General features: G+C 39.6%; 5 protein-coding genes and 1 long non-coding RNA gene across 13 annotated transcripts; 3 read left to right on the plus strand and 3 right to left on the minus strand.

Moving 5' to 3' along the window:
* Nucleotides 1–21350: 21350 nt before the first annotated feature.
* Nucleotides 21351–60311, minus strand: LOC119155670. The gene is made up of 3 exons (XR_005106791.1): nt 59975–60311; nt 23658–23734; nt 21351–21405 (listed from the first exon to the last, which is right to left on the minus strand). It is a non-coding gene; the product is annotated as an uncharacterized LOC119155670 (long non-coding RNA).
* A 286-nt stretch (nt 60312–60597) lies between these two features.
* On the plus strand, nt 60598–117050 carry PKN2 (protein kinase N2). Of its 4 annotated transcripts, XM_037404582.1 has the most exons (23): nt 60598–60933; nt 83724–83784; nt 85156–85456; nt 93648–93799; nt 98350–98467; nt 100124–100269; nt 100363–100576; nt 103220–103405; nt 103709–103818; nt 105662–105805; nt 105944–106019; nt 106348–106522; nt 106796–106925; nt 107365–107501; nt 107593–107668; nt 107755–107846; nt 108909–109085; nt 109684–109746; nt 109849–109925; nt 111287–111429; nt 112755–112862; nt 114472–114552; nt 114633–117050. In XM_037404582.1, exons 3-23 carry the CDS (start codon nt 85225–85227, stop codon nt 114834–114836), a joined length of 2841 nt encoding a protein of 946 aa, XP_037260479.1. In that variant the 5' UTR covers nt 60598–60933; nt 83724–83784; nt 85156–85224; the 3' UTR covers nt 114837–117050. The 4 variants fall into 4 exon arrangements, with proteins under 4 accessions (XP_037260479.1, XP_037260478.1, XP_037260480.1 ...); XM_037404581.1 differs by lacking the exon at nt 83724–83784; XM_037404583.1 differs by lacking the exons at nt 60598–60933; nt 83724–83784; nt 85156–85456 and adding an exon at nt 93353–93461.
* A 3010-nt stretch (nt 117051–120060) lies between these two features.
* Nucleotides 120061–144212, minus strand: GTF2B (general transcription factor IIB). Its single transcript, XM_037404585.1, has 7 exons — nt 144097–144212; nt 141406–141512; nt 129873–130006; nt 123054–123200; nt 122788–122917; nt 121858–122139; nt 120061–120303 (listed from the first exon to the last, which is right to left on the minus strand). The coding sequence occupies exons 1-7, from the start codon at nt 144111–144113 to the stop codon at nt 120170–120172; spliced, it is 951 nt and encodes a 316-aa protein (XP_037260482.1). The 5' UTR covers nt 144114–144212; the 3' UTR covers nt 120061–120169.
* Nucleotides 144213–148573: 4361 nt separating this feature from the next.
* Nucleotides 148574–175747, minus strand: KYAT3 (kynurenine aminotransferase 3). 4 transcript variants are annotated; one of them, XM_037403958.1, is made up of 14 exons: nt 175692–175747; nt 171162–171290; nt 167919–167977; nt 166510–166654; nt 162255–162404; nt 160953–161039; nt 159439–159561; nt 159228–159348; nt 155243–155319; nt 154244–154333; nt 153436–153622; nt 152366–152439; nt 151837–151923; nt 148574–150512 (listed from the first exon to the last, which is right to left on the minus strand). In XM_037403958.1, exons 2-14 carry the CDS (start codon nt 171258–171260, stop codon nt 150450–150452), a joined length of 1362 nt encoding a protein of 453 aa, XP_037259855.1. In that variant the 5' UTR covers nt 171261–171290; nt 175692–175747; the 3' UTR covers nt 148574–150449. The 4 variants fall into 4 exon arrangements, with proteins under 4 accessions (XP_037259855.1, XP_037259856.1, XP_037259857.1 ...); XM_037403959.1 differs by having other exon boundaries at nt 171162–171280; nt 175692–175743; XM_037403960.1 differs by having other exon boundaries at nt 171162–171262; nt 175692–175740.
* An 11917-nt stretch (nt 175748–187664) lies between these two features.
* On the plus strand, nt 187665–211170 carry LRRC8B (leucine rich repeat containing 8 VRAC subunit B). 2 transcript variants are annotated; one of them, XM_037403740.1, is made up of 5 exons: nt 187665–187706; nt 202731–202785; nt 204127–204229; nt 204912–207073; nt 208082–211170. In XM_037403740.1, the coding sequence occupies exons 4-5, from the start codon at nt 204938–204940 to the stop codon at nt 208352–208354; spliced, it is 2409 nt and encodes an 802-aa protein (XP_037259637.1). In that variant the 5' UTR covers nt 187665–187706; nt 202731–202785; nt 204127–204229; nt 204912–204937; the 3' UTR covers nt 208355–211170. The 2 variants fall into 2 exon arrangements, with proteins under 2 accessions (XP_037259637.1, XP_037259638.1); XM_037403741.1 differs by lacking the exon at nt 187665–187706 and adding an exon at nt 188247–188587.
* A 17645-nt stretch (nt 211171–228815) lies between these two features.
* On the plus strand, nt 228816–248442 carry LRRC8C (leucine rich repeat containing 8 VRAC subunit C). The gene is made up of 3 exons (XM_037404263.1): nt 228816–228851; nt 243536–243677; nt 245890–248442. The coding sequence occupies exons 2-3, from the start codon at nt 243540–243542 to the stop codon at nt 248158–248160; spliced, it is 2409 nt and encodes an 802-aa protein (XP_037260160.1). The 5' UTR covers nt 228816–228851; nt 243536–243539; the 3' UTR covers nt 248161–248442.
* Nucleotides 248443–250082: the final 1640 nt, after the last annotated feature.

A 250082-nucleotide genomic window follows, 5' to 3' on the forward strand; every position in this document is an offset into this window, starting at 1 on the left:
TTACAGTTGAGGTTTAGAACTAGAATTTATTATGATTGCCCTGAGTAATATTTAAGAAAAGAAGGAAAGAGGCCAAGGCACCTAGAGTCAACACCAAATGCTCAAAGCATTCACACAGGATATGGGATAATGACAAAGGAGGACTTAAATGTGTGTCCTAGACACAAGACAAAAGTGTATTTCCATCCGTGTTCTAACCTAGTTAGATTCATTTAAGAGCTGAGGTTTCAGCTCTGAATAGGCATTCTTATGCCAAAAGCATATCCCAAAGATCAGTGGTGACTCTGAAAGGGAGTCTGAGAATCTTTTGCACAGTGAACAGTGCTGATACTTGAATCTGCATTTCCCAGGACAGAAACCTCTGTGGCTGGCACAAGCCTCCATCCTTTCTACCACACTCCAGCCTAGAAATTATTTTCCCACAGAAAAATATTTGAAACTGGCATATTCAATACTTTCTCATCAATGATCAACATTTTCTAATAAAATATGTTCTCAAATAGCTCTACTGTACAATTAGGTTACAATGTGGAATTAAATGGGAATTAACCATAGTTTCACAATAAAATATCTGGGCAAAAACAGTAACTCCACTGAACAAAGCTAGTACAATTCTGCTTTGCACAGAATCCAGACATGTATCCCTTGTCATAATCATGGAAAGATGGGAAACTGAAGTCAAAAGGAAAGGTTTTTAAATATTTCATGGTTTGATCCAAGAGTCATACAGAGGATTACCTGGAATTCTTAATAGCTGAATATTTACAATTTGATATAAGGCTATAACTTGGCATGTAAGGACTCAACCTGGAATGTAATTCATTTTTTTTTTTAGATCAGTTTGGGGAAAAGTTTAGGTCAGTCATTTTTACCTTCAGCAATTGCAATAAAAAATGAAGTTTGATGGCTTGCTTATATATATATTTTTTTCTTATGCTTATATAGCAAAACTCCGATATTAAAAAAACACGTTTCCTAGTAGTTTAACCATAGTACTACATGCTAGTGATTCAAATATCACCCACTGCACAATTTCTGTCACACAGCCACAGCTGAAGAATTTGTACGTATGTCATCACATTGACAATACTCAGCATAATTAGTTTGGGGGTTGTTTTCATTGTTTTTTAAAAAATATTTCCAATTATTTTGACTAATGCATTTCTCAAATTTTATAAAACCCTAAAACTTAGGGGTTTAGCATATTTTTCAAAAAAAGGTGACACAAAAAATTGATACCATGTGAACCTTCAAGCTGGAAGAGCACTAGTGTGAGCTTCTGAAGGAAAAGCAGACAGCCATGCCAATTTGCATGAAAAAAAGGTCAAATGAATTAGTGAATTAAAGGCAAGATTCTCTCCATTCTGTCTTTCCTCACTGCCAGACAGACCTCTCTTGCAGCCAAGGCCCAAAGGTGCGATGCAATGTGTGACAGATTCAGAATTACTTCTGTACCCTCCATATCTTGATTCATTCTTTTGTGTAAAGTACATTCAGCAGTAAAAGTAAGTGTCAATGTGCATGAAACAAGAGTGTATTGGGGGCTAAATGCAGTGATGTTCCTTCTAATGTGGAAAAACATAGTTTGAAAACTATGCTAACAGGCTTCAACAATGCCCTTTACAATCAGAGCAAATGGAGAAGTTCAGCGGGACAGCAGTCACAGATTTTAAAAATCAGAAAGCAGATGTTTGATTGATTTAAGAAATGGCACTAACAGTTTTCAGATTATATATTCATATAAAACTGATTTTATTTTGAAGAATCATCTTTTATTTCCTACTCTTTTTGAGCTCTATCATTTTATACTCTGTTAGAAGTCATTATCAAAAAATCTTTGTCTGATAGTAGGCTGGGAATAATTAGATTTAGCCCAGTCCAGTCCAGTCCAATGACTGGTGCACTGACTCATGACCTGACCTTTGTTAGCTAATTAATTAAAAGGACCCTGTATCAGATGCAAGTGTTTTTATTGTTTTTAACAGCCTATAGCAATCTTCAGGAAAAAAAGAAGATTCTAGTGTGCTACCCTCAGCATAGTTTAGTACAGGTATTTTTCATCTATAAATATGAAGAACTATTTTTAATTACTTGCGTTTCTATCCAAATTATTGTTTAGAAATGAATTAGGTAAGCGCTGACCTCAATGAAACACTAATTCAGAGATGCTGAGACTGTTGCATAAACCTATGATCTAAAGAGGCAGAAACAGCTTTTATTAATGTTTACTCTTTCTTTTCTTTCTCCTTCTCCGCCTGCTTCGGATTCTTAGGATGCCCATGTATTCCATGTTCTGTTCAACAAAACATTCTAGTATTGCATCTACGTAGACTCCATCCAGAGAGCATGCTGAAACACCTGCCTTCAGCACAACCCTGTTTTGTCCCCCAGTGTTCCAAAGACAGACTGACAGAAGTTAGCAACTCTTGCAAGAAATGTTCCATTTAAAGTTTCACTTGATCTTAGCTGACAGTTTTCAGGTTGAAGCAAATTATGTTGCTTTTAGTACAAATAAACTAACAGACTGGATGCACTCCCTTTGCAATGAGAGGAAAGGACTAAGGCTCATTCTTTCTTCTCCCCTGACTTCTACAGTCCCTAAGTGGAGCTTGTGCGTTTTACCTGCCACTCAGTAAATCTGGCCAATGTCCTCATAGGCTAAGTCAATCTGGCAAATTGTGTTAGACCTTTTTGTATTCTCTTTAGCATTCAGCTGCCATGTTTCTCTCTCTAGTCATAGTTAACTTGTCAGTGTTAATTGGTAGGAAAAAGGCTTTCTTTGACCAGTCTGTTTATTTTCATCGCCTCCTGAAATTGTATATGGTGGTCTTCCGTGCTAACTGGCTCTGAAGACTGTAAACTTCAACTAAGCATTCTGCCATATTTCTAAAAAAGAAACAATAAAAATTGACTGGCTGACAGGACTTCTATCATACTTGGGACAGATTTCTTCCTGTGGGATATTGCTTTTCAAACTTTACATTATATTGCCTAAACTGAGTTTTGTTGAAATTTTCATATTTAAAATGTTCCTTTTTCTTTTTTATTTGCTACTCTGTAGCTTTTACTATGTTATTAACAGAGAAGACAGGTAAAAAGCTGTCACATAAACTTGTGCCTATGGCCTAAAGATTGATAAAAGTACCACTAGAGATTGTACTTCTAACAGTTCTCATATCTAGGGCTTTGCCTGATACTGTTACGTAAATACACCGGTCATAGCTGGTGACATTTGGTTATGCAATGTACTTTTTTTCTTCTAGTAAAGGAGGAGATTTATTGTCACGCTATACCAACTTCCATGTAATTGCAGGTAGCAATGAGCAATTAAAATAATATTGGAAAGCTGTTGCTGAAGGGTTCTTTTGCCAACAAGTTAAATGCACTATTTAACTGTACTAACAGCATTATATAGAATGAAGAAAATCCAGGGGGCAAAGTCTTTACCCAAAAATAGTCCTGTCACTACAAAACATTAGATTCTGGAACAGTTTTCTCTAGCTTGTTTAGCATTATCAAACCATTAATTCTAGGCCGTACTTTCAATGACACTCCCCCCTCAGAGGGACAATATTAGACATTCACTTGTATGATCTTCACCTTGTATGAAGAGAATGAATAAAAAATGAAGTTCTTGACTGTGAACTACTTCAGACTACCTATTTTCATTTAAAAAACTGTTTATTTTACTTTGACAGTCTGAAGGTTAAATTAACTCTTGAGTCTTCTGTTCTTCCACTGTGAAGCTAATGGGAATACTGGGAGCATACTGCTTCCTCTTAATGTAGGTAAAGGAAATTATAACATACAGCCCCAATATTAACACTTTTAACACTGTTTCTAAGTCATAAACTCATCAAAAACTTTCTGACCAGTGATACTTTGTTCTGTCAAGAGTGTACAAGATCTCAATTACTGATACAGAGCTACTGGAAATAAAAAAGAACCAAGATGCTCTTTCAAAATAAACATTTTCAGTGATGCATCTTGAATGCCATGCTGTTTCTTATGCATTCCACAACATGTGGATACATACCTCCAGTAGAGATATACTGTTCCTGAGCCAGAAACAAAAAGGATTGAGGGTCTTGTACATATTTAAAAATTTGATCCCAATAGTTGATTTACTGTCATTGCCTAAACAGAAGAGAAGGTTTTTACCACCCTGATTACGAAAAAAGCATAAAAGCATATTGGTCATGCGTATCCCTTTGCCATTGTTGATAAGAAACCATAAGTAGAATTTGGGACATACTCTGCACCACAGATTTTGTACTTGCCTCTTTCACACCATTAATGAATGCTAACTGAATTCACATGGAAGGGGAGTTTTCTAAACAGAAGATTTTTTGAAAAAGACGAAGTTACCAGGCTTTTAGCTGAGGTTACAAGAATCTATGTGGGGAATTGCACATCGCTGCAGCAGTGTCACAAAACACATACACTGCACTAGGCTGCTACACTGAGCAAGCCATAATGGCTGTCTTCTAGAATAAACCTGTAAAGCAGACCAGTACTGGAGATATTTGCTACTAGCTCATACAGAAATGAGTTCAGAGCCTTTTGAATTATTTGTTCAGTGCTCTAGCTGATAAACCACAGCCTATTTATGCCTCATTGTTCAAAATTTACTTGCCTATCATGAAAGGCTGCTATATTGTAACTAAATGTAAATCTTAAATACACAAAGTCCTATCAAGAATGTGTAGAATATGTTTAAAAAGTATATCTTCAGTTGGATATTCAGACTGACTACTTGCCTTAATTTATGCAAATATAGCCTATAGCTAAAAGCTTTGTATATTTGTTTCCCTATGGTATTAGTATTCAAAAAATAGGACATTCTTTCAAGGGCATTTTATAAACGCAGAACTATAATTTATATAGCAAATTAAAGCTCATACAAAATGTGTGCACTGAGGTACAGATTAACATATTTAATTTCAGTATTACCTGCAAACCTATTTTTTTCCATGCACTGCTCTAATTAGCCATATAAAATCAAGTCAGTATATTGTAAGCAATTATTTTAGTAGGAGTAGAAAGAGAATCTGAATTAAATATATGGTAAGAGATAATATCTTATGGAAATTAATATACTCATTTGTGTCAAGAAAAATGCGTTCTAGCTAAATTTTATAAGATAGTTTGGAGTTCAAAAATATGACTCAAGTAGAAGTTGTAGTTTTATAGTTACTAAGCTGTTAGACTGGAACTGCTTTTAAGTTCCTTATTAATGTGTCAGTGCTCATTCTTTGATATCTACAGATTGTCAGTAACTACTAATGTCATTTCATATTGTGAAATTTCTCCTATTATGAATATTCACTCCCCCTACAGTCAAATGTGTAAACTGTTACTAACTTTATGTTAAAAGAAGTTTTTCTTCCATCATTTAAATGTATATATCATACTTGCTCTTCATATTTTTACTTTGTAACTATTCACTTAAGAGAATTAAATGATGGTGAAAATCAAAATGCAATTTTTGTTTCATTGAAATCTAAAAGTAATCCTAAAAACAGTAATTTTTTTCTTTCCCATTTTACTCTCAAAAAGTCTGAAAGCTAAATATAAAAATTATGTTCAAGGAATGAGAAAACAAAAAATGATCCATGTGATAATGAACTTCAGCTGTCTTCTTCTAATGCAGTTCCCAGTTGTGATGGGATTCAGACAGCAGAAACCATTTTCGAGCAATAAGAGCATTTAGCTGATCAAGTTGCCGTAATTCAGAATTTTACACTCAATTTCAATTGTAGAGTCAGCAATACATGCCATAGTTATGTTCCCTTTATAAGAAGGATAACAGACCCATACATTTCCTCCTACTTCTTGCTCATGATCTGAGGATATCCATGAAGACCAATACCAACCACATGGAAGTCTAATGCCTGCATAACTATCTTGTGGCCTTAAAGCAACTCTTTCCCATTTCTTGGCACAAGAGTTGCTGTCTGACATAGCTGCCGTATACCTCCTTCACTCTGCCCTGGGAGAATGACAGTAAGGAATTTTATTGCTTGCAAGGGCCCACGAAAAAAAGCATGCAGATAATAAATCCTTTTAGAAGAGAGGTACAAAAAATTGATTTACATTTTTGCCTTCCTGCCTCCAGCATCACACAAGAGTAGCTAATGTGCAAGAAACTTCCTGTATCTAGGACTATGTTTTTTCCGTCTCATGAAAATTCAAAGCTTTCAAATGCTTTACTGTTTCATATCTGGATAAACCAGTGACCACTACAAAAATACAGTGCACACAAGCATGGTATGGTTCTTCCTCCAGCACTCTCTCGTATCTCAGCTGAGCATTCTGCCCACTTGGAAGTCTGAGGTAAGCTGTCCTCACACTTCCTACTGAAGCCTTCTCATCTTGTATAAATAGAAAAATTTCATAGGAAAAACTTCTACCTGGACAGAACATCAGCTACCGGCCAGCCTTAAACAGCTGTATTTTATATATATATATATATATATATATACACATATATATATATATAGACACACAAGTAGAGGAATTACATATATATGTATACACACATAAACATATTCCTATGAAACAGCTAGATTTGGACAGATAGTCATCTCTACTGAAACTCATTCTATTTTACAAATCCAAATAGTTTCCCCAACTATAGGAGGAATAATTTCCAATCTTCTATATTAAAGTGTACAAGTAAAAGAAGTGTGAATAAAATATTTTTTAAACTTCCCTTAACATTGTAGGACAAATTGGCAACACGGCCTCAATCCAACCTATACAAATATGTGGAAGAACTTCAGATGCGACAGCTAAATCTTGCACTCAACAAAAAGTGCAGTAGGAGTGACAGAAAAAGTGGCAGACAAATTAAAGAGCTACTTCTGTTTTAGCAATTTTTTGTGACAGCATTTTAAAAGTTTGCTGGGCAATTGCTCTAAAATGACAACGTGCTGCTGAGCTGGTAGCGCAGAGTACATAAAAGAACTTGTCAATAGCTATTTCAATAGGGACTTTCAAACTCACAGGAACTTTAGTATACATCATTACATCATTAAAATATTTAATTCTTTCAGCTTTCACAGATGTAAAATTTTTGCTGCACGAATTTTGCTAATTATCTCTGACATTTATGCTTATGACGTAAATGTTACATACCTCAGAGATGGTGCTTATCTACATCCTAGTTACTAGAGTCAACACGCTTGCAGTATCAGAAACAAAAGACTAACTAATATAGAGAACTTTAGACTCAGTAATGCAGTTTTGCATTGAATTTTTCTTCCTCAGTTTCTCCAAATAAGTCCACCTTTTGGGGTACTGTAAAAGAATTATTTCCATGCAGCATTTCAAATGCATTTTCATTGTATTGTAACAGAAATTACGTCAATTGTTGTGATTTTATTTCAAAAGAAAATGGTTTCCTTACAAAGCTACTATAAATATGGTCATGTAACAGGAAATATTCAAAGAATATTACTAAAGAAATATTTTGCATCTGCTCTATATTACTTAGCTTCTGTGTGCTTTTTTGTACATATTTGCTCAAAATTAATAATGTACCATTTTGGAACATAGCCTTGCTTGTGCAGTTTGAAGATTCTCTGCATGTTTCAGTAAAAATGGAGTAGGTTTTCTTTTTATCACACACATCAGAGGTTTTCCAGTCACTTTAACAAGTACTGTCTTAAACTTCCCAGCCAAAGTGACTAGTGACATTTTTCAACACATTACTCTGGCTGATGAGGTATTAGAATAAGAATGATCCAAATTTAGTTTACATCAGAATTATTCAAGTGATTCTAATGCCTTTGGTAAAAAATTTTAATCCTGGATAAACTCTGCTGACAGAGGGTCAAGACACAGATAAATACATTTTTCATTTCCCCATCACCAGTTTGAACCTATTCTACTTTGGTACTGTCCAGAATTTTTCACTGCTGTAAGCTGGCCTGTGTGAAGTTTCTAATAGGAAACAAGTACTACAACAGATGGAAGAGTACCTGAGATGTACAAGTCTACAGTATTTTGTTATATACTGAAAAGACAGTTTATGAGCCATCCAAGACTTTGTTCTATCCCACCAAATGCACTTAATGTTAGCATGTAAATGTTGGGGGGGGGGGGGGGGGAGAGGAAAATACTATTATTCAAGAGGACATCCTACCAACCACAAGTATTTCACATGGTGCCCAGTCCTTCATATGGATTTGTACGTGGCATCATCTCATGATGCCTGTTTGCATGCTTGACTGCATTTTGCAGCTACAGAACAGAGCCAACAGGACAGCCTAGTGCCAGTCACATGAATTTTCAGAATTTCTTAAATACTTATAGTTTTGAAAAGCAACATACTGGGGTAGTACTTGTGGAGCTAAAGCCAGTTTGCCATTTTCTGAAACTAAAGTGTTTTTTTAAAGCAACATAATACATACCACACCTTGTAATTAAAGATAGGCTATAGCTGGAGTGAGCATGTGGCCCACTCTAGTACATACTGACACCCAGACTCAGATCAGTTTCTGCATTCAGACAGGAGATATGTGGGGAAGATGTTACCACCGAAATCATACCCAGTCCTGTAGTTAAAGTCCACATGGGAACTCCCAGTGCACTGGCTCCAATGTGTCACAAAATCCTGTATCTACCTACCCCAATCCCTGCCCCTCTACCTGTCTACACACATTGCACTGCTGAAGAGTAGTTCACAGGCTCTCCCATGCACCATTCACAAAGTATATGAAATTTTGCAGCTTAAGATTCTCTTTCACTTCAAACAACGGTTTTATTCCATCAGAGACTTCAATATCTAGATTCATGTCAATAAGCACAGCATTACCACAAACTAATACAACCCTCTGAAGCCCAGGGTCTTTGTTAGATCCTGCAAATCAATATGCAGGAGCTGTGGTATTATGTTAAAATGGTAATCTTAATCTTTATTTAAAACTGACTTCATCTGGGTTTGAGCTACACAATGTCATTAGATTTTCACCAGTAGTTATATGCATGATTCAAACACCATTCCAAACATCTGAATGGTCAATAGCTTTACCCCGTTCAAGTACTCAAAGTCATCCTCACTGATATTGTAAGAAAATTACCAAAACTTACAACACAGCAAAGAAATACAATGCTTTTTAAAATGATACAATGGTTATAAAACAATTCATAAAGTGATGCATAAAACGTGTACTTTGAAGATGTGTACCATCTTTTCAATCATACTCATAGTCAGCGAAATAATACAAAAGCAACAGTACCGAATTTAGATGATATTGACATTAAGCTATATATCAGCTACTATATGTATTATGAAGTAAACGTAAACCTACAACACTAAGGAAATTCAGCAGTAAGAAAATAGTTTTCCTCTGGTAAGTACAGAAGAACTTGCAATAGACATTTATCTCACTGAATTAACTTCTCCCTGGTTACAACAGTCCAACTGGAGTGTCAAAGAATGTCTTTGGTAACACATGGGCTCAATCTGCATTCAGGCAAAACTCCCATCCAAATAAATGGGAATCTCTCCTACAGCTCTGATTCTGAAAATGCTTACATATGTGCTGACTTCAGGCTTAAGTAACCCTACCGAAGTCCACAGGACCAGTGGGCTCAGAGCCTAAAGAGGGAGTACAAAACTGAGCCTTACCTGAACAATGGTTTGGAGTTCCCAAGAGGAACTGTTTACGAAAACTTACATTAAGACTGCAATGCCTAACTCTTCTAGTCTCCTTTGAAAAATCTAGGCTCCTGTGGGCCAGCCAAAAGAAGGGAACAGCTGTCCTCACTGCCTTAATTCCAAGATTCCTGCACTATATGAATAGTTGTGATCCAGATTAAGTTCTACACTTTATCAAATGGCATAAATATATAATATGATAATGCTAGACCTGTATGCATTAGATGGGGACATATGTTTGTAATGGTAACACACTGTCACTTAGCAGGGAAAGGATCGTTTTGTGACAGGCAAATTATTGCTGTATCTCATTAGGAATGTTATGTTCCGGTACTGAGTTAAGACATACCAATTGCAAAGTGGTAATCATCATAATATCATCAAGCTGTCGCTATATTTGAATATGATATGACCTCACCATCAGATCAGCCCATTGTCACCTACCAGCTTGGAGTACAGGAAAGATACTGCTCTACAGTGACTCATGCACAGAGAAAAAAATTAAAAGTACCTACTATGACAGCCTACTAGGAGATGTGTTTAGTAATTTGTTTCCAGAAGCCTGTGACTTCACAGCTGAAAGGTGGAATATTTTGAAAGTTTCTGAGCCTGGAAGGTGTCTGAATTATCCAATAATGCAATCTGTCCACAGCATCTTATTATGTGATAGCCAGTATTTGATAAAAATATACAAATCTGAAAGCCTACATTTGTAGGTCAGATTTGCCTAAAAAAATTAGACCGTTTTGCTTGACTTGATAATGGAAAAGGCCACTATACCCTTTGGACTCCTTTTACCACTAGCCATCTCAGTCAGTATTTGTCTAATGAAAAATTGTACCCTCCGAACGAACAAGTCTTCAGATACAACAGAACTGTCTCTGACAAACGGAAGTGCCACCAAGGGTTCAAAGTCTCCTACATTTGATGAAATTCTCTCTCACGTTAGAAGGTGTAAATATCTAAGACATAGAAATTTAGAAAAATTTCTTCTCAATTATCTTACTGTAATGGGAGTTCTTCAGTTATAGAAGGCTAGAAGGTGTTTCTAAATCGATTCCAAGACAGTGCCATGTAACAGAAAGTATCTCCCTTGTTAAATCTTACTCATAGAACTGCAAGTTCATTTGTGGCATTAAAAAAATGGGGTTTCATCTGTCCCTTCAATGCCCTTGAAACTCCTACAGACAGAGTGACACAGAGCTGCACAGTGATCTCCGGGACCTCACAGATCACTATAGAAGGAAGAAACATATTCTCTTCTAGCTAACTCAGACAGTTGAGAAAGTTGGTAATTTTCTCATTACCCTTTCTCCTATGCAACAAAATAACCTAATACATATGGCAGAGTAAGCATGTTTTCCTATGCCCAGAACAGCAGAAGCACTTCAGTTACACTGGATCCAAAGACAGGTGAATAATTTCTTTCCTGGAGACCCTAATACAGTCATCTTCATTTCTGCCTAGCCAGTGGCAGATTGGCTCCAAAAAGATTGTTTCAGATTTTAACAACTGGACTGATCTAAGCAACCTTTGTTTTAGTCTGATGATTTGCTTGCATCTGCAAATACTTCTCTATATATACTTAAATATCAATTAGGTAAGTTTTACATTTTTATTTATCTGCAAATTATGTTTTTATTCACCTATCATATATTTAGCAACAGCTAATGATCAAACAAAAATTTTAAGATTTTAAAATTATAAAGAAAATTATCATTTACTAATGTGTTTGGCAGCCATTCAGTTTCACAGCTAAATGACAGTATTCCAAGCTTTATGGCTGTGTCCTATTCTTCCTCTTGTGGACAATCTCATCTAATGACTTGATTATTACTTGACATCCTTGTCTTTCATTGGTTTATGCTTTCTACTCCCTCAGGTGCATGTGCGGAGAGTTAATCACAAAATAACATGACAAAACACAGAACACTAACTGGGTACTAGGTATTTCTCCACCACTACCAAAACAGTTTCCCATGATGAACCAAAGCAGCCTACTCCCATTATAAAAGTGGAACCAGCATTTCCTTTTCCTTGAATACTTCCTCAAAAGTAAAAACAAAATAGGAAGGAAAGAACTGCAGAAACTGGGCTCTATTCTTCTGAAGGGGAAACTATTTTTATATTAAAGTCCTTATAAAACTTCCGTCAAGGGAATCTAGAAACAAGAAGAATGTGTTGCCATTGGGCCTGCACAAAAAAATTCTGTGCAATTATCAATACTTTCCAAACAATTTCTGCTATCCTTTCTCCCACAAAAGCAATGATGCACATTTATACTGAAGAACCAAAGCTTTCTTTAGATGGGCAATTCAAGATCCTGTACTTATAGTACCAGCTGTTTCTCAGGTACAGAATCATCTGTGTTAGTGTCATCTTATTCAGCAAGGAAATGACTTTGGTGCTAGGGAGCGATGATAGCTCCATCTGACCAAAAGTGGTCCAGAACACCACCTGAGAGTTCAGTTGGTCTTACAAGCAATTCTCTGTCCCCATGCTCTACTGACTCTAACAGTCTTACATGGGATTTTGTTGGATCCACACTGAAGAAAGGCAGAAACCTCAGACTTCAGATTAGGAATTACTGACATCCTTTCTTCCTGATGGCGCAGATAAAATAATACACAAGTAATACCAATACTTCTAGTATCATGCATTTTAAATGCAACTAAAATTTCCTGTAAAAAGGAAGTCTGTTCTTTCACCCTGATTTATTGCACTGGCAAAGGAACTCCTCCTGATTTACATTACAGTATGTGAATAAAAACTTGATGTCATATATTTCAAAAGGTTTCCTTATAAATTTGTAGAATCAGAGATTACACCACAAATATTTTTAATGAAATCTAAAAACAGACGCATTAATTTAAGTCTCCAATTCATTAAGAACTAAACCTGCACGGCTGATGGACATATGTCACTTCTAGGGGATTCCAAAGGAATCTCAATTTTTCACCAGAATTTTAGCATCATAGGAAAATGTGACAGTAGTAATAATACATGGTATTATACACTGCTAGACAAGTTGGACAAATTACATCTGCTACTGAATAGATGTGGACAGAGTCTGGTTTAGAAAACTTCCTGCTGGGTCACAAACATACATCAGTAATGGTTTGTTTTCAGCACAAGAAAAATGGCCATTGTCATATTCCAAAGTGAGTATAAATTGTTTTACTATAAACTCCCTGTTGGTCCCTATTTAACTGAGAAATCACTCAATCTATATTTATTTTCTCTCTACATGACATTGCCATGTGTTGGTATCGCCAAACTCGGCCTCAATAACAAAACCAGTATTCCCTTACAGGACAGACTGCACTCTTGATCTTAAGGAACCTTGCCATACTTTAACTCTTGGTTTGCCCCCACTTCCTTTGATTTGGAATCCAATGCTCTCGATTTCACAAAGTCAAGGCTTCATTGCTTGTAGAGATTCACAAGACAATCTCTACAAACTTCCACCATGCTTGACAATTAGACAGTTATATTTTATATGTACATATATTAATATATAAATTTTGAAAACAAACTGTTCTCTATTTACATGACCTCCTGTAGCTTCAATAGAGAGAAAATCCTAGTCCAGATTAGCAATAATAGATATACATATTCCTGCCATCCTCCATGCAAATCACTTTTTAATTTGATTTCCAAGTAAGCTGACATTCTTACATAAAGCCATGTAAATGTACACAAAACAAGTACATAGACTTTGCGGTTCTCCGTTGCATTTTTTTACCCTTCCATCACATTTTTAGTATCTGATAGAAACAGGTAAATGACAAAGATTCTCCAAGAACTCCACCAAGGAAGGCTTTGTTGAGGATGTAATTTTTCATACTTAGTGCCATGAAATGTCAGCCTGAAGCAAAATCAAATCCACCATGCTTAGTGTCACAAACAGTTCCATTATACCAACAAGAGCACAGCTGAGGAAAGTGACTGAATCTAGACTCCCAGTAAATACTTATCTGCTAAAGATTAAATGTGTTATACTTGCATGTATTTGTATTGGAAATATTATAGGTTTGATTTTTGTATGTAAACATTGCACACATTCATAAGGGAACAAACTATTCAAAACAAAACAGGAGGATTTCTTTCATTTTCCTTAACCGGAAATTACAAACAAGCAAGGCATCAGACAACACTTCCTACCCACTAATTTAATCTCGGGGAAATAGGAATATATTTTGTATCTTACCACTCTTCACTGGAAACGTAGAGCAACTTGTATATTTTCTTTAAGAAAGGAGGTTGAGAGACAGGATGCTACTAGAAAATTAGGTGATCCAATCTTTCCTGTATCTAGCTTCTCCACATTCTCACTGCCCAAAGTAGCAGCAGCAGCTCAGTGTGACTTGCACAGGCAAGCCAAGCCAGGTGATAGATATCTCAGAAGAAAGCAGGAAGGCAGAATTGCTTCTCTAATTATGCTAATCAATGGCATCCTTAAAGCATATAATTCATTCCTCTTTTATAGGTTTTTCCAGAAGAGAAAAACTAAGAAAGGGCATAAAAGAAGGGTATTTTTCCTTTTGTTACTTTTTTTTTTTTTTAAAAGAATCCATGATTTACTGGGTGGAAAAAACAACAGTCCTTCCAAACTTCTTTTTATAATCAGATTTTTCTGGTTCCTCTTCTGCACCAGGACTTTTTTGCATATTTGGAGAAAGTAGAAGCCACAAGTGGTGAAAAATGAGAGCTTATTTCCAAATAACTGTGAGTCCCTCTTCCAAATTAAGAAGGGAGTTTGCCTATTATTTTTCCACAGCGTGCAGAAATTTAAGCAGTTACCTGGAAAGCAGGTGCTACAACATGGTTTTGACTCAGCTAAAACTGAATAAGGGTTATTTCCTATGAAAGTAAAGAAAACCTGAGTTTGCCATTGTCCTTCTCTTGCCCGAGTGATGTTTTTCAGTTCAACAGCACGTGATGAAGAAGCTGTGAGTTCTTGAAGCAGTCTGCCGCTCTCCACTCACAGCTAGTAGGTCCCACCTGGTCCACCTGTGGCTAATTTAAGAAGTCACAGGTGCCACAATAATCTAGCAGCAGGAACTGAGTCATTGTAGATATTCTTTTAGATATAGAATTGCAGCTACAGGCTGAGATCTGTTTTGGATATGAACTTCCATCAGATCTTGGAAGACAGTTAAAGCAAATCTTCAGCTGGGACCTCAAAAGTTAAGGGAGGGAGAGAAAATTTAGCTGTACTCTGAATTTTGGACATGTGTTGTATACTGTGTTATTATGGCGTTCCTCTAGCCTAAAATAAGATAAAAATTAAGAGTATTTGTAGTGAAAAGTAGTGACAAGTATTCCTGCTACTGGCCTGTCTTTCCTATTGGGAAAAGCAGTATGTGAAATACTGTTAGACAGTTTGTTGTAGCTGCATGATATCTGTTTATTAGAACCCACTGATGTAATTTGGAAGCATAAACATTGTATTTGCCAATAAAACTATTGCTTCAGAAAAGCACACATCACCAGTTATTGTCTTCACAAGGGTATGTTCCAGAGAGACTTACATTGGGCTGATCAATAATTTGTGGGCTTTCTGTTAAAAAAATAAGTGTCTCATGATATTCTAGCATAACTTTAATCCTCCTTTGGACAAACATATAAAAATGAAAGAAGAAATGATGCATTTGAATATAAGAGCCTTACAGAAAAAAGATTTTCTATTAATCCCAAGAGAAATAACAATGCTGTCCTGGTTTCAGCTGGGACAGAATTACTTTTTTTATCAGTAGCCAGTACAGTGCTGTTTTGGATTTGGTACCAGAATAACATTGATAACACACTGAAATTTTAGTCATTGCTCAGTAATGCTTACTCTAAATCAAGGACTTTTCAAGTTTCCCATGCTCTGCCAGTAAGCAAGGTACACAAGAAACTGGGAGGGAGGAGAGCCAGGACAGCTGACCCAAACAAGCCAAAGGGATATTCCATACCATAGAACATCATGCTCAGTATATATAAAGCTAGGGGAGGAGGAAGGAAGGGGGGACATTCAGAATTATGGCATTTGTCTTCCCAAGTAACCATTATGTGTAATGGATTTCCTGAATATGGCTGAACACCTTCCTGCCAATGGAAAGCAGTGAATGAATTCCTTGTTTTGCTTTGCTTGCGCATGTGGCTTTTGCTTTATGTAGTAAACTATCTTTATCTCAACCCACAAGTTTTCTTACTTCTACTCTTATGATTCTCTCCCTCATCCACTGGGGGGGGAGTGAGCAAGCAGCTGTGTGGTGCTTAGTTGCTGGCCAGGACTAAACTACAACATATGCACACTAGAAATGCATCCAAAATGCAGTATGCTTAGTGGTAGGATCTCACTTATTCCAAAGCTACCAAAACCAGAAATCTCTTAAGTATAACTGTGTAATTCACACACAAAGATGAAGAAAGTGTTCACTTTGTGAGAAAAGCAGTACAGAGGCTCCACCAAAGGAGAGATTAGAGCTGGAGGATGCAAGTTAGGAAGCCAATACAGATAAAATAAGAATAAAAAAGAACCAGCACACATCTGATTTCTGAAAACTTTTGAAAAAGCACTAGTTCAGAAAAACAAAGGAGAAGAAATAAAAAAAAATCTTGTTTTCTGACACTCCCCTGCCAAGACCAGAAAAATGCAGAGAGAAAAAAGAAAAGCAATATCTGAGGATGATGGGAACACACTAACTGGCAGGCTGGAGAGTGAGTAACTGAAGGGACTTGCAAGGTGAAGAACATTCTGAGTGCCAGGAAAAATTACTTTTGTATGTTAAATATTCACTGTCTGGGAAAGAATTAAAATGCCTACCCACTCCTCAGTGATCATCACTTCTGGGTTTTATTGTGGTGGGAATATTATTTAAATGGAAAACCATGAAAAAGAGTTAAAAAAAAAAATCTGTTTTGCAATACATTTCAGTGCAATCATTATTCATCTAACATAAAGTCCTAACTAGAGAAAGTCCTTTTATAGCTGAATCTCTTGTTCCATTTCAAAATTCAGCTACTCAATCTATTTATTTCTATCTCTACATTTTAAAAAACATGTTTTGAATGAAAAATAGCCTTAAAGATAAGTTCAATGCCATGCTTTTTCCTCCCATCTCCAGCGTTATTAATTCTAGCTGTTTGTTACTACATAGCCGCAGAGCACTATAAAGATTGGGGGTGAGGGGTGGGGGAGGGGATGGTGAAGGGGTTTAGAAAGGGCATCTAGTTGAAGGTTATGCTGAAATAAAGTCATAACTTGCTTTAGACTTATCTATGTCTTTTCCCAACTGTATATGACCCTCCCTTCTTGCTGAGCTGTATTAACTGATTCTGATGCTGTGTATCAGCTGACAGACTTCTTGTAGAGCTTTATTCTTGCCACTGTGGTTTCAAATGGTGGCTGCAATAAAGTATGGACAAATATTTAGCAAACCTAAGGAAATTTGGAAATAATTTTACTAGATAGGTTTATAGTAAACTATTTGACAATGATCAGTAGCTTTCAAGCACAAGAGTCAGCTAAACCTGCTTTTTGTAATAAAGTAAATACAATAATTCTCAGTGAAATTAAGCTTTCATTGATTTCTAGTGTCCTGCTATTTTTATGTTAATCCAGACTATTTTAAATAGACTGCTGTTTGAAGTGCCCTATGAAACATTTCCAAATGTAACAATTGGAGAAACAACAGGAGCACAAGTTAAGGTAGGAAAAAGCAGCAGCAGCAGAAGAAAAGGCTTTAGGGCCTTTATTTAAGACAGCTGAACACTGTTTTAAGAGCAGAAGATAGCTAGAAAGCTCAAGTAGGTTTTGAGAAGATTACAGATGAATTCTGGAACTACTAGGTAGTGATATTATCCAAGCCACCTAACTTCCAGAAGCTTTAAAAGGTTTCAGCTTTGGCCCACTTCAGTGCAAAAACAATTACGTTGATTCTAGAATACTTTTGACTACCCCCATTACAGAAACAGCTAACAGTGCTCTACCATTGAAGACTGACTGATTAGAGCTTCGAGCTTCAGCTGGAACAGGTTAAGAGATGCTTACATCTGTTTTTATACCTCAGTGACCACTGAGTCTCCGTAAAGAAAAGTAAGTTTGGATTTTGATCCTGTTCTATTCATGCCATAACTGTTAGAAGAAATCCTTGTCTTCTGCCTGCCACCAACCACTCTAAAATGTCTTCTCCTGAACACATGTTTATGTATGAGAACAGCTTCAAAGAGTTTAATTTTTTTTGTTCAGAACAAAGGACACTGCATTTACTGGTAGATTCCACTTAACATTGCTTCTGCAGCACCCATACCTTACATGCTTTGCCAGAGCTTCTGATTAGGCTTTGCTATTCCACTAACTCTTTGATGGCAAAAATAAATTTTAAAATTATTTGTGGACTATCCCCTGCTCTGTTTTTCATTCAGCATCTAAATATTCAAGGTAATCCAAAGCTTAACTCCACACATTATGAAAACTATCATTTAAAATTAATTTATGTTTAAAATGACCTATAAAATCTTTCTTCTAAAGCTCGGTTGAGATATCAGTTGCTTAAATATATTCAACACATTTAGCAGAATCCTATCACTTCTCCTGTTCTTATTTAATTAAAAATTACTTTTGCCAGCCACAGGAGAATCAGAAGAGCTTTCTTTTGAGTTATTCACAAAGTGGTAAAATAACACATGCAGATACAACAGCTGACAACATAAGCAGGGTCAGTGTTAGGACAAACTGGCCAAAAAGAACAGCTTTTGGCATAATTTTAATCAGTCCTTGGGTGCATGAAATGTCATGGAGTTTCATATGAAATGAAATTATCCCTTTCTCTTAGCTTATTTCTGTTCCAGCTAATCCCCTAACTCTTTATTAAACATTATCTTTACCATCTGCTCTGGGTGAATGTTCAACACCTTGCAGAAGAACCCTGGCCTGATTGGTTTTTATGGGCAACATGATCTGAGTTTTATGCACATACTTAGGATTATGTCAAGGACAAAGAGGATGAATAATCCATTAACTATAATAAGCAAGAACCTGTATCAGTGCAGCTAGAACATGTGTTACGTTTCAAAAGCAAAAGATGAATCAGAGATATGTGGATCATAAAATACCCATAACCCAGGACCCTGTCTGAACTAGACATCATTTCCATACATACACACTCCACTACACAGCATTTCTGGAAGTGATGTTTCAGTCTTGATGAATCAGACTTTTACTGCTGAAATGGCATTTCCAAGTCTACAACATGCAAAGAAATAGCTCTGCTGAACTGGACGTTTCCTCTAACATGGAACAGATGGTAGCAAAATATCTGCCCCATGCACAGGTCTTTCAACCACATCTGTATGGTCAATAATAGAATGTTACTCTATTTGCATACTTTTTGTGAGCCTCTAAAATGAATCACCAAGGAATGGCTACCGTTTAAAGTTATAGTCTAAAAATTTACATTTAAAAAAGTAATTGTCAAACGTTAGTCAAATGTTGCTATCAATTAGATCCAGCTATTGCTTCCACTCTTTGATAACCACAGACATGAAAATAACATTATCACTATTAATCATAATATTTAGTGTAATGTGTACCATCCTACCAAGACTTCATTTGCTGCAAAACACATAATTATAAGAGTTTGGTTCCTTGCTCACAACATTTCATGTAATTACTCTTGTCTTTCACCTTTACAAATCTGTTACAATAATTTGTCTTCCTTTGGCTAACCTTTCAGACCAAAGTATTTACCCTCTCTTCCACTATAAAGGTTTATGATCCCATAATGAACAACAATTATGATGGTATCCGATCACAGTGTGTATATTAACAGAAAACACCTGGACAGTATGTCTTTACTCATCTTCTTGCAGGAGGTTTGCACCAGATATCCTTGCAGTATGCTTTAAGATCTAAGGGCAAACTACTCTTCTAAATGTTTTCAGCACTTTGCAGAGAATTATTTGACCCACAGTGAGCAGTATACTTCACTGCTGTATCACTCTATACATTAAGTGAATGATCAAGTTTTTCTACTGGTGGAAGTCATCTGGATCCTGTCAATTTCAGTAAAACTATGTCAATTTAAGCCTACAGTGTGATATATACACTTTTAGAATCAGTGACACAGTAAGGACTCGGAGAGAGGTAGCTATTACTAACTACTGGATATGCTTCTAGGACTATGAGGGCTGTCCACCTGAGAGCTCTGACTGGCAACAGAAGGCTGTATTAAACCCTGATATTCAGACCTCAGAACTCTACATGCTTAGGTTGACCACAGACCTTGAATTCTTCACCTGCTCCTCTAGTACCCATTAGGGGCAAAACAAGTAAAGAGAATCACTGACACTTGCCATCATGTACCATGATCCAGACCACTGCCCTCATAGCTCATGGGATTAGAGGGACATCAGATTAGACCCTAGCTCATTTACTATACGGGAACCAGCTCCAGTTCCATACCCTAATCTAAATCTCAAGTGTGCAATGCTGTAGATGAAAACCTACACAATAGTTGCATAGCTTGGGTTCTTGGTAAACTTATTATCCTAAACTTCAAGACTAGTGACCAGCTTAGAAGTACAAAGTATTTAAAAAAAAAAAAAAAAAAAAAGAGTAATAGATCTAAAAGAGCCCAAAATAGTGTTCTGTTAAATGGCAAAAAATAACCTTGTCTCTTCCTCTCCAAGTCCTCTAGCCATAGGCAGCATTCAGTGGTAGTAACAGGTAGGCAAGGAAGGATCCAGATACCAGATGCAATGCTGCACATTTCTCTCCCTTTTCCTCTGCAGGAGTCCCTCACCCAGGAATAAAACAAAGATTTACCTTATTACTTCATCTCAAACACAAGCACAGAAGCCCTGGGGGATGAAGAAAGAAGTGAAGGGGAACGGTATAAGGAGTCCTTCTACAGGCATTTCTGCTGAGATCCCAGCCTCCAACTGTCATATTTTTGCCCCTGTCAGAACCACATTTCACTACTTTGATTAGTTTAAACTTGCAGCCTCCCATTCTCAGATATAAACAGCTAGAGCATTCTTCAGTTAAATCTATTATATCTTGGAGGCCTTCTGTTTCAGGGGAATATGTATGTACCAGTAGAATAAATATGACATAATATGGCACACATTCTGAGTGGTCTACATGTCTGTACTTAAGCATGTTTATGACACAAAATTTCTCATGTAAATAACAGGCTGCTTAACACACACAGAGTTCTTCTTGGACTAACTAGTCTTTGTGAATCCCTCAATTCAGAATACAAACACCATTACTAAATGAAAGAAAGTCTTCCAAATAAAGGTATACATAATATTCAGAGTAAATCCCATTTAAGTTGGGATACTTCAGTTCCTGAGTAGACAGAAAAATGGGTTCCAAACACTCAAGTCTGGTCAGAGGTCTAGGCCACTCAGCAGAAAGCACTCCTATCAGTTCCCATCCTAACCACTGAACTTCGAAGACTCTTTGAAAGTAAAGAATGGAGTTATTTTTTTTCCTGCTAATACTTCAATTAAACCTCTTCACATGAAAGAAATCAAAGTTACTTTTCAGGTGTGCCTGTTGAAAAGTGCCAATTTTCAACACAATGGGAATTTTAAAGCAAAAGATAAACTTAGTATTCATCCTTATCTAGAAAGTGTCTCTCCCCTCCGCAAAACTTGTTTATGTACATATATACATGCATGATTTACCTGAGGTAGAATGACAGTGGGAGATGTAGAAGAACCCTCTCCAAAATAAAAACCTTGAAAGTATAAAAAAAGGAAAGCAAAAGAGTTATGTAAACTGTTAAAGAGAAATAAAGATTTTATACACATCACTGTTAGCATGAGTAATACACAAAATGGATTTGGTTTAGGTTACCAGCTTTTATCCAGATTATCCAGACTATCAGCATCTGGTTTAAGTTGCCTATGTAACCATCTGTAGTAATGTCACATGAAGGATTAGCCTTATCTGACATTTGTAATGAATATATGGATGGAAGAAGAGGAAAGAGCGTGAAATGGTGTACAATTGTTAAAATTTCAAATCAGGTGAAACAACCTTTCTGCTGATTCTGACACCAGTGGGGGTTTTTTGACTTTTCAAACATTAACATATGTCTTAAAAAAACAACATATCACCACTGATTTTTTTAAAGAAAAGCAGGCAAATTTAGAAAAAAATAATTTAATATATTTTTATATTTGACCTGTTAAACGTAACTAGAACATTAAACAAAAATAAAGCCTAATTCTTCATGTTCAATTATGACAGATGGGTGTGATCACAAAAACATCAAAGGCAGGCTTATCCTAATCCTCTAAAGTGGTAAGTGCCTCCTGAAAGGTCCTGAGTGCCTTCTAATCCTACTGAGGATAGGCTGCAAGTGCATCAAGAGGTAATGGGAGTAAGTAACAAGGGTAATAGTGGGCTTTCCTGTCCACAGGAAGAACCATATGTATCAAAAAGATCTGGTCTGTTAGGAAGCAACCTGATTTATCTAAGTATAGACATCGGGAAGTGGGAAGATGTGTGTTTATTTTCCACTCTCCATGAGCTTATATGGTATGTATTAGCACAGCCCTAGGCATGCAGCACGTAGCTCTAATTCAGAAAATCTGGCTGCTCTTCCAGGCTCTGTTATCTGCCCAATATTGCACAGTGCCCCAGGCCAGTATCTTTACCTCTTGTCATCAGTACCTTCTCTCCACAAATGGTGAAATTGAAATGACCTTTTCTCAATAGATAATGAAGTCATGCAAAAGTCACAAGACATAAGAATCCATTACCGTGATTAGTTTTAATGCATCAGAATACATGTGGAAAAAGCTAATACTCAAATCCTAAGAAATGTTTTGATTTGGGGGTTTTCCCTTTGGGTGCAATCAAATATTCAGAATAGGGAAAATGAGAATAAAGGATCCTATAAACTTGAGGCAAGTAGAATGTTCCTTGGAAGAAGAACTGAATTGGAATGACTGTCAATCAGGTCAAGTTCACCAAGAAAAATCTTTTCATCATAAAACTGCCAAGTGAAATATCTAAATGAGGATTGGGCTGAGTATTTTGAGGCTAAGTGATATGACAACATATTAAATAGTACTGCAGCGGAGCATAGCAGCTAAAAGCATGCGACAATGCCAACCACTCCCCTCCAGTTTAAAACAAGCCTGCTAAGTCATGCAGCAAAACTACCTTGTGCAAAGTCACAGATGATACCTAGGGCAGCTTAAGAACTAAGCCTCAGATAGTTTTATGTTGTCTCAATGAAACTTTAGGATTATTCCTATTGGTCATATAAGGCATGGATATCTCATTTCCTTTGGTGAAATGGCCACAATTAATAGGTGATATTAAAAAAAAGGTTTCTTCATATGTGTATTATTAGATGTCATATGTCCATGAGGTATGTTTGGGGGTCTTTTTCAGATATCTAGATACTGCTGTTACCAAGCAGAATGTCACTAACAACTACATTTTATAAATTTGTGTGAGACATTTTTATAGCACATGTTGTATTGGCACCATTGCCCAATACTGCATGCAATTACTTTGTTGTTGCTGAGGGCCAAGCTCTAACAAATTAAATTTAGAGAAGAGAAATAGGCTTATATGCAAATGGAATTAAATGCTGACACAAGGATAAAACAGTGCTGGATTTAGACAGGGCTCTCCCCCCGACTTTTTAACCAATCATTAGATTTAAATTGAGCAGACAGATTCATCTTTGATTTAACTCCACTGTAATCAATGGAACTGCAGCAGGGATAAACCCAGAGCAATATGTTTTTCACAGGTTTTATGCAATGGCTATCCAGAATGAAGTAGACCAAACAGATTTATTATTTTTTTGCTTCTAATTTATAAAATTATTTCCCTGTCCCCAAATCCCTACATCAAGGAAATTAGTGCATAAAAATGGATAAAATAGGCAGCTGTATGCCAAATACTAACTGGTGACCACAGGCTCTATACCCATAAACTGAAAGCCAAAGTATTTATCTGACTTACCTGTGAACCAGAAAGAACTCCCTAATGATGTAAGTACAGCTGGATAATTGCATGGTTTCTCCTCAATATCACTTGCACTGTATAAAAACAATTAAGTACATTTAGTGCTTCTATAATATTACTATCACATATAAATTATTGCTGGATTTAGAAAATTATGTTCTTTGGGGATCTGTAGAAGACCTAGGAGGAATAATGATTGTTGGTTTGATCACTGCATTAGACAAGATTCATATTTCAGTAAACTTTTAGAACCCCTGGTTGCATTTTGTGCATTTATTCCATGACTGCTCCTGTATACGGCTTTCTCCCTTACCTGTCTCCACTGGCACTTCTTGTGGAAACAATAAATTGTTTATCAAAATACTTTGTAAATTAATGTAGGACCAAAGGACTCTGGCAACATGCACTGTATATGCAACTAATGAGGAACTAGGGATCATTGCTCCTACCAATCTGACAGACCCTGGATTTTTTTGGCACCTTTTTTTTGGCATCTAATCCTCTTCATTTTTCTCTTTCTTTCTAGTTTTTCATTGCTTCTTTTCAGCTGACAGCTCATTGCTTATTCATTTATTCGTGTGTCTTATTTTTTTTGGTTTTGAGGATTCTTTATTCAATGGCAAGTTTAGAGGAATTAGTTTGTTATTCCACACAGCCACTTCTCTGTATTAAAGCCATCAAATGATACAGCAAACTTCTGTACAGGCATGAAATTTTACCCTTATTGTGTCACAGTTTTCACTCTTGCATTACTTTCTCATACACACACAAAGTTATAGCTTCTTTTTCACTGTATACACATACAGCTATTTTAGGTAACTGCTAATGGTTAGCCACCTATATTTGAGGGAAGCATAACAGACTCTCTACTGGCTCCTATGACATGGTCACCGCCAGTGAGAGTTTGCAGATGATCTGGCTGAAATATTGGAATAGCACAGTGCTTTTTACTTTGAGGCCCATGGAGCCCCTAGGTCCGCAATAGGTAACTAAGAGAAGTCTATTGTCAAGAAGTCCATGCATCAAAAAATGCTTGTTAACTGCTACAATAGAGTTATCCTGAGCTGGCAGAGTAGCCTTGGACTACAGGCTTCCTAGGCAAAGGCAGCAAAGCAGTCAAATTTCAAAAAGCAAAATTAATTTCAAAGCAAAACTCACTTCAGATTAAATAGCCTTAGCAAAACATCTATTTCCTTTGTACACTTTGGTTTACATATAAAAAAAACAAGAGATAAGAATCAAACAAGACAAATACATAGCACTGCACTTAAATTGGTGGGATTACTGACCTTTGTTTATATTTGCTATTCTGCAGCAAATCACTAGGGACACAGCAAAACAGTGCTTATCAGTACTGTTTTACTAAACAAACGTGCTAGAATCAGGTCTGAAGCACATACAAACTTCTTTTCTTTTCTGTATTTCCTTCTTCCCCACCCATCCAAAAAAAATATACAGATATTTGCTACGAACACATTTTGCTTACTGGAGATTTTTGAAAGCATAATCAGAATTACTTTGGCAACACACAGTCCTATCAAAATATGAACAAACAAAAGAATTACTGTAGTATCATGTATTTTCATGAAAAGTTAAGTTCTAAAAAAAGTTTAACGAAGTTATGAAGACATAAGCCAATAAAAAGTGAGGAAACCAACTCCTTTCATAATACACATCCAGCTTTAAAAAGAAAGATAAAAATATACCTTTGCAAGTACGTAACTCTATAAATTAGAGGAAAATTAATATTTTACAGTTCAGCTACTAGTACTTCCCAGAACATGAAGCATGAAAGCCTGAGTATTCCTCTTTTTTCAGGCAGTGAAGGTTTCTAGTTTTTTCCCCATTCATATTTGTTACCACCTTCCCATCATTTATATTTAATTGATTTCAAAACACAAAAAAAGGCCTTTCAAAAGAAAACGCTTTAGAAATATTACAACCTGTATTACAATCCTTCTAGATTTTCACCATGGAAACTATAGTAATTTTCAAGTAATAAAACTTTATGCTTACTTTCTGGAGTTCTAAACATTTTGCTCTGTTTAGTTATTCAGTACGATCTGGTAGTACCATACTCTAGATTATTCATTCTTCTTACATGAAGAAAGCAGACTTAGAGATGGTAACTAAGATCAGCATGAATTCAAGGATCTAAGCAATACTAAAATACAGGATGTCTGTTACTTAAGAAGTAAAACCTGCATTAAACTTTCCCTTGGAATATTACTGTTATTAGTAAGAAAATTTTCAACCCAAGATTATAAGCCTAATTTTTTTTCTAATCTTTCAACAGTTGAAAAACAAAGAACATTCTAAGGAGAGAAACTTGCATCAGGTCTTATATCCAGGAAAAAAAACTTGCTGGATTACTATCAGCCTCCTAGAGCTTGCCTTGAAACTTCAAGGTCATTGGCCCATTTTTAGATCTTTCTTCTACTCTAGCTTTGAATTTCTCCTTTTTGTCTACCAAAATACCCAAATTTATTTGCAGTTGCAAGAAGGTTATCCTCCATGTGTTTGTTACAGGGTTTTACATTGAAATAATAAATAAAATGAATTTATTTAGTACTCTAAAATGCCTTTCAGTTCTATGGGGTGACTGGCTGATGTTTGGTGAAATCTCTCTGCCGCTCTGGAGCCCCCTGCTGCAATGTCAACACGTGCCGTGCAATGCCAAAGCAACAGAGACGGCTGCCTTTGCCTGGGCCCTTCATCTGGAAGAGCCAGCTAGTTAAATCCACAGCTGCAAATGGTGCACAGCTCTCAGATGGACATAACATCTTGTACTTTGAATATTCCCTTTTCGTTTTTCCCCAGTGGCAGAAACTTCATCTCAGTCTCTCACCTAAACTAAATGATGTTTCTAAAGGAAGCTTTATATTCCTTTGGGAAGAAAGTAGTAAAATAGAGAGTCAGAAGAGTCTTTTATACAAAAAAAAAAAAAAAAAAGGATTCAAAATATTCAAGTATGTAATCATCATAGTAATCAAGTGAATATCCAAAACAGATTTAAAAAAATGGGTTCACGGTGAGAAACAGCCCCTTTAACTGGTGAGCAGCCACAACATAGATAGAAAAATCAAATACAAATAAAAGGAATCATCCAAACACTGAATGTAAGAACTATTCAGTGAAAGCATTTTACCATTTCTAATATAATGAAACATCCATCTTGGAAATATATAGTCCAGACAGTGGAGGAAAAAGGTTAGTTACTTTTTCAACTCAAGTTTGAATGAATTGTTGGATGGTGCTGAACTGCAAAACAGAAGAATCTGGATTCTGTTTGCAGTGCTGTGTCTGACTTGTTATGAAATCTGAAGGGGTCACTACTTGACTCTGTCTCAGTATCCTTCATTCCCTATTCTCAACCCTGGTGAGCTACAGAAGGTACAGACCAGTTCTTCCAGTGGGCACACCTATGTCAAAATCAGAAGAGTGACAGAGGGGCATGAATGAAAACATTTCCAGACTAGCTTTACTCTCACTGGCCCACTCAACTATCTTAGTGAGATTTTAGTCACCCCAATAAGCACTCAGGATGTCTGGCAGACTTTTGCATCCTGTGCTGTAGTCCATGTTTCCTGTCAAAGTCCCTTGATAAAGTTCCTTTCAGCGTGGCCTACCAGCCCTTCACTCCCACCACTTAATTACAGTGTGCAGTAGTTACTTTGTATATGTGCCATCTGCATCTCAACTGGAGACCTCAGGTACCACTTTATGACACATAAAAGTAGGTGCTGCTGAAATACAAGCAACTTGCTTGCACTGATGGTTTGTTGAACTGCCCCTGCTTTTCTTCAGATATGGTGTTTAGAAGCATTTCCTGCAATTTGAGCAATTCATACCCCATCAGCCTGGAGCGTAGATCCTTGCAGTTAGACATGCTGAGGAGTCAAAGAGCCAGTGCCCCCTGCACCAGTCCCTGCAGCACAGACACAGACCCTTAACATGCCAGGTAGCAGATGTATTGCCTACTTGTGCAAGCCCTGCAACAGCCACTGCACAGGTGGTTGGTTAATACCAACAGTATGATGCATATTTCCTGTGCTGAGGGGAACTGCATCTTTCAGGAATTGTATCAGGCTCTAGCAAAAAAAAAAAAAAATACAGCTAGGGAGAACATATTTCAATATGAGTGAGCTAATTATAATTTTGGCTCCTAAAGCTTTCTAACAGCCAAAATATAAAGTCCAGCTGGCATGTCCTTCAGCCTGCCTGAAGGAAATAATCCCAATTTATAGCATAATCAAAAATCATGTTTCCATATTTTTGGGGTTTTGTAAGTTACTGCCAATACATCAGCCTATAGAAAAGCCTTAGATTGCTTTCCAAGTGATGGAGTGCCAGGAAGAAAAAGTTTCAATGTATACACATTTTACTGCCTCTACATTGGTTTAAAAAGCACACAGGATTGCCTGGCTGGAAGTGAGGGGAAAAGAAATACCAGTCGAGTAAGGACTCTGTGAATCACATAGCCCTGCGCAATTAAGGGGCCATTGTTAATTTTCAGATTGTCATAAATCCATTGGAGAATTTGAGACAATTCAAAAACCAATTACAATAGAATGAAGATTGGGCAATTGGCTGAAATGAAATCCAGCCACAGAAACAAAATGTTGTAAGAAACCAGCCCTGAAATATGTTGGGAAAATAAAAAGCATACAGAACGGAGCAACTGCTCACACATAGTCTTTTAAAGACCAAGGTTATTTGGTATGAAGGCAGAGGGTGTTGCACAGCTCTGAACACTGTTTTGCTAGGTACATTAGGTCTTACTTGTTTCAATCAATTATATGCTAAAAACATTGAAACTACCACAGATGTACAGGGAAGCAGCTGTATGTTTTCACTCACTATACCTGTAGTAATAAATAAATAAATAAATAAATAAATCACAGAAAAATACTATAGCACTACTTGCCCTGAAATAGCATTTTGAGTACGCACCTGCAAGGGCAGATAAATCTTTCTACATCTCTTAACCAAAACACTGCACCACAAATAGCAGTTTGCAATGATCAAAACAGCATTCATATGTCTATTTTTAAATGATATTTCTTTAGAGATGTAATTACGATTTTGATTACTTGTGCACCGATAGAAACATACCCTAGGTTTTATTGAAAAAATGTAAGGGACCAATCCTACAAACCTTATTAAGATGAGCAAGCCTTAAATAATCAACAACAGACTTCAGCACGGCTCTAGGTAAGAAGTTCATGTAGTAACCCTAAATTACTTAAAGCCTAGATGTGCAATATTGATCTTGCAAACCAAGGATAGGAAACCACATTTACTCTTTGGCTGACAGCCATCTTGTGGGTTCTGTAGTAGCTGAAGAGTTGTAAAGCTTAACATTGGTGGTACACCTCCTGCCTTCTATGATGCATTGTGACTTGAATGCAATTTTCTTCGCCACACATCCACACTACATTTGTATGCTCAGGTATTCAAATTCCTTCAGTTCAAGTCAATGCTTGTCCAAGCCATCCTGTCTAACACCAGAATCTAGATGGAGAGGGCTTTGCTAGCTAAGTACCTGAAGAAACTGCTAGTTTCAGCAATTTCTCCAGTTGCAGAAATTCTGTAACATTCAGTTCAGAAATGTGCAAACGTAAAGCATGCTTTGGGTGGCAATGAAGACAGAATGGAAACCTGCCTCTACACACTGCCTGCTGCTTCAGCCTTTGCCCTTTATAACACCAAACCCTTCAACAGTGTGTCTCCCCTGAACATGCGTTACATAATTACACTATAAAGGGTGTAGTTTAAGTACCAGTATTATTTGACCTCCTAGTTCAATCTATTGCTACATTATCACAACATATATATCTGTTACAACAGTGAAGCACCTATCAGTCTCCCAATGCTAATACCTAGTTATTTACTAGCAACTACAGCCAGAACCCTGATTTTCTCTCAGGATCTCTGAGGATTTTCTCTCTTATCAGTTAAATACAAAATTCTATACATCTTTATATCTTGACTGTCTGGGTATCTTAACTAAATGTCCTTCTGAGATAACATTTTCTTGGTAGGGATCAAGTCTGTGGCCAGCCAAAGCTGACAAATAGCAAGCATTCAGGGACAGGAATCATATAGCAAATTTACTGATAAGATTATACAAGTGAGAGCTGCCAGCACCAGTGAAAATAGCCTCCTGCATCCAGAGAAAAAAAATACCAGGCCACTGAGTCACATGTTTGGGGGTAATGTTGAGGACAGGGAAAGACAGAATATTCAAAAAGCTATCACTGTCACAGGGTAGGAAGAAATGGACTGATTTCCATACGGACAACTGCAGTGACTGGAGCAAGCACCCCTAGCACATCAGAGGTCTTAACTCAGATGAGCACCTGAGGGAAGATGCAGTTCTCCAGGACTGGGGCTGCAGGGATTGCCAGGGTCCTCTCCCTGCAGTTGAGGCAGGTGGAGGCAACGTCCTTGCCTGCAGCAGTGAGCTAGCAGTATGTCTGGCAGTGAAGATAGCCCACATCATCCTGGACTGTACTAACAGCATAATCGGCAGATTGAGGGAAGGGAATAGAGACTCATCACTCGTTACACCACATGCATAATATTGTATTTAAGTTTGGGATCTCTAACACTAGAATGACACTGGTAAACTAGTGAGCTACCAACATGGTCAGGGACTGAATAGATTTATTTTTTCTGTCTATTTATATATATATATATATATATACACACACGTAAGAATTCCATGGAGGGTAACTAACTGCATAGAAACCTCCAATAAGCAATTCTTGACTCACAAGTGGCTGTAGGCTAGAAAAGCATATAGGTGTTATATTTGATTAATATTTTTGTATTTTTTTCTAGGTGGGCTTTTTGGGAGGGGGGGTTGCTACTCTTAGAAATAGGATACTGGACTAGACAGCTCTTTAACGTGATTCCATATGAAAAATTTTATAAGTAATATTTTCAGTCATTTCAATAACATGCTAAGTTTACTACCACAAATATCTATACAGCATAATTGAAAAGAATCCAAATAAATTAGAGGGGTTTGCATTAGGTCTTGTTTTCCATACAGTAAGTATAAGGTTCAGGAGACTGGAAGGCAAGATAAGCCTTAAAAGAATAAATCTGCAGACATGGACCACAAAAGTCTGAGAACTACCAAATCACTACTCAAAATTGTATGCAAAATATGAATAAAATATTGATTTCATTAAAAATGTTAAGGACTACTTAATTCAACAACATTTTATATGTTTGCATATTTATTTCCAAATTTGCATATCTGTTTGCATATATCTTGTAAAGCTGAACGTTAATTATACTTTAAAATCATGTATAAATTGTAACCAAGAATGTTGTATGAATTTTTGAAATGAGACACACTCAAGTACCATTAATTATAAACTGCCATTTAAAGCACACTGAAGCAGACCTCATATTGAAAAAATATTGAGCCCTTGACAAATAAAAAAGGCAGCAAGAGTTATTAACTGGTCTGGCTGATTAAATGGCATCTCCTACAAGCATAGCACAGATACTATTTTTTCTCTTTCTCCCTCCAGAGCATGGCTTACTTTTATTCCGAAGAGACACATGACAATTTGCTGGCCAAAATAAACACTGCAAGTATGATACACTGGTTTATAATTTCTGTTCAGGGTGATTCTCTTTTTGAAATTTTCTTCATATAAAACGACAGTCAGTAATATGTAACAATAGACAGAAATTAATGGGTTACTTTAATGAACTGGTGTCAAATGAGGCGAGTTGAAATGATTTTACCACATGCTAATTAGATTTGTGAAACAATTCTCAGTAATTTAGAAAGCATTTATACAAGGTCAAATCTCAAGCAGCTTCCAAAAACCTAGACTTGCTAAATATACAAGATATGATGACCTGACTATCATCTAAAGTGGCAATTACAGACAGTCAAATTTCTAATAGATGCAGATATAAATCCAAGGTCAGGTATCCCAGTAATCATCAAAAGCCAGGGGGGTCCTAAAAAACTGTTCCTTAAGAATACTGCAAAACTATTATTTGCTCTTGTTAATTTTGAGATGTGTAGAAGATCCATTAATACTGAAAGAGCAAAATTCAAACTTAAAGCTTGGACAAAGCAGGCTTGGCAAGCTTATTAGTGCAAATCGGTGCTGCTGCCCTTAACAGTTACCTGTCTCTGGAAAAGGATATCCCTTTAAGCAGGGAGAGACACCTCTCCCTAGTCACTCCAAACCTGACATCTTAATTTACATGAACAATGAAACTGAGTTTGCATTAAACTATCAGGCTGGAAAGCCTATAAGCAGAGATACAAACTCACGTATCTTGTTCTGCTAGCTTTGCCTCAGGAGTGGTAACTTCAGTGCAAGGAGCAGAATGATAGCCAGGAGCTGTGGAGTCTCCAACTTTTGCATGCACTATGCAAATAGGACCACCTCCATCGGCTTTAGTGATGTTGCACATACAGATGGAATTTGGCCTGCATAAGTCTGACCTAACATCAGCATGTTATCAGCCATTCACACTCTTGGTCAAGCAAGGGGACTTTCTTCAAATCTATGGAAACTTCTTTGCATGACCTGTATTTCCCATTAGCAATATAGACCACTAGAGTGAGAGGGAGAGCCAAGAGATGCACCATGGAAATACGATTCTGTGGTTTACCACTGTGGTAGAGTTTGATTACAGAAAAATAGCTGAAGAGCAGCTGCCTTATACACACAGAACTCTCATTTAACTCTGTGCTCTGAGACACCTCCGCACACATCCTTTCTTCTTCAGCCCATACTTGAAACTAAACAAGTTGTTCCATTAGAGGACAGACTGTAGCACAGAGGACTCTGGTTAACATTTAACCTTGCTTCTACCACCATGCAACCACTGTTCACATTTGCAGAGTTGAGTTAGGTTTGCACAGAATTTTAATACCTGTAGATTCATGGTATGGTATAGTATGTCAATAGTAAAAAATCAGGGCAAATTTTCTTGCTCTCTGAAGGAAAATAATGTGAAACCCTATGAGTAATGACTTTCAATTTTCAAGATTTTCTGATTTTTATGATTTTTCTTTCCCTTTTCACAAAACAGCAGAAGGAAAGAAAGGCCCTAACGCCCATGACCCTTCATAAAATCACATGCCAATACTTCTAACAGTAACTGATTCTTGGCCTTGTTTCTTTCTCCTGTAACAGCTACATGGTTAAAAAAAAACCCACACAAAACACACCAAAACAAACCCCAAAACTCCCAAAAAACCCCAAAAGCACAAATGAACAAAGTGTACTTTTATCAACATGGTTCCAAGCTGTTAGTGAATATTAATTAATGTATTTAGATCCTGAGGTCAGTTATATTTTTATATACGTATGTGCAAAGTAAAGCAAGACAGTAAAGTGTAGAGCTTAGAGAACTTAGTTCCTAAAATTAGCAGCCAGCACAACATTAAGCATGGCTGTATAGTGCAAAAAAATTCCACCATGGTTAAAAATGTAATGACTAAGTTACCCACCATATGATGCTTCCCTTGTAATGCCTATGTCCTTCACCTAAACTGTGGAACATGTATTTTGAAAATAGGGAAAAGGAAATGGGTGCTTCTGCTCCTTGAAACTGAGACTTTCATACAGATCAGAGAGAAGAGAGGAACCTCACAGGATCCTGTAAATTTCATGGGTGTAATTTTCCATTCTAATGAGGATCTATAGAGAATTAACTACTATAGCACTATGGACAGACAACAAACAGCTCTTCCTCCTGATACTCTAAGAGCAACAAAATATCATCGAGGCACTAATGAGTATTAGATAACCCACCTGTTTGTAACAGGACCATTCTTTATTTCCCATAATAGAAGGACATAATTTTGATATTTTGTTACAGAAGGGTCTAGAACTACATTTTTTTGAAGAACCGGGATCCAAATGCAGGTCTTTGTTGTAAAAGTGCCAATTTCAGGGATAAGCCAAAATCCTGACTTGGTACTATGCACTCCCCAAATGCTGGCATGACTTTAGGTATCTAAGTATAGAATCCATCTCTTTCACTGAGCTTTCATGGTTATAGTTATCTATTTAGGTGAACATGGAAGTAATATAGAAGAATTATTTTAAAAGATTGCAACACATACTAAACTAATATAGCTCAAATTTTAATTTTCTCTGTTCCTTTATTACGGTTTGTTACATTGACATAAAGTAGCAATTGCATCAAATTTGGGACTCAGTAACTATTAAGTAGGTGGTAGTGTTATTAGTTAATAATGGTTCAGAAATATTAACATAGCAATTCAGAGTTTGTGTCATCTTTGTTTAATTTTAGCATAGGTAGGTAGTTCTTTAAGGTCTGATAATAACAGTTGCAGTTTGGCATATACAAGACTTGCAAGACTAACAAAGGCAAGCTAAAGTCTAACTAAAATCTTTTTCTTGATTTTTCAGGACTAATCCTCTCAAGTGTTTTAGCTGCAAATAAGTTTCTTAGCTGAAACATATCTGCAACCATCACGTCTTTGTTTACAGAAAAAGTGCAAATACCAGTGTAGTTGTTTTTGATTTTCATATGCAGCATACCTTAGATGACTGCTTCAAAGTATGAAGCAAGAAGTGGAGGCCTGATGAATGTACTAACTCCTTACTATTTAGGAGTCTAATCTTCAGTGTGATTCCAAATCAGTGAAAGAAATTGAGACAGAGGAGAGAGAAATGTAATTTTCTCCTTTTTCAAATTACAGTTAAAAAAATTAATACAGAAAAAAACCTCTGAGAAAGTGGAGGGAATTTTTTAGGATGATTGCTGTAACTTCTCATTGTAGTCTTATCAATAGACTATATTCTGATCATATTTCACAAACAACTGTACAAAAGTAAGTTTCAAGTAATTTTACAGGACATTTTGGTCTTGTTTATATTTGTAAAAAAAGGTCTGTACTTATTGCAAACACATCTTTAAACCACTAAATTGTTAGGTACCTGTGGTTGGAAATGAGCTACTATACTGTACTTTCAGATACTCTACAATGTGTGCCTCCTGGTTTTGGTTCCTCTAAAGGTGCAAAAAAGGCCATGGGCCTTTAACAGACAACCCATCAGCTTTCAGACTAGCCTGCTGGCTACAGTTGCAGCCACGATAAAAAGAGATTTCAGGCAAAGTTTTCTACACTGCTTCCATTTTACAAGGAGCTCTCTGAACATAACAGTGATCCACAAAGGAACACAGAGGTTGTGGTCCTTTGCTGGTTTTACGTATTTTACAGAATGCCAAGATGATGTTGTTTTACAAGATGCTTAAAAGAATAATTTTTGCTTTTTGAAATACAAAGGAGACCATGATTTGCTCAGTGCTAATTGGAGGGGATATAAGTGCTGAACCTTTGTCAGTTTATTTTCTCACAACTGCTGTTGCTTAGCATTTGAGGCATACTTCTGTTATGCTTTTTATAAACTTGAAGACAGCATTTTATGTAGTGTATTATCACCTACTCCTGCTCAGCTCTGTGAATTCTGCCTGGAAAAATTATAATATAGAGACAGTTAGTGGTGGCAGTCCACCTTTTCATGTACTCTCACATGCACAGAAAGCACTAAAACAACAAAACCTGATTTGATAATGTCAGGAAAGATAGTCTCTAATCTTCAATAGCCTGATTTTTTGCAACTACCGGGCTAATCCAAGTGTGGTGATACTATTTCGTCCTCGAACACTCTGTTTTACAATATGTAAACAGTGACATCAGTATTGCAAAGGAAGGGCTGTGTGGCCATCTTAGCTAAAAAACAGGTGACAGGATTGTTAAGTGTCACTTTTTCAATGGCTGTAGAAACCCCCACAGCAGAGCCTATCCAAAACTCAGTAGCAATCACCTGATATGCTTAACTTTGTACAGCTTTGATGTTTGGGTTTGTTTTTTTCAAACTGACCATGTATTTCATTCTAACATGAAATTAAAATGAGGCTTATGGAGAGGGAGAGAATATGGGCAATAGGAACCATTCATGAACTAGATATGCTAAAACTTTTGCTGAATGTATACAGGGTTGACAGACTGAGAAATTTGTGGACAGACCTACCCTAAGCAATCTGATCAGGGAAGGGGCAGAATCAATGCCATTGTGTGTACAAAATAGAACAAAATCTTAACTACATAGAAAGAGGTTTTCCTTCTTTTCTTTCCCAATACTGAAGTGTCCAGTTTGATGAAGATAAAACCAATGCTACCGGCTTATTCAGCCAGTTGTACTAATAGAAATGGCAGAGTTCTGCTCCAAGAATGCCTGTGCAATTTATGATACCAGCGAAAGCACAGAGCTCAATGGCACTTGAGCTTGTAGTATCACTTAATTTGGTTCTGAAATATGAACACATCTACAGCTTTGTAATCTAGTTTTCAGATGCGTTTCGCAAACTAACTACACACACAGCCTCATATTTCCAAATGCCGCACCAACCTAATTAAAAGGAACAAAAAATGAAGATTGCTTCTTTAATGCAAGATACTTTCCTAAAAGGATCAGTGTATGAACATAAATGTATCCATAGATACAGATATCCAAATGTATCCATCCTTAGAGTAACCGCTTGGCTGAGTTGAAACCAACAAACAAGGAACTCTGAACATGGGATTCCCCCCAGCTGTATATTGGAATCCCCTGGAAACCTTTGTCTTAGGTTCTGAAAATTATTTCAGCTAGGGGGCGTGCAGCTTACATTAGTTACACGGCTGCACCTCCGACATTAACCTGTTAACAGCAAGCATGAAAGAAGCCTCCTGATGAGAGCTGTAAAACAAAAGCCCTAATATCCCGTGCTGATATTAAATTTCTCCATTACTCTGTATTCGAGGGTCTCAATATTCACTGTGAAGCTGTAGCAACACAAGTAAATACATATTAGTACCTCATACAGAAATGACCTTTGTTCACGCTACAGCTGTAACACAGGGATAGCCCCAAAGTTTTCCAATTGTGAACGTGACAGTGATGTGCATTATACCTATCTAATGAAGACATAATCCACAGAACAGATTACAGCAGCAACAATTCTGCCAGTATAACTTCATGTACACAAAAATTCTACCAGCATAAAACAGAGATCATACATCATGTTACCCCAGCCTTCTTACTTGTTACGAGTAAAAGCTGTAGCGTAACTACAACCTTAAATATTTGCCAATGCAACTATTTTAATTTGAGATACTACATTTGGGGTATTTACAGGGGCAAAAGATTAGTTCAGTTAAAGCTTGGCTTCCTTGACCATGTGTCACATGTGGCTCCAGGGCACCAGCACCTCCATCTTGCTGCTGCTTAAGGTTCCTTGGTGGAAGTTAAGAGGCAGTTTCATCACATGGCCACCCACCAGGCTCTGCAAGGACAGAACATTTATTCCTGCCCCTTCAATGTAGGCAAGATGAGTGCATCAGCACCTTTCAACTGGCTGAAATAAGGGATCCAGACTTCAAAGTGCTGGAACCTTTCTAAGCACGTATAACCTGGACAATCAACAAACAAGTCAAATACAGGTCTATACCCATGGGTTAGATATGGGTAGCTAGGCACTGAGGTAAGGCTAGTTAAACACTGAAATTTGCCTATGGGGTCTGTAAACTCTTCAGTACTGATAATTCTCTGCCTGGCATGTCCATGGGCTTAGCTGACTGTGTTGGGGCAGGAGGGTGGGTAAAAGAATGCTATGATACACCTTCAGTCCGTATTGTAAGAGATGTCTTTTGCTGCCAGCTCCCCAGCTTCTCTGCAGATGAAACAAACAGGAAAATACACACTGCAGCAGGTGACTCATTGTATTAGTAGATGCCCTGTATTAAATATGAAAATTTCCGTAATTTCCATGGGCGCCACTTTAAGAAACAAAATACACTGACCTTCCATTGTGCTGTGGGAAGCAAAGCTGAACAGCACATCAGCAATTATGCTATTACATATGGACTTATGCTTCCTCCTGGGAGTTGTTTTCCTTAGAAACAAAGCTGATTCCTATTTTGCACTTTGCTGATAGCTCTGTTCCTACATAGTTTGTACTATGGTAGGAACTACTTCCCTCTCCCTCCCACTCCTGCATACCCACACACTTCCTCTTTTCCAGAACAAAAGCCTTTTCCAATTATTTAACAAATTTCAGAAAATTATATTCCCTGTCCTTATATAGTGATAAAGACCATGAAAGAATTTGTTTCAAAATGTACTTTTAATAAGGAAAGTATAATTGTTACCCAGGAGCTATATCCTTACTACCTTGTATTTAATCTTGTAACAGCCATGAGAGAAAAGCTTTTGGGGATGATGGGCTCCCATACCCAGTTCTGATGCACTACCTGGGGTTTAAATTTGATTTCAGAAGATTACTTATGCAAGAATTCTGGAATCAAAACGCACTATAAATTCTGGTTACCTTCAGATATTCCAAGTTACTGTCTTACGGAACTACCATCTGGGATTTAGTTCACAGCCTGCAAGCAGTAATGATAGAAAATGAAGGCAGGGCAGGTTACTACAGCTTAGCTATCAGACTCCTTGAAAATACACTCTATAATCTTTAGAAAAACAAGCTTCCAATAAACACAAGAACAGGTTCCAGTCTGTGATCAAAAATTCTCTTATCTCTTAACCCTGGTTCACAGGCTAATGAGACTACTTTGAAAAAAACATCTTTAAGTGTCTCCCCTTTACCCTTTCCAGAATTCTGCAGGCTGTATGGCTCATTACATGTTTCTCATAACACTGACTAGCCCCTGCCATGATCTGTCTCCTTGCTGCCTGAGCGCAGGAACTCCTCACATCAAATTAAAGGGCCAAAAGCACAGGACATTTCAAGAAGGACAAGGAGGAAGCAAAGCTCACTGACTCTACAGGGAGCAATTGTTATACTTCAAGACAAGCATTTCATCTACTCGGGAAATCTGGAAGACGTACATCCTGGGAGACAGTGGTTCAATGCTGATAGAGGTGCTAATATAAACTGTATGTAAGACTACCCTTATAATTTTAAGATTAAGAGATATATATGGCCAATCTTTCAGCCCTTCCCCTCTCCCCAAGTCAGTATTTTATTGTTTTTAAAGCTTTGTGTTGACACAGTGCCAACCAAAGGCAAACACTACAAAATACAAGCACAGACCCAGCATGTCACTTTGCACAACAGTAACAGAATGAGGAAAGAAGTGCTACAATACCATGCAAAACACTTCCAGGCCTAATTAAAAAAGACGACAATTTTAGACTGAGTGAATTTGCCTTATCCTAGAAGGAGGAATTAATTCAGACCCAGGCACTGGAGGAAAGACAGTGCCACAGTATTACATGGGAAAAAAATGCCTTAGCTAAACTCCATAGCATTCTGTAAATGTAGATTGAATGAAGAACTGCAAACACCTGAACACTAAAAATTACTGTCTTTTGTTACAATCTGTAAAAAAATATCCCCTGAAACAGGAGGCAGAATTTATTTGGAACATCTTATGAACCATTAATTTTGTTTAAAATATCTAACCACACACACAGGAGTGGAGTACTTGAGACAAGGGAGTTGTGGGGCACTGTACTTCAAAACATGCACAGAGACACAAACTGATCTGTCACTAGGCACAAGCCAGTGGAACAGCCCTTGGTAATCAAGCCACAGATTTGGATCAGACTAAAATCAGAGCTGCTCTTGCCAGTAGCAACCCTATTACACAAAACACTATCATTCCCATTTCTAAATTAAAAAAACAAACAAACAAAACCAGATTTATTTTTATTGATTATGCCTTTTTTTGAAGAAGTTTTCAAACAGCATGGTGGAGCTTAATCAATGCTTACTGTAAGCCTAGTTTAACTTTCAGTGAATTCAACAAAAGGATTTTCCTTTTACAGGCATGAAGCTGTAGTAGGCCTCACTGGGCCAAGTTTACAGAGAATACATCCCTGTAAATGTAGTCGAGTTGAAACCAATGGCACTGCTCACACAAGTAATGATGATTTTGTGCAATACTTATAGGAAGGAAGGTGTTCAGGATACAGCCCTATTGATAACTTTTGTGGCAAAAAATCACCTTGGCAAGAAAGAATAAGGCTGCATATACTGAAGTTCAAAAACAATGAAAATATACTTTGCTATGTAGCAGACAAAACTAGAGTGTCTATGGATATTTCTTTATCACAAAAACTCCAAAATATCACAGACAAATTCACCCAGCAGTTTCAATCACCCATGCAGCATAAACACAAGTGTTATTCACTTCATAACAGTTTGTGATGGTTCTAAAACAATAAAGAAAACATGTAAATTACACCAATACAATAAAGACTTGATTATGCAACTGCTTTGCCTATTTCACTGCAGCAATAAGCAAGCAAATAGAGACTGAATGGAACACAATTTAGCAATCATATACTGCAAAAGAATATTCGCTTGTGTTACTGGTTCAGCTACTTAAAATAAATAATTTTGGTAAATCATTATCATTAGGGGAACTTATTTAATGAATTTTCACATGCTACATCACAATGATCCTAAGACTAGTTTTATCATGTTTGCACTTCACTGACAGATTTTCAAGACAGAATTGTTTTGCTCTCAAAAGACAGTAGAACACTTTTTACAAAATGTGGTCAATAAACTGTTTTTCAGAATTAATATTTTAAAGTAATTTTAAATAATCTTTCCTAAGTACTTTCTAAGTGAGAATACTTAAGGATGTAAGAATTTACAAGTATATTTTAACCTCGTTGAAGCCAACAGAACTTAAGTACAGGCTTAAGCGTGGGTTTTTTTCCTAAATCAGGATAGATATTCTACTGTATTAGATTAAGACTAAGACAGAAGAACACTGATAATAATTTCAGGCAGCTTTCAGAGTACACATACTAGATAGTCTATACAAAATATGGCAATATGCTAATAAACTCAGTTATTTCTTTTTTTCCTGCTGTGGCAAGAAAAGACACTAACAATGCTCTTAATGGGGGTGATAGGAGGAAACTGGTACCTTCTATTCACCTACACGAAATGTAAATTTAAAAGAAGGTTTCTCTTCACTGGTTCCTTCTCCTCAGAGCCACGGACCTTTCCACACCACTGTGGGTGAGAATCCACATTTTAATTTGATTCATTAATGCTGCTTGAACCATCATTAACTCATCCTTCAAGCCCTATGAGCTACATCAGAAAGGGTCACAGAGTACTGGTGCTAGCCAGCAGTCAGTGACAGCAAGGCAAGCAGCCGGTCATTCTGTTATGGACCAGACAGGGTTCCTAAGAGAATTTTAGTTATTCCATATTTCCTATCTCTATTACAGCCCACGATCTCCTGCAGAGTTTGCATCTACAGCCTACAGATTCAAAAGGCTATGCTCCTCTTGCTGTATTTTTATGTTGTTTGTTCTCTGAATGCTTTCATAAAGTAACCAAATCAGTAATAAGATCTTATATGGTTTCATGCAGCTTAAGAGCATGAACTTCTTCTGGCCAAATCATATCCACACATGACTTTGCAAAACTGTAAGTTAAGGTAATTCCTGCTTTCCTTGTAAGCTGAGAAAAACAAATGCAGGTATCAATGATACTGTCTTGTACAATTCCCTTTTTATGAGGAAAATAGTCATCTTTGTTAGAGTTTCCTGTAACTAACATTCTTACCAATGAATTACCAAATGTGGCCCTGAAGCATTCTGTAGCAAGATTTGGAAAATTTTTACATACATTATGAAATGAAAGCAAGTTACACATGGCTTCCAAGAAAATAAATTAATCAGAGCTTGTATATAAAAGAAATAGGCAGTATGGGTTATGGAGTTAAAAAAAAAAAGCACTTTGGCATGGTACAACAGAAGAGGCAGTATCACCAATACATCATTCTCTCAGGCATATTTGTAAAGATCCATATGTAAAAGCTCCCACCCACAAATGCACAACACACAAAAATGCATAGTTCTTTGGGAAATGGACTTTGTATAATCTGATAGAAAAACTTTACTGCAGCATACTTGAAAATAGATTGAAAATTATTGCCCCACTTTGAACATTTCTTGAAATGCACTGTAGTATCAGTACAAAGCTGACAGCATCAATCAGGAATCTTCAGAGATGCTTCATCTGATTTTTCAGAGAGATGAGAAAGCAACAAAGTGACTGGACCAAGCAGTTCCAGATACTTACAGCACATTAATCAATGTGAAATGAATTCCTTTTGTCTGCAGCTGTAATGGTTTAGAAGACATTTCCTAAACAAATAGATAATATTTTCTTTTCTGTTACAACTGATCAAACGTTGAGGTTTATATAAGAGTTAAAAAAAATACACCAAACAATAGTAGTTTTGTTTGGTTTTTTTTATTAAACAGCATGCTTACAAATGTGAAATCATGGTTACAGAAGTTCAAATAAAGCTTATTTTTTAAATTCTATCTGACCTTGGATTTGACAAAACTGTATATGGGTCAAGATTATGAAAGAGCTTCCATTACTTGAAGTTATCTAAGTATTGTTCAGACTGGTTTTCAGGATGAAATACTAGCTGAAGTTAGTATTTACTTCATGCGCAATCACTTTAACCTTGCTATTTGCACAGCAGATGTCTTCTTCACAAGACTACAGAAGCTATTGACTGTAAATCTTGATAAGATAAGCTGTTCATTCCTTGCTTGTCAGAGCACTCTAAAAAGTCGCATAAAAGAAAACAATTACTGAACTGAGGCAAATAGTAAATGCTGATCCTAGAGTTCTTAGGGGGACTTCAGTAGGACTTCTGTCCAAGTAAAACCAACAGAATTAGAACCATTGTAAATCAGTCATTACACTGAATTTGATTCACGTGTGAAATTTAATTCATATGAATGCCAAAACTGCAGTTACAATTTATTCTAATTGGCATCATTTTTGAGATTTCAATAGTTAGAAAGAAGATGAAATGAGCCTTTAATTCAGCTACCTCCTTTATCCTTGCATCTACCCATTCAGTCATCAGCGGCACAATGTGTGGCTAAAGCAGGAGTGAAAAAGCTTGTATTCCCCATCCTAGGGGGGAACAGAGTGGCCAAGGCTGCCAACTCAATGGTTTAAATTAATAAAAGCCTCCACTGAGTATTTTCACTATCTCTGGAAATTTATTTTTTTTTTCCAAAGCAGGTTCCATCTATCTTTCTGCTTTAGAGACTTGATTATGGAAGATTATTCCACTTACAAAAATGACACCGAATCAACACAAGGAGGATTGAGGGCTCAGACCTCCTGTTAAGAACAGAAAGGTATAAAAAATACACAACAGATGGTATTTTGAGCATGCATGTCTTAACAATAATGGTTAAAAAACACTAGATGAGGTGGACTGCCCTGCAGAGATGGAAGATTATTCCTTCATTTGGAGTTATTAATGTGCTCAGGGGAAAGTTTCTAACTGATACAAAAAAAGCTTGGCATTTTCTTAATTTAAATGAGTTGCCTTCAGAGAACTCACTACAAGGAGAAGTCTTATCATCTTAATCTCTGTCCAAAAGGTGAAACAGAAAACCACCACACCTGTTATCTCATTTGTCTTCTACAAATGAAATTTCTAGAAATACAAACCTGATTCTGCTTTTACTTATGTGATGCTAATGAGGTGCTCCTAAACTTTCTGAAGCTGACAAGCAGTCAGACTATTTTCTAGGGCAAAACTGACTTCCTGTGGGATAGTAATTCACTAATGCTAAGCATCAAAATGATGCATTGTGGGTGAAGTTCTTTTTTAAAGGATTCCATGCATTGGCTTGCAATATTCTACAGCCTTTAGACATCCCGGAATCCCAGAACAAACAGAAAAGTTACTGCAATCCTACCTTGAAAGAAGACTTAACAGATAAAATAACCAAATAATTGGTCAATTATACAAGAATGCCAATTAATAGTGCCACCTTTAAAGCATGTGCACATAGGGACAGGCCTCAAAAACCAACATTAGAATTATTATACATATGCTGTTCAGATAATCTGCGTATATTCAGTCCAATAAACTGGATTTACTCAATTCATAAAGGACAGTCATCTTTTGTGTGTTGCAGTTCAGTCTCCTTCACCTGCATTACAATTCATGAGGAGCAGATGAGGGAAGTGGGCTTGTAAAGCAGTATAAAACTACTAGCACCAAACCTGAGTTTAATGTACCTACAGAGAAATCATTCAAGTCAAACTGAGACAAGTCTACTGATAAGGATTTCTCTCAAAAAAAAAACCTCCTTTGGTTTAGTCTCTAGCAGTAATTCAAAATGAGTGTATTAATTTCTAAAAGAAATGGATACCATACATATGGTCTGGAGAGGAGAAGACTCTGGGGCAGACCTTATTGCTCTCTACAACTACCTGCAAGGAGGTTGTAGGCAGGCACGGGTACACCTCTTCTCCCAAGTAATATGCAACAGGACAAGAGGAAGCAGCCTCAAGTTATGCTGGAGATGTTTAGACTGGATATTAGGAAAAATTTCTTCACTGAAGGGGTGGTCAAGCATTGGAACAGGCTGCCCAGGGACGGTGGTGGAGTCACCATCCCTGGAGGTGTTTAATAAATGTGTAGATGTGGTGCTTAGGGACATGATTTAGTGATGGACTGGGCAGTGCTGGGTTAACAGTTGGACTCAATGATCTTCAAGGTCTTTTCCAACCTAAATTATTCTATGATTCTATGCTGTTGCCAAAGCTTTCTGAAAAGCAGAGATTCCCTACTGCACTTTCAGAATTAAAAGAAACAGAAATTACAGAAGTATGCAATCTCTACTACATGCCCTTTGATACTTAATGAGCTATCCAATCAATAGGGTGAAACTAAGCAAGATGATATGACTGATTGAAGTGATCCACTTAAACTGTTATTTATCACATTGTTGTTCTCCAAGTGATCACAGAGAATTAACACAACTAATGAAGAGAGCCATTCTTCAGTTTCTTAGAATTGATGTTTGAGATTTTCTTAGCTCGCCCCTGCCTCAGCCTTACCAAATTTCTTTTCAGCAGACTAGTTCCCATTCATTTTTGCCAAGCGTTCAAGTTTTTACTAAATTAGAAAAGCATGATATATCTGTTTTCAGCAACCTCAGAGTCCATATCCTCATATGAACGGTAGACCCTACTATCTGAGCACCACGACTCAAGCGTTCTTTCATAATTGCCACTCACAGTAAAGCAATTGTTCTGAGGCTGTTTCAAAGTCACCTCTTGTATGGAAGAGAAGAAAATCGTCATGAGATCAGACATGTAACCTTCTGAGGACAGGAAGTTACATGGTGACAATGATGTGGTGAGCCATAGATAGAATTAGGTCTGTACTGGAAAGCATTCCTAATAGACCTAAGAAGAGCAGACTGAATAAATGTGACAGTGCACACGGAATTCATGACGCAGACCCATTTGTAGGAGAACATGCACAGAAGTAAGTGATTATTGTCTTATGGCAAATAAATGTGACATAACATTATCTTTAAAGGAGACAAATTTCAAACTAAGTTAAATATTATTGATCCATCCTTCATGGAAAAGCGTCATATCAGCCTTAGGAAACAAATCCCATCACTAGAAAGCCACAGGCGTTTCTATTTTTCAGTAAGTTAGATGTATTCCCTTTAGCCTCGTTGGACTGCTATACTGCCCCCTGGTACATTTTTGTATAGTAAGTTTGTTACCTGTTAGCAGATACAAGTTCATATGATACAGATGCATCAGCCTTCCAGACTCTGAAATTGTTCAAACACAGTAATCCCTCAAACTTTGGTTTGCACAAGACATACACAGCTGTACCTGTATATATTTCTCTGCCTCAGTTCCCACAAAGGCTTTTTTGGGACCTTTAATCAGAGGTTAAATCCCATCTCTTACATGTTATGGGCACCATACATAGACTTGTTCCAGAAAAGTGTTACTAAATAGGACGTGTGTGCTTCAGAAGCACATCCTTTCTTTCTGTTGGAGTTTCACCTGACAAGGTTGATAACAAACCTTTCTTTTTTTAGGTACCATCTTCTCCCCTTCTCTAGCACACATACATACTTGTTACGACATAAACAGTAAATTATTTTCATGCAAGTTGGTCAATACCTTTTTCCAGAGATCTGGTTACTTCCTACAGCATACTTACTTCACTGACAATTCAGATGTTAATACTTCCAGATAATACTTCTCCAAACCAGATGCACTTCTACGATATTCCGACTTAGCACGTGCTTAGCTCACAAATTTCCTCTTTGAAAGAGCTTCCACAGAAAAAAGGTAAATTCAGACTTCAGCTAACAAGCAGCAGAAATTTCAAAGGAAAAAAAACCTCAAACATTGCTACATTTCCTATGAAATTTAATTCCCCCACGCATACTAGTACTCAAACAGACCTCTACAGTACACAAGAAGCCACCTACAATGTCCAGTTCTACACTCTAACACACAAATCTAATGCTGAACCTGGAAAGTAGATGAAACGTGCTACTTCTAGTGGGTGTTTGACACCATTGCAATCCCTTGTTCTTTCCTTTCTATTCCAAATCAGTTTACATACTGTAACCCACCTCCTACTCAAGGGAGAGGAGGGAAAACTTAAAGCCTACATTTCTACTTTGGAGAATAACAGAACAAAATTCAGTTTAGAGAACCAAAAGAAAAAAAAAAAAAAAAAAAAAGAAGCAATTGAAAAAGATAAGAGTCTTTGAACACCTAAATTTTTTCCTGCTATGCCTGGTTCATATCTCCAGCTGCCAGTCTGTCAAGTCTGACAATATCTGCTGTGATAGAAATCTGCTGAAGAAAATAGGATGCCACAAACAGCCTGTTTAATGAAACAGTGGGAAGCTCACATTAGCAACAAACACAGGAGGTGTGAGAAGCCTTGGCAAAAGCCAAGTGCCACTTCTCTGCTCTGTACTTGAGCAGTCCTTTTTATTGGTTATCTTTATGATGGAGTGGAGAAATTCAGGACTTCTACACATGGATTCACAGGTATATTAATGTAGTACCATGTGATTCCACCTGTTCCAGAATAAAAATGCTGTATTCTCAATCAGATGTTCCGCTTCTAAAGCTTTGATTCATAATTTCATGGAAACATGAATGAGGTCATGGAGAGCTTGCTGGACTGAGATTATGCCTTTCAATGTGGACTTCTGCTTTAGTAGCAGTAAATCTGTAAAGGAGCACCAGAACAGTCCGTGATCTGTTTTGTAGTCACAGAAGAGATGTAATGGGAATCACTTCAGATTAGCTACAATATTAGCACTGAAATTATTCCTGAAGACCACACTGTATCAGAGGTTAAAAAACAAAACAAACCAAAAAAAGCCTGAGCAGAACAATTTGCAGAATCACAGAATGGTCAGGGTTGGAAGGGACCTCCGGAGATAACCTAATCCAAACCCCCTGCTAAAGCAGGCTCACCTAGATCAGGTTGCACAGGATTGTGTCCAGGTAGGTTCTGAGTATCTCCAGAGGAGACTCCACAGCCTTTCTAGGCAGCCTGTTCCAGTGCTCTGTCACCCTCAAGGTAAAGAAGTTCTTCCTCATTTCAGAAGGAACTTCTGTGTTTCAGTTCCTGCCCGCTGCCCCTTGTCCTGTCACTGGGCACTACTGAAAAGAACCTGGTTCCATCCTATTGACACTCACCCTTAAGATACTTGCAGACATTGATAAGATCCCCTCTCAGTCTTCTCTTCTCCAGGCTAAACAGGCCCAGCCCTCTCAGCCTTTCCTCACAAGAGAGATGCTCTAGTTTGCTAATCATCTTCATAGCCCTCTGCTGGACCCTTTCCAGCAGTTCCCTGTCTCTCTTGAACTGGGGAGCCCAGAACTGGACACAGCACTCCAGATGTGCCCTCACCAAGGCAGAATAAAGTAGAACAGAGTAGAATGGTTTTTATCTTTCAGTATGGAAATATGTCTAAGACAAGAAGTCACATGCTGGTTTTCTTTGTTCACAGCACACACCAGTGAGAGGAGGTTAAACCTAACTGAACTAGGAAAATGCATCTATGGTAAGAATACACTGAAAACAAAACAAAACAAAAAAACCCATAAAAATGTATGCATTTGTTTCTTTTGGGGGGATAGCATCTGCGTGATGAAAAACGGTTTAAGATTAGATTTTATTACAATTCAAAATGAAAAATTTTAGAGGTTAGCATGCTAGAAGACCTAGAATTACTTTCCGATGAAGTAGTTAGAATCATAGTTATTTGCCCAAATAAGTCACACAGTCCAGCATTAAGCTTATAAAATAAGCAACCTGATAGAGTAAACAAATGCCGCAGAACAGATTGACAGCATCAAAACTTCATGGACTTGATCTCATTAAGGTGGTGCATGAGACCAAAACATTTAAAATCTGGGAGAAAAGCAAGCTCCAAGTCCAGAACAAAGCTAAAAAAACGCAACAGCTCTGCAAGTCATGAACTATCCCATGGCAGCTGTTCAGAGAAAAGGCTCAGGCATCTATGGATCAGCAGTTAGGTACTCTAAGTAACTTGCAAAAAGTTAAAAAGCCTACCACTTCTGTATACAGCCACATTTTTTTAAAGACATTTTCTGCTAGAAACCAAGGAAGCATTATAGGGGCAAGGATGAAGAAAAAAGAAAGAGTGGTCAAGGCCAAATATTTATTTACACTGCATGTGGGTAACAGCAAGGTTCTGATGAGTACATTTGGGAAGAAAAAAAAAAAAAGAGTATACACATAAATAACCTCTCCCTCAATGCACATTTTAAGAGACTTTTTCCTGAGACTGCTGCTGTTTGGCTCAGGCTTGAAACAAATACATTTAATCAGAAAAATAAGGCATTTTGGATGGGATAGGGAGTACAATGGCTTAGATGTTTTTCAAGATCAGAATCAGTAGAAAAGCACAACAAAGCAACTCTAGAGAACAGCAGAATTGCACCAGTACAAACCATCACAAAGCATACCCTGATAATGTATCTGCCTCAGGAAACAAGGAAGAGTGCAAAGAGTCCATACACATATTTTCAACTCATTCAAAGGAAGTTTCTGTTTTAAGATAAAGCAATCTCAAAACCCTGGAGTGTTCAGTACCATAGTATACACTTAAAAAGTTGGAATTCTGAATAATTAAAAACCATCTCTCACAGCTGAGAACCTTACCAACAGGAAAAAGCTAGATTGTTCTTGGCCACCTCCAAGAAGACACCCTACCATGCAACAAGTATGATCCAAACCAGATAATCATCATTTTTTCCTAGCAAGAAGTGTGTGCCAGACTGAGAAAACTGGCATTGGTTAGCTGAACCATAAGCCATTTACTACTATTATCTAACATAGCCTAGAAATTCCCTCAAGAGAATACAGATCTAGGTTTATAGCATACAGAGACAAAAACTTGCCAACTGAATCTTAATAACAGATTAAAGATGGGTATTTTTTAAAATCTGATGTAGATAAAATGAAGTAATCTATAGCTAGATAATATTATGAAAAAACCCTTTTCAAAATAAATACAGACTGATTGCCAAAACAATCAGGGCAAGAACCTAACCCCTCTCAAAATTACAATAGGCATTAACTTGTTTCCAACTAGTTTTAAGAGAAGGTAAGTCCTAAATTTTTCTCACTTCCCAATAAAAACTGTCAGAAATACTGAAAACGTGCAATTGCATATGTCAAATGATTCTTCAATAGATGGGACACATACCTGAAGTAGCAGTACTTAGCAAATTCATGTAAGGTTAGTGTAAAAGGAACACATAATTTTAAGTGACAAATGGATGAAAGACATTATTCCACACTAAATTTTGGAATATGCATTCCAAAGACAGTATTTCAAACAATGTAATTATTCAAGCAGCATTATCTTCTCAATTTTGCAAATCCTTTAGCAGCCACCCCCCTCCCTTGAATCTTGAAAGTCACCAGTTAAAAACAAAACAAAACAAAACCCCAAACCAACAAACTCACTGATACTTCTCAGCTTCCCCAGTCCAACTGAAGGAGGTGCAAAGGCCAAGGCTTTTTGTTCAGTTTCCTGTCAGTACTGCTGTAGATGCCAGTACCAGGGAAGGAACTCAACCATAGCAACACTGATAAAGATTATCTTGCAGGAACTACACTCTTCAGAAAGAGTAGCCCAAAATCCATCAAGCATTAGAAAAAGACAGAGATGGGGTACACCTAACTGGCTTTATTGTCTGGGAAGTCTCAGCTATGTAAGAACCACAGAAGATTAAAAGCACTATTCCAATTCACAGCAATGTTAATTATCTGTTCATATACTGTTATCAGGATGTGTTACCTTCTATTTCAAACACTGAAAGTTCAGCCAAAAATATAACAGCTGAGGTTAAAATGCATGCTGCAAGGAAACTTTAGTTAGAACTAAGGAAAGTTATGCAATTGTGATATTTAATGGGTTCATTTGCCTTGGAAAGGAAGATAGGAACAGAGATCTGCAATTTTAAGTCATCAACCCAACTGGGGAGAGGCAGTCTGGAAAAGTGCACTACAAGGTTTATGTTGCATTATTTAAAGTGAACAATAACAACAGTAGTCTTGAGATAAAATGCAACTCTTCCGGTGTTATAAAGCACTTTCTCAGTATATAAGGGGTATTGAGACATGGACTGAGAAGAAGTGAGAATTAATCTACCAGGAAATTAAAGGTATATAAATTTTTTATGTAGCAGATTAACCGAAACTGAAAAATGAATGACAAAAGTCCACTGCACCTGTTATGTTCTCAAGAACAGCCATCTTTGGATTTTTTAATCTAATACTTAAAATTTGGTTTTAAACTATTTCAGTTCTTTGCCTTTTTCTTGGTTTTCATTTTAAAATATTTTTGGTTTTCTGCAGGACTTCAGCTGATAGCTGCACAGTTTTGGGGTCCATTCAGAAAGAGAACAATGATAACATGTAACCACCCTGAAACTGATTCATAGTTCTCTGATCTTGCATTCTTAAGCATCTCAGTTTCCTTTAAAGCCAGCTATACAAGGCATCACAGCAGCTGGCCCAAGGGCAAGCCTCCTCTGGAGGGCCCTTCTATTTTGTCAGTGTGTATTTCCAAGGTGTGCAAAGGAAGAAGGCATCAGAGATGTCTGGATTAAACCTTTCCTTGAAATTTTTCCTTTTGAATTTTCTCTCTATTTTCATATCACTGGGAAACACAGGGGGTTTCACCTTGATTGGCATAAGAATTCCAATTGCTTACAAAGCATATTGACATTAACAAATCATTCAATTAGTTCATTATTATTATCATTATTATTAAAATTATAGTATCAGTGCCAGTTAAGATTTGAATGAAGCCACCTGCAACCAAGGTTTATCTTGTTAGAACATATCTCAGTATACTATACCCAGTAAATAATTCACTCTGTCTTTTAACTCTTTGCCGAAGAATCAGAGACATCATCTTTATTGTATTAATTATTTATGCAACTCAGCTTCTCCACCTTCCCTCCCAGCCCCAAGGAGAACTCGAACCGAAGGTATTAAGGCACTAACACCAAGTTTTCAAAAGCAGTTCAGACACTTGAACACGAGGCCTGCTTCCATTGATAGTAAACAACAAAGATCCTCAGAATTAACTGGAAGGAAAATCAAAGTTTGTACCTTGTCACAGGTGGAGTTCCCTTGGCAGAGGACTTTCCATGGAAAAGAAGAATTCAATCTTAAATACTTAAAAGGAATAACCATTACAAAGTATAATAATCACTAAAGAAAAATCATCAGTTTTAGCAGTTTGCCACTAGATGGAGCAATTTAATATTAAAATTTCCATTTATAAAGAAAATCCTCTTGAAGTTGCAGATCTTTCACTCATACACCTTTCCCACTACCAATTTTTTTTTTTTTTTGCCTTTTTATGCTAAGGACACTTAGAAGTACTGTAGCCTTGCAGATTATGCAAGTAAAAAGAAAGTTATATATGAATAAACACAAATGTTTCTACATTCTACCTGTATTACAGCAAAGACTGGATACAGCGTGAGGTAAACCGACCACAGTCCTAAAGCATTTCAGTTAAACTAATAATTTAATTTATCCACCAATCTACACCACATAATATTCAGAAATATTAAGTATTAAGAAATATTAAGCAGTTTATCAGAGTATTATGCTCTCTATTCACCACAGACAGCAAAAGAACTTTTTGCCAGCGAAGATTATTCCAAAGTAAAAGCTTAAGCCTACCCTGAACCTTAGCATACCTATTATATATTTCAAATTCTTCTATATTTTAATATCAAAACTGAGAATTAAGGTTTTATACTGGCACATGAGAAGGAGACTTGACCTCATTAGCCTGAGTCCCAATTTACATCAGTTGTACCTAAGATCCATGTAGAACTAGAGTGCCTTCTGTCAGTGCAAGCCCGAAAGTTGAACCTATGTCTACCTAAATTTCAAATGTTAATTTCAAGCAACAATTTACAGTTGTTGTTATCCAAAATACTTCCTGGTAACCTCCATCTAAGTGTTGCTGCTGAATGCAGCTCTGAAGGACCAAAGGAAGTAAATCCTCAATGATTACATGGGTCTTACAATCCTTCTTAAATAATGGATTTGCTGGGAAAAGGGGAAGCAATAAACAGAGTTAAGGACAGCCCACAAATGGCAACCCCCAACTGACCTCTGCTTTGCCTTTTTCTTTTAAATGGCTTCTGTTGTATTAGACTTATGAAATATTCGTATTTTTGAAGTATGATTTTATCATCTGAATTATTAAAAAAAGTTATAATATATTGGCTGCTGTATCTAAAATCTGCATGTCTCGTAACACAGGATACAACTTTATTACCCTGCCTATTATTGCACTTTCCTAATGTTAAATCAACTTCTGCCTGCATAGCAGCTGTAAATAACAACCGGATTTACTTTTGTGCTTAGGTCCATGTGAAAATACATGCTTTTTATGTCTAGATGTGATGCTTTCCTCTAATAATTATTACTATTATCTATCACAATTAATAAAAACCCAAACATTAGGCTGCTTATGCAACTTTTAAGGTAATTATGCACTTCTGTCCTAAAGAATTTGGCTACAGTTCCAAAGACAGCGAGGACATATCACTGATATGTCCCTATCATCTCCATCGTTACTATGACCACATTCAGCTCAGGTCCAATTAAGCTAAGCTCTCCTACTTCAATCAGTCTTTAAGGACACTGCAGTTCATGACTGGCCTACTAGATGGATCTCAGGATGGAAAGAATATAGGACAGATGGAGGGTAAACCTTATTATTTTGGTTTTATATTATTACACTTCATTTTCATGCTTTGCTCCATCACTGCACTACTTCCATCAAGGAGGGGTGGGGAGAGTGTGGTATGTGTAGGGAGCAGATATAAGAAAGCAAAGAACAAGTCAAGAGGGAAAGAATGAGAGCACGCTGAATAAGGCATTCCATGAGTTAAGAGACATTTCTAACACTTTTATAAAAGCTGCCCTCATTAAAGCTAATATGTCAACATTACAGCAAGCAAAATGGTAAATGAATGTAAAGAAAATCCAGGTTATCGTGTTTCAGATGCCAGCCCAGTACATTTCAGCCGTCTCCTCCATTAACTCTACCTCAGTGTTTGCCTCTAGCTGACTGCTCCTTGACAGCATAGATACAGAAAACAGATCAAGGCTCCAAAACCTTTTTCCACACGTTTTTCAGTAGCTTCTAGCCTCATTTTTCTTACAAAGAAGAAACAAGTTCACTAACTGCAAACTATCTGCTAGGCAGCAAACCACCTTGAAAGTGGCTTATTTTTCTACTAGAATATTTCATTACATGATTATAATAAGTGGTTCAAATCCAAGGCCATACTGACAGCGTTGAATTTCAGTGAATGCATTTCAAGTTACTTGGGAGCTACTGCAAATTTAGAAAGAAGGCAAAATACCATTCTTACTTCCTGACTTATGCTTAAATAGCAGTTTATTAAGTGGAATACACCATAACAAGCCACCTCTGGACCACAAGGTTCAAAAGCAGTAGAACAAATCAAAGCAATATACAGCTGCAGTAAGTTACACAGGAGCAAATTTGTTTGACATACCATGAGAATAAAAGGACTGGGGCAGAGGAAGACAGGGAGTGAAAAGAAGGAAGAGAGAAGGGGAAGCAGTAACATATTTGGTATCAGCACTAACATTTTTTGAATGAATCTTTCTCTTGATATTGTATGATGCAATTGTCATTTTCTCTGAAAGCGGTTAAACTCACTTCTTTCCTGGGTATGCCAGTCCCAGCAAAGCAAGGAGAATGCAATTAAAGCCAGCTATAAACCTGCCTGGTAACTCTCTTATTTTAAGTGTTCATTAGATGAAGATAGAGCTGCCCTTTTAATTTGGAGACATTGCATACCAAGTACAAGTTAATAACTACTTAGGACTTCAACCCCTGACAGAGTTACATATGCAGGCTACTGTCTGAGAAGAGATAAAGACATGGAGAGAAAAAACAGCCATCGGGTTAATCATGACCAAAAATCATTACCATCTAAGTCTGAGTGTCTGATGAAGTCTGTTTCAGAATCATTTGGCATAGCTGTTTATAATGTCCACAAACACAGCAGAGCTAAAGAAAACTTTATGTATGGACAGTGCACCACCAGACATGACACTGTAGCTGTACGTTTGCAGGCAAAGGACTTAGTTCCTGTTTCTGTCTTTGCTGTAATTTCAAAACAGCAAATTAAAATTGGTTGAGGACAACCAGAAGTTCACCAGTTGTACACATCAACTTCCACAACACAGGGCGAGACCAGTCTGTCAGTATCACGATGCACAGAAGAATGTACACAACTTTCTGCTTTTTGCATGCCCTCCTGGGAGCTGCTAGCAAATCTGCAGTCTAGTATTGCTGGCAGCAACAGACTTTCCAAATGCAGGTCAAATCCCACCTTAGAAGCATGCAACAGAGATATCCCTGCAGCAGCCTTTCAAGCACAGATTTCCTACTTAGCAAAGATTTCTCTGGGGATGGCATGTCTGACTCATCCTTTGCAATATATTTCCCTTTCCTCCAAATGCAGACTGGGATTCCAGCTATGTTTTGACTCTCAAACTCTTTGTTTTGTATTTGCAAAGCCTTTTGTAGGAATTCGATTTTCCTAGAATCATGGAAAGCTGCACACCTTAAAGCTGCATGTGAAAATCCTTCAATTATCTCCAGAGCCCAAATGTGTTAATGTCTATTCACAGCAACTTTAGGTCACAGCCACCTACATTTCTTCAGAAAGTCAGTCTTCTTCATAACAGGGTAACATACTTTAAATCACTCCTGAACCCATCTTGCCTTGGTTTTATAACAAACTAAGGTACTTTAGATCAGCCACCATTTGAATTAAAATGCTTGCAACTGACAGAAATAAAGCAATGAGACCAGAAACTATGCAAAGGTATAGTTACCTTGCTTGTACTGATTGCTTATCTACATTCTCAGAAAGTAAGGTCTTGATGTTACCAATGCTGCACCAGGCCCTATTCACTTCAGTGAATAGGATTCAACAAAAGTACAAGCGTCCATCTGTGCAGAGCTCATTGCAGAAACAACACTGAGTATGTTAAGCTTGATCCTATAATCAAGTTTAATTAGAATCACTGGGTCTTAGCATAGGTGTAAAGATCCATCATGTTGATCCACTTGTAGGATCATAGCCTTAATGTAAAGACATAAAGCATTTTGTTATTACTTCAAATAATCCAAGTTGATCTCCTTTAAATAAATGAGGTCTGATCTTACAGCTGGTTCTGCACAGGTAGGGCACTTCTCCACAGGGTTCCACTGACTGGCACAAGGCAGATTTTCCCTTGTAAGGGAAGACGGGAAAAGACGAACAGGAGGCAATATCAGGCATGATCCTCCTTCCCCTGGAGCACTCTTTTGTCACTGACTGCAAGTCCTCCCAGGGTCCAAAATTAATAAAACAGATAGTAAGATAAGGTTTGTGGCACTCCACTCCTCATAGCCTCTGCCTACTGGGTGATAATATGCCTGTACCTAGCCCTGGGTAATAGTATGTAAACACAGAAGACAAATTTTAACTAGAAAGTGTGAAGCAATTGCGAGCAGGGTTATGATTACATCACAGCAATCCACTCAAAAGTTGTAAGATTAGCTGTGTAACTAAAAGAGTTATAAAGAAATAGTTTAAGGATATGCAAAATTTGCAAGCGCCACGAGCTAAATAAAGTTACATAGTCATTTTAGTTTTCTGTTTACGATGTCATCATCTTGTCCTCTTCACTGTCACTGGTACATCAATAAGAGCCTCAGAAGGCTCTCATGCTCACTCTCAGGAGCCTTTTCTTCCATGGAATTCCCTTTAGGAAATCTGAGTGAAAGGTGGGTGATAAACTTCTAAGAAATACTATGGAAGAAGTGAGTTTTCAAGAAAGGAAACAACATTCTCAAGCTAAACACATTAAAAATATCCACAACTTTGTGTTTGTTTTTTTTTCTTTTTCTCCTGTTCGGCATTTCCTTTAATAAACACCAGCAAGCTGCTGGTCTAAGAAAGATTATATTAATTTCTTCTTTATCTCAAAGTTTAACCTGATCTAGATACATTTCTTTCTAAGTCTATTCCAAGATTTATTACTGGAAGCTCTTAAAGCAAAGCTTTTTCCCATTCCCACAATGATTTGAGAAGCAAAACAGGAAGATAAGAAGTACTACTCTTCATTAATGCTCTATTTTTTCAGCATCTCCAGGCTGAAGTAAACAAAAATGTCAAAGATGTATACACTGTCCCATCTCACTTTTCCTGTACCTCATTGCTCCAGGATTTCATAAGATTTTCAGAGAATTCATCCTAGAAGGACAACTATGGGAACAAAAGACTAATACTGCTATGTCTAGAAGTCAGGGAGACCAAATGATTACATTACTAAAACTCTGCTGTGGTGTGAGGTTTTTTAAAGCTAATGTTGGGGATACATTTCTTTGCACATTTGTCTTTATTCCCAAGTGAAACATGTTAAATAAAATGCTATCCTAAAGCAGAGTTGAACTGTGAATGTTAGTATTCCCACTTTATTAGAGAGATACAGAGAATTATTTCCTTTAACAGGTATAAATATTACTTGCAAAATTAAATAATCTGTACCCCACCCCATCAAAAAGGTCACTAATTTCTAGTTTGTTGTGTGCCTAAAAACATGGTGGGCTGGCCTAGTATTGCTCTGCCCCTATGTGCCTACTAACACAGTGCACCTCAAATGGTATCCAATTTCCTCTTTTCCAAGAGTTTCATTTAAACCATACCCAAGCACGTCTGTACATTGTTGTCCCCCTAGAATACATCACTAATTTAAACAAGCAAGATTAACCAGAAGCTTAAATAAAAACATGCTTTTTCCTGGTAAAATCTTGCTGGTAGTATAATAATATAATATAAATATATACATATAAGTATAATATCAGTATAATAATATAATAAACACCTATTCTGGTGTTCTTCACATTCCTCAATCCTCATTTCTATATGCATCACCAAATGAAGACAAACTTTTCCTCAGATGATATATAGGACTAACTAGAAACATTCTAAAAAACACCCTAGATTTTGCTTACAGTATCCTTCATATTTGTCTTAAGAGTTCTGTAGTACTATGCTCAAAGGTTCACAAAGTGTGCTTTGCAACCCTTATAACACTGGAAGTCTCAGCTATTTACTTTTCAAGGTCTTTGGGACAAACACTTTAATAACACAACCTGAAAAAAAGAAATAATTAAAGGCATTAGCCAACGGTACTGACATGCCTTTCATTCAGTTTGCTTTTCAAGCATGTTAATTGACTGTAGGGAATGAGCTAATAGAATAATGTCTGAAGAAATAGCATTCAGATATTTTAAGGCACAGGCTGAACTCAGGATTCCATATAACGCTAGATTCTTGGATTTACGTACTTAAATGCCTTCTATTTTGGGACTCACTCGGAATGTTGTCTCTTGCTCAGTAATTCTCTGTCACAGTACTTTAATGCAGAGCTACAGTCATCCAGCACTGCGTTGTGTTTTCCAGATTCTGGAGGAAGAATTACTAAGTATCAGAGATTTAGCTAAGCTAATGTTTTTTTCAACCCAATTCCTCTTTTGATTCCTGTGCTACTACACTTCTATGAAATTTAGAACTTTGTCTAAAATTTAGAAAGTTGTCTAAATAACATTGGGAATATGAAAAAGATTCTAGGCCCTGTCTTGATGGGGACAACAACATGTTGTAGGCTACACTCAATAGACAAGCTAGGTTAAGAACGAACTAAAGTCAGCTGCCTGCTTTAGACAGAATCTCAAAGCTTCACTAACTTTGCTGACATCCACTCATATATCTACAGATTTTCTTTGGGACACAATCTGTGTTTCCCTCTGACAACATCTTGTAAAATGTACATGCTAGCACATCGACTCCTCCTCCTTTCCAATGGGAGCAGACTAGTAGATGAGTTGCAGTAACAGACCACATACATGCTGACAAGTGTAAGTCACTAAGTCACAGTAATCCAGCCTTTTCTGATTATTTCTATATATCCTTAAGCATCTGTTCTCAAAACAGAACTCAAAAAAAGTTCAAATTAATTCTAAATACAGTTCCGCATCATTATATCATGCTCAAACTGAGAAATTATTGTATAAGTATCTGTCTTTGCCCCCTCCCACTTCTTCCACAACGTGCCCAAAAACGTACCCTGCTCCACAAGTAAAGCAAATTCATGGGTTTTGACATGTGACTGCTAAACTAAGACTACATCACACAACTGACAGCAAAGCTGTGCTACACAAATGTTACTGGATAATGTGAAACTTTGGCTATGAGAAAAATTGAGCCAGGAAGTCTGAGGAAGAATAACTAGGATTCCCCCATACAGCCTTTTTCACAATTGAGTCATATGAATGATTTCTGAAATTCTCATTCTTTGTAACTGTCTCAGATATGAGTTATATTCCTTGCGGCTCTTGATCACATAAAGACGTTCACCTGATACCCAGACTCAGAAAAGCGACCTACATGACCTCTTAAGTTAGTATTCTTTAGGAAGTTTAAAATTGCACAGTAAATTAAAAAAAAAAAATAAAAATCAGCCAAGAACCAGAGCTGCGTTTGAGGAATTTACATGCACCACAGAAAGTGCGTGCTTCAAAAATTTTATCCAAGTGCTAAGCCAGTCCCTGATACAATTTAACACAATTTACAATTTAACCTCAGATGTTGTGTATTGCTCTGTGATATCCAAGATATGTTTTCCTCACTGGTTGCTGTCATGTACCAATGCAGAAATGAACAGTAAGTAAAATACTATATTACAGCCCTGTTAACCCCAGATTTATGAACTTTTGATATTCTTTGTAAAACAGTGACAGCCAACTGGCAGGTGAAGTTTTCCTCCTCTCTGCTTTCCCCTTTTCCTCCCAGCCTGCAACTGGCCACTCAAAACACAAATTAAGCCATTGGCTTCAAGTGGACTACATCTGTATGTAGATTTCTATATGTGCAAGATTATGAACTATATCAACAGTTACTTAGGCATGTCAGTGAAAAAGTCCAATTTCTGTGAAGATCTCTGTTGTTACTGTAGAACTATCTTAGTATTTCTTTTATGTGACATTAACTGTGTGCATAGGTTCATAAACTTCTTTTGTACTGCATAATAGACAGTACTTCAGATTGTCTGGTTTGTTTGTTGCTCAACAGTGGAAGTATAAGAATACTTAAAATGTTTCAAATTCGTTAGGAATAGTAATTGTGGTAATTTAATGTTTACATCTCCCATTCCTTTTCCTAAAAAAAACAAACAAACAAACAAAAAAACCTAAAAAAACAGCCCTCCAAAACTTTAATTTGCAGTTCTAGAGCAAACAGCCTATCGGCCTGTACCCATACTGAGACGCACTAACATAAACAGAACAAATGCTCATACATGATTGAAAACGAATTTATCACAACTGCATCAACTTATAAGAGTTTAACATGAACTGCACAGATAAAACAAAGTTTTAGTTGCTTCCACACAGTGTTTTGCATGAGTTTAATTTGCCTAATATAACATCAAACACTAAGGTGGTATGAGAATGCATGTGTGTATGGTCTAGCCAACAGAATGCATATGTTTATGGGCAGGTGAAAAAACAAACCTAAAAAACAACAAACATCTGACACTGGCAGGAAACTGAATAAATGCTAGTGTCACATGCTGCCATGAGGGAAGAGACACCACTTCCTCCCAAGACACTCGAGTTGTCTTTGAAGCTATCAGAAGCTTATTAATCTGCAGACTAACTGAACAGTGTCACCCCCCGCCACCCCCAAACTCATCAAGCACGTATGTTTAGCCCTTTAAACTAGTAAGAACGGCGTTAACAGCCCCCACTCACCACAGCCTCCTGGGCCACTGCTCCGGGTCCCCAGGGTGGCAGGTGGCTGCCCTCTCTCCGGGCGCTTGAGATAAACATGACCTCTCCTTCCTGAGCTAGCTGCTTTTACTATAAACCGGCCAGGTTTTCCCTGTCGCTGAGGCCTGGTGGAGCCCAGCCCCAGCAACCTCCAGCACCAGGGAAGTGCCGCACGCCCCCCTTGCCCGCCACCACCACAGGAGGGAACGACAGGACTCCCAGCGCTGGAGCTTTACAGACGAGGGAAGCGCGGGCAGGGGAGCGCTGCGGCGCGGGAGGAAGGCGGCAAAGAGACGGGGCTGAGGGGCTGAGGGGCTGAGGGGCTGAGGGGCTGAGGGGCTGAGGGGCTGAGGGGCTGAGGGGCTGAGGGGCTGAGGGGCTGAGGGGGGGGCGCGCTCGCGACCGGCCGCCTTCCCGCCCAGCCCGCGCGTCGCGCCGCTCCACCCGCGGGGGGGCAGGGGCGGGCTGCCGGCCGCCTCCAGGGAGCCCGCTCTTCCTCCCCACACGCGCGGTCACGTGCTCCGGGAGCCGCAAAGCAGCGGCGCTTTTGCGACAGGGTGACAGCCAAATGGTGCGACATCCGCGGCGGCCGCAGGAGCAGCAGCCGCGGCGGCCGAGCGCTCCCAGGGCCGAGCGCCGCGCCTGGGCGGGGGAGCGCACCGCGGCCCGGCGGGGACCGCACCGCACCGCGCCCCAGCGCCCGGCGCGACCCCCATGAGAGGAGGGGGGACGGCGGCGGCGTCCCCCCACGTCTCCCTGCCAGCCTGAGCGCGGAGTGCTCCCCCCGCCCCCCATGCGCCCTTAGTCCCGGCCCCGGACCCGCCTCCCTCGCTCCCCTCCCCGCCGGCGGCGGCGGCAGCAGCGTCCAGGTGCGGACTTCAAACCCCAGCGCAATGGCGTCCAACGCGGCCGAGAGGGAGATCCTCTTCACCGAGCTCCAGGTAAGCGGTGGCGGCGTCCCTGCGGGCGCCGCCCCGGCCCCGCTCCGCTCCCGTCCTTCACGGGGAGGATGGAGCCGCCGCGCCCCGCCGCCCCCTGCCCGCCGCGGAGCGCCCACCCCACCCCGCGGCCGGCCCGGGGAGGCGGCGGAAGACCGTGCCCACCCCAGGCCTCTTCCCGCCGCTGTCCCCCGGGAGCGGAGGCGCCGCCGCCCGGTCACGGCCCCACCCTGCCGCCGGCCGCGACCCGCTTTTGTCTGCTCTCGGCTCTCTCCTTCTCCCCGCCGAGCGGCCGCGTCCCTCCGGCGGGGCCTGCCCTGGGCCGCGCCCCCGGTCCCGGCCGCGGCCCCGGCGGCTGGGGAGCGCCCCGCGGCAGCGCGGAGGCTGCCCGCCGCCGTGCCTCGTAGCTCTCGCCCCCGCCGTCCTGGGCACGGCTCGTCAGGGCCCCGGCCGGAGGGGTCCCGGTGGCCGCCCCGCCGCCCGCGTCCGGGTCAGGCGAGGAGCTTTTCCCTTCTGCGGCACCGCGCAGAAGCCGGAGCAGCTTCCTCTATGTAGGCCTTGAACTCGGAGCCTGTGGAGAGGAGAAAATGGTGCGGCCAGTTACTTGTCACACGGCAAGGGTTCTTGTCGCTACAAAAACAAAACAAAACCAGAAAAAAACCCAAAACAAAACCAACCAAAAAAAACAACCCCCCAACACTGTAAAAGGCCCGGAAAACTCGGGGGTTGGTTGTTTCCATCCCTGTAGTTCGATCAGTGTGAGTTGCCAGTGCAACTGTTACTTTTCTGCTTGTCAGCTGCAGCGTTCGATGCGATTCGGGAGCTCCACTTTTGTGCTCGTATCTTTAAATGTCAGCTCAACCTGCCAGCTCTTCCACTTCCTTATCCAAAAGAAAGCTTGCTTTTTTAATTTATTTTTTTATTATACACCGCTAAATCTATGCAAGTTGTTATGACTAACCAGGCAAAGAACGTGTCTCTTAATTTATTAGTTGGACAATTAACCAAAGTAAGGAGTCCATAAATGGAAAGCATTTAATTTAATGCTCGAATAGAAATTTAAAAGGCATGCTTTAAAAAGGAGATATTTTATTTCCTAAATGCAGTTAAATTCTCATGTATTTTTAAATGTTAGTAGTGTGCTCGCTTGAGTAACAAAGGAAAAGAAGGCGCAACAGAGATGTAGCAGTCTGCTTAATATTGTAGCACATGAGATGGCTGAAGGCTAAGAATCCATCTAAAATGCTGAACTTTAATCAGTGGCTCATAAGTGTCTAGGAAGAATCGCTATGTTAATACAAACTTGATACGATGATATATAAGCTGGTAAACCTGTTTGAAGTGGTGAGCTGTGTGAATAAGTAACTGGTAGCATTTCAGGTAAGCTAAGTGGAAGCAGAAATTCTGTTAAAGTACTGAGAGTGGGGTCTGGACTAATTTAAAGAGAAATGGAGGGGGTTTGTATGGGGGGACTTTTGTTATTGGGCATGGGGAGGATTGTTTTTGTGTTGTTTTTTTTTTCTTGGAAGATGAGACTGACTGATACTGATTTAAGAAACAAAAAAATAACCACTACAAAACAACAGGATGGGTTAGATCCTTTGGCTGCTCTATCTCATCCATTATATGTGGTAACGTCTGTATCAATAAATACAGTTCTTTGGGCAAGACAGGAAGGTTGTGAAGTTAACATGGAAATCCCAGTAGGGTTTAAGCTTTGAGAACTTCTAGGTATTTAAGCTTCGAGAACTTCTAGGTATTTTTTGGAGAAACTTCCATATTGGGAAGAACCACTGTATAGGTAATGGTTTTGCAGTGGCACATATTAGCAGTGAAATGCAAAGGCATCAGTAGGATTTTTCTTGGGAATCTTTCAAACCAAATTATGCTTCATATACTTCTATGTAAAAGCTACTTTAGTGGCATGTTCCCAAAGTAAAGGGAACTATAGTGAAGTGTTAGATACGCCATTTCACTCATATTTCTTCAGGAGGAAACTTCCTCAATCTAAGAACTCTAACTTAAAAAGTGCTTATACGTAAAATGGGCTTTTGCTTGCATATTGCAATCTTGCACAGAAAGATGAGGAAGTTGTAGAATGCACTGCTACAGTAAAGGTTGAAAGCATCACATAGTTGACTTGATCTAGATCATGAGCAATGTGTAGTTTAGACGTTTTGCTAATACTTAGCTTGTTTTCAGTAGGTTTTCCTAAACCCCATGTTAATCCCAAGCTTGATTCTGACATGGAATCAGTCAGTGATCAATGTAACACGTTGCTTATCAATATTGTATGTTCTGCATGCTGTTTGTTATGATAGCCCTGAATACTCCAGTGTGCTGTAAGAAGTTAACTCTTAGGCTTGGGTGAAGTTAATGAAAGTGGACCAGTAGTCATGAATCAGTTGAGCTCACCTCATATAAAGATGGGCAAACCTTTCACAACTACTGACTTAACAGGATGTGAAGTGGGTTCTGAAAAAATAGGAAAAACAGAAGGTCAAAATAACTAACTGCTGAAAAGAAAGTGGTAAAACACAGATGTCATATTTTTGTTTCAATATGTGCTGGGTTTAATTAAACAGGCCTTAAATAGGCCTTAGATTGCACTTCTCACAGTGACAGCTTTGTATTTTAAAAAAAGTGACTCCATATCTGATAGAGCAGTTAAAAAACTCTGCTAGCAAATGTCCATTAGACATTTCTGTCCTGCTTTTTCTACAGAATGCTTTATCCATTCTTCTACATCTTACTTCAAACATTTCAGAGACCGTTAATAGGATGTGGAAAGTATATCTTGCTTCTAAACACGAGTTTGTTCAAGGTGAAAAATGCAACACTGGCTCCTCAGTAGTTAGCAAACGCATAGCATGAAATAAACTTGGCAATAAACAAACCCTCTTTTTCATTTGTTCTGTTTAGTAGCTTCACGAGCAAAATTACCTGATTACCAAAGATTGGAAGATTACATGAAGCCAGTGTACCGTTTTTGTTACCTTTACTCCTTTTATCTCCAGTACAGGTTCTTTTGTAGGAGGGGGAAGGAGCTTGGGTAAGAACTGGTATTGCTGATGTTGTCTTCCCTTCCAAAATTCTGCTGTCCTTCTCTGGGCTTGCATCCTTTTAGAGCTTTGTCCAGCAGGTAAATTAGCCTCCCCAGTACTTGCTTTCAGGTTAATTGCACAGCCTTTAACTCTTTGCTTCCTGGTGTAAGTGGCAACTTTCTTTCCTCATAAAATTAAACTTTAATTTGTGATGCTGTAGGCTGTTAAATAAGGCATCCATGAAATAAAATATTTTAAGTTTTATATGAGAAAAGGTGAATATTTTATCTTTTTTAAAACAAGTTTTTGTGAGGTAGGGTGTATTTTCAATCGTGTGTGCTTTCTTGGCAGTGATGGTAGATGTCAGCCTAGTAAACTGATGTGGCTGGGATAACAGAAATTATTACTTGGAGTATTTAAATGAAGCTATTGTTCATATAAAGCAGTTGCACTTTGGTACTTCTAGGTGTTCTCTACCACTTTTCTAGACAGTAATGTAAATGGTTTAGACTTTAGACTTTTCTCTTTAATATTACATGATTTACTTAAAAATTCTGGCTCACTGAAAAATGTGTTTCCAAAACAATTCCTCTTTAATGCCAGAAAAAAACAGTATATTACTTAGTTTTATTTGCTTAAATGAAATTATTTGGTCAAGATAGTGAACGTGGACTGTGCCCTAAAGTAAATAAGCATGTAACAGACCCTCGTTTGTTTCAGATGGAAGTGTTAAATCCTCTACTTGGAATGAGTTTTTCAAACTCTGCCATAATACATATCTCTAAAATTACAAAAAAACTGGCAAAAATGTTTTTATTTCTGTATTGGTCAGAATAAAGGCTTTTTTTTTTTTTTAATGGATATTTTGTTTTAATGGAAGCCCTCATCATCACATTTCCTAGGATGCTGTAGTCGGGGATCTTGAAGCACAAATTTCATGACAAAATCATATTTAAAGGCCATTGGTAACTTCTTTTAAAGTAGTGATAAATAGTACCAGAACTGAAATATGTGTAAATAATGCTTATGTAATGGCATATGTGGTAAAGTTTTTTGTTTATTTTTCTGTTTCATGTTAGGGACAAGGATATTCATAAAATGAATACAATAGAAATATGCTCAGTAGTTTGTCCAGTTTATATCACGTAGACTAACAGTTGAGTCTTGGGTTACCCAACTATGTTTTGTATATAAATGTATGTAAAATTAGGCGCTTGTACCTCACCATGTTAGGTTAAAATACTAGACAGGACTCTGAAGACCTGCATTTCGTTCCTGGCTGCTGTGCTCTCAGCTGGGTGACATTAGGCCGATGACTTTGCTTACTCATGTCTCAGTTTCTTCATCTTTAGAATAGAGGTAATGATGCTTGCTTTTTTAGAGATAAAAAGTACTGGGTATGTATTATTAGCTGTGGTCAAGTGCCAAAGGACACCTTAAAAAGGTACAAGTAACCCAATTAATCTGTTTTGAACAGACATTGTAATTAGGCTGAACACTCAACAGTAAGACTGCCTTCAAATACTGTTCAGCTAGGACAGATTAGCCTCAAATAATTTTGAATTACCCTTGTTTCTTCAGAGCAATGAAATGTCACATTCAAGTGAAAATACCCTGAGCTAGTCTACTACAGTTTAGACATGAAAATACATGTGCAGGTGCTTGGGACTTCTCAGGTCCCTATAAACACTTCCAGAATTTGGGGAAGCACTGCAGTTTTTTTCCATTTGTGGATATATATTACTCTTTAAACAGTACTCCGTTCAAAACGTGTAGTAACAAAATATACATCCTGTTCTCAGTGGAACATAAACAGTCCTTAAAATACCTTTAGGTAGGTGCATGGGTGGGGGATTTGGTTTTGGTTTGGCTCTTTTTTTTTTTTTTTTCCCATCTTCTGAATTCTATAAGTGTGCCTGTTAACGTAGGGACTTGTATACGATGTGTATGATTGTATACGTTTGACTGAAGTTTCTTGATCAGAGCAGATGTCTTTCTGTTATTTTAAACTCAAATTATTAGTGATGGCTAATAGAAAAGTGTATTTAGTTAAGCTATGTGTAATAGCTGTTCTGGAACAGTTTTATACATAGTGAGTGGACATTCATTACAATGTAACCTAAAATCTGTAGTGGAGTAACAAGATAAACACGTCTTTTACGTTGGGAAAGGGTGGTTTAAGGGCTTAATGATGGGATTACAAATCTCTTCATCAATGCCTCAGTGCTTTGCTGAATTAGAGACTAAGACATTACATGGCCTCTACGAAGATTCAGAATAACAAAGCCTTATGGTGTTACATGCAGCGTGGAGGTTGCAGTCTGCTTTTTGTTTTGGCTTTTTCTGGAAAGCACTTGTACAACTGGACAAATTGGTTGATGATAGGCTTTTTGTTTTGTTTTCTCTACTGGATTCAGTAAGTGAATGGGTTTTAGGAAGAGACTGAGCTGAAGCATCTCTTATGAGATGTGGCTCTGTAGCATGGGCAAGGCATTTGTATGATACTTTGAAGTTTTAATTATTAATGCTTGGTCTGCAATTCCTGGCACAATCAAAATGGCATCTTTGCTAGTGTTTGGCAGGGAGCAGGAGGGTTGGTTGTTTTTTTTTTTAAAGAAATCAGAGTTATGTTGTGGGATCTGATCCATTACTTTTGTTACTTTGAGATATGATTAGGAAGTGCTACATTGAAACAGAAACAAATAGTGCCATTAGTTAACAAAATGCTTTGGGCCCATCCCTACAGTAACATTATATCTGATTTGTTTGTTTATTTGAACTGCAGCAGTATAATTATGTCACACTGACACAAGTCCACACCATTTTTGTGACTGCCATTTTACGGTTACTGATTATTTACTGTTTGACAGCTCACCAATGAATTGAACGACTTGCATGGCAGTCTGGGCATGCATCCTGTGGAGCAAAGTTCTGCTCTGTGGGTTTTCTCAGCATGCTTTGTGGGATACTTTCCTGAACCTTCAGGAATTCTGTGCTATGTGTCAAACTAATGCAGTTTTGTGACATCCATCAACTTTGCCAGTGCAACTTCTGGCATCTAGTGAGGAAGATACGACTGAGTTCTGTGGTGAGCAGGCACTAATACAAACAGGAAAGTAGTGTGCAGTTGCACCTTATGTTCAACTAAATGGACCAGCTCTGCTGGCAATTCTGCTGTTGTACTGTGGGTAATAGAAGAGGCTGAAATCAAGCTATTCAGGCTAATGCATCTAACTTCACAAATAGGGTGGGTTGGGAGAGATCACATGATCTGTTACTCTGGCTCAGTTGTGGGACCACCAGCTGTGGGTAGTGGTGATCTGACTGTTTTTTTAAGAGTAGGCCACACCTTCTATTTTTCTTGATACTGGGTATAGATGCAGTTTCCTGTACTCTGTATCAACATTATGCCCGCTTTGGCTGCAGTTCCTGTTTGCTGCTACAGTGGTGTACAGAGAGCACTTCCGGAGTGGATGCACAGTGATGGCAAAACTCTGCTTTTGGTAGCGTAGTTTGTTGCTTCTGCTGGGCAACCAGGGGAAAACCCAGAAATAATTAGCATAAGTGTATTTTGATAGGACAACTACATCTATACTGAAAGCCTTTGTTATTTTGTTATAGAGATATCGATAGCTATCAGTACCAAATAAGAAATGATTGACTTGGAAGGGCTAGGTTGGGCTATGAGAGGTTCATATATGCAGATTTCTCTTGGGGGTTTTTTGGTGCCATAAAGCAAGGTTGATATGTGGCAGGACTCAGGGAGGGTTTGCTCTGGCAAATCAGGAAAACTGGGCTATGTTGGTAAAAACCTTAATGTGGACATGACTAAATTAGCTTTTTTGCCTCCAGTTCCTGTGGATTTCTTTAAGCCTTATTTGCTTTGCTGGAGATACTGATTTTTAAATGACAGAGAGTTTCTGACATTCTCTAAATAAGTACAGATCAGAGAGCTTGAATCAAAATCCCATAATACCTGTTTCATATCTGCAGTGTTATGTATGGTAGTCCAGTGCTGAAGCAAACTGTTTTTTCTGTTGCGGTTTTTCAAACGTTTGCTGTCCTGCAATGTAGTAGCGAGGCTCATAGATTTTAAGTTTCCATTAAACAGAAGAACTTGTTAACCTGAAAATGGAAATAGCAGAACCAGTGCTCTTTCTATTGAGAAGAGCCAGCAGGACAGCTTTCCACTAACTTTCCACAATTGTTATCAGAGTGTCACAAAACACAATAGGTGGCAGATCCTTAGACAGGAGAACGCATAATTAAGTCTGCAATAGCAAGGTGCTAATAGATTGTATCATAGTTCTGAGATACATCACAGGAATAACGTGAGGCTCAGTCTGTTAGTGTGATAAACACTTGCAAGCAGATCAGGTCAGAAGGGAGAACTCGCATGGATTGCTACAACAGTAATAGTCTTCTAAATTAGCGCTGGTCTTTAAACCCAGGAATATTGTTCAACTCCTGGAATGAAATGAATAGGTTAATAAAAAGAATAAGAGCTAATAGTAAATGTAATTGGGTTTTTGCCTGATTTAGAAATAGTACTTTAAAGTAATTGTGGTGCATAACTGTTCTGAAATTATTTTTCTGTCTGTCTGTGTGTAGGTATATATATTTTGTGCATATATAAACTTTATGTAACTTTTGAGGAGAATTTGAGAGTTGATAATTACAAGAGGCAGAAAAAAGTTGTGTCCCCCCCCCCTTTTTTTTTTTTTTAAGTACCCAACACAAACTGGCTAATTATACAGGAAATAATGATATGGTTTAGTATATCCCTGGCGCAATAGTTTGCTGAGGAATTTTTACATGTATCTTTGAAAACTGTCAAAAGGTATATTCAGTCTGGTTTTGTGTTGCAAATCACTAAGACACAAGGCAGGTCTGTGACACAAATTTAGGATGGAAAAGTTCTAGTTGGTTCATTGACCTTGCTGTGTGCTGGAACTGGAACCTTTGCCACAGACTTGGGGCTGTTGTTCAAAGCGTCAGGCTTTGTCAACTGGTACTGCTGCTGAAAACAAGTCTGTGCCATGTTGTGTTGCTTTACATTTGCACAAACAGCTATACGGTGAACCGATTTGTTGCTGATTTTGGTTTTTTTTTTGGGGGGGTCCTCCTCCCCCCAGTTAGTTTTCAGCCTGATTGGGTTCACAATCCAGTTCACTGTGTGGCCATGTGAAGGTTTGTACTGGCATGTATCAGCAAATGGTCTGGGGCAGGAACAAGCACTTAGGGAAGGATAGGACTGCTGGTTCTTAAGGGTGGTTTTTTTTGCTGCAGTGCTGCTTTATGCAGTAAAACATTTATCAGATTACAGGATGAGATTTACTGTCATGTATGTGGCTTTGAGCTGGGGACTGTGAAAAGTCCCATTTCTTCTCCTGCAGACCAATAGACGAATAACAAACAGTTCATTCCTGTCTATGGCAATTCTTTTCTAGCTTCATATTCTTCAAGCAGAAGGTCTTACAATATGCTGCATGTGACAGTAAAAACCTATTTGTCTGAAAGAGCACTGAAAATAGAATTGTTTTGGACATCATGCATGGATGGAAGACGTAGTTTCATTAAGTTTGCTGTCGAAAGTTGAGAACAGTGTTAAGGTTTTGTAGCAGTACCCTAAGCGAATGTGGGAGTATGACCAACCACATCTTTATTTAATAGCTTTCAGAGGCTGCTGTTAAACCTTTCACACACTTGCGGCAAGGAGTAGTTTTGAAAAATCCTGAGTCTTTTTGTTATTTCTCTAACAAGTGAAAAAAAAAAAAAGTAAGTATACAATTGAAACAGATGGGAGTGAATTTTGTCATGAAGACAACTTACTGTGTGAATAATACTATTAAATTACTGTCCATAAAGCTAATAGGGAGTGAGGTATTAGTTTGGTGTGAATACATTTGTCAGTTATTGAGTAGTTCAATAACTGTGAGCCATTTGAATACTTAGTAGGAAAAAAACCCAAACAATGATGAGTTGAATGTTTTCAATAACAGAATACCTCTTAAAGGTCACATGAACATCAATTAAAACAGCATTTAGAAGACTTTGAACTCTTGTGTACAAGACTGCTGCTGTTTTTAGAGGTCTAGCCAAAAGGGGGGGGGGGGGGGGGGCGAGGGCCTGAAACTATGGTGAAGAAATAATAAATTTGATGTAACAAAGTGATTAAATATTTTCAAAGTTCTTGTGGTGTTGAATTAATTATTCAAAATTATCAATACTTTCTCCTTGTATACACTGACAAACTCTAGGTGTGTTATCTTCATTACTCAGCTATACCATTAGAATGTGGGACTTCTTTTATTTTGTGCTGTTGGGATGAAGGATTATCCTTAGAATAAACAAGGATAGTATTTTTGGTAATTCCAGATGTTCTAAAGCTTTCCACTAACAACTGGCTTATTTGTGAAATGTGAGCAAGAAAGTTTATGCCAGTTCTTATGGAAAAAACTTGCTTAGTTCTGTTCTTTTGCCTACCTTATTTTCTGCAGGAAGAGGAACACAACCCCTTTTATGTTAGATTTTAGGACAACCTGTTTACATCACTTAGGTTATTAGATATGAGGTTGAAATTGCTCTTTCATTGTGATGCATATTACCTTACCGTAAACCCAAAAGTATTGTTGAGAATTCAGGAGGAATGCAAATTGACTGTGGCCTGTTGCTTTTTACAAGCATAATATGTTTAACCATCCACTGCTTTTCTACTTCGTGTGTTTATTTTGCAAAACAGTTAAGTGGTATGTGTTTTAAGAGGATGTTCCCTTCATAGACAGATCTGCATATGACATGACAAGATTATTTCTTCCCTAATTCTCAAATCATATAGGCTAAAATTATAAGACCAATGATGGCAAAGAAGTGTCAGCTTTTCTTAAAAGTACATTATTAAACTCTGAAGTTACAAGGACATATGCTGTGGACAGCCTCTCCAGAGCTCCATGGGGGGAACTACACGGGTGTAATGGGCTGGGGATACAGAATACAGTAAATTAGATTCTAGCAAAAGGTTATAGAATACAGAGTCAGACTGAAGGCAGGGTTTCAAAGACTTGTATTGAAAAGTACCGAAATAAGCGTAGTACAGATTTACAGAACATTTTAAAATCAGCAAGGCCTTTTTGTAGAACTTGTTCTAAACTTAGCGGCAGCAGCAAAAAAGTAAAAGTACTGTAAATCGTACATGCCTGACTACTAGCGTAGCATTCTTGAACTGCTGCCCATTTAGGACTCAGCAATCTCCTTTAATGGAAGCATGTTTTCTTCAATATTTGAGTTTGTTGCTTATTTATAAGCTCATATGAAGCTGGTGTTTTAGGCCGAGAATGACTGGATGTTAAAAGTTACCATTTGCAAATTGTAATATCTGTATAATTAGACAACCTGTAGATCATTTAAGATTTTGTTCTTGAAACTATAACCCATTATTTAATGTTTTTTCTTCAGGTTGCTAGGATTTGTCTCCAGTCTCTCTTCTGAAAAGGTGGAAGCATGACATTTCTGAAATTTAAAACAGATAGTACTTTAACGTTAGAAGAAGATAATTTATTTCAGAGGGTTTTTTAATTGTTATTCTCTACTTTATTCATACCAGTTAGCCTGAGTCAAAGTAAATAGCCATCTGTTGGGAGAAAAATGTGATCAGTTTGAAATATTCATCTAGACTAAGTTAGTTGAAATAAGCCACTTCACAAAGTAATAACTAAATCTGGCTTTTTTCCGTTTTGTTTTGTATGTGCACTTTGAAAGTAAAATTATTATCTGTGGCAGAGCACATGGCATTCAGCAGCAGCTAATTTTTGTTTTGGGAGGGCAGAATCCTTTCTTGAATTCTTCCTTTTGTTGTAACATACTGCAAAGTGCAGAAACACTTTATGATTGTTAATTTAAACGTTTTAGAAATTGGTGGTCACTGGTATTAGGATTCTGTGCAAGAGAGTGAATGAATGTATTCTCAAGCTTTAATTAAACTAATTCCAACAGATTAAAAAAAAAAAAATCTAAGTGCAGGAGAAAAAAAGAAAATCAGTCTGCTGTAGAGTAGTATTCGAAATCATCTATTTTTCAGGTTAGCAGCCAACACTAATATTAAAGTGTTCTTTTTTTGAAGTGTTTCTTTTTGATGGGAGTAACTCAGTGACACAGTTAGGGCAGCAACTGCCGTGCACATGGGAATTGGTTTCTTTACCTCCAATATGATTCTTGAACCAGATGACCTTGAGTATGAAAGACAGGCAAGGGAGATGCAAGTTCTGCAAGTGGTCTCCCATTTTTCTAACTCTTCTATTTCTGTAATAAACAATACTGTTTTATGGACTCAAATAACATTTAATTTCTTTAGCATTTGTCTGCCTTCCCATTGGCTGCATTTACTTGAATTATTTTACTGACAATTTAAGGTTTATACACTGCTTCAAGTAAACACATTTTTAAAACTTAGCTGCAGGGATCTGTATTCTGTATTCATTCACATATGTGTTCTAAACTATGTAGTTGAATTATTTTCTTCTGATTTCCATCTAGCATGTAATATTTTCTGCAGATTTCCTTCACTAATTATTGTCTTGCACTTTGCTCACCATGTATGTTCAAAATGTCAGATGTTTCTAAGTGCTTTTTTTTTTCTACAGTTATAAAATAATCTGTCTATTAACTGGAAGCATTTAAGTGTTTCTTTATCGCAAAGAATATACTTGAAGCTTAGTACACAGTCAAGTACATCTACTGGCAGTTCCTGCAAATCCTGAGTTACAGCAGCAATGAGCATTTTGGTGGCATATACTGTGTATGGTCAAGGATGCCACTTCCTCACTCAGGGTTAGCAAAAGGAGAAAGGAAAAGCTGGCTGTGGTTCTAGCATCTACAGAAAATGGGAAGAACCTGTGTCTGGGCAGAAGCTTTAGCTTTACCCCAGAATGTTTATAATAACGCCAGTTCATTCCATCCTGGCTTGGTTAAACAGTGGAAAGGGTGTGAAAAAGAAACCAGTAATGCTCAGAGGTCAGGAAAGTGTACAGTTGACAGGATGCTACCCTGAACTAAATATAGTATCTTATTTTGGAAGATGTTATAGACAGGTTGAGACTGTACTTTATTTTTGTGTAGCTCAATTTCTTTTTTTATTATAGAGACTGCTTTTTATTTTTCTCCTGTGACTCTTGACATCTTTAATAGAATGCTTGAGAGAGCCTCAAAAAACACACACACACACCCCCACACCCACAAACCACACACACACTAGTTTCCAATACAGCTAGGAAATAGCCATGACCTCCTTAAATTTAAGTTTATGTAAGAATGTGCTGGTCTCTTTGATGAAGTAGAAGTTTTCCTGCTGGTATTTTTCAGTCAAAATTTAGATTGTGTATTTTTTGTCTCCTAATGATGACATGCTTTAGATTAGATAGCTCATTATAGAGGAATACATACTAGATACTCTTGGGAATGCAACAGGTTAAACTTCAACCATAAATAGCTTTTGACTGCAGTAATTTCTTTCTTTAGCTTAAAGGACTCCTTCATGAAGGTTTTGCTGAATGTCATATCTAGAGTATTTTTTGTAGCTCTTGGTTATTAATAAAGAATATTCTATTCTACTTCTGTTTAACATATATTTCATGCTATAGTTTTGATTACGAACTAAAGGTTTTTCTCAGGCTGATAACTAAAATGCTTGCAAACTGTCATGAAGTGAAAAACTTCTAGCCTTGAAGAAGAATGTCTTGACAGTTAGGAGCATATCAAAGCCAATTACACTGGATTATTGGCAACAAATATTCCTAGAACTTTTTTAAAATTGTATGTGTGAAACCTGCTGTGTATATATGCCCTGTAAAATAGGGTGAGGCTTTTAACATTAAAAAATAGATCAATTTAGGATAAACAAAGCTTAAATACCACATTAAAGATCCCATTCACATGATTGGTGCTGGAAAACACATAGAATGCATGTGTAATCTTACCCACTCTAAAAAAGGAAGGGCATTGAAATCACTAACAAATATGTCTCATTGTGGGATTTCTGAATACTCAGCAGTAGAAAAAGCAAGCAACATATTCCCCTAGTTTAATGAAGTTGTAAGGTGAGAACTTTTTGCCATTGTTTATAGCATAAACTTTTTAAGTTTCACTTTTATAGGCTCATCTATATATATGCATTGAAAAACTGCTGGGTCTATGCTGCCTTATTTCTGTTACGTTATAGGTCTCATTGGTGCATTGGTTATTTGGAAACTGATGCTTCCCATTTTTAATTTAGCTGTTGTTGAAACGCTGCTGGTAACAAGAGCTAGATGGAAGAGAGTCCTACAGAAGTGTATATGCAAAATTGGTAACGGGAGGTAGTATTGAGACTGAACATAAAGAGTAAAACTTCTTAAGTGAGCATTAAGAAATCCTTCAACTAAAATCCTAGACTTTTGTTCAACACTTCTTACTGTCAACTTCATATGAATGTCAGAGGTTCATTTTGGGTCGGAGAAGGTAGATATGGATTGCTGTACTGCAGGTCGGGGGGGGATCAGGGCTCCTAAAAACTGAGAAAATGTAGGAAGCTTTTAAAACCAAAAATTTAAGCAAATTTGTGTTTTGAAACATAAACACTTTTACATTTCGTGTAGAATGTTCTGAATATTTTTTGTAATCCACATAATCAGTAAGTGAAATCACCTGCCTCTTTCATTAGTATTGCATATAAAGCAGTTAAGTCAGGAAATTTTCCTTTTTGCTTGTGTTGTAAGTTGATGGACTTCTGTTTCTTCGTGAATTCTCACATACCTAGGGAATTCTGAAATAGAAAATGGTTAAGAGCCAGTGAGAAATTTCTTACCATGTTTTAAGCATCAGAGAAAGAAGTGTTGCAAAACCATTATTCCAATGTATCAGCATACATCAATGATGCTCTGTGAAAGTCTCAGACAAATGGGAATGTGAAGTAATGCTTCTATAAATAACTGTGTTCATCTATAAACTTTTACTGGAAAGGCATGGAATGAGATGCCTGCATCTCTGCAAGTGGTATTTTGGGTGTGGCAATACTTCTCTCCAATAGTGAAAAGTGATCTTTTCTACTGACCACCTGTAAAGATGGGGAAAGGATTTAAGGAGGCTTTTCCATCCTTCTGCTGCTGGAGATGAAAACAGGAGCGACATTTGCAGTTGGTTGGAGTGTAGGGTGTGAACTTCAGATACAATAGCCAAAACTACTGTGAAGGTGTTCTCAGTCCTAGAGTATGAAGACATGGTTCCTTGGTATAAATACAAACATACATCCCTTTCCTTTAATAACAGATTCAGCTACCAAGATGGGGAATCCATAAGCTGTGGTGAAGGCACTGTTGCACAGTCCTAAAAAGCAAAAAAAATCGGTTCCTTCACCAAGATCCAGTATTTAGCCACTTGGCCTGTTGCCTCATAATAAAGCAGATGTTAGTATTATCTCTGATATGTATTCCTGCATTTATAATGTACAAAATAGTTGGCTGCTAAAGATGATGGCTTAATTAGAGTGGAATGTAGACTCTCAGCTCTTCCATTAGTTTTGCAATAGCTAAAAATAGCTCCTGTAAAATATAGTAAAGTTAAATGGACTAACCTATCAGTCATCTGTGCTGAAAGCTGGAACTGCCAGAAACAGAGGTGGGTTTTTTATTTTTCAAATCATGATTATTCGTCCCAGAAATGGAGCTTCTCATACATGGATCGCTTTGTTGTGCTTTAAAATGAAAGAAATTAGTGTATTGTTATTTAACAGCATCCTGGCACTTGTATGTGTTGTTTAGAAATTCCTGTTTACTAGCTGAGGATTTATTTTACATCATTTCAATGATTTAAGATTTTTAACCTGCCCTGAAAGAACAGGGAGATCCCAAATTGTACTGACTTGTTTTCGTAGTAAGGCATTTTAGCATTCTTCTCCTGTAGTTTAGTTAGAATGTGTGACACTTTCAGTACCACCACTTACAGATGTGGCAATAGCCGATACTGTAATTTGTGGATGAGCAGAACGGTGAATCAGTTGCATTATCTGAGATAGACAATAATACCTTTTAATTGGGTAATAGTAGCTATTAACTAATTCATTTTTATCATAATAGAAGAAAACCACCTTAAAAATGGGAGTGGACATGTTTGTCATTAAGAACTGGATTTTGGGTTCCTTGGGGTTTTATTTTGATATTTCTGCATAGTGATTAAAATTTCTTCACAAGCAGAACTTTAACCACACATGTTTATTGTAATGTTAACATTACAGCCACTGAAAATATGTAGTTGCAATGTTAACTTTACATTAACGTAAGTATATTTTTTGGATGCATGCCCAACGAACTGTCACCTTTGTACAGTGTGCATTGTTTGAGGAGTAGTTATCAAAGTCCTAAGGCATGATTGTGACTTATGTCTGTTGACTGACCTTTTTACCTTTGAAAAGCTCTCCTACCAAATTAAATATTGTATCCTGCAGCTTGGATAACATAGTAGTAGTATGTTTCCAGCATCGTGAACTATATGTGTAATATTATCTGCTATGAATGTTAGACAAAATTAGGTAAATATTTTATATGAAAAGAAAATAAAACTGTTTATATTGGTGTGACATAAAACAATTATACAAACTTTCTGTAGCAGCCGAAATGCATTATTTTAGGTGTTTCCTTTAACACACACTTCAACGGGTACCTTACTAGTTATGTTGTATTTGGGGAAGGGGGAGAGTGTTTCTCTCTTGTGGACAGATTACTAGTTTCTGTATTACTAGTACTGAGAGTTTTCTACGCAACATTTGCATGACCTTAGCTTTATCTTAAATAGTTCTATTTCTTCAATAAGTTGCGTTGGACTCCAAGCATTTCAGAGCAGTAAAACAACTGCTTGCACCGGACTTGAGCATAATGTGACTACGTAGTCTGGAGAGGAGGGTGCACTCTGCAGCTACCTGCAAGGAGGCTATAGGCAGGCACAGGTATGTCCTTCTCCCAGATAACAAGCAACAGGAAAAGAGGAAATAGCCTCAAGATACACTGGAGAGGTTGAGATTGGATATTGGGAAAAATTTCTTCACTGAAGGGGTAATTAAGCATTGGAACAGGCTGCCCAGGGAGGTGGTGGAATCACTGTCCCTGGAGGTGTTTAAAAAATGTGTAGATGTGGTGCTTAGGGACAGGGTTTAGCAATAGACTCGGCAGTACTGGGTTAGCAGTTGGACTCAATGATCTTCAAGGTCTTTTCCAACCTAAATGATTCTGTGATTCAGTGTATACCCATGTGTAGTATTTGGCAAAAATATTAAAATATACACTTTATTTTAAAAGCACGTACTGTACATATTTAAGAAATAATTTTAGGCCATTAGAATGAAGTTGATATATTTATGTGTTACAGAAAATTGCAGATGTTCCCATGAAAGAAACAATAACTGCATATTTATTTGAAAGCACTTAAAATAACAAACAAAACAACCCCAAAACCCACCAAAGCCTAAATCCCTTTCAGTGCTTATTTTTGCTATCAATTTTAAATGAAGTTGTTTCTTCGAAGCAGTCTGAAATTGTGAAACACAAAAATAGTAATTTCTCTGCTATTTACCAGCCTTCACATTTTCATTTATGTAATGGGCTCTTAAAATTTTTTCCCTGAAGTATGTCTCAAAAGAAGACTAAATTTTTCAGATGAAATTTGGAAAATACAAAACAAGTTCGTGCATGGAATTCCGGTGTTGGCAGTAGGAGATGAAACGCGCATGTATGACTGTTTTTGCTGCCCAGTCCAGTATGTTCAGTGTACAGCTCCAGTTAAGAGTCTGTGACTGAGGGACTTTTTTTCTTAAAATATATTGTGCTGCCTTGAACTTGTTTCTCTTGCCATTTATTGAACTGCCATTTAATCAGCCTGGTTTTCCTCATCTTTTAAACAGAAGTGTGTGTATTTATTACATTATGTATACATGCTATGATAATGTTACAGGAATTAGATGAGAAATTATCATTTCAGTGCTTCTAGGTGAGGCTGAATCTTAGGTGGAATTAATTCAGTCATCTTTGCACAATTCTATGATACTTCTTTATTGGAGAAACTTGCCGTATGGTATTAACAGTTCATAAAATCTTTTTCCCTGTATCTTGAAAGAGCTCATTTGTATTTTTGGCATTTAATAGGGCTTCTGCTGCTGTGTGTGGTCTCCTTAAAACCATACTAATTGTGTGAAATGCAGTTTTCTGAGTATGTATTCTGCTGCTTTTTCTTGTTATACTAACTCAACTACTGTAGCACCACTGATAATTACTGGTACTTCATATACACTTAAAAATGAGAAGCTAAATTAAAACTTAAGACAGCAAGGTCTCAGAGTATGGAGGAGTGGTGGTGTTACAGGAATAATGTCATATGCTGATCTTGTTCCTGGACACATGTAAATAAAAGTTGTGACAGCAGTCCCCATTCATCCCAACAGGGATTTGTGGTGTTTCTTTTGCACTTCTGAAACCAGAGAGGGTAAGGTTTTTTTTCAACAGTGCTGGGGTCTATTTGAATTTTTTGGCTGGGAGTAGGAACTTGAAGTTACAGATAAAAAGTCTGGAAACTGCTGAAATGTCTGTACCAAGCCTGTTGCCAGAACAGCTAGTCACACTTCTTGGATACTGTAGCCATTGCTGATCTCAGATTCAGGTGCTCTTTGCTTGTGTTGTGCCATAGCCTCTGTTGGGTCCTTGCAATCATGAGAAAAGCGAGAGTGGGTTTTTTCTTTTAATGTCATAATTTTTTGAAAGCCTCCTTGCAGGTCCTTCTCCTAGCATAAAACCATTAGAAGCTACTGCAATGAGAAGTAGCTGAAGGCAGCATTTCTTTAAAAGTTTTCCTTCCCTTCCATGGTGAGGAAATCTCACTTTACACCCTTTTCTGTAATCAATGTTGGTACAACGCTGCATCGTCACAATTTCCAGTTCTGTAAGCAAGTCTGTGCTGCTGTTGGAGCACCTTTGGGAAGCATGCTCTTTGCATTGGTAAATGCTGGCCTAATCAGGGATTGTTTGTGGCTGGAAACCTAGATGTTGGCAAGGTATCTCTGGGGAATTTTATTACCTGTTTAGGTGCAATCTGTGGCCTGCCTCAGCCAGGCCACACAGCTTTTCATACAGGTGCTGTAGGACTAAGCGCTGCAGCCCAGCAGCTATCTTGTGACTAAAAGCAAACATTCCTCCTGAAGCATTCATCAGGGAAACAGCTGAAACTGGGAGAGAGGGGCAGAGGGGACCAGCTGACTGAGGACTGTAGGATGGACATCCCTGTTTTAAGGAATGCTTGCTTTTTTGTTTGTTTGGGGGGTTTTTTTGTCCATTTAATCTCTTACAGATGCAGCCAGGCACTCACTGTTTTTTGCACAGGAATTGAACCCCATTTAGTCGGTGTCCTACTTAAATTCATCCATGTATAATGCAATACAGTATGGATATTTGTGCTTTAAACAGCCTTTTGTTACAAAGCAGAAAGCTGTGACTTAGATTAAATTTAAATCCTGATTTGTGACATGTTAGCACAGCAAACTAATGCCAGAATCTATTAAGCCTCCAAGGTTGGGGTGGTTTTTTTGTTGTTCTTGATGTTGGGTGAGTGCTGAGATCTTGACCACAATCACATTTGCTTCTGGGCAGGAGGAAATAGTCCATGTAGTTCCAGTAATCCAGACAAGCCGTCACATCTGGTTTTATGAATGACTTCGGGGGGAAGGGAAGTTTGCAATTGATTAACATTGTTCTTAAAATCAAAGACTACTCTGGTTTCAGGAATTACTGTAGAGAGCTTCAGGGACCTTGGCAGTTAGCTCAGAAAAACAACTGGATTTTTTTTGCTTTTTTCTCCGCGAAAGATTGTTCAGAAAATTATACTAAGAAAAATAATAGCTCCAAATCTGTACTTCCAGTTCTTCAAAATGAAATGAAAAATTAATAAACATTTAGTCTTTCTGGATTATGGTAATTTTTTAATCATACATAAGATGAAAATCCTATTTTTATATTTGAAATGAGTATGTTTCTATTTAATAACGAAGCATTTTTTACTATACTTGTCAAACAGGTTTTCTTACTGTATTAATTGTTTGTTATAGTCTATTGAAATGGTTACTAAAATTCAAGAGCATATAAAAATGAATGCTAATAGTTTTAGGAAAAAATAGACAAGTTTTGCTGTGAGTTTTGATATGGTCTTTTTTCTAAAGGGACGTTGACTGTGTGCTAGTAGCACATCAATGTGAAGTGTAAATAATATTTTGCATGAGTGCTCATCAGCTGTTAAGCACGCTGTAGTTCAGGGCCCGCTTACCTTTCTGTAACAATTCCTACCAGAAGTCAGTAATCTGTATTCTTGCCCTACTCGGTGTTCTCTATGGTGAATACACAGTGCAGCTGTACTGTGCTCTTACAAGCAAGTTCTTTTGGAGTTATTAATAATGCCCAGGATTTTAGCATTATCTTTTTTTCTTCTAAGAGGTGGCAATTTGATAATCTCACTTTGAATTGGAAGTCATTCAGTTTACACAACTTAAGCAGATTCTCTGGTATTTCCAACTTTATGGTACTCTCTTCTGTCAGCAGTACCATTTCCGTCATTCAGCAGTTTAGACATTTTATTCTTCAGTGGGAGTTTGGTTGGTAAGTGCAGTTTGGCAAGGCACCTGCTTCACTGATTATTTGGCTCAGAATTGACCTGGGGAAAAAGTGTGGGACTCCCATGGGTTTTCATAAACAACACTACTGCTCTCTTTCACCACATCAGCCAGAATAGACTCTGTGTATTATTAAAAGACATGCTCAGACCACTACCCATTATTTTCAGCAGCTATACTTAAAATATTTCCCAAGAGTACAGAAATTGAAGGCTGGCATCTTGAATTCATTTCTGTAAATAGATAGTCTTTGAGCCAGCAATCTAAGTGAGGTTGAGTCATTAGGCCATTGCAGCAGGAAAGCTATGAGTTCCTTCTCTCTTTTTTTTTTTTTTTTTTTTTTTTTTTTTTTTTTTTAGCAGTAATATCTAATTTGTGGTCCTTCAGAGTTTATTGTAGTAAACACAGCTTCAGTTTCATTACATGCTGAGATGTTTCAGAAATCTGCAGCCTGGCTCATAAACATGTGTTTTTCCCATCACACAACAAGTACGCACCACTGCCTCGAACTGCTTCCCCTGCAGCCCAGAAAGCAGGTTGTTAGGAGCAGCACCGGCTGCCGCTGCCCTTTGCTGCTGTGGGGCACAGAACTAGGTCACCGCAGTCGGCTGTGGCACACGGGGAAGGAGGATGCTATGCCAAGTGGTCTGGTCCTGGGACCACCCAAGAAAGATGAGCTACTGTCTTTTACCCAACAGTCAAAACACTACCAGAGTTAAAAAAGAAACTGAGAATCGGTACCTGGCTGCCCGTTCTTTTGTCTTCGATTCTAAAGCAGGGAGGCCTATTCTCTGTTTTACCAGCAAGAGTGGTTTAGTCATTATCAGCTTTGGAGCATTTCCACTCTTAAGATACTTCATGTTAAATGATTCTGGGAGGGAGAGTGAAGGAAGTGGTTGTGCAATATCCATTGATGGTTTCTTGGCATAGAGAATGTGAATGATTTCTTCTGTCTTTGCACCCTGCCCACTTGAGCAGTGCAAAGCAAAGGACCTGGCCCCTGCCTCCAGCTGTTGTTTCTATTTACATACTTAATTTTCACATTGAGGGGAGAGAACACCTACATCCTAATGGACGTGAGGCTCAACCTGGGAGGGAGTTCATCCAAATGGGGAAAAGAATTTTTTGAAAGAATATTCAGCTCTAACAAGAGACTCGTAACAGGTTGTCATTGAATAAAGCTGGAATATCCTGTGGTTTTAAGTTGCTTCTCAGTTTGAAAGCAGAGTACGAGTTTGGCGTTTTGGGAGGTGATTTTTCTTAAAGAAAGAAACATACTTCTCTTACTCAACTGTTGGACATTCTGTCCGGTTGTGTCAGTCTTGGCATTATCTCCATTTTAAAATGGAACGTTGCTGCGGCAGCTCAGTTCTCCGGCATGAGGATCTGTCTCAAACCTTTGTTGCATCCCAGCAGCAAAACGTGTCAGCGCAGGAGCAGAGCAACTTCACTTGCAGAACACGCTCTGGCTCTGCTTTGGGAGCAACCTTCAGGGTCACTGCGTGCACAGTTGCCTCCTTGGAAGACTGTTTTATTTCACAGTGACCTTTGTGCCAGGTGACACATCTAGGCAACTAGGTGACAGGGTACTTTTAGTTCAAAAGTATAATTAACTCTGGATGATAAGAGAGACAGAAGGAGTATCATCTGTGGCTTTTGGAGGGATTTAAAGATGAATGCTTAAATTCATAGGCAATGTGGCCAGCTTCCCGCGTTAGAATCAGCACTGCTGTACTCTTAGCTGCCTCAGAAGCAGATTGAAGACAACGATTCTATATCCTGAAACTCTTAAGTCCAGGGACAAAGATGCTGCTGAGTAGAACTGGAACTTAATTACTCGAAATTTGGAATGCAAATTACTAATGATCATGGAGATTTAATTTAATTGAAGACTTGTTAAGAGACTGTATATGTGGAGCAAGGGCTCCAAAAACCTGTTTATGGAAGAATATAACATCCCTTTAACAGGTGGGATGTAGGGTTAGTAGAGGAATAAAAACCTCCCCTGTAATAAAATACGTTATTGTTCAATAGATAAACAATTAACTGAAGTCTCTTTGGGAAACCCTAGTCAAGAATATTTCTGAATTATTTATATTTTAATTACATTGTTCTGTTTGAGAAGTGTACCTTCTTGGCATAATTTTAGTGTACTTTGGGTGCTATTGGAATAAGGAATAAAGGTTTCCTTTTGCTTTTGGGGTTGGCTGGGGGGTTGTTTTGTTGAGTTTTGTGGGGGTTTTAACACCACTTGTCTTTCTCCTGTGAACTTAGTAATGTCATGCTTTGAAGGAGGTAGATGAGTTTATTTCTAGGAAGCTTGCAGAACAAATGCAAAGGATTATGGTTTAAAAAATACACTTTTTATTTACAAAAACTGGTTTGATCTCTTTTTAAAGGCTAAGTATTAGTATACTAATCTTGAGGCTCATTTTCTACTTCCTAGATTTGTTAGACAAACAGGGAAATCAAAGATCTGGATCTAATTTATATATACTTATTACCTGAACAGTTTGCTATACAGTTACTATATGAGCTTATTTTCAGTTTCAGTTGTATCTTAAAGCACTCAACACACGGTGGTTGGTCTCCGTTATGGATATGAACCTTTGTACTAGTTGTTCATCATTATTGATCATTCTTTAAAAAAAGTTGATTCTTTTTATATGTCTATATATGGAAACAATGTCCTGTATTTCCCAGTGCAACTATTAATAGCCTCTCTATATATGCATAATAAATTATTTATTTTAATCTACACTAACAGAAATGTACTTACAGGAGCCACAAGTGCACTCTTAAGTATAAATTTGCCTCCCCCCCCCCCCCCTTTCGTTTCCTACTTGATTTGTCACTTCTAAATAGCTTGTTTGTTGTCTTTTTCAACGACAGACAGATTCTGTGGCAAGATGGTGATTCTGACTACTTTTAATATTTAAGAATCTTTGAGTTGCTAACTTTTTGTATTAAAAGCTGAAGCTATGGATATAAATGTTTTAATAAGAGGGGTTTAAAGATGACTTAGTAAACAGGTAAAATTAGAGCTGAGGACTGACTGATGGATTGGATCTTGCTTACAGAAGGCACAATCACTGGAACGTACACAGATTGAAATAGTTTGACCAGCATTATCTGTTACAGGTATGGCCCAGCTCCAACTGTCATGATCCTTTTTTCCCCAAATTCTTCCAAAAACAAACTGTGGACTATATCTAGAGATCATGTGTTCTGGGACATTTTTACAGTTTATTAGCCCAATGCTGTGCTACTTGAACTCTTTCCTGAATGTTTTCTTCTGCTGTGCTGTTGGAGTTTCCAACAGCAGATAGTGATGACAACTAGTATTATACCCAAAACTTCCTGATTTTTAATCACCTCTTCAAATACCTTACTGTCCACTCAGATATTTCAGAAGTCTGGGCAACTTCTTCATTGTGTTTAAGAAAATTTACTGGAATTTTGGTCTTTTAGGTAGCTACATAAAGATCAGGCCACACATATACTAAATACATCCTGAATTATGACTGGATCAGATTCTAAGTTTAGGAGAGCCCTTATTCAGTCTTCACTCACTTAGCTTTAGCTAAGACTTCTTGGGTAGGACCTAGTGTATACTCATGGTACAGGGTCCTTGTATAAGACAAAAGAAGTGTTATTACATATGTAATTGATTGTATTTGTACTTTATTGATGTAGGTTCTGTAACATGCCCTTTGTACAGTTACTTCCTCAATGATACGTAAGCATACACTAAGCACAAGCATGACCTCATATGTACTGATGGTCTGAAGATTCTTTTTGTCCCCTGCTCCCTTACTACACCAACTCCCATTCATCAATGCAACTTTTTGTTGTTGTTTTTTTAATTTCATTTCAGCCTAGCTTGCCTGCACAAGAAAATAAGATTATTTTATTTTTACTTGAGGGATTTTAAAAAAAAAAATATCTAGCAGATTTCCAGTAACATCTTGACAAATCTTTATAAAGATGCCAGTGCTTCTTTAAACATTTGCAAACATCAATAAGGTTTTTCTTAACTTACTTTTTTCAATCTTTAAAAGGAATTTATTCTAATGAATGTATAAAAATTCATCACAGATAATAATTGTTGGAAGTTACTCTTATTTCCTCTATCCATTTGGTCTATTAAAACACACAATTAAATCTAGAAAATTACAAATGTGAGTCATTAGCTCTGAGGCATATAACTGCCAGGCAAGCAGCCATGACAAATCCAGAAGTATTTAAATCTCTTGGTGTTAAAAATAGGCACAGTAAAGACGTCACTAAATTTAAAATAAATCTGTTGTAAAATCTAACTCCAGTTAACATGTAATGTCTTGTGAGATTGTTGCTTTAGGGCAACATTAGTGTAGGCCCATGGTTAGTAAATGGTCTTACAAAGTGATTGCTTAATAAAGAGAGGCCTAAAGCCTAGGCATTTTAAGTGTGCAGCCTGCGTTGTCAAGAAACAAACTTTCCTGGTAGTTACATTACTGTTTTTCTTTCTAGGGGGATGCCAAAAGTCTTCTAGCCGCTGAGAATGTGAGCACTGGCCAAAAGTTGGACTTTTCAGATACAATGGTACAGCAGAAGCTGGATGAAATAAAGGACCAAATCAAGCGGGAAATAAGGAAGGAGCTTAAAATCAAGGAGGGAGCAGAGAACCTCAGGAAGGTCACAACGGATAAAAAGAACTTGGCATATGTGGACAACATTTTGAAAAAATCAAATAAGAAGTTAGAAGACTTGCATCATAAGTTACAGGAGTTAAATGCACACATTGTTGTAACAGATCCAGAAGACGTTGCAGGTACCATATGTTATTGTGAAATCAGTTTTTCTTCTTAGCTTAGATAAGCTGTGTCCCATTTCACTTGAAAAAATTGCTCTGGGAATGAGCAAATCCTGCTCATTCTGGCAGTTTGTTACTTATGTATGCCTATTTGTTTTGGTTCACAAGTGTCCTGCTGTTTTGAGTTTTAAATTGTTTTCTGGGGAGCATTGTATTTCACAGACTGTTTGATCATGGTCTAAAGACCAACTTAACATGTACCAGTTCTTCACTTTCAGTTATTACTATATTTTAATATTTTCTCGATCACCATAATATCTCCTAATAACTTTTCACTGTGTAAAAGCAAATTTCAGTAGGCCTTCCAGTGACTTTTTCTGAGTGTAGGCATGAATGTTAGTACACCTTTTTTATTCTATGGAGGGAAAAATTATAACATTTCTACTTAAAAGTTCTGTGGTTTTTTTTAAACTTAAATCTAATTTAAATTTAAAAGCTGTGTTATGCCACTTTGACTAACTTATCAAATGTTTCTTAATGTGGGAACAATTTGTTAAGTCTTCTCTGGCTTTTCCACAATGAAACTACCATTTTAAAGACAATTTGGAATTGTTTTCACAGAATGGTTGTAATTAATGGCTTTAATTAGTATTTTCTGTGGCATGGCAGTGACGCAATACTTATTTAGAATATATTTTTTAAAAATACAAGGGTTGGTATTTTAAGATGGAATGTTGTGAAAGTAAACAGTCCTTTTTCAGCTTTGTCAAATTACTCTGGAGGTATTGCCAGCCTCATGATGTCACATTGCACAGATTCTTTTTGGCAAAAAGTTAATAGATGTGCACAAGCCATCAAAGGTGTGTTTGAAGTTATTGCCAAGCCTTAAGAAGCTTGGGCAGTAGAATAAAATGACCGCATCATCCTTGTGAAGAAAGGTTGGTTACAGTGAGAATTCAGGAAAATATTGGCAGTTGGTATCAGGAACTTGTATTGTCTGGCCCTGTGACATGCTGCAAGATTGTTGAAGTGTCCATGATGGTCTGCACAGCATTTTCTCTATTCTCTGCTTTTTTTGCTTGGTAGCATACAAGGGGCAGAGGGTGGGCAGAGGGTGAGCACTACTAGAACTAATGAGGCAGAGTAGTTGCTGTAGCATGAAATGGGAATGAGTACAATAATGTATGCTTCATAGATACCCATTGGGTTTTAATCTGCATGAAGCATTCTGTTCCATATCAGCTAAGGTTCGTGAAAATCTACTTCAATATTGACAGTAGTGTGGCTCTTAAAGGAAAGAATGGAACAGAAAAATAATTGTATACCGACTGTGTATAGAGTGAATATAAAAAATCTGATATAAGTTTGTGAAGTTCATCTAGTAGCAAAACTTGTAAAGTGGATGATGCAGAATGTTCTTGTTGGAATGCCCCTTTCCAATGTAGCATTCAAGTATCACAATGAGTTAATGAGCAATACTGTCTTTGCGTATGACTCGGGAAGTGCAGTAGACCCTGAGAAAGCATTTACTAGTGTTAAAGAGATGGTGTGAATACAAAGATCTGAATTATGTTGTTCAGATCCTTAGTATACTCCTGAAAAGGCCAGCAGTGCCGGGTGCATTTGTGGATAACTGTTAGCAGTCAGGTTCATCTCACCTCATGTTCAAATACCAGAGACTTCCATGAAAGGCTCAAAGGATTAAAAGAACAAGGTTGATAAACATGTCCTCCTCCTTGCTTTTGATGCATGCTGAACTTCTTAGTACTATGTTTTTCACTTTCATTCCATTCAAAGTGTTATTTGTAGATAGCTTTTACAGTCTTACTTAATTATTGAAATATGCAAGAAAAATCTTAATAATTCTGTTGAGATTGTTATGTTCTTTGTATAGTATCAAATCAGGTATTCCTATATAAGACCCATTTTAATAAAATATATTGCATAACCTTCTGGGGGAAAAAAGTAGTCTTTAGTTCTTTTAACATCTCTTTTTAGATCAAAGATCTATAAGCACCCACCCTCCAAAATTGAAATGCTTGAGTCTTTTATACTCTTTGCCTTGTAATTTAACTGTCTGTCTCCTTCCTTATCTGTGGTCACCAATTCATGGAGGGGGAGCACTATCAATAAACATGCTGTCTGTCTTGAGACTAATGGGTGCAAGTCATCTAGGTGATACTCTGATTTTTACTACTGAAGTCTTAGGTTTGACTTAAGGTATTCGTGAGCATGGCCTTTGCAAAATAAGATTGAGAATATAAAACTTACGGCATGGCGACTGTGTGGATGTTTCTGTATATAAGTGTGTTAAATAGCTATGTATATTTACACATAATATTCAGCAAATACATGGACACATAGCCCTGAAGACCACTGCCGTCTGACAAAAGATAGGTCTGTGGAGAGGCCACAGGTATCTCAGTTTGGGAGTTCTTGCTTTTGCTCAGGATCAACAGTGAATTTAATAACCGTTTACTGGAGCTCCCCAAATAAGTGCGTTATTTCTAGAGGTTAGCTTTTTTCTAAGTTACAGCTTCTCACTGTAGCTCATGTTTGACCTTCTTCTGGTCAGTTAGTGACAAATTATTTAAAAGAGAGAAGGAAATACATGGGAAATCTTCAGACTGCACAGACCATGAATGGTGAAAATAAGGTAAAGAGGGTTCAAGAGCTGTGGAGTCAAGGTCTGTGTTCCCTTTATGTACTTCAGTACTTTTCAGGGGTGGCCATATCTATCTTTCTGTCTTCTAGAGTATATTGTGTAGGTTTTTGCATGTTCTAGGTAGCAAAGTCAGGACTGAGATCGATTGAGAAATAAGACAGAATCATTGCATGTAAGATGATGATCCCTTTGACCTGTCAGGCCTCAACTCTGAAAAGGTTTTTGGACTGTTTCTGTTGACTGGTTGAAAGGTCATTGCAGTAACTTGGAACAGTCATTTAGTCTTTCCTTGTTCCTGTATCTGAGAAGTGGGTGTGAACATATATTTGTAAAGTGCTCTAGATTTAGAACTGAAAAGTGCTATGCAAGCTGTTGTGACTCTTACTGCTGCTTATGGTATCAAGCAGTAACTTATGTTACTTTTTTAATGAACCACTGTTTTGTAGTGTAACTTCTTTGTAATCAGCATAGTGTAATCAATACATGTTAAAACTATTAAACATAGAGTTAATGAATCTACTGTAGAAAAATGTGTTTTCATAATATTTATCAAGTTAAGATGTTTTGATGGTAGTTTGCATAGAACTGAAAGCTTTCTGTGTCCGAATGTCATAGAAAATCATTTGTAGAACTATTTGAAGAATTGGTATTAAACCCTAACCAAAAAGTACAGTTTGCAAAAAAGCTATATTAATGAATATGAGGGTAGACTTGGCGGTGGATGTATGACTTGGAAACAAGTTTTGGCATAACGTAGGTTTACTTTACATTATGGAATTGCTGGTGAATCTAGATTTGTTTTAGAAATGGGACTTTGTACCAAGGTCTGCCCTTATCATGCAGTGTATTAGTCATACTGAGACGCAGTTTTAAAATTTGAAGGTTCAGCACTTAAAAGTAAAGCAGAATGCAGCAGTATAAAATGCGTAGGACAAGCTTAGTGACCGTTATTACTGAAAATCTGAGTGATTTCTTTTAATGTGTAACATGGGCTGATTACTTCAGTGTTGGAGATGAAGGAATTTTCTCTTAAAAACATACTTTTCTATATAGTAGCACAGATACATGCTTTTCATGTGTCTAAAAAGTAGCAGTAGAGATTGGTTTTTAATGTGACTCTGCAAGGTGTAAGATTGAAATAGTTTACTTACAGCAAATCACCCATTTAATTAGGCATATAGTTGATAGGTAGAATATATATAAATTGCAGAATTAATCTGTTCCATAGAGCTGAAGTAAAGGTGGATAGGGAGGAGAGATGACAAAAAAGTGAGGGAATTGAGGAGACTGGATAAAACGTGGAGAACATGAAACCAAAAAGACAAGTTCACACCTCTTGCATTCTCCTAACTTCGAAGCTATCTACTTTACGCTAGGTTTGGCTGTAGGGGTCACAAAGAAAATTTATTTTACTTAAGAATATGACTAGCTGCCAGGGAAGTTAGACTGTTTGGGGGATTTCTTTGTCCCTATAAATGGCTAGGTTAATCTGTCAGACACCACAGTGTCCATGTAAAACTGATTACTGGAAGTGGTAGAGGTAGCAACCAAATTAGTAGAGGCAGTGACTTTTGAGACAGCGGACTCCACCTACGAGGCCCATATGCATAGGAATTCTATGGTAACTTTTGGGAATCTTAATGTAGAACAACATTATCAAAGCAATTTGAAACAATCTCCTTTCACTTGTTTAATAATTAAAGTTAGCCATTACTGAATTGAAATGCAGTTGAACTCCAAATGTTTCCGGGAGGTCAGTACTGGATGTTCTCTGAGTGCAGAATGTCCACTGCTGCCTTGGACTTACTGATGGCTTATTTGAAGTGCTGATGCAACCATCTGGCTCCCTGAGAAAAGCCTGATGATGCCTCTTTCTACCCCCCACCTCCAGCAATGCCTAAACATGCATCACAGATATTTTGGTTGGGTATGACACTGATGAGGCTAACTGCAATTAAATAGTCGCAAATAAGATTAAAATTAACTGGTTTACCAAAGGACACTGGCTGCTAATTGCGCAGTTTAGCAGCATGCTGCAGTACCATCTGGGAACCCAAATTCAGAAAGTTACGTGGGATCGTAGATTTCATGCTGAGCTTACTGAAGAAATACCATACCTAGCATCTGGGGAAGAGTCCCCAAAGAATGAGCAGCAGTCTCAGAAGAGTAGAGTTGTGTCACTAACAAATCTAACATACAGGAGCACCGATAAAAGGCAATTTAGAAGCAAGAAATATTTGCTGATGAGCGCTATGCAAAGACTCAAACAGGAATAGTTTTCAGAAGAGCAAAGATCACGGTTAAGATAAGCATTTCGGACTGAAAACTGCCATTGTCCTGATGCAATCCAGACATTTAAAAAATAGTTAAACCATCACTATTAACGTATTTTAAGTCTTAAGAGTGTGTTTACATGAAAACAGGATATTGCAGGTGCTGGGGAAGCAATACTGTAGCTCTTCCAGCAGCCTGGATGTGTGCTAACTCTGCACAAAACTCTGTTAAGCAACAGCATTCACAGTTGTTCAGCAAAAATAACATTCTAGTTACTTGAAATGAAGTCAAGTTCACTTGAAATACATCTGTTACTTTACTTGATATTCACTGTCAAGAAGAAAAATGCCTAGGGGCACTAATCTCTACCCCAGCAAAGCTCTTGCTTCCTATGCAAAGGTGGACTTGAATGCATCCAAAATGACAAGTCTGTACTGTTCTTACTGACCAACAAATGTGGCAAGCTGGAGAATCTCTTATTTTCCCCAGTCCCTACTTACTTACTTGAGGAAAATACCAATTTGGTATGAGTACTTAACTCTTGTTTAACTTTAAGCATATACATAAATCCCCATGATTGCAATTATCTGGATTAATTTATTACTTATTTGTATTATGAAAATGACTAAAAGTCTCCAGATGAGATTTGAGCCCATCTGTAAAGTGTGTTACACAAATAGATCAGAGATAACTAGCCATACCAAAGTAATTACAACCTCAGCAGACATTACAAAGAGAGAGCGAAACAGCTAATATAGATGTAGCTTCTAGTGCTGCTGCTAAGATTGTCAACGCTTTCCATAATAGGACCAGTTTGTCTAGCTGATTTAAAACTTTAATCTGAATTCTTTAAGAAGCTGCCTCAGGCTACTTGCTGAATTGTAATTGGGGAGGGGGGGGGGGCGGGGAGGAGTCACTTGGAAGCCATTTCTGAAAAGCTGTTGGTAAACTGAGGGGGTTTTTTTCTTTACAAAATAAATCTTTGTTAAGAAACCATATTGTGCCATGTTTGGGAGTTTAGTGAGCAACTATTATGCCTGAAGGCAAAAAATTATTTCTTCCTAGCAATTAGTCCATGCTGCAGAAAAGTTTCCTTTGCTGCTGGTTACTAACAAAGCATATAGTAGAACCATTTAAACTAAATGGTAGACAGTAGTTTAGGTCCACAAGTGCAGACTAACGCGAGATGACCCAGGTAAGTGATGTGGTTCCACCTACACAGTGCAGACACGCAAAGAGAGATAATAACAGCTGCCTGGGCAACCTGAACCATGGTATCTCTAATTAGTCCTTGACTTGTAACTTGAGTTTGTTTTAATGCAAGGGAAGGCTGCTTGTATGCATCTTTAAAAGCTGTGAAAACAGACTGCAGGAGCCCCACAGTCTTCCCAGGGATCATCAGAGGCCTGGGATCTTTAAGTGGTAGAGGCCTGCATCGTAAATCTAAAGTGGATAAATATTCATTTATACGATTAATCTACTTTACAAGGAGACTTGACACTGTGACTTTCAAATTTCACATTTGTTCTAATTTTGAATAGATTATTAGGTGACGATTAGTTGAATGTGAATTCGTAAGTGAGAGGAAAGTATGTTGTTAATCTTGGTTTTATTAATAACAGATTTAAGGTAAGCTGTTCAAGTGCAGTTCCACGGAGAAACCAAGCCAAAACATTGAGGAGAGAGTGAACGACAAAACAGATGAGGAGAAATACAGATTTAATTTTATCTTTTTTAACATCTGGTATTTTCTGTACTACCCTTAAGGAGTGAGGAGGATGCAGTTAAGAGTCTTGAAGTGGCTTGAAGTGAAGAGTGAATTAGCAGCAGAGGAAATTAAAACTTCTCCTTACATGAAATCTGCGTGTAGCCTCAGCAAAGGTGGCCATTTAGGAGGAAATTACACAGCAGACTTGAAAGTAAATGTGTTAAGTCTGCAAAACTAGTTATCAGAAGCTTTTACAGAAGAAATATGAAATGTCAGATAAGGCATCTCCTCCCCATGACACCTCATAATTAATAATTTGTAAGTTACTAGTGCAATGCCTGTGTTTTCTAATACTTGAGGATTTCAGGAATTTGATCCATCATCTTAGTTTTAATTCAAGGAAGATTAACTAAAATTGGAAAAAAAGACTGTATTGGTGGTATTGGGTAAATACCTTCCAAGAGACAACTAGTGTCATTTACCCATAGTGAAGGTATTTTCTCAGTTGTTAGGGTAGAAGAAATCAACCACAAAAAAACTACTACAGTGGATGTAATTTATCCTCTTTTACAAAAAGTTTGAAAGAGAAGCCGTTGGGACTGTTAGGGAAGATAGTTAGCTAAAAGGACAGTTGCGCTGGACATAGTTAAGTATTAGGAAATAGTCCAGTGGCGCTTGCTTTGATTTCGTTAACAGTTCATGTTGCAGAAGCTGAAATATCAATCAGTGATTAATAGACGGTACTGGAGGAGGATAGGAAAGTTAAGGAGTATGACTATACAATTTGATTGATAAAACTAACTTGCATTCCATTCAATTAATCTAGTAAGATGGAGATCTAAACACAGTAATATTGTGAAATGAAAAAGCTTTATCCTTCCCACAGATCAGTTGTTCAATAACATGTCTGCCTATATATCCGATAATCCCAGGATTCTGTTACGATTCCAAAGCAAAAACTGTTTCACCTAACTACTAAGGAAAAGGCGCGTTTTATCTAGTCTTAATTTTGACATAAATGGTGTTTGCAACACTCACGCTAGAATCAGTGAGGAACTGCTTAGTATCTGTGTTTAGACCGTGCTCAGTGGTACTGAATATTATTGTCCAAGTTTGTTTTTAAAACATTTAGATTTATAATCAGGAGTGTAAGAAAGCTTAATGAGAAGTTGCATTTTTAATTGACTCAAGACATTCCAGATGAAATAAATCTCCTTTGAAGCGAAAATAGAATAGGCAGGTTTGCAGCTAGGTCTACCACTCCTGGAAGTGATTCATGTGAATTAGGACACGTGTAGGAGTCACTAGGCTTTCGTGAGGCTTTTCATGTTAAGGCGCATTTGCAGTGCTGTTGCAAAGTAGCTCTGGACAGGAGGGTCAGTCTTAATACTGGAGTGTGATGTTCCAGCTTTGTTTAATCTATAACTTAATAGAATAGAGTTTAGGCTGTTTTGTGGGGAGGGGTTTGGGGTTTGGTTTTTGTGAGGTTTGAGGTTTTTTTCTTTTTTTCTTTTTTTTTTTTTCTTTTCCTGCACATACTACATCTTACCTTTAATTCACAGATTGTCCTAGGACTCCCGATACTCCAAATAGCGATCCTCGTTTTTCTACTAACAACAGACTGATGGCCTTAAAGAAGCAATTGGATATAGAACTGAAGGTAAAGCAGGGAGCAGAAAATATGATACAGATGTACTCAAATGGCTCTTCAAAGGTAAGACTTTGGAATGCTTAAAGAACATGACTGTAGATTTTTCATACTGCTGTGGTATGAATGTACAGTGTATAAACAGTATGCAATTTCAGTAACTTTTAGTTTGGGGTATATTTTTGTTAAATAGTTATGTCAAATCTACTACAAATTACTGTACTGTTTTTTGTTGCGGTTTGATATCCACTCAAGAGGTTGTTTTATCAATTTGTCCACATGCAGTTCAACCTAAATAACAAATCCGGCTTACTAAATTTAGTACATCTAGTAATCTTTGATCATGTGCGATTCACGTAGCAGCAAAGCTTGGTATGACACTGACTGGTATCTAATGCTTTCCCTAGCTCTGCTAAAAAAAAAAATTCCATTAGTTTAAAGTATGCATCTGAAATGGTCATTTAGTTGTAGTTTGCAGTAAAAAGATTTGTACTAAATATTTGTGTGAATAAGATGTGTATAGTATTCTGATACAAGTTGTTATAATCTGCATTAGTACACATGCACATAAAATACAAAAATACTTTTATTTTACAGAAGCGTGGTATTTTAGAGGTAGTATCAAACTGAAATGAAAAATAAAGCCATGCTTATTTCTAGATCTGAATTTTAAAACAAATGCTCACTTGCACTCACTCTCTCTTGATAGCACCGGAAGCCCTCCAAGGAGGGGGAGGTGTTTGCTAACCCCTAAATGGGCTGACTTATTAAGTAGTCCTAACTATGTAATAAAATCCACCATACTCAAGAATCCTGTAACTCAACTGAAAGACAAGCCAAACCTTTTAAATAGGGGGGACGGGGCAGGGGGTGGTGGACGTGACCACCCAGAAACAAACAGAAACCCTAACATATTTTATAAGGGAGTCACAGGTCTCAAATAAGAAGAAAAAAAAGGGGTGGGTGGTGGGGGAGAGATCCTCTACTTACCAGCCCCTTCACCTTTCACTAGCTACTCGTTACTTGTTCTTTCCATTTACTTTTACTAAAGCATTAAGGAGATTTATTTCCAAACTATGGGTAAACACAAGCATAGGTCTAACAAATAGTGTGTAGTGGCTTGGTTAGATGTTTCTGTGTCCACACAACAGTAAATACAATTGAAATATTTTAAGTGCTGAACTAAGCCAATACTTAACTAGGTCAGTGGACTTATTAAAATGGGGTGTTTTGACTTGAAGAGTAGACATCTGTGAATTGCATTGGTACTCTTATGACTGATGTTTACCAGGAACTGCTGGAAAGGAACTTCAATTTTCTGAGTGAATTTCTGCTAGGGACCGGTGGAGGGGCAGATTGCTTTCTATCTCCCTGCTGTACGACTGACTCATACCTTGAAAAAATTACAGTGAACACTACTCACTCCCAGAAAAATGAGTGTAGACCTGATGGACCATAGGTGCTATCGAGCTCACTGTCCCAGCAGCACTTCTGTTGAACCAGCTGGTACTTTGGTAGCCTTATCTGAAAGTGAACTGTAACCTACTAGCCTGGTGCAGATGGAAGAAATATCTGGAGTGCACCTTATGACTAAGTGCCTGGGAATGCTGTCCATGCACTACAGTCCCTCAGCTTCTGGAAACTCTAGAGTCTAAATCCTCTGGGGCCATGTACTTAACGTCAGGTACACTTAAAAATAATAATCAGCTGACCCAAATGGATCAAAAGACATACATGAGTTATGTTCCTAATAAACCCTCAGTAAATAACATTGTAAGAGCCTGAAAAAACTTAACTAAACGCTCAGGCTATGATATTAGACATTGTTAGCAGGCTTTGATCAAACTAGGTAGAAAGGATAAAGTCTGGCTTGCTGTAGGTCTAGGTATGTAATTAAAATTGATGATTGAATCTTGTATTTGTAATTGGTAAATGCTTAAATCAGCCTACCAGATGGGGTGTATATAGTGTCTGGGCTGGGGAGAGCAAGCTGGAAAACACAAAAGCATTGCCAGCTGCTTCAACAAACGGGATGGAAATGGTGCGTATTCATTCTCTTATGTTCTTAATACTCAGTAGCGAGTTAATTTGGAAGGTTTAAACTGTAGGTTTGAGCATGGTGATTACCTTTTAAAAAGCAGAGCTTAAAACAACTCAAGTGTCTGGGTGAGGTGGGCAAAAGGGGCAGAAAATTCCAAGTTTAAATCCAACCCTGGTAACCCAGTAGCTCTTTAAGAAGTAGTCACAAGACCCTTTTTAAAACATACTAAACTCTTTTGTGACCTTTATTCGTGTACTATATGATCTAATTTCAGATTTGTTGTGTTATATTCAGACCTAAATTTAATGGAGGGAAGTCATCATTTGTTTCTTAAAAATGAAAAAGCAGTCTGTTCATAATAATAAACCCATCATCTCATGGGAATGTTTTCCCTTGTATTTATTGTACTTGCTTCAGTAACATTCAGCTCAACCTATTCAGACTTAAGTGTTTCTGAGATACTGATTATCTTTCCTTGGACTTGTGTGGATTCTCCACGATCCCACAACAGCTTTCAAGATCAGTTATACAGGCACTGTCAGTCTTTCTATACTCAGGAGATGCCTTGAAATACTTTGTATTCAGCCTCCAACGCTAAAAGAGCTGCTGAGTATATAATATGTCCATTTTGATTCCAAAGATGGGATTTTCTGCCTTTTGAAAACAGAAGGATATCTTTATAATCCTGAATTACCTCCATTCTACACATTGAAGGGCTGATGTTGCCCCTGAACAAGCAAATCCGTTGTCGTAAGAGGATATGACGGACAATCAAGAGCAGCAAGATCAAAAATAAGATAAAAGTGGAGATACAGACAAAAGAAACACAGCGTATTTATACATCAGAGTGATGCATGGATAAGATTTAATACAGGATTCCAGAGTTGCTTGTAATCTGTTACTTAGATTCTATGTACCACTGTAGACAGTTGTTATTTCAAAAGTTGACATTTGTATTTGAGAAGGCGTTTATTTAGGAAATTCAGTGTGCTCATTAAATAATTGGATAGCTAACACGGAATCTTAAAATATGAAAGCTAGCGGTATCCCTCTGAAATGTTGATTAATTCTAAAAATTAAGAGTTCTGAGGCTATAGTATGCAAAGGGGGCACAATTTCTCCCGTGCAGCCAAAGCCTTTTTATGAGTACATCTTGATGTATCTACCCTGCAGTACATAGGGCAGTGTTAAAATACCCGAGTAATACATTAGGCACAAGGTCGTAGAGGAGCTTTAGGAAGGTAAATTTCTCTTTCCTCAGCATACTGATTTTTCTCACAGTATACTTCATGGTGCCAGTATTTCTAGCTCTGGGTGTCTGTGCTACACTGCAGTTCTTTGTCTTGGTTGTGGTAAGGAAAGGAATTGAATTTCTTTAACTTCTTAAATAATTTATAACTTCATTATAAAATTAAAAATATAAGTATAAACCATGTCCATGGGAAAGTAACTTATTAATGAGGTTATAGAGTGGCTACAAAATTGAGTTAACCAAAATACCCTTTGGGCTATAACAAGTGTGATACTCATCTACACTGTCTACTATTAATTACTGTGATTGATTGGAACTGCACAGGCAGGAGAAATAGACTGCCTTAAATTTTTTTATAACCCTTTTTTTGTTCTTACTGCAAGTCAGATCACCTTTTAAGTTATCTGGTGATTTCCAAAACGCATAGAGCGAGCCATGCAGCAGGCACAGAAGCACATGCACAGTTCCACATCCCAGAGCCATTTGATGAGCCATTTTACGTCAGATCTCCAGTAGCTGGAGGACAAAAAGTGGTATACCTGAGAAAGGTGTGGATGGATGGCTGCACTCCTGAAAATGGCGTTACCAGTTAGTCTGAAAGCTCGTTTTCAGAAATATTATCTTCTAAACTGCTTGTGTTAGTGCTTTTGAAAACAAAACTTGATTAGCTTGGTTTGTTTAGATGAAAAGTAGTATACTTTAAGTTGCTGCTGAAACCAGGGCAAATAGCTAAAGAAGTAACCCTTGTGTGCTGTGTATTTATTAATGGGAAAAAAAATCTTCAGATTTTATGTGTTCAGAAAAAACATACTGCAGACTTATTTATAATGTGCTATGTAAGATAACTTGATATTGCTAATTTAAAAATTGAAAATCAGCTCCAGTGTAGTACAATGATTTTTATACAGATTTAGTCTAGCAAACTTGTCTACTAGAAGAGTTCTTACCACACAGTAAATTTGAGCCATTCTACATAGGTTGGAGGTATTTTGCACTTAATATCATGCCCTTTCTTTAGTATCAGCTTACTAAACATTGACCTACACGTGTAATCCCGCTAGGTGATGCCTCCTTTATTCAGCTTTAAACAGATAAACTTTCCATGGGAGTGGCTTATAGACTTTAATAAACCAGAATATGCCTCTGTCCTAACTCTAATTTCTACTGATATCCTAATGTGGTTACTTAAATTGGTCTGCTATAGCAAATGAATTACATAGGCTTAGTACTTGTTCCTAAAGCATGTGGGTTTTGAAGCTTTCAATGTGTTTTGTTCCTTGAAGAGTATGTGATTTTAATTTGTTTGTTGGTTTGTTTTAATAGGATCGAAAACTTCTTGCCACAGCTCAGCAGATGCTCCAGGACAGCAAGACAAAAATAGAAGTTATAAGGATGCAGATTCTTCAGGCAGTCCAGACCAATGAATTGGCTTTTGATAATGGTGATGGAGTAGAAAGGAAATATGAATCATTAATGTCAGAATGCCATGTAGATATGTACCCATATGCACACAGAATTATCAAAAATTTCTAGTAGGAATGTTAGACAAAGCCTGCGTGAATGAAAAATAATTGGAGAGCAGGCATACCATTGTGTGTGTTAGGATGCCAGGTATATCTGACTTGAAGCAAAATACCGTAAGCTTAATGAAGAGAAATACAATCTCTCTTCATCACCGTTTTTACGCTTTATGCAGTCCATATTTGCTTTGTGGTCTTCATTCTCCCTTCATGCATGCTTTCTTTGTCTTTATAACTAGTAATTTTCTTTAAAGCATATAATCTTTTCACTATCCTAAAAAAAAAAAAAAAAATCTGATGCAGGTACAAAGCCTGCTTGTCATACTTAAATAGATTGACCTTATTATTACTAATAGGAGCACATGGGGAGGCAAATTTTTGCTGTCTTTATGGGTGTTTAGGCTAGACTGAGTAGTAAACAACTGTTTTAAAAACAAACAAAAAATCACTGTTTTTAAAACAACCTGACTTGAAATACTCATGCTGCATTTCAGAAGTAGTTTTAAACTTGCATTTCTTCGGAAATCTTTAAATGAAAAGTAAAGAAAAAAAATAACCCTGAGCTATAATAGCATGAGTGTACTATAAAATTGTGGGCATATTGGTACATCTCTTAAGTCTTGAACTTTATTCGTATGCATTTCTGTGTATTGAAGTTGTGTGATGATGCTCATAATCAGACCCTGGATATATCCTAGGTAATGAAAAAGGGATGGGTGTGTGTTGTTTATGTTTTGTGGGGCGGAGGGAGGTTGGTTTTCTTTATTTCTTTTTATGCTTGCAATGCTTCTGGCTTTTTTTAACACCCCACCTTAGCACATGGATTATGTATTTCATTTCTTTAAAAGAAAAAGAAAGGTATTGTGGCTAGAAAGGGCTATCAAATGCCTTTTTGTGTTCCTACTACTCTTAGAGCTTTAAACAGAAAGGAATATGTCCAGGAAACTTTCTAATCTAAAGTTTTAGGAAATCTAAACACTGTGCGAAGTGGACATTAGAATGGTTAGCCCAAACCATTTGGGGAAGGCAGTGTATGGGACCTCTTAGATTCTCTGTGCTGGCAGAAGCCGGATTCCCTGGGATTTTCTGTGAAGCAGGAGGATTATCAGAAACCAATCAGGGATCTACTTAGCTACAGAGTAGTTTGAAAGATAAATCTTCAGAGCGGGGTTCAGAAATGTGGAAGTCTCAACACTACCTCCTGGCTAGCTGAATGATACTTGGAAGATGCAGCTTTTGTCCCTTAACTTCCCTGAAGACATGTTCTTTTTCTCATATCCTCTAGTAATTATAGCTCTTCAAGGAGTAGGACCTGTTTGTTGGATTGAGGCCCCGATCGATTATTTCTGCCTTCAAATGCAGATGCTTAAAATTTCATTGTTGCTTTTATGATGTACTTCAAGCTCTTCTTTGGAATACCAAATCTTCATCTCTCACTTTTTTTTTTCTTTCTCTTTTTTCTTTTTTTTTTTTTTTTTTTTCTCCCCTCTGTTTATATTGAGGAGGGGGTTAAGATTAAAGAAATTAAACATGGGCGTGGTCTTCAATGAAGATTGTTTGTGTATATCTCTTTGCAGCAAAACCTGTGATAAGCCCTCTTGAACTCCGAATGGAAGAATTACGCCATCATTTTAGGATAGAGTATGCTGTAGCAGAAGGTGCAAAAAATGTGATGAAATTACTTGGATCTGGGAAGGTTACCGACAGAAAGGCACTTTCAGAAGTAATTTACATCATTACGATTTCTGATACTTTATTTTAAATGTTCCTTCAAGAAAAAAATTTTGAAATATTTTCTTTTTGTTATTTTTAAAAGGCGCAAGCAAGATTTAATGAATCAAGCCAGAAGCTGGACCTCTTGAAGTATTCACTGGAACAGAGATTGAATGAACTTCCTAAAAACCATCCCAAAAGCAGTATTATTATAGAGGAGCTTTCACTGGTCTCTTCACCCACATTAAGTCCTCGTCAAAGTGTAATATCTACTCAAAACCAGTATAGTACACTGTCCAAACCAGCAGCTTTAACAGGTATCATTTATGGAGCTTTTTAAAATTATTTTATTAAATGGTTTAAAACATATCTTTAATGCCAACTTTATTTCTTTCTGGATATATTTCATTGTTGTTGTTTTCCTAGACAAAGCATTTAAAATTTCCGAGTGTGTACCAAAAAAATACAGATAAGTTTGGTTTATTTGTTGACCTCTTTATAATCTTATTAAAGAAGTGAAGTTCTGGCCTGAAGTTAGGTCACTATGGAGGGGAAACTGAGGTACAGAAGGGTTAAGTGTCTTGCCCTGGTCATACACAAGGTCAGTGGCAGAGCTGGACACCCAGCTTTTCTCCCAGTCCCTGTTTTACGCACTGGACCACACTGGCTTCCTAGAAGGTGAGATTTATGCTACCAAAACATGTTATATTTTCAGTCCAAAGAGGGAGATCCTAACAGACATGCAGGGCACTATTGAAGCCTCTGTTTATTGGTGTGAATTGGTTTCCTTGCAATTAAACTTGGAGACTTTTTTTTTTTTTGCATTTAGCCTACTCAGAGGGAACAGTACTTATATGTAAATATAAGACTTCAGAACTTCTCATAGTTGGGGTTCACCTGAAATTGTTGTCCTTCATTGGAAGTAAATGTTCCATGCTTTAACAAAGCTCTTAAACATTTGCCTCCAAGTTTTTTTTAAAGAAAAACAAATACTTTGACTACTTGGGGGTATGTTGCTTTACTAAATTTAGTGGTCATATAAGAATTACTAATGCAGGTACATTTAGGTTTATTGTTTTATTTCCTAAAGCTTTTTACATCTATTAAATCAACTATTAACAGAGTAAGCTTATTATAAAAACAACCTGTAATTCAAATGTTACTCTAGTTATACACGTATAGCTGAAACAAAAATCTAGTTTTGAAGTACTGTGGGATTATATTTTAAAACAAAAAGAGGAAGTCTTCTGCTGAGCTGCAGTAATAATAAAACGGAGCAAGTCTACTTGTCTTCCATTTTGGTTCAGTAAGACACATAGCAAAGGGTAAAAATCATCAGGACCTCAGCTGAGAGCCCTTGTAAGGTTGCAGAGTGGTGAGGGGAACTTCTTTTTCATCATATAGGATCTGAAATCATCAGTGACCATTGGCAAGAAGTGTTGTGCCTTGGGTTTAAAACAGTTTTGTGGGGTTTTTCTTGTTGTTTTTTTTTTTTTTCTTGTAACACGTAATCGTTGGTGTCAGATACATTATAGCGACGAATAATTCCTCTTTAAATGTGACTTACTGATATATATGAACAGTTTCTAACAGGAATTACCAAAACAGAGCTATGTGCTTATGAAGTTCTTAATAGTTTCACTTTCCTATTGGCTACACAAAGAGCTTTTGTATTGAACTGGATTTAAATGAACAGTGTCTTTGTGTTTTGCCTCTAATGCTTTGTGAAAAATAGATCTGTGCTACTGGCATACTTCTTAAAGTGCATCAACAGAACTTTCTGATATGTATCCAGTCCTTATACAAGATGATAGCCTTTTCCCTTATTAATTTATTTTTTTTTCCTAAACGAGAGTTTGGGAATGAAGAAAAAGTGTTCTTTTACCTGTTAACCTGTTTTTTGAGCCAGTAGCACCTCTTTATCTTCAAGCCTAATGCTTAGCTGTTGCTTATGCTGTTAGTTCCCTACAGGATGGGATTTCTGCTCGGACTGGTTTCTTCATGTCTGTTCTGTGGGCTATAATGTTGCCAGACCATTTTTAGGTCAAGTCTGACTTAAGTTCCTGTTACAAAAGAGTGCTTTTAAGCTTCACAGTTAAGTACATTTACTGTCAGAAGAACACTGTGTTTAGCAGTTGCATTTTTCGCTGACAGTATGATTAGGAACTGGCTAATTTCACCACTTCCAATAGTTAATTTTGCTAGTGCCTTACAGATGCTATCTTGTACAGGATGAGGTAAGCCTACTGTTCTTGTAACCATCTGTGGTATTCAGATGTTTCTGTGCTGCTGGAGGAAACTTAAATTAGAACAGCAGCCTCTGCATCTCAGTTGGTTAAAGATGTAGAAGAATTTGAAGAGTGACTTCTTGGCTCAGCTGTTATAAATCCAAATTCAGTCAAGTTGGAACAATTCAATGATTTTTAAATTATGTACTGACTCAAATTTAACTTTAGCATGCAGCAGGCAAATGTGATTTCTGAATGTATCTTAAACAAATTTGTAGTCTCAGTAGTCAATGTGTTCCATTTCAATTACTGAAGTGATTTATCCAATATTAATTGGTTACATAAAACTCACAAAAAAATTGTTTCTTATTAAAATGATGGATTGATAATTTAAGATTTGTTGTCTTAAAAAATGACATTGATTACAACTTGAACCCAAGTCAGTTGGGTTCTCAAGTGAAGAAAACAAAGATACTACTGAAACACAGAACAAAAATATATTGTGTTATTTTGGTGAACTGTTGCTCCTTCTAGAAGGTTGAGCCCCACATATTTGACTTTTAATGTTTATTTTCAGTATATTTGTCTGTCTTAGATCTTTTGATTTCATCTGATACGTCTGTTAGACCCTGTGGGGGTCAGAATATGAGCTATTGCCATAAATCATTAGTCATTCACTTTGTTTACTGAAGAACAGAAGTCTTTGATAAATTGATGTCTGTCTTGTTCCAGGTACCCTGGAAGTTAGGCTAATGGGCTGCCAAGATATTTTGGAAAACGTCCCTGGTCGATCAAAAGCCACATCAATTACGCTACCTGGTTGGAGTCCAAATGAGGCCAGATCATCTTTCATGAGCAGAACCAGTAAAAGTAAAAGTGGGAGTAGTAGAAACCTTCTGAAAACTGATGACTTATCCAGTTCAGTATACTCTTACTTCTTTGCATATCTTTTACTTATGTTTTAGTGTGCATGTTGCGTTCTGTAATTTGAAATACTAAATTGATGTGAAGCTTTAAACGTATCTCTTTCTTCATCTGTCAAGTTATTTAAAAAAAAAAAGAAGAAAAAAAAACCCAACCCAAACACAACCACACTATTATGACCATAAGAACCAATTAAATATGAGATTACGTTTTTAAAGGGAAACTTACTGAAGATTTTTTTTGTTTGCGGAAAATCCTCTTAAAGATTTAAGCTGAGTTTGTGTACTTTACTTACAGATGAAGTCTGTGCTGTACTGAAGCTGGATAACACTGTGGTTGGTCAAACTAGCTGGAAACCTATTTCCAATCAGTCATGGGATCAGAAATTTACACTGGAACTAGACAGGGTAAAAATACAGTCTTACTTCGTTGACACCTATAGTAGATTCTTTAAATTAATTTCATGTCGCTTTATATTTTTTTCCTGTTATTGTGATTTTGTTCAAATTTCACATGTGCACAGAATGAGCTCCCTGGGGTCAAGCTGTTATGCTGGGCTGGCATTCTAGAAATTTTACTTTTCTGGCCTACAAACTGACTTAATGTTTTTTTTCCAGGTTGTACCATCTTTTTAACCTGTGATAGATGGGGCTTAAATTTTTATTAGGATCATCAACTTCTCAATATTTATCAGTAAATTCTAGTATCAGATACAGTTTGGATATTTTCGTAAAGCTATGTCATGCAATTTTTACAGTGCTTCTGTAAGTGTTCTCATATGGAAGTGATCAATCCTTTAGGAATAATAAATAAGTTCACTAATAGTTCTTTCCCAGAACTTTAAAAGTTACTTGGAGGACACAAGTATCAAAATGATACTTGATATTTCTTTCCTCACACCTTTTGAAGACAGCTTATGTTATATAGGTTTAATCAAGCATGTGTTTTTTAGATATTTGATAGTCATAGCATTTTAAAGTAAAAGGATTTTTTTTTCCATCAGTGTTTAAAATGGACTGAAAATGAAACTATATTTTAGGACCCTAAATGTAATCTCCAGTCTATATTTAAAGCAAATCAGAAGAAAAAAAAAAAAAAAAAGCCACCTTTTTGGTTTTGCTCTCTCCCTGCTTCACCTCACCTCTCTGAGCCCCAAACCAAATTCTTTCCACCTAGGAAGGAAGCAGTTTTAGAACTGCAAGTAGAGAAATTCAGGTGTGTTAGGATTTTGTGCACCAAATTAGAAGTGGTGCAGAACAAAACTAGCAGCTGTGGAGTCCTGAAGCCTTGATTATTCTCAGATTAAAACTAGAACTAGTCAAAGTTTAGTAGCTGTGTCTACCAGCCTAGTATGTGTCACGTTCACTAAAAACTCAATATTAGATGCTTTTTTGGTGCCAGAAAAGGACCTTGCTTCTGCTGGGCAGACCACATATCCGTCTATATTTGAAATGCAAGTTCCAAACCCTGTTGGCCTTTTTTTTTTTTTTTTTTTTTTTTTTTTTTTTTTTTAAATCTGTTCCTCCTCCTTAACTTGTGGTTTTTAAAAAACCTACAGCTATTATATAAAGACAGTAAACTGATGCATAATGGTGGAATTAAGCTGGGCTAACTAAACTTAGTAACATACAATGCTGCTGTTACAAAATGTGAAGGAACCTGCAATACAATGTATCAAGCATGTAAAACACTCTAAGAATACATAAATCCCACCAGCAAGATACAGCAGTATTTCTTGTTTAAATTTTTTGGCCCCTCTTCACAGCCATGTTACAAAAACCATATGTATTTCTGGAGATACTATACAAAGTCTTGCATTACAATGTGTATGTGAGTGCTAAAATGTCACTATGCAGCTGTGAAATGGAATTGATACTTGTAAATAATATGGAAAACTAGTGAAGCTGAGGTTTCTAAACACAGGTAAAAATGTGTTGTCAGAGCTTAAGCTAAAATACCTTGAACCAGCAGTGCTGCTAGACTGACTCAGAAAGTCTGGTGACTGTTTGTGCCTCTCTCCTTCTACTCTTGGGGGAATTTTACACTTGTATTTGGACACTGGTAATCACACCTGCACTGAAGTGAAATGCTACAGTCACCCTAGTGGGAGCTTGCTCAGTGTGGCTAATTAGCCCTGGCACACTTTTAAAGTAACAGCTCTTGAATGCTAGGTGTTACAGTTGTACAGAGGCGATTCTTGCAGAGCAATTACTGACAAGTAATTTCCTGTGTACATGTTTCCTGTTGCAGTCACGTGAACTAGAAATCTCGGTTTATTGGCGTGACTGGAGATCTTTGTGTGCAGTAAAGTTTCTGAGGTTGGAAGATTTCCTGGATAACCAACGGCATGGCATGTGTCTCTATCTTGAACCCCAGGGCACTCTGTTTGCAGAGGTAAGAATGTTTCTTCAAAGCACTTGAGTGTACTTGCAAGTATTGTATTGCAGAATAATTTGAGAAGATTTTCTTAAACTTTTAAGAATGCATTTTGTTCTGAAACCTGAATTATAACACACATTATTTGAACTGCAGGTTACATTTTTTAATCCGGTTATTGAAAGAAGACCAAAACTCCAGAGGCAGAAGAAAATTTTTTCAAAACAGCAAGGTGATTGTTTTAATATAAACATGTAAAGCTTAAAAATGGTACAGATCCGTGATGTTTTTTTTTATAAACCCCAAATATTTGCCTGTGAATAAAGCTGTTGATAATGAAGTATTTGGCATTGCATTTAGAAGGGTTTTGTTTTAGAATTCCTTATTATGCATTAGCATTTAATAGTGAATAATTAGGAATTGCTAAGGAATATGACAAATTCAGTTTTTTATTCATAAACCATAAACTGATTAATGTGATTATTTTTTTTAATTATAGCTTTTGGTAATAAGTAAGGAAATTACTTGCACTCTATTTTCTTTTTTCACAATATCCACAGGCAAAACATTTCTCAGAGCTCCTCAAATGAATATTAATATTGCCACTTGGGGAAGGCTGGTAAGAAGAGCTATTCCTACAGTAAATCACTCTGGCACCTTCAGCCCTCAAGCACCGGTGCCTGCTACTGGGCCAGTGGTTGATGCACACATTCCTGAACTAACACTGCCAGCCAGGTAGGCAATATTTACAATTTTTCAGTACTTTTAAGAGCAAGAGTAACAGTGAGATTCTTATACCCTGAAGTATGTAATGTACTTTAATAAAACCTGTTTATTCTGCAAGACTGCAGACCCTTCAATGTTTTAATTTTGGACATCCATTTTATAGACAGATCTACACGTACAAGATTTGTTTTAGGGTAAATCTGCATAACTTGCATTTTTAACTTGGTTTTCATACTATTAGTCTCTGCTATAGGCTGAGGAGTTTGGTTTTTTTCTTGTCAGTGACTCTCCTGTAGCCAAATTGGACTTCGAACTCGAGCCTGAGCCTCCACCTGCTCCACCCCGTGCATCTTCCCTTGGGGAAATATGTGAATCTTCCTCTGAGATAAAGGCTCCTGATGCACCATCTCAGGCAAGTAACTTGAAAAATTTTGGCTGTACAGTTTAAGAAGGTTGCAAAATTGGCATCTTCATGATGGATTTCTTCCTTTATATTTCAGCATACGCTCCCTTAGCTTAAACATAAGTAATTGTCTCAACAGAATGCTCCAGTCACTCTTGGTGGCAAACTGCATGTTGGTATGTTTAACTCTCTGTGTCATTGGTTCCACCACTGAAAAAACACCCAAAATCATTATTCAGGGAATGGCTTTATTAACAAAGAGCAGAATGACTGGAGCAATAGGTTTCATCGGTCTGTTAAAAGCTTGCCTGACTGTATCATCTTAAAAGTACAGCAGTTTAGTATAGAAAATTCTTGTGTTAAGAATTTCACGTGGTTATAGTACAATATCTGCATTCATTTGCTTTGATAATCAGTTTTACATTTTCAGACTTCTTTTTCTTCACAGGATGAAGTAACAACTTTTGATTTTGAAAGTGGCAGAAATAGTATTGTCCCAAAACTCCAGCCTGAAATAATCTGTGAGCCTGATACTCCCCATTCAGACATAAAATACACCAGCATCCGAGAGCCTGAAGATAGGAGGTAAAAATGCAGTGGTTTTGTTGTTGATCTGAATAGTATTTCTTAAAGTTAACAAATTAGAAGATTTTTGACTGGGTTTTTATTGACATAGGTCACAACAAAGATTTCAGTTCAGTCTGAAGGATTTCAGATGTTGTGCTGTACTGGGCAGAGGACACTTTGGAAAGGTAAATGTCAAAAGGCTATATTAAGTGTCAAGGCTATATCAAAACTAGATATACCTCTTAAGTGAATCACTTATCTTCTGTTCTAGGTGCTGCTGGCAGAGTACAAAAACACAAATGAGATGTTTGCAATTAAAGCCTTAAAGAAAGGAGATATTGTCGCTCGTGATGAAGTAGACAGGTCAGTTTGTAAGATGCAATACATGGATTCCATAAATCGTGGGGGTTTTTCTGCATACAACTGTAAGCTCTACCAACCAGCAGTTAAATACAGTGAAGGAGCAAAACAAGTTGCCATCTCCCTGCTTGGCTGGCTGCTGCAGAAGTGTAGCCTTTCTTCTGGGGCAAGGAGAGGAGCGGTGTAGCCCAGGAATATTGATTTGTTTTAGTGCCTCTCTTACCGTGCCTGTACTACAGCTCTGACTTAAAGCTGATCCTGTTTTTCATTTAGGTTCTCTGGCAATTATTTATTTTAATTACTTGTTCTATAGACTTCCATCACATTTCAGGAGAACAGTGACTATGTTTTCTTTACTGGCAGAAACATCTATGATGGTATTTCTCAACCTGTAAGATACTGTCCCGCTTCATCATATTTTCCTTTAAGTCCTGTGTGTACTCCACTGTTGTATTTTTTTTTTTTTTTAATCTTTTTGTCCCAAAACTCAGATTATTTTTTTTCTCTGCTTGTAAGTGAAATGACAGTTACAAAAGTGTCTAGTTTTAGCACAAGAAGGTGCTTTTACAGCTGTTTAATAGTGACAATATTCATTTGACTTGCAGGAAGATAACTGTATTAGGAATAAGCTACAAATTAACCAATTGGCTTAAGAAGAAATAATCTGGAATTACTATAGAAAATGTCTATAATATTGTTACTATTTTTCCACTTTATGTGTTGTATACAATTAAAATAAAAATGGATTGAAGCTAATGTCACATAGTATTGATACATACTTAATACAGGTCTGAAGTATGCGGGAGAAAAATTGGCAGGGTACCATTTTCGTGGACTGCCAGGTTTCCTTTTTCATTTGTGAAAGCTAAGTGTAAATTTGTGGAAATCCTGGCATCAACTTAATGTGTGCAAGTATTAAAACCTCTGTTCTGAAACAAAAGATGTTATTTTATCCTGAGGACTAGAGGAAAAAGCATAAGGTATAAGTTCCCAATGGTTTCTGAGAGTTAAAAAATTGTAGTTCAGGATTCAGCTTTACACTTTTACGGATTTTTCTGTTTGCAGCTTGATGTGTGAAAAGCGAATATTTGAAACTGTGAATAGTGTAAGACATCCCTTCTTGGTGAACCTTTTTGCTTGTTTCCAAACCAAAGATCACGTTTGCTTTGTAATGGAATACGCTGCTGGTGGGGATCTGATGATGCACATTCATACTGATGTCTTCTCTGAACCGAGAGCAGTGTGAGTATCTCCGTCTATATACTTTTTTGTGGCATTAAGTGGAGGGCACTTTGTTCAGTGGATAAGAACAAAGATCTTCATCACCACATGCCTCTACGTTGTAATTTCAGTACTTTTTAAAAGGGTCAAAGAATCTTAACTGATTTCATTAGACACAGACACGTGCAGATTTAATGTGTCGGAATCTATTGAATTAAAAAATTATATATTTTCAAATACTCAAAAATATTTAATGTTTGTAATACTCTATTTTTTAAAAAGATTGCATAAAAAAGCTAGATGAAAACTTAGCAGACAAGGCTAAAAAGGGGAAAGAATAAACCAAATTAGAAATCATTCAATGCCATGGCAGCAGACGCTACAGAAAATTTATCCTCAGGCCAAGCGAACATACTACAGCTTGAAAGCTGCAAGTTGAAGCATTTTTGCCATCTGGCTTCAAAACTCTGACCTTTGTATAAAACTGATCTGTACCTCAAAAAAAAAAAAAAAAATCGGTGATTTTCAGAGGATGTTTAATAAAAAAGATCAGTCATAATGGACTTCACATTCTGAAAACCAAGACTGAAATTGATTTAAATTTTAACTTTTTCAACAGATTCTATGCTGCATGTGTGGTTCTTGGACTTCAGTATTTACATGAACACAAAATAGTATATAGGTAAGTAGCCATTGACCCATTTCCAGCAGATGAATTTCCATTATTCTGAATAGTACTGAAGAAACATCAGTGATGCGATTTTGTTCTCAAATGTTAATTTAGAGATTTGAAGTTGGATAACTTACTGCTGGACACAGAAGGCTTCGTGAAAATTGCTGATTTTGGTCTTTGCAAAGAAGGTAATGGCCCTTTAAGTTTATCTCTAGGGCAATTCCATAGTCTGTCTTACTCCTGACTGTTCCTTGAGACTTTTGGACTGTCAAACGTGTGTAGTATACTTACCCTGTATCATCTGAAGGAAAGAAATACATCTCTGACTGTACAACTGTAGAGGTGGGAGGAACTTAGTAGAGGAATATCAGGAGCATAGCTCTCTTTTTTTTATTATTATTTTTATTTTTTTCAGTTGTGAAGCATCACCTCATATCCCTGCTTATTAATAAGGCATACTGCTGCATTTTACAAGTTAGCAGAAAAAGCATTAGGTGGTTTTTTTCTCATTCTGAATGTGTAGACACTACAATGAAATCAAGTACCTATCTCACTCTAACTTTTTACAAATTAATTATTATTTTTTTTAACTCTTAGATAGTCACAACTCTAACTATATGGAAATGACACACAAAGTATACTATAACTAAAATAGAAAATGTGTCCCAAAAGGGAAGGCTAGATGCTAGAAAGTTACTTTCAAGCATGACACTACTGGCAGCTACTTTTCACGTAAGACCTAAAATAGAGGTAGCAAGTGAAACTGCAGTGTCTTTCTCAAACCCCACTGGGGAGGCAGATCTGGAAAGGTCCATTCCCTTCTCCAATTTATATACCCTGTCCTCCGTATGAGAGCGAGTTCAGTAAATTCAGCAGGCGTTCAAACATCACTGCTGCCTGCAATATCCTCGGGTGAATCCTGTGACTTTCACTACAAAAAGTCCTCATTTCCTTTTGTCATTTTATGGTACAAGGAAAGCTGTTAGATTTGCTGACTGCTACAGTACATGTTCTTTTTAAGCTTTCTGCAGTACCTACACTGGCAGTGCCACATCAGTCCTTGTGGTGCTGACGTCCCAAACTGTGCCCCTTTTGCAGATATACAGGTTTTGCGAATTGCTCTAAATGGTTATGCTACGCTCCGTGTTTTACTTTACTATATGTAGTTTTGCCACTACAGAAGCATCCACAGTAGGCATGTTTGACTAAACTAGGGTACCACATTTTCCCCTGCTAACTAGGAGAAACACAGCATAAGAGTGTATCTTTCCAAGCAAAGATAACAGGGTGGCAAAGGTGTAACTGGAAAGTTAATTTGGCTCATTGCGTATAGCTAGGGATAGAAACACTCATACTGAAGCACGTGGAACAAGGGTATGGGAGGGATGAAGTGGGGAATATTTCACCTCGGTGGCCTGAGCCTTCAGGAGAGGCCCTGGAACTACAGTATTGACTGAAGTTGCTCTAGAGAGAGGTTTTAGTTGCTGGAGGAGTAGGTTGTAAAGTGGCAGCAAATACTGCGTGATTTTCATTAACTGTAACTTTTCAGGAATGGGATTTGGAGACAGAACAAGCACGTTCTGCGGCACACCGGAATTTCTTGCTCCAGAGGTGCTGACAGAAACTTCCTATACAAGAGCTGTAGACTGGTGGGGTCTCGGTGTACTTATCTATGAGATGCTGGTGGGTGAGGTAAGTTCTAGTAAGATACAATGGACTCATAAAGCTAATATATGTTAAAAAGGTTACAAAACTCAAGGTACCAGCCTGTCAATGTTTAATATGCCCTACCTGCCACAGCTGTATCAATACTTGTATATACAGTATGTATAGGCATATCTAGTTTTACAGACTAGCATCTTGATGTGTTTCAAGAAAAAGAATTATTAAATACTGAGCAGCTACTTACCCAACACTAGCTGGTGTAATGCTGTAGTTGATGAGTCATGTGTCATGAGCTTGAATTATCAGTAGTTGTGGTAGTGAATGAGTTGTAGCTGGTCCAGGACTTAAACTCTAGATTTTTATTTTGGTTTTTAATTGCGTCATTATACCTTAAATCAAATTACAGTACTGGCACATTAATATCAGCGTCTCTAAGCAAGAACATAGCACATCTGGTTTTGGGGAGCCCAGTTTCCAGCACACATCTGTTACTGTCAAATTTGGATGCATACAGCTCAAGCAGTCCGCTTCCAAATGCGTTTGGGGAGAAAATAAACTCCTGAACTCCTGTAGCTCGTATGGACACGAACTTCATCACGGAAGGCTGGATAGGAGTGAAAGGTTTTGCCGAACACAATGCTGTTTATCATTTGCATATCGCTAAAATGGAATGCCCCAGCTCCATGTAAATGAGCTGGTATAAAATTGTTATTGAATAGTTAGTTCCCATTGCGTACGTCGCTTTGCTTTCAGTCTGCTTTGCTATAGTGTCTCCCAGGTAGCGTGGTGATGGCTTACATGCTAAAAACCAGAGAAAAACTATACAGTTGCTCATCGTTTTGTTCTTTTTCAAAGAAGGTGATCATTCAACTTCCTTTCACTTCCTTTCAGGTAAAAGAGGACCGAAAGCTTGTAGGGTGTCACCTGTATCTGTCAGGCCTCTTCAAAACAGTTTGAAATCCCTTGAGCTGTAACATGCCAAAGATAACTACAAAAGCAAATGAGCCTTGACCGTGTTACTTGGGAACGGCAGCTGTCCCAAGGAAGAGCTGATATATACTTTCCAGATTCCCCGTGTATCTTGTGTCAGGGTTTGAAGAAGATACCGGTTCTAGGTGCTTCTACTTCTGAAAGCACATTTTTAAAGCATAGCCTTTCAGTAAGAATTAAGGGATAATACCAACTTGTCTTTTCTCTTTTATGGAAAATGACCATATCCTGTTCCTGAGAAAAGGAAGACTTCATTTCGGGGTGTCTAATTCCAAACTGTCAGCTGAATATATGTTGCTTTCAATTGTAAGTGATTTTTAAGCCTGTTTTATAGTGGGTTTTCTTTATTACTTGCATTATAGTCTCCCTTCCCTGGAGATGATGAAGAAGAGGTGTTTGACAGTATTGTAAATGATGAAGTGAGATATCCACGATTTCTGTCTACAGAAGCCATCTCTATAATGAGACGGGTAAGAACATAATCGTAATATTACAGTATTCCCCTCTTATCCCATTTCCTTTCCAACATTAAGGAAGTTGATTACTTTTGTGAGGAACAAAATACTTGGAAGAACCTACACTTGGTATTTTTTTTCTACAGTTAAAATTTCAGACTTGCTTCATTTATGCTGTGCCATGCTGCCTATCACCTGAAATAAAAATTGTCAGTGCCATTCCACTTCATTCAGGAGCAAGATTTTCTTTTTAAAACATAAAACACTAGAGGCTCTATTTTCTGCCTAAACTAAGTGTCCTAGTCCTATCTAGCTGGGGTGGTTCAGCTCTCTTTCCCTAGCAGAACACTGCTGCATTGACCTATTTGGTAGATTAACATTGAATTAAAATATTCATGTGACAAAGACATCTAAATCTTTTTGGTTTCCTTCCAACTGGGGCAGGAAACACTGTACACATGGCATCTGCAGTCCCATTCTTGGCAAAGAACAGCTGGTCTTGTTTATGGCTGCTACTAATGCTATTCCTTAGTGTTATGCCTCGACTTATCTGAAGTTGCTCGAACCTGCCTTACAAGCTTATCACAGTCGATGGAAGGACACCTGCTGGAGGTGGCCGAAGCCCTTGGAAGCCACCTCTCAACTTACTGCGGCTTTGCCACCGAACACCAGTCTAGCACCCAATGCAGCAACATGCTGCAGCATGCAAGTTTAAAGCATGCCACAGTAGTCACTGTGACATAAGTACTGAAGCAGTAGCGTAAATATTCTATAGCTTAAAATGATTGCTTACTCCTAGGGAGACAGCATTTGTCTAGAGAAAGCAGGAAGAATAGTTTTAAGGCAGTACCTGGGGAGGGTATTGTTACTGTGAAAACTGTCATGCCCATATCTACAGGAGACTGCTACACCTACCCCTGCACTTTGCTCGTCATTTACTAGCTGTAGCTGTGCGTGTGCTCTTCCCGTCCGAGAAATTCCCACATAATGTAGCAGACATTTTTTGATGGCTGCATCACGAACGTATCAACCCACCCTGATGCTGGGCACTACGCCTGGAGCCAGGGGTCTGCACTCAGCAGCACGATTCACGAGTTCGAACACTGAACCTCGGGTTGACTAGAAAGCCCTGGTATTTGGCTGGGTGTGTAAGCAGGGTTCAGCGCTCCTGGTAAATCAGCTGCTGTGAAATCACTGGGCACAGGGGACAGCAGAGTGATCTCTCTTCGGAGACAAGCAAGAAAGAGTAGCTTAGGTACATTCTGTACCCTCTCCAGCAAACAGCACCGGTGTCAGTGTCTCCGTGCTGAACACCAGCCCCACCCCCACCTCAGGTACCAGGGCAGCAAGATGGAGTAGCCTGCTCTGTGCTCACAGCCAGGCAGCTAGTGCAGCTGTGCTAACAGGCTCAGGCATCTCTACAAGAGCGCTGCTCTCTATCTCTGTATAGCCAAAGTTTTGTCCTTCCACTTCTTTGAGGACCAAGAATTTTCCTGTAGGTCAGGGCTATGAATTTTACTGTCCATCTAATCTCGGCGTTGCTGTTTATACAGCAGCACCCATCCTCCCTAGCTCCTCCCCCTTCCCCTGAATCCCTGCACTGAAATCTTGCATGTTTTGTCAGCTGCTACGAAGAAATCCAGAGCGGCGTCTTGGGGCTGGAGAGAAGGATGCTGAAGATGTGAAAAAGCATCACTTCTTCAGGGTGAGTACAAACCAGTATTATTTCTAAGGACAGGAAGGAGCAGAGACGGGAAACTGAACATCAGTTGGTTTATTTTACAGCTAATAGATTGGAATGCTTTACTGGCCAAGAAAGTGAAGCCTCCTTTTGTACCCACCATTAGAGGACGAGAAGACGTTAGTAATTTTGATGACGAATTTACCTCCGAAGCACCTATCCTCACTCCACCTCGGGAACCAAGGATACTTTCAGAAGAAGAGCAGGAAATGTTCAGAGATTTTGATTACATTGCTGATTGGTGTTAACTTCCAGACACTGTGAAACCCCAGCTGACTGGCTCACAAGAATGCCTCTCTCAGAAGAATACCCACCCTTCAATTGCTCTCTGTGCCACCTGTAGCTTCTGGGTGTTTTTTTTAAATCACATGAAGATCCTTTTAAGTACTGCTTTAACACTCTTGTGAAGAGTGGCCTCTTGTATATTGTTTTTTATCTGAGCACTGGAAAGCAGGTCTATGGAGTTGTTAAGCTGAGTTGGTGAACCGGGGCTGTGGTCCGCTTCCCCCACAGGCACACGTGGAGCTGTACTGTTTCTCTGGCTCTTCTACAGCAGATAACATCCCTCTTTAAAGTATCTGCCTTAAGTGGGAAAAGCAGACTTTGAGCTAGGTAATCACTTCTCTCGGCCACGTTGGAACAGAAGTTTGGGATATTGATGATACTCCCACAGAACACGGTTCTAGCTGGAGAAGGCAAATGATTTCAGTTGATTATCTTGTGCAGTCTATAAACCTACACCTTTCTATGTACACCTTCATCTTGTGTTCTTAAAATAATGGTATTGAGAACAGATATGCCTTGTTTTGTAAATTTTCTATGGTATTTATTAGGAAAACTGTTAAATGCCTTGCCTTTGAGATAACAACAATGTAAGTGCTTCCATTACAAAGAAAAATCCAGAAAGTTTACCAAAGCCACTTGCCAAACAGTTTTGCCTTCAAGCTTTTTAAGCATGGCTTAAACCCCCGGTCGATATAAAGAATGTAACAAGGATGTTGCTCAGCGTAACCACAGAGCAAAGCATATGCATTTCCCGAGCCCATCCACTTCTGTACTCAGACCCCTGCCTTTCCCACTCACCGAGTGGGCAGATCAGTTAACCAGTCTCTATCTAACCACCTAGATACTGTATCTGCTGTACAATATTGTTTCACTTTTGGAAAACACATGGGTTTTCAATGTATACATGCTGCAAACATGTATATGTGGAAGTTGTAATGTATTATGTCCAGGCAAGTAATTTAATCATACCACTTCATTAATTTTGCACAGTGGCCAAGCGAACAGGATAGAACTGAGTGAAAAAAGTATGTGTATACATACAGGCCGCTGAACTCCAGAACATCGATTGGCAGTTACTGAGGGTAAAAGCAATATGTTGTAACAGAATGTATAAATATTTTTGATAAAAGCAGTGTATATTTTATAAACCCCTTAACACTAAAAGCTGTACCTCAAAAGTTGAAAAATAACTTAGACCAGACACTGTGCATACTTGTAAACCACAACCTATTTTTGGCATCTGTAGGCAAACATCACTTCTTGGAAAATAAGTTTCCCACGTGGTCCTTAGCCCTAGCACCATTCAGAGCCAACAGTGTATGTAATCTCACACGTTCATCCCAGCCAGGAGGTTGCTGGCTAAGAGCGAGAATCAGCACTCACGAATTCAAAACTTGTCATCTTATTCATTCAGAGAAGAAATGCAAACCACCCGAGTGTGCAACACCAAGGTGGTGGTTCAAAATCACAATGCTGGACAGACCTGCACGGTCTGGCAGGGGAGAGACTGAAGGAGGGGAGGGGAGTAAAAAAATTAATGGTTAACAGGTCTAAATCAGCGTTCGCACCGCCACCACCCCGGCAGGAACAAGGCAGGCATCTTTACCGGCACCACAAATCACGTTTGGCAGAGTGAGTCAACTTTCCAGCATTACTTGTTTCCAGATTCTAATTAATCAGAAACAAATCATGTTCCTGTATCTAGCTGAAACCAATGCTTTTGAGGTACAGTCAGCTCACTCTCTTTGGTTCCCAAATATATATATGAGCATCTAACAAGGTGCTTAACACTTACGAAAGTATCCTCAAAAATACCTTTTGTAACTACATCTTGTACAGAAATCTTTTTTTTAATCTAAGTAAATCACTAAAAAAAAAAATAAAAAAATTAGAGGGCAGGGTATGTTCACCCAGTTAAGCTGAAAGAAAGCACTAATTTTATCTCTGTAGTTTTTTAAATATTTTTAGGCAGATTAAGATTTTAAACCCTAGATTGTAAATATATTTTGCTATACTTTATCTGTATGTGGCTGCTGAAGCACTTTGTAAGGAAATTAGGATATTTTAGAATGGTACACTATGCATTAAAATGAAATGTGCCTTTAACAAATGTCATTCTAAGTGTTTTGCAGTCATTAATATCACAAATTAAAGTTTTAAATAGAGTAATTTGTAAATTGTGTCCCAAACATGATTTGCTGTTTCTTGAAGTGACTTGTCAAATTTTCTCCACAGGTAACTTCAGAAAAGAACTTGTAATCAGGAGGGGACTTACAGAAACCCAATTTCATGCTGGTAGCTCAGTGTGCTTCCATTCATTTCTTTAAAAAAAAAAAAAAAAAAATCAAGATAATTACCTCTTTCCAAGGTTGAAGAAAAGTAGCCTCTTGCTTGGGTAAGAAGTCCTTCTGATGGGATCAGGAGAAGACTGTAGCTGTTGAAGTCTGGCCAGCTGGGATCAGCATGCTTCCTTTGAGGGCAGGGGGAGACAGCACTCGCTCCCCTCGCCAAGTATTTCTTCATTATAGTCTCTTTCCTGCCCCCCACTATACAGGAAGGCTCTATAAGCAAATCAAAACCTATACCCAACCCCCCATGAGCCTGTTCTTTAAGCAGAAAATGAAGCTTGCTTTTCCTGAGTGCACTTAGAAAAGAAATCTTCGCTCTTCAGGATAAACTACAATTTCCCATGAGACCAGTGCCTACAGGCACTTAACTTCACCACTTAACCAAGCAATCATTCCAGAAAGGGCTGGCTCCAAATGAAGATGCAGTTTCAAATATCTCATCTAAATTGCAGCGGAATTAGCACAGGCAGTGCCTGAAGATGCTGTGCCCTTGCCTTTGGTGCCGAAGGGCTGCTCTCCCCACACCCTCCCGCCTGCTCCGGGCTCGCTGCTGAACCACCTCCCAGCGACGGCATTAGCAGCGAACCCCGAAGCTATAAACGCCCCCACTGTAGCCCAGCTCCCTGCTCGCCCTTTAGGTTCTGCCAGTCGCACGGTCTCCGCTACCGCTCAGCTTTGGCAATGAAAGGAGGCGATCAGCTAAAACCAGGCTGCAGCGCTGCAACAGCCTCCTCCGCGGCTCCCCCCGCCCATCCCTGCGACCCCCAGACCTGCCTGCCTACAGCTGCTGGCGGACACCCCCCCGGGAGCAAGAACTCATTGCTGAATGCAAAGCTTCTCTAAAAGAAGCCGAATTCCTTAGCTTCATCAAAACAGCTTACTAAAGGGGTCATAACTGCCTAAAAATTAATTCAGTTACACTGTTGGGTTTTTTCCTGGAATGCTTTACGCTAACCGTAGCAGTAACTGGTTTTGAAAACATACAGCCCCTTCACGCATACTCCTCATTCTGCCCCTGGGCTGCACAGTTACTGCCCTCCCCGCGCCGAGGGAGGTACAGAACTGCTCAGGAGCTGCTCGCGGAATAGCAGGAAGAGGCAGGGTCAGGCCAGGACAGTGTCCCTGCCTCCCTCTGCTGCGCACCACAGCTCTGCGCAGATGTATTTAAATTTCCATCCAGACAGCTCGTGCTGTATTTAACAACATCAAGTACTCGCACGTAAGGCCTGAAAGCATTTCAAATACAAGCATGATTGCCAAACCCGAGCTTCGGCCATTGCTAACCTGCGTGTGGTAGATCTAACATACCCATCTATGCCGGGAAGTACGCCCACGGTAAAATCGCTTTCACCTTTGCCTTTCCCAACTGTAAGGGTACATTAGAGATCAGGCCCCGCCTACTCCAAGCATCACACCTTCTCCCACAGAGCAGCTCAGAGCAAGACAGGGACAGCCCAGGTAACAGGCAATGTTGCAACAAAACATAAGGACATGCACTGGAATACAATCCCTCCAAATTGCCAAGAACACCACCTTTAACATCTGCACCAGAATTGCTCAGGACTGCAACCAACAGCTTCAGTGGTGTAACAGAACTGTTCAGCCTTTGGTATTTGTTTAAAGAAAAAAAAAAAAAAAAAAAAGTTGAGCTGCTGCTTTTCCATAGTCCTGCCTGGCAGAAGAGGATTAAAACTAAACCAGCAAGGAAACACTGGGGGCTATTGACAATTAGTGCTATTGGCACTGGACACGCACCATCCCTCCGGATGGCTCAGGACCAGATGCACAGCAAGCTGACCCCTCAGCTGTTCATTTCGGTAATTAAAATGAATTTGCACCTGTGATACAAAATTAACTTGGGAACCAGAAGCCTCCCAGTCAAGTACATTTGTGGCTTTGCACACAAAGAGACACTGTCAGGAGGCAACTAGTTTTTCAAGCTGTTAGTTTGGGGAGGGCTGAATAACTTCTGCCTTTACTCCTCGGCACCTGGTGCGTAATTTCAAACAAGCGCTCACTTCGGAGGCAACTGCGCCAAAAGCTTAACCGCTGCCCAGCCAGACCACAGGGTAGGCTGACGGGTCAGAACATTTAACAGAAACTTAACTAGAACTAGCTTTTACCTTTCTTTGTACAGTACCAAGCATCACAATACTGTCAGGAATGCAACTGAAGGAAGAGCCCTTATGTTTCCCTTCAGCTGCTTTGTCATTATGTCAAATTCACAGAAGCAAAGCAGAGACACATCAGTGAGAATCGGGGAGACCATGCCAAGGATGTGACTAATCCTTTTACAACAAATTTGGAAATCTTCAGCAGCAGTTGTGCAAATATTCAAAGTGCTTTTCAGCAACTGCTTGCGTTCTGGGTTACATCACCCACACCACAGCTAACTACAAAAGCAAAAGCCACACTAGAGATTAAACACTGTCAAGAAAGCGAGCGTTTAAGCAGCCTTGTGGCCAAGTCCGTAAGCAGGAAGCTAACCCTACCGTTCTGTGGACTGCATTCCCGCTCTCAGCATGCGGAACAGTATGTGCCTGTCAAATTGCAGTCATATTCACAAGATGGTAAGTGTTTTTGGAAAACAGTTTATTTGGGAATTACATAATATTTTAAATTTTCCAAAATACATCTTACGAGATCCCTACAAAAGAAATCTACATAAGTACAACAATATGAAATTAAGTTTGTTGCAACAATCATTAAATACTTACTTCCACTAATATATACATACAAAATGCCAAACTGAACTTTTTTACCCTTGGAATGTGTGCTGTCTTCCAGCAGTTATGCTCCATCTCCATATCCTCCAGTTCCACAACATGAAGACTCAATATTAACACTTTGTACATCCTTTATTATAGGCAAAAATCAAAAGTTTGTTGTTGGGTTTGGTTTTGTTGGTTTTTTTTTAAATGAAAAATTAAAAGTAACACTCTGCAATTTCACAGCTGTGGTAGCTTGTCTACGGGGGTATCAAACTTGAAGTCTGCTGGGAAGAGATCTGGAGCTCGAGGATAGATCAGCCTGTACGATTGTCTAATCGTAACATCAGCCACACCAGCAATATCACCAATTTCTAAGATAAAAAGCAGAGAAGTGATTAGTTTTTACTTTTGACATTCGCAATGAAGAAACCAGCAAGCATAAATTCTCGAGCAGTGCTACACACTTAGCTTAAATCCTAACTCTCCGGAAAGGCTGGTAAAAATGGTTTTAACGACAGTGACTAATATTTTGCATATATAAGTCTGCCTTCTCATGTGCCGTAATTAAACTTCTGCTATTAATCTTGAAGTAATATTTTCAAGTTGACCGAGGATCAAGACTGCAGAAGTCATCAGAAGCATCTAGTCCAAAGTCTACATGTGCCCAGCAATATTCTAATAAATTATCATCAAGATCAGGATCTTCATTTTTGCATTTAACTTAAATACAAGCAGAAACAGCAAAAATCTTAGGCATAGACAAAAAGCAGTAACTTCAGCTAAACATGAAATGCATTTACCTTACAATGTACAGAGAAGTAAGCCGGCAGCACAGAGCACCGTTTAACGAGCTGAGAAAACACTTGTTTGAGATGCACAGAAACTCTAAATTTATTCAAGATTTAACCAAGTTTGGATTTAAACCTGGAACTGTGAAAGCCTTCAGCATTGTCCGAGGACACCGAAGGAGCATGGAGGCATGTCTCTATCTACGGCAGGCAGCTGAATTTTGTTTCAACGATCACTCCTCTTAAGACACATAATCCAACAGCCCAAGGCGAGTGAGGATGAAGGCGCCGTACTGCTTGGGCTCTACATCACTCACACGCCCAGGAAACTGCCAGCACGACGAAAGCTCCAGGGGCTGAATAAGCTGTGATTAGTGCAGAATAAAGCAGCACAACCTGACAGATAAAAGCTATTCTTTACCTAAAAGCAGCTCTCCACTACGAAATTGCTAGATTTTTAACATTTCTAAACAGGACGAGACACATCAACAGAGCTTCCACAGCCAGCTACCAGCAGTTGGATCCATTTGTCACACCAAGTTCTAACCCCAGCAGCCTCTGCTCCCTTCCTGCCCCGTACGCTGCCCCCACACAGGCCTGTGTCTCTTGATCCCCGGAGGCACAGCCATGCTGCTCCAAAGCTCAGGAACAGCCTGAACTCTCCGTCTTTACCATGGGCTCGCAAGAATCAGGGAGCATGTACCAATCTAGGCGATTCCCTGGCTGCTAGGGTTTAACCACTCGGCGTACTCTAAAGCCAGAACACTGCCTGCCACTGCCCTCAGGTTTGCGTTGGGAGCATTTCAGAGCAGCACAACGTACACATGCAAATACTAGCACGGGTAAAGTTAAAATTAGGCTCATTTGAATGCACTGGTCTATTGCATTCAAGAATTCAACCCCTAGTGCCAGAATAAAGTAAATTCTGTTCACGCTGAGCATAGCCAATTGCTCAGTTTTCATTTTAGGGAGCGGGAGATGCTGGTTTGGTCCTTGCTGTGTGCAATGAGAACAGCACTTCATCACTACTTTGCACAGACCTCATCCAAGTTTCACATTAACATTGAATCCTCTTTCAAGCAGCAAGACATGGGGAAGGGAAAAAAATGGAAAAAAAAGAAAAAAGTTAAGACTTACCTTTCTGTGTTCTTTTTTCTGCAGAAGCTTGTGATGCCATGTAAATGGCTGCCGCTGCTACAGAGATAGGGCTTCTCCCAGGAACCAAATCTAATTCTACAGCTTTACGGGCAATATGCGTTGCTGCCATTTGTACTTGTTTGGGAAGACCCAGATTGGAACAGAATCTGGACATGAAGTCTCCAGTTGTAATCAGATCAACACTGGTTTCGAGAGCTTTCAAAATAAGTTTAAAACACCGGCCTATTTCCTTCTTTGAAATCCTGGACACCGCACATATTTCTAAACAAAGAGTAAAAATTTAGCCTTGACAGCATTTACTCCCCCAAAATAATATATTGAGAATCAAACTTGATTAAGACCCACAAAAAAGGCCAATATCATGAAGGTCACCATCACTAAATAAGCTTCGCACGTTAGTGAAACTTCCGAATCACTTTATCGGTGCACATTTTTCAAAAGGGGATAATTAAGACAGCTTGCTTAATAAGGGAAATTTGGTACTCAATGCCAAAAAAAGCTGCATCCCTGACAGGGAAAAGTTACACATATTTACTGCACAATTGTTGGTTCAAACTCAGTTACAACACTGCCCACCATCCTCCAATCAAAGCAATACCTTTTATGTTTCACCAACACTCAGAATGACTTTCAACTGCTGCATTAAGACTAAAAAGCTTGAGAGCTTTATTATAAATATATTTTATATATTTATAATATATACAAAGTAAGACTAAAAAGCCCGAGAGCCTGCTAACGTCACAAGTATAACACGTGTCCAGACTCCCTCCTACCCTTCCCCAATAAAGGTGAGCTGTAGCTGAGAAGAACCAACTCAAAGTCCAGGAATGAGAAAGCCAACCTCGTACAGTGACAGTAACTAGACCTGTACTTCACAGCAAAATTGAATCTGTATCACTGAAAACTTACCTTTAAATGTTCTTGGAACACCTTCTTGCCTACAGGCTATGTAGAGACAAGCAGAAGCAATAGCATCATTACTCCTTCCCTTCAGGCTCTTTTGCTCATACACTTGCTTGAATAAATTATTTGTTCGATCCTTCAATGCAAGAAGACTAAATTTAATTAACTCTAGGCCATTTAATTAGCAGCAATATCAAAAATTCATGTGCTCATTATATTATGCTAACTAAGTCAATGCCAGAACAATTTAAGGAAGGGAGACATGAACTTACAACTATATTTCTAGGGAGGTTGATTCTGTCTGCCATGTTCGTAATTTCTTTAAAAGCATTCATCATTGCCCGATCAGAGCTGCTCATAGTTCTGCGATTTTGGTACTTTGAATTCCCAAATTCATCAAAACTTGCTGCACCTGTGCCCTGAAAAGAAAAAAAAAATTTTGTCAATAAAATAAAGGCAACTTCCTCCTCATTTCAAGAGTAAACATCTTCCAGCTTTATCCACCTTAATTCGACGCATTCAGTTGCACAAATAACCATCACTGAAGTAAATCATACAATCGAGCACTGTTCCAAACATCAGGTTCTATACTTTACACAAGTCTCAAATTGTGAGTTGATTTCCAAGGACCACAGATTACGCAGGGCTTTTTTTTTTTTTTTGCTAGCGTCACAGTAGTTTAAAGAATGAGTAATACGTAGCCAACGTGTGCACCTCAATACTCCCGTCAGCAATGCTGAGGTCCAAGATTAGATTTTATGCAACCCGTATGTTATCTGGGCTGCATCTGCACTGTGGCAGACTGGCGCCTCAGAAAAACAAAATTTTATGGTCAACTGGAGACCAGTTGTTACAATGATAACTCAAATAGGAAAATGAAGGCATGAGCAAAGACAACATCCAAACCAATGACCTACTCAAAACCCATTTGATACTGTGCCTGCTAGCACCTGCAAGCCTTAATTGTGGCAAAATGTAAATATCCATAGACTCCGCCTTTACAGGAAAACCACAGACCATTTAAAAGAAAAGCTCGAGGTCTTAGGAAAAGTAAGAGCCACCAACTCAACCTGGTAACTTCAAAAGAAGCTTCCTAAGTGCCTTTTTTTTTTTTTTGTACCTTACAACCGATAGTGTAAATTGCATACTTCTATTAAATATGCCATCAATTTTGCCCAACTAGAAGGGTTTAAACTGTCTTCAATCGGCCATCAATCTGAAACACATCTAAAAAAAAATGCCATGTCAGACCAGCAACAGCTGATGACAACAATGTGGCCTGTAAGATCAGAACAGCAACATCTGTAATTTATATTGCCTACTTACATGTTTACTGCCAGTGTGCGGGGCTACGAGCTCTCTCAGGCAGAAAATACTTCTTCACAATTCCACATCATGCGTAGAAACCTGGATTCCCTGAATCAGCAAGCATTTATTGCTTTCTGGCACCTTCAAACAATTTAGCTGGGCAGGAACACCCAACATTCATTGCAGACAGATTTGGTCATTTAAACAAGCTGATACGGTGGCTGCTGCAGACAGACCGCTCCGCTGTTCTGTTTTGCCAAGAACAGTAAGCACAAAGCAGATCTAGATCTCTGGCTGACTGCTAACCTGGCTATTCACACCCAGCACTTGCACACAGAGTTCTCAAGTTAAGAAGTCAGCAACCTATGAGGACGCCAAGGGGGTACAACGTGGGGCCAAGACACAGCGAACAAAGGGCAGACCGCACCCTAGCACCTCCTTATTCCTCCCAGCTGCCCAGAGGGAGTCAGAACTCATTTCTTCTTTCCTGTACAGTGTTCTTAGGAATTGCCCTTATATTTTACAACGGCCTATGATTCTGTAACCTTTGTGGTGCACATCTGCATTTAATACATGTTCTTTGGCTGACGCTATTAACGCTCGCTCTTGACCATTCTCTTACACTGTCCCACTTCCCTCGCCCAAGGACTCCACTACACATGGGCTCAGTGGATACCTCTGCTGTTGAGACCTGTATCTGTCGGCACACACACTTTAACGCTGCTGTGGAGACCGAGGACTCCAGCACAGAACCCTCCCTCACAAGTTTCGGTAGCCCCTTGAATAAGCCCTCTATGACAGATGCTAGAATCCAAGATCATTATTGGGCTTTTTTTTCCTGCTCCCTCAAACATCCCCACAAGTTAAAGAACCACGCAGAAAACGATCCTGGCACCAGCACAGCAAAAAGCTGCTTCAAGGGCAATCCTACTTCCCTGACTCGATGAACACTATCCAAAGGTCCCCAGCAAGGTTTAAAAGCAAACAAAGAGCAAGAATCAAGCACAACAAACCTCAGGCCACAAAAAGCATTACAAACATCTGCAACACTAGATCTTCCTTTCATAGATTACATCCCAACAACTTCCCTTGGCCCAAGTTATACAAAACACCCAAGTCTCAGAGCAAAAGGCTCCTTCCTGGCCATCACTCAGTCCCTTGCTCCCAGCAATGCTTTAACACAGCAGCGTGCATCACGGCCTCCTAGACCAGCACCACGCACAAACTTTACAGGGACTGCACATGCTCATGATCTTGCAGATGCCAAAAGAGTGACCAGAAACAAAGGCCTATCAACCCCGACAGCAAGGCCCCAGTCCTTGTCTATTCAGGCTTCACAGCAGAAAGTTCTTTACCAGGAAACTGCTCTGTCCTGTGCCCATCAAGTATTCCCCTTCACCACAGGTATTTTCCCTGGTCCATCTACAATGCCTAGATTTATTTATTTGGGTTTTTTTAGCGGTTCTCCTAAAACTCTCATTTTTTACTTTCTTGCTGGTACTTATGGATTCCTTTTCCTTTGAATGTTTGCTTATGTATACTGGAAACTAGCAATGCAGCTATAGGCAAGTACTGTTAGCCAAAGGACTTCAGCCTGTCGGTATGAGCATTCTCCAAGAGACATACCCAATATACAGCTCACAACTATAAAAGGGTTGGAAAATACTCTTCAGTCTCAACCATCCCAAAAACCCACAGCAATTCTCCCTGCATTTACTATTTAAATGTACCATCAACTTTCCTTCTGGAGCTTTTCAATTGAGGGACAATGCTTTGTTGGCTTCAGCCCTTGACAACCATGTTTGGAGTCCCTTTTCCTTCACGGGGAAAAAAAAAAAAAACAAAACAAAAACACACAGAAGCCACAGTTTAAACTGAAATCAAACAGATTTTAAGAACTCTGCATTTTACTGTTGTGGCCTGAGATATCTACTCATACCTTCCCATCTCAGCAAGAAAAGTACTTGTCAAAGTCAGGAGTTCCACCTGTTTGGCTTTCAAACAGAGCAGAAACCGCATGGATACACCCTGGAAACAGCCTCAAAAGACAAGAGTGAGAAAACACGCTGTCCAGTAAACTGTGGTAATCTCTGAAAGGGTTCAGTGGAGGTCAGGCTTGCAGTGCTGGCAGCCGACAGCTTTGTACCCTGGTGTATCCCCTTCCATAGCAGAAAGCAGAAGGATCACCAACATCATTCACATCATTGACTTGGGGTTATTCACAGCACCAAAGAATGCCCCCAGAGCCGGCAGCCTTCTTGCCCAGTACAACCAGTTCATTATATAGTCTGATGGATCCTTCTTTTCCGAGCACCAGCCCTTGGTATCTTGGCACTGCTTATCAATACGGCACTTCTAGATCCAGGCCACACAGGCTGACAACAGGCAGCTTCCTTTCCGAGGCGTCTGATCCAAGGATAGAAGTTATACAAGAGATTGCACTGGGTTTCTTGTTCAACCAACCTAAATTCTCTTGTAGTTGCAGTCACTACAAAAAGGAATAGATTCTACAAAGTGTGACAAAAGACAACTTCTTCCACAAGGTAAGTAGCAAAACTCAGTTTTCTTTTAAATTCATATAAAAGCGTTCCTTATATCAAGGCAGATCTAGAAGCTGTTTGTTCAGTTATTTTTCTTGGATTTTACAGAAGAATTTGAGAGATAACTATAATATTCTGGCAATCAAGTCACAACTAATGCCAGAACTCACCATGTCTCCAACTGATCTACACCGTCACCTGATCAACTGCAGCACAGTATCGACTTTCAGGTACTGTTGTGTGCCAATATCCTCAAGATCTGCCTGAAGAACACAAACCACTTCCACCACAGCCAGCTATGCTATTCGTCCTCCTCTTCACAGACAAATTATTCTTTCTTCCAATGCAGGCTGCTGCTGTCTCAGACAGATGGGTCCCTTAAATGCTAAAACCAATTAGGAACTAATCCCTTTGCACGGGCAAAGCAGCCACTCTTTGGCTGCTAGCAGATACAGACCACATACCCCCAGCAGAAAGGAGTCCCAAAGCAGCCCCTCCTGGTTTCGAAGAGGAAAGAGTGACAAAGCCATCCTGTGAAGCGGAACTGGCCCCCTTCTTTTACTACTTCAAGGCAACAGCCAGTCACCAGAAATTACTGTTGTAACTGGCAGGTAGTTCAGACCCCATTTCTACCTGCGTTCCCAGGAGTTTACAATACATCACTAACATGGCGTGCCATGAGAATTATCCATGTCCTCTTTTGGATTTTCCACAATACGGGTTGTGGTTTGGGGGGGGGCAGGGTGTGGTGTGGTGGTTGGTAGTAGGAGTGTTGTGTGGCATGGATTTTTGTTTTAAAGATTCTATTATCATCTGCAGCTCAAGCAGAAAGGAATACTTCTACTCCTTGTCCCATGTGACAGGCTAAAGCAATCTCTGGCACACAAATTTGGGGTCCACTCCAGGCCATTCTAAGACTTGTCGTTAACAGAAAATAAAATCTTACCCTGCTTCATTCTCTGGGACCCATGAAGGCTATTCTGTACCTGTTGGATACTACTTACATTCTTCATTACTACACCAATTTCACCCCTGTTCAGCCACTGTGCATATCTAGGTCAATCCTCATCCCAGCCTATTGCCGGCAGGGACTTTAGAAGACTGCTTGAGAAATGTACTATTTCCTTGGTTTAGTTATTTTTGCGGCAAAATTCATGCCCTTTCTGCACTGATAGGAAATTTCTTCAGCATCTTCCGATATCAGCCATTCTCTCCCTTTCAAATGACTGAGGAAAAAAGCAGATCCTGATACAGAGTTCACATCAATGAGCTGACACCCCAGAGGCCCTGCTCACTGGCAAGACAAACACAGGAACTCTCGTTCAGAACACATCCTGGCTTGTCAGAGATTCCCAATTTACTGTAGAAAATAGGGTGTCTCTTCTGTAATTCCTCCCCATGCAAATAAAATATCCATGGTAGGACAGACAGACCCCTCTACATTCTCCAACATGATCCTGGCAGTTCCAGTACTTGACTTTTACTCACAGGTCTCATAGGTTAAATCACACCACAGTGATGTTTCCACATCTTGTCTTCACTGAATGGCCCTCTGCTACACAAGTTAGATCATGCCTATTCTGAAATGTTCTAGATAACAGCAAAACTGTTTCATTAAATGAATGTGCATCTCTGAAAAATTCTAGATTTCATTGAAAACCAAACTTTTCACCAACATTTATGTCTTTCTCTCACTGAAGCTGCTATCCCTCTTGTTCTAAATGAGGATTTGAACCTCCAGAGAGAAGAGGGTTAACACCACAGCTCACCTGGATACAAATTCTATCTTTAGCTGAAATACCTTTTGTCTTTTTCAACAGGAAGGTTCTAAAAGACCTCAGAAGGTCATTCTACCTACTGAATCAAACTGAGCTCCCAGAAACAAACCCTGTATTTACACAGTCCCAAAATGAGACAACAGTGTAAACCTGGAGCAAAAAGTCCATTTAGCTGTCTGTAAAGGTCTATTTCTGATCTCTATCATATCTGACCAAATCAGTGACAGAAATCCAAGCCCTGAGAACTACAACCTTTCTGGACCTATACAAGTGACATTAGAACTCCAGTGACTTCTACAGCACCACTTCACAGAGCTACTTAGCCACGCCTGGTTTTTTAATGAAGCAGTGCAGAGATTTGTTTGCCTAAACAGAGCCCAGAAGCCACCATAATGCACCCTAAAAATGTAGGGGGCAGCAGTGCTTGGTGTTGTCCAAAACACAAGCATCTACTTGGACAATACTTTGCACAGAAAGGTTCTTTTTCACCAATGGTGAAAGATTATCTGTCCATATCAGTACTCACTAGTTGACTTCATCTCTTTGAAGAATTCTTGGTTGAGAAGTATGGTGCACACTCCCCTATACGTATCCATACATATTTTGGTATGTCTACCTCTTCATCCTAGCCACATCACCGGAACAAAAACTTCTGAGAAATCCTGGTGCACATGTACAACACACAAAGCAGCATTACATTTTTAATTGTTACTTAGCAGCAACTGGACCACCTCTCATGAAACATTCAAAAAGTCCACAAAAATCAATTTGGGTCTGGCAGTAAAAAAATGTAACACAAAGTACAATGAAAACTTACCTGGGTCACTACTTAACTAAAGGGAGTGCATTTGCACCATTAATCTTGGTGCAAATTAATCTTCATGGGAAACAGCAAGATATGGCTGTACCACTAAATTTCAACTTAAATATACATTGAATACTTCCTTCTGGAGCACTCTCACCATGAAAGAATTCTACATTTAGTGCTTCAACATTAACAGGAAGAGTATGTACACCACGCATGTAGATCTCCAGGTCTCCAATATAAATCTGATGCAGATTTTATTACCAAAAAAAAAAAATGGTAATTCAAGTTAGGCACTACTAGCTAGTGAGACCTCAAAACTAAGTATCTGTTATTTCAGAATCATCTTAAACGCACACGTTTTGTTTGCCAAAGCATGTCTTTAAAAGATTGCAACACCAGCTTTTCTATTTATAGCCGCTTACCAAAGAATGGCAAATAACGCCACAACACTGCAAACTTTTCTTTTGTTGAAGAGGTCAGCCCTTTCCTGCTACCCCCAGGAAAGAGCCACATGTTACACACCACTGAAACCTAAGAGTTCAGTTTAAACAAAATTCCTCTGTAAACACATTCTCTAAATAGTTTACCTATGGACATACAAACACGTACGTGACAAAACCACTCACACTTATTAAAATTAAGTATTTTAAGCATTACCTTGCCAATCATTGTACTCAAGTCACCGTCGCTCAACAAAGGATTCTGGGTATCCCCAACTCGAGACGGATCTTTTGTTGCTTTGTCATTGCTGAAAGTTCTCCACTCTGACCCTACGTCTATGACCCGGTCACCTGAGTTCACAGAAAGCAACAGTCTGCGTTAATGTAACATTTTGAAATATTTCATGAAACATTAGGTTACACAACCTGAGCTCTCCCTTTTAAGATGGCAGTCTCCTGGCATTCCCAACAGAACAGTAACTTGCAAGACAATGGACCAAAACTTGGTATTTACACATTAAGTTGAAGGCAATGGGGAAAAAACCTGCAACTAGAGCTGCACAGAAAACATAAATAACTGAAGAAATGCATCCAGAATGCAAAAAGTTACAGTTATCCTTAAAGCATCATGGGGTCTTCAACACACACAAGACATCAAGACCTTTATTTCAAGCTTGAGGTCACAGCTGCCTACAGATGTTCTCAGGGCTTAGACAAATGAGCAAGTTATTGTAACTTAACAAGTTCTCTCACATCTGCCATGTGTCCAAAGTGCACATGTGCATTATCTATCATGCACAATCTCATTAAGCTGTAGTAAATCACTTCTGTGCACAAGCTCCAGGTCCTTGGTACTCTGAAATACACCACTGTCCTGGTTTCAGCTGAGATACAGTTAATTTTCTTTTTAGTAGCTGGTGCAATACTGTGTATTAGATTTGGTGCAAGAACAAAGCTGACAACACACTGACGGTTTTAGTAGAAACATTACCTAGCAACAGCTAAGTCAAGGACTTTTAAATTTCTCAGGCCCTGCCAGCAAGGCTATAGGGGCACAAGAAATTGGGAGGGGACACAGCCAGGACAGCTGATCCAAACTAGCCAAAGGGATATTCCATACCACAGAACGTCACACTCAGTATATAAACTGGGGGGAGTTGGCCGGGGCCTGCCAGTCGCTGCTGGGGGACTGGCTGGGTGTCAGCCAGTGACTGATGAGCAACCACACTGTACATCACTTTTGGGTTGTTTTTTTCCCTTTCCCTCTGGATTTTCTTCCTCTCCCCTTCCCTCTCCTTATTGTTATTACCATCATCGTGTTATTTTATTTCAATTAAGTTGTTCTTATCTGAACCCTCAAGTTTTACCTTCCCCCCCCCCCCCCCCCCCCCCCGATTCTGCTCCCCATCCCACTGGGGCAGAGGGAAGCGAGCGAACAGCTGTGTGGTACCTTAGTTGCCAGCTGGGGTTAAACCATGACAGCCACCTTCTAACCCACTAATAATGACATTTTGCAGCTCAATTCTTGTTCTCAAAGGGAGATCTGACCCTGTGCAACTCCACTTACAATGCTTGACAGTATCAACGTGCAATATATACACACAACTATTTCTTCTTAAACTCAGTCTACTCTGTTATACCTGGAAGAGTTTAAATAAAGATTCAGAGTAAGCAGAAAAAGCACTAAATCCAAATTCTCTGAACAAAATAACTTTACTTGCAGTCCTCTATTCATCTCACATTTATCTAAACCAACTTTTCAGATTAAGAAATAACTCTAACCAACATTCTGATGCAGGTAAAAGCCCTGCAAGTCATCACAACAATACAGTCTTAACAAAAAAAAACCAAACACCCCACACATCCCGCCACCACTGGCAGCGCAGTTCATTCTATGCACAGGTCTGGTAAAAGCTTCATCTCAAAGGTGTTGTTTCCAGAACAACACTACAGGAATATTTTTTAATACATGTACAAGAAGTACACTTTTCTTAGTTTTTGCAGTAAAGCAGATTACAGCTCTGTGCAGGGTATCTGAAGAAACTGCAATATAATTGTCACCCTGCTTTGCTAAACTTGCAGAAAAATTTGCTACATTTATCAGTGTTTTAAGCGTGTTGTGAAAGAAGTGTCTGCAAAAAATACGTACCACTGACTACATGAAAAATTTCCAGTATGGAAGTCTTAGTATGAAACCACAAAGAGTGATTTCACATGGTGAAAACATAAGCAGACAGAAAAAAAACACTCTGCAAACAATGGTAATACAAGATATGAAGCTGAAGAAAATACAGGAGCAATGGACAGATGGTGCAACTGCACAATTACTTGGTGGGGGGGTATCTATTCTGGAGTGGAATTATTCTGAATGAAGGAACTTTATTTTTAACACAGAATATGCTTGAAATTGAAAGCAGCCAACAAACCGTAAGTCGTCACCACAACCAACAAGAATAAATTTAGGTTAGAGGTGTTCTCATCAGTATTTGCTGACATGCTCACAGCTATGCTCCACCTTTATTTACTGCTCTGATGAAAACCAGGAGGGGGTGGAACAAAAATTATCAAAACCTAGAAGGTTAAGAATACAGCAGCAGAGTAAAAGGCAGCACAGATCCATGCTTTCTGCTACAATGGTCTCCCCTCCTTGCAAGCTTGAATTAGCAGAGTGGTGCTCCTCTAGCTCCTGGAGTCTCTGTAAATATTTGATTCAGTAATGCTCCTTCTATGGCCTAGCAGTAACTTTACTTGAAGACAACCCCCCCAATACTGTTTACAGCATCTAAAAAAAGCAAAATGTACTTAAAATTCTGGCATGGTATAAATAGAACACTGAGTACAGGGCAATGATGTAATATTTTTCCACACAAGTGGGAATGACCTAAATGACTCACTCAGGGATCTGCCTCTTGTGAGTTATGAACCATTCCTGCTCTAACAAAAAAGCGTTATATCACTGCCTGCTTTGGCAAACGTCTTACAAACAGAGGATTGAGACTACTATTTCAGAGTGAGAAAAGATTAAGTAGAACAAATCACTGAATATAAAGCATTTGTGTAATTAAGATGCAGTATGCAAATATCTTTACTTTGCCAGGAGATCTGCTAATGCAGAAGTTTTTCTGTATACTCAGTGTCTAATGTAACAGGTCCTAGGAAGTGCATCCCTCCTTCAAAAGGCTTCTATAAAACCATGACACAAGCTACAACTATTAACTAAAATGGAATAGGCCAAAAGGTTTCCATAAATGGAAAATATACTCAACTACAAGCAGCTAATTATCCCATCTGATACCAAAAAAAACCCGTGGCATTTATTATTTTTAACTCTTCAAAACACAAAAAAAAAGTTGGAACTGTGATGTTATGATAGATGCAATTAAGCCCCACCCTAAGTAACTGAAAGAAAACCTTAAAATACTAAACCCTGTCTTACAAAAAGCAGTGTAAGGAATCAGCCTTGAAAACTGGTCCCGAGTTAACATTCCAAGTCCTAAACTGAATTTGCTGGGTCATACACAATGGAAGCACCTGGAAAATGGGTCTGACAGTCAAACATCAGAGTCAAAAAAGTTCCCAATAAGTACCTTATAAAATAGTCTCTGCTTTCTCACATCATTATTATATTGGTTTTGGCAACAGTATCGAGCTCCGATAAGTATGGGAGTGGCTGCATAATCCCTTCACTACTTCCTTTTGATGCAGTTCTTTTGAACAAAAATAAGCTTCACTAGAAAGGTTACATTAGACACTCCTTTATTTAACCTTCATCAAGCACACGAGTTCGTCTCCTCAGCTTCCTCCTCTGAAGCACATACCAAAAAAAAAAAAAAATGCAGTTTACAGGACCCAATATTTATGGAACCCATATCCAGATTGATATCCTGAAGCATCTTTCTGAACATACAAGTTTTTCCTCCATTGCCCCATTGCATTTCATAAACTCTTCCAGTATTCAGTTACTCTTTAAAATAAAAGTCTAATAGACTAACACACAGGCTGTAGTAGAAATCCACACTGCAAACTTCACTGACTCAGTTACCCACCATCTGAAAAGCTCATTTAGTAAAATGCAGAACTGTTATTCAGAACGGAAAACCTCAGACCAAGGTTAGTTTTCTTCACAACTGCCAAATGCAAAGAGCATGAGCTACAGAAATGGAAGAGTAATGGCTTAAAATATCTACATATCAAATTATAAGTTTATTCCCTCCCTAAAAAAAAAAAAAGGTGATTTTTCAAAGGAATATATTTTCATTCAACAAGCCCTGATTTTGCAATTACATTACAGAGAAATAATACCAGCTATTTAAATGTTGCACTCCGCTTGCAGTAACACATAATACACACATATTTCGTTCTCTTTCTGCATTTGGTATTATCTGTTATATGAAGACAATATAGCTGCAAATTGAAGAAGTTTAATCAAAACAAGAAATAGGATGAAATTCAAGCATCAAGTAATGTTCTCTTCCATATCCAGTCTTGAAGCAGTTTTGAGAAGGTACATTAAGTCTTTTTCAGAGAAGCTCTAATGTTAGCTGAACATTGCATCAAGTTCTACATATTATTAACTAATATTTTAATTGTAACATAAACATGGTATTTAAGTTTATTGTACCGAAATACCAATTGTTTCTACAGAATGGTCCATTCTTACAGTTAGTTAAGGAATCTGCTGCCATCTAGTGAGCACATACATTAAGACTTTTAATTAAAAACACTTTACAGTGCCAAATTGAAAAAATGTAGAGAGAATTACAATTAATTTCAGTCAACTTCTTATTAACTATAGTAACGAGGTGCTGAGACAAACTACAATGGAAAACCTAGGTAGCAGACTACAAGCTGAAGAGGATGACAAAGACACGTAACTGCACAGAGCCAAGCTCAACTAAGCGTTCTCTTTTCCAGGCGAACAGTGCCAGCTCTCGGCCTCTCCTCATACAGAAGATGCTCCAGTCCCTCCATCGCTTTCCCAACCTTCTGCTGGACTTGCTCCAGCAAGTCTCTATCTGGTACTGAGGAGCCCAGAGTTAGACACAGTACTCCAGATATCTACTCTTCCACATTCTATTTATTAGCTTACACACTGCCCCATACAGTAGTACTCAACTTTATAGCTTCCAAAATATAAACTGAACTTTTTTTGTTTTCAGTTTTAGAACTTCTGTTTAAGACCAGATGTATTAGATGTTACCAAAGAATAAACTCCCGGGGGGGGGGGCAGGGAACACCCATGCCCACAATTTTAGTGAGATAGCTTTTTCTCCAAGATTTCCAGCCTTTTGTAAAATAGCAACTTTTTTGGCAAAAAGTTATCTTGTTTTCAATACATTGTCAACATGACAAATGTATCATCACCAACAGCAACACCAGCCTATTCACAAGACTCAGCTGAAATAAACAGAACTAGAACAGGCTTTGAGATGCTAAACAAAACCAAGTAACACACACAAAAAAAACACTGACAAAAAAAGACACAGAAGACTTTTGACTAGTTTCCAGACATCAACAACATCATACTAGTAGCAACGGGCAATTATGGATTTAAACAGACAACTTAGTACTGCAGGTAAACCACTGTTACAAGAGCAAAGGCTTAGCAGCTCCTACATATCAAAACGATGACAAATGCAAAAGGACTTCCAGGCTTCCTAAGCCATCAACTTATTGTAATAGAGGAAGCAAATGAGTAGACATGTTTAAACAATCCAGTGGACAAGTCTGGTCAGTTGAAGTTACACCTTTCCAGGACTTGTGGTCTTTGAAAGACAAACAGCTCAAGTACTTGTGAAGGATGCTCCAAACTATAGAATCTCAATGAAAAACGTTGTGCCTGATCTACACTATATCACAAAAATAAGAGGCTTTTGACTCTTGCATCCATCAGGGTTGTTCAGATTATTTATAGCCCTTATCTGCCCTAAATCACTCTGCCAACTTGACACTGAAGTAAAAAATTTACAAAAAACATACCCCAAATTGGATGATTCAAAATGTTACTGATACTCCACTAGACAAATTAGCACTTCAACTAACAGAAGCATTCTTCACAGCAGCCCTCAAACACCTTCGGTTCCCAGCTCAGAACCCACTAGAGAGTCTCCTCCATCCTCCAGGCGATTTCATGCTAGGAGCAGTACTTATCGCAGAGCCTGACAAAAGATGCCAACTTTTGACATCCAAAGCCTAGGTTTCCACTGTGACAAGCGTTCTTGCTCTAACAACAAGAACCATCACCCTTGTCTTTAAAGTTGAAATGGGTTAGACTTAACACAGACTATTTGAAATGCTGACTCAAGAAGGCTAGCAAATGACTTTCTTAATATTACAAATTCCCTGTGTAAATCAAGCATCCATGAATGCTCATGCAAAAAAGTCAACTACTACTTTAGCTACCAGCATCCTTCATTATTAGCTTTCCTGTGGATGCAAAGAGTTTTACATGCAGGGACTAACTTTTGCCAGATACTTTTCAGTGCTCTGGACACCCAAGTACAGTAACCAGATAAAGGTGCTAATACGCTTCCATACCTAACGATTTTTTCCTATTTCAGTAATATTTTACATCGAGATTTCACATTTCTTTTTTAAATGTTGATAATACACTCAAAAATACTTAACCAGGAACACACACCCCGAAGAAAAAAGATTTTTCACCATTTGGAGGTGTAAAGATACTAGAATAGATGTAACTGCCCCCTACTGGAGTCAGAAATACTTAAGCACCTTCTCCACTTAAAGGATACTACCAACTGCTTTTTAAAAACAAACAAAAAACAGAAAATTTTCTTCCGTTTTCATAAAATCACCATCTATGTATAAATGCAATCAACCTTATCCCTAATAACAGACATCCTGAACAACGGACTAGCCAGAGAGGCAATTGTGAAACCCCTTCCTACTCATGTGCTATATCATAGAAGAAAAAAATATCTGCGGCACAGTTAAATCTTATCTATCCTTCACAGACCATACCTGAATTTAAGATGCATCATTTAGATCACAACCTTTTCAGAAGCATTAGTGTCCTGGTTTCAGCTGGAATAGAGTTAATTTTCTTCTTAGTAATTAGTACAGTGCTGTATTTTGGCTATGATGTGAGAACAATGTTGATAGGACAGATGTTTTCAGTTGTTCCTGGGTAATGTTTATACTAAATCAAGGACTTTTCGTTTCTCTGGCCCTGCCAGCCAGAGGGCTGGAGGGGCACGGGAAGCTGGGAGGGGACAGCTGACCCAAGCTAGCCAAAGAGGTATTCCATACCATATGACATCATGCTGAATATATAAAGTGGGGGGAAAAAAAGAAGGAAGGGGCATTTGGCATTACGGCATTTGTCTTCCTGAGTAACCGTTACGCATGATGGAGCCCTGCTGTCCTGGGGATGGCCGAGCACCTGCCTGCCCACGGGAAGTGGTGAATGAATTCTTTGCTTTGCTTGTGTGCATGGCTTTTGCTTTACCTATTAAACTGTTGTTATCTCAAACCTTGAGTTTTACATTCCTTTCCAATCCTCCTTCCTATCCCTGTGGGTGGCGGGGAGTGAGCAAGAGGCTGTGTGGTGCTTGGCTGCCGGCCAGGGTTAACCCATGACAATCAGCCAACCAAATATTCTGACAGAACTTTGCAACAGCCTTACTGCCGATCATAAGCTATTGAACCACTTCCCTCAAAATTCTTTAACTGAACACTCTTCATAGAATACATAGAACACAGAATCAACATCTGAATATAGGTCAATCTGATTCAAAGCTTTAAGCAAGTTGATATACGTCCAAGAAGTCTCACCAGCTGAAGACAGACTTCTGTTTTTTTTAAGAAAGCTATCCAAAAAGACTCCATACAAGAACACTGTTCTCTAAGCCATATTACCTGCCTACTGAAGCAGACAGGACTAAACAGTTAAAGTCACTTACTACATGCTGAAAATAAACCTCTCACTGCTTCAACTCCTGCACACAAAGACAACATTTAATGAAACTATAGAATAGTTTAAGGGAAGTCTTAGGTCAGAAAGGCATTCCTATCTAGCCGAGACACTACACAGCCACACATGCCACTAGACTCATTCTTAGCCCCCTCTGAAATTCAGCTCACCGCCTTGCTACATCAAGAAAATTCAGTGCTTTGTATTCCACTTCGGTTCTGCTTTCTTCAGCCTCTTCTGGCATATCAGCTGACTTCCAGCCTTTTTTACTGCCTAAAAGGTAGTAAGCAAAATATTTGCCTGTCAAGAAAGAGGATTTACTAGCCTTGTGTTCTTGAACAAAATGCTTCTCCCCTGCCAAGTCTGTCTGAAGAATGAGATATGGTCAACATTTTAAATGAACACAGAACTAACTACTTCTCCAAACCCCAAAAACCTCTCTTAGTGAATTCTCAAGGCAGCACATGAACAATTACTGTACCATATATCCTAGAATGATTTGAGAAAAGTATGTATAATAAAACACAAGATTCATGACAGCAAATATACTTGGACAGACTAGTGAAGTTTCAGATGCACATCAATCCAGACTAATAACAAGATTCCATGGATAACTGCAATTTAGGTCTCTGACTGCCTTTCACGCAAAAGGCAACTAGCAGGAGGAAAGGTTAACAAGTTGGAAACAGTTACCATGAAAAGACAGAACACAAGCTAATCCAGGAAAGGTAACAGTGAAAAGGCAGATGAGTTTTTAGTAGACTGAAGCTGTATTGTGAAGCAGCAATAAAACAACCACCAGCTTCAGTTATACTGGACATTACAAGATTTAATTGTTTTAATACTGCACAGCAAAACAGTACAGTTCACTTAGAACAAGCAAAAAATGCTGTGCAAATAAAAATAAGCATCCTGGATTTAACTTGAAATTTCAGTCTGAGACACTCGGAACACCCCCTATGAGTACAAAAACCCTTTGACTGAAAATCTTTCTCAAAATCCCAATATACAGCTCTGCTTAAGACATGGAATTCAACTGTTAGAAGAGCTCCTCCTCCTCGCCTCCTGCTCCCTCCAACTTTTCTACTGCTTCACCCTTTCAGCAACAGACCTTTATGGCTGAGGTTGCATTTATCAGTGTTTAAACACTAATAAATACTATAAATAATAGTATATAATAAATAAATAAATAGTATATAAATAAATAAACACTAATAAACACTAATAAATGCAACCTCAGCCATAATACTAGTTATTGATTTCACCTCATATTCCCAGAAGACTATGCACCAGCTATTTTATCCTATGACAAAGTTTTACATTTAATAAACTCACAGTCTGTCCACAAATGTGAAACTTTAGTACTTCCCCATAGCAAGCAAAAAAAATACCAAGTGGAAATACTTAGTTTAGTCAAAGACTCTTTACTCTTATTTCACTTAAACTGTATTAAAAAAAACAGTGAAGTCACATCACCATGTACTTTACAACAGTAAAGTAAATGCACAAATTCAGCATTAGCCATTCTGTTCCACGTACACCAGCAGTGCTCTGCAGACACCAGAATCACAGTATTTTCAAATAAACATTTAATACTTCTCTGGCTACAGAGTACATTGAGTCTTTGGGGTTTAACTATTCTAATTATTCCTCTTCAGTGATAAAGGTCTTACTAATTTTCAGCCAACCTCAAAACACATTCTTATTGAGCCCTGTTCACATCAGCTACACATCATGACCTATATAAACCTTGAAAACACAAATCCACAACTTTTCTATGTAAAAGCAGGAAATTAAATCACTACTCTCTTAAGGGGAACGTGTATCACTGAATCTGTAACAAAAAAGTAGGAAGTGTTCTCATTTGGAAACAAAATGTTGTCTTCACTCCTTTAAAATGCTCCTACTTCATACACGTCTCCAGAAAACAGACATCAAGAATTGGATGTTTTTCTCCTGCTCTAAATTTCTTACCAGACTAGAAAAGAAAATGCTGAACGTTCACATTTCTGTTTGGTCATGCACTCTTCAATTATTTATCTTCATCTGATTTAATTGGTTTTCCAAACTAGCTGCTAGATACCCTAGCTAATGAATTGGACACATGCAGGTAAACCAAATTGCTGAAGGAAAGCAAGACAGAATGAGAACAATCAACACAAAAATAAATGTTGAAGCCTTTTAGCGATAAATCCATAGAAAGACCTACTTAAAAAAACACTGAACTCTTAAAGAAAAAAGACCTTTTTACCCTACCAGTAATGCTGGCTGTAAAGGACTAAGACCATTTTAAACATATTTTAAAAATTCAACTCAGCAAAAGTTTTTATAAATATTCTAATGATTTTGTTCATCAAAAATGCTGACAACGTGAACTAAAGGAATCTCCAATGATGTTGATTCAGAAGAGACCAGAGAGTAAATCTCTAAAGCAAGAACACCTTGTGAGTAGGCAACAGAAGGCACACCAAGTGAGACTTCTCAAACTCAGGTTCTAAAAAATGAAATGTATTAAGCAAAACCTTTCCCTCTTCTTCTAAAGCCAGAAATATCTAAAAAGTTATGAACTGATCAAGATGGGCTTTTCTAAGCTTTGGTTCAACTTTTATGGTAGCCACACAAAGACCTGAACATGGACCAAGCTACTTTTAAGCAGTAACTTCGAAGCCTATTACTGTATTTCAATTGGAAATATTGCTGTAGATATTTGAATTTTTAACCAGCAAATGTATTACAATTCACTTATCTTTACCAGATTTTTTTGCAATTTAAACAAGCCCTTCTTTTAACAAACCAAGTAACAATCCTCCCTCTTGCCTTTTACATGGTTTCATAATTTTAAAATATTTGAGTACCAGTTTCCTTTAACATTTACTTTACAGCTATACAGAAGTTTGCTTTTTGCATAAACAAGATGCACATATTTTAGTCACCTGGCTAAATTAATACTGCTTTTGCTGCAACTTATTAAGGCTTTAGCTTTACACTAACAGCTGTATGAAAATTTTTACTTGGGTGCAAGACAAGAGCCAAAACAAAATCACCACAGTCTAGGAGACAGGATTATAAAACTATCTGAAATATTTAGCACCACTGGATGAATCACGTGAATGTGTACCCTCAAAACAGAGATTTTCTTTTGGTCATGGCATGTTTAAAAAAATAATTTATTGAGCTAGGTTTAAACAATCATAACATGAGCATGAAAAGTTTCCCAGGCAAAAGGAATAAAGATAGTAAGATACTCATCCTAGAAAAGATACATAAAAATAAATATGCAGCATGTTCTATGACAACGTGGTTCTCTCTCCCACTCAAAGACAATGCCTAAAAGGCCTTTAATTTCAAATATTCCCTTATACTTAGAAATATGTTTTAGCCTGTGGAAGTTCTGCCACATGAATAGAGTAAAAGAGCTCAGCAAAATTCAGAGGAAAAACTGCATATTTACTTTGGATAATATTAAAAGCCTTAGGAGAAATAATTAACAAAAACAGGTGCTGGCAAGGATATCAAGAGAAATCCTTTAGGGCAGAAGATAACCTCTAATGGCAAAGAGGGATTAATTTTTTTTTTTTTTTTTGGTAAGCAGACAAAGAGCTTTTATTACATTTCTTATACTTGCCTGACTGAAACAACAGTCATGATTAAAGACAGAATACTGGACTAGACAGCACAATAGTCTAATTCAATATGGCAACATATTTTAAATTTTCAATCTTTAAAGAGAGTTATCATACACCAGTTTTGTGGGAAAACAATCTACATGCACGATTTTAGTTAAATACAGTTCCTAAAAATACGAATAGCTACTTACCCACTACTAGTCCACACTCAGAACAAATCATATCACCAGCTCTGTAATCCTCTACTAAAATGGAATCTGGATGATTTGGGCAAGTCACTCTTGGAAGTACATCCAAACTAAGGAAAAAAAAAATTAGAAGTGTTAATTACTTTTAACCAAGCAGGCTGCAAATCCAAAAGCCTAGGAGTTCCTTGCTGAAAAGAACACTGTAGTAGTACAGAATTTACAGCGACCTGAATGATAAAACATTACCCTGAACAACTGAACTTCACCTTTTAAATACTGTAATAATACATTTGACAATCAAGACTTCAGATCATCTTAAATTCCAATTTTTTGTGATGTATCTTGTACCTAAACCACTTCAAATTACAGCATGAAAAATGTAAATAACAGACATAATTAAGTGCAGTCTAATTCACAGTCTGTTACTAAATGAGGATCCCCAAGAAGTTTGTGGTGATTGTTTCATTCCAAGTGAGCCTTCTCACTCGTTCCAATCAGGTCAATGTTACTTACCAGGTCCTTAATTCAGGAAGTAGTACACACACTATGTATCAGAAAATAGCCGATTCTACCACTGTTTTTTTTTTTATTTTCATGTATTTGAAGAAAAAGTCTCATTTTAAATTAAGCAACTCATTAATTGTGAGACCTTCACAAAATACAAGCAGCTCGTGAAGGGGATTATGTGACAACTGCTTCTTATAACAGGCATCCGTCCCACATGCATCTTCAGGAGTTACAGCAGATATAAAAAACTTCCTATAAAGCATTAGTTCTATTTAACACAACAGCTTTTAGCTACTGATTACAGTAAAAACTAATTGCTTTCAACCAAACGTTTTTAAACCAAACACCAAATTCAAGCAAATTCTGTTAAAACTGGTAATTTCAAAATTGGAATAATAAGTATTTACAATTGGGGTCCGTATATTCAACAAAGCCATTCTGCCTGAGCTAAAAAGCAGAGAAGGTACAAAAGCTGATAAAATAGAATTTGTTGTGAGCACCCATCAACCTCAATCTGACCATGCAAAAAAAACCCCTTCTAATCCTTTCAATTGTAGAAAATATCCCATTGAAAGCGTAATTAATCAGAGTCTCCCCCTTTCAGACAAGTCCATTATTTCAGCCTATATTATTTTTTACTTTTTAGGTGTTTCTGATGAGTGAAAAAATAACAAAAACAACCCCACCAAAAAAAACCAAACATTTTAATCCAGTGACTGTCCAGAAAAATATCTAAAACTTGAAACCAAAGTTGAAAACCAACATCGCTATTACTATTAAAGCCTCCAGAAAGAACATGCACACACAAGATCTTCAGATGCAAATTATGTTCAAAATACTACATAAAAGCTCTTTAAATTACTTTCCTTCTCACTACTCCCAGCCAGTAGTTTCATATGACAAGACAAAACTGTTGACAAAGCATGTGAAGCCACCTGATGTTTGTCATTACGCACATGGCTAGTGACACACCGAGCAAAAGAAAAAAAATAAAATCAAACCCAGAGGCCTGAAAGCATGCTAACATTGTTTTGTTTCAGACTTTACCTTCGCAAAACATTGTAACAATTAGCTTTCCTATGCCAGTTCTGACCCATTTACTTGGCCGTATATTTTGCACTCCTTGTAACATTACAGCTTCAGCATGCTGAGCCAACTATAGCAAAGGAAAAGGCATGGCACGCGTGTGAAGGTCCGTATCAGCAAATAGCTCCCGAGTTGCAGTAAGACACTGGGAAGCACTCCCTGCATCCTAGGACAGGTTCTGCAGGAGTAAGAGTCGCTCCACAGCCCGCTCCACGAGCCATCCTTCATTCCCAACTCGAAAGAAACCCCCGATGCACCTCCAGGGAAAAGGACTAATTCGGAGCCCGAGACCCGCTTGGCCACTGAACGGTGGCTGGTACGGATTTAGAAGCCTAAAAGCTGCTGGCAGGACCCGATAACCTGGAGCCACGCCAGGGAGCTGCCACCTGGGCTCGGAGCGGCGGCCGAGCGGCACCGGGGGCTCCGCGCCCAGGCGGTGCCCGCCCGTGGGATACGGCGGGAGGCTCCCGCTGCCCGCCCGCCGGCCCCGCACCGCGCCCGCTGCCCGCCGGCCCCCTCCGCCACAGCCCCGCGCAGCGGCACGGAGGGACGGCGCTGCCGGGGTGAGAGCTCGGCCCGCAGGAAAAAGGGCTCGGTCACGAGCGCCGGCATACCGAGCTCACGGTAACGAGGGACCCCGGAATTGAGTCACAAACGGCCACGAAATCCCCTAACGCGCTCGCTTCCTCTCGGAGCGCTACCGAGCAGGAACGCCGCCCCAGCTCGGCCGCCGCGGCGCTCCCGACCTCCGGCCGCCCCTCAGAGGCCGCTGGCCCGGGGGAGCCCGGCCCGGCCCACACGGGGAAGCGCAGGGAGGCCCGCCCCCGTCCCCTGCCCCCGCGGGAGCCGCACACAGCGCGGCCCTGAGAGACGCGAAACCCGAGAAGGGCCGGCGCCGCCGCCAACCAAGCCGAGGACAGCGGGGCCGGGCAAGGTCGGCGACGGCCGCCGGTCCCTCCCCGGGTGGCGGCGGCAGAGACAACGCGGCCATTTTCTCTCCTGCGCCCCGGACAGGAAGAGATGGCGGAGACCCTCCCGCCTCCCCCCTCGCGGCCCTCCTCCGCACGGGCCCCTCCGAGCGCCCAGGCCGGCCTCCCGTACCGGCTCGTGGACGCCATCTTGCCGCCCTCCTGCCGCAGCGCCAGTGTACACTCAGGCGGCGGCGCGTCGTTCCCGCTTATATAACGGCAGCGGTGGGCGGGGCCCGCAGGCGCTCGCTACGGGTCGCGCGAAGTGGCTAAGGGACGCGAAGCGGCCGGCACCGCCCTTCCCGCACGGCCTACGCGGGGGCGGGGCTGCGGGTTGGGCACGGCCCGGCCGGGGGCGACTGGCGGAGCGGGGCGGGCTGCCTAGGGGCAGGGCTCGGCCGCCAAAGGCAATGGCAGGTGGGAGCAGGGAGCCAGCCCGGGGCCCCTGGCGTCGAAGGCAGCTTAGGGACCAAAATCTTGTTATGATGCACGAAACGGTGCGGGGTGCTAGGGGCGGTGGGCGCGGGAAGCCGCTGTCACACGCCTGCGCTGCGGGAGGCTGAGCTGGAGCCTTCCCCTTCGCCCAGCCGCGGCCCGCTGCCCCCCTGCTGCCACTGCCCCGGCCCCTGGGACGTGCCTCCGGCTCAGCTTTTTCTGTGCAGACTCCATCAGCTCGGTGAAATACCGCAGAAAAGGAGTTTAAGCTAAAACTGGTGGGGTTTGCACAGAAATGTCTGGGGCACAATATGATCTTGGCTCTGGAACTGAGACCAGTCAGAGACCGGTTCCCAGAAAGGGTAAGAAAAGACAAAGTTTAGTTCCCCCTTGCTGGCATCGCCTGCTCAGCTGGTCTGATTTGCTACTTGGTTATTCAACCAGGAGGAAAACCTGGCCCTGCTGCAGGACCTGGGCAGCCCAGCTGTGACTCGTGGAAGCCCCTGGCAATCGGGCCATGCAGGCCCCAGCCCCACACAAGCAGACAGACACACACCTGCTGGACTGTGCGTTTCTCATGTTCCCCCGCAGATTCCTGCGTGAGGTGATCAGTTCTTTCTGTCTCTCTCCCTCACACCCACCCTGGCAGCAAACGTCAGGCCAAGGAGAAACCCACAGGAACTGCTGCAAAACCAAAGGCCTCCAGCACTGGATTTCAGTCCAAACTGATACCCCAAGAGATTATCCATATGCAAAATTAGTCTGTATATTGAGCAGTAACAACAGGTTTTCAAACCCAAGCTGTAAAACAGTGGAAAAAACCCTATTCCTTTGGAATAAGCCTCTCCTCACTGACAGAGAGAGGGATAAATAGGACAGGAAGGTCTACAGATTTTGGAAAGTGCCATTACTTCAGTGCTTTGAAGTGCTCAATATTGAAGTCTCTGAACAGTTGTAAATTGCCTATCTATTAATCAGATACAAAGGACTGTTCACATCACTTAAGACTGCATCTCCACTATACAGCAAGAGTATGTTTCAGTTTGCTAGCTCAAAGGAGGAAATCCAGCAAGGTTGAAGACTTCTCTTAATACTTGCCAATATTGAGTCAAATTCATTAACACACAACTTTGACACATTACAACATTAACACATAAACATTTTTCTGCTGACTGAAATGCTGTGTGCTGGTTGAAAATGAGCTAGTTTAAATTTGCCAACACATTACTTAGCTTATAAAAAATATATAACATTTGGAATAAAAGCTGAACTATTAGAAGATACAGATGCTAAGATACAAATGTAAAGCTTCTCTCTTGCCATTTGCAATGATCTTTTTTACAAAGGAAGATAATAAACCCAAAAGACGAAATACTAATAAAAAAAATATCACTGTAACTGGCAATGCGAATACAGCATGCAATATCAAGTTTCCCCATAACCTCTGAAATGTGTATGTAGCAGTGTCTACAACAGATGTGCCTCATCAGCACTGTCAGTCCCATCAAGCTTTCCAGGTTTGTCCTGGCTTCTCATGATGCAAGGAATTTTATAAAATAAAACTTTGTAGCAATAAAGCTTAGCTTGTATAGATGTTAAGTTGCTTAAGCTGCACAAGATGAACAAACACGGCGTTAAGTGTTTGCAAAAGAATGTACAGAGATAACAGGCAAAAGAATGTACAGAGATAACAGGCAGTCAATTAGAATGGAGCAGAACTATAGAAAGCGGAGGTTAACACTGGCTTACACCAGTTCAGTAGTCCAGCTCTGAAGAAACAAGCATTTAGAGCATGTGTCAGGACCAAAGGTAAAAAGTTCAAACCTGAGGAAGACCTGCGGCCTTCATCCAAAACGACCACCAGGAGATTAACAACCACCACAGTAGAAAACTACACATGCACCAGATAGAGGACTTACCTAACGATGTAATGTAAAATGATGAGGGCATTAAAGACTGCCGGCAGACTGCCCAAATGTAATGTATGCTATTGCTAAATTTATAAATATCTTTGCTTTGCAAAAATAAGAGTGAGTGAGAAGGGTGGAGTGATCCCCCTCACTCCCAGCACTGAATAAACAAATACCTGCTGCTCAGAGATGTGAGCCTGTGAGTAGTTCTTGCTACCAGGCAATTTTTGGCTTCACTCATAATCCATTCTATGAAGATCTGCTGGCAATCACTGTCAACAACAGGTCCCTCCTGACCCTGTTCTCATTAACTAGAATTGAAAGAGTTTAATTTCCACCACAGAAAGACAATAATTTTCAGAAATGTTGCAAAAAATACGATAGATCTTATCTCAGCATTTCTTTATTCCCTATCCCCAATAATTTTTCAACCACTTTGTCTACAAGCAGGAGGGGAAAAAAGCAGTTGATGCAGCAGACGGGGATACCACTATTAACAGTCTCTGTCAACAACAGATCATTTTAATAACTTATGGAAAGTTCACCTTACTGTCCCCAGCTGTATGTTCTCCCACATCACTAGCTACAACCATAATCCTATTTTAAAACTTACTTAATTGGTCATTCTGGAGTTTCTTCGAATTTCACCCAAAGTATTTCATGCTAGCTAACGTCAGTAATTAAAATATGTAATTAAATTGCAATTCTTACATTGCTAATGTTACCAGCATCATTTCAACAATAACGCAATGGGATATTCAGATGCCTTTGCAAACACAATGAACAGTACATGTAATGAAAACAAGTCACCAATTCTTACTTGTACGTCTAAAGGTCCTTTGTAATGGTTTGTTGATTTAGCCAACGGTTTTTTGTTAAAATAGCAGATGCCAGTCAAATGCCTCAAAGGAGCAAATGAAGGAAACAATAAATAGCCAGGGCAACTGAATTATGCTTGGTATGTTAATTCATCTCTGTGCTGCATCTTATGTGTTCAGACATTTCACTAAACAGAAAGATTAACACATTACAGCACCTGAACAAAATAGGAAAAAAGAAATTTAAACTACTCAAGTCTAATACAATGGGTTGTATAACATGAGGGTTGTGGTTTAACCCCAGCCGGCAACTAAGCACCACATAGCCACTCACTGGGGGGAGAACTGGAAGGGTAAAAGTGAGAAACTCAGTCGTGTGTTGAGATAAAAGCAGTTTAATAATTAAAAATAAATATTTTTTTAAACTTAAAAGAGAACAAAAATATCCAAGAGAGAGGAAAATAAAACCCAAGACAGACAAGTGATGGAAATGAAAACAGAACAATTGCTCACCACCAAAAAACCAATGGCCAGCCAGTCCCCAAGCAGTTGCCCCCCTTCAACCTTCACCACCACCCAGTTTTATTCCTAAGCATGACATTTTATGGTATGGAATATCCCTTTGGTCAGCTGGGGTCAGTTGTCCCAACTGTGAACTGTGTCCCTCCCAGCTTTATGTGCACCCCCAACCTACTCACTGGCAGGGCCATCTGAGGGACAGAAAAGGCCTTGACACTGTGTAAGCATGGCTCAGCGGTAACTAACAGCAGTTAACAATGCAATTTTCAGCACAAATCCAAAACATAGCCCATAGTAGCTACTATGAAGAAAATTTACTCTATCCCAGACAAACCCAGTACACCAGTAAGCCTCTGCACCTGGGTGACCCAGCTTAAATTTGGTGCTTTAGCAGGCAAGTTATTAGCATACTAGTAAGACATTCAAAACAGTCAAACATAACCATGTAAAAGTTATTTTGCTATAGTTTGCTGAATTTCCTTTTCAGCCCTGCATATAATTTTTCTTTCATGCATATTCTAGATTGATTTTACACAGGGTGTCCCATTTGCCAGTAAGAGTAATATAAGCATGGTATATCAAGTCTTTGAAACAAGTGTACCTTTTCAAATGTGCCTTTTTTTTATTATTTTTTTACACAGCACAAAAACGTTGTAAAGAGTGGTGAATGGAAGAACCCTTAATACCTTACTGCTGTTATGAGGTCACATAACCTAATTATGTATATGCTTACATGCTAAAAACCCAGCTATCTTAGGGAAATACTAGACTGTAGAAATAGCGGTTTAAAAAAATAGTATGAGAATTGTGCTCTGTAGCTGTTATCTTCAAGAGAAGCATGATGCAATGATCCTTAAAGCTCTTTATATATAACAATGATGAAAATACCATTACTTGCATAAGGTTTAATTGCATTGAGAAGCACCTGTTTCAAGGACAAGAAACCAAAATTCAAGTATTTTATTATTTCATATCATTTCAGAGGCTTAAGAAATTAGAAAATTGATTCACATAATCATAAAAACATTACATATAAGCCTATGTTTTACCATGTATTTATGCTAGAAAAATCTGTTTAATTTTATAAAAATTTACTTTTCAGTTAAAGCAGCAGATTATTTTACATTTTCTTTTCCCAATTCACCATGCAGCTCTATAAGACTGTTGCACTGCCCTCTTAGTTCCTGCAACAGCACAGCTCCCCAGTGCAACTTAGATAAACAGATTTTAAACTCCTTGTAAAACAGAGTGTAGATTTCACAGACATCTAATATCATAAAGAATAGCTCCTCCTGTAATTTAATGTAGGAATTTCCACATGAAATTCGTGCTGAAATTTCAGTTAAGTAATTTGAATAACTAAATTGATTTTTCTACACAAAGACTACACACCACCTTAAAAATACCAGCCAAACATCTTTTGGTGAGATTTGGGGAATGGCAGTGTAAGACAGCTATAAAAAATACCGAAGTCCCAGCTACTGGACTCCAAAAAGCCCAAGACCAAGAAATGCTAATAAAAAAGCATAGCATCTGTTCTCACAGTCCAGTTCCTATGCTTTTTTTTTAGGCCCTGGTCATGGTCAGTCTGATGGTATTCAGTTAAGATTCCAGCTGTGTGATCATAGTATTAGTAAAATATTTGCAAAACTAGTTATTGAATTCATTCAGGCTTGCCACCATAAGGCCTGTGGGAAGAATATAGAAATAACATGGAGAACAAAACACACAGCCTTAAAAGGTTACCTGCCTGGCTTGCTTCTGCTAGCGGGAAACTCATCTGTGGATGAAAAGATGGCAGAGAGAACTGAAAAAGGCGGCAAATAGAAAGGAATCCTCCATACTGATCTCTTTTGAAACAGTCCTTTATCAACTGACCCTTAAACAAAGTTAATTGACTTCACAGCACAGTATTAGGTCCACCTCTATGATCCCCCTAGATCTAAAGAGTCTGAAATAAGTTTGGTGTGAAGTTACCAATGTTTTGAATATGGTAAGAAAAAGGATGATAGGATTGTGCCACTGTACATCTGATTGTGAAGGAACCTCTAAAGAAGTCTTCTATTTTGCTTTGTAGATTCATCCATGTAATAAATAAGTAAGTAGGCAGACATGAGTAAATAGAATTCCTATTCTAGATGCCACTTCTGTAACTTTATTGAGGACTGAATACTTTCAGAACAGCACACATTAATATCGTGGAAAAATAAAATAGTAATTATGCAACTTACCACTTTTCAATCTTGCCTATACTATAAACACTGTATAGATTTAACTCAATCACTTTATTTATACTGATGCAATGTGTGCATGGGCAGGGTAGGTAGGTATTATGTAGAAAGTCACTAATATGAGGCATATCTTAATTTTCCTCCACTGCAGGCTATTGAATTTCACAGATCACTATGTTTAAGTGTCATCCCTAGTTCCTACGTTCTCTCATACAAAAAAAAATGCTCCCACTTTTTTCTTATAGGTTTTAAAATACCTATATCATCTATTTATTTTACAAGGTCCTACAATTTTTTTGTCTTTCGGTAGAAGTAGTGAATCTCATGGATTTTCTTATTTATTTTTTTTAGGAAAAAAGTAAATGATTTTGGAAAGATTGAAAACAAACATCTGAGTTGCATCACACATATTTCAGTAATTCATTGTTTTAACTCCTCAGCAGGTGGCAGCAAAAAATTATTTACAATGTCACATTAATTCTGTACTGTATTAAGTAATTTGTTCTTACAATTGCAATAAAACCCCCTTACTATTAGCTAATTATACCGGATGGAACAGTTAATTAGAAAAAATCAGGCTGTCTGTTTATTCCAGTTCTTCAGGATCACTTCAGCTGCATCTAGTGTGCTGTCTTTCTGTAAAACAAGGAATATCACTATTACTACAAGTGTGGAGTTCTTTAAAAGAGAGTAGCAGTCATGATTATATCATCCCAAATCAGTATTTGGCAGTTTCACCTGCATCCTGTAAATATCTGTCAGTCAGTTTTTCATTAACTGTTACAGCTACAAATCTAGACTACACAAAGAATTCAGTGCTGATTCCTTGCAGATATTTATTAGGTAAATTTAAAATCAAATTCAGTGAAAACAATACTTCTTATACAAACGCCTAGCATTTATGCAGTGACGTACTTGGCGGCTCTATATCGGAGACATGCTAACATAGCTTCCTAATCTTCATGTGTACAGTTGGGATTTTTAAATCTCCATGCAACCAAGTTATGCTGTGAACTACTTAAGCGTAATCCCACTAAATATGGGTAATCTCTCCACTGGCCAGTTGTGTGGCTTCGCTACAACCTGGTGAGTCATACAAGTAGTCTTTAACTTGACATGATTAGTGCTGTTCATCCCGGCCAAGTCACATTTACAACCAGCAAGTTTCATCCTGGTTGTTACTGGCTCAGTTTATATCATAGTCTTTATACTTATAAAGTAACTAAGTAACACAAGCAGAAACTCCCCTTCATTACTGGTTCAAGCTAAGGCTCTCATCTTTATACTACAACAGTTGGGAAGTTGCACATGTTCCATTATGCTGACTCTGTTACAGAACAATTGGGAAACATCTTAGGGCTGTGGGCTTATCAAAGTTTATGTATCTGTCCCCAGTGTCTTTCAGTCTTTTAAAGAATAGATTCAACAGGAGGAAGAACATGTGAAAAGAACGTGCTCACAAAATGGCAAAAGTCAGCCAATTCACAAAAAAACATGTAAGATAACTTACTGTTTTCTTTTATAATTTGGAGCTTCTGTGAAACCCTATGCATCTTCAAACAATTCAGCTAAACCCGAAGGTGACTTCTCTCTCACACTCTGCTCTGGATTATACAATTCAGCTTAACTGACAGCATACCTGTGACGTTCATTTTCACTGTCACGACTGGACAAGAATGCTTCTAAAAATCAATAGAGGAAGCTAAAAAAGGCCTACCCACCCTGTTATCTTCTGCCAGTTACCCTTCTTAGCCATGTCACCCACATTTATGGTTTAAAGTCCCTCAGCAAAAAGGCAGTTGAAGCTATTTTGTACTGAATTTTACACCATGCTAACTTTCTGTTCCTAAAACCATCCAGCGCAGGAGATCCTAAGCAAAACATAAAAGTCAGCCTCTTGCAGATTTCTGTACTGCATTGATTTCTAGGAGTCTTAAGTCTTCCCAGGACACAAATTTACCTTAATGAAGCAAAACCGTATATATTTTTCAAACTGCCTTTTTGTCTCAGGACCACAGAATGCTGAAAGAGGAATTGCTGACAGCTTCTGAAACATAAAACAGAAATATTATTTGCTTATTTTATATATGTATAAAAAAAAAACATTTTAAGCATGATGATTTTACTATTCCTTTTCAAGAACTCCCCCTCCCAACATGTGAGGGAAAGACAAGGTTCGGTTTCGTATGCACTAGCTAGGCTTAAATAAATTCAAATTACTTTTCTTAGGCACAACATTTCAAATGTACTTTTGTACAACTAGCATTTAAGCATGCTGAAAGATAAGTGCTGGGACATAACACAAACCTACAGGGTACATTCTCAGCATATTTAGCAATATTTTAGCCACATCGTTATCAGCAGTTACTATAAACACCAAGCGATATTTTGAATGGAATTTATTACATTATTTAATAAGTACAGTTGCACTGCTCTTGCTTTCAATAGAAAAGCATTTCTAAATCTAGAGTATGACTAAGACAACTTACCTTAGATGTTATCATCCATTTGACAAATTTATAATCATAAGGTTGTTTGTCATCTTTCCCAGAGAGACCCACATCTAAAAAAATCAAATTTAAAACAAACATGTTGTAAGATTTCCTAGACTTCACTGGGAAGGCATTCATTAGCAGCACTTGATTATAGTTAGCACTTAAGAATAAAGATGCATGCTTTTATTTTTTAAATATAACTAAAAATTGCACTACAACAATTAAAAAGGCCAACAGACTTAACTTTTCCATTCTGACCTGAGCACTTGCTCTCCATTCAAAGCAAATTCAGACAGGTAGCTTGGAAGAAAGCTATGCCATACTCTAAGTAGTCCTCAAGTTTGGGTTATTGAGGGATCAGGACTGTGGAGGGTACTGAAGAATGCATTTATTGTCTGGATAGCAATAATCACTGCAACTACAGCTTTTTAATCTGTGCAGCTGGGGTATCTAAAACTTTCTGACACATGGTAGCACTGTGTGTAAACATTTCCGTGTGAATGTCAATTGCCAATAGGACAAGTTAGTGAAGAATGTGGAACTAGAAAATGTTTCCGTGTGGCAATTTTTCCTCCAAAGTTACCAAAACTTCCAAAAGGTTTTGTAAATTTTGGTAATATTTTACAGTATTTATAAATCAGAGTGCCTCAAAGAGCCTTCAGGGTATGACTTCAGATTAAGAAAAACAAACTAACCAACCAACCAACCAACCAGAAAGGGCAAAGTACAAATAGTATGACAGGAAGGTACTTGGCTCTCAAACATTTTCATAATCAGAGACCTATTGAAAACAGAATTTTTTATCCACCTCCTTTATCCTCCTTAAAACCTTGCCAAAGCTTTGCAAAACACGGACAGTAGTTAGGATCACAAAGGCTTTGCTGAAGCTTATAAAATCCACCTCTCAGGCTAAGGTCAAACAGAAAATTTCAGTCCTAGTTAGCACTTCTGACAACATTATGCAAACATGAAATGAGAGAATATAGTTTTAAATGAAAGTTGCATTTTCAGATTAACTATATTATTTGCTTTCCACACCCTTTTTAATAAAACTTTATACTAACTTAATGTAGAAACGTCGACAATCATAAAGTATCCTCCATCTGGAATGACAGGCTTTAGTCCAGCTTCTTGAAGTAGCTGAGCCATCCTATCACGCTTGCTTTCGAGCTCTCGAGACAGTGAGTAAAAATAGCAGTCTGGGTCATCCATGCGTTTATAGTCTATCCAAAACGCTTGTGCCAAAGCCTCCTGGAAACATAATCGATGTTTAAAGTACTCATGGACACTCAGTAAACTTACATTCAAATACTTCCTACTGAAATCACATGGATTTTTCTTTGATTCTGGCCCTTATTAAGCAAATCAGCATATACAAATTACACAAGCTACGTCCAAGCATGTAATTTGTTTGTCACTTTGTGCTGCTGCAACACCCAAAGCACCCAGTCATTTGCTAGGCACGAATCATATGCAGAAGTCACATAAGGGTTTGCAATCTGAATTGAAGCTAAGTTTAAATTATTGATAATAATGTATCATGGAATACTAGAAAGCAGTAGACAGAGATAATGCTCAGTAAAACCTTATTGCAACAACTGTTGTTCGTATTTGCTAAGAAACCACTACAATTGTCATGTTTTATGTAAGAAGCAGCAGTTCGTAGGTGAAAGAAGAATCTGCAAGACAGATTATTTTTGTATTTTACTTTTAAATGTCTAGTGAGCTGATCAAATTTGTCTCCTCTTCTTGCACCCCAGAATATATATTCTGACAACTGAAACTTCATTGTTGTGATTATTGTTTTATTACAGTGAGGCCTACAGTTTTGCTCCACCACAAAATAACCTCCTCTGCCCCATATGAACCTACCTGTAAGGGAGTGGGGCAAGTATACAGCGTATTTTGGTGAACAACTTGCAAATGCTTAATCAGGTTCTGGGGGCCAATAGACCAACCAAGCTAAGGGAAGAAAGCATACATATGTTATACTTAACAGCAGTGGTGCTACCAAAAATTAACAAACAAAGAATTAAAATTAGCTGATGTCTCAAGTTTTTCTATTTTAAGAATTGGTACTGAATTTGTTTTGACAAAGAATTAAGAAAAGAGCCAGTTTACACAAAGTTTGTTGAATGATCTCATTTAAAAATTTCTAGATTTGAGACAACAGGGTGAAATGAACTCTATCTCTCACAGGGTACTGAGGAAACTTTTAACTCTTCATATAACAAGGGTTAGAAAACAAACTAAGCATTTATTAAGAATGTTATCCCTAATTGTTTTAGAATCTTTCCATCTCATAAGTTCCTGTGTCAAAGATGGTTTGAGCATAAAGCAAAAGCTCACTACTGAATCATAGATGTTATGGTTCAGTTTGAACACAGGTGATAAAAAAGAAAGAATTTAGTTGCCAAATGGTTAAAAATTCTTGTTTACTTTCTGACATGTATTTTAGAGTCAAGCAAAATATTATCATTACATATTTTACAGAAATACAAGCCATTCCAAAACATACCATTATCACAATCTGAAAATATCACCACAAAACTGAAAAAGTTAAAATTCATATTTTATGTTTAATATCCATGTTTTCTCCCAGAATCTTGATGTTTTTTAAAAAAATCATACTGTGTTTATTTATATTTATTTTTTTCTCCCAAGAGCTAATTAATCAAGAGACAAGAAGAAAATTAAAACATGGGTGTTTTGCTGTAATTGCTCCAACTGAATGTTATCTTCATGTTTTGGAGACACAGAGGTTTGCCAGAAGCTTTCAAAAGACAGGTCATACAAACAGAGGCTTTTTTAGCACAATAAATGCATTCTGTTATTTATATAACTGAGCTCTTTTATAGTGATTCTTCTTACCTTCCAGCCAGTTACACTGTATGTTTTTCCAGCACTTCCTATAGTTATTGTTCTTTCCCACATACCTGGCAATGTAGCTGTATATAAAATAAAATAAATTGGGTACAGATGCACTCACATATTCCATGTAGTTAAAAAACCGTACTGCCCCTAGTTCAGAGCTATATGTTGATACATCATTGCAGCATATTAAGTAAGCAATGAGAATATTCTAAAATTATAGCAATTGTAACAAATGGGAAAGGATATGTGAGCCGAAAACAAGGTAAGGATTAATGAAAGGAGAAAGAAGAGGCAGAAAATGAGAGGTATAGTTTGTGAAAACTATGTTAGTTAGCCTCAGCTAAAATGCATAATTATTCAGAAGAAAGGTATGATGTAAGAAGTGGCTAGCCATTCATCTCAAGACAGCATTATTTCTGATGCCTGATAATCGCACCATATACAACATTAAGTCAGGCACTGCAAACCATTTTAATAGAGTTGTCCAGTTCAGTGTCGCTGGCTGGCTGAGAGATCAGAAGAAAAGAATTACTGAGACTTCTAACCCAGAACCAAACACTGTAACAATCAGAAAACTAGCCGAGTGAGCAAATAAATTATACTTTATTATATAATTTGAACAGGCCTGGGACTGACAATAGCAGCTAGCTAAGGATGTCTGCAAGGATGAAGGGACACATGGAGGCCTGTCTCTGTATTTGTATCTGGTAGGAGACCAAAATCCTGTTTCTTTTCCAAGAAGATAACAGAACAAATGTCTCCCTGTAGTTTGCAATTTTTTTTTCTGTACACTGCTTCAGGGGAGCTCTATTTGGACTCTTTTAACTTAATTCATTTTCAACAGAAACAGATAAATCACGACACATGTAAGTCTGAGACACAAAATTAGACAAGCTCATACCACTACTGCAATTGCAGTGATGAACAACATCCACCTCCACCTCACTGGAACACTAGAACCACTACCAATGAATCTGTCACTTGTTAAATCCCCTCTATAGGGAGACCAACGAACAAAGACTTTCCAAGTAAACCCACTTAATTTCATAAGGAAGTTTTTGCAACAGTTATCTGCATTAGACATGGTATAAATCTTTGCAGTTATTTGAAAACATGTAATAATTTTTTGAGCACACTTGCCAAGAAGAAAAAGAAACCAGCAGAAAAGAAACTCAACTACTCTGTGACCTTGAAAACAAAAAGCCAGTTTGAAGAGACGCGTTTTCTAGCTAGCTAGGTCAAGAGTATAGATCACTTCCTAAAGGCAACCAAACTAGCTCTCACAGACAGCAAAAAGAACTGAATTCCAAAGCTAATGCCCTCCAGTGAGACTGTTTTGCCATACAGTCATAGGAACTCAACCTTGGAGGCAGACTGCAACAGCATTCCAAACAGCAGCAGCAGTAAAGGGCACAGGGGAAGAAGCAGTTCCATTGCTTTTACAAGCAGCAAGTTTTAAATTGAGAGGGAATACCTCCGTGTCACATGGCAACATCATTATATGACACCATAACCAAGTCTGACTCCGATTTAAAAAACGAATGAAGTGCAAACTAAGACATATAATAAGCCTTTTACCTGGGATGGCACTCAGCTTGTTGAAAGGCTTGTTCAGAATCCTCACTTATGAGATGCAATATCTAAATCTGCCACTGCAACCCTAATCACTGCTTAGGGGAGGTCCACAGTTTAATGGAAGTCAGATAATGATCTGACCACACTACAGAAAGCTGCTTCAGTGACAGCACAAAGACTGTACTATTTTTATGATCTGTGGCTAGCACCCCCTGTTATATTGTATTAAAGAACAACCATCAGACCCTGTAAATTGATGCAATATCCATTTTGCATCTCTCACAAAAAAAAAGTGTCCCTGCATTTGATGGAATACATAGAGGTTAATATGGAAATAAAAGTTTTTAAATAGTGAAATAACACATTCATTTTTTCTTGTATTATCTTTGTAGACTTCAAGAAAAAAAATATCTAAGAAACTTCAGTTAGAAAGAGTAGATCTTGTTTCTTTTATTGAAATATTATTGTTTACAGTGTTACCCTGAAGGTTTTATAGTGATTTTAAAGTTAAAGATAATATCATGGGATCTGTTAGAGAATATGTACCTAAACCTAGCTGACCAATGTCTAGGCTTTAACTTGCATTATCAATGCATGATATTTTTACATTTTACGCTAAAGTACATAATACCTTATGTTCAACTGGAAATGTTTTGAAGCATTAAAATGACAATACTGATACTAACAAACAATAGAGTTACTATGTCTTAAGAATTCACCACCTGTCCACTAATGTGAAGTGTAACTGACAACACAAACGTTTGGACCTGCTGCCATTGCAAAGGGAAATGGATTACCTCACACCACCCACAGAGATTTTGGTTCCGAGAACAGCTATTTACATGAACCACCTGCTAAGCCCATGAAGAAAGCTTTAATTTAACTCATTTTACTTTGCAAAAGGGACATGATAAGCCACATGTGATCAGTTACTGTGGTAACTTGTTAGGATGCACTGACTCAGATTACTATCACCTGAATGTACCCAAAATGTTCCCCTTCTTCCGTGTCTGAAGTTCTTGAAGAAGGTATCACTACCAAGGCATTAACAAGAGCCATGAAATTAGACCACTTTCAAAACAGACGCATAGCCTATACAGATTCATGGCCAATACAATCAATGTACTGCAGCCGTATGATCAGTGACTGTGTGGCTGAGTAATAAGCATTGCAAGGTCATTTAGATACAATTTCCTTTTTACTATTTATAAGATTCAGTTTTTACAATGATGTAGGCCCCACTAATGGAAAGTTTCTTTTATTACTACTCTACGCACATGGAATTGAAGCATAGAGGTAAAGTTATTCAGCATTCAACCAGCGGTAACACAAGGAAAAAAGCTAAGCTTTTTCATGTCTAAGTTTTATTAATCTCTCTTGGTTTCGTTGTTTAATTTCAACTAATTGTCTCTGTTGCACAACTGAAATGTGCCTTTGTTATGTCAGTAAGTACATCATAACAGATAGTTGATGCCAGATGCTACCATTAGAAACAAAACATCTGTACATATAAGGAGGAAGTTTTTGAGTTTAGCCAGCTAAGATACATCAGCAGATCCAAACAGAGATCACCACAGTAGAAATTTCTACATAAATGCTTAGCTGTAGTATTATAGGATTGGGAAAGGAGTTCAATAACCTGCCCTAGGTTCACTTGTTCTGAGGCACTGGGAGTAATTCCACTAACTTCAGTGAAACTTGCATCAAGAAGTAAAACAAGAGGGACAGGGTCATAACATCATATTTGGTTTTCTGGTTTGTTCTTGCAATGGTGTTTTACTCCTGTAACAAAATTGCCTGAAGACTTCAGCATGCTTTCACACTGCCCATGCAGTGACTTACTTCATTGGATTCAATGTTTATTGAATTTTTATTATTTAACACCCTGCACTTTGGAGCAACAGTGTTCACACACCATCTCCACACTAACCGTTATACTTTTTCTTTATTTCTTTTTGTAAGTAGTGGAGCAAAAATAATTATGTTCCCTATTGTGCATTTCCCTCAATTATTATCTCTGCAATGTTTGGAGAAGGAAGTTTCAATCCCTGTTTCTTTTATTAGTTCTTCAGCAAAGCACAGTTCAATATACATACATGAACAGCAGTTATAAGTAACTGAATAAGGACGGGATATTCAGATGATCGTAACTGACTTGTGAGAATCGGTCCCACTGGTTTCTATGGATATCTGCTCCGAAGTCACTTAAGAGCTTTGGGAATTCTATTTGGAAAGTATTCTTCAAAATATTTTTCAAAAAAGGGAGGAGCTCTTGTCTGTAGAGTCTAAACATTGTAAAATAGTCAAAGCTTGAAGTTTGAGCTCCTTCTAGCAACCATTATCTCCGACAGGTACATTTACAACATCATTCCTCAATCACTTCTAAGATGCCACAAAAAATCAGTACCTATTTTAATGTGTTTATTTCCTTTATAGACCAGCCATTCATACACCTCATCACTGATGCAGAGAGTATCATGTTTAATACAGAGATCAGCTATAACTTGGAGCTCTTCTCTGGTAAACACCTGGCATTCAAGAAAGTAAGAGACAATGCATTAATCATAGTATTTAAGGCATACTCTGAAATTACAGTAGTGTTAAAGCAGGACTCTTACCTTGCCCAGAGGGTTGTGTGGAGTATTCAGAATAATTGCTTTTGTTTTGGAATTAAATTTATTTGCAAGTTCAGTAGGATCTAAGACCCAATCAGCACTAGATGCAGAGTTTCCATCATTTTTCTATAAAAAAACCAATAAATCTATGCATTACTTGAATATAACATGTTACAGCCTAAACAGAGATACACAACTTATCACCCTCAGACACTTTCACAACCATACTTCTCAACCTATCCAATCTGTCCTGCTTTCCTGGGAGAAGGCACTTCTAGGAACAAGGAGGCAGGCTAGAAGCAAAGTAAAATATTACACTAGTGGCTGTCCTGTCCTGGCCCCTGTCTGCCTCAAAGCACCCCCAGGAACTGGTTTCCAGGATCTGGTTGCACACATGCTGATTGTAAGTGGTAATGCAGGAAGCCCAGTCACATGACAGGAGAGTTTATGGCCTTCGCAGACACTAGAACCAACACGTGCATACTTGACTGGAAAGATTGATCACTACTGGAGAGACTCAAGGTCTTTTCCTCCTCCTTGTCCACCTGAAAATGACCAAACAGTTAAAAATCTGCACCACTGAGGCTCTGGAATTGCTGCGGTATTACACAAGGACAACAGAAGTTTGGGCCAGCTGCTACAGAGAGCAAAGAGCATGGCCACACTAACTTTCTGACACCTGCACATTACTGGGAGAGGTCCAGACCAAAAACAAGGGTGTGAATCTGAAAATACTTGGAGGAACCCCATCACTCAAAACATCCCTAGAAAGAAGGCATCAGAGGAACAGTCTCACCTCCACTGCAGTTTTGGAGGTTCTGTCACTCTGCATTGTTCTGATTTTATGGTGTTCATGCAACAATCCTGCCTAAAGAGCCCCTCACCCCTCCCCATACAAGGCTGCAAATCACTCAAGGCAATAGTAACAGGATCAATACTTTGCATCCAGAACAATCCTTGTAAGCTGCCAGCATAATGCCAGCAGTACCAATCTGAAAATTAACCCATAGCAAAATTATTCCTTTTCACCAATAAAGGACATGGTAATTCTCATATGTATAGGAAATATGTCTACTGCATGATCGCTCATTAGTAAACAGGTTTTGGAAAAGAAATTGTATTCTGTCATTGTAGGAATTGCTGAAGGAATCAGAATCCAAATCTTTTGAAAACCAGCAGATACGGAAATTGCACTGATAATGTAATCCTCCTTCCCTTATCTACACTGAAAACATTCTCTGACGACATCCAAAAAAGGAATTTTGATCAGCTTTCAGAATGCAGAAATTAAAGTAAATGAGAAACATTGTCCCACCTTCTCCAACACTAATAAAATATTCTATCTTCTTTGGATTATTGTTGTCTCAGACTACACTATAGCAATCTATCTCATTTTTATATAATTGGATATTATGAAAAACTATACAGAAAAGCATCACCTAGAAGGTGTTCATCAAACTTTATTGAAGATAGATGAGAAACTTTATATGATAAATAATTTTTAAAAAGCTACTCACATATCTCAGTGGGATAAAAACAGGCTTTGCACCCGCCATCCTTACCATGGGTTCATAACAGTCATAAAATGGCTCTATTATTATTACCTGAAATTACAATAATCAGTATCAGAAACAGAGGATTTACCATGCATGATACCATCATATTTCCAGATTTATTTTGATGGTATTACTTGATCATGTTTCTGGCACTCCATCCTGATCTAACATTGCAGAATATTCCTCCTTTTAGAGCATCATATACCAATGTCCTCAGTCTAAGTATGATAAGCACTACTCATTTTTTACAACACACACAGGCTGTTCTTCTACAGTTACACATTACAACAATTAAGACAACACTATTAGGAATGTTCGGGTCCTGCACACAGATTCAAAGGTGCAAGGCAGAGATGGGAGACTGCAACAGCAAACTGTTGAACCACAGCATGAGTGCTCTAATTCTGTCCATGAAATTCGAGGATTTCCAAGTATCTCGAAATGTCAGAAGAATGGCTTAAGTCCTCAAACTTTATCAGAAGAAAATTTTAAGAAAAAAAAAAAAAAAAAAAAAAAAAGAGAACAAATTAAAGGAAAATTGCATAATAGCAAAACAACAAAAAAATCCCAAAAGCTCATAGCAGAAAAACATTACAAAAAGAGAGAAGTGACTGTTTGAGCAACAAAAAAGAAAGAAAGATGAGAATACATTATACAAGTGAAACCAACAAAACACTGAAAGCGAAATGCATGACAACACAAAAAGTTCTTGTCCATTACAGGTACAAACATCCTCCTAAAACTTAATATCTTTGTGAAGAAGGGATACATCAGTAGTGAAGGGATAAATGACCACAGCTAGTACAGTAAACTAACAAGCCTTTCCTTTAAATGACTTTTCTGCTACCTATGCCACTACCATGCGATAGTCTGAAACAGAACTTGATATACAATTGTTATTCAAACACCAATAATACTTTGTGCCACTCTTAGTCTCCTGTTGCAGACACAGCCCACAAGTTTTCTCAAATAAGAAATCAGTGCGCATTGTGTCACCTAACAGTAATAGTGATAAACAACTGCTACAGGTACCACAAGTATGAAAGAAAGGAGTTTGTAAGTGGCTGAATGCTAAGAAGACATCCAAAGGATAGGCTGCTGAACACAGCTTCTGAAAATGTCAGATGTGCAACTGTAACAAATCAAATTAACAGAGATCAGAAAGAAGTCCCAACGTAAACTTATATTTAAAAGTGGATGAATAAAAAACAGGCAAGTTCTCACTTCAGTGAGTACACGTGAATATTTAAAATAAAAACCTACTTCATCTCCCTCTTCAATTAATGCCTGTATTGTACTAAACAGAGATCCATAAGCTCCCACGGTCACCAGGATATCCGTGAGAGGATCAATCTTTCTTCCACAAACTCTCTCGTACACTTGAGACAAGGCTTTCACCAGCGACGGATGTCCCTGTTCAAAGCAAACAAATGCAACTGATTGGTGTCTTCCTGACAACATACAAAGCCTATGTTTGGGGTCTTCTCCACACAATAATACATTTTGAAACAGAAAAATACATAATGAGTGTTAACAGCTGTTAACATGGTAGCATGGTTTAAAGTTTTTGCACATTACAGGAGAAAAGTGGTTTCAATTTATTCATATTTACTAGGAAATTCTTTTTATATATCTGATGCTTTTTAATTTCTGTCTTATCATTACATCTCAGGTTAGCTCCGGGTAACCTATAGGACAGCCAGGACAAGAGACAGGAGGAAAGATGGGAATTCTCTGACACCAATTCATCCACACCTCCTTCAGAGTCTCTTTCTCCCCACCCATATTTCTGGCTGAAGCTCCTTCTGTTTCCTTCCTTATCTTCAAATAAAAAATATTTGGTGCAAGGGCAAATTTTTTATTCTGTTTATATACTGCTGATAAACAGCACTTGTAATCAGAATAATGATTCATATAGTCATACCCCAAATCTCAGAATACCATTTGTGTCCCCTACAGGGACATGGTGGTTAACATACCTTTCTCAAAATGTGCAAAGAACAAGAAAACAAACATGCAAAGATCATATACAGTATGGAAATAAGAAGGCATGATTCTGTTTACACAAGAAAACTACAGATTTCCTGCTGTGAAAATCTTTTTTCTTTTTGGATACTTGGTAGGAATAGAAAACAGCTCCTTGAGAAAACGCAACTATGTATCAAAAATCCTTCTCTAAAATACTGAACACTGTACCTCTACACACAAGGCATAAATCATGAACCTTCTGTAAACAAAAACATTACTATAAAACAAGACTTACAAGTCAGTGCTGATTCAATTGACAGACACTTCTTGCCATGAGTGTGTCAGCTACACAGGAATGCTGCACCGCCCAAGCCATGTTAGGCCACTCTACAGGCCATAGCCCTACAGTCAATGAGAGATCCAAGCGCTGCAGAGGGCTGAGACAATGCCTCTATTATCAGAGGGATGTGCATCATTCATACGCATCCTGTTGTCTCACCCACGGAGTTCATTACCCGGTGTGCTAAGAGCCAATCTCACACACAGAGCCGAGATGTCATTTATTGCACGTCTGCGCAGAGATGGGTGCTAGGTGGTAAATCCACAGAGCTCGCACACCTCTAACATTTTATACACTTTGAGCAATTGTTTACAATTATGTTTAGTCACACTTAATTCTCATTGGTTCTTATGAGCCTTGTCTCCATTTAAAGGTACACTACCCTTTTTACACCATGGTTCGGTGGGAGAGGGCTTTGGGCTTCCTTTGCTCGAGGGCAGATCCTTTAGTGTGCTAATTAGGGTAGTTCACACAGTTGTAGTAATTTCTGTTTGGTCACATTAACCATTTGGTTCTCCTTGAGCTTATATTGTTATGCCCCAGCTTGACATTTATGGTGTCTATTCCTTCTCTCAAGGCCATGTCTTGTTAACTATTTGTAACATCCTGTTTTTCAACTTCTTTCTTGTTTTTCATTATATATACATAGTTTGTATAAATTTTAAGTTAAATAACAGACTGACCTTCTATTAAACACATACATGTGTATGTCTGATCTAATACTGAGCCAGTCAACTACAATCGCTCCCATATTTGCTACTAGAAATACTTGTGCTCAAAACCTTAGAAGTGCAGATGTTTGTAGAAGAAGTGCAAAGGCTGAGGATGGGAATATTGCTAAAAAATCCTCTTTAATTACTGTCTACAGTATAATATAGCAGCAAGCATTAATAATTATTGTGGGAATTATAAAACTATTTGAAAATAAAGAACAAAGTGCCAGAATACTGAATAATTGCATGCATTGAGAAAATTATATTTATGCTTGATTTGCAAATTGCTTTGAAGAATCAGTCTGTGAATAACTGTCAGAAGGTAAGACTGTAGCCCATTCTTTCTGTAACCTTTCCCTCTGTTCCAAGGCTCCTCGAAAACCTTGTCTGCCTGGTAAGCAAAAACTTTTCAGGTACTTTTCATGGGTGATGAACATACTAATGCTTAGCCCAAAAGTTCACTAAATCCCAGCCATATTGTGTGTGTCCCCAACATAAAATAATTGCTTTATACTTTCAAGTTTATATATATATATACACACACACATATACACATCTTGTACTTCCAGACTCTTTGCACATAGCTAAAGGTGATGAAACAAAATGAACCAAATGTTACCATGTATTGTTGTTTGTTTCAGTATAGTCACTATGGAAAATTACTAACCAACCTTAGTCCTGTAACACCGAATTGCTGATTTCACACCAAGAGGAAAGGAGTCATCTAAAACTTATGGTCACTGAGGAAACTGTTGTATAGGAAACTAATGGAACAAATCTGGATAGTCCACATTAGGAAAGCAAACTGACGTTCAGTTTTGTCAGCCGTAACTATAGGATCGACTATTTTTGAGACCCACCCATGAAAACTCTAAAAAACATGTAAGAAGCATGCACGATGCTTAATTAACATAGTACTACCTAGTCTTGGAAACTGAATGAGTATGTATGCTTTTTTCTGAGAAATGTAATGTATAAACATGTGTATGGTCTATATAATCTTGCCTAAATATAACATACAGTACACATGTTAGGTGGAGCAATCCCCCGTGCATCCAGCATTGCAATAAAGGAATACCTGCTTCTTAATGCTACATTGGCGTTGAGGAGTTTTCTTATTCCTCATTTCAGTGACACAAAGAGGGATGGAATGAGACTACAGCCACTGGGGGGGGGGGGGGCGGGGAGGGAATATTTTCTTTTTGTTTCTGTTCTTGCCAGGGCCCCAAGTGCCCTAATAGGCCTTAATGGCCCTGACCAACCTTATCTGGGGACCCCTGATCCAGTCGCTCCATTTAAGTGCTATACAGTGGGGTTGTTGGTCTGCAATTCAGTTATAGCCATGTTTGTATCTGGCCATAGACTCTGTTGAACCTGTCTCCTACTTGTAGATTGATTTTGTGGTTTGACCTTAGACCCGCTGTGTCACCCTGGACCTGCCCAGTGATCACTGGGTTATGTCTAACCATGGTTAGCATTGCAGGGCCCGACCCATGGACTGACGTCCTGACTTGACCTCAGGCCCATGGCATCACCACAAGCTGGCCTGGCGATGTGGGCAGAGCTCAGCCACCATCTCTGGGCCTGCCTTGCTCAGGTACTGTGGGACTGGGCCCTGGCTGGCGAGGCCTCCACCCTGCTCACTGAGGCAGCTTGTCCTTCAGGGAAATGCTGGCCACTGCTGCTCCCCGTCAGTTCTAATGCATGCAGATTCACAGAGAATAGGCAAAAAGTTGTGTTGGAATATATATATACAACAATGCCACAACTACCAATAAAATCACTGGCCTACCAGTGTATAAAATGTTTTTCTATCATTGTTATATAACAGGATCATATAGAAAAATACCAGACTCCTTCAGGTCTTGTAGCAATCCTAACACATGATTCTCAATTGGGCAAAATGGTTTATCTTTGCCACAAAATAAAAGACGGACAAAACAAACAAGGAAGTGGTCATACTAAAACAGTAATGGTCCACTTGAATATCCTGCCTTGGACAATGATAAATGCCACACACTCATACCCAGCCCAAGACACACACTCTACAAGCCAACTTACAGAATGGGTAGTGACTACCTTCCAGAGGCAAAAACTTACTGTTTTCATCACTTCCAAATCTCCACTGAAATCTACTAAAAGTTACGAGTGAATCACGTATTTCTTTCTCGTTCTACCATTACCCTATCTAATCCATGTTTACACCAACCGAAATCAGAGGTAAATGTGTAATTTACATTCTTTAAACTGTGAACAGACTCTTCCAAGACAATCTATCCCAGATGTGCTCTACCATTTTGCTCTTGCTGAAGGATTCTGCCTTGAAGAAGCCTACACAGAGGATGTTCATTAGTAACAGATAAGGCTACTAGATCAACGTAATTTGGGACATAACAGTATGACCTACAGATAAAACCAGTTTCACCAAAGTCAGTTTTTTCCCCTGTGGCATGTTTTCCACTGAACTTGGGTTCTCAGGTTCCATAGTACTACTTACAAAGCCTCGTGTGTACTGATTCAGCCTGTCAACTGCTGCTGCCTTTGCCAGCTCTTCTTTAACATAGGTGGGAGGGGATATATCAGGAAGGCCTTGACCAAGATTAACAATTGAGGGATCTGCAGCCACCTTTGTAAATTCAACCCTAAAGGGAAAAAATATCTTAAAGTAAACATACCAGAAAAAAATTATCTTTTCCTTCATTAGCATTAAAAGGCAAAAAAAAGTATTTCACTTTGCCAAATTCACAGCAGTGGAAACATGTTTAAGTAGAGTGCTCACATGGAGAGGCAGGGGCTGGCACAATGGTAAGTAACCACAGGAGCCAGAGGGAACCCAAGAAAAGGTTGACCTTCTGCATCCACAGAATAACTTCTCTGCCAGCAGAACTGTGCTCAGATGTGTACATGCACAAACACACAGTAACTCTGGATATGGGCAGAAATAGAACACTACTCTCTGCAAAATGAAGCAGACCTAATTGGAACAGGCACGTTAAATGATTTAAAGGCTAGACACTGTCAAGTGAAGGTGTCATTTAAACTATCCAGTCACCTCAGAGTGCTATAAATATTTTTTGGTAATTTTAGGCAACAGTTTCAGGCTGTTCATTAACTATTTCTAATAGCCTGCCAGATACAAACATTAGGATTCCTGAACATTTTTTCCCTCCCTTCACAGGTAAGCTTTGCATTTTACCCTTTCCTCCCTAACCAAATGTTAACAAGATTTAAAAAAAACAAAACCAAACCAAAAACCCACCAAGCAAAACAAAAAAAACCCCACATAACATCACAGTTCTGTCAAAAATGAATACAAATTACTGAAAATGAATTTGAGGCTGGACAACCGAAACACCTGGTGTGTGTATATATATATACACACACATATATACATACAATTAATGTAAGCCCAAAATAGTGTTCTGACCAACTAACACAATCCCATATTTACCACTGATGCCAATGTTGTTTTAAGACCAATTTAACAGCTAGAAAAAAAGTGTATTAAAAATAATGAGCTAAATTATAAAGACAAGTATAATGGCTTTAAAAAGAAATCTTACTCATTTTGTAAACATAAATCAAGTGTAATTGAAATATGTTATTCAACAAAATTAACATTTAAATTTGAAAGTCAGCTATACTACCATGCCCAAGAGTTAAATTTGTCTTATGTGGTTTACTAGATGAAGAGAAGCCCAAGCCTAATATTTAAAGCTCAAGAATAAGAATTCCTTCGTACCTTTAATAGATTTTGGTTCACTGCTGCTAAGCAGGTGCCAAATATATTTCAGTAGTGATAGCAAGTGCTGTGTATCTTCTTATTGACAATAATTATACATTTGTAAAGAAAATATAGCACACAAAAACATTTTCTGAAAATACAGATATTTTGCTTTTACTTACCACACATTGCTATCAAGGCCTTCAATTCGTCTTGCGTTTTTGGGTCTGAAGGCCATTGTCTGCAAGATCAAAATACAGAGACAGAAGGGTTTTGTTAATAAAGACAAAGTATTATATTGTTGGATTCTGCATGACAAACCCTCCTTCATGCCTTCTCAGATAAACCATTGCCAGCTGAGTTCAGTAGTTATACAAAATTATAGACATGTTCTTTCAATTAAAGCTTCTAATAGCTTGAATTCAGACTAACAAGAAAATACATAAAAACATGGTAAATTCTCTTTTATCACTATCTAAAGCCATTGAACTTTCAGCAAGGATGGAGCAGGGGCAAAATTTAGCACAACAGCTTTAGAAAATGACTTAAAAAAATAGGGCACATACGTTCTTTTTCTTTTCTATGCAAGACTAACAATGTATTATTTCTAGCCCAATTCCTGCTCAATCCAGTTCGGAAAGTGTGCATTTTCAATGTAATTTTATTTGTTAAATTGATAGGTAAGACGAAAATAGCAGACACTTCTTATTTTCATTCAGACTTCTAAAACTTCTAAATAAATGTTTACTTACAGCACGGCAAAACCACATTAGAACATATTTTTGCAGTATATTCAGACCTTCAATTCAATTCAAACCAAAAGTCTTGGAAAATGGCTTTAGAATAGACTTTCAATGAGTACTCTCTCTAAAGGCAGATAAAACCCTATTGATAGCTGTGGTATTTTTAAGCTAAAAAGAGAAAAGAAAGTTAGGGAAAAAAAAGATTTATTTCTATGTGCAAACAAAAAAAAGGGCAAGCCTATTTCTACCTTTGTAAACCAGGTTGATACTGGGAAAAAAATTGCATAGGCATTGCATAGTACCTCAGTACTCCAGATACTCCTGTTTCTTTGAGTTAAACTACTAATTTTAGTAACTTTTACCACTGCTAGCTATTATTGTCTGAAATACTAAAACCCCATATTCTAGCTACCATACTCTGAGAAGAAAATCTCAGCATTTCCATTACACTCCAAGTTTCAACTATGAATCAATGGGAATTACTCATAGTAGAAATATTATGCAGGCACACGTTTGCACTCAACCTGTTTACAGTAATGAAGCTACCATATACATAATAATTTGAAGAATGAGAAGCTATATATTTAAACAGATGCTTCTCTGCTCATATGTCTTCTCTACAGATCCGATTTTGACCTCATCTATGAGGCACAAACAACAGAGGAATCAAGCACAGGACACCTTTTATTTGTCCTAGAAAGAAAACCATTAAGATAACTAGACAGGTCAAGTTGTACTTCTTGACACAGAACAAGGGGGAGTTAAGAGGGGAGTTCTGACCAGCTAATCTGTACTGCATCTTTTTAAAAACACACATGTGGTTTAGGGGATGAATCCAATTTTACAATGTATGTCTTGGTAAATATGATCAATGTTTGGCTGTACTATATAAATACAAGTAACACAGGTACTATTCAGACTGAGACACACACACACACATCTTTTCGCATGCTAGACAACTTCTTGTACTGCAAGGAATAAGAAGTCTTACCTGGAATCTTTCCAGTTAATAATGAGAATTCTGTGTGCTGCCATGGGTAAATTTGTTCCATTGACCAGCTCTTCTTGAAATGTTTCAATTTGCTAAAAGCTAAAGACTTATCAACTGCAGGACTTTTATTACTAACTATAACGTAAATCTTAACTGCATTAAGTAACCTTTCCTAGCTAAAAATGTATTAACAAGTAAGCCTTCACCTTACAGCTCTTATACTATTTTAACTTTAAATATTTAATGATTCAAGTCTTCCTATTTATTTGTTTTTTCTTGTGCCTTGAAATTGTTTTAAAACAGAATAGCTGGCCCTGCATTAGTTTTCAGGTTTTCACAGATTTCAGCTTACAGCGGGGTTCAGATCCACCTTATCACTTTGAGAAAGGTAACCAATTAACTGACATTTTAAATGATACCTCAAGTAGCATTCTTTCTTCCAGAAGGTCATGAGAATTCTTATGACTTTTTTTTTTAGCCTAGTTATGTCATCACTTGATAATCTTCAAGCCATTTTTAGGTGCAGGGCTAGTATTTCCATGAGTTTAAGATGTGTTAAGCAGGAGAGGTATGTCCTCCTCAAGCCCTCACTCTGACCTCCTGCTTTCCCTAACACCTTCTACCATGGAAAGCACCTGACAGAAAATCAGGTGCTGTTCATATTTATCTTTCTTCCCAATACAAAGAAACTTGTGATTAAACTGAACTGCGGTATGTTTAATAATAATAGAAGCAAATACTTTTACACGGTGCATAATTAAATTGTGGAATTCAATGTCAAAAGCTACAACAGAAGCCAAGATCTTAAGAAAATTTAAAAAAAAACCACCAGGATTAGATTTCAACACGTTTAGTGAGAATATCCAAACTCCATACAAATACTTACAACATATAAAGAACTTATTCAGGCAAAAGCTGACCTTCAAAGTGGCTTGCACGCTAAAATAAACTTCTCATATGGGCAAAATATGCTACAACTGTCCAGTATAATGGTTTGAACACCTGTTTTGAAGGATCTGACATGTGCCACGGTTGAACCAATTTGCTGACTACCTGAACTCCTGTTCTGACCTGGGAACACAATTTACATTCCAGTGTTCTATATGCAATGTAGAGTGTGACTTCCAACCACCTACCATGTTGTAAAGCCCTGTTTTCTCTCAACAAAACTGGAAGACTTAAAATGAAGTTACACACTCCTTATAAGTTGGGAAAATGGAGAAGATTCTGTATAAAATTATGTTTGAGGTACTTATATAGCCCTTATTATTGCAGCATCAAAAAGCACTGCTACTCTCATTTCGTTAAACAAAAACTGAGATACATATAAATTAATTGTCTCACCAAAAGTCTGTGATAAAGCTGGGATCATGGGATTGTCTCCTGTATCTCAAGCTCTAGCGCCCTACCAACTAGGCAATCCTTCTGGCCTGATAATGTGCTAGATGTGATTTTAAAGACTGAAAAGGATACACAAAGCAATAATCACCAAATTCTGTTTTGCTAGTGTGGTTAAATATTTCACTGATTCAAACATCTTATTTTGTTCTTCATGTTAAATGTTTGGAACGAAGTAGCAAGAAATAAAGAAAACACAGATAATGCATATATTTTGGCAACACCGCAAAATTAGTGTGTCTCTAAAATATTGCACAAAACAGTTTTACTTACGAAGCTGAAGGAATACTTACTGCAGAGGCTGCAAGTCTGATGGATCTGGAAAGCAAATCTGTTCGTAGTTGGTATGTTCTAATGCCAAGGCAACAGAAGCTTCGTGAAGCAAAAAGCATGCCTGCATAATAAATGTGACCTGAAAAAAACTTACAGATCCTAGGAATGAGTTTCTACACATCACTAAGCAATTTTAAAAGATAGGATCCCTTCCCTTCAGTGTTTGTTTTTTTTCATTGAAATAAGTATTATTACCTTATCACATTTGTAAGCATAGAGGATGAAAACTTTTAACTGACAGGGCTGCAAAATGTTTCTGAATGTCATCTAGAAGGAAAGTTCCCTCTATTTGACAGCACCAATCTTCTTTTCCTTTAATGACAATTAAGACTAAATGGAATTCAAGTTTCAAAGCCTCTGTTAGAATTGTTGTGAAAATGTGTTTGTGTAAAAAAAATTACTATTACAATTGCCATTTAGACAGAATTGAAAAAGAGTCCAATTTTAAAAAGACACACAGCTTTAAAACTGGTCTCCATTTTCCAGTGTTTCAAATCAGGTATTGTGAAACAGATAATTAGATCACCAGTCACACTGGAGAGGCAGGCCTACGCACTTTATATAACTACACTAAGTTTTGCCACAGTGACTTGACAAAGAGCAAATACCTTCCACAGCAAAAACCAGACAGCTAGAAAGGACGCTCTGTGTGGAGTAACAGATCATTCACTGACTACAGAAAATGTGCCCTGGTAATCAATAACTATAAAAAAGAAGTAAGAGCTGGTACTTCAGGCAACCACTTCCAGAGTGTATTTTTAAACATACATATTGGATGACATTATCAAAATGACTGGAATGTGTAAGAGAAAAACATGTAACCCATAGACCAATGTCAGAAACACAGTAGCCACAGCAATATAATTACTAACTTTGTTTTCCATAGTTTACTCATTAAAGAACAGATAATCCCTGCTTCCCTCCAGACTTTGCTACATGAATGAGCAAAAGAAAAACAAACAAACAAACAAAATATATTTGTATTAGAAACAAAGGAATGCCATTGCCTGTTAAAACACTACCATGCAAGCCTTGCAGATACAAGTAGAGAAGGTAATTCCGTATCAAAGTATGATTTTTTCATTAAGAAGAATGGATTTAGTCCAACAAGAAAGTCTTTTTTTACACTTTCAATGTAAACTAATAGAAAAGGTGAACCAATACTCCCTTTTAAGGATGCCTTATTGAATGAGTTAAGTTTTAAACTTTCTCTTATTCCAGTGCTACAAACTCAAGTCTCGATTCTGAAATCAGTTTTTTTCTCACACAGTACTGAGTTGTAGCTAACTCGATTAGACCCCTCGATTAATACCCCTGTAATCCCATTGCATTTAGCAATCTCCAAGTATACAATGCATTGATGCTTCCTTTACAAAAAGAAACCCTGGCAATTTCCTTAACTCTGCTGGCCTGAGCACTAGGGAAAGTAAACAGCAATTAAGTCTTTGATACTAGTCAGCAAGTACTCTGAAAGACACAAAAGAAACACCTCTGTTTAAAAAGACCTGTAAATACATTTTAAGTTACTTTTAATAACAGCACTTAGCATATTTGACATAATCTTTGATAATAACTACATGAAATCAAAAAGATTGTGAAGGCCTCTATTTCTCTCCTTGTGTATGCTTACAAAAACTACTTATGTAACATACTGTTACTACCTTAAAATGTGACTATGACAATAGCGCTGTTCTTCCAGGGTCAGACCAGAGACAGGAATACTCTGGCAGCACACTTAACACTTGCAGTAGTCAGCCCAGAGGGACAAACATGCATATCTTTGCCTGCTTCATTTTGTATTGAGAAGCAGCAAAATTAAATAAAAAACTTGCAAAACTTACATGCAAAACTAACTTGCAACTTTTGTAAGAAAGATTATTAGCAGTTGTAAATAATTCTAGCACCGAAAGACAGTCTGGTATTTGACAAGCCATTATTTGACCCAAGACAATCATACAAAACCACAACATAGCATGAGGAGCAGTAGACACCACTACACCAATCTGCTATACATGAGTAGACAGCGAAGCATGCATCGTGGTGGCATGGTCAATCTCTCCAAGTACCTGAAATACCTAAAGTAAAAAACGGTATCCATGTTTAACACCACAGAAATGTAAAAATTGTGAAAACTTCATGAGGAACATAATGGAAACAATACTTTGCTGAACAGCCTCAGTAAACAAAGTCAAGGCACTAGCATGCCTTGTCCCACATTTCTCCCACTGCATTTCAATCTGTGGCACTTTTCCAGCAAATGCTAAACAGCACCTGTTCAGACTCCAGAGCACTCAAGAGACAAGACTACTGACCATTAAATGAGAAAGCCTCGTATAAAATACTTTATGACTTTTTTTTCTTTCTAAAAATGCTTCTTCTCTCTTCTGCAACACTGAACACCTTCATTTAAACTAGTCTAGGAGGTACAAGCAAAGGCCTCCTTAATATAACCTGAAACTCTCCCAAACTGATCTCACAAAATGCAATACCTAGTCCTTTTTTTTTCCCCCTTCCCCCCAAAAAAACATTCCCACTGTAACTGTATATCACATGGTAATACATATCACAGGCTCAAGAGAATTATTTACTGTTACTTTTAGGATGAGTGCATGCCTAATTATTACCTCCGTATGTGTTTTGGCAATGACCAAGTATGTATAAGACATCAGTGAGATGCTTTATAATGTCCTAAGGTAAGTTTTCCTCACCAAGACGGAAAGTTTCTTCCAGCTCAGGAAAGTTACACAGTGCTAGGCAGCTACAGAGGTACTGCAAACCCTGTTTCAACTCTCTTAAAAATTTGTAAGGTTCTTCTGAGACAGAAAATGCACTGTTCTTTGTGGGGGAATGAAAAGGTAGTCTTACTAATGTCTCTTTTTTTCAATTTTGGAGCCAGGCACTGGCTTTTTGGCCAAGAGTCATGTCTGTTAAACTCAGAAATGAACACGAATACTTTTCATCCCATTCTAACGTTCAGTGCTCTGAAGCAATCATGCTTTAACTCCTGTCAGTCCTCCTGGAATTCAGGCTTGCATACTTACAGAGAAAACAGGAAAATTAACATATTAGGGAAGAAAGGATAACAAATAACTCCTGCAGCTTCCTATTTTTTTAGGGGAGTGAAAAGCAAGGAAGACTACCAGAAAGGTCAACACAGGAAATGTTTTTTAGTGGGGCTGGGAGGAAGGCATGTTCTGGTTGCTATCTGGTTTAAACTCAGATTTGGTGATTTAAACTAGACTGGAAGATATAGTTAGACTTTGTCATGGGAACTCTCTGAATACATCTGCATATTAACAATCATTCAGCTCATGGTGTGCTCTATAACCACTCCAGCACAGATATAACCTGTGAGTTGCAGGCTCTTCTGCTCCCTTCACAGCTGCCCAGCCTCCTGGTCATACAGTACCATGACATCGGATGCTGCTGTACCACAAGGGCATTTAATGAAAAGTTACATGTTGGTAATTAATTGAATTTTTCCCTTTAAAACTGAAGGCCAGTTGCTGGTGTTCCTTCATTTCTGAGCTTTAGTTATACCACCTCCATACAAACAATGCCTTTGAACCTGAAAGACTCACAGTCAGATCCCTTAAGCTGCTGCATTTTTTCCATGTAACAAGTGGTCTCATTTTACTGTGCAGTCTCAGCAGCAAACATTACTGGAAACACTACAAGTCCATCAGCCACCACAGTAATGTAAATATAATCCCTGTTATATTTGTGTTGTGTTTAATATTTGTTGGATACGCAAACCTGGGAAATGTCACATCTCAGCCAAACTTTGTGAAGCCTTTGACTGTTTTTTTCATGCAGCTATATGATGAAAGCTTTGAAGAAAGGGTGCTCACCAAGGCCTCTTCAAAACTTTTTTTCCCAACTATCTAAAAGTAATAATTGATGTGTCAAGCCAAGAGACCTGTTGCTAAAACTGCTGGACTCGAGCAACCTGGTTATTCTTATTACAGGCACTGAACTCAAACACTGCTTTATGTGAAGGATTTGTCGCAGGAGTCAACATTTTATAATTTCTTCTTCCATAATCTAAATGGAACAGAGAAAGCTGAGTGTGGAAAAGTAAATTTTACACTGCAGGGGGGTGGGAATCTTACTTTTTTCCCTTCATGTAGCAGCTTTGCCGTTTAGCCCCTCAGTACCGTACTCAGCTCTCGCTGCCGCCCCCCACCCTCGCACCCCCCAGCCCGAAGCGCTGTTCCCAGCACACAGGCTGCAAGTCCAGAAGCTGCCGGGACCAGCGAACCCCCCGCCAGCCACGGGACGCCCCGACACGCTGTAGCACACTCCTCAGGCACCGGGCCGCGGGCACCGGCTCCCGGCCGCTCTGCCGGCCAACGACCGCGGTCGCCATCCCGGCGCAGGCTGGGGGCCCGCAAGGTCCTGCACGCCGCTGGCCGCTTCCCCCGCGGGCCCTCAGCGGAGAGGCCCCAAGGGCAGAGCCTCCGCCCCCGGCCCGCGCCGCCACAACTCACCGCCCCGGCGCGGCCTCCACCCGCCGCCGCGCTCCCGCCCGCGAAGGGCGGCGCGGAGCCGCCGGGGCGGAGCTGAGGGGCGGGGCGCTCCCTCGTGGCGCCTGAGGGAGAGGGGCGGGAAAGCCCTGAGGGAAATGGCGGCCCAGGGGGGGGCCGGCCCAGGGGGGGCTTTGCCCTCATCGCCCGCACCGGCTGGGCCGTGAGCGGCCGAGGAGAACGTGAAAGCTGCACGGCCCGAGAGAGATTGCGGGTTGGCTGGGGTGGGTTTCCCCAGAGCCGCCGGGGGAGCGAGCGGGAAGGCGGCGGGCAGGCAGCGCCCTGCGCGGGCCGGAGCAGTGGGCGATACCCTCCCAGCGCAGTGTCCGTCCTCGCACAGAGGCAGGCGATGGGAGGGCCTGGCCGTGCGGGTGGAAGGTTTTCGCCAGGTGAGAGGGCTGCTGGCAAAGTAAGGCACAGCCACTTGGCTGAAGTTTTAGAAATGTCTCCGCATTTCCATGTTCTGGTGGATTTTTTTGTCAGTACTTGAATTACGGCTTTCTCTGATCTTTTTCTGCCCCAGCACTTCTTGATATGGAGCTGCACACAAACATGCACGTAGCATCTCCTCAGCAACATCACAACTGGGGTGCAGTTGGGGTAAACGGGACTAACTAGTTACCTTATTCGGGCTGTCTTTCTGGAAGGAATGAAGTGTCAAACTCATTAATAATCATCTCATATTGAAGCTAACCCCTTACCAGGAAAAGAATGGGTTTTTCCAGATTTCTTCAGATATTCCAGAAAGTCACAGGATTTGCATTTTTAAGGTTCCCCTTCACAACCAGGGTCAACAGAGACTTACTCCATTTGTAAATGAAAAAGTTCCCTTTAATAAGCACCTCATCATCACTAGATTTGATTATTCAATTAGAAAAATACATATATTTGAAATCTTTGTAACCTTTTTTTGCTTCTTTCATAAATCCTTACAAAACCAATTTGCCTTAATGTCAACATTGCTGAACAGAGCTTTAGGAAAGAGAAAAGTTGTACAACTTCTGTTGTTGTCAAAATCAACAATTGATTTTGTGTGCTAAGTAACATGATCTTAATGTGCAGTATCTCGGACCAGTGTGGAGCTGGAAGAATCTCACAAGATTTTTACAGGGGCCTGGCATGACATTAAGTGTCGAATGCATTTCTTTTTTTAAAATGTCCAGTAATACAGAAAATATTTTAAAAAGAACTGTATAAGCCAATGAGAAAACACTTTCTATAGCAAGTTTTCATTGTGTTTTTTTTTAAATCTTGATGCTATAAAGAGTTCTAGTGTGTCAATAATAATCACAAAGTGGCGGATTAATAGGCAGAATGCAGATAGTTTCAAATATGATAGATAACTACTTGGATGTTATCACTGTGAATTGTGTTACATACATAATCATATATATTCATAAAATGAAAGAGCTGATTGAAGAGAACCAGTTTCATAGAATGAATTAGAACACTTCTACTTGGTTGTAGAAATACTCTGACAAAGACAAAACAAAATAGAAAAATTAAGAAATGATTCCTAGCTATTATTTTTGAGCCTAAATAAGGCACATGAAGAATTTATCGCTGTATTCCTTTTTTCTGTCGTGCTTTTTGAGAATTCACGTGGTCTCATGCTCCTGCTGGCAGAGAGGACCTCTCCAAACATCCACCGGAGGGCAGCAGATTCCAAACCTTGCCATGTCAACAAGACGGTTCAAAAAGGGGAAAAAAACCTCCAAACTTTAGACTTCCATTCGCTGTTCATCACATTGACGACCATATTTTTCACAGAATATCGTGCACAAAGCACACATCGTGGGGTAATCCATGCAGTGTTGTATTTTCCGGCTGCCTCCATGACACCAGTACTCTAGACCTATGTTAAAGGCAGCTAAGGATGTTAAGATACTGCTGATTCATCCTCAGCTGATGAAACAAACACTGTTTGAGTCCTTAGCTTGTTAAGTGATGTTCAGTGTTTACCAGATCAGCTGAGATAGTGAAGAATAAAGGCGTTTTTAAAGTCTCAGCTGCCCTAACTGGCTCTGACATTTCATCTCTTGTGAGACATCTGATTGGTGAGACTCCTGCTGGTAAAACAGAATCTTATGAGCACATGAGTTGATAGAATGTATTGCATTTAACTAACACAGCAAAGGCAATATTGTCTGTTCTTTTAGTTACAATTCTATAGCATCTGGTGTAGAAGAATGGCTGCAGAAGCATGGCCTTAGAATCTCTGATCTGCACAATCCAGGCCTGGTATTAGGATAGGCCTGTAATCAGAATTGTGCTGAAGTTGCTGTGCTGAAGTTAACAAGAAAGGTAGCGTTGAGCTATTCTTGAATCCTGAGACCAAGTAATTATGTTGTGCCAACAGGCCGTGGCTGTAACAAGATACAGCTGCTGGGAAAGCAGGTGCAGGGCCAAGAAAGATAGGGACCAGTATGGGAAAATAGGGAGTAACAAACTACAAGGCTGAAGCACAGCAACTCAATTAGCTACATGGATAGAATGCTTATTTTAGTCATGATAATTAGGGGTGTGAGAACCGCGTGCGTTTAGAGACTACTAACCAATTATATCTCTGCTTTACGAATATGCATGTGTATTGGTTCTATGTAAGTAGTGTTAGAAACTAATAAAGTTGAGCGAGATGCATAACTCGTATTGAGCGTCTTCTTGACTCCGATCTGGTGCAACAGTTCTGGTCTAAATTACAGCTGAAGTTATATGAGCAATGTATAAGAGGTTCACATCACAATCAAAGTCTACTGTAATGATGGACCACTAGGAAAATTCTAGTTGCTACCTATGCTCAGTAGCATTTTTTTTTAGTTCTCCCCCAAAGCTGACAATTTAATTTCTTTAACTTAATGCCATTTTTTGCTTTAATCAGAAAAGACTCACTTTGTGTATCAGTCAGATGGTCTTGAAGGAGGCCTGTCTCAGCAGTGTTAGAGAAACTGATTGAGCAATTCAGCCTTGCTACACTTTTCAGCAGTGTGAAGGGCCAAACCTTCTGTTTCAAAGACTGCTAACTTAAAAGGATTTTCCAAGTTCTGGCACAGCAGGGAATACAGTCTTTTGAATTCAGCATTCAGCAGTTTTCATAAAATGTAATTGGTCCTGAATCCCAGGACTCAGCTAAAATAATAAATTTAGGTATGGTGAGGTACTTGCTTTTTCAAATTTACCTTTCGTACTTAGAAGTAATATTTATTTCTGTATGTAAAATAAGTAATTTTCCCAGCACCTTGCATTAAACTTTTCTGGCTTTTTTTAAGCCTCCCAGGTATCTCATACTGACTTTCAGTTTAGAAGCATCTCATTCATTTTGTAAGTGCACAGTAATGCATCCTGAATTTTTGATAAAAGCCTTGTATAGCTGGTCTAACTGCTTAGCACATTTTCATTCATTAGAAGTAAGAATTGGTGCATTTTTAGGCTAATTTATTTTCATATAACTCAGCTTCATCTGATTTGTGAAGTAGCAATGGTAGTCAGAAATTTCTACACTTCAAAACAGATTAGTGAGAGGCAGTTCAGTTGAAGAGGAGAAAATTATTTGGCAGAACTTGGATGCGCAAATCACACTATTAACAATGTACAGAAAGCCAAGCTGACTTCAGCTCTGGTTTGTGCGTTAGAGTTTTTTACCCTCGCTGCGGTAGGTAAGACTCTAATGAACCTGTATCTTGGTCAAACCAAAGTAAAGATGAAAAATGAAAAATTTAGATCAGCTGTCCCTTGGGATATAGCCAGTGCTTTCCAAAGAGGTATTACGTAAGTCATAAAAATAAAACCTTACGCGTGGCTGTTCAAAAAGGCACATATGTGTTGTAATTTCCTTTTTATATGAATTTAGGGCCCTGGAGACTTTTTTATCCAGAGGAAAAAATGTTGAATTACTGATGGGACGTAGAAGTCTGTGACACAGTCTTTTTCACTAATAAGAAATCGATGCAAGCTTGTTTTTCTGAACACAAAAGCCACTGGACAGCAAATGAGGGAATCTTTTTGCTCACAATTCCTCTTCCTAGTATTTTCTTCTATCCAGTTTCTTCCTCAGAACTGCACAAGTGCTGTGCTAACAGTCCTGCTTTTCAGGCAACAGCAGAGGAAGACGTGCTGATGTCAGCATCTGTTCAGTGTCCAGTCCTGTACTCATGCCTGTGCAATAGGTTAGGCAGGACGCCCACACATCTCTTGGCCGTAGATAATTTGGAGTCTCTTGGGTGGAAGGTACCGTCCTTAGCCCCGGTCCGTGCCATACTGCTGCTTCATAGTCTGTCACGTTGTGGCTGCAAGCCCTGTTCAAGTAAAATAGTATGAATCATGTCTTTTGCAAATATTTATTAAAGAGGTATCTGAGAAATTAGTGTGCCATCTTAAATATGATGTATGATAATAGAGATGAAGAAATACAGCCCAAGTATCTGACAGGCCTAACTTTATTCCTAAAGGCTGAGTCCAGCTAGTATCTGTACTGGGGAAGAGGATGTGGCTATCCAACTGCTCCCACACTGCATGACTAACACTGGATTGCACCAGGGAGTCTAGGAAGCTGGAAATATTTCAGTGAGAATTTCCTATATTACTCATAGTATGGAGTATTAAACACGTAAGACTTTTCAGTTGTTTGGGGTAAGCTGTATGATTTGTGTCTAACTACATTTTTTTATGATTAAACATCCCAAATATGTGCCAAAGAACTTCTCCTATCAGGCTGTGCTGTATGCATTTATTATTTACTTTGATTCTCATTCAAAAATCATGACTTTTTCTGCTGCACTGTGATGATTTACTTATCAGGTAGTAGCTATAGTATATGCTTGGCACTATTTTAAAAAAGACATCATAGCCAATTAGTTTGATCCTGGAGTTCAGATTATAGTGGCTTTATTGCCTCTAAAGATCTAATCGTAGCAGTTGCTGAGAGAAGTCCAATTTTAAATGACCTCATACATTTTGTATATCTCAGGGAAAATTGAATGCAACTCCAGAGTGAAGCAGGTGGTGGCTAACTCTAGCATTTCTTAGCAGTATCTATCCATAAACAAATTAGTATTCATTTATTTGGATATTGTTCATACTGCCAAAGTTCATTTTAAATTGTGTGTCTATATCTTTGATTTCTTTATAAAATTACCTATTTTTATGCTGTGAAGGTTTGCAGACAAAATTGTTGCTTATTTTTCCTGCAGAATCAAGCTATTAATAATGAAAATGGGTATGACAAAGGAAGTCCTTCCTGACAGATTACGGAGGTGCCTTCTTCATATTGAAATTTGGGTAGAGATACTTCGGTACAACAGACCATGTTCTCTAGAAAACAGAAGGCAAATTTCTGCTTGAAATGTAGCAGTGGCATGTTTTATTACAAATTCCTCTAAGCTACCAGAAAGTGATTCTGTCACATTTTTGCTGGCAGGGACTACAAATAGTATAGAACTTATGTTTTCACCTTCTGGAAGGCTACTGGGAATAAATTTTTCAGATAAATCAGTGGCCAACCTCAAACTACATATTAGGAAAGAAGGCTGAAGAGAACGAGAAAAAAGGTCCAGAATGAGAATGTGCTGAAAGACAAATAAATTGCCTTTGGTCTTTTGATCTAACAACTTCCCTGAGGATCTGCATCCACAAGGTGCAGAGCAGATCCTGCTATATTGTAAATTGGAAAGAGCTTATACTAGTTGATCCCAAACTGGGTCTTTCAGAATTATTCCGATTAAAGAAACCCTGTTTAAACCTAAAGTGTTTAAACTGATCAGGTTATTTTCAGTAGGACCAAACTGGGGAGCAACATCACACATGAACCAGACTGCCATTCTGAGGGAGCAGCAACTTCTGGTGAAAAATTACTTGGGGACTATAATCAACCACAGGAGGTTCTTGGAAGGGGATGGCCCTCTTGAATTGTCTCAGTTGAAATCAAGGCTGCATGTCTGCAACCTCGCACATAAAACAATACAGTAAGTGGTTTCCTACTCGAGGACTTCTGATTTCTGGTGTGTTAACCTCCATAGCAAACATAAAGTTGTCTCCAGACAAGTGCTGAATTGACTAGAAATGCAAGACTTTGCAAGAGTGCTGAGCAAAGAGAAGCTGGCATTAATTATTTACTAGGTGTAAAATAGTTTCAGTGCAAGGTGAGTCAAATGTGAAAAATAAGATAACATAAACGAAATAAAGACCTAGTACACTTGTGAGTAACCAGGATCTGCATAATACACTGAAGTATATTTCCTGTGTTTTCTGCAGAAAATTATGTGATGTAGAGTTTCAAGTGATGGATTCTTAATTGCATTTTTATGACTTGTAGTTGCAATACTGCAATGTACAGTGGAGTCAAAGCATTTGTAAACAACAGGAGTGAATGGTATTTGAATCCCAAAGCACTATTTTTTTAATTTTTTTTTTGTTAGTATTTTTTTTTGTTAGTAGCATACTAGCAGACACGCATCGATTATTAGTAATGCAGTACTAAGTGTCACATGTGAGCTGTTAATGCCTGTATGGCTACTAGACCCAACAAACATTTATGTTGTGTTGAAAGCTCTTGGGAAGAAAATACTTATCTTTAGTTGCTCTGTCTACTTGGAGCCCACCTTAGAAGTTTTCTTGGAAAGTCTCCAAGACTTCACAGTTAGTAAGAACAACATGCAACGATCAACAGGAGGCAAGAATGCAATACCATCTAAATGAAGCAGAGAGTAATCCTTATTCTTCAGCATTTAAAAACTAGGTGACAACTGGAAAAAAACCTGCTTATGCTACTTTATGCTGTATATTATTTTTTTAATTTCCTTTGCCTATTGCTGTTGCTCAGGATGTCTCCTTGATCCTGACATTCTGGTTTCTTTATTCAAGCCTTTTATTTCCTTTCGAAACTCTTTGAAAACATTTTTTTTTTTTATAAGAAATATTTCTTATATGATGTTTTCTAACTAGACCTTCAGTGTGCTTAGCACAGGCTTTGTTCTGAACACAGATCAGGAACCACCTACTGTGAAATCACCTGTTTCCTGTCTTCTAATGAAGGTTTATTCCGGTTAACCCCAGCATGGCTTTTAGCGCTGTTACCTGTTCTACCTTTTAACACTGAGTACCACTTTGATCCAATCTTTTGACAGTTTTTCTGTGGAACATCTTTGTCTCCCTTTTCAAAGTCAATTTCTCTGACTGCGAATAGTGTTTTAGGACTGTATCTGTGTTTTCTATTCCCCTCCCCCCATCTTTAGCTTATTTGTCATCTTCCGTGTTTTGAAGTCCACCAAAAGCCTTCATTCAGTAGAGTATGTGAACAGAATCTTTGTTCAGCAAAATGCTTAATTATGTTTTTCAGTCATGTTTGTACAAGGGAGTTAGGAGCACATGCAGCACTGCCCTGGGACCAGTTCCTGTCCTGGTGGAGAGCAAGAATTAACCTCAATCTCACTAATTTATCTCTGCAGTTCTCCCCTTCCTCTTAACACTCCCCCTCCCTCAGCTGTGGATGGTTTTCCAACAACTGTATGACTTGAATGCAAGACAGCTGTATCTGAATATGGTCGTTTCTATCAAAACTCCCTTTAAAATGCCATTCTCTGATTATTGCTAGCAGTTTGGAACAGATGGCCAGAGAGGAAGTATAGCACTCAATTAAAATTCACTGTGGCACTCGGTTTCCATTAGAGTTACAAAAAATGTGGCCAATGTTTCTCTCTCTTAAAAAAAATTAATCTTTTTTCTGTGGTGCCCTGTATACACACTCTACAAAGAAATGGCTTTTGGTCTGGGTAAAAGGTGTTTTAAATATTGACTTAATTTTTTGTGGCATGACTCTCCAGTTGGCATTTATAGTTATCAGTTAAAATCAGCGTAGGCTGCGTAGAAAAGGTCTTTGCAGACAATAGATCTATATATATATCTGTGGCTGCAAAGTGAGGTTCATGCTAGCTGTATACTGTCCATTTTGGGTTTTTTTCAAGCTGCCTGCACTGTAATGGGCCAAAAAAAATGATACTGATGTGCTGCTGTCACTTTGTCTGCACTCACTTCCTCACAGGTAGGCATAGAGAATAGGTAGCAGCACAGAACAGAGGAAGAAAGAACATACTGTCCATTGTCCTGTTTTGCAGGATGGCCTATGTATGGTGATGTTCTTGGGATACTCTATGGTCCTACAGTCTTGATGCTTTTTCTCTCAAGTTCATCCAGCTAAACATGCATCTCTGGCTCTGAACTACTGTAGCGCAGCTCAAGAGCTAACGTGTCAGGGTTCTGGAGTGAATAGGAAATGGCAGACTCTAAGGTTCCCAATTTTAGCAATACTCCTGTCTTCAGCAGAAATTAAAGTGATATTCCTGTCCATCTTATGCTGGATGAAACTTTTAGGGTTATCATATTAATCTGATAAATTAAGAAGACCATTGCTAGTTTCTTACTATCCAAAGCTGTCTGGAAGGAGTAGGGCTCTTGTCTGAGCTGGAGGCAGAGGATTTGGACATACCCCTCCAGAGCAGGCAGGGCTGTGGCTGCCCACACACCCAGCAGAGGGAAGTGTTGCTCTAACATACCCACCCCTGCAGTGAGGGCCGCCTTTGTTAACTGCAAGCCAGATCATTGCACCAGGAAATCAGTGATCTGGAGCATATGTAACATGTGATTTATAAATTCTCAGAAGGAGGCAAAGAAACTAGCAAATTCCAGAAAGAGCAAGTGTAATAATAATCAGGATGTGCCAGGGACTGAAATTAAATTATATGGAGAACTATGAAGCTTACATATTTTTTTTATTCTCTTTAGGAGAATAAATGGTAGTATGGCATTAGAGAAGTTAAAAGGGTTGTGATCTGCTGGTTCATGCTCCCACTAACTATAAACTGTAGCCTTTCATATCAAAAGACGGGATCTTGAGAAACAGACGGTCAGAAATGGCACTTGATGATCACAAGGCAGGTTGTCATAGGGTGCTTTATTCACAGAACTGGCTCAGCCTCAGATAACTGCTGCCAGCGTGACTGTCAATCAAGATGCTGTTGCTCCTGCAACTCTAAGCACTGCTGGAGGGCTAAAAGACTCTGATAGTAAAAAGAATGTTCAATACAAAATATTTTAAAGTGAAATTTTGACTGTAATATTACCCTCTTAAATAGACAGGACTGTGCTATCAGGCTCTCCCTTTCTTACTATGTGAGATTTCTCAAAATCATACAAGTGAAGGGATTGAAGTAGATGCTCAGGACACCCATTAGTCACATGGAGCATAACATTTGCAACTATTACTTCTTTTGAGATTCAGAACTGGTTTCATAACATGTAAATATCAAAGATCAGGGGATGACATGGTTGTGAAATGAAACTCAGCTTTCCCTGGATTGCTAAGCTATTGTTTTCCAGTATCTTATGAATTGCTATGATAAACAATTAGAAAGGGTGTTAGAGCTTGAAGAGCATTTTCCAGATAATGTTGCTTGAAAAAGACTGGAAGAAATTAATCCTAAAATTATTGCACTAGGATAACCCTAAAGAACTTGAACTGCTAGTTATACAGTCAGGAGCTTCACAGCTAAAAACAGCATCAGTTTTGAGTAGGCAGTTAATAAAATACTCCCTTTGCTCAGATATCATTGCTTGGATATTTGTGGGGTATGATTGATGAGTTGAGCACTCCCCTTGTGCTTCCGCACAAGCTGCTCAGTAGCAGACTAAATAAGACCCAAACGTAGAAAAGTTGGGTTGCAGTCTTTTCAGTAAGCTATTACAAACCTTACAACTGTTAACTTCAGTATTCTGACTTAATTCAATACTTATTATTTTTAGCACAAATAGTTCTTGGTTTTATAATTCAATCAAACATTAACTTGTTGTTCTAGCCTATTGCTGACAAAAAGAAAAAGTGGCAGATTCTGGAGACAGACTTTTCATTTCTGAGTTAGCAAAACACATACTTTTATTTATTTTGCCCACAGAAAGAGGCAGTAAGTTCAGTAAAGTGGATTAAATCATTCCTCAGGGAAACCCTAATAGAGCAGAAGATTTGTCTTGATGATGGAAATCGAGATACAGTCAGCTAAGGAGGTGGCAGGTCATGAGACAAAAGGGAGTTGGTCTCCTGGGAGGATCACTGGCCTGCTATCTGCTGTTCGCCAGCCCTTATTGACCTCAGTACCGGTATGCCAGCAGGGCCTGCAGACAATGCCACACTATTGGCATATTTCTGGTGACAATAGCAGCTTCTCTGAGGTTAGATTACTATCAAAGTATATCACCCTAAGCAGAAACTACCAGCTTAAAACAAATACAAATAAATACATTCTCTGCTAGGCTACCAGTATGACTGCAAACTAGTGAAACAAACACGCTGCTTTTTTTTTTTTTCCCCAACGTGTATGTTTGCATTAGTATTTCTATGTGTTTGGATGAAAAAGCGAGCTTCGCTTTTATTTGTAATTAGTTTCACTTTTGGCTCAACTGCAGTGCTTGTGTTTCAAAACAAGCACATACTTTTGTGTTGCACAGAAGCATGTTACATTTTAAAGGTTCTTTTAAGTTGAAATTAATAAAAATATGTTATTAATACAATTTGCAAATTATCTTTGCAAAATTTAGTGTCTGTGCTGTTTAAATGAAGGGGGGTTTGTGCAGCTGTGAAGAAAAGGATTTTGGTATTTTATGGAGGAAAAGCAGTATTTTGAAAATAGACCCTTTTTCCATGAAACTCATGCCTGAACAAACAATAAACTTTTCGGTAGCAGGAGTACAATTGTTGTAAGGAGTACAATTATTGAACAGAATTTTGAACAGATTCTTGTAATGGAGTTGCTAATAATGAAATTATGGCAGGGAAATTACTTGAATGGATTGAGCTGTTTGTATGACTAAGAGGAGGCAGACACAGCCCTTTTGTCCCAGTTATTTGCAGAGATCTAGGTAGGAATCAGAATTTTCCTTCAGGCTCCCATGCCCTTACCCCGCAGGACCAGCCTTTCGGGCGCTGGGAGGATGGAGCTGGCCGCTGGAGAAGGAGAAGGTTAAGTAGTATGAATCTGTGATTGATTTTATTTTTTTTTACAACATTGCGTACATTTGTGAACTTTTTTTACACCGCTATTAGGTTTTCACTGGAATCGAAAAGCCTTGGAAGGGTCTCGCCCCGCAGTAATACTGACTTTTGTCTGCCCCTTGCAAAAAGGGGGGTGAGCATCGGCCATACCCTGGCACCGCTGCTGCGGGACAGGCACAGCGCCGGTGCAGCTGCTTCGGAACTTTCCCGGATATCCCCGGCCGGCTGAGCCCCACTGCTCCCGCGGAGTGTGTGTGTGGGGCGTCCCGGGACCCACACCCGTTCCGGCGGACCGGCCCCGGCCCAGGCCTCCGGTGCCCAGCACACCGCGCCCCCGGCAGAGCGCATCGCCTCTTCGCAAGCGCCACCTTCCTTAGTTCCCATTTTCTAAGCGTCGGCGATAACCGCTCTCACCGCTCCCACCTCTCGGCGGCCCGATTCGTTTGAATGCCGGCGCCGAGGGGGGCGACTGCTGCCCGCGGGCCGGCACGGCCGCTGCGTCGGCACCGGGGGCTCCCAGCCGGACGGGCCCCCCGCCGCGGGCACAGCTGCGGTGCGGGGAGCGCGGTGCGGTGCGGGGAGCGCGGTGCGTCCCGGCGGCGGCCTGGGCGGGGCCCTCAGGTGCCCCCACAGGTGAGCGCTGAGGGCGGGAGGGGCCGGGCGCGGTGGGCGCTTTTGTCCGCCGCAGCCCCCTCCCCCGCCCCGCGGCCTGTCAGCGGTTCCGCCGGCCGCGCCCCATTGGCTGGTACGGCCGGTAACGTAACGAGGGCGGCGGGGCGGGGGCGGGGCCGGAGCCGAGAAGTGCCGGTTGGAGCCGGTGCCTCGCGCTGCGCTGCCGGCGCCCTCGCGGACGGAGCGCGCGGGCGGCACGCCGTGGCGCGGCTGTGGCGGGCGGGCTGGCCGGGCCGGGCGGGAGGGGAGGCGAGGCGAGGCGGTGCTGCTGCCAGGTGAGTGAGGGGCGGCCGCCGCTGACAGGTGCTCCGCGTCCCCCGGGAGGGACGGGCAGAAGGAGGGGGAGCGGGTGGGGGGCATGACGGAGCGGGGCTTTCCCGGGGGCGCCGGTGCGGCTGGCTCTCGCCGCCGCCGGGAGGCCGCCCTCGCCCTTCCCGCCCCTCTGAGGGGCCGGGGCGCCCGCTCCGCCTGCAGCAGGGGAGGGGGCTGCTGGGCGGCCCGGTGAGCCTGCGCGGCGGCCGCCCCTTCCCTCGGCAGGGCCGTTTACCTGCCCGCTTCCCCGCAGGCCGGCCGCGGCGGGGCCGGGGGGGGGGGGCGCGATGGCCCCGGGGCGCTGGAGCGAGTCCGTGCCCACCCCGGGGCCTGGCGGCCGCCCCGCTCCCTGCGGGTGGGGCTCGGAAGAAAACCGTTTTCTGATTTGCGTAACCGATATTTACACGTGTCCTCAAGCGACCCGGGGCGCCACAGGTCGCCTGGGGCTTCCTGCCTGCGCCGGGGCTCGGCGCGGCCGGGCGGCAGCTGCCACCTTCGGCCCCAGGTGCGGCGGCACCTGCCCGTGGGCGAACGGCAGGCGGGTGCCGAGCTCCGGCCCCTCGGGGTGGGGGGTGGGGGAAGGCTGGAGCTTGGCGTTGAGGCCTGACAGCACCGTCTGTTAAACCAGAAGCGTCCGCTTTGTTGTTTTCTTTCTTTCTTCTGTCTGGCCAGTGCATTTCTCACCCCCAGCAAGGCAGCGATCGTTAGCAGGGGGTTTCTCGCATGTTAGCTTTTACTTGCATCCTAACAGCGTGGTTATAGTGACATAAGGCTCGCTTTGTGCCAGCCTGTTCTGTGGTGAAATTGAGGCAGCTTCCTGGCTTCAATTAAGAATTTGTCTGTGGTGAATACTGCAATTAACCAGTTCTGTAGGAGTGATTAAAGCAGGCTTCCCTAAAGCTTAATTTTATATGAAGGTTGCCATTAATTATGCTGGTCGGGTAAAATGTGTTTGAATTGGCACTTACGGTGGCGATTTTAAACAATAACATTGAGGTAGCGTTAGAATAAGCTAGGAGCTATATGGTCACTTGCAGTTTCAAGTATTTGAGCTATGTGTTCTGCTGACTCCCAGGTTTCCTTGTCTGTTTGCTGAAGTGATAAGCTAAGCCACTGGTTGTCTCCTGTGGTCTCAGAATTTTTCCTTATCTACCTTCCCAGTAGAGAGGGCGACAGATCAGGGCTTATTGATCTACCTTGTTTGGACTCTTAAACTCTCAAGACAGGGGGTGGGGGGAGGAAGCCCACAAGGCTTTCAGAGTTGAAATCTTGTAGTCTGTCACTTGCAAAACTCATTATTTGTTGTCTGAGTGTATTGTGCATGTTTTCTTTACTCTGTGTAACTCAGTTGACTCTGTGGGGCATGGAAGAGTTATCCTAAGTAGTGCTTTTCTTCAGGATCTCTGGTGCTGAGTAGGGCAAGGGATATGAAATGAGAGCAGACCAGAGAATGACTGTAGTAGAAAACCAATACTTAGGATAACGTAGCGGTTTTCTTAAGGGTTTTTCAAGTGTGTAAAACATTCCATTGTAGGTAGATAAGAAAATGTTTGTTACAGAGTTTTATGTTGGCATATATTTTAGCATTCTACTGAAATGTAACTGAGTTTCAGCTTCAGTAGGATTCATGTAACTTTTAGAAATTTGCAGTATTAACATACTTGTTTGCTTGCAGTCTTGAGAGAAGAGAGTTGCTAGTCTGACTTATTTTTTTTTTTCCTTTATCGAGAAAGTAGGTTTCTCATGGGGAGAAAAAGAAAATTGCCCTTTGTTTCTTGCAAGATATCAGTACAGCTGCTCAAGATTGATGAAAGCTTGTTGAGTAAATTTTAGAGAGGGACCAAGAGTGCTAAAGAAACATCCCTAAGTATTTCAGCATTGTAAAATGAACTTTGTAGAGCGGTATGTCACTGCCAAGAAGTATTTTTGTAATGGATTTCTGGAGGGGGGTGTGGAGGGGAAAAAATCCTGTGTTCCTTTAGGCTGCTGCTGTGTCTGCTCTGCCTGACATGCTACAGGTATGGCTGGCGCTAGTAATACTACTTCAGCTTACAATGCCTACTGCTAAAGCCATAAAGCTTTACTCGGCTAGGATTAGAAATGGATATTTTATGTGACTAAGGGGATAACGTATGGTTTATATTGGTCTCTGTGTTGCCTATCTAAATGTTTCGCCCTGCTGTCTGTATTCTGTGTGCTAACCTGTGAGCTGTTCTGTAGGCAGCCCTGTAACAGCTGTTCAGCTGTTGTCTTGCGAATAGTGCTATTCTCCCAGTTGCTCTTGCAGTTACTCTTTTAAAAGATAAGTTAGAAATTTGTGCTGTGGTTTTGAAGATGTAGAAGGGCAAGGAATGTAAAGTGGAATTAATATTCTAATATTTAAATATGCTGTCATTTTAATGTTTAAATCGTGTATGTTATATGTGGGTTTGGCAACATACATCTATTATTAATTTACTAATAAATAATAAGTTTTATTCTGCTTAACTGGTGGCAAGCTGTGGTATGCCTTGTCTAATACATGTTTGTATCCTGTATGGAGCGAGTTGGGAGCCACACATGACAAACTTCTAACTGTGCTTTCTGGTAGCTGATAATAAAATGCAGGCCACAGCCTCTCAGCTACATTTAACCCTACCACTACCATGTGGGCTGTCTGCCTCATTAATGTCAGAAAGCTTGTTATTAATCATGTGGTCTTAAATTATCAATAACTGAACTGCTTATTTGTATGAGTTATCTTGTGTATAGATTCCAATTAGAGTTTTACCAGACTTTGTAAGCAGGCTTCAGTTTATCGTAGTTTTGCTTGGGTTTGGTGATTCTTTTCCCCGAGAGTTTTTAGTGTGCTATGAACTAGTTCTGGATTTAATTTCTAGTTAGTGGAAATCAACTTGAAATTCAATATGGAACTAAAGTTTCCTAATACTTATTAATAGTTCCCCCAATTATTTGATTTAAACATACCCATATGAAAAGGCTGCACTTTCTAGCAGTATAGTACACTGGAAAGAAGGCAGATGATGCAGCTCTCGAGAAAGCTATTGCAAATGTGGGTTTGGGTATAGTGCTGGCAAACCCTCCTCTGATGTACACCCAAGAGGATTCCAGGGTCTTTCAACAACTGGAAGGGAATTGCAGAGAAAACTTGTAATGGAGTACCTTCAATTTAGTTCTCATTGGTGCCATTCTGTTTCAAAATAGTGTCTTCAAGCACCCTGAATTAAACAATATGAATGCATTTCTATCAAAAGTGCTTAACTTCGCAATGTGTTCTGATACTGTAAACTGGAATAGAATTTCTTGAACTGAAATTGAGAATTTAGTTGATTGTGGGTAACTGAAGGGATTCAAAATGCCAGTAAGGGATCCAGTGATACCAATTAAGAATATGGTAGCAACACAATCTGGTTTTGTTGCTGCTAATTTCTAGTAGGCTTAATACATTGTTATAAATATATATGTATTTGTTTCTTTGGGAGATACTAGTTTGAGCTGTGGTTTTAGTTTAATGTGGAAACCAAGTTTCGGTTTTGTGGCACAGCAGCTGCAAAGCTATGGCTGTGTAGTTTACTCAGGCTTAATTAATTGAAGTGGTATTGATTTTAAAGCTCTCACTTTAAACCCCAGGAAAATGTAACCCCTGATTTCCCAGACATTATTGCCTTAGTTTTCTGGGGAAACTATTGGTATTCTATGAGTACTTCAGGTTGTCAAATATTTACTTTAGATATTTTCTGGTAGCTAAAGTTCATCTGTATGCAAATGTAAAAGTCTACTGAGCTGAAATTTAAGAACTGCAAATCTAGAATCTAATACTAAAGCATTGATCCTTTAAACTAATTTTTTTCCATCTGAATGAAAGCAAAATCTTGATGGTGCATTTATTGTGTAATCCAAAATATTTGAAGAAGGGAGGGCATTTGAAAAGTTCTAACTAAAAACTGTCTGTTTCCAGGCTGTGTTTAAATTATTAACAAGATAAACTATCACTTCCAACCCATGCCAATGGAAGTGCAAAAATGGTTATTACTTTGCGGGTTCCTCTGCAGTACAGGAAAACTGTTTTCTAAGTAAATGTTTTTTTGTTAAACATTAATGTTGTTTAAATACTAACTTTGCAATGACACTGACTCAAAATCAGGAAAGCACCAAAATATTGCTTAATTGAGTCTTGACATATCCAGTCTCACTTCAAGTGCCTTACTGGAATTGTTAAAAGTAGTGTCTGCTTTGCTTCAAACTGTTACTCTGTCTTATAAATATGGGGCTAGAGGTTTTTTACTTCAAACTTTTTAATGATTCAAGTGATGATAAAACCTTGGCTCTTGTTTTTGAAGTTATATAGCTTGGCTTCATACCAAAAAGTGTTTTTCTTGTAGTATTACTGTCTGAAAAAAACTTGCCAGTTGTTGGGTCTCCTCAGCCAGCCTACTCAAAAAGGAAATTTTGCGCAGTAGAAGACTCGATGTTGCACAGCATACTTGGGCTTGATGCAAGCATAAAGTGTGAACACAGGTGCTGTGCTAACTTTGTGTGTAGGAAACTAAGCAGCATTGCTATAGGTTTACTGTAGCATTCAAGTCTGATCACTTGTACACGGTTCTGAAACTTAGCATTGTTCTGGGAGATGCTACTGATAAGCATAACACCACTTTTAGCTCTCATGATCGCATGTGTGTGTGTGCAGTTCTCCGAAACTGTAGAGGTGTGTTTAGACATTGATATGTGATTTGCACATATGTTACTACACAGTATGTGCAATGTGAACTTTGTCCTTCAGTCCTTTCACATTAGTAAAAGAAAAGATTATGTAGGTGGTTGCTTTGTCCAGATAATAAATACATAATGTAGAGTAATATGAACAGGAAGATACTTAAGAGATTGAGGTGATTGTGTAGACAGCAGGCTCCCTGCCAGAGGATTAATAAAACCTATTCCATTTCAGGTGAGTTTGTATTTGACTGCAGAGTTTCACATGTTTTTCTCTTTTTTTACTTTGGGATGAGGAGGTTCTCTAAAAGGCAACAAATGAGTTTCAGGAGAGTTTACATACAAAGAGTATCTGAGTTTGAATCAGATGTAAATTGGAAACTTCTCTATTCTCATTATTTTATTTTGGATGTTTAGACTGAACACTTAGAATAAAGCATTTCAACTTGTTAGGCTGGCTTTTAAAAGTAAATGTTGAACAAGATGAAAAGCTGCTGCCTCTCAGAAGAGATATGAGCCACTACTGAAAATCTGAATCAGCTTTCCAATGTCAGAACTAATAGAGTGAAATCAGATGTGTTTCTGTATTGCTGCCCTGATAATTATATTTTCCTAGATGCAGTTAAATTCTTGTCTGTGTAAGTAATAATATTCCCTTCTGGAAAGTTCTTTGTGAAACTTATGCAGCATCAGGAAAACTTAAAACCAGAACACTAGGTTTTGACTGTTCTTAAATCTTGCAGCTATATTTGTGCATGGTAATAATTACCTTGCAGAGACAGAATGTATTTGGTATATATTTTTGATTGGTGACTTTAGTTGATGTTTCTGTTCTCAACATCTGTTATCCTGATAGGACATTGTTTGGTCTTGGCAGTCTATAAATGTTGAAAAAACATCAGTTTCCTTTTTGGGCCAAATGTTGAAATTTTAACTTACTGTACTCGATAACTATTCATATTTTAGAAAAAGCAAAACAATTGTAGCTAGAATAAGAAGTATAAATACAAATTCATATTTCTGAAATTAGGCAAAGTGAAAACTGTCTGACCACTATTAGGAAAAGTAAATAGCATGTGTGCTTCCAGCTCTCAGAACCTGTAGTACAGTTCAGAAAGCCTCTCTATCTAGTAGGAATTTAGGTATTATTACTGTAAGGCGTTCCTCATTCAAATACTTTATGAAGAATCATTACCATGATTTTACAGTTGAGCAATTTGAGGTAGAGAGAAATAAGATTACTTGCATAGAGATACTTGGCTGTCAGAGGTAAACATTCCTATTAACTGGGTTTTGGGTATGGTTGTTGTATTGGAAAGCAGTGCCTGAGCTAGGAAAATAATGTGGAATGAAGGTTCTGAATATCTAAAAATATTGGATTTCAGTACTCTGCTCTCTGCAAAACTAGCAGGATTTTATGTGGTATGAAGAATGTTGGCCCCTTCCATCTTCGTCTAAATGCAGTGCTATTGAATTCCTTATAGGACCTTTATCTAAAAGTATCAAATCAGAATATGAACATGCTTTAGTTAATACATCAGTACTCATGGTATTTCCATTACCATCTAAGGAGCTATATTGATAGCCTAGTTATAGGAACATGATATCCTGTGGACTACGACACTGACCCAAATGCTTACCCGACTTAAGCAGGATTTGTAATATTAAGTTGTGACTGTTCTCCATTGCTACCTTCCTCTGCTTTGCTTTCTGATGTCCTGAGCATAGCAGTGCAATGAATAAACATCATGAGTATCTATCTGACTTCTGGAAACTAAGGGGATAAAACCTAATTTTCTACTGTATGCTTATCTTGGTATGTAGAATTAAATAGATACCATTGAGGCTTCCTTTTAGAATGCCGGAGGGATACTGCTGATACCATTGTCTTCTGGTTGTGTGTTCCTATTTCTCAGCATGAGAAGTAACCTGGAATGTGGTTGTGAGAATAAAAATGCATTATAAGTGAGCTTGAAAATTTCATGCAGTTGAAAGGTGTCTGACTATGTTAGCTATGCTAGTACTGGGATGAAGGACTTGATGTACTCCTGTGTAAGATGGTTTCTGGGAGAGCTCCAAAAGGTACAGCACGCCACGGATACCCATTCCAGTCTAGACCTTTTGAGATTCCTTGTGGTGTCATCTTCCTTGCTTAGGAAAGAATAGGTGAAAACCCAAGGAAACACTTCATACTTAATGCTCCCAACTTGCTCTAAGATTTCTTGGGAACTGGGAAGTAACGGCTGTTTGCAGTATTGGTGTACTATTTCTGTCTTCAGCATTGCCGTACTGATTTTAAAACCTAATTGGGGGACGGGGGAACAGTGAAGGAGGCCTGCTCTTTTAGGTACTGTTCAAGAGCATAATCTGTGCCACTTCCCAGATACCTTCCATTACACCTTTGTGTTGGAATGTTTGGCAACATGGCATGTCTGCAATCATCTCTGGATAGAGTTGTCTCCTCCCACATTGGTTTGCATTAGCTGAGTACAGACTGGCTATGTACGTTAAGTCCTGAGAAGGTAGTTGCATTTCCCATGCTGTTCTATCCCCTCCTCTCCACCCCCGGCATACTCTCATTCCTCTTTGTTATGCTAGAAAGCCCACTTCCCTTGGTCTCTTTTTAGGAATCTTTTAAGCGTCACCATTCCTCTGAGTATTTAGTCTTGCAGTTCTGATTCTGGTTTTGTTGGCTTTTTTGAAACAGGATAATCATGCTCTTTAAGCATCCAGATGAGGTATGTACAGGGATGGTGCCCCTGTCTGCTACAAGTATTTTCTTTGGTGTTAGTGGAGGACAGTCTTTGTTGCTTTTAGGGCTGTGTCATTGGTGGCACATCTTTCTACAAAGGATTAGTCCAGATAAGGTTTTTCTCTCTTCTTTTGGTTGCTTACAGCAAATGACTCGCAAGTTAGAGCAAAAAACTTGTTTGCATACCTGAACATTTTTTACATATTCCTATTGCTGCAGTCCCTGTAAGTGTTAAATCTTACTTCTCCTAGTCTACCTTTTCTTTGTTCAACATGCCCTGTGACCTGTCTCCTTTTCTGTGAATTGCTTGTAATTTTTGTGAAATTACCAACTTTGTCTTAGCTGGTGTAGAATGGAGTCACTCTGGAAATTCTTTTCTGTAACCTAGATTCAGTCTCTTACACTCTGCTTGTTTGGAAAGCAGTTTACTTTATCAAAGAAGCTTTTTGAGACTTAACATGAACTGATTTTCTGTTGCATTAAATTGTGTGCTTCGTTATGGGCTGTCTAATGCCAAGCTTAAAAATACAATTCTTTAGGCTCTTAGAAGCTGTATAGATGTTTTGGAAGTAGTAGGAATGCATGCCCCTCTCTTCTTATTCAATACTGAAGATTCGTTTACTTGAAAGTGTTATGGGGCCAAAAAAAAGGGAAAGGGTGTTTACAGAAGACAGTGCTTCACTTTAAATACTAACCTCTTTGTACTGGAAATGAATGAGGTGTGATCAGACTGTATGGTGCTACGTAACAGATAATTGGGACTTGTTCTTTGTTTCAGTTTTTTGGGCCCCTGTTTTTATTTCAGGGGAGTTGCAGATGTGACCTTCTGAAAGGCCATCTATTTTGTGTTTTGCACCAAGAGGTGCTGGTCACTATGATCTCTGTAAGAAAAGTACTCAGACTCTGTGTAGTATAATTGAAAATGCTTTTTATTGGATTTGACACTATAAAGGAAGAGAATAACATAGATAATCTTACATCCCTTTAGAAGCTGGGAATGTGAGTTGTACAGCGTCAAATAAGCCTGCAATCTTTGTGCAGCACAACCCTGCCTGTAGGAAGGGTTACTTCATTTTGATCATTAAAGCTATTATAGAATTTTCTTACGTGAAAACAACTCTGTGCATCACTTCTACTATAAACCAGGAAAGATGTTCACAGGAGAGCTTGCTGGACTTCTTGATAAAGACAAGGACATGCAGGTGGTGTAATCGCTGGTACCAAGTGGGAGCTGCCTGCAGATTCCTCTGTTACAAGCTGCCTAAACTCATCCTGTGGCCAAGAGATCTGCACAGCACAGGCTTGAGCCTGTTAACTGGCCAGAGTGGATTGCTAACACCTCAATGTGTCATGGTCTTCCAGTCAGAACTACAGGTTGTTACAGTCTTCTCTCTTTTTAAAAGCCTTATGGAACTCTTTCCAGTTATTTTTTGTCTGTTAATGGGTTTTGCTATGTTTCTCTAGGAATTGCCAAGCAGATTTGTGATAGCAGAGCTATGTTTTAGTGGGTAATGTGGAATTTTGGCAGTATTTTTCTATTTATGATTTTCTTTAAAAAGTGCAATATGTGAAATGCACAACTGTTGGAATACATGTAAATTAATGGAGCAAATAAAAAAAATCTGCTTTCTAAAAAGAGTGCTAGAGTTTCCAATGAGAATACAAAAAAAAGGTTAAATTATTAGTTTAATATTATGGTGGAACAAAATATGTCTCTAAGTGAGTTTACTCTTTGGATTCTTTGTATAACCAGTACAAAGCACTCTCTTCTAAATGGGTGCTTCTTTCAGTTTTATTGTAGTCGGTATTTTAGATGCTAATACATGTCTTAGGTTTAAGTTAATATATTTATATTTTTAGTTAAATAGAATTAAAGAGACCATTAAAGGTCTGGCAAAGCTTATTGTGTCCTCAAGGAAAGAGGAGATCCCAGCACTATAATATTTGTCTGTTGAATAGTGAATGCTGTACCACTTAGTCTGTACATCTGTCATGTGGCAATAAGGGTCCTTGGACATTTCCTGACTTTTAACTAAACATAGGTGTGTCATCCTTTAGATAAGTCCTTGGGTTGGTTATCTTTAGAAGGGACATTTTGTCTTAGATTCCTGTTGCACATGCAACATGGCGAAGATGAAGACTTTAAACATGGCCGCTAAGGAATAGTCTACTACGTACGAGACAGCTCCTCAAGGACATTGCACAGGCACGAGACATGTAAATGAATTCTCAGAATTGTAATGAATATGTAAACAATTTCTTGGAAAACTAATGAATAGGCATGAGTAGCTTGTGTAAAGGGGGGACTGAAAAGTCCCCTTGGTGTGCATGACTTTGGTGGAGCGATCCCCCATGCACCCAGCGCTGCCTAATAAAGATAACCTCCGCTCGCCTGCATACTGCTGACTGATTCTTCAAATCACTGTGTAGTTAGTCCTTCCTGTGTCACACTTCTGTCACCACCTGATATAACCTTAATTTCTGTGGTTTTGAAAATGCATCTCTGAATTTGAAGTTAGTGCTGGGGCACTGAAGTGATACAAACTATTGCTTACTAGAAATGTTCAGATTTGATTCGGAGTTTGAATTCTACTTAGTTTGGTAGGGATCTTGGAAAGCACAAGTAGTATTAAGTAGTATTTGCCAAGAATGTAGACAGCTTGCTTTCAAAGAGATCAGTGATGTTGACGTGATTATATGCAAAAAAAAAAGCTGGTCTACCTTTCGTTTGACTTTAGGATTTTTACCATTAGATTGCTTGCCTGTTTAACTCTGAAACATACTTTTTCAGAAAATCACGTTTGTACCTATTGATCACTTTTTCTTCTTTTTGTTTTGCAGGGTTTTTTTGCATAAACTGCTTGTCTCGCCTGCGGTGTGTTTGGTCTTAAACTTGGATTTAAACTGAATGTTTTTCTTGTTAGTACAGGTCTTTCTAGAAGCATAGGTTGTAACCTTCTATTTTAGCTAGAACACAGTCCTTAGCACCTTGAACTTAACTTGAGGAGAGGGCTGGAGAAAGTGCTTATGTCAAAGTATGTATATCTGAATATGAATTTGTATTTTAAATTGTTGTCCAGGCTAGGCTAGTATGAAATAAAAAGGACATTTAACATGCTTTTTAAAACCATCTTTTAATACAACTTCATTACAGAGTTTAACCCTCAAAATAGTTGACTTGTTTTTTCCTTCCCATTCACTATTGAGAGTTAGGTTCCGTAACAGAGGCAGACCTCGTTGATGTTTTTCATTGTCATGTGGCCTATATGTACGTAATGTTAACTACCTGTGCAACCATAATGTTTGAAGATGATCGATCTTCCCAGTATTTGACCAGTGACATATTTTACAACCAAAGTTTGATTCTTTACTGGCCTTCCTTGAATAGAGAAAAGGCTTAATACTTGCATATTGATGGCATTTGGTGCGGAGCTAATTTAATAGGGCTCAAGGAAGACTATGGTCTTTTCTGGATGCTGCAGGCATAGGTTGGAAATGCATAATGTAGCATATCTAATCCTGCACAGTCAGATTTCGAGAGTAAGTCTTGTGCTTGTAAAGCAAATTTAAGTGGAGTAGAATTTATTTTCAGTTTAGATTAGACTGCAAGATAAAGTTTGTCTTGAATTAAGTATACCAGAGAAAGAAATAATAAAGACCAGTTTTCTGAGTTTAAGCGAAGCTGCATTTAAGATTTTTTTTTCTCACTTACTCTAAGGACTTTTATGTTGAACCTAGGAATGTTCAAGCTTTTGAGTAGTTGAGGAAACAAGTTAAAATACACTTGCCATGTTGTACTCTACTTTTCTCAGCCTGCTGAAGTTAGGTAACGGTGCAGCTGGGTAGTAGTTGGTTAGTTTTTAAAGACTTTTTATCAGCTTGTGTGCAGTGCAGTTAATTCTGAATCAGTAGCAGAGTAACCCATGTAAAGTAAAAATGTAACTGTAGCCTAACTTACTAAATTTTAAACTAAAAATGTTAATAAATTTTTTTCCCCAAAAAATTATTGGGCTATGTTATGTAAGCAGCCTTCTCCAGAGAGCAAGGACTGCTTCTTAAACACCATAAGACTTTTGCTATTAGTGTTCCACATTTTATGTTCAGCAGTAGTCTTGAAAGCTGGAGTGTTTAAGAAAGGCAAAACCTCTATTTAATCCAGACACAGATGGTTGAGGTTCTCTGTAGTTGTAATTAGGGTCTTGGATCATACGAAAGGATTTTGGGTCTTAGATTGTTTGAAAGCTTGATACAGAAAACTTGTAACAATGTTACTGTAGCCTTGAACATTCTGTGCTTGGGGAATATGCTGGTTATTATAGAGTGTGGGAATGTCTTTAGGTTTATATGAAATACAGAAGGATAATCACTTATACATGTTTAATTATCACCTGTGAGCCTCTTCAGAAGGACTGGAAAGAAGCTTTTCTAATCTTGTTTGCATGCTGTTCTGCATTCAGTGGAATACAGATCCAAAAATACAATCACCAACAGAAAGATCTGCATGGGCACACAAGTGGTCAAAGTACAGATTCTGAAAGACCATGTATCAAATGTAATGCTTGAATTGAGTAGTCTGTTCCTTCTCAATAGGAGGCTTGACAAAGGGAGAGGCAGTCATCTGAGTGCATGTGCTAGGAGCGCGTATGACAGTATCATCCTTCATGAAGTCAGACCTGCCCCACAACTCTTGCAGTACCTGGCTTTTTGTTGTTTAGGGAACACTTGACAAAGGAAGCGGAAGCATGCCAAGAGAAGGGGAAGCTTTAGCCTGGAAAAGATGTGTTTTGAGCAATGAGCGTGTAGGGGGGTAAAGTTTGTTACTTTTTCTTTGGGAATATTTCTAAGCATTCATTTGCAAGTGGATATTCAGGCTGTGCATGTGAGACCATAAGCAGGTACTAGGAATCCCATAGGAGAGTCTCAAAACTACCCATTAAGCAAAACAGATTATATATTTAGTTTATTATTGAAGTTAATTCTGTGTTCAAAACTTTGCAAGAAAAAGTGATACATTTAAACCAGCTAGAAGCTAAGTTGGTACTGTAGTTCAGGAACCACTTTTGATAGAAAATTGATGAAACAGACACATTTACTTAGTATGTCAACATCTCCTTATCTCAGCTGAGAAGCACATGATGCTGTTGGAATAATAGCGTGAGTCTAAGGGAATTGGCTGAAAACTTGATGGCTGTGTTTCTTTGAGGAGAAGGGGAAAAAAGCAAGATTATGGGTCCACTGGAATATTTGTCAAGGTATGCTTTAGTTGCATAAATCTATTTTAATTAACTTAGTGTGTTGAAACATCAGTTGAATACTTAATTAGCGAAACCAGCATAGCCTTAAAAATAGCCTTCTGTCAGGTATTGGCATCCTGCAGTCCATTATTCTTTTGGGAGGACAAGCAAGGCCCTCATCTCGCTGCAGAGCCACCCCGAACTAAATGTGCCTAAAATTATGTAAGCAGTCCTAAAATTACATAAGTAGTGACCAAACAGCCGAGTAATGCAATGTTAAGTAACCTTTTGGCAGGTGGGGGTGGGTGCTGTCTGATGCTTCTAGATAATACTTTTCAAAAGGATAGCCATACTAATTCATATTCTTGATATGTTTCTATTGACCAGATTTATAAGTCTTGAAGTAACTAAAAAATTGCCTAGATGTTAGGATCTTACTTTATTTTTCTGGCCTGCGTCCCAGTACTGGTCTGGGGCAACTCTTCTGAAGTCATCAGTTACCCTGGGGCTAGACTTCTGTCTTTCATCTTCTAAGAAAGATTGCCAATTGAATTAGGCCACTTTGAAAAGCTTTTATGGCTTTGATATGGGTTGAGAACTGCTGGAGATGAGATTTATCAAACCCATTATGGTTCAGCATTATTCCATTTGATTAGTCACTCCTGGCGTACAGAGAGGATTTGAAAGAAAATGGTCTTTAGCAAAATTATCATTAATAATTCACATGTTTATATTATACTTGTATATACTGTGTACTTCTCTGGTAGGAAGCTTTATTTCATATACCTAGAATTGTAATGAATATGCATGCGTCACTGGAAAGTTTCAAAAAGTAGTCATTAACAAGACCAGTATTAAAGTGTTTAAAAACTTAATAGTGACACTTGCTTTCTGCTAGAAAATGTTCTAAAGCCACAGCAAGAATGTAGCTTTTTTTCCTGGGATAGTTGATAGGGAGTAACAACTTTCCAGTTCAAGGCAGGGAGGTGACAAAGAAAGCATTTTGTAGAAACAGACCTTACAAAATTACATGGGTCTGTCTCACTTTGAGTTCTCAAGCTATATAAAAAAACCCCTGCTTTTTGTTTGAGCATTAATGCATGGCTTGAAAGTGTGTTGGGTTATGTGTATTCTCACGTATACAAATATATTTTCCATTGAATTGGCTTAAGTTCCATTTTCTGTTTTTCTTTCTTTTTGAGAAAAAACTTTATCAAACAGCGTTAACTGTTTTATTGTACTCTGAATTCTGTCCCTTATACTCAAGAAGAGCCTTGCTTATTCCCCAAAATATGTTTGTTACCAGGAGAGTGATGTTCCTTGTATAAAAGTGCAAAGTGCAGATGTGCATTATTAAATTGTGTTACTTGTAAGTTTCTCTAATAAGCTCAAGTCCCTCACAAAGTTTACATGTTTGTCAGGAAAAGAATTGTTCCCATCCTCATGCTGATTAGACCTTTCACACTATTTTAAACTCTCAACCAGTTCAGCGATTCTTACGATTTTTCAAATGTTTTTCTTTGTTAAAAATAATGCTGTTTATACCTTTTGCTCTTACTTGATGTTGAATCATTCAACATATTTATGTCTTAGCATGTTCTTTACAACTTATAACAGGGGTCCCAAGTCTTTCGTTTTTGTAACAATGTTCAAGTGAGAAGAATTGACAGGTTTTAATTCTAGGTTGGAAAGGAAAAAAGTACTTTTGGTTTTTCTGTCTACAATCAAATAAAGCATGTTTTGGTTTGAGTTGAGACACTGTCTTGGTAGATATTCTTGATAGAATGAAAGCCTTAGTTTGGATGGGTTTAGCATCTTTTTGTCCTTTTACATTTATGAATTTATATTCAAACCCCAAAGAATTATACCAAAAGAACTAATTTTAAAGATCTTATGGATGGGGGTTTTGCAAGTTGAGCTGGAGTGATTGAAGAAATAGTTATTTCTTAGCTATAGTTAGAGCATCTCAGCTGCAGGACTAATAACTTAAATGCAAAAACTGTGGAGTTTAAATGGCTTTTAGTGCTTAGAAAGGGGACAATGACAAGGGCCATTACTTTATCTCTGCTTTAGGAAAAGCAGCTTTAAGATGTTGACTAAGTAAATAATTTGATGTGGGTGGCATCTTTAAATTATTCTAACTAGATCTTACAGATCTTGTTAGATCTTGCTCACTAAATGTTGGATCTTTAAAACACTGGTGTGGGAGGAGTAATGAGCTGTTGTTCTGATACAGTTATTGGAGTCCAAATATTTCATGATCTGATGACAACTTGTTTTCTCTCCAGGAGTGTATTGCAACCATCGTGTCCTTCTTCAGCTGCTTTCCCTTGAGTGGGCCTGGTAAGTTTCTACACTATTAAAAGTAGCCTTGTCAATGCAAGAAGGGTTATTTTCATCCATTCTTCTCCTTTCAGGTGTGAATGTGGACTAAGAATAAGGTTCTGCCTTAGTTTAGCTGTTGTTGTCTTTTCATAACAGCTCTGTCAGCTCTGTTTGGAATTGAAATGTCCAGTACCAATATATTATGAATATGAGCTGGCAGTGTGCCCAGGTAGCATCCTGGTGTATCAGAAACAGTGTGGCCAGCAGGGCTAGGGAAGTGATTATCCCCCTGTACTCGGTGCTGGTGAGGCTGCACCTCAAATCCTGTGTACAGTTCTGGGCCCCTCACTACACGAAAGACGTTGAGGTGCTGGAAAGTACCCAGAGAAGGGCAACAAAGCTGGGGAAGGGTCTGGAGCATGAGTTTTATGAAGCACAGCTGAGGGAACTGGGGGTGGTTAGTCTGGAGAAAAGGAGGCTCAGGAGAGACCTTGCTGCTCTCTACAACTACATGGAAGGAGGTTGTAGCAAGGTGGGTGTCAGTCTCATCTTCCAAGTAACAAGCAATAGGGTAAGAGGGAATGGCCTCAATTTGTGCCAGGGGAAGTTTAGATTGGATAGGAGGAAAAACTTCTTCACAGAAACAGTTGTCAAGCATTGGAACAGGCTGCCCAGTGAAGCGGTTGAGTCACCATCTCTGGTGTTTAAAAGGCATGGCGCTTAGGGATGTGGTTTATTGGTAGACTTTGCACTGTTAGTTTAACAGTTGGACTCAATGATCTTAAAGGTCCTTTCCAACATAAATGACTTTATGATTAAGAAAAATACAGAATATCCCCATTGTTTCATATCTGTACTGCTTAACAAACTTCATAGTAAGTTTTTTTCCAAAGCTGGTATTGTCCATGGCATTGTCATGGACCCAGGGTAGTTTATTACTTTGTTTCAGGATGCAAAATACGGACCTCTGTATTTGAGAAACTTGCCTTTGTACCAAACCTTGGTATATCAAAACTGTGACTGAATTCTACTTCTTGAAGTCTTGTATGTTGCATATTTTATTGTCACACAGTTATTTGACATACAAAAAAAAAAAATGCTCCGTGGTTGAAAGGGGGTTAGCTGTAGGTGGTTTCATGGTTTTTTTGTGTTGATGTGACTGTGCAAAACTTTGACTTCATGTTCTACGTGATCATGTCTTTGTACGTTCATTCCATTTCACGTAGCTGTAGCATTGTAGAGCTTAATGGATCCTGATGTCTGCAATAAGGCAGCAGTTCTAATGAAAGCTGAAATGTTTCCTCTTTGTTTTAATGGCTTCACCTAAACAAAAGTATATTGAATATTTTCTCCATCCAGAATGAAGACAAATGTAAAGATGGCATGTCCAAGGAATTTTAAAAGGTGTAGACCTCCTGACTGAACAGTGCCGTATTATATTTTGTTCTCTTTAATTAGTAAAGTAAGTATTAATCAAACCTATGCTGCTGGGGTGTACCATTTATATATATATAACAATATGGGACTATAACAAGTTGTTAGCTTCATTTTCATTCTGTCAGTGTGCTTAATTCTCTTGATGGGAGAAGACGGGGAATTACACATAAGAATATGTAATGCAAAACTGCTCTTTTGAGAGTTTTTGTGTATTCTTTATTCTTTAACTGGGTGGAATGATTTAATCTATTAGAAATTTTTAGATTACAAGAGCCATTGTGTTAAAATATTGCTCTGATCTTGTAATTTTCCCTAAACGAGAGCTCACTTCTGCTATGTAAGTTTAGGACAGTGGTGAAGGACTGCTAGTAATGTATCAGACACTTCTTTATGTTATACCAGCTTTTTGCTTCTACGTGAACAGTACCCAAGTGTTTGGTCAAAATATACTTTCTCTTAATCTCTGATGCTAGTTTTCACTCTTCATTTAAAATTTTGCATTCCAAGTAACTTTCCTTAAATAAATAAGATGATGGCTAGGGTTAGGTGCCAGGAGTTCTTGGATCCTTTGGCTAAGCTCTGGATGTTAGGCCAAATGTTACACATTTAAAGTTCTGAAAATAGTAATAAGCTTCAAGTGTTTAATGGTGAGATAAATCAATTTTAACAATTTGCTAAAGATTTCTTTTCTTTTCTTCCTCTACCAGCTGCTGTTCTCTCACAGGTGAAAGTCATGATCACGCTAACAGAACTCAAATACTTAGCAGATGCGCAGTCATCCTACCACATACTAAAACCATGGTGGGATGTCTTCTGGTATTACCTCACCATGATAATGCTGCTAGTTGCTGTGCTTGCTGGGGCTCTCCAGCTTACTCAAACCAGAGTATTGTGTTGTCTTCCTTGCAAGCTAGAATTTGACAATCATTGTGCCGTGCCTTGGGATTTAGTTAAAGCCAACCTTAACATGTCGGCTGGCTCTGCAGCACCGATAATCATCCCGCTTAAAATCCAGAATGATCTCCATCGGCAGCAGTATTCCTATATTGATGCAGTATGTTATGAGAGACAGCTTCACTGGTTTGCCAAATTTTTTCCATACCTAGTGCTTCTGCATACCTTTATTTTTGCAGCTTGCAGTAATTTCTGGCTTTACTATCCTAGTACAAGCTCCAGGCTTGAGCACTTTGTAGCCATTCTTCAGAAGTGTTTTGATTCTCCATGGACAACACGTGCCCTCTCAGAAACAGTTGCTGAGCAGTCTGTGAGGAAGTTGCCAATAGCCAAATCAAAAGCAGTGATTTCATCACCTGGGAGTTCAGTAGATATAGGGGCCAGCCGACAGTCCCTGCCATATTCGCAGCCTGGCTTGGAAACAACTGGAAGAGAAAATTCCTCAAGTGTTCTTGACAAAAAAGAAGGGGAACAAGCTAAAGCTATATTTGAAAAAGTGAAGAAATTCAGAGTACATGTTGAAGAGAAGGATGTCATATATACAGTGTATATGAAACAGATTATAGTGAAAGTTATTGTATTTGTAATAATAATAATTTATGTCCCCTACTATTTATCATTTATTACACTTGAAATCGATTGTGTAGTTAATGTTCAAGCCTTTACAGGCTACAAAAGGTACCAGTGTGTTTATTCACTAGCAGAAATTTTTAAAGTTTTGGCTTCATTTTATGTTGTTCTAGTGATCTTCTATGGCTTAACTTGTACTTATAGTTTGTGGTGGATGTTAAGAAGTTCACTTAAGCAATATTCTTTTGAGAAGTTGAGAGAGAAAAGTAATTACAGTGATATACCTGATGTAAAGAACGACTTTGCATTTATTCTCCACTTGGCAGATCAGTATGATCCTCTTTATTCCCAACGATTCTCAATATTCCTGTCTGATTTGAGTGAAAACAAACTGAAACAGATAAATCTTAACAATGAATGGTCAGTGGAAAAACTGAAAAATAAACTAGTAAGGAATTCCCAAGACAAGATTGAACTTCACCTTTTCATGTTAAATGGTCTTCCAGACAGTGTCTTTGAACTGACAGAAATAGAAGTCCTAAGCCTGGAACTCATTCCTGAAGCCAAACTTCCTCCAGCTGTGACCCAGCTAGTCAGTCTCAAAGAACTCAATGTTTATCATTCATCACTAACTATGGATTATGCAGCAGTCAGCTTTTTAGAAGAAAACCTGAAAACATTGCGCCTGAAATCTAGTGAGATGGGAAGAATTCCATTTTGGGTTTTTCATCTAAAAAACCTGCAAGAATTGTGCTTAACAGGATATTTCATGCTAGATCATCACAACTCCATATACAACGAAAGCTTTCAGGGGCTAAAAAGTCTGAAATCAATTCATTTAAAGAACAACCTTTCCCGTATACCTCAAGTGGTTACAGATCTTCTGCCTTCTTTACAACACTTGTCTATCAACAATGAGGGAAATAAACTGATAGTGCTAAATAACCTGAAGAAGCTGGTAAACCTGAGAACCTTGGAATTAATCTGCTGTGATTTAGAGCGCATTCCCCATTCCATTTTTAGCCTAAACAATTTGCATGAAATTGACTTAAAAGAAAATAATCTTAGAACAGTGGAAGAAATAATTAGTTTTCAACATCTTAAGAACCTTTCTTGCTTAAAATTGTGGCACAACAGTATTTCATATGTCCCAGTGCAGATAGGTGCGTTATCAAACCTGGAACAATTGTATCTAAATTATAATAATATAAAAAATGTTCCATTGCAGCTATTTCTTTGTAAAAAATTATACTATTTGGATCTTAGCTATAATAAGCTAACCTCCATCCCCGAAGAAATCGGTTATCTGACCAATCTGCAGTACTTGGCTTTGACAAAAAACCATGTAAGTAGAACTTTGAATTACTACTTTAAAAAAAAAAAAAAAAATCAAATAGTGACTTAACGTACCATTTCTTCTGGAACAGCCTCTGGTTCAAAATGCTTTTGTGGTGTTCATGATTAAACCCAGTAAAGCTGAAAAGGGGGTGGGGCTTGTTTAATTACTAAAGCTTCTGTGTCATCAAAGCCATAATACTGAGTAAGTACTATACCAGTCTGTAGCAGCTTGAGGGCTCTGATCCAGGTAGTATACATTACGATGGCTGTAGAAATGTATTTTCCCTTTCTCTGCAGCTGTCTATCCTATGTAGTATTTTAATGGAAAAGAACAGTGTTAAATTTTTACCTTAATGTCAAACTGAAAGTGGTAGTGAATCAACAGCTAGTTGACAAGCAGCTCAGCTGTCTGTTTGGGAAGAGGGAAATAATCATAGCTGGTCACCTCATCAGCAGTGCTAAACTGTCTGGTTAATTAGGGGGGTGTCCAGGTTTGTGACTTAAGACTTTTGAGGTTTATAATTGCGTTCACAGGTGAGTTTGGGTTTTGGATGTTGTGTGTCAGTAGTGTGGACTGGGACTAAGTTACTAGCGTATGCACAGGTAACTACGTGTACAGGTTTCACAAGCCAGGAGCTGCTAATGTGTCTCCAGTCTTCATTAAGTGATTCCTAGGAGACAGTAGCCTATTTGCTTCCCCTGCCACCTGCATGTGCACAACTTGTACACGTTTCTGTGCATGTATGTGCTCACCCCACCATGCTTACTTCTCCACTTCTGCCAGTAGCTAAGCATCTTCATAGCAAAACAGGTATATAAAACCATTGTAGTGTTCTTAAGCACTTTGTTGCATAATCATAGAAGCGTTACTATTTTCCCTTTCCTTATCCTTCCACAAACTAAGAGGGATTTTTTAATCCTAAAATAAACCCAGGAAATACCAAAATACGCAGCTGCATGTAGACTAATGACTTCTAACGTACATTATTTTTGATCTTTTCTTTCCTTTTTCTAGATTGAAATGCTGCCTGATGGATTATTTCAGTGCAAAAAGCTGCAATTTCTTCTTCTGGGAAATAACAGTCTGATGAATTTGTCCCCTCTTGTGGGTCAGCTACTGAATCTTGTTCAGTTAGAGCTCATTGGAAACTATCTTGAATCACTTCCTGCTGAACTCGAAGAATGTCAGTTCTTAAAGCGGAACAGTCTAATTGTAGAAGAAAGGTTGTTAAAAACACTTCCATCTCGTGTAAGAGAGCGTTTGCAGACATGCTCAGATAAGTCCTAAGTTTAAAATGAAACGGCATCGCTGCATTCTATAAGCCTTTTGCTTAATATCTCTCTAAAGATCTATATAGGTGGAGAGAAGTGAAGGAGAGGTAACAGTTTACAAATCAGTCTTAAACTTAAATGCATTGAACTGAGTTGATTGTATTGGAAAGGAAAAAATACTTAAATTCGAACAAAAAATGCAGCCTTTAACAGGTAATCATGTGTTTGAAAAATATGAAATATGAATTGTTGGTTGGGTTCTACTGGTTGAAATAGTTCAGTTAAATGCTTATGATAATGATAGTATTGAAGTGGAAAAGTGGATTGTCTGGCTATAGTGAGAGTGTATATACTTTTTTTTTTCCAGTGGGATTTTTTTTCTTGATAGTGATAATTTTAAACAGTTTCATCTCCTGCCATATGAGGTCTAAGAACTGTCTGGAATTAGTTTCTGAGTATGAACTCTTCACTAACTTAGAATTTGTTGAATTAAGAATTTAAACTTTTGAGCAGTTCAGTTGCATGGGGTATACTGAAAGTAATTTTTCAACATACCTTAATTTTTAAAGCTTTGACAAGTACTGAGTATTAATACTATAATTGTGGAAGATGCCATTTGAATCTTGCTCTTAAAATCAGTTGGACAGCAATACCTGAAACCAGTTTCAGTATTTTGTCTTAAAAATAGTAAATACAAAATGAATTGTTGCCTAGAAATTGGGAGGAATTGGAAGAACTTGAAGTAACTGTTGTGCGCGTGTACTAGAAAGCCAGTGTTACAGTACTGATCTCCATAGATGATGATGGCAAACAGAACACGATATAGTCGCAAAGTTGTCTTCTGTATGTTGTGAGCATCCCAGATGTTAGTGTAGTGTATGTTGCTGTTAAACATTTTCATAATTTCTCATTACTGGCTGCCTCAGTGCTTCTTCTCCACACTCAACTACTGTATTTTCGTGGCTGGGGAGAGGATGAAGAAGGTTTGTATTAGATAAGGACAGAAAGACACAGTTAAACCAAATAATCACACATCTTATAAGTGTTTGGGAGGGAAAACCAGGAAACATTATAAGCTTTGCCTCTTCTAGGGATGTAATAATTTCATAAATTATAGTGGTGAAATGAGCTCTTATGCCATCCTAAATACTTGCAAAACTGGATAGAAATAAAATGGTTCCTGACTTCATTCTTCCGCTGTGCGCTGTTTTATTGTATTTGAAGTCCTAACTCTCATGATGTTTATCATGTTCACTAAAAACGTAAGTTAAGCCCCTGGGGAAAAAAAGAAAAGCATGCTTTCCAAAAACATATTTGAAAACTTTTTGTATTATATTAAAGTTTTCAAAACCAATATCAATTTTAGGTTAAATAGATGAGGTAAATTGTGCCCTTAATGACTTTGTGTTCATGAAGTGTGCTAGCTATGCATTCCAGTCTGCAATAACAAATCACCACAGATAAACCAGTTTTAGTACTAGACTTTTAGTCATCTTTTGTTCCCATTCCAGTTCCACTTTCCTGGAGAGTAAGGTTTATTTTGAATGAAAATGCCAAAACTAAGTCTGATCAACATGGAAGTCTGTATCGTTGAGTAGCAGTGCAAGAGATGCATGTTTATTCACTGTACCAATGGCATCCAAAGACCTTTGTAGTTAGAGTGCTTTTCTCAGGGAAAGAAAATATGGTAAAACTATTACTTTTTTATGTAGTTGTAGAAATGTTTAGTGTAAATCGATCAGTTGTGTTTATGTGCAGACCAGTGCTGCTGGAAGTCTTTCTTAGTGTCCACACATAGCTCTTCCAAACTCATTTGACTAGTTCTGAGTTGCATAATAATTCCATAGGGGTTTACGTAGTTCACAAACTGAGCTACTTGTGGTAGATGTAATTATAACCAGAGTATATTGATTTGTACCCCGGTGGCTAGAGTTCTGTTAATAATTGCAATAGGTCTGCCAGGACTTAATAACTTAACGGTGAAGGACTCTTCATGCCAGAATTTGACACGCAAGATTTGCAGTCTAGTAATTTTTAAAAGGTTAAGCAAGCATTTTCTTTAAAGCTTTTTTCTAAATTGGAAAGTTGTATTGAAGAAGTTAAATAAGCAAGTAACTGGCTTGGCCAATGGCTTCAACTTTTTAGCAGTGCACGTCCTTTTCCATAGTAAACAAACCTGACGGAGGCAGTAATCTTAGATGTGCATTTTATGCTAGTTCTGTCAGAGTGAAATAACTTGGAGAAAGGTACTTCATTTCTAGAATGTGTAACCTCAAAGGATTTGGGGAAACATTAAGAAATGCCTAAGAATATAATATAGGTTAAATGGGTTACCTTTTTTTGCAGACTTCAATATTTTTTCACCCTCTGCACCCCCTCAAGAGGGTTGGATTTTTTTCACTGCATGTTTGAGTGTTTATAAAACACCCAGACAAAAGCCAGAAAGTTTAAAGGCTAGAATCTCTAGCCTTGCTTTCAAACCACAGTGTGCCTTTATTATCCATTTTGTACCGTGAAACCCAATCCTAGCGCTTAGAATTGAGGGTGGAGACAAATACAACTCTGGATTTCTTGAATTCACTTCAGCCATGACCTTATTATTCAATTTTTCTTCAAAATGAGGGGATTTTCAGGGAATCGGTATACGAATCTGCTGTCATATACTTTGTACAATAAGTATTGTTGGCATCTAGTCTTTGTATTAAACAATCACTTCCAATCAAAAAAAGGCTTTTCAACCTGTTTCGATGTTGTATTGTGTCTAAGAATTTTGTATTGTGATCTTCCGTATGGTGAACATTTTTTTTAAATTAAATTTTTTTTGCATTACAATTCTATGAACTGTTCTTTATTTTTCATATGATATATTGCAAAGCTCAAAGTCTGCTTCCAGCTATTTGTGCCCATGTCCTAGCACGTATATCTTCCACAGGAAAGCGTGAAGGTAATGAACAGCAGCAGCAAATGAACACTCTGCTCCATAGCAAAGCGGTTCTCATGTTCTAGGCTGGGAGAGAAGCTCCCCTGTTGATTAGACCTAAGCTGCTATTTTAATCGTTGTTGCAGAACCTTTTCCAAGTCTCCCACTTCAGTTTTTTGTGAGCTGGGTAAATACTGAATGCAGCCTGGAATTGTACTGGGAGAAGTGAGAAGGCGATGATTGTCTTCCCAGCTTGGCACATACAGCTGTCATGCTGCTAAACTGCCAAAAATAACGCTGCTCGTAGTAAATCATGAATGTGTTGCAAGTATTGCGTGTTGTGTTAGCTCAAAGATCTCGTTTCTCTTGAATTCGGATGATACCTGATGGCTTTTTGTGGGAACCTGGGTTTGGCTCTGTTTTGAGGGTAAGGGAAAAATCCCAACATGCAAGTGATGTTATGTATTAAAGTGCTAGCAGCTTATCTTTCAAAATAAGAGCCTTCCTAGCAAGTTTTACAGGTGGCCCTTTCTTCTTGGAGATGAAATAACTAATGAAAAATTACTTGTGGTTGACCTGTTTTGAGGTGGTAGTGTTAGTAAAATAAGGCAGATGATTCTTCTTAAATCTGTTGTTCCATGCTCCTGCAGATCCATATGTTTTGTTTTCGTGGCAGCTTAGAGTAGTTCTAATGATTTATTTTTTTAACTAGTAGATTTACATCATGTTAACAAACTTTCTTGGTATGTAGACTTTCTGTCTTCAAAAATGTGACCTGAAGTTCATTCTGTAATGGCTTCTAATAAGTGACTTCCCGTGTTCCCTTTCCACCCTAATAAATGTTGGGATTATAGAGCAGCTTGAGAATTCTGCTAGCAAATACATGGCTGCAAATCCTGAAAGCAGGAGGCAGTGCATGTCATCCTATGGATTGTTTATATCAAGGTATTTCTGGAGATCAGGAATTTGATCAAGCTCTTGTGCTTTATTGCACCTTGTTGGGTGGGTGAACCCCTCAAACATGCAAGCATGGTAATGCGTTTCCCAGAGAGAATGCAGGGACTGCACCGTCTGCTTGCTGTCACGGAGCTGGCAGCTAACATAGGCTGTGGCAACAGAGGAGGAATTGTAGTTAATTGGCAGGAAGAAGCAAGCAGTGATACTACAGTCCTATGTGCTTGTGGGAGACAGCAATGTCTCGGAATTCCTGCGTCTGGAGAAGTAGTCATCCTGGTAGTACACGAACAGTTTATCCCAGCCCTCTATTGCTGGGACATGTGGATGACAGAGGGAGCAGTAGCCACATGCTCTGGGGCTGGACTGGCATCTGAAAGGGTTTAGGCGTTAACTCATCTATTGTGTTCAGTAAATGAACTGTTACATCTTTGACTTGTTGCTTCCTTATGTTCCTCCATTTATGTGAATACCTGTTCTTTTGTTGGCCAACCTCTAATAACTTATAATCCGTTTTCATTATTTTGTACAAGTGTGCTCTCTGCTTGGCAGGAGCTGGCTAAAAGACTTTCAGGTGGCATGGATATGCAAGCCATACGCATTTAACGCTTGGAGAGGTAGAGAAGAGAGAATGAAAATTGTTTTACCTGCAGAGAGAGGGGAAAGGAATAACAGCTCAAAGTAGCAAGGGAGATGTCTGAGAGATCATTATTACTACTTAGCCCAGCAAGACTATTGGGAAGTATTACTTGCTAGTGGGCGGTTAGACAGTATAGTACTGAACATGGTGAGGTATTGGTCTATAGTGGGCATGCTGGGCACACAACAGGTTAATTTATTACTTGCTGTTGCTTTTTTCCTCTTGTAAAAATGGTACTTGTAAATCTACTGCCACTATTTATAAAACTTACTTACAAAACTCTGAATAAAACTCTCCTTTCCCCTTCCTCATGCTTGTGTACCTATGTATTGCAGAACTGATGCTTTTGTCAAAAGATGTTGCAAAGCAGCGAACATGATTAGTGTTTGGAAAGCCTGCAAGGATGAAAACTGTAATGGGATGCATGTAGAAATGTCAATCACTGCAATCTCACTGGCAGTGCATCTTGAAAATCTCTGAAGTCAGGGTTAAGGCTTAGTATATGGATGGTAAAGGAAAAGGGGGGGAACATAGCTCACTACTCTTTATTGAAAGTACAGCTAACCTGTGAGCAAATAGTGAATTGACCATTTTAATCAGCCTTGTTGGGTAGCAAAACTGCATAAAATTGTGCATGAAACAGTTTGGTGGGTTTTTTTCGAGTCAAGTTGCTCATTATAGCTAAAGGTGTTTAACCCCTTTGCATCAGTGCAGGGGAGGTGCCAATCCTCTGGCCCTGTGGTTGGACTACACCATTGTTTTGGCTTTTGTTGGACCTTATGCTGAGCTGATGGAATGCAAAGGCCTGGCAAAATAATACTTCATGTACTAGTTACCTGCTGGCTTAACAAGCTGGATTAGTTTGGTACAGTCTGACAAGTACCGAAGTAAGTAGGAGAATGGGACAAAGATCAGTAACTCCCTCCCCTTATGAAGATTGCTTAGGGCGCAACTTTGCATTTGCTTGCAAACTAATTATCCTTGACTGCCTCTTCTTTTCTTTTAATAGCGCATTATTACATCCAAATGGTCATGACTTCATCTGGTCTATATGTATATAGCTACATATAAGCACATACAATAGGTATTGAATCCAGATCTGCTATGAAACAGATCTAGGACACAGTAATGTATTAAATATGCTTATCTAAAATAAGGTACCAAGTGGAAAAGTGTAAAAATTGAAAGATTAAGAAAACTCTTCCAGAGTTCATAAATAGCATGTCTTGAGCTGATTTTCTTGGATTACTGGTATACTCTGTTCCTGAAAGTTTAGGAGTAGGAGGGAAACTAATCAGACCTTCAAGATGTGTAACCCATGATAACTGGTGACTGTGTGGGCTCATTAATCCTTAACGCTGTCAGTTTTTCTCAGGTTGTCTGTTTTATCTAGATCAGTGTTCTGATTATCGAGCAGTGATGGTGGTTTCTGTGTTTCTTTGAGTTTTCTGCTACTTGGGGATGATTCAGGTTCTCCAGCAGCTGCTGAACTGCTGTGTTTTAGTCCAGGTTATTAAGGTAACCCAAAGTCGGCATTGCTTTTTGTGAGGTAGAGAGAAGTTAAGTGGCTGTGTCAAAGCAACAGAGCCAGTCCTGTAGTGGAGATGGAAAACTGAAGAGGGGAGAGAAGCTGGGGCAGGAGCTACTCCAACTGTTGTAGAGCAAGCCGTTTTCACTCCTGAATCAGCTCCTTAATTTGGCTGATGAGAGATACTGCTAGTTTTTCTTCAGAGCAGTTTGTGTCGTGATAGAAAACTTACGCAGTAAATTGAGGGCTGTGCAGAGACTGCTGTTGTAAGGTGCTGAGTTTTTGAGTAACTGCTTACTGAATGTGCTTGACTCCCACCCAAAGCCAGTGGGAGTTCAGGGTATTCATACCATTCCAAATAACCCGTTTTATTCTTAAAGATGTCTTGATAAAAGGAGTTTGTAAAACAATGATTTGTTTTCTTTCTGTGCTGTGGATATAAATTATAACATATGCATGAAAAGGAAATGGATAACAGTTTTCTGTTTTAAAAAATGGCTAGAAACAAGTAACAATGTCAAAGGCAAGAACATATGAATCTTATTTGATTTAAATCTGATTTTATGCCAAGTGTGTGTGGGTTTGCTAGCTTGAGAAATAAATCTACTGAATGGTCTTAACTGATAACGTATTCTTTCCTGCGCTGGTTTGGAGAAAACTTTGATAAACTTTAGGTACAAAGGTTTAAATTTACTGAGTCATAATTTTAGGTCTAGCTGTTTTGCTGGATTTAATAATGCTAGGAGCTTATAAGGAGATTTTCATTGGTTTTCATTGCTGTAGGCTTACACAGATCCACACAGAGTATAAAAAAAAAGCCTTGTATTCCATAGCAGAGGAGTCTGAAATTGTACATGAAGTTTCTAGTTGCAGTAGGCTACAATACATAGTTACATTATTTATTATGTTAAAATGGAGGCTCTTAATAAGTTAAGCTCACAAATAAAGATTAATAGTCAATAGAGTAGTACTTCTAATACCTTGATGAAAAGCTCTGCATGTTTTATGCTGCCCTGCACTTAATTCCTAATATATCAGAGATGTTTGTGCTGGAAATGTGCAACTGTCGGTGAGAAGCTGAAGCAGTGAGCAGATGGGAAAGTAGAATATGCACATGAACTGAATGTTCTTGAGTCAGCAGTGAAGTAGCAAATAGTGCGTGACAAGTTGTCTTTTTAAGACTTCAGGCTTAATCAGTTCAGATCTCAGTCATTTGCTTCCCTTGCAGTATTGCTCCAGGACCTTGCAGACTCAAGAAAACAGAAATGGAGCAGAGGACAAGTTGAGGTTTGGGGATTTTTCTTCACTGAAAAAAGCTGTTGGATCTTTTTCAAAGGAAAAAAACAAAGCTATGCTGCAGAAATCTAGTATGGTTAATAAGGCCGTGAGCTCCTTTAAGTTGCAATATCTGTCTTGCATTTTTCAGAAGTTTCTCTCTTTGGAAGGCCTGTGTGCCAGTTGATTTCAACTCTGCCTTTTCTCATTAACAGCCTACCCTTAAGTGAGTTTTAATTGTAGTAATAATTGCATAGGGCAAAGGACTCCCCTATAGCTTCTAGATGAGTCTTCTCCCCCTTGTATCTAGGTGAACATTCCTTCAGTTTCTATACTGAGCACAGGGAGATGCTAAATCACTGTGGTTGCTGCTTCCCCTTTAGAGTCCAGCTGTTGATAAAATTATAGCCTGGTATGTAGGAGAATTCATGCTTGTGCTGGCATGAGAGAGAAGAGCTGGGAGGGGCACAATAGGGCTGATTATTTCGGTAGCTGTGCCAGTTTTGATCATTCGTAGATAGAAATGTGAGCTAAATAGTGGCCACATCCAAGTGTAGAACGTGGAGTAAGAAACACGCAGATTGGGAGGCAAACTCAGTAATTCTCTAGAGGCTAGCCCTGCTGTGTGTTGAAAGAACTGAGCTGGCAGGGAGTACTGGAAAAAATACTCTTTGGAGGGGAAACCTTTGGTTGTAGATCTGAGTCTCTCCCAATATCAGCATTTCTGTTTGATCCTTAGTGTTCATTTAGCCAACAGCTGTATCTTTGCCATCTTCATAGGGTAAGCCAGTGGCTTCTTATGTTAAGTCTGTACGTCGGTGGGGAGGGAGCAGCATTTACCTTAATTCTTTCTCAGCTAAAGTAATATGCTAAAAAATCAGAAAGCTTTTTTTAGCATAAGCTGTATATACTGATGTTGAGTCTGATCCAGTGAAGCATGGGAAATGCATCCTGGGCAGCTAGGGACATGGCACATTTGGATATGCCAAAATAACTCCTATCCCTCCCCAAATGATACGTCCTGAGAACATCTCCAGTTGAGAGAGAGAATATATACTGAGGAATACTAACAAAAAGGATTGTAGTAATCTACAGATAGTTAAACAAATGTATAAGGTATGTGGGTATGATTATTAAAGACTCAAAAATGAAGCTACTAGGCGAGAGTTCAGAAATGATCAGGTAGACCCAGACAACTAAAGCAAGCATTTGTAGAGAATATGTACCATGTGCTCTTGCTCCTCAATATTTTGCCTTTCGTTTGTTTTGTTTTTTTAACTCTCCTATTTAAATGCCGGTTTATTTCTGCTTTTAAGTGCTCCAAGACCCCCGCGTCAGGAGTTCCTGCTGTAGGATTTCCCCCCGCCCGCTGCGGCTGCGGCCGCCCGCGCTCTCCATCGCCCCCTGCCGGCCCCGCTCCGTGGCCGAGCGGTGCTGGAACGGGATGCCGGGGGTGGACCATGTCTTGGAAAGGACGGTCTAAAAAATATTTTAGTGGATTAAATACAGATCATAATCTAAGCTCTCTGAGGTCTGACTATAAACACACTCTCGCTTTCCAGTCGCTGCAGTATGGAGCAAAGCCCTGGAAACCAGGAATGGAACTCTTACTGGGAACATGCTGAAACATGTACCAGTTTGTCTTCACGCTGCCAGTTAGCCACTGTGTGCAAAGCAAAAGCACTACCCAAATAGCAAAACCTAAGTGAATTCCTTAATTTATGTACTTGAGTGGCAAAATATGCATTTTCAGTTTACTTTTTTGCTGCCAGGGTGTCTGCCCAGTTTCGATGCTAATCAGTCCAAGCTGAGAAGTAAACAATGATATTAAGATGGATGTTAGGCTCTATTGGAAAAGCTGTATTAAATGGAAAAAGTTCTCAAAAAATAGGAAAAGTCCTTTTATATTGCAAAACAGCTACCATTATTTAGTTCTGGAGGGACTAGAAAATTTTTTTCTCCTCACGTCGATCCATTTCAGAACAGTTACCTGGGAGCATGCTCTGCTCACCTAATTTCCCTTAGGCTGATATTCTCTCTGCATGGGGCAGTATAGTCACCACATCACTTGGGCTGTGTCACTAGTTTAGAATATACTCTTCTCAGTCTTTGAGCCATTTTTGTTCTTCAACCTCTTCCAGAATATCTGTTATTTTCTTCATACGTCTTGAGTGGCTCTGCTGGGAAAAGTTTTTTCTTCATTTCTGTTGAATGGGTGGGAAAATAAAACACTTGTTATTTTGAATCTGTGGTAAAGATCTGAGTAACTTCCTAAGGCATCATGTATTGTCTTCTGGTTTTATTCTGTGAACATGCAGTGTAACATACTCTACATGATTTTCAAACACAATTGAATAAATAGTTTCATTGTGTAGAATGGATGAGATTTTAAAATCAAGTGTATACCTTGTTGATGGCCAGTATTTTTCATTAATAATCTAATGGGTTACATAAGGTAAGAAACAGACAGTGGATTGGGGCATTCCTCTTCTGTTTTGCTTATTTACAGTGAATCACAACTGTCTGCTCTTGCTTCATTTCTGTGTTTTGAGAAATTGATTTAATTCATTGCTTCCAGCTCAGGTCCTTTCCTACCTGACTCCACACCCTCTCTTCCTCTCCTGGGATTACACCACAATGGCTGCCTCCATGGGCTGCTTCGTCCAGTCCTTCCACCCAGTCTGGGTGCATCTTCTCTCTTGAGGTTGCAGCCACTGTACAGCTGAAGGTATCCGTGGACAGTGACCCTCTACTTAAATCTTGCTGCATACATAATTTAGGCTATATAGCAGCCTTTCTGGGGTCCTTGTTTCAGCTGGGGCTTTCTGTTCCATGAAAGGGGTGTGTAATCACTTGCTTCCATGAGAAGCGTGACTGTGCCAGCTTCGGAGAAATTTTTGGTTAGATGTTCACAGAAACGTTTTACTGTGATCATGCCACCAGGTATCCCCAGACCAGTCACTAGAGGTCAACATCATCATCTTCTAATAGAGCACTAACTACCACATAATTAACGGACAGTCTCTTGCTTGTAGCAGTTCATTTCTCCAAATGCTTTAAATGTTCCTGATCCTGCCACTGTCCAAGGTTGGGAGGACAGAAGATGTAAAATAGGAGTTAGTAGTTTATCACAGTGTGGGCTTTTTAAAGGTACCAGGAGCAATAAAGAAAATACCTGAAGGCCTTTGCCTTTCTGTGCCTGAGGTTGCTTTTGGCGAGTGCTTTGCAGAACAGTAGCAAAGCCAACAGCGTAGGAGCGATAAAGGAAACTTTTCTGTAGCCGTTGCTGTGTGTCAGAGTTGTAGGTCTTCCAGCTAATGTGTGTGTAGCCAGGGACTCCTGTCAGTACAATTTGCACTTCATCAGCATCATAACCCTTGGGGATCCCTAGGATTTTCCAGATGCAGACATGTTATCTTTACGTTCCTACTTGGGGATACTTTTTAATGTTTCTAGCTTGGACAAGCATACAGTCTGTCTGAAGCCTCTGACACACTGTTCCATAACTGGATGGAAACTGAAAACAGGAAGGAAGAGCCTAACACTGCATCATTTCATAAGCAGCTGGAGGAATGAAGCCTGGCCTCCAGATCAGTGTCCCTGAAGATTTTGTCATAGTTGGGGTATTTAAAAGTGACCTCCCTCTTACAGATTTTTCTGGTGTTTAACTTAATCTTGCAGGGTTTTTCTTGGCTGGAACACTTGCAGGATCTTCTTTCCCTAAGTAGTTAGTTACCTATTTTCATGCAACTTGAGGGAACTCAGTTTATTTGAGACTTCTTTTGTTAATTTTGTTGGATAGCAGCTGGCACATTCAGTATTTATTAGGAGGATGACATAGGTCTCATTGTAACTTTAATGTTTATTCTGTACCTAATTTCCTGCAGTTATATGATGCAAGTAGTCTTCATCCTCAGCAATCTGCAGAAGCCCTACTTGTTACTATGAATTAAGTATCCTCTGGGCTAAATCATCCACTCTACGTTTAATGAACTTTGAGAGAGGTGAAGAAAGCAACATTTTTAGGGAGAGCATAGATCAGAGTTTCAAGTGTGCGTCTATATACACCAAATGATAAATTTATAAGAGGAACATTGAAGATGGGGGAAGAGGAAGGGAAGATGGACCTATCCAAAGACACAAAATAAGATTGCCTGGGTGATCGTGGGTGTAATTATCAAGGCTTTAACTAGTCAGGATTTTTCAATGTTGCTCTTGCTTCTGTTGGAAAGTTACTCATCATTTCCCGTCTTTCTGTTTTTTCATTAAAACATAGTGTTCATGTCAAACTTATAGAACTTGAGCCAGTAATGTGTTTTTATTTGTTAGACTAGAAGAAAAAGAAACAGAAACAGTAACGGTACTTTGCAGCGTCCCCCCTGGCCCCAACCCCCTATAGCAGTTGTCATCTCATTTGCTGTCAAGAGAACTTGCCAGGAGAGGGAATGCAGACTGCCCTCGGTTCTGCTGGGCTGCTGTGCGTTGCTGTCTCCTTTTTGGCTAATGCAGCTTGACTGCTGCTGGGCTATAAGCTGGGCCCACAGGCTGTGCCAGGCAGCTCTCCCTGCTCATCTCAGCTTGCTGAGGATCTCGGCACAGTGATGCCTTGTGTGTGGGAGTCATACTGCGATGCTGAAACTAAAGGCCACACCGCTGAGATGCTGTGAAGGTAGTGGCAGAATACAGGCGTGGGGCAAAACCCGTTCTGTTCTTGTTTCTGGTGCAGAGCTGGTGTATCACCTCTGGTAGACTGACACTGCTGCGCGTTTTCCTAGCGGAGGGCTGTCTATCTGGCAACCAGTGCCATTGTCACGGCTAAGCTGAAATTCCATGAATAGTGTGAGCTGGCACAGACGGATGGTGCTGCTGAGGGAGATGGCTCTGCTGCCCTCTCCTCCCTCCCTGTGTGTGCGAATATTTCTGCAGCTGTGTGGACAATGTCTGCACGGGTAAACTAAACAGGTCTGGGGCAGGGGCCCAAGCACTAGCACGCTCTCTGCACCACAATTTGCAGTATGAATAGTCCGTGGCACAGCTCTGGGCTGGTCAGCACCCTTCCAAGCAATGCTCTGAGTGGCACAGGCCAGTGCCTGTTTCCAGCTGGCAGTTTGGGTGTAGCTCTGCTGGTGACAATAAGGGAGTTTAGCTGTATAGACAGAGGCTGTTCATTGCAGTAAGTAGATATGAAAAATAATTATAGTATCATGTCATTGTTTAAACCTTGATAAGCTGACTGTGTCTAGTTGCGTATTCTTAAACTCACAAGTGGGGTTGCCGTATTCCTGCCTTTCTGTTGGACCAAAAAGTAAATGAGTAACAGAAATACGAGAGCATTTGAAAACATGGTTCATGAAATGCTATACCTAGGTTTTGTGTTCCATCCAGGCATCTTTGTATATGGCGGAAAGACCACCTGAAATTGGAAGTCTGCAAACACTGAACAGTAACCACGATGTCACGTGGGTTTGACACCTGATGTCTTATTAGGAGCTGCAGTCTTTACCCATCAATAGCCGGTGTCAGGACCTGAGCTGTGCTTGATAAAGCTGAGAAGCAAACACTTCCAGGGGTGAAACCATACTAGATTTTGCACCTCTAAGAGTCAACTTACTCAAAAGTAAGATTTTCTGCAGCACATTGGAGTAGATTTCCAGAGGGAAGAGGGCAGAAGGCTCTACAGGGAGGATTGCTTTCATTGCATCCAGGGGCCAAACTTTTGTGCATTGCACGTGGCATGTGGTACTTTCCTTTGAAAGTGCTCTGCTTAACCACTGCTTCACAGCAGGTTCTAGTCAGAAGAACTGATATCTTCATGAACCTGAATGGACAGGTTTTAAATTGCTTTTGGACCCCAGAACGCACTGCTCTCTCTTCAGAACTGCAGAGTTCACCTGTTTCTATATAATTATCACCTTTACCTAGTCATTCCTGTGTTATTGCTAGATGGATGCATGGACATAGAATTCTTAACCTTCATTAGCACTGCATTCAAGCTAAAAGTGGATTTGGTTTCATAAGATAAAAACACAAAGAGATTACATTTTATGCTGAGATCATTTTGTACTGCTTTGTTTCAGGGTTTGCTCTTGACATATATGCTTCCTGTTAGCCTGGCAAAGGTCTTCTAACATGTCTGGTTTCTTCATTCTCCTTTTCACAAATGGCCTAGTGATGCAGAGACTGTCAGCATTACCTTTGTTCTCTCTTTATACTTGTATTTTACACAATAATCTCTGGGAGACAGTCCTATTCCTGGAAATTCATCGCATTCCACACAGCTGGAGTGTGGCCTCATGGATGGTGTTCTTCAGTTGATTCAAGTGATTCATTGGAACTTCCATTTGTGCTTGGGATTCCTGAAAGGTTTGTCATATACAGTCCTCTAAAAATGCAAAACAGCAGATGAAGCCAGGCAAAAACGCAGAGTTCAGTCTCTTAGCAGCCAGCGTAAAGGGAAAGTTATCTACTGCATAGGCTGAGTCTTAAAGGTCTCAGCTGTAAGTATATAATCTTTAGCCTGTTGCTGAACAAAGTGTCATTGTACCATATACAGTCCAACCAACAGCTAGACCAAAACAGCTTGCGTGGATGTTTCATCCCCTTACGTTTGTGCTATAATAAACAATTTTGCCTCTCAGCTGTGTGCAGGCTTGGTTTAGTATGTAAGCATATGTATATGTATATGCAAATACCTACACCCTTAACTCTAAATACTTCAGTGTGATAGTTGTTCATATAGATAGAAACTTCTGGCCATGCAGCCTGGACTGCTCGGACAACTCTGCAAATCACATCCACCAGAAACATCTAGAAGAACAAAGCCCTCGGACCATGACCTTGCAACTGTGTCAATGGCTCACAGCTAGAGCTTGGAGGATACAAAAGCACTTCCAGAAGAAACGACAGGCTTTTAAATGTGAAGTCACACCTGGCTGAATCGGGTGTAGTGCCAATGGAAAGCCAACCACTGACAACCCAGGAAAGCGGTGAGTAAAAATGCAAGTGTCAGGTGCATGCTGTCTGTATGATAGCAGGGTTTATGTATGTAAAACGGCTGGGCTGACACTGTAGGCCACAGATTGCTGTTGTGCCCTCTCACCACAAAAGACTGTTCCAAACAGTTTTCCCGAACACTGCTCGCTCTCCATTGAGGTTACCTGTTTCAGGGGCCGTGCCCACCATGGGGTTTGTACCGCAGGACTCCTGGAGCAGTGAAGCGCATTGTCTTTTGGGTTGTTCCTGTACTGAAGTAGTGTGAAGTAGCCAGAGTTGAAATTGTAAACTATCCTTAATTTTTTTGGTGGCTTTTTTTTTTTTCTCCAATAGTTGGATTCAAATTGATTCCTAGTGAAGCGCAAGGCTCTGATATATAGTTGAAAGGCAACAGAGGGGAAAAAAAACACCTCTTTAACTGTGTGCGCTGAAATGGGGGCAAGTCTGAACACGGCAGGCATAATTGCAGCGGGGTCAGATGCCTTCCACGTAAGCGACTGTCGGTTGATGAATAAGCACAGAGCACGGTGCGGGGTGTATGCCGCCTTCCGCTGTCAGAGGGGGTGTTGGCCTGGACCTGTGTCGTGTATAAGCAGCAAAGCATGTACCTATGCATCCTCTGCGTGGGCCTGGTCCAATGAGGCAGGAAAATGTTGGGAGCTATCTTCTGCCATTACACTAGCAATGTAAAGAATCACACCAGTACTGAACTAGAACGATGATGTGATTTTCATACTCATTGCAGCTCTGCTGATGGCAGCAGTAAGGCCTATGAACTGTGCTATCATACTGGGCGTGAAAATTTACATCAGAACATACTTTTACTGCCTAATAGCTCGGTGATGCTTAGCACTATAAATCCAAAGATACGCTTACTTTTATATGACTTGACTCCTCTGTGTTATGAATCCCACAACTCTTAAAGCTATTGAGCTCATACGGAAGCCACCAAACAAAACATTTTGCTTATCAGTTATGTCTGTATTGGATAATCCCTTTTGCAGGTAAATTATTGACTAGCTCGTCCCCAGTCCCCTGAGACTTCCTCTCTCCTGCCAGGCACCGTATTTCAGAGTATCATTCAGATGTGTGTGTGTGTGTGGGGGGGGGGGGTTGGTGTTGCTGTTCCAGCAATTAACACAAAACTTTGTTTATATTAAGTTTGGGCAGCCAGGATTGCTGCTATATTTTAGGGCTTTCTAAATTTGAGAATCTATTCTAATCCTGACCCTTTCCCAGTTAACAAGCATACCATATGTCTGATTACTCAGGTTCCCATGCAAAATAGGAAATTAAAAATTCCAGATGATTAACAAACATTTTTTTTGTTTATTTTGAGATTATTGTTTTAAAATACCATAACAAAATCTAGGGACATGGTTTTTAAACATTTATTTTATCATTTAGATGTGTCAACGGATATTTTCATTAAGAATGTGCCATTTGTATTTTTAAATTATGATTTATTGACACAGGTTTGCGAGCAGTAAAAGATCTGTAAATAACTGCTTAAAGACAGTGGATAAAAAAAGTGGGCATGGGAGAGGAACCAGGCAAAAACATTCCAAGCTGAGGTCTAATGACAGTGAAATACTTGAATTCTCCTTGAAAACATGCAAGCCCAACGCATGATGCGAAGTGGACCACCACCGACAGTCTGTTATCTCTCAGCAGTATGTCAGCCAGGGGGAGCACGCCATGTAACCAGTGACTCAGTCCAGTACAGCATCGGAGCCAGGATACTGGTCAGGATAGGTCACTGCTCTGGCAAGTAGAGCCTTCCCTAAAAGTAGAGCTGCTTTGTATTAATTTATAGATTCTGTACATAAACTTGGTTATGAGCAGACTGGCTCTGCAAGTATCACCATCTGGCTTGTGCAAGGGGCAGAAGACTGTTGAGAAAACCAAGTGTGAGAGAAAAGCAAACACTTGAATTAAGCCACCTCTCTGTGAGTGCTTGAATGAGGGTAAGAGATGGTGCCCATGTAGGAAAAAAAAAGCTTATATGCATGTCAGACCAGCTACAGCATTTCAGTAGAGAACATCAGAAGGGGCAGAGAGTGGGGGGAAGGCTGGGAGGCAGGACTTGGGGCAGCCTCAGCTACCACCTAAGGACAGCAAGCCTGGCGACTGGCTCTCGTCCTAATATCCTCCCTCAAAAGTGTTTGTCCTTGCCTGTTTGTTCAATCACACCCGTAAAGGTGCATTGGTAGCAATAAAAGTCTCCAATATTTTGAAAGTACCATTTAGTAATCCTAATCTGCTTGTTCTGAGCTCTGGCTGCTGAGCTGCATCCCTCCTGCTTCATGTGAGCTACCCCCACTCGTTCCATCACATCTAAAATTAGGTAAGATGCTGTATCCCGTGAGGCACATGGCCCAGTGGCTCAGAGCTGCAATAGCCATGCCAAGCACAGCTGTGTAGCTCCCTAGTCAGGAAGGTGTTTTCAGATGGATCACTGAAGAAAACCTTACTGATGATCAGAAGTGTAACAGAGGTAAAGCATCATTCAAATCCAAAACCCAGGAGCCCTGGTTCAGCCAAAGGTCAGAAAATGGGAGTTAGTCCTATTTCTTTTGGCATGTCTTTAGCTCTCTGTTTTCTCAACAATACAAGGTACAAGGGGACAGCCATCAATAGCTTCTCTAGAGAGAACTAGTTGGGCCAAATTCTTCCCTGATGTAATTGCACTGCTTTCATTGTAACATACCAGGCATTAATGTGGCTCCTCTTTACTTAGGAACAACAAAGGGCTCATGAAATTAAACATCCCTTCACTGTTTTCCTTCTGATTGAAACAGGTTTTAGTACATAGAAAATGCTGCAGGCTTAAGAAATAATAGCATATTCTTTATGTTGCTCTGAAGCTTTGATTCTGCCCAGACTCAGCCTGTAGCATCCATGCAATTTACTTTAAAAGTCTGTATTTCCAGTGTGCTGCTGTTATTTCAACATCTGGTGCACTTAAAAATACATATTTCAAAAACACTAATCTAGGGGGAGAGGGGTTAAAATGTAAAAATTAGAGAAAAGCAAACTAGGGGAAACGAGAACTTCGACAGCAACTTGAAGCAGCTAAGAAGCACTAGAGCTGTCAAATCATGCATTTTGGGTTTGAGCTGAATCAAATCACAGAAGCAGTTTTTTAGTACTTTGTCTGAAAGCAATTTAGCTTTTCTGTGTTAGCAGATTAAGCTGTTTTCAACAGTTGCTGGAGAGATGGCTGATGAAAAGCATTGTCATTGTGCGTGTTTCCAAGTATAGACAAAGCTCTTGCACTCAAACCCGTTTTCTTGCCCTAGTCTCTCCTGAAGCTGAGAGGGGTCAAGCCCGGCACAGCACCATCCCCTCAGCCCTAGTTTCAGGGCTGCTCTTGGGACCCCAGACTTTCGGGTATGGGATGGCTTTGAGTTTTTTCAGGGTGTAACCTCAAATTACCAAAAGATCGGGCAGAAAAAAAAAAAAAAAAACAAACCAAAAAAACCAAAAAACGAACACCCTGACACACACACAAAAACCCCTGAGCAGGAATCGGTAGAAGGTGGGGACTGTATCCTGCCTGGCAGATGCTATGTTGATGCTGAGCAAGGTCTTCCGGATTGGGCATCCTGAACCCGGATCACACTTGGGAATTGGTCCATGGGCACACAAACGGCGGATAACAGTCACATAAGCACTGATAGTGCAATCTGTGTCTGTGTCCAGCTGGGTTTGGAGGCTCATCTGTGATAGTTTAAAATCAGGTGCAGACCAGCACTGCTCTCTGTTCTGTTGTAGTGCAAGTACTGCGAGTTAGCACTCGGTAGCAGCAGTAACACTCCTGGAGTTTGTAAACTATGGATAACAGAATAGGACAATCGACAGTAAAGGCAAATGCACTAAGCTTGCAGTAATGGCATTTCTTATGTCACCTGTCCCATATTCCTCCGGAGTCCATGAAAAACAAAGAGGCAACCTGATACCGAAGGATATCAAAACCTTGCAGTCTTACAGGTGGTTGAATCCTGTTTTTGTTGCCTATCATTCTGGTAGCAACGCTTTCAGTAAAATAAGTACCCCAAAATTGCTTCAGACTTCACCTGCCTAGATGGTCTTAGAAAAAATAATGCAGGAATTCACAAATAAATTTCAGTTTCCTGCAGGCAGCAAAATTTTTCCAGTGGAGCAAAAGTATCTAGAGCTTGATATCAAACATGTGTGTTTAATACCAAGCATGAGTTTTTGGGCCTTCTTCCACCAGAAGCTCACATACCAGAACTGCACCAAGCCTCCGTCCCCAAACACATCAGCTATAATTATCCATGGACCATGTTTTCTACTACAGCATCAGTAACTTTGTCTGTAATTATTCTTCAAGGGGAAGCTTAGCTCAGTCCTCTAAGTACTGCAGCAACTCTGAACAAAAATAACCCAAAAGTCCACAACAGGAAACGTTAACAATGGCAGGATTACTGGCCACCATGTCACCATAAAATAAACGAGCGGCTGAGAGGGAGTTCGGGGAAAAGCAGCACCATGATTAGGTAACGGGAGGGACTGACTTACGAGAAAAGATTAAATGAGCTAAGCGATGACGAAAGGGTGAACAGAACTACTGCCTGCAAATGTCTGAAAGAAGAAACCATCCAGGACAGGGAGGGATTCTCTAAGCTGCTGCCAGGAGTTAAGAGTAATGGAAAGAAACCAATAAAAAGAAAATGAATGCAGCAGTCACCATAACCGTTTCTTTAGCTCAAAAAAAGCAAGGCAGTGCTTTTGCCCATATGGAAACCTTGCTCATTTGTCCCGTTTTACTCCTCAGCTGTATTCCCCCAAAGCACCAGGCTGACACTTAAAATTATGTAATGGTGCGATACTGCTGAAATCTTTCAGGCCGGCAGCTCTCAATGACCGTGAGGAAGCAATGCCAACAACCTCCAACAGCTCCTGCCAGATTCAGACCCTCATTTCTGGCGGTGCCTTGGAAAGCCTCAAGGCTTCAGCTGAGGAAAGCAGCTCCGCACGCGAAGCACTTCAGCAAACACTTCAGTCAAATGATGAGCCGAACTCCCACAGCTATAAATCACATCAGTGATTCCCAAATGAGGAGCCTGAGCCTGCCCTCAGCAGTCCCTGAAGCAGACGGGTCAGAACGTACACAAAGTCAGAATTACCCACAGCTATCCCTGGCAGCCCTTCGGCCTGCATCCCGATCCAATTAGTATTTTGTGGCAAAACAGCTGTGATGCCTCATGCTGTATTTGTTTCCATTAACTCCCCCCCAGTGGGCTTATGTATTTGTACTTCTCTGTTTACATATTTGTACTGTCCCTAAGGGGATACACACGCTATCCCTAAAGTTAGGGGCGAGCCATCAGAGGGCAAGTACCTCCCTCTGATCCAGAATCTGTCCCATCTCTTCGTTCCACCAGAGATGTCAATCTTTCTTGGAAACGCTGGACAGAAGACCTTTCCAGTATGTGGTGGCTTTCAGCAGCAGTTTTCAGCCTGCGCTGTTTGAACTGCCGGGCCAGAAGTTTGTGTTTCCAATTGTCACTCTGAGACGCTTTTCTATTGTCAGTGCAACCCCGGGCGCTCCGCAGCCTCGTCCCGTTACAGCCCCCCGCGGCCCCGCGCGCCGGGGTCGCGGTCCCCCCGTGCCCGCGCCTGCCGCCGCCTCCAGCCGCGGGCCGAGGCCGCCGCTCCCGCTGCCCGCTGCGGAGGGCGAACAGCCCCCGGCCCCGGCGGACCGCGCCGCGCTTGTGCGGCCAGACCCCGCCTCGCAGCTCCGGCCGGGGGCGCCGCGGCCCCCCCGGAGGCCTCGGCTCTCGGTTACCGTTAGCGGCCCCCTCCCGCCCGGCCTGCGGGGGCGGGCGGAGCGCGGCTGTCCCGCCCGCCGCGGCCGGGCCTGCGGGGCGGCACGCCCGGAGCGCCGCCGTCAGGGGGGGCTGCCCGGCCCGGCCCGGCCCGGCCCGGCCCGACCCGACCGACGCCCCCGGGCCGCCGCCGCGTGCGTCAGACCGGAGACGTGGCCCCGCGGCGGCGGGGGCGGAGCGGCGGCGGGCGGAGCGCGGCTGCGGGCGGCCTCGCCTCCCCGCCCCGCCCGGCCCGGCCCGGCCCGGCCCTGCCCGCCGCGCTCAGCCCCGCGCCGCCGCGGCATGATCGCGCTGCCGCCCGGCCGCCGCCGCCCGTGACCCCGCGCCCCCCGCCCGGCCGCGCACCAGGTAGGCGCTGCCGCGCCCGGCCTGCCTCTGCCCGGGCCGCCGCCCGCACCGGGGGCCGGGGCATCGGGGCATCGCCGCGGGGAGGGGGCTGGGGGGCCGCGCGGGGACGGAGCCGCCGCAGCCCAGCGCTGCGCCCCTCTGGGGGGAAGAGGCCCGGCCCGGGCAGCGGCGGCGCCGCTCTGCCCGCCGGCACCATCGGCGGTGCCGCCCCCTCCCTGGGCAGCGCCGCGGGAGCCAAACTTTAACCGCGGTCGCCGGCGCCTGCCCCCCCCCCCCGCCGAGGGGCGCCGGGAAGAGGCCGCGGCAGCCCCCCTGCCCGCCCCCCCATCCCCTGCCGGGCGGGCTCCCCCCGCTGCCGGGCCGCGGCGCTCGGGCGGGCGCGGGGTGCCCCGCGGGGCGGCGGCCTGGATCCAAGCGGGGCTTCCCGGGAGCGGGGTTGGCGCGGGGGGGGGGGGGGGGGGCGCGAACGGCCGCCGTGTAGACGGGCGGCTCCAGGGAAGCCTTTGGTGGTGTTTTCCCCGCAAATTTCCGTGGCGAAGCAGCGCGTGGCCGGGGAGGCTGCGGGCGCGTCGGGCAGCGGGTGCGGGAGCGCGGCCGGTCCCGCCGCGGGGGCTGCGCCGCGTCCCCCTGCCCCGGAGGGTCCCCGCCGCGCTGCCAGCCGCCGCCGTTCGGGGCCCCGTTTTGGAAGAGATTTAAACCCTCCCCGCCAGTCCTGATTTTAAATCGGTTTAAAACCAGCCCTGCCTTGTCGCAGTGTGATGGGCGGTTTTGTTCATTATTCACGAAATGCAGTTTGTCCAGTTCACTGGAAAGAGTTGACCAAGCAAAACGAGAGGCTTATGAAGGCTGCCGAATGTGTCCTGCTAGCATTTCGTTAGGATGGAAACATTTGGAAGTGAGGAATTTTATTGCACAGATAAGGACATGCGTTATGGCTTGCCTTTTTGAATTTTTGTATATATTTTTTTTTACTTTTGGAGTAAGGACTTTCTGTGAGGAAAGGCTCAGTATTAGGAGCAGTGCTGTCTGAAGGCACTGCTGTCTGAAGTCTGAAAGCGTGTGTGATTTTGCTCCCACAGAGCACTGTAGGCTCCAATGATGCTGTAAAAAACTGGACAGGCAGAAAGGTGCTTCGCAAGGTAGTGCAGAAAGAGATGGCAACGTTGGAAATAAATCTCTCCAGTTTAACCAGATATGCACATTCCCCCTCCCCCCTGGTGCATTAGATGTCCTGTAACTTTTCTTTTGGGCATGATGAAAGCAGTGGGGACTCCCCTGGGCTCACTCTTCTCCTGGAAATACCTGTTTGCCACCATGGTGCAGTTCAGTATCGAGAGCCGGGCTGAGCGCGGTTCCGAGCTGATTCCTAATTTTAACCTGGCCTTGGATTCCTGCAGTCTCGCAAGTGCCGGTGCCCAGGGGCTGCCAGCGAGGCACAGCAGCCTGGTGCTGAGCACCTGTGGTTTCTGAATCATTTCCTTTTAGAGTTGCATTCTGAGTTTGCTAAATGTGTGGCAGCCGTGATGCCGTTTTCCTCCAGTCTGAGTACTAACAGGCCCCGCTGGAGGTTTTACCGTAATAAAATTCTGTGGGTTTTTTGTTATTAGTTACTCTTGTAAGCAGTTTTGGAAAGAAACTTTCTGATGGGAAGCCTAAAAGTCTAGCTACTTTGTGTGCCTGGTGTTGGAAAAGGCCAGCGCTGGCTGTCTGTGAAGAGTGAAATCAGACTGCTGAATTCTTCGCACAAGTTCCTTGCCTCGGCGCTTGGTGCTATCTTGCAGTTTAGTTCCTGTACCAGTTCGAGTTGATTTCCTGAGGCAGCCGCATCCCACCTCACCTCGGTATCTGGTTTTTGAGGCTCACAATAAGGGGCTCTAACTGGGAGGGGGGAGGCATCCGGGCTGGGAAATGGAGAGGGTTAAACAATGTTCAGGTGGCCTCAGCGCCAGGGTGACCACACAGTAAGACCCAAAATAAGGAATTGGGTCAGAGAGTGCTGGGAGGAGCAGTTCCCCCGATTGTCCATTGACCTCAGTAGCGACTGGTTGAAGTGGCCTCTATTCATCACCAGAAAGGCACTTCCCAGCCCAAGCCTCTTTCAATGCTGTGGGAAGTAAAAAAAAAAAAATAATTCGATTACTGCCCAAACAATTCACAGTAACAGAAGCTGGAGTTTAATTTTACAGGTTTTTTCCCTTTTTGAGAAAATTTAGTGCGAAGATACTGTCCTCATTGTCACAGAGTTGTGAAGGGAAGGGGAGGGACTAAATGTTAAAGAAAACCCTGAAAATGAAACAATTTACTTCGGGGTGGGGGTAAGAGAGCCCCAAAATACTTCTCTTAAAACCTTACTTAGTAAAGCAAAGAAGCCATTCTCCTTCCAAAATGATTTGTCAGAAGAATGTTAACAAGTGTTGGATTTCACATGCTCAACATAACTTTACTCTCTCCTTCATCCTTCAGCTGTTTGCCCAGGGATTTTGTGCGACAAAACTCTGATGCGGATTCAAGCTATAGTGCAATGACTTGGGGGTTTTGTTTCTAAGATCGCTTTCCCACTAGGAAGGTGCTAGGTTTGATGCACCTTCTCGGGCATGTGCCAGTGTGCCATTTGCTCCATTGCTTTCATTCATCATACAGGGCAGGCACCTCTGTCTTCCCATCCCCAGGCAGGCAAAGCGTCTTAGAGCTGTCTTTAAACCTGACAGAGCCTGGGTCATCTTTCCTGCACTGTATTAATTTTACATTTTAGTGCCTGACACAAGCAGCTAATCAGACACACCATAAACTTTACAACTATATTATCCAGAGAGCTGTAGGCTTGGACCAGGATGGGTTTTTTCGGCATTTTTTTCCAGTATGGAGGTTGTGTGCACTCTGTTTCCATCGCCAGTGAAGGACTCATTTACAATAGTGTTTGATCAGGTCAGATTTGTAAAACATAGCATGGTACCATGCATGTGCTTTGCACATTTTCCATTTGTTTGGGAGACTCCTGCATTAAGATACAGTGCATGTTTTTGCTTGGGTTTAAAGTAAACCGAAGGGCTCTGCTGAAGTGCAGAATGGCACTGTTCTCCATGGAAAGCTGCTAACGCTGCTGTCACAGCAAGCATACAAAGTTCCACTAATTTGAACTAGCATATGTGAAAGCATTTGGTCCTGTAGAGCAGCATTGAAAATCCATTCCTCTCTTTGTCGAAATAAACTTTAACTTTTCCATTGACTTTCAGGTGAGCAACATCCAGCCTTTTATATCAACTTCAGATCCTGGCCTAAACAACGATCTGCTGAAAATGGAGACGCTAGCTCATGTCTCCCTTCAGTGGCAAGAGCACATAGTGATTTGGTATTGATGGGAACCCAGAATTAAACAAACCAGCAATAAGACTGCTGAAGTGCTGAGAACGTTTCCAATTTTATTTACTCATCGCTGAAAGCAATGTGGGAGCTTGGATTAATCGATTGCTCTGGAGCGTACAGTGAAGCAGAGCACAGATCAAGCCCTGCCCTCAGCATGCAGTGGTGTAAGATCCTGATGCACGTGTGGTTTACAGCAGAATGCTACAGCTCAGAAGCGCAGGTTGCTGTCAGAAAGCAGGTTTGGTGTTCTAAGCGAGCACCGTTAGAGATCCCATTTTCCAGTCCATGTGAATGCTTGATGAGCTGTCTCAGGGGTGAGATAGTTTTCGTGGGTGTTCACAGACAATATTGTCAGATAAGCCCTTTCTGAAGTGTAGTGTGATTAAAACCAGTATTTGCTCTTTGCCATCATTTACTCATGACAACATAATTTGAAAGACCTGCACACCTGCTATAGTGTGGTTGGAAACCCCCCCCCAGCAACTGCTTTGATATCACAAAGTTTAGGCTTGGTGGAAACAGCCTTTATTTCTGTTTTATGATGCAGCAACAGACTTCTTGGTGGGACAAGTTTAGAGCTAATCCCTGTGTGGTGAGCATTGGCTGGACACTGCACTGAGAAAGTTCAATAGAGAATTTAGGCAGATAGCTCTGGTTTTCCACATCTCTGAAGTTACGATCTTTAAAAGTCATCTTACTGTATGAGGATTCTGATTCTGTGCCTGTCCGTGTTTATCTTCAAGCATGTGTAGATCACATCCATTCTGTGTGCTTCCATTTATCTCTGTTAGTCTTTCTTATTCTTTCAGGAGTATGGATGAAACTGTGAGCTTTATTTTTACTGTTGGGGATGTCACAAAAGATGGTTTGAGGGAAGAAAATTCATCAGCTGTGGTTCAGGCTGAGAATACCTGTATGCTTACCCAGGTATTTTAGGATCCGTGTTTTAGGAGACTATCACAAAGTTTAGAAGGCTCTCTTGTGTAGTATGCAAGCAGCAACAGAAAAGATCCTTTATGTGAAAAAGTCTCACAAATTGTGGAAACAGGCATTTCTTTAATGTTTCTGGCTCAATCACTGCATAAAAAGTTTTTCACTAACTTTTCAGATGGTTGAGCTGCTTAAGACTCAGAATGGACCCTTTGTGCTTCCTGTCCCAATTAGGAATTAATTTTTAATTATATCAGCTGAACATTTTTTTTTTTTTATTATGAGCACTTGACTTAGCCTGAGGCCCCTGACTATTCCTTTGACAATGAATGGCACTGGTTTGTGTAATATTGTCTGTCCTATGACATTCTACAGCATTGTTTCTGTCTTCATTACCTGAATACGTTAAATAAGCATTTGTGGAAAATGTGGTGTAACTTTGATTAAAACTTAATGCAAGTTTACTTTTCTCAATCATCTAGACATGTTTTCAGGAGTACTAATATACATACCACTTATTGGATAGTTTCTTGCTCAGTGCTTTGGTTTGCTGTTAAAGGTTTTCGCTCACATTAAGAACATTTTGCAGCTCTGGAAAGAGGGTCGGCAGCTTGAGTGATAGCCCTGATAAAGTAAGAATGTTACTCCCAGAGCTAAAAAATGGTAAGTATTGCCTTTGAAGTAGTCTTTGACATGGAAATGTGTAGAGTGTACTTTTCTTTAGGTTTGGACAAATAGTTCAGCAAAGCCAAATCTCCACACAGGCCCACGTGCTTGGCACAGAAAGAACTCCTGTTGATTTCACTGAGACTTTATCTGCCAGAATCTGGCCCTGAACATTTTTTTTTTAATTCAGTCCAACCAAGTTGAAGTCAAAGCACTGCTGTCAATAGGAAGTCTTCTTGGTGTGTAATACATGAAAAAGTACTATGACTCAATTGAAACAAACAACAAAGTTATTGTCTGGGATCTGTCACCAAGGCAGCACTTACTGTATGTGTAGGTGGAAATTGCAGCACATTTTGAAATGCAGTTCATTAAAGTTACTTCCTCTTTATGTCCTTTTTATCTCCTCTTTCTATCCCTTACATCTCCTCCAAGTTCTGGAATCAGGCCTTTGAGCTTCCACTGTCACAGCAGACGGTACCACCAGCAGAGTGGGTGATTCACTGCCACCTCCGAATCCACCACACTCCCTCCTGGGTGTTGGCAGAGGGGCAGCCGGAACCTAAATGTATGCTGGATGCTTGCAGTGTGGGCCTCAGTAACTGGAGGCGGGGGAGAGAATGGAAAAGGTCTGGGTGTTCAGCAAGTTTCTGGACCTTACACCCTTTTCAGTTTTCTCAAGCAACTAAATCCCCAGTGATTCATTAGAGTCTTGCCCACGGTTGCAGACCTGCACAGCCAGGGCATTGGGGAAGCTCAGTTGTGGCAGTTAGCATGACGGAGGGCATTTTTCCAGTAGCTGGGTTGTGACTCTGCTGGAGTTCAGGTGGCACAGCCTAGCCTTCTCCAGTCAGTGCACCTGGAAATGGCACCCCATTTCTATGCCAAACAGCTGTCAGCAGGGGACAGCCCGGTCGTGGCCAGCCTGCTTTCATCTGCATTGGCAAACCTGTGCAAACTGCATGGGTTGCACATGTTTTATAGAACAATCAAACTGTTGGTGCTGGAATAATGTCTTCTGTGGGCTGATTGTATTTTGTCTTGCTCCCCAGACTCATTAGTACAAACTAATACCAACTGTGGCACGTAATTTTGGTAATGTGTAGTATGAAATAAAACTGACTCCTGTGGCTTCTCAGGGAAGTTTTGACATGCTATTGGTTTAGACTCAACCGTTGCAGAGAACTGGAAAAAGCAGCGTGTTACGATTTTGTAGTGCTGTTCATTCATATTTCCCACCAAAGGTGGTAAAGAAAGTAGATGCCTTTCTGTTTTGCATCTGGAGAAGTGGTGGCATGGTGGGTCAGTGTAGTGTGCCCAAAGCAGGAGCACAGTGAGCCCACGGCCGGGTCCCAGTGGGGACTCCTGACTCACGCTGTTGTTCCTTAAGGCCACGTTTCCTTGCCAGCCTCAGCCCCAAGAAGATGAATTTGTTTGAAAATACAGTAAACACGCGGACTTTTAAAAATAACTGTTTGGATGCAAATGGTTTGTTTTTAATGGCTTTCCTGTTCCTTAACGTGGGATTTATGTTTAAGCGGCAACATCATTTGTTTGTATTTCTTACTTCAGAATGATGGTATTTCTTCCTGTGAAAATCTCCTTTATAGTCAGTGGAACAAAAAGTAACCCATCATGTTTGAAAAAGCAGCAATGTGATGGTTTTTCGGTATACTCCCAAATAGCCAGCATTCAAAGGAGTTTTTCTACTGAATTTAAAATTTATGTTTGTTTGTTTGTTTAATTAAATTTTATATTACATGAAATGCTAATGTATGTAAGGCCTAGCAGGGAAACGTCTCCTGAAATGCCTCAAATACAGGGAGAAATTGGTAGCAGAGGTATTATTGTATGTTACATGGGAGCTGACCAAGCACCTACACTTACCAAAACACTGTACATTTTGGTCAGTGCAAACATATAGCAAGATAATTACCAAACTGCATGTCAGAGTAGTTCAGATGTTATTTCACTGTGTGTATAATGTGTGTGAGAATACACAGATAAGGATGGAACATTAACATCTTGGGAATTAGGAGTTGCTAATTCCAGCCCTTATCATCTTATTTCCCCTAAATCTAATCTCAGTTTTCCAGACTTGGTGCGTTGTCCCTGGGTCCACTTTTAGTCCTCTCTTGTTTACGTGATGAAGTGAAGCAGGTTTGTTATCTGTGATCTGTGGTGCCAGCATGGGCAGTGCCAGGAGCTGAAGATGAAGTGTTCAGCTGCTGAGAGCAAGGGACGTATGCAAAACCACAGTTTGCAAAGATTTATGAATTAGCCAGCTGTGGGCAGCTGTTCACGCTGCAGTAAAAACCGTGTCCTCAATACACAGGGAACATTTTGGGGCATGGGAGGGTCTGGAAGCTTTAAAATAAAAAGACTGCAGGTTTTTTGTTTCCCTGAGCTTGTTTGTGGAAATTATTTGAACAATTGCTGGCTAGATCTTAATTTAAATTTTGTTTTAGATTAGGCAGGGTTTCCCGTACTGTCATTTTGGGAACTCAATCCCACACAAAAATACAAATTTAGCGAAGTTATAATCACCAGAAAATATGACTGATGATGGTAGTACCAAGCCATTTTTGTGCCAGGCTGAGCCTGTCAGCCCCGGCTAGAGGAAGGAGACTGTGGCCCTAAGCTCTGGGGCTCTGCATAGACCAGTGATTTTGCTTAAATTGGGTACTTAAGAATACGTCATGATGAACCTAGCCGCAAAACTCCCTTGTCCCTGCTTATTTTACTGTCTCAGTGTGCAGTTCCCAGTCAGGTAAAATAAGAATGCCAAATTCTGCTTTTTGGTGCAACCTCGGGCACTGTGCTGAGAAGCGCTTTAGCTTAACATCAGCTCCTGGCCCAAGGTGGCTGAGGCCAGACAGCACAGAACCACCTGAAAAGCAACTTCATGGTATTTATGCAGAGGTACAAATGTTTATGACCAAGGACAGCGGGCTGTGGTGTTCAGGGCATGCAGTGCCATGTCCTGTGTAAAGCAGAAGCCCCTGGAGCACAGCCCCTGCTCAGGCAGCCTGCAGCACTCAGGCTCTGCTGAGTCCCTGCTACCCGATCATAGGCTTGTTGTGTGTTAAATGTGTGTTGTGCCTTGTTCCTTTAATGAAGATTAATATGCAATAAATTATGCATGGGAACCAACCCAGAGACCTACTTGCAGCACTATTCCCAAAAGGCATTTCATAATTTATCCTAGCACATGCAGTATGTTTAAAACGGCCAGGAGGGCGGGTTTTGCCTAGCCCAGCACTTTCTCCTTTCGGTACATCTCTGATGTGAAAGACCAAGCAGTCCCAGCCTGAGTTGTCTCTTGAGGACATCTCAGCCTTGACCCTTCCTGGTGTACTCAAGCTGGGCTGTGGTGGTGGCCCTGCAGCCACCAGCCCAAGGCCCCTCGTGCCAATGGGGAAGCTCCTTCCCTGCGGGGCGGGTCAGGGCCATGTCCATAGCATCTGGGACTTGCTTGGACTCTGCGCCGCTCTCAGGAAGTTGTGGTGGCCCTACATCCAGGGAGAGTTGGTGCAATGTCAAGGAAATGTGGTTAAATGTCAGCTGGCTAATCACGTATACATCTCTTCTGATCAGCTTAAGAAATCTCACCAGCTTTTTATGCTTCCCGGTTGTAAACATCACTATTTCTGCAGTGTTGTCTCTCGCATCCTGCTGTGTGCCTCCTCCTTTTTCCCTCTGGTGGGTTATTCATACCCTGTCCCTACTGAACCAATAAATCCTGGATGTTAATTGCCTGCCCGGAACCCAGGGCCCCCGCTTCTGCTGTGCAGCTGTGGTTATTCCCCTAAAACAGGCAAGTGATTGCTTCAGCGCATGGCAACATTATTGAGTAACCACTGCTGGAAGGGTAAAGTAACAGAGGGCTTGACTTCTGGTGCATAACACCTGTAGCTTGGCAAAGGCAGCTCTGGCAAGTCCTGGCCTCCCGCTTACAGCCCACGCAGCAGCGCCGCCGCCGTCTTTCTGTTGCATGAGGGCTGGCAAAGCGTGGGGACAGGCCTTTGGGCTTTGCCTGGCCAGAGGCTGTAGCTGGGGCATGGGCTGGCCGCTGGCGGCGGGCGATGCCGAGCGTTGCCTGTGTAAGGCACAGGCCGGCGGCGGCATTCCCAACCACGCGGCACAGGCGGCCTGGCGGCCATCTTGCCTGGGCGGTGGGAGCTGCGGGGGGCCTGCCTCGCTGGGCTGTGCGTGCTAGCGGGCCTGCCGCCGGTGAGGTAAAGGGAGGGCCTCCCAGTTATCCCTTCCTGTGTCACTCAGCGTGCTGCTTTTTAAGGACTGTGTCTCTACGAGCAGTGCCTTGACAGCCGAGGTGGGGCAGAGCGGGAGCGGCGCAGCAGTTCTCACCCGTGGCAGAGCGCTCCCCGGCAGTGAGCCCTCCGGCTCTGCTGAGGGCTCGTGTCCACCCGCGCCGTTATGCTCCATAAAATGAAGTTACTCCGTGAGAATCTGCTTAAAAATAGCAGCCATCACCTAGCAATAGCTGGAGCGTGGGACCTGGAAGCTGCTAGAAGCCAAAAGCAGTTTTGTTCAGGGCTGTACCAGGGCGGCACTTCTCTGAGTATTAATATGTTTTTTCTTCGTAAAGCCTCTCTCAAGATGCAAGATGAATGCAGCTTGATGAGGGGGTGTATCACGCACACCTCAGACAGGTTGAGTATATAAACTTGAGTGTCCCCATGTGTTTGCCCGTCTGGCACGGTGGGCCCTGCCTCTGACGGGGGTCCCTCACGCTGCTCGCGAGGCTGTCACAGAGGTTCGGTGGGCACAAAGCCGCAGGGAGCAGCGCGCAGTGCCCGCCTGCGGTGCATCGGGCTGAGGCTTTGCTGGCGCTGTCTGACAGCTGGCACCGTGGCAGTGCTGTGCCGTGGCTGGGGAGGCCCAGTCCGTTGGGTTGCTGTCACTGGTGGAGGTAGGGTAGCTACAGCTATGGCTGGAAACTGCTCATCAGCGTCTCTGCGCCCGTTTGCACAGACGCCCTGCTGGCACCTGGCCCCGAGGGCACCAGTGCCCCAAAGGTGGTCCCACAGCACAGAAACCCCCCGGGTTGCCTGCCCCAGCGTCCTCTGAGTCACCAGTGGGCAGAAGTTAATTAATTTTCTTTATATCCTGCAGTGCATATCACACGGATTGCCCAATTTGTAAAATGTACTCATTTTTCTCTTTAGCCACACTGGCAAGAGCCATCATTACTTCCGAACTATCCCCACCACTTTCCTTTGTTTCCTCTGCTGAAGGCCGATTGCAGAGAAGCTGGCTTGCTCCATGGTGTGGCCATTTCACAGTCATCCTTTGGTTAGATCTCTTCATTTATTAAGTCTAATTTGTTTCCAATACTTTTTTCTCTGACTTGGATCTGTTTATTCTCCTTAGCTCTTTTAGGTCACATTAAGTTGTCATGTCTTGCGCCTAATCACCTGTGCATTAGCCGATTCCTGTAGTTAGTTTTTCTGCTGGAGGAAATATCACACCTTCGTTGTACCTGGATTCCAGTGTTTAATCTTACTATCACGTATTCATTTTAACTCATCAAGATTTCTGCATTTCCTAGAAATTTTGAAATAATAATAAAAATCCCCACTAATTTCTCTCCTTTCACTTTTGGGGGGGGTTGTTTGTGCGTTTGCTTTTTATTTAATTTGGCAAATCCTCAGCTCTTTTCTGCAGCACTGCTTAACAGCCTGTACAACTTTTTTTTAATCCAAGTTCCTTTTTTATTTCCTTCTGGTAGCTGAATACCAGATGATTTATCTCATGTACGGTTTTCATTTCTCTAGAGACTGAGGTTTATTAGAAATGCAAGAGAGAAAAACAAGAGCAAGTTCTGATTTTAATTGAAAAAATAATCCAGTGTTTAGAATTCAGTGTTTCCTAAAGTAGGTTAGAATAGCATTTAACGTAAGTCAGACCCCACATTTCAGCTACGATGTATTGTGCCATTAAATAGTATTTTGCATGTGAGTGAACTGAAATTAGTAATACTGTCTCAGTTTTCACCAGCTCAAATGTTCAACTCCTTTTCTTCTATCTCTTTGTTATAAGAAGAGATAAAAATCTGCAGTAGATGTTGTGCTGTCCCAGAGATTGCTGTGATTTGGGCTGCAGTGTGACTTTTTAGCATCCCTGTTAGGATTTGTTTAAATTCCTGATTGACTGAATCACTTTATTTTGTACAGATCTGGTTTGTGCGTGGCTATGGGTCTAGCAGTGGTTCGGCTTTAGATTAACAGTGGGGAAGAGCCGGACTCTGGCCACAGCCAGGAGAGGGGTTTCAGGATTGCTCTGAGCCACATGGACCTGCTCTATCTTTTCGGAGGCATCAGAGCCACTGCTGATAGATGTCCTTTCAGTCACTGGACAGGCCAGGATGGGAAAGAAGCTAGAGGGAAGAGGGAGACAAATAAAAAGTGATTTTGTGTCATTCTGTTCTGTGTGCACATACCAGAAGCACTGGTAAGCCTAGGCTTCTCTGCGCTGCTTTCCAGCATTTTTTCTTTATTGCTAGTGCAGCAAGGGGAGAAGCTATAGGGTTTCTCCAGAGGATGCTGGAAAACGGTTATCCCACTTCTTCACGTCCAATCTCTATTTAAAGCTTCTTGTGAATGTCTTTTTTCCTGAAGTTAAAAAATACTGTCTGTTGTTAGACGTTGTTGGTTTATTTACCATTATGTACGGTACTATTGCCATCATTCAGTAATGTTTGTCTTCTTTTTTTGACAATGAAGAAAACCATAAAGGGCAGACGGATTTTTATGTCTGGCATTGGGCTGCAGATCTTGTGCGCTCAGAGATGGGTTCCCTAGCATGGCTCACAGAGGCTCTCTGTATGCAGAAGCAGGTCTCCCTCTGCTTGGCCCATTAACCAGGGTAACAGTATGTGCACTCTGCTAATGAGGAGTCTCACTAGGCAAACAGCAGCCTCTAAAGGGAACAAGGGATCAGAGCAGCGTGTATTTGTGGTGCCAGAAACTGTCTGCCTTCATCTAAATTCCCCACACATCACTTAGAAGAAATAAAGCAAGTATATAATACAACAAAGACCCCCTAAAAATACAGAGTGAAACCTATCAAATGCAACAGCCAAATTAATTTTTGGTCTTGAAAGCTGTCCCTGCACAGTAATTTGGAAGATAGTTTCCAGTTCCATCTGCTGTCAGACACTGCCCCTGTTTCAGTACTGCTGACTTGCAACGCCATGGCTCAGATCCACAGAGTTGCTTCAGCATCTATCTGGCAAGGGTTGGGTCTCCGCATGTTTTGGTGCGTGTGAACATTAATGTTTTCTCAAGAGTCTGCACTGTAGGAAACATGATTCTGTCTTGCCTAACACTCAAATTGTCTATGCTTTTGGAAAGACCTTACAAACAGCACCTCCAGAGGCTGTGGCATCACAATATGGAAAAGCACTCATAAGCCATTATTAAGGGAGGGTGAGGTGGGTGGATGGGATAAAATGTTGTGATTCTAAAGCAATCTGTTGATGCGTGTCCTCCGGTGTACCGATGGCAGTCGAGTCAGCTAACTGGCCTCAAAACCTGAGCTGACAGTGGCATATGTGTTACAGAGCTTTGAGCAGGAGTGTTGCGTGGCATCTGAGTAGCTAACAATTGTATTAGTGTATCCTTTAAGAATTTTCTGTGTTTTTCAATGCTTGATAGAAAAATTATTTTTTAAAGCTTACCACCAGCTATTGCCAGTCGCCTGCGTTTGATGTGGAAATAAAAAAGAGAAGGGTAATTCCTTACCAATGGATGTGAAATGCATGCAGATATGGAAGAGGCATCAGCGCGAGGTGTTCTTCAGCTCAGGCTCTGCTGGGAGCTGCCGTTGCAGGGTTTTCTCTCCCCGGCTTCAGCTGGGCATGTACTTAAAGCTGCATGGGGCACCTCTAATTTATGAGGTCTGTTTTTTCCATCAGTATTTCCAAAATAAAAGTGAAAGGCAACAAAGGTTTGTCCCAGCGCTGTCCCAGCTGTTCTCTGCTGTAGAAGTATGTCTTCCCTGGTAGGTCTGCTGAGCATTTGCAAGACAGGAACACAAAAATCAGAACTGCCGCTCCTGGCTGCCTGCAGTGTGATAACGAATGCTGCATTCCCTTGCCACCACTCTAGCAAGTCAGGCCTGGTGGCATGGATGCTGCCGAGCTTCCGACCTGGTTGGATGGAGTCAGGCATGCATTGCCATCGTTTTCACTGTTGGTCTATTAATTTGCAAGTGCTGTAGAGGACAACGTGCCTTTCTCTTGGGGATTGCCAGCCGTGTGAGAGGTATGTGTGATTTCATCTGGCATCGTAGCATGCACCCAGGGAACAGCTTTTGGAAGGACAAGAGGCTGAGAGAGAGATTCCTCTGCCTGGCCAAGTAGTGCTTAAAGCAACAGAGAAGGGTTGCGAGAGGGGAGCAGGGAACAAGGGGTAAGACGTTTTTACGCTGCTCACTCAGAAAGCTGCAAAGTCCCAGCCTAGCTACTAACCCAAGTTCATTTACAGATGTCACCTTGTGCCTTTGGAGACTGCAGTACCTCCCGAGGGTCAGTTGGGCAAGCAGACACACGGCAGTCCCTGAGAAGGTGCCAAAGTGAGCGTCTTTCCACACGGGTATGCCCAGTGTAGTGGGAGTCAGTTATAAATTCTTGGGATGGCTGTATGCTTGTGATGAATTGCAGCCATTAGGGCCTGAATCCTTCCCTGCTGGATCCCCGGCTCTGAATGAGCTGAATCCCTTAAGTCCCTGGGCAGCGTATCAGCAAGTGTGTGCTCATTGCTAAGCCTGCGCACGGTTGGATGGCACCAAACCCACACTGATGGGTCCCAGCATATAGATTATTAGATTATGGATTTCCAGTACTACTGTAATATGAAGTGATTGTGGTGAGCATTTTGGATGTTAGTTAAAGGACAAAGTTTGTAAATGCCCTTGGGAGTATTTTTATTACATTCCCATGCAAATTTATCTTTCCATCATAACTTACTGGGAAGTTTCAGTGCTGGTTTGATCTCAGGGATTCAGTTACACAATGTGCCGTAGGCTTTAAAATCAGTTTCTTTGCCTGTACATGCTCATGTATTAGCTGATTTTTCAGAGGAGGTAGTGATGTAAGCCTAGACATCTGAGGTGAAGATAAAGCCCTTGATCTGCCTGTAGTTTGGGTTAGCTAAAGCACTTTAGCAACTTGCACTCAAAACATGGTGGATTTAAAACTGGGTGAGTATGCACACAAATATTTCAAAGCATCCCTGAAACCACTATGAATAAAACGGAAAGATATGAAATGATAGCTGAAAGGGCCTGTGAAATCTGAGCACAGGGTAAGTGTTTTAGCCAGACCTTTGAGATCAAGGCTAAGGTGTGTAAAGCTGAATGTATCTACAGAACGGTCTGGTTTTTCAAGGATTCAGAAGGCCTCGTTGACCCATCAGATACAGGTGGAGTCAATGCAGAGAGGGATTTACCTGCCTGAATGGATGGCACCCCAGTCCTGCCCTCCCTTCCTCACCGGAGCTGCAGGAGGGCAGCACCAGCATCCGTGTTCTGAGGTGGCGTGTCAGAGGGACCACCTGGGTGATAGCTGGGAACTTTTATGCCACATCCTGGGAGTTTCATTTCCAGAGCAGTTTTTTTTCAAACCTCACGGAAGTACTTGCTCACACAGACTGAGAGGTGTGGGCTGCAGGAAACTGAGCACTGGCCTTGCTCTTTTGTAGGACGATGATTCCCGTGACCGAATTTCGCCAGTTCTCGGAGCAGCAGCCGGCGTTCAGAGTGCTGAAGCCCTGGTGGGATGTGTTCACGGACTATCTCTCTGTTGCCATGCTGATGATCGGTGTGTTTGGGTGCACATTACAGGTAAATCAAACGGGATGGAAGCGAGGCGGGTGCTCTCGGGGTTGCTGAAAGAGGACCACAATCCGGAAGGTCCTTAGAAGGATGATGTCACATCTTGTTTTATCTCTTGGGTTCACCATGAACAAAGCAAAAATTCACTGGTCCCAGGATTAAAGCTGTTTAGGTAGCAACATCAAATAACACAGACCAGACTTAGCAGCTGTAAATCAGCAGAGTTGCGCTAGAGTCGATGGAGCCGTGCCAGCTAAGATAAGAGCTGTTGGTTTGGCTTGTGCCTGGATGCCTGTTTTCACCACAGTTTGGCATAACAAAGCAGACAATCAACTTCAGTTCTTATTTATTACCATTCTTCTGTTGAAAAGATTGAAAAATGTAGTTTTGTAATTTCTGTTTTTCTTTATTTGGCAGATGTTAATATTATTTCTCTTGTTATGCTTCAAAGAGATTTGAAATGAATGCGCTTATTTTAATAACACCACCCACAACTAATATTATGCCTCTTCCATTCCAAAGCATCTCTGAGGATGCTGACACATAAACAATTGACATTACTATCAATTGCTGTTAGTTAGATTTTGCTAAAGAGGCAAAAGCTGAAAAGAAGTGGAAAGTACTGTTTGGGACAGACTCCACAAAAACAAAAAGTTATAGTACTAGTTCAAATGTGGATCTCACGTTTCTTGGCATGACTTGGAAATGGAGCTAAAGGGACATACTGATAGAGCTCTTATTTCAGGGGAATTTGCTTACTTACATGGTCCAAGATTTTTACATAATATATCCCAAATTTCATGTGAAATCAACGGTAGTTTTGCCTGTATTCTCTGTTCTCAAGTATTTTCAGTTGAAAGGGTACAACGTCTATGTTGAAAAATCTCTTTAATAGGGCTGAATTTTGCATTAGTAGCTAAGTGTTTGCTTAGGCATGCAAAGTAGAACATCTGTTATTTTTCAGTTTACCTGCTTGATTGGGTGAAGCACACTGGAAAATAATGTGTGGAAACACTGCAAAGAATAGGCGATTTTATTTCTTTTATTTCTTTTTTATTCCAACTTACTACCAAAGGTATGAATTCAGGGTGTAAGTAAGGATGTGTATCTGAATAGCGTTTACAGACAAAGACAAAAACTGCAGGAGTTTTTGATGTGTCAACAGTTGTGGCACTGATATTGTTCAAAACACACGTGGTCTTATCTCAGCATCTCCCTGCACCAGGGTGGATCATCAAGGAGGATCTGATTTTGGTAGCTCTTGTTGCGTACCCTGTATTCAGTGCTTTCAACAACCATGACGTCAAAGAGTACATCTACACTACACACACATTCTTGGTTAGGGATAATCGCAGTTGTCATTCAGGGCAAATAACAGAGCTCCTTGGTTTATCACATAGATTAGAATTTAAAATTCAGACTTACGGGGACCCTTGCAGTGAACTCGAACTATTATTTCAAGTTAAACCAAAGGTGATTGGTCCCTAAAGGCACTCTGACCTCAGTTTTTCAACATGGATGGCCACCCCAAATTAAGAAAGTTGGGGTTTTTTGCATTGTAGAGAGACTCAAGGACAGAAGGGCAGAGCTACTTTTCCCTGAGGTATGTGGTATGAGGACTTTTGTGTGTATGTATGAGAAACTGAATAAAAATTACATTGATGCGCACACACAGAGAGATGCTGGCAATTCTCTATTATCTCTATCTGTCTTTATTATTACTGAAGATTAATAATGTCCCAGCATAGGTATGCCCACGTTAGCTCTTTGTCAGCCATTTTTGGTGTGATAAGATAGCACCGTGTGAGCATACAGCCACATGAATGCAGTTATGCTGCTTTCAAGCCTAAGCTATCTCTGAATATTGTGTGGCCAGGGTGGATACCCCTGGCAAGAACAGTCTGTTTCTGGGGAGAGCAGTGCAGGAGATCCCTGATCTTTTCTGGAAGCATTACCCACACTTTTCCTTTTTCTGGATTATCTCAATGCCCTCTTACTCAAAGTATGGAAAACTAACCACAGATGAAAAGGGGTGACCTAGTTCTTGGCATATAGAACAAGTGTCTTGTCAGGAATAATAATAATAAAAATAATAATAACAATAGCGCAGGCTATGGGGAGGAACGCCTGACAGCTGGAGGAGCTCCAAGGACAGCTACCCATTGGTACTGCCACCTTTGTTTGTACATCAGTTTGAGAGGTATCTTTTTGTGTGTTTCAGGTCATGCAAGACAAGATAATATGCCTTCCAAAGCGCATACAGCCTTGCCAGAACCAATCTAATAGTTCAAATGTGTTTAACACAATCCCAGATACAACCCCCCTTCCTCCACCTAAGCCATCCACCCCTCCAGCTACAGTTGAAATGAAAGGACTGAAGACTGATTTGGACCTTCAGCAATACAGCTTTATAAATCAGGTGTGCTACGAACGTGCTCTGCACTGGTATGCCAAGTACTTCCCTTACCTTGTCCTTATACACACACTGGTCTTCATGCTGTGTAGTAACTTTTGGTTCAAATTCCCTGGATCGAGCTCCAAAATCGAACACTTCATTTCAATACTAGGGAAATGCTTTGATTCTCCCTGGACAACAAGAGCCTTATCTGAAGTGTCAGGGGAAGACTCTGAAGAGAAGGATAACAGGAAGAACAACATAAACAAGTCTAATACTATCCAGCCAAGCACTGAGGGCACTTTGGTCAAGTCACAGTCTTTAAAATCAATTCCTGAGAAGTTGGTTGTGGATAAGGGAACACCTGGGGCATTAGATAAGAAAGAAGGTGAACAGGCCAAAGCACTCTTTGAAAAGGTGAAGAAATTCAGACTGCATGTTGAGGAGGGTGATATTCTTTATGTCATGTATGTTCGCCAGACTGTACTTAAGGTAATTAAATTCCTGATTATTATTGCTTACAACACAGCACTTGTCTCAGAAGTCAATTTTACAGTAGTCTGTAATGTTGATATTGAAGATATGACAGGATATAAGAATTTCTGCTGTAATCACACAATGGCACATCTGTTCTCTAAACTTTCTTACTGCTACCTGTGCTTTGTAAGCATCTACGGCCTCACATGCCTTTATACACTATACTGGTTGTTCTACCGTTCGCTGAAAGAATATTCTTTTGAATATGTTCGGCAAGAGACGGGAATTGACGATATCCCGGATGTCAAGAATGACTTTGCTTTTATGCTTCATATGATTGATCAGTATGATCCTCTCTATTCCAAGCGGTTTGCTGTCTTCCTATCTGAAGTCAGTGAAAATAAGCTGAAACAGCTGAACCTGAACAACGAGTGGACTGCCGATAAACTGCGACAGAGGCTGCAGACGAACTCCCATAGCCATTTGGAGCTACAGCTCTTCATGCTTTCTGGACTACCAGACACAGTTTTTGAAATTACTGAGCTGCAGTCATTAAAGCTTGAAATAATTAATAATGTAATGATACCAGCAACCATTGCACAGTTGGACAATCTCCAGGAACTCTCATTGCACCAGTGTTCTGTGAAGATCCACAGCGCTGCCTTGGCATTTCTGAAAGAGAATCTCAAGATCTTGAGCGTTAAGTTTGATGACATCAGAGAACTTCCACACTGGATGTATGGCCTCAGAAATTTGGAAGAGCTCTATTTAATTGGCTCCCTAAGTCACGATATTTCCAAAAACATTACACTGGAGTCTTTTCGGGAACTTAAAAGCCTTAAAGTTCTTTACATAAAAAGTAATTTGTCCAAAATCCCACAATCTGCTGTCGATGTTTCAAGTCACCTGCAAAAATTGTGCGTCCATAACGATGGCACTAAGTTAGTGATGCTCAACAATCTGAAGAAGATGGTCAACCTGACACAGCTGGAATTAGTTCATTGTGATTTAGAGCGCATACCTCATGCAGTTTTCAGCCTTCTCAGTCTTCAGGAATTGGATCTAAAGGAAAACAACCTCAAATCCATCGAAGAAATAGTAAGTTTTCAACATCTGCGAAAACTGACAATCCTAAAGCTCTGGTACAACAGTATAACATACATCCCAGAGCATATAAAGAAACTCACGAGTCTCGAGCGGCTTTCCTTCAGCCATAACAAAATAGAGGTTCTTCCGTCCCACCTATTCCTATGCAACAAAATCAGATATTTGGATTTGTCTTACAATGACATTCGCTTTATCCCACCTGAAATAGGAGTTCTGCAGAGTTTACAGTACTTTTCCATTACTTGCAACAAAGTGGAGAGTGTGCCAGATGAACTATACTTTTGCAAAAAACTTAAAACTCTGAAAATTGGGAAAAATAACTTGTCAGTCCTTTCACCTAAAATTGGTAATTTGGTATTCCTCTCCTATTTGGATATTAAAGGCAATCACTTTGAAATCCTCCCACCTGAGCTCGGAGAATGCAGAGCTCTGAAGCGGACTGGTTTCACTGTAGAGGACACCTTGTTTGAAACGTTGCCTTCTGATGTCAGGGAGCAAATGAAAGCTGAATAACTAACTTCCTCTTGCTCAGTTTTACAGAAATAACGCTTCTACCAAATACGCTGTAGAAAGTGCATACTCCAAATATGCGTTTAGTTTGTCATGATTTTTTTCATTTTCAAACAAATCCTTTCTGTACAAACACATTTGGAGTAAGGAGTACATATATTTTTAAATAAAATTGCCTCGTATTTTTTCACTGTTTTAAGATATTTTTTAAGTTTGTTTTGCCCTGGAACAAGGGTGTCTGTAACTTAATTTTTACTGGTAAAAGTAAATGGGTTTATCTGCTGATTTTTTTTTTTTCCCTTTGCCTAATTCCGACAGGGGAACTGGGTTTAAGCTGTATGCTTTGGGTTGTATAATTTTTAATAGAGGATTATATTGTCTTCCTTGTTATTGTTGATCCCTTAGGACATGGTCTTCAACGGGTGGTGCTGCAGGTGTTGAATGCCTTGTTTCGTCTTTTCTTCACTGGCAGTAGAAGGTGTTCAGCATCTAACAAGATGAAATCTGGGTTGACCATCCTTTTTTATTTATGACGTGGTTTCCTTAGATGGTCAAAGCAAGTAGAAGGGTCTTTTATGTATTTATACTGGTCTGAGGGAGCATGCAGAACTCCTTCACCGCCTTTTGGCAAGTTCAGTCTAGCTGTCCGTTCGCACACCGCGCCGAGCAGGAGGCACTGACTGAGATTTCCTCTCTGGTGCAGGAAGGGTAAGGTCACAGTTCACAGACAAGTCCGGACCAAAGTGACTCATTTTGAAGATTTTCCAAACAGTGCAAAGGGATGCGGCTGCCTGTTTCCTGCTAACTTGAATGGAAGGGGTGCAATGAACTCACTGTGTTGGAAACATCAACCCAGCGAGATGAAACACTATCTTGAAAATTCCCCATCCTCTGCTAAACACCCCATCTTGCAAGGGAGAAAGTGCCCTCTGCCCTCCTCAGTTCACTTCCCCGTGGGGATGCCTGGCACCCTGCAGGAATGGGATCCAGAAAAAGTGCAATCGTGTTTAGTTTGTAAAGCTCCTGACAAGGAAATAGCATCTAATACACTCCTTAATTGAGCTTGAGTATCTTATAACCGAGCTCAGCACAGGAACATTGGCAGATTTACAAAACTGAGATTAAAAATGAATACATTAACTTCTCAAAAGTCTCAACTTATCAGGAGACAGTGATGAAGACTATTTTTTCATCTCCCTGCTAGTTATTAAATTGTGACTCATACAATTGGAAGTTTGCTTTTTAAAATAACGTAGTAATCTGTAACAATGGTGCATCAGGTTGGGAACTTTATCCTCTGAAGCCATGTTCAGTTGTTTATTTAATCCAGCCATTTGCTTTCTTTCAGGCAAGTTTGGCAGGTATATGGTAACTCACGTGCTGCTCACAAGCTTATTTAAGCTAATCAAAAGTAACCCTATGATAGTAAAATATTTTGCTAGGAGGAGGTCTCTTCATCCTATCCAACAACACGTATGTGAGTCAGATGCAGGCACTGGATAAACGCTTTGCAAGAATATCTAGGAATAAGTACTTCTTTCTCTAGGAGGCGATGCTGTTCATAAATTGCAGAGGTTGAGTTGCTGATTGTTTAAAGTTATGTAAAATAATTGATGATTGTCAGGTTGGTTGCTCTTAAATGTTTTCTAACTGCCATTGTGTGTCTTGAGCTACAGTTAATCTGAGTTCTCGAGCTTGGTACAAAAGCATATTGTTGTTTTAAGAGTCTGACTTATAGAGGTGGGGAGACGAACAAAAATGAGCATTTCCTCATTAATCCAGGGTGTGCTATTCAATCTGGTATGCAGGCTTGCCACAGTGCAAAGTCAGACTTATTTTTTGCGCTTGACTATGTTCTGGAGAAGATCCATGTGATTAATCAAAAATGGGTCAGGCATGAAAGAATCAAAGCAAGCTTTTTTAAA

Source organism: Falco rusticolus, chromosome 11 (genome assembly GCF_015220075.1).
Source record: "Falco rusticolus isolate bFalRus1 chromosome 11, bFalRus1.pri, whole genome shotgun sequence".
Classification (NCBI taxonomy): Eukaryota; Metazoa; Chordata; class Aves; order Falconiformes; family Falconidae; genus Falco; species Falco rusticolus.

Excerpts from the sequence above, each read along its gene's own strand:
- LRRC8B (XM_037403740.1), top strand. The coding sequence starts at position 204,938 with ATGATCACGCTAACAGAACTCAAATACTTAGCAGATGCGCAGTCATCC. Across the intron at positions 207,074-208,081 it reads TGGCTTTGACAAAAAACCAT|ATTGAAATGCTGCCTGATGG; the intron begins GTAAGTAGAACT and ends TCCTTTTTCTAG.
- KYAT3 (XM_037403958.1), bottom strand. The coding sequence starts at position 171,260 with ATGCTTTTTGCTTCACGAAGCTTCTGTTGCCTTGGCATTAGAACATAC. Across the intron at positions 153,623-154,243 it reads CTTGCCCCACTCCCTTACAG|GAGGCTTTGGCACAAGCGTT; the intron begins GTAGGTTCATAT and ends TTATGTTTCCAG. Across the intron at positions 152,440-153,435 it reads TGTCGACGTTTCTACATTAA|ATGTGGGTCTCTCTGGGAAA; the intron begins GTTAGTATAAAG and ends TGATTTTTTTAG.
- PKN2 (XM_037404581.1), top strand. The coding sequence starts at position 60,886 with ATGGCGTCCAACGCGGCCGAGAGGGAGATCCTCTTCACCGAGCTCCAG. Across the intron at positions 103,406-103,708 it reads GAAAACTGATGACTTATCCA|ATGAAGTCTGTGCTGTACTG; the intron begins GTTCAGTATACT and ends CTTTACTTACAG. Across the intron at positions 107,502-107,592 it reads CGAGAGCCTGAAGATAGGAG|GTCACAACAAAGATTTCAGT; the intron begins GTAAAAATGCAG and ends TTATTGACATAG.
- LRRC8C (XM_037404263.1), top strand. The coding sequence starts at position 243,540 with ATGATTCCCGTGACCGAATTTCGCCAGTTCTCGGAGCAGCAGCCGGCG. Across the intron at positions 243,678-245,889 it reads TGTTTGGGTGCACATTACAG|GTCATGCAAGACAAGATAAT; the intron begins GTAAATCAAACG and ends TGTGTGTTTCAG.
- GTF2B (XM_037404585.1), bottom strand. Across the intron at positions 123,201-129,872 it reads TGAGTACAATGATTGGCAAG|GGCACAGGTGCAGCAAGTTT; the intron begins GTAATGCTTAAA and ends TTTTCTTTTCAG. Across the intron at positions 122,140-122,787 it reads TGTTCCAAGAACATTTAAAG|AAATATGTGCGGTGTCCAGG; the intron begins GTAAGTTTTCAG and ends CTCTTTGTTTAG.